Raw genomic sequence first — 288,358 nt, forward strand, 5'->3', positions numbered from 1 at the left:
CATGAAGTCACAACTTAGGTACACTGATTAGAAATGGTGCCTGATAATATTTCGTATCCCAATAAGTTCCCTAAATCAAATTGCCTGGAAGCCTGGTGCTTCAAAGGAATTGTGTATGCAGATTGGAAACCTAAAGCCTAACCAACAAAACAACAGCAATTCTCTGAGGCTCTGATAAAAGCCTAAGTCATAATAGTCCACAAAAAAGGCGCTTTCTACCACTGCTACAGCTTCTAAGACCCCTAGAAAATGGAGCACTTCCATAAGCAAAGCGGGAGCAGCTGGTTATAAACCAACCAATGAACTCATTCCTTGAGGGAGGGCTTGTTGCTTCCCACCAGGCACCAGTGTTTATTTGGGGTATGTGGGATTGTTTGATAGTGTGAGCTGGTGGTATAAATGTTAACTCACATTATGGGAATAAAGACTTATGTTAGAGTACTTGGCACCCTAGTGGTGGTGGCAGCACTTACACTTTATGTAAGTGTGCTTTACTTTGACACTTTATACAAGTGTCTGGTCTGGCCATGTTTGCAACAAACTCCCTTTCCCTGACTCCCAGGGAATATTTCATTCCAGACCATGAAGTCCTAGGGGAGCTGGTAATCATAGTGAGGGAAAAGGAAAGGAAAAATTACTTGAGTAAACAGCTAAGAGACTAGTCCTTGGAGAAGCTGCCTGCCTGAAAAAATCACAGCTACAGGCAAAAATAGAGCAGCCAGGGGAAAACTCAGACTATAGCTGCACAGATAAGCCACAGATAAGCAGGCAGGCAAAGTCTGGCATGGAAGCCCATTATTCTTTGTATGATTAACAAGCTCCCAGGAAAAAGTTTCCTTCCCTTTTCAGATATGTACATGGTGGGCTCCCTGGGAGCCTGCACAGGGAGGAGGGGGCTTAACTAAAACAAACCCTCAGTTACACAAACAAAAATAAGCGGCGCTTTGTGCTTGCCTAGAGACATACCCACAGCTGCATAAGATAAGGGGAGTTGCACAGACAGCTTTGCTGATAAGAGAAGTTACTCGAAGTGCTACAGAGATGAGAGGAGTTTCTTATAAAAGCTTTTGAATGACTGTAAAAACGGCAATCCACTTGGACTCCCCTCTCTGCTACAGAGAGCTTTCTTCTTTCGCTTACTAAACTTTTGCTCCAATCAACCTCACCCTTTGTGTCCATGCTCCTTAATTTTCTTGGTTGTGAGACCATGAGCTCAGGTAACACCTTGGACACTGAGACCAGTGACCCTGACCTGTTTCATTAGGTTCCATTTCCTCCATTGGGGATATGACCAGACCTATCCTGAGTTATTCCCAGGTCAGTGAATGTCTTAGTGACTCAAGCCTTGTCCATCTCTTCACCCACCGACTTTTAAATGGACAAGGAGGAGGGAAGGAGGACACATCCTACCAAGATTGCAAGGCAGGTAATAATTGCATCTAGGGCTTCAAATGGCCCCTTTGCAAATTCACATAAAGAAAAAGTGACTGAAGATTAAAGCCAAACCAAGAAATGGAGAACTAAGAGATAAGGGAGCAAATGGTCATATGTGTCTTTAAATTCTGGACTACTGGACTCCATTAAGCCTGACGCCAGACCCAACATGGTTATTTACCTCCTTTTTTTCTCCTTTAAGGTACTTTGTGTTGTATATAATTGAGAGAGGTGAGTGATCAGGACAATTTATAGAGAAAAGCAAAGAAGGGCTAATAATACCAAAATTAAGGAAATATATTATTTCAGGGGTGCTTCTGGAATAATTCTTCTTGAGAACATAATACTGCCAATGGAAAAAAGAGATAAAGAACAGTGTGAACATGGTACAATGAAACAAGAGGTGACAACCAAATTCTCTTTGATATGCCATTGTTGACCATACGGTACTTATGGATGGAAACAGAATATAGTCATGAAATAAATGCAATAATTTGACTGTGTAATTTGTATATATTTTAAAATTTAATTGTGCAAATGCAATATGTGATCATGGTTTAAAACTTCAGATTATGCCAACAAAGTGAAGGTAGGGTATGAAGAGCCTCAAGGTATAATGGTTAATTACACAGTTCTGTAGCAAGGTATACCTGGGTGCAAATATTGCCTTAATCAGATATTATAATGACAACTATTATTGCTGTTGTTCTCAGCATCTCATCACTGTAGCCTTATGTTCCAAACCTTTCCAAACTGATTTTTCCATATAAACTTTTCTTAATACTCAAAAGAGCAATTTGAGGGAGGTATTATGAGTACCATATGAGCACATATATAAAACGTTACATATATATCAAATTAGTACCACTGCAACACATTTAGCATAGGATAATTAGAAGCTTTTTTTTTTTTTTTTTTTTTTTGAGGCAGAGTCTCGCTGCAACACCCAGGCTGGAGTGCAATGGCGTAATTTTGGCTCACGGCAACCTCTGCTTCCTGGGTTCAAGCGATTCTCCCATCTCAGCCTCCCGAGTAGCTGGGACTACAGGCGTGCACCACCATGCCTGGCTAATTTTTATATTTTTAGTACAGACAGGGTTTCACCATATTGGCCAGGCTGGTCTCGAACTCCTGACCTCAAGTGATCCACCCGCCTCGGCCTCCCAAAGAGCTGGGATTACAGGCATGCGCCACCAAGCCCAGCCAAAACATTTTTTAATTACTAGGTTTACAAATATTTCAGCACAAAATCTTCCTACCACTTGTCAGTATGCACTCAATAAATAAAAACATTTATTATCATAATGGTTACTTATTACATGAATCAGAAATTTGTAGATCTGTTATTTTCTTCTTTCAAACAGGATGTCTCTATTAAGTTGATCAAATAAAAAATGTTGATTTCATCATATAAGATATGTAAGTAACCTAAACTTACCAAAATACCCTGCAATATCTCTTCTAAATGATTGGTAAATATCATAGCGTCAATCTTCATAAAGCAAACACTGCACAAAACGTTAAGACTTAAAGAAAACTACAAAGAGACTTTAAAATACTTCACCTATCATTTGATCAATTAAAGCAATGAAAAACAAATGTACCGTTAAAGTAATTTATAATATGACTGTGTTTAGGTCTACCATTTTGCCATCTGTTTTCTATACAGTTTACTTTGTTCTTTTCTTCATTCTTTCCTGTATTCTTTTAATCAAGTATTTTTACTATTACATTTTAATTCTGCTGTTGCTTTTTTAGCTATATTTCTCTGTACTTTTTAGTGATTATTCTATGGTTATAATATGCATCTTTAAATTATCACAGTCCTTTTAGAGTTAACACAGTACCACCTAATGTTGCAGTGAGCCAAGATCATGCCCCTGCACTCCAGTCTGGGTGACAGATTGAGACTCCCTCTCGAATATACATATAATATATTATATATAATATATTATATATAAAATATATTATATATAAAATATATATAAATATATATTATATATATTTTATATATAAAATATATATAATATATATAAAATATATAATATATAATATATTATATATTTTTTATATATATTTTACTTCATGAGAAGTGTACAATACTAACTCTAAGCAGACTGTCATAAATTAAGGGTACATATTATAACCCATACAAAATACCCAGAGGTGGAGCCGAAATGTAAACGAAGTTAATATAGGATACTAAAAATATTCAATTAACCCAAAAGAATGAAGCAAAGCAGGCAGAGAGGAACAAACTAGAGGGGACAAATGGAAAAACAATAGCTAAATAGTAGGCATAAGTCTAGTCACGTTAGTATGTTTAATGCAAAGGGACTTAAGACCCCCAAAGACTTAAAAGTCACTGATGGTTAAATTGGACAAAAAAGACCCATCTCTACGCTCTCTATAATGGAAGCACTATGAAGACAGATTTAAAGAACAGAAAAAGATACATCAGACATACTGCAAACCCAAGAAAACTGGTAATATTATTCAGATATCAGACGAAGTAGACATCAAGACCAGAAATATCACATAAGGTAAGACATGCCAAATTAGGAAAAGATAAAATTACAGTCATGATGTTCATAAAAGTATAAACAATAAGATATTTCCAAATACACGAAGAACTGAGAGAACTAAAGATAAAGAAAATCATAATCACAGAAATTTTTTACACTATTCTCTTTGTAACTTATAAAACAATTGTAAAAATTCACTGACAATCTAGAAAATCTAGACACTATCTATCTGAACAAAATCTGAACATCTTGAGTTTAAATATATATTCCTGTGCATGTGAAACTTTTGTTAAGACAGACCATATGCTAGACCATAAGTCTCAATAAATTTGGAAAGCTGAAATATCAGAGTAACTTTTTGGAACCAAAACTAAAACAGAAGTTGTAACAAACTACACAGAAAAGCCCCAAATATTTGGAAATTAAATACTCCACTTAAAAATAACAGATCAAATTAAAACACAAAGGAAGAAAATAGTTGAATTAAATGGTAATTAAAACAATATATCAAAGTTTATGGAATCTATCAATGTAGTGCTTATAGCCTTCAATGGTTATATCAGAAAATAAGTAAGGTCCATAATAGAAGACTTAATAGTCTCAAGATTAAGAAGCTACCAAAAAAAAAGAACATATTAAAACCAAGATAAGATAAAGAAATCAATAATATAAAAAACAGATAAAGAGAAAATTAGCAAATCAAAGATTGATTCTTTTAAATGACAAAATAGTAAAAAAAAAAAAAAAAAAAAACTGAAAACAGTAACCTAAGAAAAAATAGTATTACCTATATCAGAAGTGGAAAGGTGAGATCTTACAGACAGTATAAGGGTAATAAGTAACTATCATGAGCAACTTTATACTACTGAATTTGACAAATCTGATAAAATGGACTACACTCTTTGAAAAACAGTACTAAAGCTGCCATTAAATGAAATAGAAACTCTCAGTCCTGTATTATTAAATAAACTGAAATTGTTCATTAAAATATCACGAAGGAAACTCCAGGCCCAGATCATTTCACTAATGAATTCTATCAAACATTCCACAAAGAAATCTGATCTTTGAACAGCACAAATTTGAACTGCATATGATCTATTTATATGCAGACTTTTTTCAACAAATACATTGGATACATTTTTGGAAATTTGTGACAACTTGAAAAAACTCAACTGCGGAGTCCGGAAATATCGAAAAAATTAAGAAAAAGGTATGTCATGAATGCATAAAATAGATGTAGATACTAGCCTATTTTTATCATTTATTACCATAAAATATACACAAATTATAAAATGTTAAAATTTATCAAAACCTACCCACACATACTCATAGATCCTACATGGTGCCATTTGCAGTTGAGAGAAATGTAAATATGTGGTATTAAATCCTAACTGCATAAAATTAGCTGTAGTACACCCAGTATTACTGCAATAATTTTGTAGCCACCTCCTTTTGCTACAGTGGGGAGCTCAACTGTATCTGCTTAAAATGCCATGTGACCCTAATCATGCCAGCAAACGGTTTCTCCCTCCAGTAAATTGCATGCGGCAGCAAAACAAAAGCTTTCACAGTTCTCATATTACTTTTCATAGTGTCTTGTGTAATACCATAAACCTTAACACCATGGGACCCATATGTAGTGCCACTGGTGATACTGGAAGTACTCCTAAGAAGCAGCGGAAAGTCATGACATTACAAGAAAACGTTCAATTGCTTAAAAGGTACCACAGATTGAGGTCTCCAGCAGGGGCTACTTGCCATTTCAAGATAAGTAAATCCAGTGTGAGGACCATTGTTAAAACAAAAAAAAAACAAAAAAGGAAATTCATGAAGCCATTGTTGCAGCTGTGCCAACAGTGTGAAAACCTTGCACTTTTGCAAAGTATCTTTTTATCTATTGAAAATGCATCTTTTCTGTGGGCATAGGATTGCTGTAAGGCATACCTCTAGGGTGCAAGATGATCCTAAGCAAAAGGAAGGTGAAGGTTCTAAATCTGGAGAATTTAATGCCAGCAAAGGATGGTCTGATTTCAGAAAGAGGTTTGGCTTAAAAACAGTCAAGCAGGAGAAGCAGTTCCCAGATGCCATTAAGAAAATCATTGAGTTTTTTCCAATTCTGTGAAGAAAGTCATTGGTAACTTGATGGGGATGGCATTGAATCTGTAAATTACCTTGGGAAGGATGGCCATTTTCATGATATTGATTCTTCCTACCCATGAGCATGGAATGTTCTTCCATTTGTTTGTATCCTCTTTTATTTCGTTGAGCAGTGGTTTGTAGTTCTCCTTGAAGAGGTCCTTCACATCCCTTGTAAGTTGGATTCCTAGGTATTTTATTCTCTTTGAAGCAATTGTGAATGGGAGTTCACTCATATGGAACCAAAAAAGAGCCCGCATCGCCAAGTCAATCCTAAGCCAAAAGAACAAAGCTGGAGGCATCACGCTACCTGACTTCAAACTATACTACAAGGATACAGTAACCAAAACAGCATGGTACTGGTACCAAAACAGAGATATAGATCAATGGAACAGAACAGAGCCGTCAGAAATAATGCCACATATCTACAACTATCTGATCTTTGACAAACCTGACAAAAACAAGAAATGGGGAAAGGATTCCCTATTTAATAAATGATGCTGGGAAAACTGGCTAGCCATATGTAGAAAGCTGAAACTGGATCCCTTCCTTACACCTTATACAAAAATCAATTCAAGATGGATTAAAGACTTAAATGTTAGACCTAAAACCATAAAAACCCTAGAAGAAAACCTAGGCAATACCATTCAAGACATAGGCATGGGCAAGGACTTCATGTCTAAAACACCAAAAGCAATGGCAACAAAAGCCAAAATTGATAAATGGGATCTAATTAAACTAAAGAGCTTCTGCACAGCAAAGGAAACTACCATCAGAGTGAACAGGCAACCTACAAAATGGGAGAAAATTTTCGCAACCTACTCATCTGACAAAGGGCTAATATCCAGAATCTACAAGGAACTCCAACAAATTTACAAGAAAAAAACAAACAACCCCATCAAACAGTGGGCGAAGGACATGAACAGACACTTCTCAAAAGAAGACATTTATGCAGCCAAAAAACACATGAAAAAATGCTCACCATTACTGGCCATCAGAGAAATGCAAATCAAAACCATAATGAGATACCATCTCACACCAGTTAGAATGGCAATCATTAAAAAGTCAGGAAACAACAGGTGCTGGAGAGGATGTGGAGAAATAGGAACACTTTGACACTGTTGGTGGGACTGTAAACTAGTTCAACCATTGTGGAAGTCAGTGTGGCGATTCCTCAGGGATCTAGAACTAGAAATTCCATTTGACCCAGCCATCCCATTACTGGGTATATACCCAAAGGACTATAAATCATGCTGCTATAAAGACACATGTACACGTATGTTTATTGCGGCATTATTCACAATAGCAAAGACTTGGAACCAACCCAAATGTCCAACAATGATAGACTGGATTAAGAAAATGTGGCACATATACACCATGGAATACTATGCAGCCATAAAAAATGATGAGTTCACGTCCTTTGTAGGGACATGGATGAAATTGGAAATCATCATTCTCAGTAAACTATCGCAAGAACAAAAAACCAAACACCACATATTCTCACTCATAGGTGGGAATTGAACAATGAGAACACATGGACACGGGAAGGGGAACATCACACTTCGGGGACTGTTGTGGGGTGGGGGGAGGGGGGAGGGATAGCATTGGGAGATATACCTAATGCTAGATGACGAGTTGGTGGGTGCAGTGCACCAGCATGGCACATGTATACATATGTAACTTACCTGCACGTTGCGCACATGTACCATAGAGCCTAAAGTATAATAATAATAATAATAATAATAAAAAGAAAAAAAAAAAAAAGGAAAATCATTGAGGAGAAAGGATATCTGCCTGAACAGGTTTTTAAACAGATGAAAGTACCCTACTCTGAAAAAAAAAAAAATGCCAGAAAGGACATTTATTAGTAAGGAAGAGAAGTGAGCACCAGGATTTAAGGCAGGAAGGGATGGGCTAATTCTACTGTTTTGTGCAAATGTAATTGGGTTTATGATCAGAACTGACCTTATCTATAAAGCAGCTAACTCCTGAGCCTCGAAGGGAAAAGTTAAAACACCAGCTGCCAGTTTTTTGATTGTAAAACAAAAAGGCCTGGACAATAAGAAGTCTTTTTTTCTGTATTGGTTTCACTGATGTTTTGACCCTGATGTCAAGAAGTACCTTGCAGTAAGTGAGTGCCTTTTAAAGTTTTTTTTTTTTTTTTTTTTTTTGATTGGACAATGTCCCTGACCCCATGAGTTCAATACTGAAGGTGTCAAAGTGGTCTATTTGTCCCCAGACATAACATCTCTAAATCATCCTCTAGATCAGGGAGTCATAAGGACCATTAAGGCTCATTACACACAGTACTTTATGGAAAGGATTGTCAAAACTATGCAAGAGAACCCTGATAGAACATCATGAAAGTCTGGAAGGATCACAGCACTGAAGATACCATCATTGTTATACAAAAAGCTGTGAAAGCATCAAGCCCAACACAACACACTCCCCTGCTGGAGGAAACCGTGTCCAGATGTTGTACATGACTTGACAGGATTTGCAACAGAGCCAACCAAGGAAATCATGAAAGAGATAGTGAACATGGAAAAAAGGGTGGTGAGTGAAGGCTTTAGACCTTGGAGAAATTCAAGAGCTAATAGATAACACACCAGAGGAATTAAAAGAAGATAACGTGATGGAGACAAGTGCTTCTGAACCAGTACCAGACGATAAGGAAGACGACACAGAAGCAGTGCCAGAAAAATAGTCTGGCAGAAGGTTTCTAATTATTCAAGTCTGCGTTTGACTTCTTTACAATATGGCTCCTTCTATGATGTGGGTACTACAAATAAGTAAACAGTGGAAGAAGGACTGTACCATATAGAAACATTTTTAGAGAAATGAAAAAGCAAAAAAGCTAGAAACTATATTTCCATACAGTTATACCAAGTGTACCGCTTCTGCCACCCCTGATACAGTAAGAACAACCCCTCCTCTTCTTTCTCCTCCTCAGCCTATTCAACGTAAAGGTGAGAATGAAGACCTTTATGATTATCTACTTTCACGTAATGAATAGTAAATATATTTTCTCTTCCTTATGTCTCTTAGTAACATTTTATCTCTCATTCACTTTATTGTAATAAAATAGTATGTAATACATATAACATAAAAATATGTGTTAATTGACTAGTTATGTTATCTGTAAGGCTTTCAGTCAACAGTAGGCTATTCGTAGTTAAGTTTCTGGAGAGCAAACAATTGTCCACAGATTGTCAACTATAGGGGAGTCTGCACCCTTAATCTCCATGTCTGTTGTTCAAGGGTCAAGTGTACTAGCAAATAGAGCACTATACTAAATACATTTTATAAAGCCTAATGCTAACATCTGACAAAAATAATTTTTAAAAAGGAAACCACAGGCTAATGGCCATCACGGACATAGGTGAATAACTCTTAAATAACTAGTAGAAAATTGAATACAGTAATATATATAATACAAGAAGGATAACAGTGACCAATTGGATTATATCAGGAATGCAATGTTGGGCTAACATTCAAAAGCTGACCAATGCAGTTCCCATAATAAGAGAATAAAGGGGAAAACATGATTATATTAATAAATGCAGAAAAACATTCAGTAAATTTATCACAATATTATTATAAAAATTATCAGCAAATTGGCACTAGAATAAAACTTGCTCAATTTGGTAATGGGCATCTACAAAAAAATTACAGCTAGTATCTTTCTTAATGGTAAGAAATTAAATATTTTCTCCTAAGACTGAAAAGAAGACAACCCAACTGAAAAGCAGCTGCAATGTGAAAATATTACCATTTTCATATAATAGTAACAAATCTGAAAAGCAAAATTTAAACATATTCATTTACAATAGCATCAAAACCACAAATCAAATAAATTTAACAATTTAATCTAATTTATTAAATGTTAAATTTTAATAATGTTTCTATATTGAAAACTACAAGGTATGCTTCTATACTAAACACTATAAAAGACATCTATGAGAAATTATAGATGACCTAATAAATGGAGAACTACAGACTCAACATTGTTAAGATGTCCATCCCCCCTAAATTTATCTATAGTTTTGATGTAATCAAAATCAATTTCTCAGTTGGCCTTTTTAGGAAATTGACAACATAATTCTAAAATTTAAGTGAAAATACAAAGGACCCAGTGTAGCCATCTCCTTCCTCTATAAAGCCTTGAAATAACAAAATTTTGGACTCACACTACTTAATCTCAAGATTTACTATTAAATTTCAGTGAAAAAAAATGGCATAAAGAAGGAAAAACAGAGAGTTCAAAAAAGATCCATACGTAAATGGCCAATTTATTTTCAACAATGGCATTAGATAATTCAGTAGAAAAAGAAAAATCTTTTGATCAAATGGTTCTGGAACAACTGGAGATTGATGAAAACAAGTAACTACAACTACATTTGAAAATGATTTGAGATAGATGTTATACTTATGTCCCAAAGCTTCTAGAAGAAAACTTAGAAAACTATTATTTGCAAACCTGGAGTAAGCAAAGATTTAATAGTAAGTAATAAGCACTAAAAATAAGAGACTCAAACTGATATACTGGACTTAAAAATTTAAAATGTCTGTTTATCGAAAGACACAAGCCTGGGCAACACTGCAAGACTCTGTGTCTAAAAAATTTTTTTTATAAATTAGCCTGGTGTGGTGACGTATGTCTATAGTCCTAGCTGCTCGGGAGGCCAAGGTGGAAGTATTGCATAAGGCCAGGAATTTGAGGCTGCAGTGAGCTATGATTATACCACTGCACTCCAGCCTGGGTGCAAAGTGAGACCTTGTCTCAAAAAAACTCCAAAAAACAAAAATGAAAAGATGGGGAAAGAGAGTTGGGACTGACTGCTTAATGGGTATGGGTTGTCTTTGGGGTGCTGAAAATGTTTTGGAACTAGTTAAGGATGGCAGTTGCAAAACATTTTGAATGCACTAAATGGCTACGTTATGTTAATTTCACTTAAATTAAAGGAAAAGAGATGGGGGAGAAAAGGAGAGGGAGAATAAATAGCAATAAGGGATGAGCCACTGGCAAATTTGGGCCATCTTAAAATTTAGAGCATAACAGCATTAAAAGGAGAAGAAAGAAAAGAGAAAGAAAAGAAAAAGAAAGGAAATGGAAAGGAAGGCAGGCAGGCTAAGATACTTAATGAAAGAAACTTTTGCAACACATATATTGAACAAGAAATGTATGTCCCAGTAATACAAAGAACGCTTCCAAACGAAGAGCGAATAAACAATCCAATGTAAAACTATTTGTAGTGTGATACTTTACACACATTACTAACAATTCTCATAGAGCAGAGGGGTTGAATAAATTGTGGTGCATCCATGGAGTCAGGCACCAAGCATAACAGAATGAGGAATATCTCTTTGAATACATATGAAGTGATTTCCAGGACATATTAAGTGGAAAAAGAAAATTGCAACAACAAAAAAAATCTATAGTATGCCACCAATCATGTAAGAAGGAAGGGGATATACATGTGATATATGATAAAATACACATGTATCTGCCCACTTGTGAACAAGAATAAAAAGAGAATAAAATAAACCAGAAACTATTAGACTACTTAACTCTAGGGGTTGGGTGAGATTAGGGTGGAAAGAAGGGAGGAATATTATCAGTGTAGCAGGGATGATGGGGGAGTGATATTTCTCACAGTCCTAATTTTTAGAACCATAGTAATATTTCACATGTACAAAATATAGTTCAAATAATCCAAAAGGTGAGGGAACTCAAAATGGAATATAAACAATAAAAAAACCTGCCTGATTATATGATTAATGTAACCATATGGCAGGGGATAGGAAAAAAAAGATAACTAACCTAAATACGTTTAGAAATAGTATGTTGACTGAACACTGTTAAGGATAAAGAAAAAAGAACTATATTTAAATACTGTGCTGTAGTTAGTGATTTCATTTTTAAAGGGGTATAATTTAGCAGTTCTGAAATTAAGTGTATACTGCATTGAAGAAATAACAAAACATATTGTAGATAATGAAAGGTAGGTTTCTCACTGTTGAAGAAACAAATCACAAATAAGCCAAGAGGGAAGAATAAAATGAACCGTATGATGATGGATTATAATCCACAACAGTATGAACTCGTGATTTTAAATAAAGATAGATATATACTATCTATAGTATTCTACATACTATTAGTATATATATTTAAGATAGATAAATGAATACAGACAATATAGGGGTGTGTGTGTATGTGTATGTGTGTAAACAGACACACAGCTCCCAGCTCTAGGCCTAGAAGCAATAAAACCCCATTAGCAATGAATACACTTAATACCAAGATCTTGGCTTCTAAATAGTATTTTCCAATATGAAGAACTAGAACTCCTTGAGGAAATGGTTGATTACAGGCGTGGGGAAGGAAAATACAAGATAAACCTAGAACATCTTGTGATACCAGAAAATAAGAAGTGGTCAAAAAATTATGGGGTTGTATTAAAAGAACACAGGGGCCAACTTAAAGGAGCTCCCAATGATCAAATGCAGGAAAAAAATTGAAAATCTAACACAAACAATGATTGCAATATATAACAATCCATAAAATAAGATATCCACAAATCCATACTGATGTAAAATAACAACTGAGTACAAATAAATGGGGAAGAAGGACAGATCTTCCTTACAGTCAAATTCTAATAAGCAGAGAAAGTATCATGGAAATAGAAACCATCACTAGGTAAACACCATAATCATAATTGCTGTAGGCAAGAATCTTCAATTAATACTGAAATTAGATGAAATAAAATATTTGCATAGCCTCAAATTATTTCCTCATAAAATATCAATTACAAAGAAAGAAAAACAGTAACTTTGCAGTGGATAAACCTGGCAGACACTACCTTAATAAAGTGATCATATTTAGTATCAGCAGAAATAAGACATTGACATCATGTACTCCAGATGATCCACTGAAAAGGGCACACTATTACTACTGTGTTATCTTTTGTCAAAAGTGCATAACCTTAATCTAATAATAAAAAATATCAGACAAATCCAAATTGAGGACTAGTGTACAAAATTATGGTCTAGTATTTCTCAAATGTGTCAATTAAATGAAATACAAAGAAAGACTGAGGGAGTTCTCCCAGATTTGTAGTCAGGAGAGAGGGCAAAGGAAACATGCCAGATAAAACAAGGGATCTTGAATTGGATCCTGGACTAGATAAAAAGGACATTAGTAGCGTAACTTGAAAAACCTGAATATGGTCTACAGATTGGCTGACAGTATTATATTAATTTCCTGATTTCAGTAATCATTGTATGTAACAATGTTATAATAATGATTATATAAAATGCTAACATCCAGAAAGCTGGGTACAGAATACACAGGAACTCTACTATTTTTGCAAATTTCCTGTAAGTCCAAAATTACTTCAAAATTTTAATTTAAAAGTTGGGAAAAATATACAAATTTTACTAAAGAAGATTTACAATTGGATAACTTCATGAAAAACTGGTTGCCTTCTTAAGTGGTCAAATTTCAAATTGAAGTCACAACAAAATATCACCTCACACCCACTTAATAGATAAGACTGACAATTTCCAGTGTTGGCAAAAATGGACAGCAACTAAAAATCTCGTATCACTGGTTGGGAGTGTGAAAAGTGTCCACCTCTTTAGAAGACTCTCTAGCAGTTTCCTATAAGTTAAGCAAAATCTGTCTTATGATCAAATAATTCAATTTTTAGGTATTTACATAAGAGAGCTGCTAACATTCAAAACAGCTAAAAACTAGAAACTACTCAGGTGTCCATCAACAAGAGAAAAGATAAACAAACTGCAATATGACCATTTAGTGAAATATTACAACTATAAAAAATTTTTTAAACTGCTGATATAGGGAATAGCATGGATAAATCTCAACATGATTATGATGAGCGCAAGAAGCCAGACACACACTGTGTGATGCCATTTATATTAATTTCAAAACAGGCAAAACTTATCTATGATCACAGAAATCACAACGTTGTTTTTTTTTGAGAAGGTGCTTGGTTGGAAAGAGGCAATAGGGTAGGTTATCAAGTAATAAAAATATTCTATCTCCTGAATGGGATAGTAATTAAAGAAAACTTATTGAATTATACAATTACTATATAACAATGCATTTAACTATGTAAATTTTACTTATGTAAAAATATAAGTTATTAAAAATAGGGAAGCTCCACATCTATGGATATGTAATAATCAGATAGAAATATTAAAATATTTATATATTACATAAGATATAAAAGAAAGTTATAGAACAATATAAAAGCATATTGAGTGTGTATACATACACTTTCAAAAATAAAATTGTAAAAATGTTTATGGGAGAATAAGAAGTGTTATGATTTCTCTAGCTTATTTGAAAATACTTAAAATAAACACAAAGTAAATATGGCAAAATACTGACAACGATGGAACCAGTTCCAGTTCCTTGTATGTGCTAGTTCACTGTTCTCTTCTCCTCATACACTGTATGTTTACAATGTGTTCATAATGAAAAGTTTTATAAAATGCACAGCAGGGTAAATCTTTCATTGCCAAGAACAAGTAAATATGAATGTATTACACAGGTTTAAGAATTTATTAAGAAAAGAAACAAAAGAATACAGAAGCAATATATATAAGTAAATTAGAACCTTAAAAAATACCTGATAAATTATACCAAAGACCTGATTAAGGGAGATGGAAGGGGAAGGCTAGTGATGCTAAACATCCACGATTTAAACTTATTCATTAACAAAGGCACAGCAGAAATAACTATAACTGGAATGAAAATGGAAATTTAATAGAATGATGAAAGAACACTTTGTATAACAATGCTAATGTGTTTGAAAATCTGCACGAACTGTGATTTGCTAAGAGAAAACAGGTTAAATTTGACACAAAACAAAGAACAAGCAATAACCATACAAAAAAAGGAAAAAAAAAAAAAAACAAACTTCTAGATGTCCTAACTCCAAACCAGCAAAAACAAAGGAGAGTCCAGATGATGTCATTGATGTGTTCACTTAAACACTGATAGTGAGACTAGGGCTTTTTTTACCCACTCTAGAACACAGTATAAGAAGAAAATCCTCAAAATTATTTTAACACAACCAGAATATCTGATATCAAAACATGACAAAAATAGCACAAAAAAGAAAAATCACAGATCAATTTCACTTAGTTGTATACTTGTAAAAATTCCAAATCAAAGTAAAATACCCACAATTAAGTAGTAAATTAAAAGAATAAAACATTTTTAAAACCAGTAGGGTCTGTTCATTCAAGGAATAAAAGGAAGTTGCAATAATAGTAAATTAATTCACAGTGATAAAAGTCTTTAAAAAGAACAGTAAAATTGATTCTGCAAAAAAATTTGATTATATCTACCACCTGGTTTTGATTAAAATTCCTTTAAAAAGATAAAAGGTGGGGGACTTTCCTAACATGGTAGACAAAGCATTTCGCACTTAAAATCAGCATTTTACACATTGATGATTAAGACCACCCATATCCAAATAACTTACCTATTGGGAATAAGACCTGATACCACCCCCAGCAGAGTCCTGCCCAGCAAGATAAAACTGTAAACCAATAAATAAATTCAGTTTATCTAGGCAAATAGTTCTTCTATCATTGATAACATCTTTATATAGGCAAACAGCTCACCTAGAAAATGATTTAACCATCAATACTCACATTAAGAACTTCATCTCACTTTCCCACCAATCTTAAAGTATTGCATGACAAATTTTGCCCATTTCTAATTAGTTCCCTGCCCAGACCCCAAAGTCTCATTTCTTGATTTTGAAACATTATTAAACCCTATCAAGGTGGTGTTTTCCCTTGCTGCAGGTAAGTTTAACAAACTCAGCTTTGCTTGATCATAGCTCTTTCTGGTGGTCTTTGGGAGAAAATGACCAGCAACAATGTGCCAGTCAAACCAAAGAAGCATACCATTAAACTCTGATTAAATCAAGGGTAGGTAATACTTCCATAACTGTTCAAGTGTTCCGATAGTAACAGTCAGTGGACTTTGTCAACATAACTAAAATCAGGATCAATATGAAGGGGGAAAATAAAAACTTTAAATATTTGTGAAGGATTTACTCTATACTTTGAAAAAATCTGAAAAGCAACAAGAAACAGTAAGGTGACAACTTACCCCCAAAACAAAACAAAACAAAAACTTTAGATACAAAAAATGAACAAGAAAATAAATTAAAAGAAAAAATCCCATCACCACAGTGAAAATATTAACAGTAATTAAAATTATTGAATAAGAAAAGACATACCTTGTCCTTGGATATGAAGACTTACTTAATATTTTTAAAAACCAATTCTCCCCTCAATTGATTTATTAAAGTTGATGAAATTGCAGTCTAAACTGTAATTTCTTCCAACGAGAAGACACATGAGACAGGAGGCAGAAGAAGAGACACACAAATCCACAGAACAAAAATGGAGCCAGTCACAGATGAGAGTACAGCATATGCGCAAGATGGCAGTACAGATAAATGGGCAATTATTGGCAAATAATCGCAAGTAATGGCAAGTAACTTGGCAACTTTAAGATTTCAAAACAAAAAAATTTCTCATGATTTAAGAATCTGAATTAAAAAAACACAAAAGAACTAGAATTTAACACAGGTGAAGGGTTTTATGGACTCAGTATATATATCTTTCCAAAAATGACATGAAACTCAGAAGCCATAAAAGCGAACATGGTTATACTTGGACATATAACAATCATACACATTCTTATAACAAAAACAAAGTTGAAAAGTGTGTAAAAAATAGCTATAATGGTTGACAATCCAAATCTTATTTTCCGAAATAGTAAATGAGCTCTTCGAAATCAGGAAGAGACTAAATCCTCCTCCCACCCACAAAATTGGACATAAAGAAGAAATTAAAAAATACAGATGGCTAATAAACATGAAAAAATGACGAAACTCAAAAACAAAAGAAATACAATTTAAGACAATAGTCTGGGTGATCACATTGGCAAAAATGTTAAATATTTATAAAATCCATTGTCTGTGAGGTTGTAGGAAAGCTGGCAATCTCATTCATTGCCATTTGAGGATAAAGTTGTTAACCACATTTTTGAAGGCAATCTTGCAATAATTTTCAAAATATAAAGTGTGCACATACTTAATCCTAGTAATTCAACTGATAATTTATTATGATATTATAGACAAATGCAAAATTATTGATATATAGGGAGGTTCATTGCACAGAAATTTGGTGCTAACATAAATATCTATGACTGAGAAATGCTTAAAACATTTAATTATATTTCATCTACAAAACATTCATGTCGTCATTCAACAAATGACACAGATGTGTATGTATTACTGAAAAAGAAAAAGGCCATTGAATAAGGGCTGTTAAATGAAAGAGGTAATTTGCAGAAAAATGTGTTACAATATGGCCACACACGTGGATCCTTCCCCACAATGGTTTGTGTGTATCTATCCACTAAAAGAATGCATGTAGTTCACTTAATAGAGGAAAACTATAGGGACAGAATTGGAAGAGAGGAGGGCATTTAATTTATATATTATTTAAATATGCTTTGAATTTTTGAAAAAAAATCATGCAGTTTCTTTTTAATATATTCTGTATTTTTCAGTTTACCATGTGGCAAATGAAAATTATAAATGTATATTTATGGGAGCACTGAGCAATTCCACCATTTTGAGCATCTTGTGTAATATTATATCCTCTACTGAGCCTCCTGGGATTGAGTCAAGTGGCAGCAAGGGAAACAGTCACCATGCCCAAATTAAAGTCTCATCGATGATATCCCAACATGAGCATTTCTCAGTTAAGCATTTCTTATCTGCAGGAGGCATCCACTGCAACACAGGAAAGAGAAGAGTCTCCATGCAGAAGGAAGACTGTGTCATTGTTTTGGTGAAGCTGGCAGTAGAAGGAATGGCACCAACTCAACAAATCCACCTCTTTGTGGCCATCACCTGCAAGGACACAGTGGGAAAAAGTGGCAAAGGTGAGAAACACATTTCCTATGGAGTCATGGGGGTATGAAATTCCTCTTTAATCTTCCCCCTACTTGTGCTAGAACAAATATACCCAGGGTATACAGAGAAAATCTCATTTCTAGCACCTGGGTCCATGATGAGGCTAAAACAATGACATTAAAACTTCCTAATGTCAAGGATGCCAGATATTGGTGCTGCTTTTTCTCCTTTTGCTGGGCTCAAAAGTAATAGCCATCAACAACCTTGGGTTTCATGTCTGTCTCTTCCCATCTGGTTTCTTAAAGCTCTAGGTCATTCATTGATTTGATCAGTTATTTCAGACCAGTTTGTCAACCTTCCAGTCTAACAGTTATGGAGAGGCTACTGTGTCTTCTGTGTACAACAATTTTCTAGCATCACAATGGATCAAGCCATGAAGGAGTTCAGTTTACTAGATGAGAGAAGTTATGGAAATCCTTCATATTAACAGTAAATGTACTGAGATGTAGAAAAGCCACGAAGGTATATAAGAAAAGCTGCATCTCTTAACATATTATGAAATCTTAGAATCAATTAGAATGTAATCAAACATCATCAATATTCAGAAAATTAACAGCTCAATTTCTACTAAGACATGGCTTCTCCCAGAAAGCAAGGACTATTTTAACTAACACCTTACCTTTAGTGGGTGGCCTAGGCAATGCATAGGTGAGGAGGCTTTTTGTCTAAGGGGTGTTGTTTTGGGAATCTGCTGACAACATTCACTTCCAGAAGAGTTCCCAGGAAGTCATATTCTGAGGTTTTTTAAAAAAAGAAAAAAGAGAAATACCACTTCCAATGAAACAAGCAATGCAGCTGGAATCTGGAAATTCCTTCTCTGCTACTGTTTAATATTGATTTAATTTGGAATCTACCCCTTACTTACACAGTTCTGAAACCATAACCACCTAGCGCATAACTGCACATTTCAATGTCAGCATACTGCATCAGGGACCTTCTTTCTTGCACATTTCCAGACCCAACTAGATCACCTGAATCCCACTGAAAGTTATGTCTCTTTCTGTTTTAAAATCATTTGTCTTCTACTGCTTAGTTGGTCAGGTTATTCACAAAATTACTCAAGACAATCTACTTATACATCTTTTTTCAATAAAAGTTTCTTGAGAACCTGTTCTATGACAGGCAATCCACAAGGTGCTTGTATCATGAAAAAAAGAACTGAAAAAATATCTGGACATAAGAAATTAAAAGTCCACTGGATGAATCAATCATATAAATAAAGAGCTGAGACATAATGGTTTTATGGAGGCAGATTCAGTTTTGGGCTCGGATTGCCGAGGAAGAACTGTTGTGACCACTCGTCTTTAACTCCCCAGAACTGTATCCACTCTCAGCTGGCTCTCAGATGGGTTTTCATGCTATTTAACTGGAAACAAATGTCATCAAACTCAAGAAGAGCAAGATCTATTAACTCCTTCCATCCTAGGCCTGTTTCCTATAAACATGCAGTTCCCTGCCCACATACCTGCAAGGGTGTCCAAGAGACCACAGGTAGGCATGGAGAGCCACTGACTAGGGAGTAAGTTGTCAGCTCATTCTCTGGAGTTTTCTTTAATTCATTCTCTTGCTTCCTGACAAGTCAATAAACAAATTTATTAATATTTATCACAATGTGGTAGCTTACAATTCTATTTTCAAACATACTTTCCCCAACAGAATTTTAGCTAATATTTCTAAGACAGGTATTTTATAAATGTTGTTTTTATCATATCTGAAAGTTAAGGCAAGTGAATGGACAGTTTCGCTTCCCTAGAGGCTCTATCATCACCTGACATAAAAGAAAAAGAAAAAGAGAAAAAATAACATTTTAAGAAAAAAATGCAACTAAAATACATACATCTGTATGTTCACACAAAACACACACACACACACACAATCTAATTTAACAATGAAACATTCAGGAAGTATGGGTATCCTGTGCTGGGAAAACACAGAGGTTGCTAAGCCCTTTGTGTGTCACACGCACAGGCTTCAAATACGCACTGCCCTCCCTTTACCCTGTAAGGTCCAATGGACACAGGGAGTGGCCAGCTAATGACTAGGTTAGTAAGATAAAATATTCCCATTCTATTAAGACTAAGTGTTATAAAACAAAATTTATACCATTATATACAGAGCAATACGATCATAGTCTATTAGCACCCAGTGAAGCCCAAGGAAAGCTTCTAAGAATTCCACTGGTGAAGGACATGTTTCTAGCTCAACAACTTTCATAAGACCATCTTTACAAAATATACATTTCAATAATTTCTAAATATCTGGAAAGGTTGGATTAAACTAAGCTACTCTTTTTTAAAACAATAGTCTAAAATTTGGCCCAAAACAATAATCTAGTGAAAGGCAATATTTATGTGCAATAATCAGGACTATCCTAACCACTCTTCATTTAAAAGACATACATAAATAAAATATCTTGATCTATGATTTGGAAGAAAGCATGTAATACAAAATCATTTTCAACAGCATCAATATAACTAGGAAGTCTAGATATGATAAAATGATGTAACTCTATTCAGAATAGCCTCATAACAGTAGCTTACATGTGATTTACTGATCTCAGCCCTGTTGATTACCTAAGGGACAAATGTAAAACTGTGCATATCTCAAACAGATGTGCTAATAACCTCTGAAGCCATCTGCAAAACAATGCATCGTAAATTTTACCAAATGTATTTACAGGTTTTATTCAATTGTCCTGTCCCTGTCAACCATTAAGATATCTTGAAATTACAGATTCATGTAAAAGTGTAATGTTTTAACTTTACAAAAAAAGTTAAGCCAAGAACATACAATAGTTAAAACGTGCATTTGTCTTCTGAATAAAAACATAATGATACAAGGCTACTGTTTTAATTCATTCTGTTGTCTCCTGACAAGTTAATAAACACATTTAGAAATATTTATCACAATGTGGTAGCTTACAATTCTATTTTCAAACATACTTTTCCCAAAATAATTTTAGCTAACATTTCTAAGACAGATATTTTATAAATGTTTTTATCACATCTACATATTTTATCATAGAATAGCATACATGTAGTAGCTCTAGATAATCTGAGTCCAATAGAACTTTCTGTGGCAAAAGAAGTATCATAATTCTATCCTATAATATCAATTATGTTGATAATACATGGTGTAGAGTAACTTGAGAAAAATCACGAAATGGGTAAAGAGTGCAATCAGGGTGTTTCAGCCTGTCACTGTGTTAGGGACAGCACCTTCTCAATGATTAGGAGAGATATAAAATAAAAATAAAGATAGCATTACTTACAGGTCCTGAGGGGTATATGGCATGCCTGGAGTCCACACGCAGAGGTCAGGGAGCGAGAGAGAGAGAGGGGGAGAGAGAGAGAGAGAGAGACACCCATGGGCCAATGCCCTTATTGGGTCAAGGGTACTATTCAAACAGGTTTTCTGTGGAGACTTTTAAGTGGTGGGTTTAAAGCAAGCAGGCATGAGTTCCCTGGGGTCACACTGTGACTAGGAGGTGGACACTGGCTCCATGAGGGGTGTGGGGTTCCAGGGGCTTGTCAAGTAGATTGCATCAAGCTGTCCCATGATGAAGTGGTCCAAAGGAGGCAGTTGGATAAGGCAGCTATCTGGACCAACCACACTGAGGAATGAGAAAGAGGTGTAGAACGGGAAACTGTGCAAAAGTGAGTAAGCCTTGCTTCTGGTATAAGAAACATTAAACTTATACTCAAGATGGATGCCGAGGCAACATAAAATTATAAGAATTCACTACATGCTTCCAATGCCCATACCCAAAAGGACACACTGCTCAGGCCTCAGGGACATCCTCTCAATCACACATCTCATTCTAGCCCAGTATCATCTTCATTCCCAAAAAGGAGAAACTGTTCAAACATTCTTGATATCCAATACCTTTCTGCTATAAGCTAAGCAGAGAAATGTCAAACATCCTAGAATCTCTAGGAATGAAAACCATGGAGGACTCACCATGTGATTAATGTTGATATATGATTTGATTACAAGAGGCTTCTCAAAATATATCAAATTATTGCCTAGTTAAAACAATTCCCCACTGACTACAAACATAGTTGCCAGGCACGGTGGCTCATGCCTGTAATCCCAGTACTTTGGGAGGCCAAGGAGGGCAGATCAAGGAGGTCTCAAACCAGCCTGGCCCAAATGGTGACACCCTGTCTCTACAAAAACACAAAAATTAGCGGTGCGTGGTGGCACATGCCTGTAATCCCAGCTACTTGGGAGGCTGAGGCAGGAGAATCGCTTGAACCCTGGAGGTAGAGGTTGCAGTGAGCCAACATCGTGCCACTGCACTCCAGTCTGGGTGACAGAGCGAGACTCAGCCTCAAAAAATACATATATATTTTTTACTGCTCCTTGCAGAGCAGGGGTAACCCATAGACAGTGTTCCCAGAGTAGCCCACAGATAAATTTAGAATGAGTGATATTGCTATGGGATCTTCTGGAAACCTCACAGAGATGAGCACTGAAGCCAATGAGAATCAAAATGTCAGCGCTGTGTTGTTGAGTTGTAAGTGCAATGAGAACTTTGTTTTCCTTCATAGCTCTCCCATTAAGAAAGCACAATACAGCAAACAGCAACATTCCTGATCCAATCTGTAGGGTCAGTAGCGATGTCGTCTCCATCATTCCTAATTCTAATGATCTGTGTCAGTCTAGCTAAAGGACTGTCAATTTCACAAATCTCTGCACAAACCCAACTTTTGGTTTCATGGATTTTTCTCTATATTTTGTCTGGTTTTTTATGACATCAATTTTTGCTCAAATCCCTATTATTTACTTCCTTCTACTTGCTTTGGATCTCATCTTCTAGTTTAGTCTTTTTCTTGTTTCTTAAGGTGGAAGCTTATGTCATTTATTTATCTTCCCTTTTTTTCTGATACAGTTATTTAAAACTATAAATATCCCTCTAAGCATGTCTTTAGTTGTATCAAATTCTATGCAAAATGTTTTCTAGATTCCTTTTATTTTTTAGACAGGGTCTCACTTTGTCGCCCAGGCTGGAATGCAGTGGTGCAATCTTGGTTCAATGCAGCTTCTACCTGCTGGGCTCAGGTGACTCCCCTACCTCAGCCTCCTGAGCAGCTGGGACTACAGGCACGCATCACCATGCTCAACTCATTTTTTTGTGTTTTTTTGTAGAGATGGGGTTTTGCCATGTTGCCCAGGTTGGTCTTGAACTCCTGGCTTCAAGTGATGTGCCCACCTACGCCTCCCAAAGTGCTGGAATTACAGGTGTAAGCAACCACCCCTGGCCTTTCTATTTTCTTTTAATATATATATTTTTTTGACCAATGGGCTCTGTAAAGTGTGTTAATTTCCAAATATTTTGTGACCTCCAAATTTATTTCTGTGTTGACTTCTAATTTAATTCCTCTATGGTCACACAACATACTCTACATGGTTTCAATCTTAAATTTATTGAGTACAGTTTTATAGCCTAACATATACTCTATCCTGGAGAATGTTCCAGGTATGCTTGAAAATAATTTGTATTTCTGTTGTTGGGGGAGTTTTCTCTGTCTGTCTGTCTGTCTGTCTATCTATCTATCTCAGGTCAAATTGGTTGACAATATTGCTGAAATATGTTGTAACCTCAATGATGCTCTACCTAATTGACTTATCAGTGATTAAGAAGAGGGTATGAACAAAAGTTTTTATTGTTGAATTGCCTATTGATCCCCTCAATCATGTTAGTTTTCAGTGTATGTAATTTTGGGCAGTGTTGTTAGTGCTGATATGATTATAATTGTTACATATTCCATATTAACCCTTCTATCATTAAATACTATCCTTCTTCCTCTCTAGCAATACTTTATCTTAAAGTCTCTTTTTTCTGATGTCAGAATAGCCACTTCTGCTCTCCTCTGGATTCGCTGGATATAGCTTTTTCCATCTTTTTACTTTCAAACTATTTGTATCTTTTGTTCTAAAGTGTCTCTTTTGTAGACAGTGTATAGTTGTTCATGTTTAAAAAACAACAGAATTTCCTAATCTCTTAAAAATTTAATATAATTGTCATATGGCTGTGTTTATGTCTGTCATTTTCCTATTCTGTTTTCTATATGTCTTATTGGTTCCTCTGTTCATCTTTAACTGCCTTCTTTTGTGTTAAACAGATCTTTTCGGTTATTCTATTTTAATTCTTTGGTTGTTCTTTTAATTTTTTTTTGAATTGTTTTCTTACTGGTGGTCCTAGTGTTTATAAAATACAACTTAAATGATCATAACCTCCCTCAGATTAACAATATATATGTAACATGGCCTTTTATATGACTTGAAATCAATTTGAGAGAAGCAATTCTATTGCTCAGTTAGTCCAGATTTCCAAAAGATACTGAAGCCATCATCAATCCAGGCATGTTTATAAAAGGGACTGTGAGCCTGAGATAGGAGACAGACACTACACACTAACAATTCTGTCATACTTGGACACAATGACACCATGACCACACTAAGTCATAGAGATCAGGATACAGGAACGATGATCCAGCCACATGGCTGACTACCATTATCATTGGAACGTTATAATTCCCTAAGAAGAATACAGTATTCTCTGGACAAAATGCTTACTGTGAGAATTCCCACTGGCCTGTGAGCATGGAATGGTATAATTATTTCTGATACTTTCTGTCATATTTCAAGGAGAATGTTTAAACTCTTTCATATGACATCCACATTTTGGTCTACATGACCTGTGGAAATGGAGTAAAAATATGGGAAGATGAGAAATATACATGTCCATTTGTCAAATATGCATAAGAAAGGAGGCTTCACTACGTATCTGCATATAAAATGTACTAATGTATTACTCTACTAGGATGTCTCTGACACTATTCAAAATATAAATTGTGCAAAAATTCTAGGAGAGGAAAAGAGGCCTCAAATAACTCACCAGGTTATTAATGCCTTACAGTGTTTGGTTCAACAGACTTTGTAAAAACAATTCTAAGTTATTTAATAACACAACAAAAATAATCCAGGGAATTACATGTATTAAAAATTGGATGTTACCCTTGCAGTGCATCATTTTGATCTTTCCTGGAGAAAGAAGCTCGTGCAAATGACAAAAACAGTACTTCTTTGGTGTGGAGGTGAGAATTCCAAGCGGCAAAATGTTGTCTTCCACCAATATCACTTCCAATCTATAAAGGGGAAATCAGGGAGTTGAGAAACAAAACATTCCTAATGGAATATTTAGTAACAAGAGGTTGGTTGTAAGGAATTCACCAGAGTTGTTCACTGGACCATCTGTATGACAAGAACAATACTCGGTACTTGAAACATGACAGTATAGAAATAATTTTTTCTGAAACACTGGTCTCAAAGTTTCCCCAGCATACCCAACACAACACCATTCATTATGACTAGGCTCTCTCCTTAAATCCATTAGAAACCCATTGAAGAGATAGAAAAGTGGCCAGAAAAATCCACATTTTAAAAACTTGGAAATGTAATCATTTCACATCTAGGAATGTTTAATGCAGCATGTAGCTGAAGACAGTACTGCTGTGCACACAAAATTACTCTCTCAGCTGATGAGAAAAATGAGAGACAAAGAAACTGATTAAATCCCAGTGACTGCTTGGCAAGCAAATTAAATTATACTGTGAAGATTACATAAGTAATATCTATTTTTCAATTTTCATATGCTTTTTTCACTTAATAGAGAAATGAAAAGTGAAAACCCCAAATCTCCTTGGATTTTGACCATCTCATTGCCCTCAAGAGAGCAAGCATGACTTAGAAGATTATTGCAGCTCCAACAGAAGTGTGAATGGCTCAAGTGTAGGCATAGCTATTTCCCGCATTTTCACAACTCAAGTGCTGATTCCCCAGGGTCTGTTTACTATCAACTTATTTATGTTGCCAATCAAGAACTCAGAGTTGCAATTTCATCTCCAAACTGGGTACCTACAGATCACTGTCCGATTCTACTTCTCTAGTGCATGTAAGCTGGTTAGTTTTCCAGTACCACAGTCCTTACTGGGACCACACAGCTGAACAAACTGAACTCTCATATAGTTTGCTTAGGGCAGGTAACTGTGCTGGACCTCATGTTCAGAGAAGTTATTATTTAACTCATTGTTTTCCCAGGTTTTTCAACAAGATCAATTATTAAAGTTATCAGTGACACATGCAAACTTCTAAAAAAAGGGGCACTGTTTGCCTCAGAAACATGAAAGAAAATGAGCACTCTGGAGTACACTTCTCTGGGACACACTGATCCACCCTATTAAGTCATGGAGACCAAGCCCCCAACACAGCAATGACCCAGGCTCCATGCTGCCCAGCACAGACAGTGCCTTATAGAGTATTACATAATCCATAAAAAAGGGCAATATTTTAGTGACAAAATGCTTAGCAACCTGACCTGGCCCTTGAGGGTGGGATGGTAAAATTCATTCCCACTGGTCCCTGAGGATGGGATGGAAAAATCATTTCTGATATTTTCTTTCATGTCACATCTCAAGGGAAAGGAATAAAGTTTCATGTGAGGCCAGGTGCCTTGTATTTGTTGACCTGTGGGAATAGGGTAAACATGTAGAAACATGAGAACGATACAAGCATATGTGTCTGCTGGTCCATCAAGCACAAGACAGCAGGATTCAGTGTATGTACCTATTAAATTAGCTAATGTACTGCTCTCCTAGGATGTTTCCAGTGTTATTCAACAATAGTCAATGTGTTTGTCTCTAGCTTCCATCAGTCCAAATACTGTCCAACATTTGCTGCCAGACAAATCAAATGTGCAACCAGACTATCAGTTTGCTCAAAGTTCCAAGAAGATGTTGGCCCGGTGAACATTCCATTCACAACAATGCATAGCATTTCCGTAAATTCAACCATCTCAGGATTACTTTACCTTTAAAAGTGACCCAATGGATTGGGGAGGAAGAAGTCACAAAAAGCCATGATAAGGGAATAAACAAACAATGGTCATTGAAAAATCACTTGTAGCACTCAACCTGCTTGACAGTGGGAGCGTGGCAATTTGCAGAAGCTGCACAGAGCTGCACTGTACCTGATTCCACTGAAAGTGGTCACAGCAATGCAGGCAGGACACACACAGGTACAGTACTATCCTGGGACATGTGACTAGAAGAACTAGGCAGTGTGCAGAGAGGGAAAGGCGGCCTCTGAACCCTCTCACCATGAGCTGCTTCCCACCTACTCTCAGCGTGACGCTCACCAGGTGGTACTGCTGAGGACCCAGTGGCATTTGGGCACCGCATACCCCTTGGTTGCACCCAAATTTCCTCTGCCACACTGCTGAGGATCAGCCTCTCTGGCACTCTCCACGCTTCATGCCCATAGAAAGATCATCAGCAAGACTGAGAAAGCACAAAAATTCTGGAAAAGAACAAACAGAAGCCTCAGATGACTCACCAGATTAAGGTCTTATAGTATCTGAATTAACTGACTCCATATAGCACCCATTAAATTCCTAAATACTTAAAACAGTAATAACCCAGGGAAAAAAATATCATAAATTAGATGTTACCTCGGCGTGTTTCGTTGTATTCTTTTTCAGTTGAGGAAGCTGGTAAAAGTGACATATCAGATCTTCATTTCCCAGGCTTTTCAACAAGATCAATTATTACAGTTATCAGTGACAAATGCAAACTTCTAAAAAAGGGGCAATGTTTGCCTCAGATCTTCATTGGTGTAAAGGTTAAAAATCTATGCAACTCTAGTATCACATGGAACCGCAAACCACAGGGGCAATTAGAGAAGTTGAGAAAGAAATCTTCCACATCAAATGTTTCCTGATAAGAAGTTATGAGGAATGATGATACATACTCACTGACAAGGTGTATGTCCAGAAAAAAAGTATACTTATTCCACAGAACAGGAGAATGTTTAAAGTCCTTTTTCCAAGACCTGTTCAGGTGAACCGTAAAGTCCACCTAGACATCAATTAACAAGAATCTCCCTTAACATGCATAGGAAAATCCACTGATGAAATATGAAGATTAGCCAATAAAATCCACATAACATTCCAAGGACTGGAAATGTAATCATCTCACAACATCTACTTGAATCACTCAAATGTCTAGAATATTGCTATAATACAGACAGAAAAAAGGTCTGAATTTTTGGGACTGGGTTAGCAAGCAAATTTAAACAAACTAAAATATTCTCATGGTTAGAAATCACTCTCAATTTTCCAGATACTACCTCTGCCTAAAAAAATAATCGATAAGATCCACACCATCTTTGGAACTGATGATCTAAATGACCTTAACAAACTGCTCTCACTCAAAAGACTGTCACGCCCCAGATAACTGTATGGATGGATGGCTAAAAGGTAGGCACAATCATATCTCATGGGGTCTCACTACATATGTGCTGGTTTTCCAGGGTTTATTTATTATCAGTGGATGGATGCTACCAGCCAAGCATCAAAGGAATAGCCATTTTATTAAAAAATAGGATATTTATAGATGACTGTCCAATTCATTTCCTCTAACACACACAGGCAGATTAGCTTTCAAATACCCCAGTCCCTGTGGGCACTGACCATCCACATCCCTCCACGTTTGCCTGTCATGTGTGCTGGACCTCAGCTCACAGAAGTGGTTTGGTCACTCATTTTTTTCAGATTTCAATGAGATTCTTTTTCTTTTTTTTTTTTTTAAAGTCATCGTCAATCCAGGTATATTTATAAAAGGTACCTTAAGCCTGGGATATGTGGCAGACACGGAGCACACAGCTTTCCATCAGCTTGGGGTACACTGACCCACACTATTCATTCAGTTATGGAGACTGGCATCACAGTCAATGACTGGCCAATGGCTGACTAGCATGGCCAGGGTCTCATGGTCATTGGAGTGTCACCATCTCCTAAGAGGAATGCCAGTATTTTCAGGAAAAAACGCTTACCATGGGAGAATTCCTATGGATTCTTGAAGATGAGGAGATAGAAGTATTCTCAATACTTTTCTTCATGTCACATCTCAAGAGGACAGAATAAAATATTTTATATGAAACCCAGTTCTTGGTTCATGCCAATCTGTGAAAACAGTACAAATATGGGAAGATGGTAAGTATATATGTCCATTTGTCAAACATGCACAAGAAGGGAGGGTTTGTTATGTATATTAATATCAAATATACTAACATAACTCTACCAGGATGTTTTTGATATTACTGAAAAGGAAGAATGCAAAAAAAAATTGGAAATAAAGGATAATGAAAGCCTTGGATGATCCACCAGATAATTAATGCCTCACACTGTTATTAACAGATCATTCACAAAACTGATTATCTACTTGACTACAGAAAAAATTACAAAATAAGCCATAAAAAGTAAATTTATTCAAACTTGGATGTTACCTTTGGAGTGAATCCTTTTGTTCTGTCCCGGGGAATGGAACAGGTAAGAGTGACAAGATGAGCATTTCTTTGGGATGGCAGTGAGAATTCCATGCAATTCCAAAATCACTTCCGTTCTGCAAGGCACAGGGGACATTATGGGAGTTTTGAAACAAAACCTTCCCAACTGAATGATTCCTGACAACAGTTTGTAATTAATTAGCCATAGTCGCTTGACTACCCACATAACTAAAAAATATGCTTGTTGCTTGGAACAGGGTAAGTATAGAAAATCAATGTTTCCAAGATTTTGGTCTCAAAGGCCAAAGGCCCCCTGAGTATTACTAAAATTAGAATCTGTCTTAAAATATACAAAGACTCAATGAATGAATATACCTATTAGCCAACAATATCCACCTAAAATCCCTAGAATTAGAAATTTCATTATTTCACATTAAAATGTTTAATGAAGCATCTAATTTGATCTATCATCTAATGCTTAGAAAATTGCTCCCTGAGTGACAGGAAAAAGAAAAACAAATGCTGTTCTAATCCTTGAGACTGAGTTAGCAAGCAAATTCCAGCATGTAGTAAGATAATCCCGTGAATACAACCCACTCTTCAATTTTCACATATTTCTTTTAATGAAAGAATAAATAACAAGCAAAGACTGATAATTTCTTTTTAATTGACTACATAATATACCTATACATGCTGATACTCACTAAGAATGTTGTGGCATCTACGAAAATAGTGTGAATGACTCGAGTGCTGGCACAGCCATTTCTACAATGTTCACTCCTCTGACACTGGTACCCCAAAGCCTGATTACTAGGTGTGTGAATGCTGCCAGCCATGCACTTAAATCATTGTCATGTAATCCCCAAAGATATATAGGCCTCTGTACAAATCATCTGCTCTAACATATGCAAGTGGGTTCGTTTTGTTACCAGTTCTAACCAAACTGAACGCCCTCCATGAGTTTGCCTGCTATGGTCCCTGTGCTGGACCTCAGCTCACAGAAGTGTCTTGGTCACTCATTTTGTTCAGATTTCCAAGGTTTCCATTTTTTTAAGTCATCATCGATCCAGGCATACTTATAAAAGGGACCTTGAGCCTGAGATACGTGGCAGACACTGAACACTCATCTTTCTGTCACCTGGGGACTTGCCAACCCACAGTATTCAATTACAAAGACCAGCATCACAGCCAGTGACCAGCCTCATGGCTGACAAGCACAGCCAGGGTCTCATTGTCATTGGAGTGTCATGACTCCCTAAGAAGAATGCTGGTGCTTTCAGGACAAAATGCTTACCAATATTAGAATTCCCCCTGGCCCTTGAGAATGGGAGGGCAGAATTATTTCCATTACTTTCCTTCATGTCACACCTTAAGTAGAAGGAATAAACTCTTTTACATGAAATCTAGTTCTTGGTCCACATTAACCTTTGAAAATAGGAAAAAAATATAGAAAAATAAAAAGTGCAAATGTAATTTGCCAACCATGCAAATAGTGTACATATACAACAGGCTTACTATGCACAAGTACATAAAATATACTAAATTATTTTGCTAGTAGGGTATCTTAACGTTATTTGAAAACAGAGGAAGTATAAAAATACTGGACAAAGAACACGGAAACCTCAGATGACTAACCAGATTATTAGGGCCTCACATCATTTCGATTAACAGACTGCTTGAAAAACCAATTATAATCTTACTTGCTAAAATAAAATAATAGAACTAACCCAGGAAAAATGCACTTACTAAAAATTGCAATATTACCTCTGAAGTGTATTGTTCTCATTGCCAGACAAAGAATCTGGTACATGTGACAAAATCAGCAGGTTAGTAGAGCAGCAGTAGGAATTCCATGCAATTCCAGTATTACCTCCAATATACAAAGCACACTGAGGAAGTAGGAAGTTGACAAATGAAACCCTCATAATTAAAAGAGTTTCATTTGTCAACTTTCTTACTTACATAATTACTAATGATGAGTTATAAGAAATAAACCATAGATATTCACTTGCCCATGTGGTACGAGAATAAAAATTATGCTCACTCCCTGGAAATGGGTAGTAATGAAAGTCAGTTTTCTAAGACCAAAGGCCTCCCTTAGCATCACAAAATAAAACTAGGATCTCCCTTTAAACATCTATGAACCCCACTAATAAAAAAATGAATATCAGGCAATGAAATCCACATAAAACTCTATGAATTGCAAATTTAATCAGTTTACAATTAGAAATGTTTACAATAGCATCTACTAGAATCCCTCAATCAAATGTCTAAAAAGCTTCTCTTTGAGTGACAGGCAAAACTTAAATTCCAACTTTTGTGACAAGGTCAATAAGGAAATTAAAATGTTAAGACTTTCCACAAATAGAAAGTACCCTTCAATTTCCATACATTCTTTTCTTTAATAGGTAAAAGCTACTCTTCAATTTCCATATATTTCTTTTACTTAATAGATAAATAATATGTAAACCCTCATAATACCTTTTACGCTGTCCACCTAATGAACCTGAGAGACTGACCTCACACACAAGATTATAGCACCTAAAAACATGTATAAAAGACTCTAGGGTAGGCAAAACCATTTCCTACTGTTCCCTCTACTCTTGTGTAGTTCTGCTCACTATGAGAGTATGGACACTGCCAGCCAAACACTGAAAGAAATGCCATATAATCCCCAAAGATATATGTACATAAACATATATAAATATATACAAACACATACAGACCTCTGTACAATTCGTGTGCTGTAACCTATGTTAGTGCGTTTGTTTTCCAATACCACAGGCCATTTTGGTACCAGTTGCTGACCAAACTGAACTCTCTCCATGTGTTTGCCTGGCATGGTCCCTGTGCTGGACCTCAGTTCACAGAACTGGCACAGAAGTGGTTTGTTCACTCGTTTTGCTCAGATTCCAACGAGATCCATTTTTAAGTCATCATCCATCCAGGCACATTTATAAAAGGGACTTCGAACCTGAGATATGTGGCAGACACTGAGCACACAGCTATCTGTCACCAATGACCCACACTATTCAATCATGGAGACCAGCAGCATAGTCAATGACCAGCCCATGGCTGACTGGCATAGCCAGAGTCTCACTGTCATTGGAGTGTCCTGATTCCCTAAGAAAAATTGTTTTTATTTTCAGGACAAAATGCTTTTTAACATGTGAGAATTCCCATGGGGACTTGTGGGTGGGAGGCAGAATTATTCCCTAAACTTTTCCTTCATGTCTCCACATGAGGAAAAAAATAAATTCATCCATATGAAGTGCAGTTTCTTGGTCCACCTCATTCTGTGGGAAGAGATTATATACATGGGAATGAGAAGTATACATGTTCATTTTTCAAACTTAAATAAGACAGGAGGATTTACTATATAACTATGTGTAAAGTATAAGAATTTTATTACACTTATAGGATGTTTCTGATGTTAAAGTTGAGAAAAATGTAAAATATTAAAATAAAAGAAACTGAAGGCTCAGATATCTCATGAGTATTGAATGCCTAATACATTTGTATTGACTCCTTGCACATACAATGAAATTCTCAATTACTTAAAAAAATAATAAAAACAAGCCACAAAAATGAATTTACTAAAAATTGGATGTTACCTCAGGAGAATATTGTTTTGTTGCCTCCCAGATGAGTTAGATGGTACAAATGACAAAATCAGCGCATCATTGGTTCAGCAGTTAAATTCCATGGAATTCCGTGACAACCAATCTACAAAGTACACGGGCAATTAGGAAAGTTGTGAAACAACATTAGCCAAATGAAATATTTTGTTACAAGCAGAATTCACTTTAGACATTCATTAGACTATATGTATGACAAGAATAATTATGCTCACATCTTTGATCAGATTGATACAGACAGAATTTTTTCCTCTTCTATTCTATTTTTTTCTATTCTAGACAGATAGAATATTTTCTATCCATGTCAGTGTTTTCTCAGCACACTGACTTCAAAATTATTTATTCTATAGCTAGAATATTTCTTTAAACACAGCGAGCACTGTGCACTATTGGCATAGAACCTATGTACATCCTCCTATATGCAGGAAATCATTTCTAGATTACTCATGATACTGAATACAATGTAAATGCTGCGTAAATAGTTGTTATACTGTACTGTTTAAGGAATAATGACCAAAGAAAAAGTCTGCACTTGGCTGGGTGTGGTGGCTCATGCTTGTAATCCCAGCACTTTGGGAGGCCGATGCAGGCAGATCACTTAAGGTCAGGAGTTCGAGACCAGCCCGGCCAACATGGTGAAACCCCATCTCTACTAAAAACACAAAAATTAGCCTGGCACAGTGGTGGGCGCCTGTAATCCTAGCTATTCGGGAGGCTGAGGTAGGAGAATCACTTGAACCCGGGGACAGAGGTTGTAGTGAGCTGATATTGTGCCACTGCACTCCAGCCTGGGTGACAGAGTGAAACTCTGTCTCAAAAAAAAAAAAAAAAAAAAAAGAAAAAAGAAAAAAAGAAAAAAAAAGACCGTACATGTTCAGTACAGATGAAACCATACAATTTTTTGTCAAGTATTTTCAATCCATGGCTAGTTGAATCTGAAGATGCAGGCCCCATGGAGAAGGATAGCAAACTATATATGAAATTGTTTGCTAAATTAATAGAAAAAAAAAGAGAACAAAAGAAACAGTTCAATCTTAGCAGCTGGGTTGGCAACTGATTAAAATATACTTGGAAGATACCACAGGAAATTGTTTCACTTTAAGAAAATGAGAAGTAAAACAAAAGAAAACATTTATGCAGCCAACAAACATGAAAAAAGGCTCATCATCACTGGTTATTATGGAAATGTGTATCAAAACCACAATGAGATACCATCTCATGCCAGTTAGAATGGCGATCATTAAAAAAGTCAGGAAACAACAAATGCTGGAGAGGATGTGGAGAAATAGGAACACTTTTACACTGTTGGTGGGAGTGTAAATTAGTTCAACCATTGTGGAAGACAGTGTGGCAATTCCTCTAGGATCTAGAACTGGAAATACCATTTGATTCAGCAATCCCATTACTGGGTATATACCTAAAGGATCATAAATCATGCTACTATAAAGACACATGCACACATATGTTTATTGCGGCACTATTCACAATAGCAAAGACTTGGAACCAACCCAAATGTCCATCAATGATAGACTGGATAAAGAAAATGTGGCACATATACACCATGGAATACTATGCAGCCATAAAAAAGGATGAGTTCATGTCCTTTGCAGGGACATGAATGAAACTGGAAACCATCATTTTCAGCAAACTAACATGTTAACAGAAAACCAAACACCACATGTTCTCACTCATAAGTGGGAGTTGAACAATGAGAACACATGGACACAGGAAGGGGAACATCACACACCAGGGCCTGTCAGGGGGTCAGGGGCTAGGGGACGGATAGCATTAGGAGAAATACCTAATGTAGATGATGGGTTGATGGGTGCAGCAAACCACCATGGCACGTGTATACCAATGTAACAAAACTGCACGTTCTGCACATGTACTCCAAAACTTAAAGTATAACAATAAAAAAAAAAGAAAATGAGAAGTAAAAACTCATCATATCCTTGGATTTTGACCATCTCATCACCCTCAAAAGGTCAATCAGTAGTTCAGGCAAATGTGAGAACAGACCAAGTATAGGCAGGAACATTTCTCTTGGGTCTCACTGTTCTGCTTCCCAGGCTCTGTTTCTATGGTATATAGACGCTGCCAACCAAACTCTCAGAGTTTCCATTTTACCCTACAATTGAATTTTTATACACAAATGTAAAATTCATTTCCTCTAATAAACGCACTCAAGTGGTTTTCAAATACCCCAGTCCCTGTGGTTGCTTTTAACCCCAGTCCCTGTGGTTGCTTTTAACTGACCAACTAGTTGCAACGCCAGGCAACACATGTTTGACTGGAGTGGTCTCTGTGCTGGACCTCAGCTCACAGAAGTGGTACAGAAGTGTTTTGGTCACTCATTTTGTTCAGATTTAAATTAGATCAATCTTTAAGTCATCATCGATCCAGGCACATTTTTAAAAGGAACCTTGAGTCTGAGATATGTGACAGACACTGATCACAGCTCTCTGTCACCCTGGGACATGCTGACCCACACTATTTAATCATGGAGACCAGCATCACTATCAATGGTCAGCCCCCTGGCTGACTAGCATAGGCAGGGTCTCATGGTCATTGGCGTGTCATGATCTCTTAACATGATGTCAGTATTTTAAGGACAAAATGCTTATCATGGGAAAATTCCTACTGGTCCCTAAGGACAGGAAGCAGAATTATTCCCATTACTTTCCATCATATTACGACACAAGGAAACAATAAACTTAGGCATACAAAATGTAAAATGTAGTTTTAGTCTGCATCATCTTATGAGAAGAGATTTTATATATATATATATATATATGCATATATATTTATATATATACACATGCACACACACCTCCATTTTTTAAAAATTTGTATAAGACAAAAGGTTTCATTATTTATCAGCATAGAACATATACTAATCTATAATTCTTAGAAATGTTTTAAATGTTATCCAAAGTACAGAGAAGAAAAAAATCTTAAAAATAAAGGAAACTGAGCATCCGATTAATAATTCCTAACATTGTCTGTATTAACCAATTGTTCACCAAACCAAATCACTGACAGTTTTAAAAATAATAAAAATAAATTTACTAAAAATTGCATACTACCTCAGGAGTGTGTTGTTCTGTTTCCTCCCAAATTAGTTAACTGGTACAAATGACAAAATTAGCTCCTCACTGGTTCAGCAGTAAAACTCCATGGAATTGCATCTCACCCAATCTACAAAGTGTAGAGGAAATTAGGGAAGTTATGAAACAAAATTTGCCAAATGGAATGTTTAGTTACAAGTGAATATAAGAATTCACACTAGACACTTACTGGACTATCCAGTGAATGACAAGAAAAATTATTCTTACATCTTTGATCACTACAGAATATAAACTTTTTTTTAAAAAAATCTGAGACATTAGTCTCAAAGCTTCCCTGGCATCACCAATCAAAAGCATTTATTACAATTAGGATATCTCTTCAAACACAATGGGAACCTTTGAGGATATACGAATATAGCCAATGAAATCTATGTAAAAAAGAATTTATAATATAATCTAAGTTTATTTGAGGCAGCATACAGTTGAAACCAGCACTCAAATATAAACAGTGGTTTGCTTTTTGATACGAAAAACTAAAATTAAAAAAACAAATGACACAATCCTAGTGGCTGAATTGGCAAGAAAATTAAAATACACTAGAGTAGTCTTCTTAGAGTACCTTTTTTTTTTTTTTTTTCCAATTTCCATGTAATTGTTTCACTTAATTGAAAATAAAAAATAAGGCCGGGCACAGTGGCTCACGCCTGTAATCCCAACACTTTGGAAGGCTGCGGTGGGTGGATCACCTGAGGTTGGGAGTTCGAGACCAGCTTGGCCAATATGGTGAAACTCCATCTCTACTACAAATACAAAAATTAGCCAGGCGTGGTGGCGGACGTCTGTAATCCCAGCTACTCAGGATGCTGAGGTGGGAGAATCTCTTGAATCCAGGAGGTGGAGGTTGCAGTGAGCCGAGATTATGCCACTGCACTCCTGCCTGGGCAACAGAATGAGACTCCATCTCAAAAAAAAAAAGTGAAATCTCATTAGTATCTTTGGATTTGGATGTTGACCATCTCATTACCCTCAAGAGACTCATTTGGATGTTGACCATCTCATTACCCTCAAGAGACCAGAAAATTCTGCGAGCTCAAATGTGTGAACGGCTCAAGAGTAGGTGCAATAACGTCCCATGAATCTCACTATGTCCTGGTTCCCCAGGGTCTACCAGCTGTTTCTATAAATGCTGCCAAGCAAGTACAAAGAGAGTTGCTATGTCAAACCACAGCTAGATATTTACAGACCTGAGAACAATTCATTTGCTCTAATATATATGGGTAGGTTAGTTTTCCAATACCCTAGTCCCTGTAAACTCCCTCCTCATGTTTGCCTGGTATGGTCCCAGTGCTGGACCTCAGCTCACAGAAGTGGCACAGAAATGATTTGGTCACTCATTTTGTTCAGATTCCGATGAGATCCATTTTTTTATAGTCATCATCGATCCAGGCACATTTATAAACGGGACCTTGAGTCTGAGATATGTGGCAGACACTGAGCACATCTGTCACTCTGGGACACACTGACCCACACTATTCAATCATGGAGACCAGGATCACAGTCATTGACCAGCCCCTGGCAGACTAGCATAGCCAGAGTCTCACGGTTACCAGAGTGTTATGATTCCCTAAGAGGAAATGCTGGTATTCCCAGGACAAAAGGCTTACCAATATTAGAGTTCCCACTGGCCCTTGAGGATGGGAGGGCAGCATTATTCCCAATACTTTCTTTCCTTCTTGTCTTGCCTCGAAGGGAAGAATAAATTCATCCATATGAAACCTAGATCTTGGTCTATGTTGTCCTGTAGGAAGAGAGTATGTATACGAATCTGAGAAGTATACATGGACAATTTTTAGCCTTGCATAATACAGGATGTTTCACTATTAACATACATGGAATATACACTAACATATAACTCCTGTTGGACATTTCATGTTATTCAAAGTAGAGAAAAGAACAAAATCTTTATAAAAAGGAGATTGATGCCTCAGCTCATCAGAATATTAATGTCTGAAACTGTTAGTATTAACCAATTCTTTGTGAACCTAAATTCTTGATTACTTAAAAGAATAAAAATAACTCACAAAAATAAATTCACTAAAAATTGAATGTTACCTTAGAAGCGTATTGGTGTGTTTCTTCACAGCTACGTTAGCTGGTACAAATGTCAAAATTAGCACTTCACTGGTTTGGCAATGAAATTCCATGGAATTCTATCTCACCCAATCTACAGAGTACAGGGGAAATTAGGAAAGTTGTGAAACAAAATTTGCTTAATGGACTACTTTGTTATAAGCAGTTATAAGAATTCACATTAGACACTCAATGGACCATTTGTGTAACAAGAACAATTATGCTCACATCTTTGATCCAAATTGTATGGAAATAATGTTTTCTAAAACATTTGTCCCAAAGTTCCTCCAGCACATACACTTCAAAATCATTTATTACAACTTTTAATTAATACAGTGGTCACACATGGAGGACATATGAAAGAAGACAATGAAATCCATGTGAAAACCCAAGAATTTGAAATATCACTTCTAAAAATGTTTGCTGCAACATGTAGTTGAAACCAGCACTGAAACATGTATTAAATAGCTTGCTCGGTTGATGGGAAAACGAAAAAGAAACAACTGTTTCAGTCCTAGTGACTGGGTTGGCAATCAAATGAAAATATACTATAAGATTTCATGAGATATTTATATCTTATATGATACAAATAAATATCTTATATTTCATATAAGTTTCATATACTTCATATAAGACATTTATTCTTTAATTTCTGTGCAATTATTTCACTTAAAAGAAAAGGAGAAGTAAAAACTCATGATGTCTTTGAATGCTGACATCTCTTTGCCATCAAGCAACAAATCATCAACCAGAATATTCTGGGTGCTCACACAAATGTCTGAATGGCTTGTGGGTTCACACAATAATTTCCTATAAATCCTATAACTCCTGTGCTGGCTCCCCAGTGTCTGGTCACTGTAGTGTACACATGCTACCAGCCAAGCATTTGAAGAGTCTCCAACTTACCCCCAACCACATATCGGTAGGTAACTGTCCAGTAATTTCCTGTACTGTATGTCAGCTGGTTAGCTCTCTAATTCCACAGGCCGTTTTAGTACCAGTGCTGAACAAACCGAACACCCTCCATGTGTTTGTCTGGCATGGCCCCTGTGCTGGACCTCAGCTCACAGAAGTGGCACAGAAGTGATTTGGTCACTCATTTTGTTCAGATTCCGATGAGATCCATTTAAAAGTCATCATCGATCCAGGCACATTTATAAAAGGGACCTTGAGCCCAAGATATGTGGCAGACACAGCACACAGCTGACACCTTTGGAGGCACTGACCCAATCAATCACATGGAGACCAGCATCATAGTCAATGACCAGCCCAGGCTGACTAGCACAGCCAGGGTCACATGGTCACTGCAGTGTCATCCCCTAAGAGGAAATGCTGGTATTCTCAGGACAAAATGCTTACCAATATCACATTTTGAGGTTTTGATGTCAGACTTTTTCATGATACACTCCATTCTGTCACTTTTTGAGGTTAAAAAAAAATATAACTTTCATATGAAAATCTGTGCTGGTTCCACGATGAACTACAAGAATACAGAAAAAGTGAGCAAAAATGTGTAACACAGACATTCATTGTTCAAATGGCCTGGGGATCCCCACGCTGTAGGCCTTCTCACATTCTTATATTTCATGTAAGTTTCATATATTTCATATAAGATATTTATTCTTTAATTTCCATGTGATTATTTCACTTAAAAGAAAATGAGAAGTAAAAACTCATGTCTTTGAATGCTGACACTGGAGAATCCCCTCCCATACTTCATGAGGCTACTGGCTGGTTGACCCAGGTTATCGCATATGATTGAGCTGCCTGACCTAAGATGGTCTCTTCATTCCTGTGGTCCAGAGTCTCCTCCCCTTACACAGAGATACCCGGCATCTCAGAGTACAGAAAAACCTTAGCAATCTCAGGAAGTACCAGTCAGCACCAGTTGGAGGCCCAGCAACATCAGATAAACTAAGTGATCAAAACAGCATCCCCCCAGCTCTGATAGCAAGATTGCCTGCGAAAACATGGCCTACAAAAGTAGGACAGGACATTCAAATTAAACCTAAACAGGGCACATGCCTGCTAAAATAAAACATTTGAATAGATTCAGATGCCCCTAACTTAAAAAGGAAAAAAAAAATGCAGGATAAACTAAAACATCACCCATCTATCAAGAACCGGAAAAATCACAATTAGAAGGAAAATCAGAAGCAGGATGAGAAAAGACAGCTAACCAAGCCAACCTCAAGATTAACCAAATGTGGTTATCTGAAGAAGTTAAAAACAGTCACGGTAAAAATGCTTTAGCAAGTAATTATAAAGCTTCTTGAAAAAAGTAAAAAAGTAGAAATCTCAGAAAGGTAGTAGAAGTTTTTTTAAAAAAAAGAACCAAGTGAAAAAATGGAACTAAAAAATTCAAAAATAATAGAGTAGTGATTAAGTGAATTTAGCATAGAACAATCAAATTTAGCTAATCTGGACAAGAAAGAAAATACTCTGAAAAAAAAAAAAAAAAAAAAAAAAAAAAAAAAAAAAAAAACACAGCTTCCTGGACCTGTGTGTGACACGGAGACATGAGGCTGAAAATAATTATAACATTCTTTTTTTTTTTTTGAGCCAGAGTCTCCATTGCCCAGGCTGGAATACAGTGACGTGATCTTAGCTCACTGCAACCTCCACCTCCCAAGATCAGGGGATTCTCTTGCCTCAGCCTCCTGAGTAACTGGGACTACAGGCACACAACACCATGCATGGCTAATTTCTGTATTTTTAGTAGAGATGGGGTTTTGCCATGTTGGCCAGGATGATCTTGATCTCTTGACCTCGTGATCTGCCCACCTTGGCCTCCCAAAGTGCTGGGATTACAGGCATGAGCCACTGTGCCCGGCCAGCAGTCACGGATTTTATATTGGAAATTAAATCCCATATCTTGCTCACTGAAACGTGCTGAACACAATGGAAAAATCGAACCATCACAAGAGTATGTGCAAGACATCTACACAGCTGAAAACAAGAATTTTATCCCCAAAAATACCTGCCCACAAAGAAGTATGGTAGGATAGAAGTCCTAATCTAGATATGAAACACTGCACCCGGAATTACCTGTGGGAGGCAGGGCTGCGCCAATGGTTTACCTTCGCCTCCCTGGAAAACACAACCATCCTGGAAATCGAAGCTTGTCTTCTACGCTCCGTTTTCAGACTCTTTAACAGAACTCACAGAAAAACCTTGAAAAGCTACAGGAAAATAAGCCAACAAACCACAGATAAATCCAACTAAGTATTATACAAATAATTAGCATAACTGGAAATTGTTCTGGCTTTACCAGTACAATCTTTTGGATTATTCCTCCAGAGATTAAAAAAATAAGTGGTTAAATATTTTGTGACTTGAGTGTGACAGAAAATGACATCACTGAATATAGTCACACAAGCACTGATCCCAATTCAAGGTAACACCTGTTACTGACATGCACATTTGGTCCCTTACTAAAATAAGAAGAGGCTATGTTGCAAACCATGTTGGTGTATCTTCTAAAGCCAGAAGAGGCAAAAACCACGAAGATATATTAGAACACTAACAGTACAGGAAAATGACAAGTCTTCTTTCCATGCAACTCCATACTCTCTTACATATGGGATCTGTATCTGCACTGGAAGCATATCAAATCAAAGTCCACATTTAAACAGGAAAGGTATATACACAAACAAAAATGAAATGGAATATTTCTTGTAGGATCCTCCTGGTTCCACTGCTTTTTCTCTTATTCTGACAAGTAGCCGAGTACAGCTGTGCAAGTTAGAAGAGTAATGACAAATAGGAAGAGACATGAACTCCTCCGCCACTGTGTTAAATTATTGACATGGTGGGTAAAATGGAAAACAGAGGGGCTCTGCAGAGAGATGCTTAGGGAGCCCACAGCCATAGCCCTCCACACTGGGGAGTCTTCTGTGGCTGCAGAAGCAAAAGCTCCAAGTCCCACCTGCTGAAGTCAGAAATGGAGAAAAAAGAGGAAAAAAAAAAGAAAAAAGGAAAATCAAGCAGAGCCACTTTCCTCAAACTGGCTGGGGCTCCAGGTGGCCTGTGGTGGCAGCAGGGGCAAAAATCAGACTCCACCTGGCAAGGCGAAGGGGCAGCAGAAGTGGGAGACATGGTGAGGAGCACAGGCCAGGCCAGGTACATGGGGCTCATGCAAGCAGATAGCGTGCTTTGCTTGCTTGTGCAGGCATTCACCTTGGAGGGCCAAAAAAGGACCTTTCAGGTTCTCCCTAATGGATATATGCACACCCTACTATTTACTATGGTTTATGGCCAGAGGCCTGGCCATCTTGGGTGATGTTCCCAGTGAATGCTAGGCATATTATGTGGATAATATTCTACTAAATTCCACAAATTTAAGTCTTCTGAAGAAACCGACTTCCTCTAAGGGATGAGGGAACGCAAAGCTAGGACAAGTCAAACCTGGCTGTGCAAAGACAGGCTACCAGCTAACTCTTCCTGTGCCACCTGCTCCTGCATAGAGTTATCTGTGCTACCCTGCTCTCACAGAGATAAATCCTTCACACAAGGAATCTCCTGTGCACAGGAGGCCGCACTCCCCTGTGACTCCCTTTGCCCAAAGGGGACCCCATCCTAAGCCTGGACAAACCCCTCAATGTAACCTGCGTCAACAAATGGAAGTTTCCCTCTCTATCTACCCGCTTTTGAAGCAACGTGCTGGACCTCAGTTCAACGAAGATGACGGTGTAGAGTTTTCACTCATTTTGTTCAGCTTTCCAAGGAATGCATGTATAAAAGTCATCATCGATCCATGCACAGTCTTTGTACCTACAAAGATGGAATATCAGAAGATTTTGGAAAATGGACATTTACCATCCTGAGGGATCCACCAGCACCTGAAGAAGCCCACACCACATGTGCTGCACGTGCCCAGGGGCTCCCCACCATCTCCAGGAATCTCCCAAGACAAAGATGATCCATCGCAGCCTCTGGCCTTCTTCCATGCCACACCACCTAGGAATTAGAGGCAAAACAGGTGTGCTTGAGAAAGGCAAGCAGGTACACAGGTCTCAAGGGCCATGCCATTCATTCCATTGTGGTGCATCCTGTATCTACTTCCCACAGGCTACTACAGAAGGAACCAGAGGCACTATAATTCGTGGGTGTGGTCTGGTTTAGTAACACCTAAGTTTTGCTGACAGCCATGAGTGACAAGATACAAACAAACCCACTGCTTCATGCAGTTAAAAATAACTACAAACCTCTGTAGGTCTGCAATGCTTGTAACTAAGGTCTGGTATTCCAAGAACCATTGCCAGTGATCACGGAACATATTTCAAAGGCTCACTAATCCAAGATTGGGCAGAAATGTAGAATATGACCTGGCAATTTCATCTGTGCTACAAACCACGGAAAGGAGAATTTATAGACAAGAAAACGGTGTGTTAAAGAAACAAATTAAACTCTTGAAAGAAATCCTTGCACTTAAAACCTGAATGCTGGTTCCATGGAAGCTACACATGGCAGGAATGAGGACCCCTGTGTAAGAGAAAAGTTGGCCTGTGAATGTCTGCTGGACATAAAGAGTCCAGTGGGAGCCTTGCGGATATAGAAAATTATCCAACACTGCCTTGATATTGGACACAAGTCCACATGGGATACCTAATTTTGTGCTCTCCCTGTCACACAACCCCTGGGCAGTGAATCCTGCAATAAGATTTAGGAAGAAAACTGCCTTTGACCTTAGGCAGGAGGTCAACACGGCCCCAAAACTGACCTCTAACATACTTCTTCTTAAAGGGCCCCAAGAGAGGTATCCACAATGACCAGACAGTGCCCCTAAAACAACAGAAATTCCAGTAGCACTAGGATAGCAGAATGACCCAGACTTAGCACTGCAAGGAGTACAAGTACAACCACAAGGACATAAAATATCTAAAAAAGACCTCCTGAAAAAGTTTCCAGATCACTGAGATTATTGCAGAAAGAGACTGATACCAGACTTCATACATAGGAGAGAATGGGGTCACTTACGTAAACCAATATATTTTGGTTTTGCTGCTGTTCACTTGAGCTACCATCCACACTGCTGTTACATCACCACACTTAATGTTGGGATAACCACAACATTTTTTTTTTTCTGATATCAACCCGATATACTCCAATAAAACATTCCCTGGAGAAAAACACATGTGACTGGGGATGGAACAAAGACTGTCAGGAAACAAAAGCAATCTGCTGAAAGGCACTCCCATGTAGACATCAGATCATATTCCATTCCCAGCACCCCAGGGCCAACATGGCATTTGTGATGTGCAGTACACACCATGCAAAACAGACTCGTAAATGTGGCGGACCATCCTCATCTTAGGGTACCAAGTCAACACATGTATGGCGCTTTCTCATTCCCACCTGGAGTATCCATCACCAGCCATGGGATTTCAGTTTCTCCCTGGGGACACACAAATCATAAATGGAGCTGATCTACAGGGTACTCTCCAGAAAGAAAATAAGCATCACCAACCTCCTCACAACTGACTTCCACTGCTGCTACAAAAACACCATGGGCACTGAAAAGTCCTCAGCCATGAAAAAAAATGAGCCAAAGAACAACAAAGGTGTGGCCTTGGGCTCTCTTCCCAACCACAAGGAGCTATCTACCTCTGGGGGACAACGGAACCCAGAGCCAGCACTCAAGGACAAACTTGGCCACACAGAGGTGGGTTACCGGCTAACTCTTCTGTGCCACTTGCACATTCACCCAGTCCTGCAGACATTGTGCATGCTACCCCAGCCTCACAGAGACAAGTCCTTCACATAAGGAATCCCCTCTGCACAGGAGCACCTACTGCCCTGTGACTCCCTTTGATCCAAAGTGGACCCCATACTAAGCCCGGATGGATGGCTTAGTGCAACCCACATCAACAAATAGAAGTTGTCTCTCTCTCTCTAACTCCAGTTGGAGCCACGTGCTGGACCTCAGTTTAACGAGGACGACGGTATAGAGTTTTCGCTCACTTTGTTCAGCTTTCCAAGGAATGCATGTATTGAGGTCATCATCGATCCATGCACAGTCTTTATCCCTGCAAAGAAGGAACATCGGGGCTTTTGGAAAATGGACATTTACCAACCTGTGGGATCCACCAGCACCCAACGGAGACCACATTCCACATGTCAAGGGGCTCCCTGCCCTCTCTAGGGATCTCCCAAGATGAAGACTGTCCCTCGTAGCCACTGGCCTTACTTCCATGGCCACAATACCTGGGAAGTGCAGAGGAAAAACGGGTGTGCTTAAGAACGGCAGGCAGGTACACATGTCAAAAGGGCCATTCCACTCGACTAACTGTGGTATATCCCATATGTGCTTTCCACAGGCTACTCCCCTTTTGGGATGGATGTATGGGTCTACCCAGGAATGAAGATAGCAGACATGTTAATTTTGAAGGCACCATCAAGCTACAGAGCCCTAAGTGTAAGAACTCTCTCAAAACCACTCATTTGTCACCACTGACTCAAAAGCCCTCCTCTTGGTCATCAGAGAAGACACAGGCCACAGGGCTATTTAAATGAGGAGAGTTTTGGGGAAAAACTCTTCCAGTACAAAAGGCAATTTTCCTTCAGCCTTGAAGACTTTTCACCCTGGGCTGCTTAAACACTTTTCAGATTGAGAAAAACGTTCAATAACAACTTAACCTCTACCTCAGCGTCTTCCTCACAGGTGCAGCTCAGGGATCCAGAGGACCACCAGACACACTGAATCCCACATGGCTTCTAAGGCACTGTGGCTGAGAACACCACACATTTTAAGGCACTTGCCTTTGAACATGGCCGCGCAGTGCAAAACCTATGCATCACTGCCTGTGGACACTAGCCCTGTCCTACAACAAGATAACTATTTCACAAAGAAGACTCCTGGGAAGAATTAGGAGGAATTAGAAAATAACCCAACATCACGAGCCACTAAGGTATTTAAGCAAAGAGACCTTCCTGGACCATGTTTCCGAGCAGAGATCACCAGGATATGCGAACTCACACACTTATCATCGGGCACGTTGACTGCATCGAGGTGTCTGAGTGGTTCAGAGGCAAAGTATGCACAACCTACGATGCGTAGAAACCCTGGGCCGATATAAGCTCAAATGCCTAATGGAGACAAGCATCTCACAGTCTGAGGAGTTGCAGAAACACGTGGACCCGCAATCACATTCCTGTCCCAGCACCCCGAGGTCATCATGAAATGAAATGTGGGCCCCCTACAATGCCCGAAAGAGGCCCACAGGCATCACTCCACGACCACATGGAATATGCTGTCCAGTACATGTACATGCAGACCTCTCCCCTTCCCACTGCCCCCTTCAGGGGCCATGGGACTGGTTTCCTCCTATGAACATACAAGTTCAACATGGATACCCTCTCTGGGCTCCTCTGGAGAAAGCAAATCAGCATCAACATCCTCCTGAGGACTGCCTGCCCTCAATGCTACCTAAACACCATGGGAACGCCCACGTCCCCAAATGAGGATGAAAGTGAATCAAAGAAGTGCCCAGGAACAACATTGTGCTATGTCCCCATGCAGAAGCCACTGTCTTCCTCTGGGGAGTGCAGGAGCCAAGGAGTATGAATCAAGGACACACATAGCCGCGCAGAAGGAAGTGCTTCAACTAAGCTGTCTCTCAGCCACAGAAGTCCAAAATGCCCAGCTACTCCACTTCACCAAAGACGACCCCATCCCAAGTGCTGACATAGCCCTTGTCAACAAACGGACATTGTCCCTCTCTCTAGCCCCTGATGAGCAGTATGCTGGACCTCAGTTCGACGAGGATGACGGTATAGAGTTTTCACTCATTTTGTTCAGCTTTCCAAGGAATGTATATATGGAAGTCATCATCGATCCAGTCCTTGCCCCTGCAAATGAGGAAAATCAGCATGCTTTAAGAAGGAATCACTTACATTCAGGAGGGATCCAACAGCCTCCGAAAGAGCCCACACTCCATGTGTCCCGGGACTTCTGCCATCTCCCAGGATCGCATGAGATGACAATCATCCCTTGCTGATGTGAGCCTGCTTTTTATACCAACACCACCAGGGAGGTGCAGAGAAAACATGGACGTGCATCAGAAAGGCAGGCATGCGCACAGGTTCCAAAGGCCATGTCATCCAGCTCCCTGCTGTCTGCCTGTCTCTGGCCTCACCTGTTCATAAACACAGAAATGCATGGACACAAGGATGCTCGTCTGGGAGTCAGGAGCCTTCAGAGTACATCATCCCACTAAAGAGCATGTTTAGCATCCTTCTCAACATCGTTGGTTCAATACCTACAATGATGCTCACAAAAGCCTTGGGACCCTGGGCCCCTAATGAGAAAGGCTTTAACCTATATTGGGTTTAGGATAAGCCAGGGACTCCTTGGGTATCAGAACCAATGAGCAGGAGCTCACTTGTTCATGCAATGTACATGTCCCTCAAACACATGGGATACAACATGGGCACACAGGCACATAGGCTATGCCTGGTGACCAAAACTCTAATGTCCTCAACCAAGGACAAAGCCAACAAATGACAAAGATGTGGCCTTGTATTCTCCTCCCAACCAGATAGATCTGTTTCCTTCCGGGGGACCTAGGAAACCAGAATGAGGACTCAAGAACAAATTGGCAACCAGAGGCGGGCTACCAGCTAACTCTTGCTAGGCCACATGGACATTCACCTAGTCCTGCAGACAATGCATGTGTTACCCATCCTCACTGACAAAGTCCTTCAAATAAGAAATTTCCTATACATGGGAGCCACCACTCTCCTGTGACCCCCATTACCCATAAAAGACCCCATCCTAAGCCTGAACAGACGCCTTGGTATAACCCATGTCAACAAACGGATGTTGGCCCTCTCTGTCTAGCCCCTGTTGGAGTAATGTGCTGGACCTCAGTTCGACGAGGATGACGGTATAGAGTTTTCACTCATTTTGTTCAGCTTTCCAAGGAATGTATATATGGAAGTCATCATCGATCCATGCACACTGTTCGTCCCTGCAAATGAGGAAAATCAGAGTGCTCTGGGAAAGAAGTGCTTACATTCAGAAGGGATCCAACAACTTCCAAAGGAGCCTTTGCCATTTGTGTCCAGGGGCTTCCTGGTGTCTCCATGGCTCACACGAGGTAACAATTGTCCCTCGCCAATATGGGCCTGCCCTCCATGCCAATGCTACCTGGGAGGTGCAGAGGAAACACAGGTGTGCTTCAGAAAGGCAGACAGGTGCGCAGGTCATGAGGGCCATGTCATCCAGTCCCCTGCAATATATCTACTATCTGCCTGTCTCTGGCCTCCCCTGTTCATGGACGCAGAAAAGCATGGATGCAGGGATGCTCGTCTAGGGGCTGGGGGCCCCTGCAGTACACCATCCTGCCAAAGAGCACTGACACTGACCATCCCTCTCAACACCACTGCTTCAACGCCTGCAATGCCACTCACAAAAGCCTTGCGGCCCTGAACCCCTAAGGAGGAAGGCTTTAACCTACATCGGGTTTAGGATAAGCTAGGGACTCCTTTGGTATCAGAACCAGCTTGGAGCAGGAGCTCACCTGTAAGTGCAAAATACATGTCCTCAAAACACATGGGATACATCACAGGCACAAAGGCACATAGGCTATGCCTGGTGACCAAAACTCTAATGTCCTCAACCAAGGACAAAGTTAGCCAACAAATGACAAAGATGTGGCCTTGTACCCACCTCCCAACCACACAGATCTGTTTTCCTCCGTGGGACCTAAGAACCCAGAACAAAGACTCAAAAACAAATTGGCAACCAGAGGCGGGCTACCAGCTAACTCTTGTTAGGCCACATGGACACTCACCTAGTCCTGCAGACAATGCATGTGTTACCCACCCTCACTGACAGTCCTTCAAACAAGAAATTTCCTATACGTGGGAGCCACCACTCTCCTGTGACCCCCATCACCCATAAAAGACCCCATCCTAAGCCTGAACAGACGCCTTGGTATAACCCATGTCAACAAACGGATGTTGACCCTCTCTGTCTAGCCCCTGTTGGAGTAATGTGCTGGACCTCAGTTCGACGAGGATGACGGTATAGAGTTTTCACTCATTTTGTTCAGCTTTCCAAGGAATGTATACATGGAAGTCATCATCGATCCACGCACAGGTTTCATCCCTGCAAATGAGGAAACTCAGGGTGCTTTGGAATGAAATCACTTACCTTCGGGAGGGTTTCAACAGCCTATGACAGAGTCCACATCATGTGTTTCCAGGGGCTTCCTGCCATCTCCAAGAATCATACAAGATGACAATCATTCCTCATGATACGAGTCTGCCTTTTATGCCAACACCACCTGTGAAGTGCAAAGGAAACACAGGCGTGCTTCAGAAAGGCAGACAGGTTGCACACGTCACAAGGGCCATGTTATCCAGTCCCCTGTGACACATCTGCTATTTTCCTATGGCCTCCCCTGTTCATGGACACAGAAATGCATGGATGCAGGGATGCTCATCTCAGGGCCAGGGGCCCTCGAGGTGCACCATCCCACTAAAGAGCACTGATGTTGGGCATCCCTCTCAACATTGTTGCTACAACACCTGCAATGGTGCTCACAAAAGCCTTGGGGCCATGAATCCCGAAAGAGGAAGCCACTGACCTAAATCAGGTTTGGAATAACCCAGAGACTCCTTGCCTGACAGCCCCAGCTTGGAGCAGAAGCCCACCTGATCATGCAATACACAAATCCTCATAACACATGGGATATGACATGGGCATGCGGCAAAGAGGCTATGCTGGGTGCCTGGAAATACAACGTCCTCCGCCAAGGACAAAACGAGCTAACAAATGAGAATAGTGTAGGCTTGCGCTCTCCCCGCAACCACGGGATCTGTCATCCTCTGGGAATCCAGAGCTTGGACTCAAGAACAAACTTGGCCAGCAGAGGCAGGCTACCCACAAATTCTTTCCATGCCACCTGCCATTCACCTAGTCCTTCAGACAGTAGGTGAGTTATACTGCCCAGGGAGAAAGAAGTCCTTCAAACAAGGAATTTCCCGTGCAGGGGAGCTCCCACTTCCCTGTGACTTCCAATTGCCCAAAGGGACCCCATCCTAAGCCAGGATGGACCCCTTGGTGCAACCCATATCAACAAACGAATGTTGGCCCTCTCTGTCGAGCCCCTGATGGAGTAATGTGCTGGACCTCAGTTCGACGAGGATGACGGTATAGAGTTTTCACTCATTTTGTTCAGCTTTCCAAGGAATGTATATATGGAAGTCATCATTGATCCACGCACAGTGTTTGTCCCTGCAAATGAGGAAAATCAGAGTGCTCTGGAAAAGAACTGCTTACATGCAGAAGGGATCCAACAACTTCCAAAGGAGCCTTTGCCATTTGTGTCCAGGGGCTTCCTGGTATCTCTATGGCTCACACGAGGTAACAATTGTCCCTCACCAACATGGGCCTGCCTTCCATGCCAATGCTACCTGGGAGGTGCAGAGGAAACACAAGCATGCTTCAGAAAGGCAGACAGGTACACAGGTGACAAGGGCCATGTCATCTAGCCCCCTGCGATACATCTGGAATCTGGCTGTCTCTGGCTTCAACTATTTATGGACACAGAAATGCATGTACATGGGGATGCACGTCTGGGTTCAGGGTGCCCTTATAGTGCATCATCTCGCTAAAGAGCACTAATGTTGAGCATCCCTCTCAACACCCTTGCTTCCACACCTGCAATGCAGCTCACAATAGCCTCGGGGCGATGCAGTCCTAATGGGAAGACTTTGACCTACACCGGGATCAGGATAAGCCAGAGTCTCATTGCCTATCAGACTCAGCTTGGAGTGGCAGCCTACGTGTTCATGCCACATGCATGTGCTCACAATGCATGGGACACAACACGGGCACGCTGGCCTGAAAGTTATGCCTGCTCACCACAACTTCATTGTCCTCAATGAATGATGAAATGAACAGAAAAACAACAAAAGTATGGCACTGTGCTGTCTTCTCAAGCACAATCACCTGTCCTCCTACAAGGAATATGGAAACCCAGAGCCAGGACCCAAGGACAAACTGCCATGCAGAGGCAGGCTACAGGCTAACTCTTCCTGGGCAACCTGCACATTCACCTACTCCTGCGGACAGCCTGTGGTACCCTGGCCTCACAAATAGAGTCCTTCAAACAAGGAATCTCCTGTGTACATAGCCTCCACTCCCCCGCCATTCTCCTTTGCCCAAACGAGACCCCATCCTAAGCCTGGATGGAACCCCTTGGGGCAATGGGCATCATCAAATGAAATTTGTCCCTCTCTCTCTAGCCCCTGTAAGAGCAACGTGCTGGACCTCAGTTCGACGAGGATGACGGTATAGAGTTTTCACTCATTTTGTTCAGCTTTCCAAGGAATGTACATATGGAAGTCATCATCGATCCAGGCAGTCTTTGTCCCTGCAGAGAAGGAATATCTGCAGCTTTTGAGAAATGGACACTTACCATCCTAAGGAATCCACTAGCACCTGAAGGAGCCCATGCCACACATATCAAGGGACTCCCTATCATTTCCAGGGATCTCCCAAGACCAAGATTGTCCCTCATGGCCACTGACCTTCCTTCTATGCCCAGGCCACCTGGAAAGTTCAGAGGAAAAACAGGTGTATTTGAGAACAGCAGGCAGGTACACACATTGCAAGGGCCACACCATTCATCCCACTGTGGTGTATCGTGTATGTATTTCCCACGGGCAGCCCCTCTTATTGGGACATGTGCATGGGTGTAACCAGGCATGAAGCTATCACGCACACAAGAATTTTGAGGGCTCCATCCAGCTACAGAGCACCAAGCATAACAAACTCTCTCAACACCACTCATTTGTCACCTCTGAATCAAAAGTCCTGCTCTTGGCCATCAGAGAAGACGAAGGTCATGAGGATCTTTCAGTGGGGACAGGTTCAAGGAAAGCCTCTTCTTGAGTGAAGGGCAATTTTCCTTTGGTCCTGATGTACTTTCACCCCAGGCTCCTTCGACACTCTTCCCACTGAGAAACATGCTCAATCACAAATCAACCTCTACCTCAGGGTTTTCCTCAAAGGTACAGCTCAGGGACCCAGAAGAGCATAAGACATGCTGAATCCTACAGGGCTTCCAAGGCACTATGACTAAGGACACCATACCTCTTACAGCACTTGGTTGTAAACATGGCTGTGGAGTCCAAAACTTATCCATTACTGGCCTACGGACACTAGCCCTGTAATGCAATTCAAAGACAATTTCACAATGACTTGTGTGAACTGTCACACACAATTAGGAGGAATTTGAAAATAACCTAACATCACGAGCCACTAAGGTATTTAAGCACAGAGACCTTGCTGGGTCACATTTCTGAGTAGAAGTCACCAGGATACAGAAACCCATACACTTATCATCAGACACAACAAATGCACCAAGGAAAAGCATCCCACAGAGGTTCCTGAACACAGACCTTCCAAACCAAGTCAGTCTGCAGAGATGCAGGAGCACGTGGACCCACAATTACATTCCCATCCCAGCACCCTGAGGTCATCATGAAATGGACTATGGGCACCCTACAATGCCCGAAAGAGGCTCACAGTTATCGCTCTGTGACCCAGACAGAAGGCTGTGTGGTACACGCATGCACAGCCCTCTCCCCTTCCACTGCCAGGATGCTTCAGGAGCCATGGGACTTGGGTTTCCCCCTCCTGTGGACATAAAAGTTCAACGTAGATACCCTCTCTGGGCTCCTCTACAGGAAGCAAATCAGTATTGCCACCCTCCTCATGACTGCCTGCCCTTGATGATACCCATACACCACAGGAACTCCCATGTCCCCCGACTTAGGATAAAAGTGAGCCGAAGAAGTGCCTGGGAACAACACTGTGCTATGACCCATGCAAAAGTAACTGTCTTCCTCTGGGGAGTGCAGGAGCCAAGGGGTATGAATCGATGACACACATAGCCACACAGAGGGAAGTGCTTCAACCAAGCTGTCTCTCAGCCATACAAGTCCAAAATGCCCAGCTACTCCACTTCACCCAAAGACGATCTCATCCCAAGCATTGATGCAGCCTGTGTCAACAAATGGATGTTGTCCCTCTCTCTAGCCCCTGATGAGCAGTATGCTGGACCTCAGTTCGACGAGGATGACGGTATAGAGTTTTCACTCATTTTGTTCAGCTTTCCAAGGAATGTATATATGGAAGTCATCATCGATCCATGCACATTATTCATGCCCAAAAATGAGGAAAATCAGGACTTTGGAAAGTGGACACTTACATTCAGAAGGGATACAACAGCCTCCAAAGGAGCCCACACCACATGTGTCCAGGGGCCTCATGGCATCTCCAAGGATCGCACAAGAAGATGATCATCCCTCGAAGATACCTCCTTTCCTTTCATGCCAACACCACCTGGGAGGTGCAGATAAACAGGAGTGTGCTTCAAAAAAGCAGACACATTCACAGGTCATGAGGGCCGTGTCATCTGGCCCCTTATGGTGTATCTGCTATCTGCCTGTCTCTGGCTTCCTTGTTTATGGATATAACCAGAACTGCAATGTCCTTGAACAATGATGAAAATGAGTGGAAAAAACAGCAAAGGTGTGGCCTTGTGCTCTCTTCCCAAGCAGAAACATCTGTCTTTCCTCAAGGGAATGATGGAACCCAGAGCTAAGACTCAAGGACAAATATGGCCACCAGAGGCGGGCTACAGGCTAAGTCTTCCCATGCCACCTTCACATTCACATAGTCCTACAGACAGTGTGTATGTGTTACCTTGCAGAGAGAAGTCCCTCAAACAAACAATTTCCTATTTATGAGAGATCCCACAACCCTGTGACTATCCCTTGCAGAAAGGGAGCCCCTCCTACAACTGAACAAACCCCTTGGTGCAACCTGCAGCAACAAATGAAACTTGGCCCTCACTCCAGCCCCTGTAAGAGCAATGTGCTGGACCTCAGTTCGACGAGGATGACGGTATAGAGTTTTCACTCATTTTGTTCAGCTTTCCAAGGAATGCATGTATGAAAGTCATCATCGATCCACGCACAGTCTTCACGCCCACAAGGGAGTAACATTAGGGGGTTCTGGGGAATAGATACTTACCAGCACCTGAAGAAGCCCACACCACACATGTCCTAGGACTCCCTGCCACATCCAGTGATCTGCTAAGAACAAGATCATCCATTGTCTCCACTGGCCTTCCTTCCATGCCCACACCACCTAGGAAGTACAGAGGCAACACGGGTGTGCTTGAGAAAGGCAGGCAAATACATAGGTCACAAGGGCCATGCCATTCAACCCCCTGTGGGATACCCTATCGCTACTTCCCATGGGATACCATTTCAGGATGTGTGCATGGGAGTACCCATGCATGAAGGTTTGAGGCACACATACATTTTGAGGGCACCAGCAAGCTTCAGAGCACTAAATGTGAAGAACTCTGGACACCACTCATTTGGTGCCCCGACTCAAAAGCCCTTCCTTTGGCCATCAGAGAAGACAGAGACCATAGAGATATTTGAATGGGGAGAGTTTTGGGGAAAAAAAAAACTCTTCCTGTGCATAGGCCAATTTTCCTTCAGCCTTGAAGCATTTTTACTGCAAGCATCTGTCAACACACTTCGCATTCAAGAAACATGTTCAATCACAAATCAACCTCCACCTCGGGGTCTTTCTCACAGGTGCAGCTCAGGGACCCAGAAAAGCATCAGACACACTGAATCCCACAGGGCTTCTAAGGTGCTGCAGATGAGAACACCATACATCTTAAGGCACTTGCATGCAAACATGACCGCGGAGTCCAAAACCTATCCATCACTGGTCTGTGGACACTAGCCCTGTCCTACATGATGATTATTTCACAAACAAGTCTGTTGTGAAGAATTAGAAGCATTTAAAAAATAGTCTAACATCATGAGACACTGAGGTATTTAAACACAGTGACCTTGCTGGATTGCTTTTCTGAGTAGAAGTCACCATGATATGGGAACTCACACACGTATCACCGGCACCTCAACCGCATCGAAGTGCCTGAGCAGTTCAGAGGCAAACGACATCAGCCTTTCCCTAAAAAATCATCCCCAAATCAACACAGGGAAACAGGGAGCAAACAACCTTTGCTAGCAGTATGCACTACATGTTGACCTGGGCTGATACCATCTCAAATTCTTTTTTTTTTTTGAGACAGAGTTTCGCTTTTTTGCCCAGGCTGGAGTGAAGTGGCCCGCTCTTGGCTCACTGCAACCTCCGCCCCCTGGGTTCAAGCACTTCTCCTGCCTCCACCTCCCGAGTAGCTGGGATTATAGGTGCCCACCACCGTGCCCGGCTAATTTTTTTATGTATTTTTAGTAGAGACGGGGTTTCGCCATGTTAGCCAGGCTGGTCTTGAACTCCTGGCCTCAGGTGATCCACCCGCCTCGGCCTCCCAAAGTGCTGGGATTACAGGCGTGAGCCACCGTGCCCAGCCCCATCTCAAATTCTTAATGGAGACAAGCATTCCACAGAGGGCCTGAACACAAACCTGCCAAACCAAGTCAGTCTGTGGAGTTGTGGGAACACGTGGATTCGCAATTACATTCCCATCCCAGCATCCCAAGGTCATCATAAAATAAACTGTATGCACCCTACAACACCCAAAAGAGGCTCACAGTCATCTCTCCACAACCCAGACAAAATAATGTGTGGTAAATGCAATGTGCAGCTTTCTCCCCTTCTAACCACCAGGACCCTCCTGGGACCATGCGGTTTGGGTTTCCTCCTATGGACAAACAAGTTCAGTGTGGATACCCTCTCTGGGCTCCTCTGCAGAAAGCAAATCAGCATTGCCATCCTCCTGAAGACTGCCTGCCCCTGATGCTATCCAAACACCATGGGAAGTCCTACGTCCCATGCCAAGGATGAAAGTGAGTGAAAGAGGTGCCTGGGAATGACCTTGTGCTGTCTCCCCATGTGGAAGCAATAGTCTTCCTCTGGAGGTCAAGGGACCCAAGGTACAAATCGAGGACACACCTGGCTGCCTTCAATCAAGCTGTCTCTTAGTTACTAATGTCCAAATTCCCAGCTACTCTCCTTTGCCAGAAAAAGACCCCATCCCAAGCCTTGGTGCAGCCTGTGTCAACAAATGGATGTTGTCCCTCTCTCTTGAGCCCCAGATGGAGCAGTGTGCTGGACCTCAGTTTGACGAGGATGACGGTATAGAGTTTTCACTCATTTTGTTCAGCTTTCCAAGGAATGTATATATGGAAGTCATCATCGATCCACACACAATCTCCATCCCTGCAAATGAGGAAACTCAGGGTGCTTTGGAATGGAATCACTTACATCCAGGAGGATTCCAACAGCCTCTGGGGGAGCCCACACCGTCTATGTCCAGGGCTTCCTGCCATCTCCAAGGATCACACGAGATGATGATCATCTCTCATGACACAGGTTTGCCTTTTACACGAACACTACCTGCGAAGTGCAGAGGATAAAGAAGCATGCTTCAGAAAGGCAGACAGGTGCACAGGTCACGAGGGCCATGCTATCTTCCCCCTGTGGTTTATCTGGAATATGCCTGTCTCTGGCTTCCCTTGTTCGTGAACCCAGAAATTTATGGACACAAGTATGCTCGTCTTGGGGATGGCGGCCCTCAGAATGCATCATCCCGCTAAAGAGCACTGATGTTGAGCATCCTTCTCAATATCCTTGTTTCAACACCTACAATGCCAGTCACAAAATAATCAAGGCCCTGCACCCCTAAAGAGGAAGCCATTGACCTATATCTGGTTTGGGATAACCCAGAGCCTCGTTGTCTATCATTCCCAGTTTGGAGAGGAAGCCTACCTGTTTATGCCAAATACACATCCTCACAACGCACAGTATACAACATGGGCACATAGGCACAGAGGCTATGCTGAGTAAACACAACTCCAACATCCTCAGCCAAAGACAAAATAAGCCAGCAAATGGCAAAGGTGTAGCCTTTTGCTCTCCCTGCAACCAGAAGGATCTGTCTTCCTCTGGGGGACTTCGGTACCCAGAGCTTGGACTCAAGGACAAACTTGGCCACCAGAGGCAGGCTACCAGTTAACTCTTCCCATGCAATCTGCCATTCACCTAGTCCTCCAGACAGCTCGTGAGTTATCCCGCCCTAGGACACAGAAGTCCTTCAAACAAGGAATGTCCTGTGCATGGGAGATCCTACTCCCCTGTGTCTACCATTCACCCAAAAAAACCCCATCCTAAGCCTGGATGGACCCCTTGGTGCAACCCATGTCAACGAATGAATGTTGGCCCTCTGTCTAGCCCCTGTTGGAGTAATGTGCTGGACCTCAGTTCGACGAGGATGACGGTATAGAGTTTTCACTCATTTTGTTCAGCTTTCCAAGGAATGTATATATGGAAGTCATCATCGATCCACGCACAATCTCCATCCCTGCAAATGAGGAAAATCAGGGTGCACTGGGAAGGAATTGCTTACATTCAGGATGGATCCAACAGCCTCCAAGGAAGCCTACACCATGTGTGTCCAGGAGCTTCCTGGCATCTCTGAGGTTAACATGAGATGATGATTGTCCCTCACCAACGTGGGCCTGGCCAATTCATCACTTCCACCTGGGAGGTGAAGAGGAAACACGGGTGTGCTTGAGAAAATCTGACAGATGTGCAGTACACAAAGGCCATGTCCTCTGGTCTCCTGCAGGGTATCTGGTTGATACCCAACTCTGGCTTTACCTGATTTTGGACACAGAAACTCATGGACAAGGGCTCAGGTGCCCTTGTAGTAGTGCATCAGCATGCTAAAGAGCACTGACATTGAGCATCCTTCTCAACATCCTTACATCGACACCTATAATGTCACTCACAAAAGCTACAGGGCCATGCAATTTTAATGAGGAAGCCATTGACGTACACTGGGCTGGGGTTAAGCTAGAGACTCCTTGCCTATTGGGCCCAGCTTGCAGTGGGAACCTGTGTGTTCCTGCCATATGCATGTACTCACAATGCATGGAACACAACATGAAAGCTATGCCAGGCGATTGGACCTCCACTGTTCTCAAACCAAGAATGAAAAAAAAAAAAGGCAAAAGTATGGCCTTGTTCTCTCTTCCCAAGCACAATTACTTGTCTTCCTCCAGGGGTTGTGGGAACCCAGAGCCAGGAGTCAAGGACAACCTTGGCCACCCAGAGGCAGGCTACAGGTTAACTCTCCCCGAGCAACCTGCACATTCACCTAGTACCACGGACTGCATGTGTGCTACCCCAGCCTTGTAGACAGAAGTCCTGTGCACATAGCCTCAACTCCCCTGTGACTGTCCTTCACCCAAACGGAATCCCTTCCTAAGCCTGGACGAATGCTTCATGCAACAGGCATCAAAAAAAAATGAGAGTTGTCCCTCTATAGCCCCTGGTGGACCTCAGTTCAGCTAAGACAATAGTACGGAGTTCCCACTCATTTTGTTCAGCTTTTCAAGGAATGCATGTATGGAAGTCATCATTGGTCCATGCACAGTATTCATCCCTGTAAAGGAAGAACATTAGGGTCTTTTAAGAAATGAACACTTACCATATGAAGGGATCCACCGGCACCCGAAGGAGCCCATGCCACATGTGTCCATGGGTTCCCTGCCATCTCCAGGGATCTCCCAAGATGAAGTTCATCCCTTGCAGCCTCTGTCTTTCTTTGCATGCCCATACCACCTGGGAAGTGCAGAGGAAAAACAGGTGTGCTTGAGAAAGGCAGGCAGGTACACAGTTTGCAAGGGCCATGTCATTTGTCCTGCCATGTTGTATTCTATATCTACCTCCCACGGGTGACCTCTCTTTGGGGATGTGTGCACAGATATACCCAGGCATGAAGGTATAAGGCAGGCACGCATTTCAAGGGCACCATCAAACTAGAGAACACTAAGCGTGAAGAATTCTCTCAATACCACACTTTCACCACCCCTAACTCAAAAGCCCTTCTCTTAGCCATCAGAGAAGACAACAGCCATGAGGATATTTCAATGTGGAGAGCTGCAGGGAAAAAGTGTTCCAGCACAAAGAACAACTTTCCTTCGGCCTTGAAGCATTTTTACCACGGGCTCCTTCCACACACTTTGCATTGAGAAACACATTCAATCACAAATCAACCTCCACCTCTGGCCTTCCTCACAGGTGCAGCTCAGGGACCCAGAAAAGCATCAGACATGCTGAATCCTACAGGGCTTCTATGGTGCTGTCCCTGAGAACACCATACATCTTAAGCCACTTGCCTGTGAACATGACCACAGAGTACAAAACCTCTCCATCACTGGCCTGCAGATGACAGCCCTCATGCAATTTCATGACTATTTCACAAAGACGACTGTTGTGAAGAATTAGGAGGAATTTGAAAATAACCTAACATCATAAGACAATGGAGAATTTAAGTGCAGAGACCTTGACGGGTCACTTTTCTGAGTAGATGTTACCACAACATGGGAAGTGATGCACTCTTAACCTCAACTGCACTGAAGTGCCTGAGCAGTTTAGAAGCAAATGGCATCAGGCTCTCCTGAGGAAAACTTCCCCCCATCAATACAGAGGGAGCAACAAGCCCTTTCAGCAGTATGTACAACCATGGAAGAGTAGAAACCCTGGGCCAATATCTGCTCCAATGCCCAACACAGACAAGCATCCCACAGGGGGTCCTGAACACAGACCTCTCAAACCAAGTCAGTCTGCGAAGTGGCAGGAACACAGGGACTTGCAATCTCATTCCCATCCCGGCACCCCAAGATCATCATGAAATGGACCATGGGCACCCTACAACTCCCAAAAGAGGCTCATAGTCATTGCTCCACGACCCACATGGAATGTCATTTGGTACATGCATGCACAGCCCTCTCCCCGCTTCCCGCCACCAGTACACTGCAGAGACCACAGGACTTGGGTTTCCTCCTATGGACATATGAGTTCAATGTGGATACCCTCCCTGGGCTCCTCTGCAGAAAGTAAATCAGCTCATCACCCACCTCATGGCTGCCTGCCCCTGATGCTACCCAAATACCGTGGGAACTCCCACATCCTCGACTGAGAATGAAAGTAAGCCGAAGAAGTGTCCAGGAATGACGTGCTCTCTCCCCAAAGGAAAGCAATGGTATTCCTGTGCAAGCGGGGAGGCGACGAACCAAAAAGCTACGAATCAAGGACACACACAGCCATGCACAGGGAGGCTACTGGCTACTGCTTCCTGTGCCACCTGCAGCTTCAAGTTTTGCAGGTTGGCAGTGTGCTTACCCCACCCTCTCAGAGGAAATTCCTTCAACCAAGCTGTCTCTCAGCTACAGAAGTCCAAAAAGCCCAGACACTCACATTCACCCAAAGAGGACAACATCCTAAGCCAGGGTGTAGACCATGTCAACAAACAGATGTTGGCCCCCTCTCCCTGCCCTCCAATGTAGCAGCGTGCTGGACCTCAGTTCGACGAGGATGACGGTATAGAGTTTTCACTCATTTTGTTCAGCTTTCCAAGGAATGTATATATGGAAGTCATCATCGATCCAGGCACAATCTTTGTTTCTGCAAATGAGGAAAACCAGGGCTTTGGGAAGGGCTTGCTTACATTCACGAAGGATCCAAAAGCCTCTGAAGGAGCCCATGCCACATGTGTCAAGGGGCTTCCTGGCATCTCCAAGGATCACATGAGAGGATGATCATCCCTCACAGACACAGTCCTTCCTTCCATGCCAACGCCACCTGGGAGGTACAGATGAAACATGGGCATGCTTGAGAAAGGCAGACATGTGCAGAGGTCATGAGGGCCATGCCATCTGGCCCCCTGCAGTACATCTACAATATGCCCATCTCTGGCTTCACCTGTTTATGGACGCAGAAATGCATAGACACGGGGATGCACATCTGGATCCTGGGAGCCCATGGAGTACATAATCCCACTAGAGAACTGATGTTGAGCATCCCTTTAAACACCCGTGCACACCTGTAACGTTGATCACAAAAGCCTCGGGGACCTGCACCCCTAACGAGAAAGGCTTTGACCTACATCAGGTTTGAGATAAGCCAGAGACTCGTTGCCTATCAGCCCCAGCTTAGGGCAGGAGGCCAACTGTATGTCTTCATAACACACAGGATACAATAGAGGTACCCAGGCCTGGATGTGAAGCATGCAGGTGACCAGAAATCTATGTATGTAGACAAGGATAAAAATGAGCCAAAAATGAGGCAAAAGTGTGGCCTTATCCTCTTTTCCCAACGAGAAGGACCTGCCTTCCTCCCGATGATGAGAGAACCAAGAACTAAGACTCAAGGACAAACTGGGAGACACAGAGCCTAAGTCCTTTGTGTCACCTGCACATTCACCTAGTCCTGAAGATGGTGTGTGTGCTACCCTGGCCTCACTAAGAGATGTCCTTCACACCAGGAATCTCCTGTGCATGGGAGCTCCCACTCCCCTGGGGCTACCCCTTGCCAAAAGAGAACCCCATCCTAAGCCTGGACAGACCCCTTGGTGCAACCCATGTCAATGAATGAGAGGTGGACCTCTGTCTCTAGCCCCTGTTGAAGCAGTGTGCTGGACCTCAGTTTGAAGAGGATGACGGTATAAAGTTTTCACTCATTTTGTTCAACTTTCCAAGGAACCCATGTATGGAAGTCATCATTGATCCATGCACAGTCCTCATACCTGCAAACATGGAACATTAGGGGCCTTTGAAAAACCAGTACTTACCATCCTGAGGTATCCACCGGCCTGAAGGAGACCATGCCACACATGTTTAGAAGCACTTTGCCATCTCCAAAAATCTCCCAAGATCAAAATCATCCCTTGTGGTCACTGGCCTTCCTTGCATACCAACGCCACCTAAGAAGTACAGGAGCAAAACAGGTGTGCTTGAGAAAGGCAGTGAGGTGCATAGGTGGCAAGGGTCATGTCATTTGTCCTGCTGTGGAGTAATCTGTATCTACCTCCCATGGGCTCCCCTTCTTTCTGCACACATGCATGGGTTTGCCCAAACATGAAGGTAGGAGGCAGGCATGAATTTTTATAGGCACCATCAACTAGAGAGCACTAAGCATGAAGAACACTCTCAACACCACTCTTTTAACACCTCCAACTCAAAAACCCTTCTCCTGGCCATCAGAGAATACAAAGGCTATGGTGACACTTCAGTGAGGAGAGTTTGGAGGAGAAACCTCTTCTTATGCAAAGTTCAACTTTCCTTTGGCCTTGAGGCATTTTCACCCCTGGGGTCCTTCACACTCTTCCCATCCAGAAACATCACAAATCAACCTCCATGCGCACTACACAGGTACAGATCAGGGACCCAGAAGAGCACCAGGCATTCTGAATCCTACAAGATTTCTAAGGTGCTGCAGCTAAGAAAACAAGATCTTAAGGCACTTGCCTGTGAACATAACATCAGAGTCCAACACCTATCCATCACTGGCCTGTGGATGGTAGTCCTGTCCTACCACACAACTATTTCACAAAGAAGACTGCTGTGAAGAATTAGGAGGAATTTGAAAATACCCTAATATCAGGAGACACTGAGGTATATAAGCAAGGAGACCTTCGCAGGTCACATTTCCAAGTAGAAGTCACCATGACGTGGGGGAATGACACACTCTTATAAACCCCAACTGCATCAAGATGTCTGAGCGGTTCAGAGGCAAATGACATCAGGCTCTCCCAAGCAAACCATCCTGAGGACATCATGAAATGGACTTTGGGCATCCTGCAATGTCTTAAAGAGCCTCACAGTCATCACTCCATGATCCACATGGAATGATGCCAGATAAAGGCATGCACAGACCTCTCCCCTTCCAACAGCCACTACCCTTCTTGGGCCATGGAATTTGGATTCTTCTTATAGATGTACAAGTTTACTGTGGAGAGCTTCACCAGGCTCCTTTCCAGAGAGCAAATCGGCATCACCACTGGCTTCGAGATGGCCAACCCTTGATGCTACCGAAACACCATAAGAAGTCCCATGTCCCCGGCCACAGATGAAAGACAATTGAAGAAGTGCTCAGGAATGGCACCATGCTGTCTCCTCATGTGGAATAAACTGTCTTTTTCTGGGGGCTGACAAACCCAAGAGTTATGAATCAAGGACAGACCCAGCCATGCAGAGGTGGGCAACTGGATACTGCCTTCCCGTGGCACCTGCAGGTTTACCTTCTCCTGCACACTGGCAGGATGCTACCCCACCTTCTCACAGGTAAGTCCTTCAACAAACGTATCTCTCAGCCAGGGGAGTACAAAATACTCAGCTACTCAGTTTCACTGAAAGACAACTACATCCTAAGCCTTGGTGCAGACCATGACAACAAACAGATGTTGGCCCCCTAAATCTAGGCCCTGATGGAGAAGCGTGCTGGACCTCAGGGACCTCAGTTAGATGAGGATGATAGTACTGAGTTTTCACTCATTTTCTTCACCTTTCCAAAAAAAAAAAAAAAAAAAAAAAGTATATGTGTAAGTCATCATCAATCTACACACAGTCTTTGTCCCTGCAAGTGAGGAAAATCAGAATGCTTTTAGAAGAAATCACTTACATTCAGGAGAAATCCAAAAGCCTCCAAAGGAGCCCACACCATTTGTATCCAGGGGCCTCATGGCATCTCAAAGATCACACAAGACGAAGACCATCCTTCTTGGACAAGGGCCTTCCTTCCATGCCAATGACATCAGGAAGGTGCAGAGGAAATGAGTGTGCTTCAGAAAGACAGACAAGTACATAGGTCAGGAAGGCCACGTCATCTAGACTCCTGTGGTACGTATGAAATCTGCTTATCTATGGCTTCACATATTTGTGTTCACAGAAACACATATACAGAGTTGCACAAGTGGATTCCGGGTACCCTGGGAGGGCATCATGCCACTAAAGAGCATGGGCGTAGAGCATCCCAATCAACACCATGGCTTCAATACTTGCAATCTGTGTACAAAAGACTTGGTGCCCTGAATGCTGAAAGCCAAAAACTTGTACCACTACTCAGCTCAGGATAAGATAAGAGATGACATGCCAGTCAGCCCAACATTGGAACAAAAGCAAAAACATTCATGAAATATGTACTTCCTCAACATAAAAAAACACAAGGAAACTTTCTCCATGAATGTTGGCGAAAGGCTGTGATTGGTGACCAGAACCTGGCTAAAAAAATCAATCACACGACAAAAATCCAAAACCTAGCATTAAGGGTGAAACCAACTTGACACCAAGAAGAGTAACACTAGAAAAATTCATGGGCTACCCAAGTATGATTCTCAAATACATTTATGATAAAGAATTTTACTATGGTCAAAATGACCAAAAAAACTGAATGCCAATGCCTGGGTAGTGAAGTATCATGTAATATGACAAGGTTACCCATGAATCACAATAAGCCAAAGTGGATGCAATGTGCTGGACCTCAGTTCCGATGAGAACGACGGTATGAGTTCTCACTCATTTTGTTCAGCTTTTCCAAGGAATGTTTTTATGGGGGACTCATCATTGATCCAAGCACATTCAAAGAGGCAGGATGTTTGATATCGCAGGCTGGGCAGTGGGCGAGCTGATGACCTTAAACATCTTCGGCACCCTGGGGAACCCAGAGCTGTGCCACTGAGCAAAAGGTACAGACCATCCACTCTAGGAGAGGAACTCACCATGCCATTAGTGGCCTACTGAAAAACCGCTCATTGTGGGTCTTGGGAATCCCAAAGACACCCTCACTCGCATGAGAGGCAGAGGAATGCTTACCGTCCTGAGCCACCCACCAGCACGGGGTGCACTATGGATACCAGGCCACACCAAAACCAGGACTCTGCGTGGCCTTTGTTGCTCGGGAGAATCGACCATCTTCCTTCCAGCAGGCCTGCGCCTCCCATGGCAACTGCCCCTGAGAAGTGTAAAGAAACCAAATGTACATTTGAGAAATGGGCCCAGGTCCACTGGTCACTTCAATCCCATTCTTACCTGTGGGGCAACTTGCATGGCTGCTTCTCCTTGGCCTCCATGATTGACCTCCATCTCCATGAATGTATCTTACCTGTGTCACTCTGTGGACACACAGGAAGCGTGTGTGTCTGGAACAACCTCACATGCCCATTGCTGCATCTATTTGCCTGTGGCTGTGCACACGTGTGTGTGTGTGTGTGTGTGTGTGTCTCCCAACACTGCAATGGGCAGGTTATAGTCTGCAGCCTCCAGACCTGATCCCCTCAACAAACCAAAGGCTGAAGACCTTCAATCAGTAGGACGTGAACTCCGACCTCAAGGCCACGTGGAAATAGGCCTGAGGTCCCTCGTGTAACAGCCACCATACCCCTGGCGTGAATACAGGCTACTCCTCACAGGGCCTCTGATGTCGGGACCAGACACTGTTCCTTGCTGCACTCCCAGGTAAGGCACATCTGGCAGAAAACCAACCAAAACCTGCGCCAGAAGGCACCTTCCCAATGCTCAGAATGTCGCACTGAAACATGACGTCAAAGCCAGAGGTGGTCTTCCCAACCTAGCCAAACAACCTCAGGAAACAGGCTTCCTCCACTCCACTCAGTCCACGTACGCACATGTGCCCTCAGGATGCCCGAAGAGAATGGCTGCTTCTCCAACAGGACGTCCACACCTGATGCCCCAAAGGCCAGGTGGACAAGACGCACCACTTAACATTGTCCTTGCATTGGTCATCTCACAGGGCTTCCCTGCACTGACCTCAGAGGCAATGTCCCATCGTGCAGTCAGCTTGACCGCATTCCCACCCACAACAATGCCTGCAAGTCAGCACCACCTCAACACCAGCACCAGGTGTAGATACACGTGGCTACTAAGTGAGCTGCGAGCTGTAGAACCACCAATCCTTTCCAACTTTCCTAAGCCAACCACAAGCCCTTCAACATGGCATGGCTGTCCTGGCTGCGCTGTGACTGCAAACCAGCTAAGGGAACTGAGACGCTTCATCACCCCAGGGCGTAGCAGAATCCAACACTTGAATATCACCATCATACAGAGGCACGGAGGCATCCCAAGTCAAAAGATTCTCTGTGGCAACGCCCCTGGGATTGCACATATGTTGCCTGGAATCTGGAATACACACAGACCTTCATGAATAGCCCCAAGTGTGACTAGAGCCCATGGGAAAGGCCCGGGGCAGAGCCAGAGCCAGGGCACATTCCCTCTGGATGCCTTCGGGATGGAAGCTGCTTTCCAAGTGGGAAAGTGGATCCACAGCACTATTTGCTCACACGAGCTGCAGCAGGTGGGGCCATCCGGCAATGGCAGGCCAAGAGACCATTTCCAGGAAGACGTACACAACAGTGGAGCCCACTACTCTGCCATGAAGACCAGAAGTGACCAAGGGCTGTGGGTTCAAGCCTGACCCTCGTGTTCACTGTGACCTGCCCTCAATGACCCCTGCTGGCTGAGCTGTCATCTGCCAGAGAAATCCATGTAAAGCCCATCACTGCCAAATACAGCCCCAGACCACTGATGACACACATGTCCACATGAGCCCTCTACCACCTTTTCTCTGGAATACCTTCCCGCCCAGGCCTCTGCCATTGCACCACGAGCATCTCACAGCTCAGGAGGTGAAGAAATCCCTGCTGGGGAGGCCCTGTGACCAACCCTGGAAGGAGAGCCAAAGAGGCTTTGGATATCTGCTGGGACACCCATTACTCTTCCCCATCACCTTGGCACTCCCTTGTCCTCAGGTAACCGGAAATCAAGACAAAGATCTGCCTGAGGCACACACCTCATGCTATCCTTGGCAAAAAAATCGGACCCACTCCTGTGTGCGGTGACACCTACCGTTGAGATCTGGGTCTTCCTTCCTGGGAGCTCACCAAGCTGAGGCCAGCCACACACTCCTTGAGGCCTGCAAAATTTCTGCACTCTTCCATGGCTGCCACACCATAACAAAGCAGACAATTCGCCCATGACTCTCTCACCCGTCTACGTCGCACAGAGGGAATGTTCCTAACCTAAGTGTGATGGGAGACTTTGGCCTGTGGATGCCCTGGGAAGTGGAACCTGTGGGAACTAGTGGAAGTTGTCTCTCAATCCTACAGTCCCCGGCAGAGGCAAATGTGCTGGACCTCAGTTCCGATGAGAACGACGGTAGGAGTTCTCACTCATTTTGTTCAGCTTTTCCAAGGAATGTTTTTTTGGAGGACTCATCATCGATCCAAGCACATTTGAAGAGGCAGGACATTTGACACCACAGGCTGGGCAGTGGGTGAGCCGATGACCTTAAAGACCACGGCCATGCCCTTAATGGCCTGCTGAAGAACTGCTCCTTGTGGGTCTCAGAAACCCTAAAGACGCCCTCAGTCATCATGCGGGACAGAGGAATGCTTACCGTCCTGAGCCATCCAGCAGCATGGGGTGCACCACGGACGCCAGGCCACACCGAATCCAGGACTCCACGGGGCCTTCATTGCTCAGAAGCATCAACCATCTTCCTTTCAGCAGGCGGCAGGCCTCCCACAGCAACTGCCCCTTAGAAGTGTAAAGAAATCACACGCATTCTTAAGAAACAGGCCAAGGTCCACTGGTCACCTCTTCAATGCAATTCTTCCTTACAGGGCAACTCACACACCTACTTTTCCTTGGCCTCCATTACCATGAATATACCTCACCCGTGTCACTCTGTGAACACCTAGGAAGCGTGTGTGACCAAAATGACAGCATGCGCCCATTGCTGAATCTATTTGCCTGTGGCTATGCACGCGTGTGTGTGTGTGAGAGTGAGTGTGTCTGTGTGTATGTGTGTCTCCCTCATGCACATGTGTTTCCCAACAACCACAAGGGGTGGTCATAGTCTGCAGCCTCTAGACCTGAACCTCCTCACAACCCGAAAGCTCAAGACCCAGGCCTTCAATCAGTAGGATGTGAACTTTGACCTTGAGGCCATGCGGATATAGGCCCGAGGTCCCCTGCCTAACAGCCACCAAGCCTGGCATGAGCACACACTCCTCCTCACAGGGCATCTGATGTTGTGACCAGACACTGTCTCTGGCCGCCCTCTCAGGTGAGGCACATGTGGCGGAAAACCAACCACAACCAGCACTGGAGGGCACCATCGCAAAGTCCAGCACATCAGTTTGAAACTCGGTGTCAAGGCCAGAGGCGGTCTTCCCAACCCAGCCAAATGATCTCAAGACACGGGCTTCCTCCCCTCCACTCAGTCCACATGCCCGCACCATGCCCTCAGGACATCCTAGCTAATGGCTGCTATTCCAAGAGGACATCTCCACTTGACCCCCTAAGGACAAGGTTGACAGGACACACCGCCTGTCATCTTTCTTGGACTGGACACATCTACAGGGCTTCCCTGCACCGACCTCTGAGGCAACGTCCCATCACACAGCCAACTTGACCTCACTACTACCCACCACAATGCCTACAAGTCAACACTGTCTCAACACCATGGGGTCTACATGCACGTTCCTGCTAAGTGAGCTGCAAGCCGTAGAACCACCAACCTTTTCAGCTTTCCTAAGCCAACCGTGTGCCCTTCAGTGTGACATGCCTGTCCTGGCCGTGCTGAGACTTCAAACCAGTTAAGGGAGCTGAAATTCTTCACCACGCCTAGGGCATAGCGGAATGCAACACTGGAACATCGCCAACACGCAGAGGTGCAGAGGCATCCCAAGTCAAGAGACTCTCTGTGGCAATGCCCCGGGACTGCATACGCATTGCCCGGAACGCACACAGACCTCCGTGGATAGCCCCACGCATGACTGGAACCCACTGGAGAATCCCAGGCCAGGGCCAGGGCACATTCCCACTGGATGCCTTCAGAATGGAAATTGCTTTCCAAGCAGGAAAGAGGATCCAGAGCAGTATTTGCTCACATGAGCTGAAACAGGTGGGGCCACCCAACAATGCATGCCAAGAAACCATTTCCAGAAAGGTGTGCACAACGGTGGAGCCCACTACTTGGCTGAGAAGATCAGAAGTGACCCAGGGCCACAGATACCATCCCAACACTCACTTGCCCAGAGTCATGCCCTCAAAGACCCATCCTGGCTGACCTGTCATCCACCAGAGAAATCCATAGAAAGACCATCACTAAGTGACAGCCTAATGCAGCTGATGACACACATGTCCACATGAGCCCTCCACCACCTTTTCTGTGGGGTACCGTCCTGCCCAAGCCTTGGTCACTGCACCATGGTCATCTCATGGCTAGGGATGCAAAGAAATCCATGCCAGGGGGCACCTGTGACTGATGCTGGAAGGAGGGCCAAAGAGGCTTTAGCCGTCTGCAGTGACACCCATTGCTCTGCGCTCTCCTCCATCACCTTGGAACTCCCCTGTAATCAGCAAGTGGAAAATGAAGACCAAGGTCTACCTGAGGCTTGGGCCTCATGCTCTCCTTGGCAGGGGAACTGTGACCTGGTCCTCTGCACAAAGACACCTGCTGCGAGGCTCGGGTCTCCCTTCCTGGGAGTTCACCAAGCCAAGACCAGCCATATACAACCCTAGGTCAAAACACTTCCACCTGCTTCCGTGGCTGCCACAACATCACAGAGTGGCCGATCCCCCCACAACTGTCCCATCCGTCTATGTCATACAGAGGAAATGTTCCTAACATGCATGTGACAGGAGAATTTCATCTGTACATGCCCTGGGTGGTGGAACGCATGGGAACCAGTGGAAGTTGTCCCTCGCTCCTACAGTCCCCAGAGGAGGCAATGTGCTGGACCTCAGTTCCGATGAGAACGACGGTATGAGTTCTCACTCATTTTGTTCAGCTTTTCCAAGGAATGTTTTTATGGGGGACTCATCATCGATCCAAGCACATTCGAAGAGGCAGGACGTTTGACACCACAGGCTGGGCAGTGGGTGAGCCGACGACCTTAAACACCTTCGGCATCCTGGGGAACCCAGAGCCACACCACTGAGCAATGGACACAGACAATCAACTCTGGGAGTGGAACTCGCCATGCCATTAGTGGCCTGCTGAGAAACAGCTCTTGTAGGTCTCAAAATTCAAAAGACACCTCTGCACACAGGGCAGAGGAATGCTTACCCTCCTGAGCCACTCACCAGCATGGGGTGCACCACAGATGCCAGGCCACACCAAATCAGGACTCAAGGCAGCCTCCTTTGGTCAGAAGAATTGACCATCTTCCTTGCCAGCAAGCGGCAGACCTCTCATGACAACTGCTGCTGAGAAGTGTAAAGAAATCAAATGCATGCTTGAGAAATGGGCCCAAGTCCACTGGTCACCACTTCAATCCCATTCTTTCCCACAGGGAAACTTGCACACTGGCTTCTCCTTGGGCTCCATGACAGACCTCCATCTTCATGAATATACCTGACCCATGTCACTCTGTGGACACCTAGGAAGCACATGTGACCAGAACAATAGCACATACCCATTGCTGCATCTATTTGCCTGTGGCTGTGCACGCCTGTGCATGTGTAGGTGTGTGTGTCAGAGTGAGTGTGTCTGTGTGTATGTGTCTCCCTCACACACGTGTTTCCCAACAGCACAACAGGTTGTCATAGTTTGCAGCCTCCAGACCTGGAAACCATCCCCACGCCTGCAACCAAAAGGCTCAAGACCCAGGCCTTCAATCAGTAGGATGTGAATTTTGACCTAAGGGACAGACAGACATTGGCCTGATGTCCCTTGACTAACAGCCAGCACCCCCGGTGCAAGCACACAGTCCTCCTTATGGGGCATATAATGTCGTGACCAGACACTGTCTCTGGCCACCCTCCCAGGTAATGCACACCTGGCACCAAACCAACCAAAACTCACACTGGAAAGCACCTTTGCAATGGCCAGCATGTTGGTCCTAAACACGGCATCAAGGCCAGAGACAGTCTTCTGAACCCAGCCAAAGGACCTCAAGACACACACTTCCTTCCTCCAATCAGTTCACATGCCCGCACCATGCCTTCAGGACACACAAAGGGAATGGCTAGTTTTCCAACAGCATATTCCTGCCTGAACCCCTAAAGACAAGGTGGACAGGACACACCACCTTTCATTTTCCTTGCATTGGACACACCTACAGGGCTTCGCTGCACCGACATCTGAGGCAACATCCCATCATGCAGCCAACTTAACTGCACTACCAACCACCCCAACATCAGCAAGTCAACACCACCTCAACACCACCACCAGGTTTACATGCAAACAGCTATGAAGCCAGCTGCGAGACACAGAACCACCAACCCTGTCCTAAGGCAACTATGTGCCATGCCAATGTGGCATGGCTGTCCTGGCTGCACTGTGATGTCAAACCGGTTAAGTGAGCTGAAATGCTTCATTGCCCTGAGGATGTAGCAGAATCCAATACTGGAACATCGCCAACACACAAAGGTGAGGAGGCATCCCAAATCAAGAGACTCTCCGCAGCAGTGCCCCTGGTATTGCACATGCATTGCCTGGAATGCACATGGACCTCCATGAATACGCCAAGTGTGACTGGACCCCATCGGAGAGTCCCAGGCCAGGGCCAGGGCCAGGGCACATTCCCTCTGGACGCCTTTGGGATGGAAGCTGCTTTCAAAGCAGGAAATGGGATCCAGAGCAGTATTTGCTCACACGAGCTGCAGCAGGTGGGGCCTCCTAGCAACGGCAGGCCAAGAGACCATTTCCAGGAAGATGGACACTTCTGCTACTCTGCCGGGAAGACTAGAATGACCCAGGACCACAGGCATCAGCCTGACCCTCGTGCTCCCTAGGATCTGCCCTTGAAGACCCCCAATGGCCAACCTGTCAACCACCAGAGAAATCCATGGAAAGCCCATCACCACCAAATGACAGCCCAAGACCACTGATGACATCCGTGTCCATGCAAGCCCTCTACAACCTTTTCTCTGGGGTACCTTCCTGCCCAGGCTTGGCCACAACACCACAGGAATCTCACAGCTCGAGAGGTGAAAAATTCTGTGCTGGGGGCCCCCTGGGACCGACCGTGAAAGGAGGGAGAAAAAGGCTTTAGCTGTCTGCCACAACATCCATTGCTGTGCACTCTCCCCATCACCCTTGGCACTCCCCCGTCCTCAGCTAACCAAAGATCAAGACCAAGGACTGTCTGAGGCCTGGGCCTCTTGCTCTCCTTGAAAGCAGAACTGGGACACGTATCTGGTCCTTTATGCAAGGATGCCCACAGCGATTTCCAGGTCCCCCTTCCTGGGAGCTCACCAAGCCGAGACCAGCCCCACATCTCCTAAGCCTGCGACATTTCCATCCACTTCCATGGCCACTACGCCATCACAGAGCAGCCAATCACTCTATGACTCTCCGACCCGTGTACCTGACACAGAGGGAATGTTCCTTTTATTTTTTTTTGCGGGACGGGGGGGAATGTTCGTCATATGCATATGACAGGAGACTTTCATCTGTGAACGCCATGGGTGGTAGAACCTATAGGGACTAGTGGAAGTTGTCCCTCATTACTAAAGGCCCCAGAGGAAGCAATGTGCTGGACCTCAGTTCCGATGAGAACGACGGTATGAGTTTTCACTCATTTTGTTCAGCTTTTCCAAGGAATGTTTTTTTTGGAGGACTCATCATCGATCCAAGCACATTCAAAGAGGCAGGACATTTGACACTGCAGGCTGGGCAGTGTGCGAGCTGATGACCTTAAAGGCCTCGACCATGCCCTTAATGGCCAGCTGAAAAACTGCACCTTGTGGGACTCAGAAATCCTAAAGACACCCTCACTCATGTGGGGCAGAGGAATGCTTACCGTCCTGAGCCATCCACTAGCACGGGGTGCACCGTGGATGTGAGGCCACACCGACTCCACAACTCCATGGAGATTCCATTGCTCGGAAGAACTGACCATCTGCCATGCCAGCAGGCCATGGGCCTCTCAAGGCAACTGCCCCTGAGAAGTGTAAAGAAATCAAATGCATGCTTGAGAAACAGGCCCACGTCCACTGGTCACCACGTCAATGTCTTTCTTTCCCATGGGGCAACTCGTACCCCTGCTTCTCCTTGGACCCTATGACTGACCTCCATCTCCATATTCATACCACTACTCTGCTGAGAAGACCAGAAGTGACCCAGGGCCATGGACACCATCCCCACCCTCACTCGCCCAGAGACATGCCCCCAAAAACCCGCCCTGGCTGACCTGTCATCCACCAGAGAAATCCATGGAAAGCCTATCACTGCCAAATTAAAGCCCAATGCAGCTGATGACACTCATGTCCATGAGAGCCCTTTAGCACCTTTTCTCTGGAATACCATCCTGCCTACACCTTCACCACCAAACCACAGGCATCTCACGGCTCAGGAGGCAAAGAAATCTGTGCTGGGGGGACACTGTGACCAACACTGGCAGGAGGGCTGAAGAGTCACTGGCCGTCTGCCGTGGCACCCATTGCTCCACACTCTCCCTCATCACCCTTGGCACTTCCCTGTCCTCAGCTAACCAGAAATCAAGAACAAGGTCTGCCTGAGGCCTGGGCCTTGTACTCTCCTTGGTAGCAAAAGTGAGACCTTGTCCTCTGCATGAAGACGCCACCCATGAGGTCCAGGCCTCCCTTCCTGAAAGCTCACCAAGCTGAGACCAGCGGCACACTCCCCTAGGCCCACGACATTTCTCCCCTCTTCCATGGCTGCCACGCCATCACAGAGCAGCCAATGCCCCCACGAATCTCCCACCCATGTACCTCACACAGAGGGAATGTTCCTAACGAGCATTTCATGGGAGACTTTGGCCTGTGGATGTCCTGGGTGGTGGAACCTATGGGAACCAGTGGAAGTTGTCCCTCGCTCCTACAGTCCCCACGGGAGGCAACGTGCTGGACCTCAGTTCCGATGAGAACGACGGTATGAGTTCTCACTCATTTTGTTCAGCTTTTCCAAGGAATGTTTTTATGGGGGATTCATCATCGATCCAAGCACATTTGAAGAGGCGGGACATTTGACACCACAGGCTGGGCAGTGGGCAAGCTGATGACGTTAAAGAACTTCAGCACCCTGGGGAAGCCAGAGCCGCGCCACCAAACAACCGGCACAGACCATCCACTCTGGGGGTGGAACTCGCCATGCCATTAAAGGCCTGCCGAGAAACTGTTGCTCGCAGGTCTCAGAAATTCTAAAGCCACCATCACTCAGCACACGGGGCAGAAAAATGCTTACCGTCCTGGGCCACCCGCCAGCACGGGATGCACCATGGATGCCAGGCCACACCAAATCCAGAAACCCGCAGGGCCTGCTTCTCAGAAGCCTCGACCATCTTCCTTGACAGCAGGCAGCGGACCTCCGACGGCAACAGCTTGAGAAGTGTAAAGAAATCAAATGCATGCTTGAGAAACAGGCCCAGGTTCACTGGACACTTCAACACCATTCTTTCCCACAGGGCAACTCACACACCCACTTCTCCTTGGCCTCCATGACTGACCTCCATCTCCATGAATATACCTTACCTGCATCACTCTGTGGACACCTAAAAGCATATGTGGCCAGAACCACAGCACGCACACATTGCTGCATCTGTTAGCCTATGGCTGTCTGTGCCTGTGTGTGTGTGAGTGTGAGTTTGAGTGTGAGTGTATGAGTGTGTGTGTATGGGTATGTGTGGGTGTGTGCATGTGTGAGAACGTTAGTTTAAATGGGTGTGTGTGTTTGTCTCCCTAATGCACATGTGGGTCCCAACACCGCAATGGGCAGTTCTACTTTGCAGCCTCCAGACCTGATCCCCCCAACAACCCGATGGCTCAAGACCTCAGCCTTCGATCACTGGATGTGAACTTTGACCTCAGGGCCATGCGGAAACAGGTCACAGGTCTCTCACCTAACAGCCACCACCTCTGGCAGGAGCACAGGCTCCTCCTCTTCCTCATGGGGCTTCTGATGTCATGACAAAACACTGTCTCTGGCCACCCTCTTAGGTGAGGCGCACCTGGCAGAAAACCAACCACAACCAGCTCCAGAGGGCGCCTTTGCAAAGTCCAGCATGTCAGTCTGAAACTCGGCATCAAGGCCAGAGGCAGGACTAGCAACCTAGCAAAAGGACCTCAAGATACACACCTCCTCCCCCCTCCACTCAGTCCATGTGCCCGCACTGTGCCCTCAGGACACCCGAAGAGAATGGCTGCTTTTCCAACAGGACGTCCCTACCTGACTCCCCAAGGACCAGGTTGACAGGACACACTGCCTGTCATCGTTCTTGCATTGGACACACCCACAGGGCATCCCTGCACCGACCTCAGAAGCAATGACCCCTCATGCAGCCAATTTGACGGCACTACTACCCACCCCAACACTGGCAAGTCAACACTGCGTCAACACCACCAGGTCTACATGCATGCGGCTACTAAGTGAGCTGAGAGGTGTAGAACCACCAATCCTTTCCAACTTTCCTAAGCCAACCAAATGCCCTTGAAAGTGGCATAGCTGTCCTGGCTGCACTGTGAATTCAAACTGGCTAAGGGAGCTAAAATGCTTCATCATGCCTAGGGAGTAGCGGAATCCAACACTGGAACATCACCAACATGCAGAGGTGTGGAGGCATCCCAAGTCAAGAGACTTTCCATGGCAACACCCCTGGGATTGCACACACATTGCCCAGAATGGACAAGGACCTCCATGGACAACCCCATGCGTGACTGGAGCCCACGGGATGGTCCTGGGCCTGGGCCTGGGCCAGGGCACATTCCCTCTGGATGCCTTTGGGACGGATGCTGCTTTCAAAGCGAGAAAAAGGATCAAGAGCAGTATTTGCTCACACAAGCTGCAGCAGGTGGGGCTGCCCGGCAATGGCGAGCCAAGAGACCATTTCCAGGAAGATGTACACAATGGTGGAGCCCATTACTCTGCCAGGAAGATCGGAGTGACCCAGGGCCACAGGCAGCAACCTAACCCTCACACGCCTGGGAACTGCCCTTGAAGACCCCTGCTGCCCGACCTGTCGTCCATCAGAGAAATACATGGAAAGCCCAGCACCACCAAATGACAGCCCAAGACCACTGATGGCACACCTGTCCATGTGAGCCCCCTACCACCTTTTCTCTGGAATACCAGAGAATACGTCCTACCCAGGTCTCCATCACCACACTATGGGCATCTCACGGCTCAGGAGGCAAAGATATCCATGCTGGGGTGACCCTGGGACCAATGCAGGGAGAAGCGCTGAAGAGGCTTTGGCCATCTGCTACAACACCCATTGCTCTGCACTCTCCCCCATCACCCTTTGCACTCCCCTGTCCTCAGCTGACTGAAAATCAAGACCAAGGTCTGCCTGAGGCTGGGGCCTCATGCTCTCCGTAGTAGGGGAACCAGGACCTGGTCCTGTGTGCGAGGAAGCTTGACACAAGGTCCGGGTCTCCCTTCGTGGGAGCTCATCGGGCCCAGGTCTGCCACGCAGTCCTCTAGGCCTGAGATTTTTCCGTCCACTTCCATAGCCGCCACGCCATCACACAGCAGCCAATCCCTCCATGACTCTCCTAACAGTGTATCTCACACAAAGGGAATGTTCCTAATGTGCGTGTGATGGCAGACATTTACCTGCGGACGCCCTGGGTGGTGGAACCTATAGGGACTAGTGGAAACTGTCCTTCACTCCAACAGTCCCTGCTGGAGGCAACGTGCTGGACCTCAGTTCCGATGAGAATGACGGTATGAGTTTTCACTCATTTTGTTCAGCTTTTCCAAGGAATGTTTTTTTGGGGGGACTCATCATCGATCCAAACACATTTGAAGAGGCAGGACATGTGACACCACAGGCTGGGCAGTGGGTAAGCTGACGACCTTAAAGACCTTCGGCACTCTGGGGAAGATAGAACCATGCCACTGAGCAAAAGGCACAGACCATTTGCTCAAGGAATGGAACTCACCATGCCATTAGTGGCCTCATGAGAAACAGCTCATTGTGGGTCTTGGAAATCCAAAAGACACCATCACTCAGCACATGGGGCAGAGGAATGCTTACCATCCTGAGTGACCACCAGCACGAGGTGAACCCTGGAAGCCAGGCCACACCGACTCCAGGACTCTGCAGGGCCTTTGTGGTTCGGAAGAAGTGACCATCTTCCTTCCAGCAGGCAGCGGGCCTCCGACGGCAACTGCTCCTGAGAAGTGTAAAGATATCAAATGTACGCTTGAGAAACACGCCCAGGTCCACTGGTCACTACTTCAGTGCCATTCTTTCATGTGTGGCGACTTGCACGCCTTGCTTCTGTTGGCATCCATGAGTGACCTCTGTATCCATGAATGTACCTTACCAGTGGCACTCTGCAAACAGCTTCGAGCTGTGTGTGGCGCCAGAATGACCGCACACACACATTGCTGAGTGGCTATGTGTGTGCGTGTGTGTGTGTGTGTGTGTGTGTGTGTTTGTATCTCCCTCATGTACATGTGTTTCCCAACACATGAGTTTCCCAACATGGCAACACGCAGTCATAGTCTGCGGCCTCCAGGCCTGAGCCCCCACCAACCCAACAATTCCAAGACCAAGGCCTTCAATCAATAGGATGTAAACTCTGACCTCGAGGCCATGCAGACATAGGCCCAAGAGCCCTCACATAACAGTCACCATCCCTAGCCTGAGCATAAGCTCCTCCTCACGGGGCATCTGATGTCGTGACCAGACACTGTCTCTGGCACCACTCCCAGGAAAGGCACACCTGGCACAAAACCAACCACAACCAGCACTGGAGGGCGCCTTTGCAACGGCCAACACGTCACTCTGAAACTCAGCGTCAAGGCCAGAGGCAGACTGCCCAACCTAGGCAAACGACCTCAAGACACGGGCTTCCTCTCCTCCACTCAGTCCATGTACCTGCACCATGTCCTCAGGACACCTGAAGGGAATGGCTGCTTTTCCCACGGGACGTCCCTGCCTAACGCCCCCAAACACCAGGCAGACAGGACACAGCGCCTTCCATCATCCTTGCATCGATCACACTCAAAGGCCTTCCTTGCACCGACCTCCGAGGCAACATCCCACCATGCAGCCAACTTGGGTGCAGTACCATCCTCCCCAACACCTGCTCAACAACATCTAACAACCACCACCAGGTCTACACACACATGGCTACTAAGTGAGCTGCGAGCCGCAGAATGACCAATCCTTTCCAACTTTCCTAAGCCATCTGCATGCCCTTCAATATGGCATGACTATCCTGGCTGCGCTGAGACTAACGGGGTTGAAACAGTTCATCACACCTAGGGCATAGCTAAACCCAACACTTCAGTATCACCAACATGCAGAGGAGCAGAGGCATCTCAAGTCAAGGGACTCTCCATGGAAGGCACCTAGGATTAAATATGCATTGTCTGGACTGCACACAGACCGCCATGGACAGCTCCAAGTGTGACCGAATCCCACAGGAGAGTTCCGGGCCAGGGCCAGGGCACATTCCCTCTGAAAGTCTTCAGGATGGAAGCTGCTTTCAAAGCAGGATGAAGTTCCAAAGCAGTTATTTGCTCACAAGAGCTGCAGCATGTGGGGCTGCTCAGCAATGGCGGGCCAAGAGACCATTTCCAGGAAGATGTGCACAACGGTGGAGCCCACTATTCTGCCAGGAAGACCAGAAGTGACCCAGGGCCATGGGCTACAGCCCAACACTCATGCTCCTTGGATCTGCCCTTGAAAGCCCCACTGGCTAACCTGTCATCCACAAGAGAAATCCATGGAAAGCCCATCACTGCCAAATGACAGCCCAAGACCACTGATGACATGCATGTCCATGTGAGCTCTCTACCACCTTTTCTCTGGGGTACTGTCCTGCCCAGGCTGAGCCACCACACCATGGGCAACTCATGGCTCAGGAGCCAAAGAAATCCCTGCCGGGGGCCCCTGTAACCAACACTGGGGGGAGGGCCAAAGAGGCTTTGGCTGTCTGCCACAACACCCATTGCTCTCCACTGTCCCCCATCACTTTGGTACTCCCCTCTCCTCAGATAACTGAAAATTGAGACCAAGGTCTGTCTGAGGTCTGGGCCTTGTGCTCTCCTTGGCATAAAAAAAAAGACCTGGTCCCCCACATAGAGAGGCCCATCAGGAGGTCAGGGTCTCCCTTCCTGGGAGTTCACCAACCCAAGGCCAGCCACACACTCCCCTAGGTCTGCATTTCCACCCACTTCTACAGTTGCCATGACATCACACAGCAGCCAATACCCCCATGACTCTCCTACTTGTATACCTCACACAGAGGGAATATTTCTATTGTGCCTGTGATGTGAGACTTTCATCCATGGACGCCCTGAGTGGTAGAACCTGTGGGAACCAGTGGAAGTTGTCTCTCACTCCTACAGTCCCCGGGGGAGGCAATGTGCTGGACCTCAGTTCCGATGAGAACGACGGTATGAGTTCTCACTCATTTTGTTCAGCTTTTCCAAGGAATGTTTTTATGGGGGACTCATCATCGATCCAAGCACATTCGAAGGGGCAGGATGTTTGACACCACAGGCTGGGCAGTGGGCGAGCCGATGACCTCAAAAACCTCTGGCACGCTGGGGAAGCCAGAGCCGCACCACTGAACAATGGGCACAGACTGTTCACTTTAGGAGTGGAACTTGCCATGCCATCAGTGGCCTGCTGAGAAACAGCTCCTTGCAGGTCTTGGAAATCCCACCCCCCACTCAGCATGTGGGGCAGAGGAATGCTTACCATCCTGAGCCATCCACCAGCAGGGGGCGCACCGTGGATGCTAGGCCACACCAACTCCAGGACGCTGGGGGCCTTTGCGGCTCAGAAGAACTGACCATCTTCCTTGCCAGCATATGGCGGGTGTCCCATGATAACTGCCCCTGAGAAGTGTAAAGAAATCAAATGCACGCTTGAGAAATGGGCCCAGGTTCACTGGTCACTTCAACGCCACTCTTTTCCACAGAGCAACTCACATGCCCGCTTCTCCTTGGCCTCCATTATGGACCTCCATCTTTATAAATGTATCTGACTGTGTCACTTTCTAGTCACCTAGGAAGCGCGTGTGGCCGTAACGACCACACGCACCTGTTGCTACGTATATATGCCTGTGGCTATGCATGCCTCTTTGTGTGTGTGATAGTATGAGTATGTGTGTTTCCCTCATGCACATGTGTTTCCCAACACTGCAACAGGAGACCATAGTCTGCAGCCTCCAGACCTGAAGCCCCTGCAACCCGAAGGCTCAAGACCAAGGTCTTCAATCAGTAGGATGTGAACTTTGACTTTGGGGCCATGAGGACATAGGCCTGAGGTCCCTCACCTAACAGCCACCACCCCTGGAGTAAGCACACGCTCCTCCTCATGGGGCATCTGATGTTGTGACCTGACACTGTCTCTGGGTGCACTCCCAGGTGCACTTGGCGGAAAACCAACCACAACCAGCACGTGAGGGTGCCTTCACAATTACCAACCCATAGGTCTGAAAATGGCATCAAGCCAGAGGCAATCTTCCCAACCTAGCCAAAGGATCTCAAGACACGGGCTTCCTCCCCTCCACTCAGTCCACATGCCCGCACTGCGCCTTCAGGACACCCGAAGGGAATGGCTGCTTTCCAACAGGACGTCCCTGCCCCAAGGACCAGGTTGACAGGACACACTGCCTTCCATGGTCCTTGCATTGGTTACATCCCCAGGGCTTCTCTGCACAGAACTCTGAGGCAACATCCCATCATGCAGCCAACTTGACTGCACTACCACCCACCCCAACTCCTGCAAGTCAACACTGCCTCAGCACCATCACCAGGTCTACACGTAAACGGCTACTAATGAGCTGCGATCTGCAGAACCACCAATCCCTTCCAACATTCCTAATGCAGTCGTGGGCCCCTCAACATGATGTGGCTGTCCTGGCTGCACTGTGACATCAAACTGTTTAAGGGAGCTGAAATGCTTCATCACCCTTAGGGTGTAGCGGAATGCAACACCAGAAAATCACCAACATGGGAGGTGCGGGGGCATCCCAAGTCAAGGAACTCTCCATGGCAGGCCCCTGGAATGGCATACATGTTGCCTGGAATGCACCCGGATCTCCATGGATAGCCCCATGTGTGACCAATGCCCACAGGAGAGTTCCTGGCCAGGGCCAGGACACATACCCTCTGGACGCCTTCAGGATGGAAGCTGCTTTCAAAGCGGGAAAGAGGATCCAGAGCCATATTTGCTCACACGAGCTGCAGCAGGTGTGGCCGCCCAGCAATGGCGGGCCAAGAGACGATTTCCAGGAAGATGTGCACAACAGTGGAGCCCACTACTCTGTCAGGAAGACGAGAAGTGACCGAGGGCCAGGGCACGAGTCTGACCCTTGTATTCCCTGGAACCTGCCCTGTGACACCCCTGCTGGCCAACTTGTCATCCACTAGAGAAATAAATGGAAAGCCCATCACCGCTGAACGACAGCCCAAGACTGCTGATGACACACATGTCCACATGAGCCCCCTACCGCCTCTTCTGTGGAGTACCTTCCAGTCCAGGCTTCCACCATAGCACCAGGGGCATCTCACGGCTCAGGGGATGAAGAAATCCCTGCTGGGGGGCCTCCATGACCGGATGCTGGGTGGAGGGCCAAAGAGGCTCTGGCTCTCTGTCACAACACCCTTTGTTATACACTGTCCCCCATCACCCTTGGCACTCCCTTGTCCTCAGCTAATCAAAAATCAGGACCAACATCTACCTGAGGCCTGGGCCTTGTGCTCTCCCTGGCAAGAAAACAAGGACTCAGTCCTCTGCTCAGAGACGCCTGCCACGAGGTCGGGATCTCCCTTCCTGGGAGCTCACCAAGCCAAGATCAGGTGCACACTACCCTAGGTCTGCGATATTTCTGTCTGCTTCCACGGCCACCAGGCCATCACAGAGCAGCCATTCCCCCCAGGACTCTCCTACCTGTGTACCTCACACAAAGGGAATGTTCCTAATGAGCATTTGATGGGAGACTTTGGCTGTGGATGCCTTGGGTGGTGGAACCTATGGGAATCAGTGGAAGTTGTCCCTCACTCCTACAGTCCCCGGGGAAGGCAACGTGCTGGACCTCAGTTCCGATGAGAAAGACGGTATGAGTTTTCACTCATTTTGTTCAGCTTTTCCAAGGAATGTTTTTTTGGGGGACTCATCATCGATCCAAGCACATTTGAAGAGGCAGGACATTTGACACCACAGGCTGGTCAGTGGGTGAGCCAATGACCTTAAAGACCTTCGGCCCCACTAGAGCAGTGCCACTGAGCAATGAGCACAGACCATCCACTCTAGGAGATGAACTCGCCATGCCATTAGTGGTTAGCCAAGAAACTGCTCCTTGTGCGTCTTGGAAATCCGAAAGACACCCTCATTCAGCATGCGGGGCAGAGAAATGCTTACCGTCCTGAGCCACTCGCCAGCACACAGTGCACCGTGGATGCCAGGCCACACCGAATCCAGGACTCCGTGTGGCCTTCGTTGCTCAGAAGAATCGAGCATCTTCCTTCCAGCAGTTACCACACCTCCCACAGCAACTGCCTCTGAGAAGTGTAAAGAAATCAAATAAACACTGGAGAAATGGGCTCAGGTCCACTGGTCAGCACTTCAATCCCATTCTTTCCCGCGGGGCAACTCGCACACCTGTTATTCCTTGGCTTCCACGACTGACCTCCATCTCCATGAATATACCTTACACGTGTTACTCTGTGGATACCTAAAAGCGCATGTGGTCACACACGCCCATTGCTGCATGTATTTGCCTGTGGCTCAGCACACCTGTGTGTATGTGTGTGTGTATGAATGTGTGTGTGTGTGTCTCCCTCATGCACATGTGTTTCCTAACATGTGTGTTTCCCAACACTGCAATAGGCAGTCATAGTCTGCAGCCTTCTGGCCTGACACCACACCAACCCAACAGCTGAAGACCAAGGTCTTCAATCAGTAGGATGTGAATTTTGACCTGGAGATCATGCGAACATAGGCCCGAGGTGGCTCGCCTACCAGCCACCTCCCCAGTGTGAGTACACGCTCCTCCTCATGGGACATCTGATGTCCTGAGCAGACACTGTCTCTAGCCACCCTCTCAGGTGAGACGTACCCGGTGGAAAACCAATCACAACCTGCACTGGAGGGCGCCTTTGCAATGGCCAGCACATCGGCCTGAAACTTGGTGTCAAGGCCAGAGGTGGTCTTCCCAATCTAGCCAAAGGACCTCAAGACACAGCCTCCCTCCCCTCCACTCAGTCCACGTGCCTGCACCGTGCCCTCTAGACACACAAACGGAATGGCTGCTTTTCCAACAGCACATCCCCCCTACCAATGTCCCAAGGACCAGACAGATGGGACACATGGCCTTTCATTTTCCTTGCATTGGACACACCCACAGGGCTACCCTGTACTGACCTCTGAGGCAACATCCCATTACGCAGCCAACTTGACTGCACTACTACCCGCTGCAGTCCCTGAAAGTCAACACTACCTGAACACCACCACTGGGTCTACATGCATGCAGCTAGTGAGTGAGCTGTGAGCTCAGAACCACCCATCCTTTCCAACATTCCTAAGCCATCTGCATGCCCTTCAACATGGCATGGCTGCCCTGGCTGCGCTGAGACTTCAAACCGGTTAAGGGAGCCAAAACCGTTCATCACCCCTAGGTAGAATCCAACACTTAAATATTGCCAACATGCAGAGGTGCGAGGCATCCCAAGTCAAAGGACTCTGTGGCAGCACCCCCGGGATTGCACCCGTGTTGCCTGGAATGCACACAGACCTCCATGGATAGCCCCAAGTGTGACCCGTACCCACGGCAGAGACTTGGGCCAGAGCCAGGTTCAGGGCACATTCACTCTGGACCTTCAGGACTGAAGCCTCTTTCCAAGCAGGAAAGAGGATCCAGAGCAGTATTTTCTCATACAAGCTGCAGCAGGTGGAGCCGCCCAACAATGGCGGGCCAAGAGACCATTTATAGGAAGATTTGCACAATGGAGGAGCCCATTACTCTCCCAGGAAGACTGGAAGTGACCCAGGGCCATGGGCACCAACTCCATCCTCGTGCTCCCTAGGACCTGGCCTCGAAGACCCCTGCTGGCCAACCTGTCTTCCACCAGAAAAATCCATGGGAAGCCCATCACCCCCGAATGACAGCCCACGCCTGCTAATGACACTCATGTCCATGTGAGCCCTCTACCACCTTTTCCCTGGAGTACCTTCCTGCCTAGGCCTCCGCCACTGCACCACAGGCATCTCACAGCTTGAGAGGCAAAGAAATCCCTTCCAGGAGGGCTCCTGGTGACCGATGCTGCAGGGTGGGCTGAAGAGACTTTCACTGTCTGCCCCGACACCCATTGCTCTGCACTCTCCCCTAACACCTTGGCACTCCCCTGTTCTCAACTAATCAAAAATCAACAACAAGGTCTGCCTGAGGTCTGGCCCTTGGGCTCTCCTCCACATGAAAACAGACACCCGGTCTTCTGCACTGAGATGACCCCTGTGAGGTCTGGGTCTTCCTTCTGGGAGCTTACCAGTAGCACACTCCCCTGTGCCAGCAACATTTCCACCTCCCCTAGGCCTGCAACATTTCTGCCTGCTTCCACGGCCACCACGCCATCACAGAGCGGCCGAATCCCCCATCACTCCCTGACCCATGTACCTCACACAGAGGGAATGTTCCTAATGTGCCTGTGACATGAGACTTTTGTCTGTGGACGCCCTGGGTGGTGGAACCTATGGGAATCAGTGGAAGCTGTCCCTCACTCCTACAGGCCCCAGAGGAAGCAACATGCTGGACCTCAGTTCCGATGAGAACGACGGTATGAGTTCTCACTCATTTTGTTCAGCTTTTCCAAGGAATGTTTTTATAGGGGACTCATCATCGATCCAAGCACATTTGACAAGGGGCAAGACGTTTGACACCACAGGCTGGGAAGGGGCGAGCCAATAACCTTAAAGACATTCAGCATGCTGGGGAAGCCAGAGCCGCGCCACTGAGCAATGGGCACAGACTATCCACTCTAGGAGTGGAACTTGTCATGTCATTCGCTGCTAAGAAACAGCTCCTTGAAGGTATAGGACATCCAAAAGCCACTCTCATTCAGCACGCAGGGCAGAGGAATGCTTACCGTCCTGAGCCATCCACCAGCATTGGGTGAACCATGGATGCCAGGCCACAGCGACTACAGGGCTCTGCAGGGCCTCCATTGCTCAGAAGAATCAACCATCTTCCTTGCCAGCAGGCGGCTGGCCTCCCATGACAACTTCTCCGGGAAATTGTAAAGAAATCAAATACACACTTGAGAAACAGGCCCAGGTCCATTGCTCTCCACTTCCATGCCATTCTCTCCTGCAGTTCAACTAGTGCACCTGCTTGTCCTTGGCCTCCATCATTGATCTCCATCTTTATGAATATACCTTTACCCATGTCATTCTCTGGATACCTAGGGAACATGTGTGCAGAACTACTGCATGCGCCTGTTTCTGTGTCTATTTGCTTGTTTCTGTGGGCTCCTGTGTGTGTGTGTTTCTCATTTTGTGTCTGTGTGGTGTGTTTGTGAGTTTGTGTGTGTGTGTGTGTGTGTGTTTGTGTGTGTGTGTGTGTGTCCCTCCCTGGGGTGTACATATGTTTCCGAACACTGCTAAGGGCCATCATGGTCTGCAGCCTCCAGGTCTGACCCTGTGGCAACCGGACAGCTCAAGAACAAGGTCTTCAATCAGTAGGATGTGAACTCTGACGTCAGGCCATGCAGACATAGGTCTGAGGTCCCTCGCCTAACAGCCACCACTCCTGGCGTGAGCACATACTCCTCCTCATGGGGCTTCTGATGTCTGGAACTGACACTGTCTCTGGCCACTGTCCCAGGTGAGGTGTACCTAGCCAAAAACCAACCACAACCAGCACTGGAGAGCACCATCACAACAGCCAGCACGTCAGTCTGGAACTCGGTATCAAGCCCAGAGACAGTCTTCCCCATGTAGCCAAAGGACCTCAAGACATGAGCTTCCTCCCCTCCACTCAGTCCTGGTCCCTGCACCATGCCCTCAGGACATCCGAAGGTAATGCCTCCTTTTATTACAGGATGTCCTGCCTGATCCTACAAGGACCAAGCAGACAGGACACATCACCTTCCATCACCCTTGCCTTGATCACATCCACAGGATTTTTATGCACTGACCTCCCAGGCACCGTCCCATCCTGCAGCCAACTTGACCACACTATCACTGACCCCAGTGCCTCCAGGTCAACATGGCCTCGACACCACCACCAGGACTAATTAATATTGTCAAAATATCCATACTACCCAAAGTTATCTACAGATTCACTATAATTCCTATCAAAATCACAATCACATTATTCCAGAAATAGAGAAAAAAAATCATACATTTATCTGGATCCACAAAAGAACCAAAATAGCTAAATCAATATTCAGCATGAAACACAAAGGCGGAGGCACTTCTTGATTTCCAAGTATATAACAAAGCTATAGTAATTCAAAATACTAGAATACTGGCAAAAAACAGACATACTCTAACGGAAAAGAATGAAGAATGCAGAAATAAATCCATGTACTCTACTCAATTTATCTTTGACATGGGTGCTCAGAGCACAGTTTATCTAACTAATCATATTTGGCATACTGGATATCCGCAAATTAAAAAAAAAAGTAAACTGAATCCTTACCTCACAACATACACAAAAATCAACTCAACATAAATTAAGTACTTAAAGATACATCTTGACATTGTAAAACTAGAAGAAAACACATGGAAACCCTTCTTGTTTTTGTCAATAATTTTTTGAATATGACACTAAAAGTACAACCAACAAAAGCAAAAATAGACAAGCAAGACTACATCAAACCTAAAACGTTTGTACATGAAGGGAAACAATCAACAGAATGAAAGAGGAAACGTACAAAATGAGATAAATATTTGCATATCATTATCTCATAAGGCTTTCATATGCAGGATGAGCACAGTAACTCATGCCTGTAATGTCAACACTTTGGGAGGCCATGGTTTGAAGATTCCTTGAGCCTATGAGTTTGAAACCAGCCTGTGCAACACAGTGAGACCACCATATCTACCAAAAAATAAAAATTAAAAAACAATTGGCTAGATGGTGTTGGCATGTGCCTGTGGTCCCAAGAGCATGAGGTGGGAGGCTCTCTGGCATCTGGAAAGTTGAGGCTGCAATGAGCCATGATTTTGGCACTGCTCTCCATGCTGAGCAACACAGCATGAAGGAAGGAAGGATGTGGATGTGATCAAGGAAGGGAGGAAGGGAGAAAGGAAGGGAGAAAGGGAGGGAGGGAAGGAAGGAAGGGAGGGAAGGAAGGGAGACAGGGAGGGAGGGAGGGAAGGAAGGGAGACAGGGAGGGAGGGAGGGATGGAAGGGAGACAGGGAGGGAGGGAGGGAAGGAAGGGGGGAGGGAGGGAGGGAAGGAAGGGGGGAGGGAGGGAGGAAAGGAAGGAAGGGGGGAGGGAGGGAGGAAAGGAAGGAAGGGGGGAGGGAGGGAGGAAAGGAAGGAAGGGGGAGTGAGGGAGGGAAGGAAGGAAGGGGGGAGAGAGGGAGGGAGGGAAGGAAGGAAGGAAGGAAGGTGGAGTGAGGGAGGGAAGGAAGGAAGGGGGGAGAGAGGGAGGGAGGGAGGGAAGGAAGGAGGGAGGGAGGGAGAGAGGAAGGAGGGAGGGAGGGAGAGAGGAAGGAGGGGAGAGAGCAAGGGAGGGAGAGAGCAAGGGAGGGAGGGAACAAACTCGGATAACAACAAAAAAACCCTGATTTTAAAAAAGGGGCAAAGTAATTGAATAGATTTTTTTCCGAAGAAGATAAACAAATGGACAACAGGTATATGAAAACATGCTCAGTATCACTAATTACTAAACAAATGCAAATCAAAACCATAATGAGGTATCACCTCATATCCATTAGAAGATACAATTGAAAAACAATGGGCCAGGCGTGGTGGCTCAGGCCTATAATCCCAGCACTTTGGGAGGCCAAGGCAGATGGATCACCTGAGGTCAGGAGTTCAAGACCAGCCTGGCCAACATGGTGAAACCCTGTCTCTACTAAAAATATAAAAATTAGCTAGACATGGTGGCAGGCACCTGTAATCCCAGCTACTTGGGGAGGCTGAGGCAGGAGAATCGCTTGAACCCAGGAGGCAGAGGTTGCAGTGAACCAAGACAGTGCCGTTGCACTCCAGCCTGGGCAACAAGAGTGAAATAAAAAACAGCAAGTGTTGGTGACAATGTGGAGAAACTGGAACCTTTGCACGCTGTTGATGGGAACATAAAATGGTACAGCCATTGTGGAAAAATGTATGGAGGTTCCTGAAAAATTAAAAATAGAATTACCATATGATTCAGGAATCCCACTTTTGGCTATATATCCAAAGTAATTCAAAGCAAGATCTCAAAGATACATCTGCATATCCATATTCACTGTAGCATTATTCATAATGCCCAAGAGGCAGAAGCAACCCAAATACCGAAAGCAGATATATAAGGAAAATGTGATACATCCACAAAATAGAATTTTATTTTCTTAAAGAAGGCATTTTCTAGGTATAGAACCATATCACTGGCAAACAGAGATCATCGACAAACTATGCATTTGACAGAGGCCTAATATCCTGAATCTATAGGGCACTTAAATAAATCAACAAGCAAAAATCAACCCCATTAAGAGGCACTTTTCAAAAGAAGATACAGAATGGTCAACAAACATATGAAAAAATGCTCTTAGTATCCCTAATCATCAGAGAAATTCAAATCAAAACCACAATAAGGGCCCGATGCGGTGGCTCATGCCTGTAATCCCAGCAGTGGGAGGCCAAGGTGGTGGATCACTTGAGTTCACGAGTTCGAGACCAGCCTGGCCAACATGGTGAAACCCCATCTGTACTAAAAACACAAAAAGTAGCCAGGCATGGTGGCACATGCCTGCAGTCCCAGCTACTTGGGACTCTAAGGCAGGAGAATCGCTTGAACCCGGGAGGCATAGGCTGCAGTGAGCAGAGATCACACTACTGCATTCCACCCTGGGCAACTCTGTCTTGAAAAACAAACGACGACGACAACAAAAAAAACCCACAATATGATAGTATCTCACAACATCAGAATGGCTATTATTAAAAGCAAAAAAGAGAAAGATCCTGGCAAGCCTGAAGAAAAAGGGGAATGTTTAAACACTGTTGGTGGGAATGTAAATTAGTCCAGTCACTGAGGAAAACAGTCTGAGAATTTTTCAAATAACTTAAAAAGAGCTACGGTTTCACCCAACAAACCCATTTCTGGTATATATACCCAAAAGAAAATAAATCATTCTACCAAAAGACACATGCACATCTATGTTCATCACTGTGGTATTCACAATAGCAAAGACATACAATCAACCCAGGTACCCAGGACTGGTTGTATTAGTCAGGGTTCCCTAGAGGGACAGGACTAATAGGATAGATGTATATATAAAAGGGAGTTTATTAAGGAGAATGGACTCACACAATCACAAGGTGAAGTCCCATTAATAGTTCCTCTGCAAGCTGAGGAGCAAGGAAGCTAGTCTGAGTCCCAAAACCTCAAAAGTCAGGAAGCCAACAGTGTGGGCTGAAGGCCTGAGAGCCCCTTGCAAACAACTGGTCTAAGTCCAAGAGTACAAAAGCTTGGAATCCAATGTTCGAGGGCAGGAAGCATCCAGCACGGGTGAAAGATGAAGGCCGGAAGACTCAGACAGTCTAGTCCTTCTACATTCTTCTGCTTGCTTTATCCTACCAGCAGCTGATTAGATTGTGCAGCTGATTAGACTGTGCCCACCCAGATTGAGGGTGAATCTCTCTCTCCCAATTCACTGACTCAGATTTTAATCTCCTTTGGCAACACCTTCACAGACACATCCAGGAACAATACTTTGCATCCTTCAATCCAATCAAGTTGAAGATCAATATTAACCATCATACTGGTAGACTGGACATAGAAAATATGGAGCATTTTCACCATGGAATACTATGTAGCCATAAAAAAAGAATGAAATCGTGTTCTTTACAGCAACATGAATAGAGCTGGAGGCCATAATCCTAAACACATTGATGCAGGAACAGTAAACTAAATACCGCACGTTCTCTCTTATAAGTGGGAGCACACATGGACATAAATATGGGAACAAGAGACACTGTGGAATACTAGAGGGTGCGTGTGGGTGGTGGATTTAAAAACTACCTATAGGCTAGGTGTGGTGGGCTCACACCTGTAATCCCAGCACTTCCGGAGGCCAAGGCGGGTGAATCACTTCAGGCCGGGAGTTCAAGACAGTCTGGCCAACATGGTGACACCCCATCTCTACAAAAAAGCAAAAACAAAAATCAACCAGGTGTGATAATGCACACCTGTAATCCCAGCTACTTGGGAGGCTGAGGCATGAGAATCGTTTGAATCTGGGAGACGGAGGTTGCAGTGAGTAGAGATTATGCCACTGTACTCCAGCCTGGGGAACAGAGTGAGACTCTGTCTCAAAAAAACAAAGAAAAAAAAACTACCTGTCAAGCTGTATGTTCACACATTATTCCCATGTAACAAATCTATATATGTACCCCCTGAATCTAAAATAAAAGTTGAAATTTTAAAAAGAAATAAATTGGATTTAAATTTACCTTCGCTACTAGATACAGAATTGTTGTTCTTTGTCCTTTCCAACAAGACAACATAAATAAAATAGAAATTGCCCTATAAAATAGGAGTAAAGTAGGGAATTATATAATGATAAAAAAGCCAATTCTTTTTTTTTTTTTTTTTTTTGAGATAGAGTCTCACTCTATCACACAGGCTGTAGCACAGCAGCATGATCTTGGCTCACTGCAACTCCACCTCCTGGTTTCATGTGATTCTTATGCCTCAGCTTCCCAAGTAGCTGGCATTACAGGTGTGCACCATGATGCCTGGCTAATTTTTGTATCTTTAGTAGAGACAGGGTTTCACCACGTTGGATAGGCTGGTCTCGAACTGCTGGCCTCAAGAGATCCACCTGCCTCAGCTTCCCAAAGTGCTGGGATTACAGACACGAACCACTGTTCCTGGCCCCAATTCCTGAAGAAGAAATAATTATCTTTAACAAAACAGCATCAAAATATCTGAGCGGAAAACTGATAGAACTATAAGGAAAAATAGATACGTCCACCATTATAATTTGAGAGCTCCATAGCCTTTTTTGAGTCCCAAAAATAGATGAGTGCCAATAGATGAAGCAGTCAGAAAATCAGTAAGGGGATAGTTAACTTGAATAGCACTATCAGTTAATTTGACATTTTCAGAATAGTCCATCCATCAAACAACAGAATACACATTACCCTCAAGCTCACCATGAAATATTACCAAGAAAGATCACGTTCTGGGCCATAAGACACACACTAACAAATTCAAAAGAACAGAAAAAATATAAAATATGCTCTCAGTTCATGATGGAATAAAACTAGACTAGAAATCTATAATTGAAAAATAGCTGGAAAACACCAAATAATTGGAGATTTAACAACTCATAGCTAATACACAGTTTAAAGAGGTTATCTCAAGATAAATGAAGAAATACATTTAAATAAATGAGAGTGAAAAAAAAAAAACTTACCAAAATTGGGATGCAGCAAAAGTAGTGCTTAAATGAAAATTTGTAGCATTAAATATATACATTAGAAAATAAGATCTAAGTTGGCCAGACGTGGTGGCTCACGCCTGTAATCCCAGCACTTTGGGAGGCCAAGGTGGGCGGATCACGAGGTCAGGAGTTCAAGATCAGCCTAGACAATATGGTGAAACCCCGTCTCTAGTGAAAATACAAAAATTAGCCGGGTGTGGTGGCATGCGCTTGTAGTCTCAGCTACTCAGGAAGCTGAGAAGACTCGCTTGAACCCAGGAGGTGGAGGTTGCAGTGAGCCAAGGTCCTGTCACCGCACTCCAGCCTGGGCGACAGAGCAAGACTCCATCTCAAAAAAAAGAAAAAAAAAGAAAAGAAAAGAAGATCTAAGTCAATAATATAAGTTTCCACATTAGAAAACCAGAGAAAGAAGAAAAAAACATTAAGCAAAGAAGAGAAAATAAATCATAAAATTAAAGCATAATCAAATGAAATTAACAGCCAGAAAATAATAGAGAAACTCAATGAAACCAAAAGCATGTTATTTAAAAAGATCAATGAAACTAATAAAAGTATAGGCAGGCAAATCAAGAATAACAGGGAGAAGGGCAGGTGCGGTGCCTCACGCCTGTAATCCCAGCACTTTGGGAGGCCAAGGCTGGCAGATCACTTGAGGCCAGGAGTTCAAGACCAGCCTGGCCAACACAGGGAAACCCTGTCTCTACTAAAAATACAAAAAAAAAATCAGCTGGGCATAGTGGCACATGCCTGTAATCCCAGCTACTCGGGAAGCTGAGGCAGGATAATCGCTTGAGCTCAGGAGGCAGAGGCTGCACTGAGCCAAGCCGAGATCACACCGCTGCACTCCAGCCTAGGTGACAGAGCAAGACCCTATCTCAAAATAAATAAATAAATAAATAAATAAATGAGAGAAGACACAGATTTACAGTAACACAAATGGAAGAGGGCTCACTGATACTGATCACCTGGAAACTAAAAAGACAATAGAGAAATACTATGAAAAACTCTACAATCACAAATTTGGTAACTTTAGTGAAACAGACCAGTTTCTTGAAAACCACTGTAGTGAGTTCAACAGTGACCCCACCTCCACTGAAAAAAAAAATACATCAAACCAGGCATGGTGGCTCACACCTGTAATTCCAGCACTTTGGGAGGCAGAGGCGGGCAGATCACTTGAGGTTAAGAGTTTGAGACCAGCCTGGCCAACATGGCGAAACCCCATCTCTACCAAAAATACAAAAAATTAGCTGGGTACGGTGGCGTGAGCCTGTAATACCAGCTACTCAGGAGGCTGAGGCAGGAGAATCGCTTGAACCTGGGAGCGGGAGGTTGCAGTGAGCCAAGATCGTGCCACTGCACTCCAGCCTGGATAAAAGAGCAAGACTCTGTTTTAAAAAATAAATAAAAATAAAAGATATGAGGTGGAAGAATTGCTTGAATACAAGAGTTTCCACATGGAAACTATAAAAATGTCAATTTATTTGGAAGGTGAGTCTTTACAAACCTAACTCAATTAAGGATGTCGAGATGAGATCATCTTGGAATTGGGGGAGAGGGAATGGGCCCTAAATACAATGATAAAGTGTCTTTAAACAAGGAAGGAAGAAGATATGGAGATACAGAAGATATAGAATCAACCTAAACGCTCATCAATGATAGACTGGATTAAAAAATATGGTACTTATAACCAAGGAATACTATGTAACCATAAAAAAGAATAAGATCATGTCCTTTGCAGAAACATAAATGGAGCTGGAGGCCATTATCCTAAGGGAACTAAAAAAGGAACAGAAAATCAAATACTGTAGGTTCTCAATTATAAGTGGGAGCTAAACATTGAGTTCACATAGACACAAAGAAGAAAACAAGCACTGGGCATTACTTGAAGGTAGAAGGTGGGAGTAGAGTGAGGATCAAAAAACTACCTATCAGTTACTATGCTTATTACCTGGGTAATGAAATCATCTGTACACCAAACCAACATGACTCACAATCTACCTATATAACAAACTTGCATATGTACTCCTAAACCTAAAATTAAAATTTAAAAAAAGTATCAATTACTAGACAATAAAGATACAGAAAAATAAATAATAAAAATTCACTAGAAAAACTTAATCACACTATTTGAGCTAGCAGGAAAAGGTAATCGAATTTGAATATAGGACAGTTGAGGAGATCCATTCTGTGAAGCAGAAAGAAAAAAGAAAAACAGCTTCAGAGAACTGAGGAACACAGCATATCAACATGTACATAAAAGTCACAGTAGAAGGGCAGAAACAGTTTGAAGAAAAAACGCCTAAAATTTCCTTAATATAAGGGAAAAATATTTATGTACGTATAAAATGAGTCAAATGAACTTGACTCACTCAAGTGAGATACACGTAAAGACATGGAGACATCATAGTAAAAATTTCAAAAGCCACAGTCTTCAAAATATGAAGATAAAAACAAACCCATCAGGTACAAGGAATCCTCAATGAGACTAACAGCTGATTTCTCATCAGAAACTCTTGAAGTCATAAAACAGTAAGATAACATATTCAAACTATTTTAAAGAAAAAGAAATAAGACTGTCTACCTACCCATAAATCTTGATACACCAAAATTACTCTTCAAAAACAAAAAAGAAATGACATTCTAAATCAACAAAAGCTGAGAGAATTTGTCAAAATAACTATCCTACCAGAAAAATTAAATGGAGACTTCAGCCTTAAGTGAAATAGCACTAGACATTAACTTTGATCCATATGAAGAAATGCACAGGACCAGTAAAATAATTATTAGGCAAATATAAAAGACGGTATAAATGTTTGAATGACAATAATATACAAAAGGGTGAGAAAACAACAGAGCTGTATTGAAAAATAGTTTCCGTATACTATTAAAATTAACTATTAAATCTAATCTATGTTATAAATTAACAAATTAACTATAATGTCGAAGGCAACCACTAATAAGTAAACACAAAAAATTAAAAAGAAAATTAAAGCAGTACGCTATTAAATATTTATTTAACATAAAGAACAATAAGAATAAGAAAAACGAAACAGATATATGCCATAAAAGAAAATAAAATAGAAAATGGCAGATGCAAATTTTACCTTATCAATAATTACATTAAATGTTCATGAAGTAAACTCTCCACTTTAATTAAAAGGCAGAGATGTATTTTTTTTAAAAAACATATGATACAACTATATGCTCTCTACAAAAGATACACTTTAGATTCAAGGACAAAAAAATAGGTAGAAAATAACCATCCTGGGCAACATACCAAGATTTCATCTCTACAAGAAAAAAAATACAAAAAAATTAGCCAGGTGTGGTGGTGTTGGCCTGTAGTCCCAGCTACTCAGGAGGCTGAGGTGGAAGAATTGCTTGAATACAAGAGTTTCAGGTTGCAGTGAGCTACGATCATGCCATTGCGCTACAGCATGGGTAAGAGAGTGAGATCCTGTCTCAAAGATACTTTGTTTTAATTAAAAATAAGTAGATAGTAAAATAATGAAAGGGAAAGATAAACTGCACACAGTAACCAAAGAGAGTTTAGGGGCTATAAGTCAGACAAAAACTACAATTATCAGGCCAAATAAATTTCAAGATAAAAATTGTTGGTAGAGGGCCAGGCACGGAGGCTCATGCCTGTAATCCCAGCACTTTGGGAGGCTGAGGCGGGTGGATCATGAGGTCAGGAGATCGAGACCATCCTGGCTAACATGGTGAAACCCCATCTCTACTAAAAATACAAAAAGTTAGCCAGGCGTGGTGACAGGTGCCTATAATCCCAGCTACTCGGGAGGCTGAGGCAGGAGAATGGTGTGAACCCGGGAGGCGGAGCTTGCAGTGAGCAGAGATGGCGCCACTGCACTCCAGCCTGGGCAACAGAGCAAGACTCCATCTCAAAAAAAAAAAAAATTGTTGGTAGAGACAAAGAAGGGCATTTCATGATGATTAAACTGTCAATCCATCAGGAAGATATAACAATAATAAAGATATGTGCATCTAACAACATAACCCCCAAATTAAATTTAAAAAATGACAGAATGGAAGGCAAAATAAACATTATAATAATTGAAAATTTCAATACCTCACTTTCAATGATGAATGTAACAATGAGACAGAAGATCAAGGAAATAGAAGACAAACAACACTATAAAGCAGTTACATAACATCCATCTATGGAACAATCTAACCAGTAGAAAATATATTATTTTCAAGTGCACATGGAACAGTGTGCAGGGTAGGTATTAGACCACACACTGGTCTCAACAAATCTGAAAGTAAAGAAATCAGAAAAGTATGGTGTCCAACCACAATAGAATCAAATCAAAAATAAAGGAAAAAAATTGGGGAGAATTCACAATATATGGAAATTAACACATTACTAAGAATCCTTGGGAGTTCTTGGGAGAAATAAGAAAATTTATAAAATAGTTTGAAATGAAAGGAAACAAAACACAACAAAAGAAAATATATGTGTAGCTAAAGGAGTTCTTTGAAAAATTTACAGCCGTAAATGTCCATATTAAAAAAAGGAAAATCTCAAATCAATAATCTACACTTTTACCTTAAGAAAACAGAAAAACAAAGCAAAGCTAAATCAAGTAGAATAAAAGAAATAAGAATAAAATGCCAATAAATAAAATAAAAAATATAGAAGAAAAAATAAAAATATCAAAAGCTGGTTCATTGAAATTTTTTGTTTGTTTGTTTAGTGACAGGCCAGGTGTGGTGGTGTGTTCCTATACTCCCACCTACTCAAGATGCAGAGACAGCAGGATTGCTTAGGCACAGAAGTTCAAGGCCAGCATAAACAACATAGCAAGACTCTGTCTCTTAAAAAATTGACATAACTATATCTACGCTACTGAAAACAGAAGACCCAATTTTCATAAAATCTGGAATGAAAATCAGACTAACAACCTTATAGAAACAAGGTATGTCAACAAATTAGATAACCTAGATTAAATGGGCACATTCCTAGAAATATATAAAGTACAGGAACGGTCACAAGAAGGAAAAACAGAAAATTGAAGTCACCTTTAACAACAGATTGAATTAGCTACTCAAAAAGTTTCTACAAACAAAATTCCACACAAATGATTTCTCTGATGAATTCTACCAAATCATTAAAGAAATAACATCAATCCTTTACCAACTCTTCCAAAAAACAGGAGAGCAGAAAACATTTCCCAACTTATTCCATGAATCTACTATTACCCTAATTTTTATCAAAACCAAAGACATCATCAAAAAAGTGAATCACAGACCAATATCCCTGAAGATGCCAGGCATGGTGACTCCTGCCTGTAATCCTAGCATTTTGGGAAGCCAAAGCAAGAGGACTGCTTGAGCCCAGTAGTTCAAGACTAGCCTTAGCAACACAGTAAGATCCTAAATCCACAAAATAAAAAATATAAAAATTAGCTATGTGTGGTAACACATACCTGTATTCCTAGATACTTGGGAGGCTGAGGGTGGAGGATCACTTGAGCCCAGGAGTTAAGGGCTATAGAGTGAAGAGCTGAAGTGAGCTATGACTGGGCCACTGTACTCCAGCCTGGGTGACAGAGAGAGACTTTGTCTTCCCAAATAAATAAATGAATAAATAAATTGGGCAAAATTCTACATTTGTCATTTCATGCAAAATTCAAATAGAATAAAAATGTAAAGGACAATGATTCAGAAATGAAGGTGGAGAGACTCACCAAAGTAAAATATACATTATTTAGATATTATCCAGTAAGCCACTAAAAAAATCAACAAAAAGACCTCAGGATGTGGCATGGTACACATGATGTATATGAATTCCAAAGGATGTTGGTTTAACTACTCACCCCTATTTTCTGAAGTGGAGGACCTCATTCCAGCCCTCCTCTACCTCAGCAAAACAAAATGGAAGAAAAAGAAATGGTCTCAGAAAATACTCAACAGTAAAAATAACAAAGCACTAAAATTGGTTCCTTTGTCAATATTTAATATAGGCATGCAGTGTTCCCTTCCTTCACTATACATCACAGTTGCTTGACCTTTCTTGACTGAAACTTTTTCATTTTTTCATTTGTTAATCAACAACATATTTCCTATATATGTATCTATCTACAATTCTCTGCTCAAAATGAACAAAATAAAGTGAGTCTTGGGTCACTAAGCATACTAAAGTGCATACTGACTCATAAGACAGGATGCTAATGCCCTTTTCAGAGAGGTAGAAAAAGCATGCTCACAGAGGTACTATGTTGTCACTGACGGATCCCCAAAGACAGCCAGGCTCTTAGAGTCTTATTTGTCCTACTGGAGGGCCGCACATCTGGACCTCAGATTGACATCTGGAATGAGTCCCTCAGCATCCTCAGACAATTATTCTCATCATCGATCCAGACAAGCACCCTCCCAACAAATAAGCATTTCCACAGCCAGGCTTATTTTGTGCATGGTTATCTAATGCATCATCAGTGAGAAAAGTAAATGTACAGTAGACATTTGTTTAGTATCTGAATAATGGAACTCTCATATACATAGCATGAAAAAACATATGACTGAATTGTTCTAATAAAATTAGATTAAAATCTATTGGGAATTTTTTTTTTTTTTTTTTTTGAGACAGAGTTTTGCTCTTGTTGCCCAGGCTGGAGTGCAATGGCACAATTTCAGCTCACTGCAACCTCTGCCTTCCGGTTCAAGTGATTCTCCTGCCTCAGCCTCCTGAGTAGCTGGGATTACAGGCACATGCCACCACGCCCGGCTATTTTTGTATTATTAGTAGAGACGGGGTTTCTCCATGTTGGTCAGGCTGGTCTCAAACGCCTGCCTCGGCTTCCCAAAGTGCTGGGATTACAGGCGTGAGCCAAGGCGCCCGGCCGGGGAAAAAATTTTTAAGTCCAATTAAGACCAATTAAATGAACTAAAATTTTTAGGAGTAGGCGAGGTAGCAAAATCAATATATACTGTAATTACATGACAAATGTAAGTAGAAACATCTGTGTTCAGAATGTGCCAGATACAATTTTTTAAATAAATATTTAAGCCAGGCATGGCAGCACATGCCTATAGTCCCGGCTACTCAGGAGGTTGAGGCAAGATGATTGCTTGAGCCCAGGAGTTCAAGGGCAGCCTGGGCAACACAGCATGACCCCATCTCTAGTCTTTAAAAAATATTTAACACACTGAATTTCACTAAAAGATTATTTTCATCCAACAAAAAATGGTAAGAAAAGGAAATATATCAATACTTCCCCCAATTTACTCAGGTTACTACAAAAAAAAATTCCTTTTTAAAAAAAGGGAAAAAATAATGAGATTCCCTGAACAAAGTAGGGATACTCACATAGCAAAAAAAAATCTATTATAAAAATCTTCTCCTTTGAGCCTCTAAAATCATGAACTCTCAGATCCTGAAATTCTGACATCACTGGCCACAATACACATAAACAATTTCAAAATCACCACAGTAGCTGCTCACCTCTCTTCCTTGAAATTCTGTAACATCTTCTAGACCTGCAGCAAACTATTAAAAACAAAGTAAATCAGATTAGACAATATACAAAATTCACTAAAAAATAAGATACATTGTTTCTGTAATAATTACCACAGAGCAATCTTTGCACAAGTCACAGATCTTTGGTCCTTTGTCACCTTTGCCATTTATTCATTTATTTCCTCCTCCAATTCCTCTTTATTTTTGAGATGGAGTCTTGCACTGTCGTCCAGGCTGGAGTGCAGTGGTGCAATCTCAGCTCATTACAGCCTCCCTGTCTGTGGTTCAAGTGATTCTCCTGCCTAAGCCTTCTGAGTAGATGGGACTACAGGCACGTGCCACCACGCCTGGCTAATTTTTGTATTTTTAGTAGAGATGGGGTTTCGTCATGTTGGCCAGGCTGTTCTTGAACTCCTGGCCTCAAGTGATCTGCCCACCTCAGCCTCCCAAAGTGCTGGGATTACAGGCGTGAGCCACCTCATGCTGCTAAAATTCTTCTTTCTTTAAATAGTAAAAATCGGCCAGGCACAGTGGCTCACGGCTGTGAGCAATTTTCTCTTTTGAGTCAGATTCTGAAGTTGTATTCCGCCAAATAAAGACTTTTTGAAAACGCCCTGTGGTGGGTAAAATTAAATACACATAATAGGGGTGTTGTGAAACCAATATTCTAGAAGAGATAAAAAACTTTAGGAATCTACTTCAATAGTACAGTAGATCTCTCTCTCTCTCTCTAGATATATATATATATATATATATATATATATAAATCTTTGAGATCTATTTCAAAAAGTTATATAGAAATTAAAGATGGCAAAAACAGAAAGAATAAATGAAAAATTTCATAAAATAATTGGAAATCATAGAAAAGAACAAAATGTAATAGGGCACTTCCATTGTAAGACGTAAGAGAAGAAAGATGGAGTAAGCATAGTCCATCTTTACACAATCAAAGAACTAAGAATCTCAGGAGGGATGCATTGATACGGTAGCAGAGAATTTGGAAGGCTAAATGTTTGAAGGTGAATTGGGGAACTCAAAGTGCCATAAAACACCAGTGAGTTTCATGTATTTTCCTTTTCTCTAATATCCCAGCCTGAATTCAGTATGGGAGAGTTCCTGAAAAATAAAACATAAAACTGCTTGTTGAGTACAAACACCAATACCTAACTTCTTTTTTTTTTTTTTTTTTGGTTGAAACGGAGTCTCGCTCTGTCACCCAGGCTGGAGTACAGTGGCACAATCTCAGCTCACTGCAAGCTCCACCTCCTGGGTTCAAGTGAGTCTCCTGCCTCAGCCTCCCGAGTAGCTGGGACTACAGGCGCTCATCACCATGCCCAGCTAATTTTTTGTATTTTTAGTAGAGACAGGGTTTCATCGTGTTAGCCAGGATGGTCTCAATCTCCTGACCTCGTGATCCACCCGCCTCAGCCTCCCAAAGTGCTGGGATTACAGGCATGAGCCACCACGCCCGGCCACCAAGATCTAACTTCTATCCTTACTATTTCAATGTAATTTTTTTTTTACAATAAGAATAGTTCACATCAATATTCAACAGACTATTCATTTTGCATAGACTATTATCTGCCTTCAAATGTAGCAAAAATTATCTTAAACATCACTTACAGACAGTTCCTCAAAATGTCAAATAAACACAGTTACTATATTCTCATGTATAATAGAATTGAAAACATAAACAAAAACCTCCACATAAATATTCCTGGCGGGATTAGTCATAATAGCCAAAAACTGATGAGTGGATGAGCAAAATGTGATATATTTATACAATGGAATATCACTCCTCCATCAAAAAAAATGGAGATCTGATATATGCTGCAACATGGCCAAACCTTGAAAACATTAGGCTAAGTGAAAAAAATTCTGGGTAAAAAGGCTTCCTTCTAATATAAATGCTTCAAATGCAGGTATCTACAAGACCTGCTGGTATTATAGTACTCATCCATTTATTCCACATTTTCATGTTTCCTGAGCATTTATGTATGCTTGAAGCCATATGCTCAAACCATTTCTTTTTGACATGTTCTTTTGCATTATTTTCATCAACTACTTTCAGACCTGCTGAACAGGTACAAGACTATCCATAATTCCTGGATAATTTTCACCTGGATTCCCTATTTGCTAACATCTTACAACACCTGTTTCATTTTTTTTTTGAAACATATTATTTTATCCAAACACTTGGAAAATTACAGCTATGACATTATCCCTTTATCCTTTAAATTGTTTTAATTTTTTAAAAACAAGAATTTTCTGTTATACTACCTCAGGCAATTATATAACTTAGGCAATTAATACTCACATAACACTATAATCTACTTGAGGGACTGTCTTCAAATTTTGCCAACTTTCCTTATCCTTTTATAGACATCCTGAATCAATGTTATATTCCGTTCTCATGTCTATACAGTCTGAAATAATCTAGACCATTTCCTCAGTGAAATTAGTAAGTTTGAATACTAAAAGCAGAATATCAGTCAATTTGAGACTGACGTTTCCTCATGGGTAGACTCAGGTTTATGCACTTTAGTCAGTAATACTACAGAAATGAGACTGTGTTCTTCTCAGTGCATCCTATCAGCGCTGCCTGATGTTCCCACTACTGTGGTATTAACTTTCACCTCTTTAATTCAGGTGCTGTCAACCATGTTCTCCATCAGGAAGCTACTACTTTCCCTTTGTAACTGATAAGGACACTAAGTGTCCTGTTTCTCTTAAAATTTTCTCCAAGTTTTAGCGTCATTTGATGATTCCTGGCTGAAACAATTACGATTATTTCCAAATACTGATTTTCCAAATCTTGTCATTTCTTTATTAACACTACCTATTGTACAGAAGAGCTTTACCGTCAACCCTGCCTAAAAATTCACTCATATTAATAATATTTTAAACATCTTACTACCATTGATTAGGTCTCTCATCCTTCAGGAAACTGTGTCCAAATATTCCAAAATGGTGTCCAACAAAACCAGAGGTTGTTCACTGCTCAGTATCCAGTGGTATCCTATTTGAGGGATGCAGCTTTCCCCAACTCTGCTTTCTCCTTCTGTACTTTTTTTTTCGTCTTCAGCATTCTCAACATATCAGAGACCCAGCTGCAAGAATCTCATATAGTCAATTTCCAACCCCCCAAATACCAGAATATACAAAGTTAGAATGGCACTGTGCATTCCTTACATGACAAATAGTCAAAATTCTAAAAATATTGAAATAACTGCCATAGCAAAGCAAAATTTATGTCACAATCCCCCAGGCTTACCATTTTTACCAAAGTTTCAGCTACTAGCTGAGAACTGCTAAGGGATTGCATTCACAAGACACAAAGTGCCATATTTAGAAAAGGGTTAGAATGAATGAAGCAAATGGAAAAAGAGAACTGATTATAGATTTTGTAGAATGGGGGAGATTTTGTAGAATCCAGACCATATGATCATAAATTACACTGGAAAAATATTCCAACAAGAGGTTATGCCCTTCAAATCTAGATCAGTTGGCAATTGTTTCTTCACTCAGATATTACCATGGACCTTTTCCCTGCTATTGGCAGTATTTAAGTCATCATATTACCTGTCACCAGCTCTATTCCAAAGTTAGCTTCTTCCATTTAGTGATCCTCTTTCTACTGGCCATTTCTCTTTTGACTTTCATCTAAGCCTCCGTGATGTCTCAGAGCATTGTGTATAATATGGTTTCTGCCTGGGGAACATGCTGTTCCACATCCTGAGCAAAGGCACCCCATATTTCTAGAAGTCACTCGTTAAAGGTTTATACTGTAAGAATTTCCAAAAGACAATTTCCTATTCATGTTTTTCTCCTGTTCCTATAATATACCAACTTACACTTTCTGTCCTGAGAGGCTGCACTTAATAATTATCATGTCTCTGGCCTTAAAGACAAAAGGAGAATGAACATGACTTCTGAATGTGGGTTCTTTCACAAAACATGATTTTGCTCAATGGGTTTAACAAATCATAAGTATTTTTAATTATTATTATCCAAAGGTTGTGACATCCTAGGATAGGTTTATTTAACTTCTATATAATAGAATGAATTACACATATTCAAACTCAACCTCAATTTACTTATCATTTAAAAAGACATAAATTCGTTATTCCATCTGTTATTATAAGCATTATAATTCATGTAAAGTGTTGATCTCCACATCTGGTACATGTGATAAAAATTCAATAAATGCTATAGTTAATTGAAATACATGTATGTATTCAAAACACACACACACACAAATGCAAAAATAAAATAATGACCAGAACTCGCTGTATTTTGTGAGTATTCTTCCTATAAAAGTGGTTTTATTGACCGTATCATAACAAGCACATACATTTATCATTTCATATGAGTGAAATAACAATGTTGAACACAGTTGGTACTCAATAACTGGTAAACAAACTGCTAAAGTTGTTAGATTTTTGTATCAATTAATTTGAACATGCATCACAGTATTCATAACTGAATATAATTCAATTGGTTAAATGTGCCATCACTAATTTTCCTACCATTACGATTTGACAAAAATGTTATTTACTATTTTACAATTATAATTAACACTACATTGAGTACCCTTAAGGTTACATGCATCTTTGAACACTTCCTATTATATCCTTATAGGTAAATATCTAAAACTAAAATTGTTGGTCAAAAGTGCTAATTTCCATCTTACATATATTTTCTACTACCTTCCTGAAAGATTTTAACACATCAGGAGTTGTAAATTCTCCCCACCTTGTTAACACATATAATCTGTTAATCTGATAGGTGAAAAAAAGCAAATAATTGTTTTATTTTATATATATTTTAAGTATTTCATATAGACACAAATTTCATTATTTCCTTATAATGACTGATAAGATTGAGCACATTTTCTATGCTCTTGGCCATTTGCAATGCTTTTCTTTTATGAATTTTTCATTTACATGCTTTCCCAATTGATTTGAATGAGCCTTTCAACACTAAATTTGGCATATATTTTGAGTAAATATACATACATTACTGCAAAAGAGAAACTGCCCAAATTTAATTTTAACTTGGCAGTTTATTCATTCTTTTTACCTCACCTTTAATTACTGCAATGCAGATAGCATCAACAAACGAGCAAATCTGTAAAAACCATTTAACTGGATTAAATATGGCATTCATTTGCTATGTATATTGTTGATGCTATCATGTTTTTACAAGCTGCATTAAAGAATAGCTCTGGCATGTAGTAATCTTACTCTGATGTGGTGAAACAATTACAACTGCTCAAATGAAGTCAAAATAGGCTAAATTCATTGTCCAAGGAGGATGGATACCACCATGGCTGCTCAGAGACAATACTGCTAACTGGGAAAAGAAGGCAGGCAAGATTTTGGAATTCCTTGGAACTTTATAGATGAAATTTGGAAGAAATAGGTTCAATTTTGAAACATAATTTATCAACTATAACTATTACAGCAAGGGGTTTATATCATTCCAATTCCTTCTACTATGCTTGTTTTGCACTGTTTAGGTGATGTTAATGGCACGTGGTAGTCATCTGAATCACTCACAAACGGAATTTGGCAAAAGAGCTAAAAAAATTTTTATGAAAACGAAAATGTTGAAATAATACCCTAAATATTATTACCATGTGGCTGAGTTGATGTGATTATTTTTTCAGGTTCCAGTTTAGCCAATGCTCTGGTTTCCCAAAGGGTAAACTCCAGCCCACAGGATGCTTTTGTAAAGTTTTATTGGAAGAAAGGCACAGCGCACTCATTCAATTATAAATTACCTATGGCTGCTTTCATAACACAACAGCAGAGTAGCTTAGCCGCAACAAAGACCACAAGGCTTTCAGAACTGAAAATGCATATTTGACAATTTACAAAAAAACGTTTGCCAGTCCATGGTCTAGTTTAACACAGGCTGGAGAAATAATTCTACATAATTAAAACTGAGCTTTAAAATGTGGAAATACAAAAGACTGAAATGGCAGTCATCATATCTACTCTAAGTTTTCTCAGACCCAGAAGACACAGAATGTCAGCACTATTTTGATTTTTTTTTTTCATATTCAAGCACAGTATAACAAGGCCAGAGTGCCTGCTGGACAAGGTCCCTGAGTTAGGGCATGCTCTCTTCTAGTTTTTCTTTTTATACATCACCACCTCACAGATCACCATCACCACTGTCCATTCACATGGAGGTAACTCCTTTGAGTTTCCACTGCTATGCCCTTCGGTCTCTTATGCCAAATGGCACAGATAGATTACAGACGAATGATTGATAAAGACAGATATATAGATGATAGATAAAAATGGACTGATAGATTACTTAACAATAGATAGATAAGATGAATTAAGATGAATTTAGATGAAAGCAGAATTGGGGAAGTTTGAGAACTACCAATAACATCAGACATTAGAATATGAATCAAGGTATTTCTCAGAACAGAACACTTATTGTTCCACATAAGCTTATTTATCTTATATGTACATTGGTATGCTGTTTCTGAATTTATCTTAAGACCATAGAAAAACAATAACTATGTTTTAGTGATGGTATGCACTACAAGAAGTGCAATCATGCTGCTTTCCTGCATGATCATCATGGGAGTTGACATGTGGAAATTATGAGAAATGTGAAAAAACACACCATTTGAATCAAATAGATAAAATTGGAAGATTCACATCATCTTCCTCGAATTGTGAAGTTGTAAGGTGCCTATATCCCATTTATATTCAATCAAAAATGGTATTTCAAGAGCTAGATCAATTCTATGTTAGGAGAACTCACCAAATGTCTACAACACAGCACAATTCACAAAACATAACATAAGCCTATGTTTTGACCCTAATATTTTCAATTAATTAAATAAAATCTTTTTACCCTGCTTTTTCTCATTAACAGTCATCCATTCACTTTCTAATTTACTCTTTCACTGTAAATACCATGAAGGCAAATTTAGTCATTTAAAATGGATTAATAATTTTCTGTTTCACTTTCCAGGATGTGATATACAAAACTCTGAAAGAGATACAAACAGCAACACATAAAACTGGTAATAGTTCTATCTTTGTTAAAGTATCTACCACATCCTGATTTGCCAATCAAAACTTCTGTTTCAACTATTTGTTATATCAACTACTCAAAGAAGAAAGTGGTTACATTTTATTTGTAGCCTTTAGACAAAAGCCACATGCATCGACTCATTTCAGATGGCCAGAATGTCCACCATGGGGTAGCTCACTTATTCTCTCTTCTGGCAAGATCAGAGCTCGCTACACCCCTTTGCTTATGAACTATGGACTGAAGACTTGAACTGTGGGAAAGAACACTTAGGCAAGTTAGCTACAGATACCAAGGGGAAAGAATTTCTTCATTTTATTCATTTGTTTCTAGATTTTTCTCTGGCATGAATAAATGCATTGTGGAGAATGCTTCCACCCCTTGGAAGTGGAAAAGTGGGTGATAATGCTGGGAATGAGGGTAGGGAAGAATAGTTAGCTCAAATTAATCACCAGGTATTTCTAATAATAATACCAAAGCAAACTAGAACATAACGCTTAGTGAAATCAATGCTCTATCTGTTTTGGATGAGTGGAAAATAGATACTCACACCAAGAGATTATTCCTACATGAATACAAAACTCTCGCTAGGCAAAATACAAAGCAGGTAGACCTTGGAAATACAGAAAATTTATAAAAACTGTGATGCTTAAAAAAACCTACAGAAATCTGAACATGTATACTTTTTATAAAAAACAGTGAAAATCAGAGAAGTTTCATGTGGGATAGACAGCTCTACTATTTTAGGCTTGGGTACTTTAGAGTACGAATCAGTAAAACTAGCTAGCACATTATTGTCTCATAAGTTGAAACTTTTCTCCATCAGGTCAGGTAAGACATACAGGTCTGGCTACTAGTAATTGAGAAATACGTGTTATCAAACTAAGCCCCCAACAGATATCAACTGTAAACTCCAGAATTAATAATAAAGACAGCTATCTAAAACCACGGAGAACAACCAAAAGCAAGCCAACATTGGAGGAGAGTGCACTCTTGGAGGAAAGGAATTTCCCTGTAAGTTTCCAATTTCAAGGAATTTTGCCAAAAACCATCCTCAACAGTGGCTGAAAAGTGGGAGGAAATTCCCACACTGTGCAGAATCAGACACGGGAAGCCTGAATGAAATTCTGTGTATAAGTTCTGCTGAAATCCTTTGGTTGACCTCTAAACCGCCCATTACGTAGGCCAGACTCAAAGTAACCCAACCAATATGAAAAGAAAAGAACTGAATAGAGTGTAGGCTGCTTCCCACAGCACACGAGGCAGCCTGGAATTTGAATCCAGCTAAGTTAACGGCTTGCCTTAAAAATAAATATGTAAAAGCATCACTACCCTTTACAGCCATAGCTCTCAATGAGAAAGACTGAGTAAGGATGTATGATTTTGGCCCCAACACCATACAAAAGAGCGCTTAGAAAGGATTGAAGGCATTTTTTGGCAGGGGATGCGGGGAGGAGAGAGAGTTATGCTACTGGTAAGTAGTGAGTGGAGACAAAGGATAATACTCAGTACCCCACAATGCATATAGAACAGTACCCTCCCAAAACACACACAACAACACAAACAAAATAACCCAGTTCAAAATGTCAATAGTGCTGAAGCTGAGAAATATTGTTTTAGAAGAATAAAATAGAATTCAGAGTTTCTACAGTATATTCAAAGTTCAAGTTACAATCCAAAATTACTTGACATACAAAGAATGAAAACTATAATCCATACTTAAGACAAAGGGCAATGAAGCTAATCTGGAAGCAGTCCTGATGTTAAAATTCTGAAAAAGCATATAATTATGCTGAAGACATAAAGAAAAATGTGCTTATACTAAATGAATAGGATAGCACATCAAATACAACATAATATTAAAAATAAAGAACTGGCTGGCGGGGGCATAAGGCCGAGGCAGGAAGACTGCTTGAGCCTAGGAGTTCAAGACCAGCTTGGGCAACACAACGACCCCATCTCTACAAAAATAAAAAATTAGCTGAGCGTGGTGGCATGCACCTGTAGTTCTAGCTACTTAGGAGTGGGTAGGTTAAGGTGAGAGGATCACTTGAGACCAGGAGGTCAAGGCTGCGGTGAACCATGACACTGTACTCCACCCTGTGTGACAGAGAAAGATTCTGTCTCAAAAACAAAACAAAAAGCAGAAAGTATCTGGAACTACACACCAACATGGCACATGTGTACATATGTAACAAACCTGCACATTGTGCACATGTACCCTAAAACTTAAAGTATAATAACATTTTTAAAAAAAAGAAATTATCTGGAACTAAAAAATAAAATAAATTAAAAAGAAAATTCACAGGATAGGCTTAAGAGCAGATTGGGAAAAAAACAGAATAAACAGTGAGTGAACATGGATGGAAACAAATTATTAGGTTGTTCAAAGTGAAAAACACCAAAAATAAGATTTAAAAAGAATGTCAGCTATGCATAGAACAATATTAATAGGTCTAATACAAATATATATGTGAAAATTGGAGTCCCAGGGGGAAGAGACTGAAAAGTTGTATTTTAAATGGCTGAAATCCCCCCAAATTTAACATAAAGCACAACATTTACAGATTCAAGAAGTTCAAACAACCAAACAATATAAATAAAAACACACTGAGTCACATCATAACCAAAACTGACTCAATACTTAAGTAAAAATATTTTAGTAGGAGTCAGAGAAAAATGAAAAATGGCACATTTACATAAAGAGAAAGAATTACACAAAAATAGAGATTTAAGTATCAACGGAGTCCAAAAAACAGTGGATTATCTTTGAAGTGCTGAAAAAAAACCATTAATTCTATGTTTAGTAACAATATATTTCAATGAAGAAGACTTCAAAAAAAGACACAGTTGAATAAAAAGTAAACTAATCACCGTATACTAAAAGAAAAATTATCATTAGTAGGCCTGCTATACCAGAAGTGCTAAAGAAAGTTCTTCAGGCAGATGGAAAGAAACTTGGATCTTCGGGAAAGAATTAAGATCACTGAAGTTGGTTCATATTTATGTAAATATAAGTGATTTGAAAAAAAGCAATGTTAGAGTGAAGGTAAAATTCTGACTGAGAAGCCAGATTCAAAACTAGCCATTCAGATTGCTCAAGCAGTGTCAAACAAAAGTAGTAGCAACTGGCATAGCAACTAGCCCTTTACTCCCATTGGTAACAACTCATTTCCCTTGCATTCCCAATAAACCTGAAGATGGACTTAAAATACCATCAGTCCACTTCCTTCTCTGCAGGGGTTAAGAAGGGTTAGCAAAGAGGGAGCTGTGGCAAAGCGAGAATTATACAACATTCACATAGAACAGACATATGAAAGCCCCAGAGAGAAAACCTTTTCTAATTTCCCAAATTCAGACATTTTTATGGTCCTTTCCTATCATTATTTTAAAATAAATCACTATATTCTTAAAGAGTTAATACCTACACCTCTACACCTTATTAAGAAATCACTACATTTTATGTTCTCTTTTCAACATCATCAAACGTGGCGGATTCCCAAATTATCCAAATATAGCAACAGGATATAGTAATATATATGACAAATATGTAGAATATAACATAGTAATATATGTTACATATTATATCAAAAAGAATATTGCATGACTATCAGAATATCACATTCTCCATTATTTCTATATTCTCTCTCATTCATGACCTCGCTCTCACTCATTCCATCACCAATTTTATTCAACAAACTTTAATGAAACTCATACATTTTTATCTTGACATTTTATCTAAGTCAATAGAAAGAAAAAATCCCTGTCAAGTAGGAGCTCGTTGTATTTACTTTGGAAAATCAACACAGAACACAAGACAAAGTGTATTGATAAGGATATCAACACAATATTCAAGAGCTTGAAGTGGGGAGTCTAAGAAATCAGGTCTATATGCAGCTATTTACATTAAGGCATATTGATCAATCCTAGGATACTTCATGTCTGCCTGCCACATAACAACGGTCTCAGCGCAAATGTACCATCTTAGCGTGAATCTATTCAGATGTTCTCTCCAAACCTGCATTTCTCCACTGAGATATTGGGTGGCTGTGGGTAGGAATCCCATATAATATTATCACTGAAGAGAACCATGAATCAACAAGACAATTTAACAAGGCTTTGGCGGATATGATACTACTTCAAACTGAACAAACAGCCATACCTTTTCTAAAGTTTATAATGTCAGAAGAAATCTTAAACTTATTCACAACAGCTTGTAAGAAGCCAGAATGAAAGGAAGACAAGGAGTCATATACCCTATATACCTAATGTCTCAATATCCTTCTAGAAATCAACACTTTCTGACAACTTAGTCAGCTCCTTACTGATAAAGCATTTTTCTACAGGTTTTCACCTCCTCAGAATCTCCACTACGGTGTCTTGTGGACTTCCCGAATGTAAGAGTAATGTGAAAGGCTCACAAACACTTCCTTCCTATTTTCCTTATTGTCTCTCTTGGTCTCTTATTTAAAACACATACACTCTTCCCATCTGTTATTAATCAGTAGAATTTCTTCAACACTCCTTGAATCCCAATATTAAACAAATGAACTGGATCACAGAAATGAATATAACTCTACTGTACAGCAATATAAATACTGTGTTACAGAAATACTGAGTGGTCACACTGAAGTCAGCTACATACATTGTACTTTATTGTTCCCTGTCTTGATTGAAAGTAATTAGACAGTGACTATATTCTACGATTCCATCATTGGCCTGTCTACAGCCATTCTCCCCCAAGAAATTTTTAAAATATAGTATATAATATGGAGAAAATGAATCCTTTCTAAGGACTGACAACACATAATAAGTACACTACTATGAAATATGTTGACTTTTCCCAGATTACAAAGTCTACCATGCGTATGGCTTCCTCTTTGACTGTTTTCCTTTGAGAAAACAATGAGAAAGAGGACACTAATGGCACAGGCTATGCAAGCAGGAAAGAAAACAGGAGCTATATTCTATTACTGCACAAATATCAATGGGGATTTATGCCTAATCCCTAAAAACAGACTTTCACCATAAAAAGTCTAATCTAGCAGATGCTGAGTTCCCTAATACCAGAATCTGTATTTACACAATCCAACTCAACATGGTCTACAAAATCTATGATTTCCTCAGTCATGCCATAACATTCTCAAAAAAGTGTGAAGCAGCTACCTCATATTGGGTCTCTAGAAATTCTTCTTTTACTCACCCTTCAGGTGATTGGGGCTCATTCATCAAAATTTCACTCATCCATGGTCTAAACAAGTAGTTTAGACCCATTATGAAATTAAATATCTGCTACATAAAAGGCTCTGTAAGGTAAACGAAAGCATGAAGAGGAAAATATCCCTGTCAATAGGAGCTCATTATTTCTAGTCTGATGGACACAAAATGAAGGAATGAAATGAAATTTGGTAAGTGAAATGTTAAGAGGCATAAAGTATGTTGGACAAAAAATTTTCTACAGACTCATATCTAACCCATTAGTTAGGGAATGACAATGTACAATGACTGTACAATTGACCGTATGGTCAATACCTTCTTCAGGTTAAGCTGGAAAAGAACATCTTCCACAATGGTACTTTCTGCCTGACTTTAGTGATAGGTTTTTTTTTTTGGTTTTTTTTTTTTTTGAGACGGAGTTTCGTTCTTGTCGCCCAGGCTGGAGTGCAGTGACATGATCTCGGCTCACTGCAGCCTCTGCCTCCCAGGTTCAAGCGATTCTCCTGCCTCAGCCTCCCAAGTAACTGGGATTACAAGCGCCTGCCAACACGCCCAACTAATTTTTGTATTTTTAGTAGAGATGGGGTTTTACCATGTTGGCCAGGATGGTCTCAAACTTCTGACCTCAGGTGATCTGCCCACCTTGGCCTCCCAAAGTGCTGGGATTACAGGGGTGAGCCACTGCACCTGGCCTCGACTTTAGTGATGTTATTGTATTTTAAATGTAGGTTTAACACACCTTGCCCTTGCCCTACAACTTTCTTTAAAAATTCGACCTTTTGTACATTCTGTCTTGCTTTACTCCCTCGATTCCTAGCACCCTCCTTTCTTCATTCCTTTTTCACTTATCCATCATTAGGTTGTTACTTTTTATTTCAGCTGGCCCCTTCCATCCATTCCTTTCCTCAACAATCTTTGTTAAATGTCTGACACAGCCAAAATCAATGAAATGCAATCCTGCCTTAATGAAAACTCTACTGTGGCCAATGAATGCAGGTACAGATAGAGACACTGAAAGTGGAAACTCCAATGATAAAGCTACATAAGGATTGCTGTTAGAAGATTGAAAGGATGTAATGAAAACATCAAGTTTTATCTTGTATACATATAATGTGGAATGATGAAGAGGATCTAAAATTGCACAACTGGGATGCATCTTCACATACTAATTGATGAAAGCAACTCACAGGTATCAGCATGTGTCTATGCTGGGCTAACAATGGTAACCTAATTATAGTACAGACCATCAACATAAAGGTATTCTTTGATTTGGCTTTTTCAATAATAAGAGCACTACGATCAATGATACTCAATTTTCAAATTGAACCCAGCAGTTGGAATGTTAATTATGAGTAAAATACAGCCGTTGAACAAGGCATTCTTGTTCAATGCCATGCAAAAGCCACTGCTGCCTCATTAATTTTTAATCTCACTCTTCATGTAACTTCAGGAACACTACAACCCTTTGGTTTTCACCAGTAACTCTAGCCACAATCTCCTTTAATGGGTCTTCCTCATTTTCTCAACATCTAAATGCTAGAGCATCCAAAGCATGGTCTCAGACACATATGTTCCTACTCCCACATACACTCTATCTCTAGATCTCATCCTTTCCCACAGCGATTAAGTATTATCTCTATCTCCAAACTCCCCCCCAGCTCAAGCTTCCTATTTACACTTTAAAAACCAAAACCTTAATCTGTGGATTTAATATGGATCTAAAACTGGCAAAATAGCATTTTTTTTAAAAATCATGCACTCAGAGAAAACCAACCCTCCCTAGCAGTTGTTGAGGTCTAAATCATAAGTCCTCTTTCCGTCCTCTTCTCCTCTCATATGGTACCATTCAATACTTTATCAAGTAGAACTGGCAAGGATTTCAAAATACACCCCAAATCCCAGTACTTCATTAATACTTTCATGTAAGACAACCTAATGTAACACCTATGTACAACTTATATAATACAACTTATTTCTACTTTTGCTATTAGTATTTATATCATCCACAGTGATCTTTATCCTAACTTGTTTTAATATATATAAAATATAGAAAGTTAAGTACTGCAGAAATAAAAATTGTAAATCTAAAAAAACCCAAAGCAGTTGGAATGTTAATTATGAGTAAAATACAGCCGTTGAACAAGGCATTCTTGTTCAAGGCATTAGGGAGAACACTCACTAAATCTTGGAAATGACTGAATGAGACATGAGAGATGACATTTTTAAAATCTCTAATTCCTGAAGATAAATAATGAATCAATTTTAGAATCAAATTATCTTGTGGAAAAAATCAAGATAACATGATTGTCATATATTCCAAGGTGACAAAAGAGGTACAACAATGTAACAGAGAATATTTCAAACCATCAAATAAACACGAGACTGGTATTTTTAACCAACTGTACTTTTGTCTTGGAATTAACTTTACTAGATAAATCAAATACCAGAAGAGTCAGAGGCCTGAATTTTTTTGTGCAAATCGTTTATCAGTCAGCAGTGAACCTCAACAAATATAAGGAGAAATAAAAGGCCACAATCTTCTCCTTGGCTTTCCTTGGTCTATGTCACTCTGCTCCCACTGGAAGAGGCTCTAATTTGATTGGTGGAATGATACAGTACTTACTGGGCTATTCTTTAGAGGGCATTCACTGTGTTCCAAGGTCAACCACAGATATGCAGAGCGCATTTACTTTCCTCTGCATCCTCTTATCAAGTTCACAGGATGCTTAATTGAAGGTTCTTTTCTTTTTTCAACAGACCAAGCCATGTTGTTCCCTTACATGCATCTTCAGGGTATGGGCATATGGGTTCCATTCAGATTTAAACTTAGAGAGGATGAATTCCTCTGTGGAGTTACTCTACATTTCTTCCTGAATCAAAACGTGTCCTGCAGCACAGTTTCTATTACCATCAGAGAATCATATAATAGTAATGTACTTTAGTGCTGTGACTTCCATTGTTTGTTAAAAATTACTTTATATCATGGAAAATTTAAAAGTTTGCTACACTGAGGCTGAATTTTTGAATTTGGTATTAAACCACCTTCAATACTCTCATATATACAGCTTTGTGGAACGGGGTATGTTTTACTCAGGCAGATTCAGGTTTTCTGATACTCCCTTACTGTGTTATATGTGAAAGCAACAATATGCATATTAAAATGTCCCTGGCGGCCTTTTCCACTTGGTTTTCATTCTTTAGGTAACAAGTTTTGTTTTTTTTTCCTACTGGCTATTTGTCTATTTGTCTATTTGTACATTTATTCACTTGGTGCTTCATTTGTTTACAATCAGTAATTTTTGGCCTTACTTCCATTTTCTCCTTCATACATTGAATGAACAATATTTACTGGGCCTCTGCTGCAACCCTGCCACTGAAGACTAAGTACAAAGTTATATACAGAGAGCAGGGAACATTCAGATCACCACTTTGACCAAGCCTTAGGTCATGTTCAAGCCTCTGATTCCACTGCACTGGTTCCTAATTATACATTTTCATTAATACCAGGTGGCCTGCACCTCACCAATAATGAACCAGATTTTGAAATATATCAAAGTGATTATTAAAACCACTTCCTCAATCTATCCAAGTCATTGTTCAAAAGTAAGAATGTCTTTATTCTGGGAACCTTCTTTAACTAGCATAAGATGCAGGATTACTATTGGGAGACTAATGCCCTAGTTACAGAGAACACAAAACAGAGTTTGGATATGTGTAGGTTTTAAACAAGACAGCCACTGCACGGTAGTCTGAATAATCTACACAAACTTCTCCACAGAGAATGGGAGAGGCCATGTAAGGTGACATATGAAAGAAACTTCAAAAAGCTGAGTTTTTGTCTTCATATAGCTTCCAAAGGCAGTCCCTTCACTGTCAACCTTGGATACTCTAATGCATTAAAGAGAGTTAAAGTAACGACAAACAAAAACTGAGAAATAAACATTGGTGATATGTAGGATACAGATCTAGAATCTGAACCCAGATTCCAGCATCATGCTTCACAGTCTATTCAAATGTGAACTGCTGAACACTCTCCCAATAATGAAGGCACACATACATTACACAGCTACATTAGACGAAACACTATTACCAAAAACTTCCTCTTCTCCTTCCACTGTGCAGTGTATTTGCATCACAACTCTGGAGTTCTGTGTGTCTCTCATATTCCACTCTATGGTTTAGACATAAATTCATTAGACTCTTTGGGTAACCCTTTCCCTGTATTCTCATATAAATCACCACCTTATTCTTTCTTTCAGAATTTTCAGTTGATAAAACACATTGCGGGACTGTTCTGACAGGCCATGATATACAAACTCTTCCTTACAGTACAAGACACTAAATAATGCATCTAAGCAATAACACAGATTTTTTTCTAATCAACACTGATTCAGGTAAAAGTCACCTGTGCATATTAAACCTACTAAGTGACAGTTTGATGAAAAATAGAATACCTGTATAGTTCCAAATTAATTATGAAGGAATGTTAACTATAGTGGAAAAGTCCAGTGGACACCAATTGAACCAAGAGATCAAAGTAATTCAAAGTGAGACAAAGTGACATTATTTGTCACCTGAGATGATTCACTAAGGAAGACTGAGAATACTGAATTATTTCTGCTCAAAATGAGTATCTTAAACCCTTTCATGAAGAAACACAAAATTCAAAATCTGAGGTATCTCCTTAAATCTGTTAGCTATTACTTTTTAAGAATACTGATGTGATCAAAGTCCAGGAAACCGTTTCAGATTAAACAAGACTAAAGAGACATGATAACTGAATGCAATAGAAGATCCTTTTCTGGATGTTGTAGAAGGGAAGAAACTGCTATAAAGAATACCTCTGGAAAAATGGGTAAAATGTGAATATGGACTGTATACTGTTATACTTTTATACTATTGACACATTTCATGATTTTGAAATTTTTACCGAAGTCAGTGTAAGATGCTTAGGCTCTTAGAAAGTAGATGTTGAAGTGTTTTGGGTTACAGGAAGATAATGTCGGCAAATCATTCACAAATAGCACATAAAATGATAATCGTATGTATAAACACATGAAGGGAGGCGACAGCAAGAAGAGGAAGTGGCGGGAGAACACAACGATGCAGAATAAAAAGTCAGTCTAGGTGAACTGTAAATCAGGTTGCTCTGTGTGAATCCTGCGATTCTGAATCTAAAATTATTTCAAAAATACAAAGTCAGAAAAACACTGGTATAAGGTAGACTTAGGGAGTTTATGAACTTCCAAGCAGATTTAGAAAATATTAATGATTTCTTGCTCAGATAAATGGGATTTTTGGGGGGAGCAGAGGAAAACTGGGGTACTGCTTCCTTATAAACCACACATCATTATTTGATTCTTCTTTTAGCCATGGCCATTAATTGTTCAAGTTAGACTTATGTTAAAAATGCCATTTTCACCTATTAGATTGGCTAAAAATTTAAAGCTTTTTGTTTTTTTTTTTTGAGATGGAGTTTCGCTCATCACCCAGGCTGGAGTGTAGCGGTGCAATCTTGGCTCAAGCGATTCTCCTGTCTTAGCCTCCCAAGTAGCTGGGATTACAGGTGTATGCCACCACACCCAGCTGCTCATTTTTTGCATTTAGTGGAGATGGGATTTCACCATGTTGGTCAGGCTGGTCTGGAACTCCTGACCTCAGGTGATCCACCCGTCTAGGCCTCCCAAAGTGCTGAGATTACAGGCGTGAGCTACTGCGCCTGACCTCAAAAATTCTTAATACCTGTTGCACACAAGTTTTTATGAAAATTGGCACTTCCATTACAACACCGTTCTGTGGTGGCAGAGGACACCATTTTCAAGAACAATTTCACAGCATCTAACTGAAACGAAACTGATGATCCAACAATGCCACAGCTAGACATCTATCCTGTAGAATTAGGAGACCAACTGCATTAGAATATATACATAGTGCAACATTATATGTAGCAACAAAACAAACAAAACATTAACCTGCTTTCCCAAAACAGAGAAATGGATTCACCCATTGTAACACACACTTTACACCCCATAAAAAGTCTGTGGGTAAGCTATATTTATTGATTTAGAAACATGTCCATGCTATATTAAAGAACCTTGAAATTTATAAAATAACATCTATCGTAATAATCACACATTTGTAAATGAATTCCACATAAACTTATGTAAGCTGAGAAAAGTTACTGACAACTATACTACAAATACTACTTATCAAACCTAGGAAGTAGGAATGGAAGATAGTAGATAAATGACCACAGCTTGCTTCATATCACCGAGTGACTCACTCATTCTTGTTGGCTCTGTTTCAATGAACTAGTTGCCAAGCCTAAGTGAAAAGGAGATATAAAAGAATTAAAACACACAACCCTTAACCTGGCTTTAAGAGCCAAGAATTCAAAGGCTTAAAGCAGATTCTGCACCATGTTTTAGTTTAACTTCCTACGTTGAGGGTTCAGAAAAATGACATGGGATGGAATACATCCTCTCGCTTCTGCTTTCCATGTATATCCACCTTTCCCAGGATCATAATAAACATCTGCTATAAGCCAGAGGTCAGAAATCTACAGCCTGTGGTCCAAATCTGGCCTAACACATGTTTTCGTAAATAAGTTTTACTAGAACACGGCCATATTCATTTGTTTATGAATTGGTTATAGCTGATTTCACATATAATGGCAATGTTGAGTAGTTAACAACAGTATGGACTATATAGTCTGCTCTTTCACAAATTTTGCTGACCTCTATATATTGTTATACAGACTACAAAATTCTGTATGATGTTTCATATAATGTAAAAGTGTGTGAGTAGGACTCTCATCTTCTTATAACCAGAACAGCATCCTGAACTTGGAAAATATCAACACAAGAAATAGTATGAGATAAATTAACTTTGGAGAAGAGACAGAAGAGCATCTTCTGTCCAGGTAAAATAAATGAGTATCGCAAAAAGGAACACAAGTTCTACCTAAAAATCTAGCTGCCAATGAACAAAATAATATAGTATGAAAGGAGACACAAATGGCTGTACACGTATGAGATTTTTAAACCTTTAATCTTGTGTTGGTAGGATTAACTGACATCAAAGGGATTGATTATATAGTCTTAAAATTCTAGCAAGTGTTTGTTATTGCTAACACTGGTCTAGAGAGGTAATATTACTGAATACCTCCCATGTATAAACCTATCAAGACAGGTTGGGCAATATGGTGAGCAGTTCCCCAGTGGACAGTGCAGCTTATGTTATAGAAGTAGACAATTAAAACACCAAATAAACACTATTTTATATTAAGCCCGTTTAGGTTAAACAGAAAACAAAGGAAAACCAGGGTAATGTGGATAAAGGGGAAATCTCTTTGGTACACTGAGATTTTTATTCTAGCCCCAAAGAACACTAATGATACCAAGAAAATGATTGTACAACATGTTCTACAAGATGAGATCACAATGGCTCAAATGGCAGTGCAAGGGTCTCGCTCTCCCTTACACACTCAGTTGTCATGTCATCCAAGTTTGTGTACTTGGAAGGAGGTGAACTATAGTCAATCTCAGATCCTGATCTGCAGTGAGATATATTAGGTCTAACAAAAAGGATACTACAGAAAGTCTAGTCCAGATAAAACAAATGCTTAAGATTTCATTTGAGACTTGTCTAAAAACTGTGGGCTCCTGATTCAAATGAGGAAAAAAAGTGTCTTACACATGGGAAAAAAAATCACTGGCACACCAAGGCCCTCTGCTTCTGAGAAAGACTTGCCATCATCTGGAGAGTGACTAACGTGTCCATGGGGTTGAATTAATTATATTTACCATACACAAATCTCACTTCCATTCATAAAGTAAAATATAAATTTAAGAAATACAATGAGTTAATATACAAAAATAGAGGGAAGCATGAAATGTATTGAGAGTGCAGAGAAGTACATAAAAACATTCCAGGCAATTACTTGCGAAAAAGCAGGTCACTTCTATTCCTGGACATACTTCTATAAAAGTTGTGCCCCTTGAGAAGCAAAGATGCAAGAAGATCCCAGAAAGAAGCAATAACAACAGCATTTTGGTGACACTGTAGATGGAACCACCATTTGTCTATAATCCTATTATCCACATGGTCACCACCTGAGAGAGTACAGAAGAAGAGATTGCAAATGGAAATAAACAACAGGTTATCACACAGCCATGCCTGGTGACAGAAATATATCATCTTCAAGTCAAGTAATACTCCATAAAACTGAACTCCTACAATCTGATGTGGAATAACCCAAAACCTACAAAAACCAGGTATATGTACTGTATGCAAATGATAAAGCTGCCATTTTCCTTGGTTTCTCTACACATTTTTTTGTCATTTGAATACCTATCTCCTATTCCAAATTATTTTCATGCCAACCAACCACCTATTTATTCTTTGAACCAGCATTTCCTGTGCAGTTTCTTCATTCTAATTTATACACCAGTTCAGGGGTTAAGAATTTTTTTAAAAGACACAATATAAGGAAATACTAATAAGATACTCTGTGTATTCCATAGTATTCCATTAAGATCTTTCCACAAACTAAAACCCAGTATCCACCCATCAATTCTCCTTGATACCCTGTATGCTTCTTGTGCAACTTCTAGTGGTACTAAAGTAAAGAAAATGCCTGATTTCATTAAATGTTGGTTATAACAAGAGTTAACTATAAAGTCCTTGATTAAAATATCAACTCAAAATAATCACATAACCACAAAACAGGATGTATGAGAAAAGAAATTTCAAATAACTCAAATAAGAATCTATCATCAACATAGCAAATAGAACGGCTTCAAAATCACAATATAGTGATTTTAATGATTTTACCTGCAGGAAAGATGTCTTTGTCCTCCTTGACTACGAAAGATGCTTGTGAAAAAAAGAAAAACAGAAATGTTGGAAAACAGTTGAAGATTTTTCATTCACTCATCAAATGAAAGGGTGTTAAGACCCTACTTCTACCACTTCAATGTTGAAATATCCCTCAACTCCTATCTGCTCGCCTTACCTACCTACTGATGATATCCTAAATCATGCACTTGGAACTAAAATTAAACCTGCTGCTCTCATTATAACCCATACTATTTACAGTAAATTCTAATTCCTAATGACTTTGCTCTCTGACATCTTTTAATAGCCTATCCATTTTCTTTATTTTCCACAGGCTGCCAGACTTCCTTCTTATCTCCCTCTAGCTGATGAATTTATTCCAAAGCATTCATTCAGTAAAATTTACTGAAATAATATAAAATTTACTGAGTATACAGATAAAAAAGTTATAGTCTCAGTCCAGATGACATTACATACTACGGTGAGAGTAGATAAGAGTGGTAAACCAAAACCTGCATAAACTACGTCTCAAAACTGTGTCAAAATTTAGGGAGCCCTTTTATCCCTTTTATTTCACCTGATAATCACTCCACAAATTCACAACTTTGTGTTTTATAGAATTCATGTATAGTTTTGGATTTTAAAATATTACAAATTAGATCCAATATCAAACTGGTCAAAAATAAACAGTACACCAGGGTTACTGATTCTTACCAGCACTTTTGAAGAATGACGTCTACAAAAATAGTAAACAAGCACAATGATTTGGATTGATATGCAAATTTCAGTCAGTGAAGAAGTTCTCACTTCTTAAACTGGTACCACCTCAGCTATAACTGTGAAAAATATGGGAAAATTGTGACATATGACCAGTTAATATACAGAAGGTGAAGTTCTCTCATTCCTCAACCTCCTAAAGTCCCCCAATTATTAAAATATTGAAAGATCATTTTGATTAAACTAACTTGTGAACCCACTGCAGTTAGTTTTTGCTTATTTGCTAACACATCATGTTGAGAATGCAAAAACAAAACTTTTATAATTTCATAATGAATCTGCCCATGAAAATATACCATTGGCTTTCAAATGTCCATCTTTCCAGTCAACTTTACATATATGACTTTATTATTGCATCAGCCCATTCTCATAGTCATCAAATTCCTGTACCATCACCTTATGAATCAACCCATCTATCAGTCCATTAAGCCACTTTAAAGCCATCAAACATGCAGCTATCACCCATGCAACCAATTTATCTGTACCCTGATCCCTACATTTATCCAAGATTTTAGATAGCCATACTTGTATTCATCAATCTAAAGATCCATCCATACAGCATTCCATTTTTGACCCATCCGATGCTAACACCTGGGCATATAACCATCTGTACCTTCACTAAATGATTCCACTGTGCATATAACCATACGTACACCCAACAGGTTTTTAAAACTTGCATTCTCCATTCTTGCATCCAGCCATTTGCTCATATTCTACTTTCCATCTATTTCTTACATTATTCAATACGCCCAATTTTGCATGCATCCATCCGTTACCATATCTCAAATTATATTAGACGATTATTATATTCATCTTTCTGGGCTTTAAATATCCAGTCTCACATAATTTCAATGACTAGTTATTAAATCCACATAACCATATAATACAAAGAAAATTTCAGTAACCATTCTTGCATCCTTCCATCAACTCACATGTCTGTCTGTCTGCTACTACTACCAAGCTTGAAAACACCAATCCAACCCTGCCTCCTTGAACGCACCTATCCACCAATCACTGAATTATTGTGTGTGACTTTCCCTCTGTACTCAGATTGAAGTCATGGCCACTTCAAAATTTTACCGGCTGAACACATCTACTTCTCACTAATGAAAATATTCCTGGGGGTCTGTTATGATGGCTCTCAGGGAAGCTTTGCTCCATATGACAGATTATTGTTCCAAGGGCATTCACCTCTTTTGGAAATTATACATCAACACATGGTTCTACGATCACCACGGGTAAGATATAAGTTAGAATCACATATAGGCCACGAAACTCCTGTGCCCATGATGCACATTAACACATTTTACATTTTTAATGGGCCATTTTTACTTCCAAAGAAACTAGAAGCCCATGATTAAGACTTAAAATATGAACAAACATCTTCCACAATGCCTATCTTAAAAATAATTAAGTAGGATAAGGGGATTGGGAAAGTGTGCCAAAGGTAAAAAGCTACAGCCAAGGAAAACAAGGAAAAAGTGAGCATCTTCCGGGACCTAGTAAAACATTCTATAGCATAGTATAGGGAGCCTTCACGATGTATTTCCAGAGGGATTTCAAAATTTCAATGGAAAAGTGATTTCTACCACATTTGACACCTTAGAGTTTGGAGTTATATTATGGTTGCCCTGACTCTGCTCATTGTACACCGTACAAAAGGAAATAAGGTTCAATTTTTTTTTTTTTTTTTTTTTTTTTTTTGAGATGGAGTCACACCCTATTGCCCAGACTGGAGTGCAATGGCACGATCTCAGCTCACTGCAACCTCTGCCTGCTGGGTTCAAGCGATTCTCCTGCCTCAGCGTCCTGAGTAGCTGGGATTACACGCGCACACCACCACACCAGGGTGTGGTGTATTTTCAGTAGAGACGGGGTTTCACCATGTTAGCCAGGCTGGTCTTTAACTCCTGACCGCGTGATCTGCCCGCCTCAGCTTCCCAAAGTGCTGGGATTACAGGCATGAGCCACTGCACACAGCCAAGGTACAATTATCTTTAAGTTTCACCTACCTCTGGGCCAACAGTAGGTACACTGAAACATGAGGTACAGATTACTGTGAATTACCTCATGATAGGGAGATAGCATCACTGAGACGCTGGATTTTTACCTGGGTGAGGTTTTTGTTGGTTCCCACTGTGAAGGGGATAAAGTTTTCATTTAAGTAGAAAGTATACCTAGTTTGTGAGACCAGAAAGGTATCCTACAGTAGATATTATCAGTGTTTAACGTGTCCTTTTCATCCTTTCCTTGAGAAAACATAAAATACAGCTCCTAAATCTCCTAAAGTTTTGGAAGACCATGTGATTTACCCAATTCCTTTACCCAATTTACCATTACGTATTTAAGAAGCAATGGATGATTTTCCATAACTCTAACAAAGCCACAGTGAAAAATAAAACCTTATGCTGTCATAAAAGCAATAAGAAGTATTACTGTCTTAGTGACATCTGCCCATGAGTTACTGCCATGTGCACACAGCATCCTTAACAGTCACTGTTGAACAGTTACTGTGAGAATCACATGATTACAATCATTACTCAGATTTGTTAATTATCCTTTCCTAAACTGACCTATCCATACATTCTTTCAATCACATATCCATCAAATTCATACATTCATATTTTTTATTCTGCGTTGTCAATATAGCTGTCCAAAGTTTTTGTCCTTACTACCCTTCCACTCTTCCATCAACCTATATACACATACACACACAAACATGCTTACATGCATACCATACTTCCTATTATATTTATTCTTGTTCCCTAATTCCATCAAAAATGCATTTCGGGGTCCATCCATCAATCCACACATATAGTCCCATTTACACATCATCTACTTGTGACTCCATTAGTATTCCTGATCTCATACCCATTTATATACCCATTCCTATCTGTTAATTTATCCATTCATGCTAGTATTAATCCAGTCACTCAATGAAGCAATTTACCATTTATCGATTCCTCATTACCCAAGTGCTGACCAGCTGGCCACGCAGAGCTCTGTACAGCTTGGAGTTTTACATAGTACCTTGGCTTAATTAAACTTTCTCATACTACTGAAGATCCAATCAGCCTGTCCACAGGTCTAACTTCAGATAATCTTCATACCTTCTGACTTTACAATTGTTAAGCAGAATCTCAGGTTTCCTTTTTTTTTTTTCTTTCAGAAGGAGTCTTGTTTTGTCACCCAGGCTGGAGTGCAGTGGCACGATCTCATCTCACTGCAACCTCTGCCTTCTGGGTTCAAGTGATTCTCCTGCCTCAAGCCTCCCAAGTAGCTAGGATTACAGGCGTGCATCACCATACTCAGCTAATTTTTATATTTTTAATAGAGACAGGGTTTTGCCATGTTGGCCAGGCTGGTCTTCACCTCCTGACCTCAGGTGATCCTCCCACCTCAGCCTCCCAAAGTGCTGGGATTACAGGCATGAGGTACCATGCCTGGCCTCCTCCCGAGGAGTTTGCAACTTTGACCAAATACTTCAAAAGCTACCTCAAATCCTTCCGAAGAAATTAAAAGAAGAGAGGAGGCTGGGATTTATTTGGGAACTGACCCTGCTCTCACAGAGAAAGCTTCTTCACTCACTACTCCAAGTATTTAAAAATGCTATCTTCATATTAAAGGAACTTTATCAAGAATGTCTGTTCTTCTTCTTAAGATACTGCAAAAACCCCCTTCTTTGTGTTACTTATTATTCCACAATAAAAACCTATTTATTTCACAACTCATTAGCTCATGCAGAGTCCAATTTTGACAAAATTCTGTTGAAAGCCCAGTACAATTTCAGTTACCGCGCAGGGCACCATAAACAAACACGGTTATCTGTTATGGTGATGAATGCACCCTGAGCACCATATTGACATTTTTACTTCCTGTAGCCGACTTCTCCCCTATTTCTACATTATATCCAAGACATTATCACATAGTGGTATACAAACATCCATCAATCCTTCTTACTGCTACATATTACTAGGAGATGAACTATGTATTTGCCACAGATATAAATTTACAAAATATTAAATTCCTACCCATATGGTTTACATTTTACATGCTCAGAAGCAACGTATGATTTTCCATAATTTCCAACATGCTGCCAAAAAAAAAATGTTGTCAAACTTCTGGACTTTTGCTAGTCTAATAGTAGAGAAACTAATTATATCTTAGTTGTACTTTCAATTGTCATTATCCTTATTATGAGAAAACCCAAGAATCCTTTTATATGATTAACAGCCCTTTGTGTATTTTTTCAGTGAACTATGTGCTCAAGTCACTTTTCCTTTGAACTGGTATTTTTCCCCGATTATATCTTACACACCAAGGGTTTCACTCTTATGTGATGTCACAACTAACTTTTTCAACTTTGTAATTTCATTTTTACTATCAATCTTTGTGTTTCTTGTTGCTTCTACAATGTGTATCATCAGTAATTTCCTCAAAATTGGAGAGAAATTCATTTGTTTTCTGAAACTCTATAATTTCTGCAGTTAATTTAAACCTCTGATTCATTTTAAATTCTTCATGCTACATACCATGAAGATGAATCTAATTCTTCATCCATTTGGCTAACAATCTGCCCCCATGAATGCAGATTAACTTTAATACACTTTCTGTTTCTCATGTCAACTTACAGGTGTTCTATTCGATGACATTACTTTCCTTATAAATATGCCATTAACATAACTCAAGATTTTGTAAGTCTGTGATACCCGATCAAGTCACCTTCCTCATTCCCAATCTTTACGTCTTCGTAATTTTTTTTCTCACAACAAAAGTGACAATCAAAATGTCTAGCTGTAGGAAAAATGCCTTTTTTTTAAAAAAAAAAAGATGAAATTATAAATTGACTCATAATAAAGAACAAAACTCTTCAATACCATCCAGATTTTCCCTGAGGAACTAGAACACCCTGGAATATGTATACACTCCCATAAATAAATATACTGAATACAAAAAATAAGGCAGTTCCAAGCAACCAGTTATCGCAAAATGATTAAACAAATTGTTTTTCAAAGTGACATAATGACTAAAAATATACTGGTTTCTTTACTTGATTTGTATCTATTTTACCGTCAATTGCTAGTGCATTCCCTCTTAAGAAACATGAAAATAAATACATTCATTGTATCTCTACTCCTTTGTACTAAGACATCATGTATTCCTCTTTAGATAGGTCTTATGATGGATGTTGTGGTCAACTCTTTAAAACATACAACTAATTGATAATGAGCTTTTGCCTTTAATACAAGCAGACAAACAATACATACAAATATAGTTTAAGTTGACAATTGGGAATGTGTTCTAACAGGTATGGAGCTAGAATCTGAGCACTATAATCACTATAATAGGATACTCTGATAACCTTCCCTTTCATCTTTTATGAAGTCAACACTAAACCCGTAAAATATGGAATTACTTTTTTCTTTTGGGGGGGGGGGGGCACGGGGAAACGGTCTCGTTGTATCGCCCAGGCAAGTCCCGAACTCCTGGACTCAAGCTATCCTCCTGCCTCTGGCTCCCTAAGAACTCGGATTACACAGATTACAGGCATAAGCCACTTTTTCTTGGAGGAGAGGGGAAGGGAAGTGATGGAATTTCTCTATGTTTATTACTTTATTCCCATACACGCCGTTCTATTTTCCAAAGTATAAATGTGCTACTTTTATAATCAGGGAAGAATTACTAAATGTTCAATCATTAAGATACCCAAGTTATAATTATTTTTCTTTTTTTGTCAGAGTAAAGAAAATACTGTAATTACATAATTTTGTAATACTTTTTACCTACACAAATACAAAACAAACAGTAATGGTTTCTAAACAAAATAGTATTATGAAATAAAAAGCTTTCAAATGTTACTTGAATGGAAACTGAATAGCCTTTTATATTTCAATATTTAAATAGGAAAACATTTACCTCAAACTCATATCCCCTCTTCCCTTCAAATCATATTCCTTATAGAGGCGTGAGCCTCTATAATCTTAGCACTTTAGGAGGCCAAGGCAGGTGGATCACCTGAGGTCAGGAGTTCAAGACCAGCCTGGCCAACACGGTGAAACCCTGTCTCTACTAAGAATATAAAAATTAGCTGGGCATGGTGATACATGCTTAAAATCCCAGCTACTTGGGAGGCTGAGGTGGGAGGATGGCTTGAACCCTGGTATCAGAGGCTACAGTGAGCCAAGATTGTGCCACTGCATTCCAGTCTCGGGAAGAGAATCAGACTCCATCTCAAATAAATAAATGAATATAAATAAATACATAAGTAAATAAGTACACACAACTGGGATAAAAATAAATTTTATGTGGCGGGTATGGCAGCTCACGACTGTAATCCTAGCACTTTGGGAGGCTGAGGCGGGCAAATCACCTGAGGTCAGGAGTTTGAGACTAGCCTGACCAACATGGAGAAACTCTAACTCTACTAAAAATAAAAAAATTAGCTGGGCGTGGTGGCACATGTCTGTAATCCCAGCTACTTGGGAGGCTGGGCAGGAGAATCGCTTGAAATCGTGAGCTGGAGGTTGTGGTGATGCGAGATCGTGCCATTGCACTCCAGCCTGTGCAACAAGAGCAAAACTCCATCTCAAAAATAAAATAAAATATAAAATATAAAATAAAATTTAAAAAAATGTTATGGCCGGGTGTGGAGGCTCATGCCTATAATTCCAGTAGTTTGAGAGGCCAAGGCAGGTGAATCACTTGAGCTCAGGAGTTCAAGATCAGCCTGGCCAATATGGTGAAAACCTGACCCTACTAAAAAATATATACATAAACATTAGTCAGGTGTGGTGGTGCATGCCTGTAGTCCCAGCTACTTGGGAGGCTGAGGCAGGAGAATCACTTGAACCTGCGAGGTGGAGGCTGTGAGCTGAGATCATGCCTCTGCACTCCAGCCTGGGCAACAGAGTGAGACCCTGTCTCAGATAAATTTTATAAAGGATAACATAGCCAAACTACAAGCTATAGAGATTGTGCATACATCTGAATAAACATGAAATAGAAAAATAATTACAAGTATATATTACCTGTTATTCTACCATGTGTTTACATGCATAAACTGCTTTTTAATTATGCTATTAGCATTTTCATCTTTAAAATATAACTTCAAATATTCCAATCTCCTGAAAATGCTTTCTGTCTTCTGAATAAAGAACATAAATTTAAACTAGTCACCTTTGAAGATTACTTGCACATCAATTCATTAATTATATAAATGGTAAGATAAGGGAAATAAACATTTATTTACCTTTCCGTTTGAACTGAAATCCCAAAAAAGTTGATTAAGTTCCTATTTAAATGAAGAACTTATCATTCAGAGTAAATTTACTGATATTTAGAGCAAATGTATAACTACTAGTGAAATGAGAGACTATTGTGTTTTTGTAAACAGCAGGTGATAAAATACTTAACGATTCTCAATATTACAAAATAAATATGAAAATATGGTATGTGATAAATTAGTGTTCTTCTGTTTTACAAAAGGTGTTCATATAAATAAATGGCTGAATTAATGATTTGATAAAACTAGTCAGATAAGAAAATCAGATCTTGAGAATATAATACATTGACAAAAATGTCTCAATGTTTAATATTTTTTGAAAAAAATGATAGAAAATATTAAACACTGAAACACTGAGAAAAAACTATTAAACATGACCACAGGGGTGGCATCCTACCATGGGTACAATGTAGAAATGTAAAAGTTTTATATGGCAAATAATTCATTTCCTCAAAGAGAAAACAGCAAGAAACAAATATTAAAAACCAAGAACTCAAAGATTAACCAATCAAATGAAATGTAATGCATAATTCTTCTGGTGCTCATTTAAACATACATAAGACAGAGTGGAATAAGATTTATCAAAAATATTTGATAGATGGTACTATCTCCTTTGTAATATACATTAAGTAATTTTTAATTGTTAATAATTTTTACCAGATAGCATGAGGATTATGCTTAAAAGGATTGGTATCTCCAAACCTTAATATAAAATACATTGAGAAGAAATTACAAAAGAAAACCAGCAATTAGTTGATATTTACTGGGTAAGAGATGGCTTTTTTTCAAAAAATCAAAGTACGTTATCAGATTATATTTGCAAAACTTTTAAGAAATTTCATTAGCGTGATCTCATGAAAAACTGAAAGCATGACCAGGTCAGGACATCAAATTAATGGGAAAAATAACATCAAAGACTAAAAAGGTCTCTAATTATAATGACAAATATAGAAATATGTAACAAGTTTATAGCAGACCTTGCCAACTATTACTTACGAAGATCTACACATGTAAGGTAATATACCTAATATACCTTTCCAAGCACCCCTTACAAATATGGACTGTACTTTGTTATACAAGAATTCAGATTATGTATGGTGTATACACAATATATATTTTGGACCACAGGAGCTCACCAAAATTCATTCAGAATACTAAAAATAAAGGGTAGAATCAATCCCCCCCAAAAAACCAGCAAATAAGAAATTCAGTAGAATATGAAAGTTACTTCTAAATAATTTTTTTAGTTCAAGATTTTTTTTTAATTACTTAAATATAGAACCAAAAAAGGGTCGACTTTCTACCTTAATTAAGAGAGATTTAAGATTGAAAATAAATTAATACAGTCAAGACTAACATAAAAATAGCCTAGATAAAAGTGAATTACTCACTTGGATACAGATTTGCTCAAAAAACTGTTGTTATCATTCGCACAACTGAGAATTTTTTTTTTTTTTTGAGCCAATGTTTCACTCTGTTACCCAGCCTGGAGTTCAGTGTTGTGATTGTAGCCCACTGCTTAAGTGATCCTCCTGCTTCAGCTTCTGAAATAATTGGGTTCACAAGTGCATGCCACCATACCTAATTTTTTTTTTTTCTGTGAAGACAAGTTTCACTATTTGCCTATGCTCATCTGGAACTCCTGGGCTCAAGCAAAATGCCTTGGCCTCCAAAAATGCTATGATTGCAGGCTTGAGACAGCATGCACAACCTTGAGAAATTTAAATGAGGATTGTTTTCTTTGTGTGTTTAGAAGACACATAGGGATTTTAGTAAATTTTACTAGGTAGAGATAGGATATTGCGATTATTTTAAAAATGGATACATAAAAATATAAACCTATTCAGGATTAAATCACCATGGTAACTGTAACTTTCAAAATATGGCAAAATGTTGATAGTTATTAACTCTAGTTGCTAGATATCAGAAGGTTCATCATTCAGTTCTCATTTTTGGTGACTTCAATTTCTCATAATAACAAATATTTCCTCAAAAAGTGAGTTCATTAAATTACCAAATAACTCAGCAATTTCAATCCCCTATAAACATAATCAGATACGAAGACATGAACTCAGATATTTGTATGCCAATGCTCACTCAAATATTAATGGACATATTTTTAAATGTATTCATCTCTTAATGGACACTGTGAATGTTTTGGTGAGCACTGGCATACAAAATGTCCATTAGCAGAGGAATAGATTTAAAATTCTATCCATTAGCAGATGGATAAAAAATGTGGTGTTATATGTGTACACACACACACACTCATATATACACATATATACACACACGGATACATACACAAAATGGATTTACTCAGTCATAATAAGAAATGAAGTTCTCATGTATTACATGAAACTTGAAAGCATTAGGTGAAATAGGCCAGGAACCAAAAAACACATACTATGTGATTCAACTTGTAAGAAATACCTACAACAGGCAAAATCAAATGCAGAAAACATGATTGGGGAGACAAGGGACTAGGGATTAGAGTAACAGGTATAGAGTTTCCAATTAAGATGACAAAAGTTTTGAAAATGGTGATAGTTACACAACACTGTGAGTGCATTTAATGCTAATGAGTACTACAATTAAATCTGGTTAATATGGCAAATTTTATGTGATGCATAAACTATCACAACCGAAAAGTAACAAAATTATAGAACACAACTTTAATTGATAATCAGAAAGTATAAATTGGCAGATTCATTTCACTACTGTAAAACAAGCTGGGCACAGTGACTCACGCATAGAATCCCAGGACGTTGTGAGGCTGACACTGGGGGATTGCTTGAGTCCAGGAGTCCAAGATGAGGCTATGCAATGTAGTAAGACCCCATCTCTTTAAAAAAGAGATTATTCAGGCATGTCCATAGTCCCAGCTACTCAGAAGGCTGAGGCAAGAGGGTCCCTTGGGCCCAAAAAGTGGAGGCTGCAGTGAGCTATGATAGTGCCACTGCACTACAGCCTGGGAGACAGAATGAGAAATTGTATCCAAACAAAAACAAAACAAAACAAAACAAACTAAAAAACTGGTGAGCTGAGGATTCTGGGAGTATGGCAGAGCAGGATGCACCAGAACTCTTTCTCCCCTGAGATAATAAATACACCAGAATAATCGGTATGATATAACTGGTTTGGAACTCTGGAGGATTGTATTAACCTCTAAATTCAGGTTTTTTGAGGTTAATTTCACTCAACATCAACTCTTAGCAAAGTACAAATTACTTATCCCTAACTCCTACAGCCTCACGCAAGGTAGCTGTACACATTTCTGGGACAACTTACATACAGCTTGCAGAAGGAGTGAGGGTAGGCATAAACAAAAAACAAAACACACCACTCTGTTATACAAACATTGAGAGGCTGTGCTCTCATCAGTTTACCACTTCTAATCTCAAAGATGGTAAGACAGGTAAGCAGCTTTTAAAACAACTGTCTTAAAGTTGCTCAAAGAACTAAAGGAAGTGATGGAGAAGGTTAAGAAAATGATGCATGAGCAAAATGGAAGGATCAATTATCAAAAATAAAAAAAATTTCAAAAAGGAACCCCAAATGAAATTCTGGAACATGAAACATTCAATTAACTGAAATGAAAAATTTTCTAGAGGGATTCAAACGCATTATCTCGGCAGGCAACAAAAAAAGATCAGCAAACTTCAGAATTTTATCAATTCTGAGGAACAAAAAGAAAAAATATTGAAGAAAGGTAAGAGTCTAAACAGATTCCGGTCCCCCACCCAAGCTAACCAATACAAACAGTGCAGGATTCCCAAAAAAGAGAAAGCATGCAATAGAAAGAATATCTGAAGAAATTCTAGATGGAAACTTCTCAAATTTGATGAAAGACATGAATACTAACATCTAAGAACCTCAACAAACTCCAAGCAAGATGAACTCAAAAGACCCACAATGCGACACATTATCTTTCAACTATGAAGAGCAAAAGAGAAAGAATTCTGAAAGCAACAATAGAAAAATGATATAACAGGGATTATCAGTTAATTTCTCGTAAGGCCAGAAGGTAGTGGACTGACACATTCAATGTGCTAAAAAAAAAAAAAAAATACTCAACTAAGAATCTAATATCCAACAAAACTGTTAATTAAAAAGTAAGGGAGAAATTGATACGTTCCCAGATGTACAAACAACAGGAGTTTGTTTACATTACATCTACTCCCCCACCAAACAGAAACACTGAAAAGACTCCTGAAGGTTGAAATAAACAGTAAATGGAAGCCCTATAAAGAAATAAAGATGTGGTTAAAGGTAAATAGTTGAGCAATTATGAGAGGTTAATAATGGTGTACTGTCCCTCCACTTGTTTTTCATTACGAAACAGGCTCTGATTCTGTTGCACAGGCTAAAATGCAGTGGCATCATCATGGCTCACTGTAGCCTCAACCTTCAGGGAACAAGAGACCCTTGCATCTCATCTTCCTGAGTATCTGGGACTACAGGAATATGCCACCATACCCAGCTATTTTTTGTTGTTAAAATTTGTTTTGTAGAGACAGCCTCTTGCTATGTTGCACAGGCTGGTCTCAAACCAGCAATTCTCCTTCCTTAGCCTCCCAAAGTGCTGGGTATTACAGGCGTGAGCTACTATGCCCAGCCTGTTGCCTTTTTTAGATTCTACATGACTTGAAATTGATCAATTATAAAACCACACATTAGGCAAGAAACCAGTAAATATTATTGTAGAACTTTGATTATAACTCTACAAGTTATCTTCTAAAAAATTTAACAAAAAATAAATTTTAAAAAATATATTTTGGGCCAGGTGTGGTGGCTCAAGCCTGTAATCCCAGCACTTTGGGAGGCCGAGGTGGGCGGATCACGAGGTCAGGATATCGAGACCATCCTGGCTAAAAAGGTGAAACCCTGTCTCTACTAAAAATACAAAAAAATTAGCCAGGCGTGGTGGTGGGCACCTGTAGTCCCAGCTACTCGGGAGGCTGAGGCAGGAGAATGGCGTGAACCCTGGAGGCGGATCTTGCAGTGAGCCGAGATAACACCACTGTACTCCAGCCTGGGTGACAGAGAGGACTCCATCTCAAATATATATATATATATATATATATATATATTTATACACAATATGTTAAACATATAATTTTGTAATCAACTGAAAGGGGTAGGAGTGAAGGTGTTACAGAAGCAGTTATTTTTAGACTGCTAAAGTCAGACAAAACAGACTTTCAATCCAAAATGTTACAAACAAAAATGTACATTATACATTAATAAAAATTACAAGATAAAGATGAGCAATATTTATGATCCTAATAAACCATCAAAATATATGAAACAAAAACTGACATAAAAGAAGGGAGAAATAGACATTTCCTCACTAAGAAATGTAGACTTCAAGAACCTACTCTCAATGATGGGTAGAATAACCAGAAAACAAGTAAGAAAATAGAGATGTGGGCCAGGTGTGGTGGCTCACGCCTGTAATCCCAGCACTTTGGAAGGCCGAGGCAGGTGGATCACAAAGTCAGGAGTTTGAGACCAGCCTGGCCAACACGGCAAAACCCTGTCTCTACTAAAAATACAAAAATTAACTGGGTGTGGTGGCAGGCGCCTGTAATCCCAGCCACTTGGGAGGCTGAGGCAGGAGAATCACTTGAACCTGGGAGGCAGAGGTTGCAGTGAGCTGAGATCACGCCACTGCACTCCAGCCTGGGGGATAGAGCCAGACTCTGTCTCATCCCCCACCCCACAAAAAAAAAAGAGAAAACAGAAGTGTGCAACATCACAATAAATCAATTATATCTAACAGATATGCACACAACAATCTCTGAACAACAAAATGCACACTCCCCTTCAAGTGCATGAAATATTTTTCACAAAAAATGTAGTTAATTCACAAACTCAGTCTCAATAAATTTTGAAAAAACAGACAGAAAAAGCCTCTTCTCTGACCACAGCAAGACAATGAATTTAGAAATCAGTAACAGAAGGAAAGCCTTGGAAAAGTCACACATTTGTGGACATGAGAAAACACAAACAACTAGTACACCAAGAGGTTATAAAGAAAATTAGAAAATATGTGGGAATGAATGAAAATGAAAATAAAGCATGCTTTCTTATGAATCTTACACCTATAAATGTAACATGAAAAAAAATTTCAAATCAACCAACTGTACAAATTAAAGAACTACACAAGCAAAGTAAACACAAAGAGGAAAAGGAAGGACATAAAGAATGATACAGAGATGAATACAACAGAAAATGAACACAAAATAACCACTTGGTTCTTCATAAACAAAAATCAAGAAAACTGACAAACCTTCAGCTAAGTGGACTAGAAAAAAAGAGGGCAGACTCAAATTGCTACCATCAGAAACATAAAGTCTACAGAACTAAGAGATTTTAAGAGTACTTACTATAAGCAAGTGAATGTTAACAAATTAGATAATCTAGATGAAATGTACAAATTCCTACAAACCTAGGAAACTAAAGACCACCAAAACAAAACCACACACACAAAACTATTAACAGTATTGAATTATTAATGAAAAATCTTCCAGCCAGGCGCAGTGGCTCACGCCTGTAATCCCAGCACTTTGGGAGGCTGAGGCGGGCGGATCACAAGGTCAGGAGATCGAGACCATCCTGGCTAACACGGTGAAACCCCGTCTCTACTTAATATACAAAAAATTAGCCGGGTCTGGTGGCAGGAGCCTGTAGTCCCAGCTATGCGGGAGGCTGAGGCAGGAGAATGGCGTGAACCCAGGAGGTGGAGCTTGCAGTGAGCCGAGATCGCGCCACTGCACTCCAGCCTGGGTGACAGAGCATGACTCCATCGCCAAAAAAAAAAAAAAGAAAAAAAAATCTTCCATGAAAGAAATACTTAAATAACAAATAAGTGTTTTCAAACTTTTCTAAGAATTCAAGGAGGAAACACTCCCCAACACGTTTTATGGGGCCAGCATTACCCTCTTACTAAAGCAAGACAAAGACTAAGGAACAAAAAATTCAACATTCATCAAATTAGGAATAGAATGAAATCACATCACCATAGTAAAAGCTATAAATGAAAAACTCAAAACAAACATTATTCTCAAAGGTTAAATATTAAAAGGATTTCCTCTAGTATCAGTTACAAAGCAAGGATGCCTGCTTTTGGCACTTCTTTTCAACATAGTCTTACAAATCCTTGCCACAGCAATCAAGTAACAAAAGGAAAGAAATAACACCCAAGTCAGAAAAGAAGTAAAAGTATCTCTCTTGGCATCCACTAAAATTTTATAGGCTGGTCGGGCACAGTGACTCACGCCTGTAATTGCAGCACTTTTGGAGGCCAAGGGAGGAGAATCACTTGAGCTCAGGAGTTCGAGACCAGCCTGGCCAACATGATGAAACCCCATCTCTACTAAAAATACAAAAATTAGCCAGGCGTGGTGGCAGGCACGTGTAATCCCAGCTACTCGGGAGGCTGAGGCAGGAGAATTGTTCGAACCTGGGAGATAGTGCCACTGCACTCCAGCCTGGGCAACAGTGAGACTATGTCTCAAAAAAAAAATATTACGGGCTAAAATTTTCCTTGGGAGCATAAAATAAAAATCTTAGAACTAATAAATTCCACGAAATACCTGGCTACAAATTCAGCATGCAAAAACAGCAATGAACAATTCACAAAGGAAGTTCAAAGAACTATTCCACTTGCAATAGCATTTTAAAAATACAATACTTGGAAAGTAACTTAACCAGTAAGATCAAAGAAAATTTTTTGTACAATGAAATTTACAAATCATTTCTGAAAGAAATAAACGACATAAATAAAAAGACATCCCATGTTCATGGACTGGAAGAGTTAGTATTGTTTATGTCAATACTACTCATAGCAATGTGCAGACTTAATCCCTAAGTAAACTTCCCATGACATTTTTTGCAAAAATTTTAAAAAAAAATCCTAAAACTCATACAGAGTTTCAAAGGACTGAAACGAGCAAAACAAACCTGAAAAAGAACAAAGCTGGAAGAGTCACAGTTCTCAATTTCAAAATGTTAACTACAAAGCTACAATTATCAAAACAGTGTGATACTGGCATAAAGACAAACACAAAGAACAAGGAAATAGAATAAGGGGTTTCAAAAAACACATGCTTGCATAAATGCTGTTGATTTTGGACAAAAGATAAATAACTTTTTTAAAAAAAAAAAAACACACCTGCTATTATTTCAACACCTTTTTAAGCCAACATTTCAAAATAATTAAAGAAAAATATTACTTGTTTCTAGCCTGTGCCAGAAATACTCAAAATGGTTTCAAAGAGCCAGTAAAACATTAAAAACCTCTGACAACAGAACAAGTATAAAGCTGTTTTTTTAGGAATCATTTCAGAAATTCCAAATGAAATTATAACAACTATAATCAAGGAGTATATACTAAAATATAATTTACTTCATTCATGGGATGGAATAATGTTCAATTTTGGAATATGTTAATTTTAACCTTAATAATTATAAGGACAAGTTTTTCAACTATACAAAAAGAAATTTTATTAAACCTGTCACCAAATTTGGTAAAACATCTTTCTTCTAAAAGATTACTAAAATACCAGTAAGAACAAAAACAACCATGACCTAAGGGGATTGCAATTAACAGTCCAATTGCCAAGTGTACTTTCTACTTCCATATATCCTAGAAGTACTTACAAATGTACTTTACCAAAATAATTAAAATGACAAATTGCTCAAGAAAGTCATAATTTTAGAAATTCAGTAAAGACTACTAGAAAAGACATACAAAAAGTTTTCACATATCAATTAGGTAAGTTGAATGACTAATCCAAATCACTAAATTAACAAATAACTAAAAAATGCCTAGTATTAAAAAATACTTTAAAAAACTGCACTAGCAATATCCCCAAATTATTATTCCATTAACAATAGAAAGACCTACCTTGCAGTTGGATAGAAGACTCAATTTTAAAGATATCTATTCTCTCCTAATTAATCTATTAAATTTGTTGCAAATGAAATTAATACTGCATTTTTTTCCAACTTGCAAAACTAATTGTAAGCATCAATTGATAGAAAAAAATGCAAGTATACACAGGGAATATTCTGAAAAAGAAGAGAAATGAGACAGAACTCAATGGAATAGATAAGACAGTATAAATCATTAGTAATTATTAAAGTATCAATAAAATGGTAAGGCAAGTTAACAGAAATGTAGCCAATTTTACCTGGAAATTTTCTTTATGGTAGAACTTAACAGATAACTACACAGGTCAAAGTGAGTACTTTAAATATTTAATGCATTCATTAACACCAGAATGATGATTAATGGAAAAAGAAATGACTAACTGCTGAAATAGAAGGCAATACAAATAAATGATACTAATGGAAACGTTTTAAAAAACCACAAAACTCCGAAGTCATAAAACAGAACAAGATTATATTTCAATATACAACTTCTGTATAACCAAAAAATAAAACACCATAGTAAAATGAATGAGAAAAAACATATTTGCAATTCTAGACAAAATGTTAACATCTTTAATCATAAATGAACTCTTCAGAAATCAGTACAAAGAGACTAACATTACAAAGGAAGTGAAAATAAAAGGAACAGAGGAAAATGGAATAGCACAAACGAGTTACAAGGCTATATGAAGATGATGTAGTTAACATTAATAGCTAAGAAAGCAATTTCATTATAAATTATATTATCGATCCTTACAAATATTGATTATCTGATGTTTGTACAGCTTTAGGAAATAAAGAATTCTCAAATACTGTGGAAACTTACTAGAGTCATGGGGTGTTTACTCAAAAATGTAGATTTTTGCATAAACTTGGCCCCAGCAGTTCCAAACCGTAGGAATCACTCCAACAAAGTAATTAGATACACACGCACACACATACACATACATGTTTACTACATAGAAAATGTATAAGTAATATATCATCCCCCCAAAACTACTTATGTATCAACTGGTTTATAAAAAATTGGCTGTGGGGTAGAAGTAGAGAAAAGGCACTTAAGTAAAAATACTACATTTCACAAAATTCTATGTCCTTTGAATTCTTATGAAACATTTTTAATGAATCAATTTTATATTTACCCTGTGATTAGTGAAAATTATAAATATATGCACTTCATACTTATGAAAGCACTGAGATGAAGCCCTTTAAGTTCCACTATCCTGATTTCTTTGTTCAATAATGTCTGTCATTCCAGCTCCTGAGATATGATCCAACAGCAACCATGAAAACAATCATCGTGCCTACTTAAAATTCACTTCAATGATACTCTTTAGGTCACTTTCCAAAAGTGAGCTTTCTCAGTTTTTTACATCTGCAAGGAGTGTCCACTGAAACAAACATGAAGAATGTCTCCATACATCATAAAAAGCATTTTTAGATTTTGGTGAAGATGATGGTACAAATAGTGGCAGAGTTTCCCTTTTTCAGTCATCACCTGAGAGACACAGTTGGGAAAATGGGAAAAGGTTAGAAGCAAAGTTTGTATCATCAGCAAGAACTAATAAAATTTGTCTGTAAAATGGCATGCAACATTCATTCTATTATGAAGAAAGAGCACGTGGATCAAAATTTATTTTGGAGTATTCTAATAATAAAGGAGGTCAGATGTTAGCTCTCTTTCCTTCTTGTTGTTGTTGTCGTTTGTTTTTCTTGAGATGGAGTTTCACTCTTGTTGCCCAGGCTGGAGTGCAATGGCGTGATCTTGGCTCACTGCAATCTTTGCCTCCCAGGTTCAAGCGATTCTCCTGCCTCAGCCTCCCAAGTAGCTGGGATTACGCTACCACACCCAGCTAATTTTGTATTTTTAGTAGAGACGGGGTTTCACCATGTTGGTCAGGCTGTTCTTGAACTCTTGACCTCAAGTGACCGACCCACCCACCTCAGCCTCATGCTGGGATTACAGGCAGGAGCCACCGCGCTCAGCCTCTTTCCTTCCTATGTCTTCTGAAAAACTGACCTCTCCCACATACATTATCCACACAACGTCTTTGTATTTGGATTCCTTTACCTCTAGGTCACTTGTTCACATACAGAATTATTATCTGCAGTATACATGCATTTATGCACAATATACATGACAACAATGCCTAATTATTTAAATGATAATAACAAAAGGAGTTCAGCCTATTTGATGAGCAAGAAATAGTAACTATACTAAAAACACAGAAGCTACAATGAAACTTTGGAGAGGATACAATTCCTAAACTGTCCTGGGCATGGTCAGACTAATGGAATCCATGGACATAACAATATTGTTTTACGCCCCCGTTTCAGGATAATTTATTACATAGCAATATGTAACCAACCAGATCTGAATGTCAAGTAGATGCCAGAAAAAAACATCAAGCTTATGAAAAACAATATATCAAGTCCTGTCTAACCAAACCGCCCCTCTCCCAATCAAGTTAGCACTCAACTGCCCTTACAATCATATTGCTGAGGGAATGAAGAACACTTCAATGAAAGCACTGCAACAGGTCATTCACTGATGGTAGGTACCATTCTTGAGATTAAAAACAAAGACGATAAAATGTTCCTTCTTGGAACTATCATCTCCTGACAAGGAAAAAGAAGAAACACTGTAAGGTGAGATATATAACACTCTAATGAAACAGCTAAGGTGGCAGGTTAAGTGAATGCTCATGTTGAACTTTATTACAGGTTATGTTAACATTTAGAAACACTTCCCATTATCAATCCTATAGCAAAGTCAACTTACAACCTCAGTAATGACTTTAATAGTTTACAGCATCAGCATCTTTCTGTGGTTTCCATGAACTTCACCCTTTATCAAAGAACTGTATGTGAAAACATTTTGTGAAAACTGTACATTTATGAAAACACACATACTGTCAATTTTATAATTTCTAGTAATTAGATGCCTGGTCATTTCTTTTATTATTTAGACTGTCATGTTTGACCATAGATAAGTAAACTAATTAAAGGTACTCTCATCTGTGTGCACGCACGCACCTGTGGCAGGCCAGGTCCCACTAATGCAGGCCTCCATAACAACTGTTTCAGTATTGATGGAGTGGTTAAGTTAAATACTAAAAGCTGAAAGAGCCATTTTGTTATACAAAGGCTGGAATGTCACAAAAGCCCATCAAGTTTTACCTAGGCCTCTTGAACCTTAAAGCACGATTAAACAAGTTTTATTAGGGGTTTGAAGAAACTCTCCAGGCCTCCACAAACAAGTTTATTGGGGTTCTGAAGGAACTCCCCAAACCTCCATGATTTAGTAGGAGACAAGATAATGGTAATCACCTCAGCACCTGGACCCATTTAGATTAATGTAAATTTACTGAGGTTCCAGAGGAAGGTCTCCAAGACTCAGACCTTAGTTATAGATCACTTATGTCTTTAGATACACACTTACACGTACACATATAGCTTAGAAGGTATATAAGTTCTGAAAAACTTTGTAATTTTGAGTTGGTGTGGTGACAATTTCCAGGCCTTCTTCCTGTAACTAGCTCTAACTCTTCCTCCCCTGTTCATCTGCATCTCATTATTGGGGCACGAGAAATAGCAGCCCGACCCTCAGTTTGGTCTGGGAACCAAACTATACCTTCACTTTGATAAAATATATTTTAAAGACTAACTCATTTGATAATTCCAAGGTGGCCAAGAAATACACCTGTACCAGTATTATTTTCCTGAGCTTAGGCAAAACCTCACCAAAACCTCAACCCCAAATAGCACCAGAACCTTCTTACCTATGTTTGCAGTTAACTTGTAAATTAAGGGACTCCATGAGAAAGGAATGTTCCTGATGATTCCATTTGCAGGTTAGCTGCAAATAAATTTTTCACTCATCCTGATTGCCTAAGAAAAACAGTATCCAATACAGAAACATTTATATACAAATCAGGCACCTGAATATACCCATTAGGATAATTTTAGGCTAGCCAGGCATAGTGAATAGAGAAAATCAAGTTCAACCAGCAACTATTTCACTTTCTCACCAACTTTAAACCACACCTTTTAGAAAGATGCAGAGAATATTTAAAATTTTCCCTGCTAATTTTGAATGATCTATAAATCCCCAAAGGCCTACTTTAAACCCATCAGAGACTCAACCACTTTAAAAGGAAAGAAGCAATCTGTTTTCAGTTTATACCAAATTAATGAAGGATAACTTCCAACTTATCCCAAAAGACACCTCCTCTAACATCTTGATCTAGTCAGTACCCACAAATACATCATCGCCAGTATTAAAATGTACTCTCCTTATAGAATGAATGTTTCAGTTACTATTTTCTTTCACTCATCTGTTTCTCAACGGAAATTTCACTGTTTAACACCTACCTCAAATTCCATCTTCTGCTTCTTTCCTTAGGTAATCCAATACTCTGTTTCATGGTAGTCGCTGCATTAATGTCTAAATCACATGCTCTTTGTGAGTTCAATCAAAAACCATTCGTAATGGCTGTTGGGAATAAGAAGTTGAATACAACAGCCCATTGTTCCTAGGATGTTGAATGTCAAGGATGAAGACAGGCACAAAGTGGTTGTCTCTAAAATTTCCTGTTGTTTAAATGTTCATTTTGAAACAGCTTTTGAAAATTTCAGATACAGAAAGTAGAAGTAGTCCTTCTATTCTCCTTTCACTACACAGGACTGTTAAAACGTTGTCACGTCCTTGCAAACAATTTTCATGTGAATCATATTCTTCCTAGATTTTTGTCATGTAGTAATATACAAATATGTACAAATCAATCTTGATTTTAACTCATGTGTTACAATTTCAAACAGTATATTGTATCACCATTATCACCACGCTGAAGTATTAAATGTCAGAATGACAAGCCCCATGTATAATTCATATTTTTATAATTAACTATTAATATTTTAGTTAGAAAAACTAGAGACATATGCACAGACCCCTGTAAACAACTAGTTGTTCACTGAAAAATAATATAAAATATCAATTCAGGACTACAAAACATATTCCATATAGAAATTTTTTAGTGTTAGAATTACATTCATGTTAAAGAAGCTATAATCATTGCAATCTTTGATTTATTGACAGATACCTCAGATAGTTATGATTTTACAGCCAACCTATATTTGGTAAATTTTCAAGAAGTGGAATAGATAAAAACCCCAGTAGCCAGCCATAACATTTCAAAACTTTTACATAGTATCAGTTTGATTGTCATTGCCAAACTGCTGCTTAAAAAGACACACAATTTATACTTTTGATCAATACTGGATAGAATCTTTATAAAAATTTTCCTAATTTACATTGTAAGTAAACTTGAAATCTGATCATCACATATCTGATAGTTTTTAAAAGCTATCAAAAAGTAAAAAATATTCATAACCATAGTTTTTCTATACTCATATAAATATGGAAAGAGGTTAGAAAAGAAAATGTTTACAGACCTGCTTATTATTTAATGAAAAATCAGCATACATTTAGATGTAACAGTTTAAGTGTAATTCTAGAAATATCTTCAAGCTTAGAAATAAAATACTAGTTACACAATTTCTTTTTTAATTTTTTTTTTTTATATAGAGTTTTGCTCTTGTTGCCTAGGCTGGAGTGCAATGGTGCAATCTCAGCTCACTGCAACCTCCACCTCCAGGGTTCAAGCAATTCTCCTGTCTCAGCCTCCCAAGTAGCTGGGATTACAGGCACCTACCACCATGCCCAGCTAACTTTTGTAGTTTTAGTAGAGACGGGGGTTCACCATATTGGCCAGGCTGGTCTCGAACTCCTGACCCTCAGGTGATCCACCTGCCTCGGCCTCCCAAAGTGCTGGGATTACACGCATGAGCCACCATGCCCAGCCACTGGTTCCACAACTTTTTAAATGAAAATAAAAACACAAATCAGTACACGAATGAAAGATTAATACCCCTGAGATAGATCTATGCCACTAAATTAAATTTAGACATGCATGTGAATATATATTTATGATATACATGGATATGCATTTAAATAAATTTGCAAAGAGTACAAATAACAAAAGAACAATTATTTAAATAATCTTCTAACACTCAATATATCTATCTAATTTACAATGACCATTCCCTTCTCATGTCTTCCTCTATCTTTCTAAAGATAAAATATCCAGGGGGTTTTGTTTCTTTGTTTTGTATTAGTATACAATGCACAAAAACCCCACAATGGTTATTTTTCTTATACAAGAGACCTTAATGTTTAAAAGATATGGAGGCAATCTATTGCTCTGTCTCAAAACACACAAACACCAAAATGTTACACAGTCAGTCCCAAGAGGCCAATTATTGATTACCTATTGTACTACTGAACACTTAAAGGAGTCAATTTTTGATATTTTACAATGAAATATTTACAAATTTATACTTTGTTGAGACTTCATGCATCTACCAAACCTAGAGCTTTAGAAAATGTCATTTTTATCTGTTATTTAAAGTGTTTTTTGAATGTTGCCATGCAGTCCAAGTAAATACAAAACTGTGTAGTTCAAAGAGGTAGAAGCAATTTTTCCTTATAAAAGACATTTCCTACAATGACTATAAAAGTATATTTATATAATGCCCTATCAACAATGTAACTATAAAATTAAGACTGAAGTTTTTAATATATAATAGAAGCACTAAACAATGGTTAAAATATATTTTCTTTCTGATTACAATTCAAAGTTGAAAATACACATTCTTTTAACTTTTTCCTTTCACTAAACAACCCAATAAACAGATACCAAAATATGTACAGGTCAAGAAGCCCAAAATTTTATCAAGTTCATTGCCAAGACATTTGCAAAACACAATGAAACCATGAAATTTTACAATGACTTATTTACAAAATTATACTTTGTGAGACTCTATACATCTAGAAAGACTAGATGTTAAAAATTAAAATTTTTTATCTATTATTTACAAAGTTGTCTTGAATATTGTCATGCAACCAAGGGAACACATACAGAATTTTGTATAGTTCCTAGAGGTAGTAGAAAATCTCTTTAATTAAGTCATTTATATCTTGAATATTAACAGGAAATAAAAATTATGATATCAGGAAGTGTATCTGGAAAGACCAAATGCATTTACATGACATTTAATCTAAGTTTTTTAAAATATGCAATTCATATCTGATATAATGGTAAGCTATATAATAACGGGTAAAATGCAGAGAGTCTCTTGTCATTTCCTCCTTCTAATATCCAAATTATAACATGATAAATTTTGTTTAGCTCCAAGAGCCTGTGTATCAATAATCAATTTCATTGCCACGTTAATTGCAAAAGACAACAGTACTAACAAATTTACAACAAGATACTTAAAAACATCTACTTCGTGAGACTCTCTATACATCTAGAAATACTAGATGTTTAAAATACTTCATTTGCTATTTACTAAATTGTCTTGGTTATTGCCATGCCACAAATGAACAGAGAACCATATAAAGATTCTATAGTATATGCTTAAGAATGAATTGCATCATGAACCTCAGTACATCAAAGAAAATAAGATATACCTTTCTTTTTTTTTTGAGAGGGAGTCTCACTCTGTCGCCCAGGCTGGAGTGCAGTGGCGCGATCTTGGCTCACTGCAACTTCTGCCTCCTGGGTTCAAGCTATTCTTCTGCCTCAGCCTCCCGAGTAGCTGGGATTACAGATGTGCACCACCACACCCAACTAATTTTTATATTTTTAGTAGAGACAGGGTTTCACCATATTGGCCAGGCTGGTTTCGAACTCCTGACCTCGTGATCTGCCCCCTCTCGGCCTCCCAAAGTGCTGGGATTACAGGCGTGAGCCTCCGCGCCCAGCCAAGATATAACATTCAATATAGAGATTAGTCTTACATGAAACTGACCGAAACAATTTAATAAAAATTAATTTTTACTTTTAAATAAAAATGGGGGGGAGGGAACCACTCTCCCTAACATGACAGCATATATACATTTAATATATAAGCTTAAATATGTGCAAGTAATTTGTCTTTTACAATCCCAGCAACACAATGAAGACTACACAAAGGGGAAAGATCAACAAAAGAAAAATGTCTCTATCCTCTTTATCAACAAACTACATATTTACAAAGTTGAAATGATATAGAACTATGATAAACACAGCTATTTAATAGTAAACCCAAGAGAGCCACCCCCACAGAGCTCTTAAAATCATTTGCAGGGTTAAGCATAGTTTAACAAAGTGATGCTTGCAATATATGCATGTCCACACTGTCTATAAAACAAAAAAAAGCTAAAGAGGATTGTACAGTTGTCTAGTGATATCCATCGGGGATTTGTACTTGTACTGTACCCCCATACCAAAATCAGTGCATACTCAACTCCCTCAGCTCTTCAGATCCCATGGTTATGAAAATGAGGTGCTCTGTTTACTCGGGTTTCAGATTGTGCCAATGCTGTACTTTCCAGCTGCATGTGCTTGCAGATGCAAAACCCGCAGATAGGAGGGTTGACATGACAACTGTACATCACAGAGATGAAATGACAAAGTATTCAACATCCTTCTCCACGTGCTTCCCAACAAACAAGTGAATCAAGAAGCTAATGCCTATATTAATAAAAATACCTATGATTTTTATATACATATATATCAGCAATGTCTACATATTAATATATAAAGAATAGGTATTTTAAAGATATAACCTGACTGTACTCACAGCAATCTAAAAATCCCACTCTACCACACAGGTTTGGGATGCCATTTCACTTCAACAAACATAAAAAGCTTCTGCCCTATAGTTTTAAGTAAAATATATCCACCAAATACAACAAATTTCTGCACATCTGTAAAGGTAGATGACATATTATACATGGACACAACTAACAATCAAATAAACCTCTACATACACACCAAATTTTTTTAAAAAATAAAGGTTAACACTTCTATTGGCAAAAGATTGTTTTCACCATATTTTAACGTTCATATATGTGCATGGTGGGTGTTTCTACACACCTAGGAAATTCAGATGTTATTCAAGACGCTTATCTATTACTCACACAGCAGTTAAATGGTCTCCAGCTCTATTCAGGCACCCAACAGCCCAATAAACACAGGAAGGGACAAGCCACCAATTAGGTTGGAATAAGAAAAAATAATATAAAAATGTACATTTTTATATAAAAATTTTTTAGACAAAGATAATCTCATTTTTTAAAACTCCAGAACCCAAAACAAAACCAAGAAAACCCTCAAAATCAAACCTCACAAGCACACAAAGATGCTAACTCTATTGGCAAACAATGATTCTACTTTTGAATAAAAATATATTTCCAAAAATGACAGAAATTGCATATTCAAAAATATTGTTGTAATATTTATCTTCTAGATACAATATAATTATATATTCTGCATCAACCAAATAAATCCCATATAAACATGGCATAGCAATTCTACTGATCAAACTAAAGTGTTTATGCCCTTGTCTAGTGGTTTACTGGTCACAATATATGCCTATTAGTAATCTGTATGCAGATGCTAAAAAGCAATAGGTAACATTTTTCTACCATATATTTAGCAGCCATACAATATCTCTGGCAACTTAAGAATATTTCTATCCTATGACAATAAATGTTGTTTATACAGTGATATGTATGTATATATAAACCTGCATACACACAAATACACGTGTCGGCAATTCCTACAAATCAAAGACTGAACAATTAAAGCAAAACAATTATATATTGTGACTGTTTTATACACACGTAACAAAATTCCCCTTCAGCTGCTCAATTATTTACACACATAAATAATCTGCCTATGTGAGGAAGGGAACAAAAGCTTTCACTACACATGTATGTATATATCTATCTATATATAGATAGATATATAGATATGTGTTTACATGTGTATATATATTTAGAAACATGCAGACATAATAGCTCCTATGCTTTAAAACCATGTATATTGTATACATGTATATTGTATACACATAAGGGTTCCATTATCACCCAATGATCTAATGAACTCAGGTTTCACATCCCATTGCTAGTATTCCCATAAAAACTTATAAAATGCCTCTACAGATAGAAACATTTTAAATCAAAAACAACTCACTATTGTTAAAGTCACATTTTTTTGGCAAATGAGAACTTTTCTAACCTATGCTATTTGACTCATGTGGCAATTTTTCTGTTATATAAAAAACTGCATATACACATCTGAAAACTATAAACAAAGGCAGACCAACATTTATGATAACATTTCCACCATGTTGCATCTGTCAGAAAAACAGTCACATATATATTTATATTGAGATACATAGTATTATACTACAAATTGTAAGAACATTTCTATTATATCTACCACAACCTAAAAATTAAGCCCAATGATCCAATGAGCAGTTGGCTTTTTGCAAGCAAAACTGGTTCTATCCCCTATGAATTAAAAATGACGTCTATACATTTAGAAAAATAGATGTTAAAAATATTTAGCATATCCACCAGCAATGAATTAATGTTTAGGGGCAATTTAATGAATTAATCTTCTGAGACGTGATTTAACACTCCCACTAGCACAAGGAAAGTAGTCTACCTGTAATGTTAACAAATTAGTCTACAAATTAATTTAGTCTACAATGTAATGTTAACAAATATGTAAGACCACCACCACCATCTTCACGTGAATTTAAGTCTGGAGGCCCTGCAACATATGCTCATATGCACACAGGGCTCCAACACCCCACCCTCTTATCTCCTAAATCCACATCTAATATTTGCCTAATACTAACAAAGCCATCTAAGAGTCGAGACACTCCTATCAGTAACAAATGACACCATTGTGTAACAATTTAATGTCCCCCAAAATGCAAAATGTCAGCCATCTCTATGCTGGTTAAGATTTAGTAACACAATCCTGTCGGTTATATACACAAAGTAATACAAATCCCACCCAACCCTTAACATGTAAGCGTTCTAGAGGCTGGCCTTTTCGGCAATTCCATCATGAAAAGAAAATCTTACACCATGTAAATTTTAACAGAAAGACCATTGACAAAATAACATTTACATCCATGACTTTCATACATAAAGCAGCATTAATAAAACTTCTTAGTTAGAAGTTGTACACATTAAGTTGCCCCAGAAAAAAACATCCATAGCAATAAACCAAAATAAAGGGATTTTTAATGTACATCACTCAGAGGTACTTTAACAATTTTATCTCTAAAATCATTTCTTAAAATGTTTCTATATACTTTAGCAAACTAATTGTTAGCAATATCTATGTACCAAGAAAATGTCATAAAACAATTATTTAGAAACTTCATACACTGTATCCTCAAAGGCACATAAACAAAATGCCTTTTTTTCTCATTAACGCTTCCCATGTCATTTTCTATTACCCTTATGCACTCAAAAAGTGAATACAGAATTGTGTATATCTTTAAAAGGTGACCTGAGAATTCCTTTCTAACAACTGTTCCAGAATAAAATTCTACCAAATAGAAGCTTCCCTAGGAAACCAGTTATTCAGCCACAGCAACTACATTAACAAGCTTAATAGATTCATGTTCAAAATTTAAGTGTTTGCTTTTAACTAATTACATTCCAAGATTATGCAAAAAAATACAACTATTACACATTTAATTTCACTGTCTGGCTTACCTAAGGCACAATGAACAATTCATACACATTTATCATTCAATGTGTATCTTATATTTTCATTTCAATACTATTATCCAAACATAATTTTCCCACATATTTAAACAAACTTGTAAGCTAAATGTCCACGAAAAAAAGTTTATATTATTTGAATATTTGGAGCTCTTTCACAATGCTAGCAGGAGTTGGGGAATGATGTCCTTATTGCATGTGCACACAATTATATCACGTGCAGGGCTTTTACTGGTAAATCTTCCAAAGGTGAGTAGACTCTCCACAGCAAGAAAAAAAATATTATTGGTTGATGAAGTTCAGGCAATTATCAATCTATCTTTCTTTCTTCCAAGGTTCTCTAGCTGATGAGGCATGTAGCTGAATTCAACAAATGTTATCCTTCCCCTTCTATCCATATATTCCTGCAGGGTTGGCTTGTCAACTTGAGTTTATACAGACTACCCAAAATATTTCAAGTTTTATATATTTGAAATGTTTTTCAATTCAGTAGATAGTTCTTTATGCACCTGCCAAGCTGTGACTCAGATGGCATTTTGGGGATGAATTCGGATTGAAAGTTGCCGTTCTGATGCTGTAAGGAGCATGCAAATAGAGTAGATCTGGACTATGGCTCTACAGTGGACCCTGGCCAAAGACCCTTTAAGGCAGACATCTCCAAGGGGGTTTAGACTTCCACTGCAGTCTAGAAATAAAAATGCTCCAGAAGAATCTGTAAACTACAATTTTCTCCATGCTGGGGTGGTCACTCAGACTACTCACTCCTGCTGATGTATTTCAGTGAAAAAATGGTTCACAAATCTACCATAAATCATACGTTGCAATCAGTGTTTCTTGCTGCAAAAATTTCTGAAAATTTTTAAGGATGAGAGGATTAGAGTGAGGGAATGCCACAAAATATACTAATCCAAATGTTTGGTGTCCACAAGTGGGTGGTTTCCAGTGTTGATTGTGGCAAAAGATGTTCTAAATATTACAAACGTATGCAATCATTGTCCTCTTCCTTGATTATTGCTCATTTCTAAAACTCTTGAAACATGACAACTGCTTATTTATTAAGAAAACCTGACAAGGTTTGTCTTGTTTTCCCCAAATCAGCTCTGCCAGATAGATGAATTAAAGATCTGAGGTTAGAAGCAAGGGGAGGAGTTGAAAGTATGTGAATACAGTTAAGATGACAAAGCCCTCACATGGAAGAGTAACTTCAGATCAGTTATCCAATGGGGTGAACAGTATCTTTTGTACAGTAAGTTTCTAAAGGAAATAATCCTGGTCCATCTTTTTTAAGCTGCAATTTAGCCCATGAATGAAAGCTGTTTCCTTGCTCCTTAGCTGGCATCTCCTTTATACGTCTCTTCAGAATTGACAGTCAAATGTATCACAGTGATCTTAAAAAGATGTTTCTGAATGTAAATGAGTTTGAAATATTTCACAAATTTACTTTCTGCTTATTTTCTTGTTCAATTATCTGTTCATGATTTGTCCATTTTCAGAACAATTTTTCAAGCCTTTTTGTTTACACTGAGTTGTAGATCATATTTATGTACACTACAGAAATCAACAGAGTAAATAACCAATATATTTTGCCAACCCAAATATAATAGATGCATTTACATTTATTTTTATGTTGTCAACTACTCTTAACACACCAACAACTACACCCTCTTATCCTCTCCAACAGCAATGCCCTCTTGATTTCCAACAGGTTTGCTCAAAGGACAAGTTCATGTGAACACGTGCTTTTTTTTTTTTTAACCTGGAATATTTATTCTCCAGTGAGCTAGCCTGAAGCAGGTGGAGGCATCCAATAAAATACAACCTTAAGGAACTACCTTTTCTATTTTTAACAAACCCCCAGTAAGAAATCTGGCACTATCTCAGGAACCTTTCCACTTGATCAAACAGACAACTTTAATTTAAGGCAAGACACTATGTCCCAATTCCCTACTCTCAGCTATGTGGTACAATGAAATGCCCTTGTTCTTGACCTAAACCCTAACAAAGAATGGAGGAAAAAAAATCAGGGTGAAACTGACAACCATACTTTGCCTGTACTCTACTAGAGGGCAAATTTGTTATACTTTCTTCATTCATGTACTGACCCTACCAATGATTGTGGTAACAACATACCAATGAAACAAAAATTGACTATCCATCAAACACATACTAGATGTTAATTATTACACTAGGCCTTGAAGACAAAACAGTAAAAAGTACAGTCAAGGCATCTGATAAACCGTTAATGTTTCTTTCTCCCTATAAGGGAAAAATATCAAAAAAGTCAGTCTATTTAGCCTTTTGGAACTATATTTCCAAATTCTGCTATGTACTCATCTTAGACAAATGAAAAGCATTATTTCAGTAAGTCAAAGCTTTTAAAGAAGGTATCATCATTGTGACTTAAACAATTTCTAAAGGATGGATTTTTTGGTTTTTGTTGCTACCTTGACATCATTGCCTAAGGCTGTAATGATGTCAGTAGATCAAACACCCAGTCTACCTAAAATGTGAAGCCACGGTGTCCAGCCATGCTCACTAGAGTTACACATTATTCAATTGACATTAAAACAAAAAGTACAATGTCCCAAATTTGTTGCTACCCTCCAAAATAATTTCAATAATTCCTAGGCCATATATATTTTTAAATCCTCTGTAATTTCTTCTCATTTTGTTCAGTCCAACCCAAAGAAGTCTGCTTGTTTGAAGTCTGGGTTTCTTGTTCAGTTGCTGTATCACAGAGAATGACTGATTTGACCTGAATATATCCATATTCTTCACCACTTCCAAACCTGGAGGAGTCTCAGCTGAAGTGGCTAATTTTACAGTTTTTAAGTAAAAGAGAACAGTCTATTCCCAAAGAGAATCATCATTGGAAAACAGTACTAAATTTCAAAAAACTATAGCCACTGGAATGCCAACCTGTATGTTGAAATTTCCCAAACCCAACATATGTAAATCCACCAGAAGCAGATGCTTAAAATCAAACAATAAATAAATAAAACAAGTTATAAAGAGTTCAGTAATTAACATTAAACACAAACAGGATTACCTTTCCTTCCTCCAAAAGGGTAGGTATTAGGCAGAAATTACCACACTATATTCATTGAGATCATATCGGCTCTTAAAATATTATTTTTTTAATCTACTGTTTCTGGAATTCTTGTCTTCTTTTACCCAAAGTGAATTTATAGGGATTGAATTTAGAAATGGCTGATTTTAGTCAAATTTAATTTAATTTAGATTTAAATGGGTATAGTTGATTCACTGCTAGGAAAATTATCAAAAATAAGCTCGTTTCCTCATATCACGTAGGTAATTTAAATTTATATTAGAAATGTATTATTGTAAGTGATATATGTCTATATTTCCAGGAAATTATGAAGTGTTTACATCCTCCCATGTATTTGAACACACTGGCTACTAATAGTCATTCCTATTAATAACCTTGCAAGAAAAATACATATGGTATTCTACATTGCCTTACATTATTATATAAGACAACTTTCAAGATTCCCTGGTCATGATCACATTTTAAAATATGCGATAACATGATATATCATTGCTTTTTCCATATCGGTGTACATTAAAAGACATATAATAGCACTCTAAGTGTGGTTCCTAGATGTGTAGCATCTAGAAACTTGATAAAAATCAACTTTTCATACTTATACCTAACAAGCCAGAAACACTAAGGTCAGGACCCAGTAAACTGTGTTTAAAAAGCCCTCAGGTGATTCTTATCCACACTAAATTTAAACAAATCACTGACTAACCAAAGCTATCTAGAAATACAGTCCTTTATTCATTCTAATAATTTATCAAGAAAAGACATTTAATCAGTACACTTTGCTAATTAAAAAAATCTCAGTAAAAGACAATATTACCTATTTATGGTCACCTCAAGAAAAGGTATAGAAGCTAACATGGGAAAGGTAGCTGACATTCTTTATCTGAAGTAAAACAGAAACTTGTATGTAAATGATAATTCTGACTCCTAACATACACCACCTATTGTCCTACAATTCAAACCGTGCAAGTTTTCATTATTTCCAACAAATGAAACAATCATAACATTACTCTCAATTTACCTGTCTCCCTTCATACAACTCAAGAACATGTTCAACCACATTAAAATTTGCTTATTTGTTTTCCTCCTACTACTCATTAATGCAATTTGCCATCTATTGCTAACTCATTCCTTTCACTACTCTCAGCAAATTACTTTGATCATGAATTAGCAAGGCTGGACCTCACGCTCCCTTTGCAGGAATGCAAAGTGTCATCCAAATCAAGAAATAATGATTCTCATCATTAAGCCAACCCTCCTCCTACCACTCCACCAAAACACACACACACACACACACGTGCACACACGCACATACACGCGTGTCAACTCTTCCAGAGATTCTTATTTTCAGGGGATTTATTTTAAGTCATCTGTGAAGTATCACCCCACAAATGAGGTTGTTTGGATAGGCTGGGCCAGCAACTACCACTGCATTCTCTAAGTTGCACCAAACATCTGAAGGTAAAAGACCCCCTTGTCAACACTACACCTCAACATATCTGGCACTAATTCCCTATTTTTCTCACTTAACTGCTGATTTCTAATCTAATTCAGTTAGTAGGAAGGGAAAAACTCATTTTTCTCAATTCATCCAACATATCCCTAACTGCCTGGATCAAGAACACTAAGAGAACCAAACAAATCTGAGAGGTTATAAATACACTAACATTTCTACCAGAAGAAAAGAGACTCAAAGGCAAGAACTATAAAATAACTTATCTATCTCACTTTTAAAAGAATGTTCATTTCTCTGAACCCCAACAGCTTTTCACTATAAACCAGTCATTTGTCATGTGATCACAGTATCAACACCCACATCATTAACATGTACATATGTATACACAAACACATAACACATACAGAATTTATCAACTAAGATAACAACTAGAGAATAAGATCTTGCTATATTCAATGTTCATGGTATATTTAATACACGCTTTTCTAAATTACCTTTTTATTCACCATTCCTCCTTCATAATAACTACTTATAGGCAAAGCAAAAGCGCCTACTCATAGAATGTCAATCACAGATAACGAAAGACCCATCAATCATACAAACAAAAATAGAGTATAGAATAATGTGAGATTAGAGATGTGATTCAAAAATTGCATGGTATTTAGCAAATCTTTTAATCTCCGTGGGGCTCAGCATCAAAAACTATATAATGCCAATTTCATCACCTTAACTGAATCTAAGACTCAAAACTAAATCTCCACCTACGTCTTGTAAAGATACAGCAAAGGGTTAACTTAAAGTAGAATTAAATTAATCTCTGTAAATGTAACTTAAGCATTCTGCTAAATATATAAATTAAGTCTCCTCTCAAACCAATGTCTCAGCCACAAACTAGCAATTTCTCAATTATATGCCAAATGGAGAAGCTGCCTCAGTGCCAGAAACATGCTCATGAAACTTTCATATAGGGTTGCAACCAGGTGATGCAAGCAATAGGGTTAAAAAAAAAAAAAAAAAAAAGAGCATAGGAGCTCCTAAGTACTTATTCTCTTGAAGTGATCATTTGAAATGCATAGTAGAAATAAGCAAAGGTGTGGCTGGGTGCGGTGGCTCACGCATGCAATCCCAGCACTTTGTGGGGCTGAGGCGGGTGGATCACTTAGAGACCAACCTGGCAAACATGGCAAAGCCTGTCTCCACAAAAACATACAAAAATTAGCCGGGCATGGTGGCACATGCTTGTAATCCCAGCTACTCTGGAGGCTGAGACAAGAAGTGCTTGAACGCAACAGGTGGAGGTTGCAGTGAGCCAAGAAAATGCCAAAGATGAGACATACCAATGCAGTGAACATAGAACACACTCTACAAAACATTAACTGTACTAAAGGATCTAGAACCAACTTCCTTGTATTGCACTGGAAAAACCTACAACACGCCATTATCCTTAACCTGTACTGGTAGGAAAAACCATGTGAAATTTAGAGTCTAAGAATTTATGTTTTGAGTATTTGTGTCCTGGAGTCTTTAGATTGGTAGTAAGGCTGGACTTCAGAGTAATCACGTTGAGCTTTACTTCATCATGCTCAGTAAACACAGCTCATCACAAATCCAGCCCAGGTCTTTCCCAATGTCTTTCCCATCAACTAGTAAAAATATGTAAAAAATTAAATTCCTGCAGACAGTGTACCTCTAACCCATAAGGACAGTCGCTGGCCTGGAAGAATAAATGATAAGAGTTTTATGTGACAATGGATGTAAAACAACAGTAACAACAACAGTATCATTCAAAGCACACAGAATTAAGGGGAATTATGAAGAAAAAGACATACACAGCAATCTACATGAAGGAAACACACACACACACACACACACACACAGAGAGAGAGAGAGAGAGAGAGAGAGAGAGAGAGAGAGAGAGAGAGAGAGAGAGAGAGAGAGAGAGAGAGAGAGCAATCTGCCAGTTGGGTCTCATAGAGCTAAATACAATAACTATTTCCACTAGCAAACTGTCCAAAGAACTGTAACAGAAATATCCTAATGCCAACACAGGTAGTATCAACAACTTGCTATTCTCCCCAATAATTAAATGTAAACCAATTTTAGGACTAGAGTACACTGAAAACATGCATCAAAAAATTCCAGAGTTAAGTGTAAACAAATGGTATAGAAAGATAGAGGACAGACAAATAAAATCAAGGCTGGCACAACGTATGAAACACAAAGTCCAAAGAAAGGATTCTGAAGGAGGTCTAAACTAACTACTAACTTCTCTGACAAGAAACCAAAGTAGCACAGTAATGCAGTCCAGATTTTCTCATGAGAACCCACACTATTATTCCTGATACATATCTCCGAAACATGAACTCATTAGATTTCAGGAACTGTATCACGTCAACTCAATTTTTGCTACCAAAGAACAAATGATGTAACATAAAATGAAAATATCTATACAAACAAAACATCCAAAAGACGGGAAACAGTCCGAACAATTCAGATGTACAACCTAACCCTCAAGGTCACTGTATTCTCATTAGTTCAACAGAAAATGATTCACATTAACTAAACATCAAGTTCAAATATGAGGCTCCTTCTTGAATCTTGGGCACTTCGTATGGACCTTGCTTTTTAAGTTGAATCGGCTCAGCAAAGCAAATTAACCCAGCCAAGTTTTTCCTACTAATCATTTCTACGTTGTACTAGTTCTTAAAACACATGGGCAAGCAGGCATTGTGAAAAAAGATTCCAGTGACCCACACAGATGCTGGTGAAAGTGGAAGAGCTAGAAGAACTGTTTCTCCAAGTCTGCAACCCCCTTCTTATTGTACAACCACCTGATCCCTTTATCAACATATACTTCTACCACATTCCCCACCTCTTTACTTTCTATTGGCTTAATAAATACATCCTTTTAACTTTATATCTCATTTTTTTCTTTTTTTTTTTTTTCCAAACGGAGTCTCACTCTGTCGCCCAGGCTGGAGTGCAGTGTCATGGTCTCGGCTCACTGCAACCTTTGCCGCCCAGGTTCAAGTGATTCTCCTGCCTCAGCCTCCTGAGTAGCTAGAATTACAGGCACACAACACCAAGCTTGGGTGATTTTTGTATTTTTGAGACAGGGTATTGCTATGTTGGCCAGGCTAGTCTCAAACTCCTGATATCAGGTGATCCGCCCAACTCAGCCTCCCAAAGTGCTGGGATTACAGGCTTGAGCCACAACACCTGGTCTCAAATATTTCTATTGAATTAAATGTTCCCCCTCTCACCATGCAAGAGAGGACTTCTCACTCCTGTAAACTCAAATAGCAGTTGCTGATTTCTATCTTTTTCTTTTTACCTTGAGATGGGAGTCTCACCTCTGTCACTCAAGCTGGAGTGCCATTGGTGCGATCTTGGCTCACTGCAACCTCCACCTCCTGGGTTCAAGCAATTCTCCTGTCTTAGCCTCCCGAGTAGTTGGGATTACAGGTGCCTGCCACCACGCCAGGCTAATTTTTGTATTTTTAGTAGAGGTAGGGTTTCGCCATGTTGGCCAGGCTGGGCTTGAACTCCTGACCTCAGGTGATCCAACTGCCTCAACCTCCCAAAGTGCCAGGATTACAGACGTTTTAACAACCACCAAATAACCCCAAAGCCATACCCAAAAATACACTGTAAATATCATCGCGAGGTAGTAAACAAGTGCTGGTAAACACTAAGTAACTCAAATGACCTCTATCTGGGAATGGCTGACTACATGGTATAAACGTATGGAGTCAGGTATCAGATAGGCCTAGATTCTGATGAGATATTGTCATAAGGAAGTAACTATAAAATACCCAAAAACTTGTTTTCTAACATAAAAAAAATTAGTACCTGGCACAGTGGCTCACACCTACAATACCAGCTGAGGCAAGAGGACGGCATGAGGCCAGGAGTTCAAGACCAGCCTAAGCAACATAGTGAGATCCCAACTCACAGAAAACTAAAATTAGCCAGGCATGTTGACACATGACTGTAGTCCCAGCTACTCTGGAGGGTAAGGTGAAAGGATCGTTTGAGCTCAGGTGTTCAAGGCTGCAGCGAGTTATGTTAATGCCAGTGAACTCCAGCCTGGACTGTGAGATACTGTCTCACTATACAAAAAATTAGCAATGCTGCCTCATTCATTCACTTAATATTTCTTAAACATCTATTGTGTGATAGGCTCTGTACAAGTTAATCAACTGCACACAGCAGAAGAAAAAACAAACAAAATCAACTGTCCTAAAAAACCAACAGTATTCATTTAAAGGCATGTGCTATACTCACTGTGTTCCATAATATATGCTCCATAAATATTATTCCTCCTCCTTCCTGGACATCACTTAGAACCCTAGAACTCTGGCACTTTTTTTTTTTATCCGAGAGGCGGTAGTCTCATTTTTACACATCCTTGTTTCCATCTCACCAAGTGCCTCTGCCTTCCGTGATCCAAGGATAAGTTTCCTTTTAGCTTTCGACAACGTACAACATGCAGGAAAAAAAAGGAACTCAGAATATCTATACAAATAAAAAAGGGTATCTGAGCAACTAGCAAAGTGCAATACTACACCTGCCATTTTTAAGCATTCAAAGTTTTCACAACATTTTCCGCAGAAAATCTTGAAATCGAAAAGCCTAGTGAGGCACACTGACTGGATTTCAGAGCGTCATTTTTAAGCTCAAATTTTGAAATCATTATGTTCAGACAAGGTCCTATGTCATCATGAACCTAGCCAAGGCCTCTGCAATATATGCTTATTTCTCTTTATAAGGTTATTTTACCTGAGCAGTTTACGTTTCTGTCCTAAAAGCACTTAATATGATTTTCAGCCTCGTCGTGACACTATTGAGTAGGATCCACACTGACGACACATCCAATTTTAGCGATCTGATTCTCTCTTCCTTTCAGAGGCATCAACTAAGTGGTCAAAAAGTGGTATTGTATGACACTGAAAAAGTTACAACACAAATATACTATTTCAGGCTCAGATGTCATTCTCCCACTACAAAAATCCCATGAAAATATACCTTGCTTTATTATATACTAAGCATTATTATGTGTATGGACAAGATGAAGAGAACTTAAATGCAATTATAAGACAGAATCAAGCAATGTATTAACTATCAGAAAACATGCATTTAAAAACTTCAACCCATGGCAGGGTGTGGTGGCTCACACCTGTAATCCCTGCACTTTGGGAGGCTGAGTTGGGCGGATCACCTGAGGTCAGGAGTTTGAGACCAACCTGGCCAACATGGTGAAACCCTGTCTCTACCAAAAATACAAAAATTAGCCAGGTGTGGTGGCCCACACCTGTAATCCCAGCTACTCAGGAGGCTGAGGCAGGAGAATCGCTTCAGCTCGGAAGGCAGAGGCTGCAGTGAGCCAAGATCACACCACTGTACTCCAGCTTGCGCAACGAAGTGAGACTCTGTCTCAAATAAATAAATAAATAAATAAAAACTTCAATCCATGGATTATAACTGACTACCTGCTGAAATCAGTGAAGGTAGTATCAGAGGTAAACATACCAGGTAAAGGGTGTTTTTGCTAATCTTTGAAATGAGATCATGAAAATTCTAGTCAAGCAGCACTATTTCACATAATTATCTATGTAAATCAGTTTCTACTTGTAATATTCTATTACAAGAACCTATAAAAAGCAAAATACCAGTATGTTAATAACAAACTTCTGAAATTTGACATCATAATTAAGGAATAATGAGTTCACAAAAGCAGGGAGCTCCCTAAGGAACTTTCAAAATCTTTTTCATTCCAAGCCAAGTTTACCTATCATATAAAAAGTGAATACCTCAAATACTTCAAAACCTATTTTAAGGTAGCATAATTTTTACCCCAAAATTCTATTTGAAATTATTCTATAAGCTACAATGAAGGCATGTCAAACATGATATGCAACATGGACATATTTAAGGAGCTGGTTAATAAAATGTGTATCAGAAAATCAGAAAGTTGTTGACCAACCATGTTTTAGATGAGACATGTATGTATTTTATTTTATTTTTTTTTTTTTGAGACGAAGTCTCACTCTGTCGCCCAGGCTGGAGTGCAGTGGCGCGATCTCGGCTCACTGCAAGCTCCACCTCCCAGGTTCACGCCATTCTCCTGCCTCAGCCTCCCGAGTAGTTGGGACTACAGGTGCCTGCCACCACGCCCGGCTAATTTTTTGTATTTTTTAGTAGAGACGGGGTTTCACCATGTTAGCCAGGATGGTCTCAATCTTCTGACCTCGGGATCCGCCCGCCTCGGCATCCCAAAGTGCTGGGATTACAGGCTTGAGCCACCGCGCCCAGCACATGTATGTATTTTAATGCAAGAATGTACGACGATTTTTAAGTAACATCAAGCATTAACTACCAAGAATGTTTTAAGACTGATATGTTGATGTGTGTCCCTAGTAGAAACACGCAGAAGCTTAGACTAGCATTTCATAACAAAAGATTCACCACACTCAATTATACTATCCATATCCCAAGTTTTCTTCTATTATATCATCACAATCAGGATTCTCAAAAAGTCCAGGAAGCTCCAGACAAAAGAAAATGTAACATCACCAAGCAAAATAACTACAAGAAGCAAGCATCTTGCAGAATCTAGAGCTCTTGTAACTTACCTTTAACTCATGTAACAGGCCATATTTAATTAAAAAGGTCCTGAAAACAGCTTTTCTTCAAATATGCTGCATAATCACTCATGCCAAAATCTAAGGGCCATCCATACCAGCAAACCAGTGCAAGGAGAAATGCTTCCCCTCCAAAAACAAACAAAGAAAAAAGTATAATTAGAAGTAGTTCCAGAGCAGTATGGGAAGAAATCACAGGTCTCTCTACATACTACCCCATGGTTTGTAGAGGAAAAGTGTTTGTCTTATCATCAGTCAATTTGTCTGAACTGAGAAGCTCTGTCTTGAAAGATCCAGATAAAGTACTTTCGTTGCAGCTTTGGTAAATCAAGAAGTTTGTTTTAACATTTACAAATTCTGAAAATACTGATGTCACACCTGCATTATATAATCTCCTAAAGCAACTAAGTCTTCGCCTCTTTATTTTCTTTACCTGAGAGTGGCCATTAATCTGAGAAGCTATTCTGGCAGAGACCATATCAAGTCAGTAACAGGAACTATTGTTACTGATAGTTCCTTTTCCTTGAGTGATTACCACCTGCAAGGATGTAATTTAAAAGATGGAAAAGGTGACATTCACAACCACTCCTGGTAAATTCAAGAGAAAAAATGTAATTTCAATCAGTCTATCAGTATTATGGAGTTAACACCAATCTCTTTAGTGCTTGGTAAACCAACTGCTACAATCACTATGAATCATTCCCTCGCTGTCTACTATAAACCTTAGCTGCAAAACCTAAAAATCTCTTCCCTTTTATAAATGGCTTCTTTGTTCCATAACCAACTCAAACTGGACCTAGAGACTAGGGCATTCCTGAACTATTTAGCTCCCAGTTTGTCACTTGGTGATACCACTGGACATAACTGTAATTTGTATTTCAGTGTACCAAGTATGTTTTAGTGTGTCAGTTATCTTTATTATCAGTAGTACAACTTAACTCAAATATGCAACCTCCTGCCTCCCAGTACCCAGGATCTTCCACTCATTTAGAAATTTATAAATAAATACTTACTCAATGGTAGAAAATGATTATTCCAGTATCACATCCTCTATTCTGATCATAGGACACTGTAAAACCTCATCAACTGAGGTCAACATCTCAAGAAAAAGAGTAACTTCTATTTCAAATGCCTTGATATGTAATGAGCATGGATTGTGATTCACTACCATTTCCTTCCGTATATAGGTGGCCTTACAAGGCCTTTCATCCCATCCCCACTTCCCTTCAGATAACGTGACATAGCAACATGAGAAGCAGGAGGCCATGTGTGAAGCAGCACAACCACTTAAACCCCCTGGGTCATGAAAACATTATTAACCAACACCAGTCAATGCACAAAGTGAAAGTTAGGAAGCAGAAAACCTTGTTATCCTAAGAATTAAAGAGAATATGATTTGAATCAACTGCTTAATAGGCATCACCTCATCCACAGTAACTTAAGATCTCATCAAAATCAACAGGCAAAAAAATATATACAACAGTACCTCACAGTTTAATTGCTCTATGCATTTATTATTAGCTATTATTAATGCAGAATGAGGGAACAAAAAGCTCACAAACACTCTACACAATTTCACAAGACGCATTGCAGGGGTAAAAGTGACTGAGATGGATCAACAGTATGCTAAGGTCTTGGTGGACGCATTCCTGGGGGAGGTGGACCTGGAAAGGAAATAGAAACATTGAGAAAAAGAGGATACACATATTCAGGGGCCTGGCTGAACCAACAAACCCCTATGCTCCCACTCACCTCTAATGCCTGGTGGAGGGGGTCTCATTCCCGGAGGGGGCATGCCTATTGGCGTCCCTCGAGCAGGGGGAAGCCCAATTGGTGGGCCCATGGGTGGTCTCATACCAGGTGGAGGAGCCATAATGCCTACAATGAAAAATGGTAGAAATAAAGGCCTCATAAAATGGCTTAGAAAAGTTGTTAGAATTTAGCCCAAATAATCCCTAAAGAAATGGACCAGACAACAATGACAGAGTCAAATAATTTCTATATGACAATTACTCTTCTATGTCTTTCATTAAAAACCAGTATCTAGAAGGAAGCATATTCCCCAAATTCTTAGGCTCTCAGGCTGTGTCTTAAATCAGTAAGCTATCTCTCATCAGAGATTCAAGTTCGTCTTAGTGTTCACCAATCCCTTACCTGGAGGTGGGGTTGCTCTGCCGACAGGTGGGGGCGGAGTGCCCCGTCCTGGTGGATACTGTGTTGGGGCTCCAGCAATGCTGGCAGTCGCAGCAACAGCAGCAGCTGCTACAGTGCCTCTTCCCTGTGGAGTCATTACCTGAGAAGGCAGGGCGAGAAACAGTCAAAGCGATGCAAATCTTCACATTATTCAAACACAGAAAATAAATGAGAAAAATGACCAATTAGATACAAACAACTGTTGCAATGTTGTACTTCTCTCATTATTCCCATTTTTTTTTTTTTTTTTTGAGATAGTTTCACTCTTGTCACCCAGGCTGAAGTGCAATGGTGCAATCTCAGCTCACTGCAGCCTCCCACTCCCGGGTTCAAGCGATTCTCCTGTCTCCCTGCCGGGTAGCTGGGATTACAGGAACCCACCACCACGCACAGCTGATTTTTGTATTTTTAGTAGAGATGGGGTTTTCACCACGTGGGCCGGGCTGGTCTCGAACTCCTGACCTCAAGTGATCTGCCCACCTCGGCCTCCCAAAGTGCTGGATTACAGGCGTAAGCCACTGCACCCGGCCTATTCTCATATTTTAAAAACTAATCTTAGTACACTGACATCCAAAAAGCCCTTTGATCTTTTGAACTGTGGTATATCCATGCATTCTGTTCACTCACCACTAGCGGCAAGTTACTCTTGCCAAGAGTAACTTGGGTAACTTTCATCACCCAATGACCATTTTAAGTAGCTAGTTTTATTCCCTTCCTCCTGTATATCTGTCTGTTGGTGCCTCTTAGACCATATGCTGTTTACATTGCATGACATATACACTTAGGTTTTTAAATCTCCTCGGCCTCCGGCTTAGTCATATTCTCCCAATAATATAAAACCCCCTGCTGGTTCCTCACCTGCTGGGATGGTCCCCCAACTCCTCGGACAGGGCCTGCCAATCCAGCAGGGGCCTGGGGAATTGGCACACCAGCTGGTACTCCTCTACCAGCTGCCCTACCAACCCCAGGGCCTCCAGCAGCTCCAGCAAGTGGCACCCGAGCAATGCCAGTCTGAAACAAGAAAATTTATAGCCTAAAACCAAACAATTTACAAGTTCTCCGTATTCTTCTTCAGCAGAGATCACTTCTCTCTACCATTTTCCCATGGCACCTATCTCATATTAGTTCCGTGTCCAAATGAACAAGCAAGCAAGTATACCATGGAGGTATCTTGTATATAAAATGCACATTATTTGTCAAATTGTGAAAACACCTCTTTTATCAACGTATCAAGCAAACATGAATCACCAACTTCTATCCTTACCTAGGTAATGCCCAGCACATAGAATAATTCACCAAAAAACCCCTAATCCCGAATAGCACAGGCAACCAACAATTGATATTAAGTGGCTGGCACATTTTATTTGACAATCCATGTTGAACTGTGTCTGTGCTCTACCCTGATTTCAGACATCTCACATAATATGATGTCCCTGCAAATTAAAGTTCTATCCTACCCTACATCTTCCTTACATCTTTTGGGGGTGGCCCCTCCACAGTCATGGATACCAAGTTCTCCCCACGCAGCAACACCAGACCCAAAACCCGCTTTTCTTCACGCTCTGGTTGCTTCGCATTCTTTGGCCTACAAATCAGAATTAAATTTTAGTGAGATAAATTTTAGTTATCACTAACTCATCAAAATATTTATACAACCTCAAGTATCAATTAAGACAACTGATGCTATTTAAACAGTTACTGAGTTATCACTGAAAAACAAACCAAAAAAAATCTGTAAACACAGTTAATATACAAGGGTAAAAAATAGTAAAGCTGTTTTCTGATCTAACTTTAGTCTTTTACAGAATGTTCCTTTGATGTTACACTACAACAAGACTAATTTCTTTTGTAAAATACCTTTTAAGAAAAACAAAATTGAAACCTCAGTTTCCACATTAAAATGGAAATTTCTTTAAAAAATTACTTAAATAATTAAATCATAATGACAGGTGACACAGAACTCAAATAATGGGAACAGTAATAGGCAGCAAAGAGAGGATACCAAATGGCAACCATATCCCAACTCCTCAACCATGAAGAACAACTGTTCTTCTCCATTTCAACCAAGATTTATTTGGTCTAAGACTGCTGCAGAAGCCAACCAATTAATTAACAATAGCATTTTTCTCAATTTTAAAAATAAATACGAGTATTTTGACCATAGCATATACTTTTATTCCCAGAGATAAATCCATGATTGCTTCACAAACTTAAGAGTTTAAATGCAGACTCTGACCTAATTCAGAGATCAGGTCAAGAGGTTAAACAATAGACTGGCTCTACCATAGTTTCCCTAACTACCTCAGTTACCCTTGGAAATCCCTTACTCCAGCTCTGGCCTTCCCTTCCCATTGCCTCTGTGTCCAACCCCCATTTGCCCAAACCAGCCTTACTTGATCTTTCTGAACTCATCACAATCACAGAGGATCAAATTCATATGCTTGTCAAAAGCCTTAAAGGTGCCAATGAAGATTCGGCCATCCTGCAGGATACATCTCATTCTATAGTCAATGTGCTGCAGCATCTTGCTACTCTTGCCAACAGTCTAGAAGCAGTAAGACAAGAGTCATGTTGAGCTTGCCAACACCCTAGTCTTCTAATCTTCTCCTGTTTCTTCTCCACCCTTACATAATCTAAGCCTGGTTTCCTTAACTAAACAAATATTCTCTCCTACTTTTTCACCAACATTCTTCCATATTTAGTATGGCTCTTTGGAGGACCACAAAGGATTATGAAGTATTTTTTCACATCTCAAGAACCAATTTTCACCTCCTTAGAGGTGATTATCCTTCTCTGTGACAATGCATGCTCTAAACTGTCCACTCCCCTAACTAAACCAGACCACAATGATGTAGGGTGTTCTCTCTCCAGACTGCTTTTATCTGTACTGTTAACGCCAAAACACTTCCATTTTCAAAGTCCTCTTTATTTCTATTGTAATCTGACCTGAGAGTCCATCATCTGCAGGACAGTCCTTCACCACTGGTGGAATCATGACCAAAAACTCCCGTATTTTCTCACATCATGAAACATTTCGCATGGCCAGGCACAGTGGCTCATCTCATGCCCGTAATCCCAGCACTTTGGGAGGCCGAGGCGGGTGGATCACTTGAGGTCAGGAGCTTGAGACCAGCCTGGCCAACACAGTGAAACCCTGTCTCTAATAAGAGAGGCTGAGGCACGAGAATCTCTTGAACCCAGGGGTGCAGTGTGCCACAATCGCACCACTGCACTCAAGCCTGGGAGACAGAGCAAGACTCCGTCTGAAAAAGATAAAAATAAAAAAATCAGCTCATCTTCAGCTGATATTCAATGCAATGAGAATCCATATCCATGGATGTATCCTTATTTCTAACATTCAGAACCGAAGATCACTGCACATGCTGGCAAACTATTTCTTTCGGCCCTTACAGCACATTTCAACCCTCAGCCTTATCATACAGCTTACCATGATTGCTGTTCCACCAAATCCAATGTCCACAGTTAAAACTTGATGCTTCTGAAGACCTAGGGGAAGGCTATAGATAAAGGTATGATGCGGGTTCTCCTAGAAACAATGCAAGCTGGGCAGAAGCTTCAAAGAGTAGATGGAGCCTGCAGAGGAAAGCATGTTAAAGCTGCACTGCAATCTACCATGTTTCAAAACAGGCAGACAATTTTGCATGAAAATCACTATGACAGACATGTTCAAAAACATCCTTCCTCTCATACTAGCTTCCTCACCAAGGAACTGCCAAATTTCACTAGTCCCTCATTCTTAACTCTCACATTTGACACACTTAGGACTGATGGAACTCATTGAATTTTATTTTACCTAGTAATTCCTAAATGTTTCAAAAATTAAGCGTCATTTTTCAAAATTTAGTATTTTTCTTTCCATCCTTATTTAAGGTAGTGTCTCTCTCTCTAGTTCAGAATATGAAGTCATCTCTATATCAACATCTCAATTACTCTTTCATTCAGATTTTTCCTTTTTTTCTGAAATACCTATGTTGTCATTTGCAATATTCTTTCTTCCCCTAAATTCGCTTCAAGATGATGGCAGGTAATCTTTCCCCACTAAGAGCCAAATGTGTTATAAACCTGCCTAAGACTTCCCATGTCAAAAGAGAACACATGACTATGGAATATATATATAGACTCACATAAACAACTTTCATACATCAAGTAATGAAGGACAAAGTTATAAATCATGTTAACGGCCGGGCGCGGTGGCTCACGCCTGTAATCCCAGCACTAGGGGAGGCCAAGGCAGGTGGATCACCTGAGGTCAAGAGTTTGAGACCAGCCTGGCCAACATGGTGAAACCCCGTCTCTGATAAAAATACAAAAAATTAGCCAGGCATGGTGGTGGGTGCCTGTAATTCCAGCTCTTGAGAGGCTGAGGTAGGAGTATCCCTTGAACCTGGGAGGCAGAGGTTGCAGTGAGCCGAGATCACGCCACTGCACTCCAGCCTGGGCAACAAGGGGGGACAACAAAAGCAAAACTTCATCTCAAAATAAATAAATAAGTCACGTAACGGGAACACATTAGGAGAAATGCATTTGGTGATTTCATCACAGTATGAACAGTGTACTTACACAAACCCAGAGGGTACACAGAGTCCACTATACTCTTAGGCTATATGGTAGATCCTAGGCTACAAACCTGTACATCATGTTACTATCCTGAATACTATGAACACTCACAATACAATGTTAAACAGAGAAGAGGCTGGGTGTGGTGGCTCACGCCCGTAATCCCAACACTTTGGGAAACCGAGGTGAGCGGATTACCTGAGGTCAGGAATTCAAGACCAGCCTGGCCAACATGGTGAAAACCCTGTCTCTACTAAAAATACAAAAATTAGCTGCATGGGGTGGCAGGCGCCTGTAATCCCAGCTACTCAAGAGGCTGAGGCAGGAGAATCGCTTGAAACCAGGAGGCAGAGTTTGCAGTGAGCTGAGATGGTGCCACTGCACTCCAGCCTGGGCAACAGGCACTCCATCTCGGGGTTGTGGGGGGTGGGGAAGAGAGAGAAGGCACAATGAAAACATGGTTTTGTAATCTTAAGGGACTGCCATGACATATGCAGTCTGTTGTTGAATGGAATTGTTATGCAGCTCATGACCGTAATCAAGCATGCATAATGTTTCCCTTTACTTCATTATTTAAAAAATGCTATTAAATATGGCAACCAAATCTAGCCAGAATTGTAAAGGGTCTCGAAGTGTTTATCATACTAATTAAAAAATGAAACACAAATTACTTCTGAAAAGGATTCAAAAGTATCCTTTTGAGCCGAGATTGCACCATTGCACTCCAGCCTGGGTAGCAAGAGCAAAACTCCGTCTCAAAAAAAAAAAAGAATACTCTAATGCCTGGCTGTCATTCAGTGGCCATGAATCTGATGTCTGTACATTTAAAAATGTATTAAATAAAACTTATAAAGATCTCAAAAGAACTTTTCAAATAAGCAAACCAAGACCTCCACAAAAATTAAATGTAGTTTCTGACCTAAATATAATCAGTAAGAGTTTAAGGCCTGTAACTTAGAAGTTTTGAATATTATCTTATGATTCTTTATAAAGCAGTCTAAATCCAAGAAAACACGGTATGTGAGACTCATTAGCAATATCCTTTCTTTTTTTTTTGAGACGGAGTCTCACTCTGTTGCCCAGGCTGGAGTGCGACGGCATGATCTCGGCTCACTGCAGCCTCCACTTCCCAGGTTCAAGTGGTTCCCTTGCCTCAGCCTCCTGAGTAGCTGGGATTACAGGCGCCCGCCACCAGCCAGCTAATTTTTGTATTTTTAGCACAGACGGGGTTTTGCCATGTTGGCCAGGCTAGTCTCGAACTCCTGACCTCAGGTGATCTGCCGGCCTCGGCCCCCCAAAGTGCTAGGATTATAGGCGTGAGCCACTGTGCCCAGCCAGCAATATCCATTTTTATAGCACTGCAACACTTGGGACCTTCAGCCACCCAAAGAGACAACGAGGATCATGACTGTGAATGAGCAAGACAGATCTTACTGTGGTGATGAAAATGTTTCCAGAGTAGTTCATGGCAATGATTGCACAATTCTGTAAATTTACTTAAATCACTGCTTCATGCACTTAAATCGGGTGAATTTTATGTTTATCAGCTCTACATCACTAAAGCCGTTTTTAACCCGTTTATGCCAGAGGTTGGAATTTTGTGAAAAATCAGACTGTGGCGATGACCTTGAGCAATAGGATATAAATAACTCCCACAAGCTTAGCGGTCCAGATGTATGAAACACATCTAGGGATGTGAGTTATGGCCCAAAGAACTGAGGACCTGGAGAATTAGGGACAGATTATTATTTTATATTTATATATATATCATAAACAATATAATAAAATAATAACCTGTATAGATAGAAGAGATATATGTTTCACTCACAATAGGAGTTGACCTCCTACAGCAGTTAAAAGGATTCCCTTAGGAGACAGATTTGGAATTTAGAAACAGTTCTCTCTCATCCCTAAATGTGATAAAATGTAGTCATGACCTTGTAAGTGAAAGAAGAAAATAAATCACTGCAGGGTGGTCAAATTCATCTTTACAGCACAAGAAAACAAAATTTATGAGAAAGGCGACAAGAGTAGCAACATCACACTGCAAGGATGGATGAGCAGTCATAGTGTATCTTCTGAGATCAAAGGGCACATAAGCAAATAAACGAACTGGTATCCCTCACAGAAGCACAAGTTTTCAAACTTTAGGAAACTGTAGACTTTCAAATGATTAAATTGCATAAAAATGTAAATCTACTTTAATTCAAAAGTAAAATAAGATGACTAGGGTTGGCCGAAGCACACATAGCAAATAGTAAAATAAGATGACTAGGGTTGGCCAAAGCACACACAGCAAATGAGAGACACCACGGAATACCGGTATTGATCTGTTAAAATTTAAAATTATAGAGGGTCTCCATAGAGATCCTCCATCGAAGGGTATGCAAAAACAAGTGACAAAAGAAAACTAAATGCAAAATATTAATACACAATAATTCCAATTAAAAACACAAGAAAACAAATTTCCTTTATTGGAAAGGTTTATTTAACAAAAACAAAAAAACACCAGAATACAAAGGGTGGTACTGAGAAACTAATGGTCTACTAATTTTTAGTGGCCATCAGCACTTCCCATGATGTGTTTAGAAAACAATGCAACAAAAACGTTTAAAAGTCATACTAATATTACACCCTGCATCCCAACTACTAGGTAAGTATCCAATTGGATATGTACCCTAGTAAATATTTAGGTACCAAACAAAAATAGAACTAATATTCATAACACAATTTTTTTTTGAGATAGAAGTCTTGCTCTGTCACCCAGGCTGGAGCACAGTGGCACAATCTCTGCTTATTGCAACCTCTGCCCCCAGGGTTCAAGCAATTCTCCTGCCTCAGCCTCCCAAGTAGCTGGGATTACAGGTGTCCCCCACTACACCCGGCTAATATTTGTATTTTTAGAACAGACGGGGTTTTGCCATGTGGCCAGGTTAGTCTCGAACTCCTGACCTCAGGTGATCCACCTGCCTCGGCCTCCCCAAGTGCTAGGATTACAGGCGTGAGCCACCACACCCGGCCACATTAATAGTTTATTTTCCTATTTTTCCTGGCCATCGTGTGCCTTACATTTGTAATGAAAAAGGGTACCAAGTGTTTAAATGTTGTTAGACTACCCATCTTCCTCCAGAGCAGACTTTAACATGATTCTCAGACTGATCCTTTCCCCAAGAAATTCATCTGATTGTCTACGCTGTAATGTATACTTCATATATACTTCTATAATCCATTCTTCATCACCACCTTCTATGTCATTATGACTATATTCAGTGGCCCCCACTTTGGTGTTTTCTTCTTTGAATCTGCTGCTCTAAAACAAAACTCAGCCAATTATTTTCTTTTAAATAGCAAGATACTAAGTATTTTAGGCTTTGCCTGTCATTCAATCTGTCACAACTACTCAAAGCTGCACCACTGTGGCCAAAGATAACATAATAAATGAACTTAGTTGTGTTCCAATAAAATTTCATTTATAGACACAGGTAGTGGTCCAGATATATTACCAACCCTTGTTCTACAGGAATACTAGTAATGGGTACTATTTAGGTAGAACTAGCAGTTTAGACTAGAATAAGATATAATTAAGTATCATAAAATTAGACGGTCCTACTTGCAGACTATAATGTATGACTTAAATGTTGTATTTAAAAATTTACAAAAATCTGTGAACTGAGAAGCTAAAAAATTCCTAAAAAGTAAAAAATCAGTTGTGTACACCTATTCAACGAAAAATTCCCTTACTCAAGCGAAAAGTTTGGGACAATGATTAGATTCCAATTTGCTTATGCAATTACTAGAAAATGTTGTGTATAAAGGATTCAAGAATGGAGGATTTCTCAGAAAATTTCTGTCTCCTTTGATTTAAACTCAAAATGGGCCGGGCGCGGTGGGTCATGCCTATAATCCCAGCACTTTGAGAGGCCGAGGCAGGTGGATCACCTGAGTTCAGGAGTTTGAGACCAGCCTGGAGAACATGGTGAAACCCCGTCTCTACCAAAAACACAAAAATTAGCCAGGCGTGGTGGCAGGTGCCTGTAATCCCAGACACTTGGGAGGCTGAGGCAGGAAAATCAGTTGAACCCAGGAGGCAGAGGTTGCAGTGAGCCGAAATCACACCACTGCACTCCAGCCTGGGCAACAGAGTGAAACTTCGTCTCTAAATAAATTAATTAATTAATAACTCAAAATGGAGGCCATAAACAAGCCTAATTGATTCAAGTTGAAGGATAATATTTCAAAAACAGATTTAAAAAAAGGCTAGAAGGAATTTATCAGTAAACCCAATTCCTCTCTGTTCTTACTTTGTAAAAAGTAAACAGTAAACTCTCAGAAATGAGGGCATTCTAAAACTTAAAGTAGAAAAAAAGAAAAATCACAGAGGTAAAACAAGAAAACAAATCAAAATCAACTTTGTAATAACTTTTTCCTAAAAAATGAAAGCAACATAAAAAGAAACTAAATCTACATCACGTTGAAAAATTATGAATAATATTTTTATTACATGTCTGCTGATTCAAATAGGAAATATACTGGTTAAAACAGAAAAGTGAGCAAAAGACAAAGCAAAAAGGAATTAGTAAATAAGCATGAGAAAGTATTTAGATTCTCTAATACTCATTGTTAATTATGTGCTGTGTATTTATAATTCACTAGACATAAACTATATTCGAATTAAAATAATGCTGTGAAAGTATGTTGTAACTGGCCTTTTATTTTTTGAAAGCAATGAATACTAATTTAAAACTTTACAATACAATTTAGAAAAATGTACCTTAAGTTCATATTCCTTGATTCAATTTATTTTCACATCTGCATATTTGAAAAAATTATTCTAAGTTTTATACAAAGCTATCTACTAAAGCTTTGTTCAAACTACTGGCAGAAAAAAATGACACCTCCCACAAAAGGAAATTATAAACATTCAGTAACAGGGTATTCAAGAGCCATTTATAGTGAAATATTTTTATATAATTTAAAAACAAACGCAAAAGAAAACTACCTGAAAAGCATGCACTACAATAACTGGAATACAGAAACATGACAAAAGTGTGAGGGCAGAAAATTTAAGGTCCTGCAAAACTTTTTAAAACTTTCTGCAATGTGTTTATTGTATGAAGCTCTCAGGAAAAAAATTAATGTGTCACTGATAATTAAGAGAACCCCCAACACCCCATTCTTTAATGATTCTTTATTCTTGATCATTGCTGCATTAGCTCTAACCTGGTTTTTGCTTGGAATCAGATTCCTCGCTACTCCAATATGGCTTTAACCACCTCTTGGTGTCTCAGCTAAGAATGCCTGCCTCAGTTCAGCCTGGAAATCCACCACAGGTACTTGCTGCTGCTGAGAACGCCTCGGGTACAACTGACACCTACAACAAGAGCACAATATATATAAATGATAAAAAGACATTTGTCTTTATAGGAAACCATATGAAAGAAAACTAGGTACTCTTACATTTAAATTTAAGAAGATATTCCTTTTTTTTTTTTTTTTGAGACAGGGTCTCATTCTGTTGCCCAGGCTGGAGTGCAATGAAGCAATTTCTGCTCACCACAAACTCTGCCTTCCAGGTTCAAGTGATTCTCCTGCCTCAGCCTCCCAAGTAGCTGGGATTACAGGCACCCGCCACCACACCCAGCTAATTTTTTTTTTTTTTAAGACAGAGTCTCACTCTGTCGCCCAGGCTGGAGTGCAGTGGCACGATCTGGGCTCACTGCAAGCTCCGCCTCCCAGGTTCACGCCATTCTCCAGCATCAGCCTCCCGAGTAGCTGAGACTACAGGTGCCCGCCACCACTCCCAGCTAATTTTTTTGTATTTTTAATAGGGACGGGGTTTCACCATGTTGGCCAGGCTGATCCGGAACTCATGACCTCAGGTGATCCACCCACCTCGGCCTCCCAAAGTGCTGGGATTACAAGGGTGAGCCACCACGCCCAGGGAAGAAGATCTTTCTTTAGGGTCAGAGCATGACACTATCTTATGAGAAATTATAACACAAAACAGGAATCTCTACACAGAGATTGTACAAAGGACTAGTGGATACTTAAGATACTTACCGAGTCTAGAAATATTTCCAAAAGAACTAAAAACACAAGAGCTGGTAGCCTTGAAGAAACACCATCAGTACCATATATAGTCACTCACTTTCAAATTATCCTATGTGAACAATCCTTTCTCCCCAGGGGTGAGGGAAGGGATATGCTGCTAAAGCATTTGCAGGTAGATGTTTAGGCCATCCTTCATACTAATCCTCCTGACAACTCACTACCTGAAATATAGAACTTCCAGGGCTATTTAAGGGCTCTTAAAATATGTAAACCAATCATCTACTGGTAAGCAGGGAATTCCAGAGAAAAGTCCTCGACACCTGGCTGTGAAATCTGATCATGAGAAGGAAGAGATACAGGAAATTACAGTTAGCTTGCCTTGGGGTGAGGAGGTGGGGGATCACCAACAATGCTGCCCTTGTTGGTATGTAAGGATTTGGAAATTGGACTTTTTTCTATGGTTTTTCAGTAACATTTTAAAATTGCTTCTGTATAATAAAGAATTTAGCTGGCCTTTGCTCCTGGTTCCTGGGAAGTAACCTATACATCCTTGGAATTTACCAAGTGAAAGAAATGTGTTTGTTACTCAAGGTGGGTCCCTAGGATCACACCTGAGTTCATGGTAATGAGATGTCTCAAGATGGTGACTAACCAGGCCACAAAAGATCAAAGACTAAAGGGTTGGGGTTTTGAGCAAGCCCTCCTGGGAGGGCAGGAGAGTTGCTGACTGAATTCAATGACATGTCCAATGATTCAATCTTGTCAACATAATGAATCCCCAACAAAAATCATCGACATCTGGAGTTCTGGTGAGCTTCCTGATTGGTGATATACGCTAATGTGCAGGTAATGCATCCTGAGGACAGGGAAACTTTGTGTGGGAACTGCCCAGATTTTGCTCTATGTGTCTGTTCATTTGTATCCTTTATAATAAAACTAGTAAGTATAGCACTTTCTTGAGATCTACTAGTCATTTATAAAACCTTAGTCAATTATAAAATCTAAGAAAATAGTAGGACCTCAGAATCTAGACAGTTGGTCGGAAGTGTGGGTGCCCTGCCAACCCTGGAGCTTGGAGTTGGTGTCTGCATTGAGGGGAATGTTCTGGAGGGCATCTGGACAACTGTGAAATTTGCACTAACTCCAAGTAGTCAGAATTGCACCGCACATACCTTTAAATCTTCACACTCTAATTCATAGTCTACTTTATACTCTAATTCACAGTCTAATCACTGAATAAATCTTAATTTGGGCATTCTCCACTCTAACCTCTTTGTTTACAAATGACAACTAAGTTTCTGATTATTATTAATAAAGGTCTAAAGTGTTTCAGTAAAAAAAAAATATATATATATATATGTTATCTTGAAACGTAAGATAATTCTCTATTGCAATGTCCCCCTCAGATCTAACCTGTAACCCAATAGAAGATTAAAGACTAAGAAAATATGAGGCAGCCTACACAGTATTTAATTCATAAAGTGCAGAATATTAATTTGAAAAGACATATGAAGCTTTGCATAAACTAGATTAAGACAACTGTCCAGCTCCAATTTCCAATTTCCCTTCGAACTCACAATACATCATCCAGCCCCAAAGAATAAGAGCTAATTTAGTGACACACACACTGAAAAACAGAATAAAAAATTTAAAATAAATCAGTGAACTTTTTATTTTTATTTTATTTTGAGATGGAGTCTTGCTATATCACCCAGGCACAGCCAATGGCATGATCTCGGCTCACTGCAACCTTTGCCTCCTGGGTTCAAGCGATTCTTCCGCCTCAGCCTCCTGAGTAGCTGGGATTACAGGTGCACGCCACCACACCCGGCTGATTTTTTTATTTTTGTAGAAATGAGGTTTCACCATGTTGGCCAGGCTGGTCTTGAACTCCTGACCTCAGGTGATCTGCCCACCTTGGCCTCCCAAAGTGCTGGGATTACAGGCGTGAGCCACCGCACCCAGCCTCCTTCATTGATCTTTAGGGCTAATAACCACACAACTCCTCCAGGAAGACTGCCTCCCAATACTACTTATGATTTGGTAGGAAGTAGGAGATGAATGGGTAAATACTGAACACTTCTAGTATAACAATCTAAGTATACCAATCCTGAGAATCCTAAACACATGGACAATGAGGCAGTGCTAATCAATCCTGCTTACCCATTCCATAATCCAATTACTCTCAAAATGAAAAGGCACAAGTGGGAAAAATTATACTATTTCCCTAACTCTATACTTCACTCAGATTATTCCCCCAACTCAAGACCCTGCAGTATTTGTACATATATATGCAGTGCAGATCAGAAAAACTCAAGTTATTTCTTCTTCAAAACCATCAAAATGTTTCCATAAATATGGACAAGATGCCTAGAAGGCTAACCCCATCCAACAACAAGATGAGGATGAGACTACCTGTTATTTAGTCCACACTGAGGTTATATAGGAAAAAAACTGTAACAAAAATATAGCAAGATAGAACCTTCACCCACTTAACAGTCCTAAACCTAAGAGTCCTAAACCTCAGCCCTACCTCCACCACAATCTCTGAACTACCTCTAGAAACTCAGGGAATAGTAATGGCACTTTTAAAAATGTCAGAGCTGCAAAAGAATGAAGGGAGAGGCTGGGCGCAGTGGCTCACGCCTGTAATCCTATCACTTTGGGAAACCAAGGCGGGCGGATCATCTGAGGTAGGGAGTTCGAGCCCAGCCTGACCAACATGGAGAAACCCTGTCTCTACTAAAAAAATACAAATTAGCCAGGCATGGTGGCACACACCTATAATCCCAGTTACTTGGGAGGCGGAGGTTGCACTCCATCCCAGGCAACGAGAGCAAAACTCCGTCTCAAAAAGAATGAAGAGATGAAAAAAGAGATTTCCATATCAAATAAAATGAATGATCGAATAACCTATTATATATAAAGGACAAATGCTATTACACAAAATACTTTCAAAATATTTATCAATATACAAACAAAACATACATAAAATACGTCTTCCAAAGAAATTTTAAAAAATGAAAATGTACTTAAATATACTCACTATAGTAAAAATCAGCAAAATAAATAGGAAAAAAAAATCTTTACCCTCACCATAATTTAAAACTTGCTAACAGATGTTTTAAAACTTTTTTTTTTGAGACAAGATCTCATTCTGTCACCTAGACTGGAGTGCAGTGGCACAAACATGGCTCACTGCAGCCTCAACCTCCTGGGATCAAGTGACCCTTCCACTTCAGCCTCCCAGGTAGCTGAGACTACAGGTAGACATCACCACGCCTGGCTAATTCATTTTTCTGTAGAGAGGTGGTCTCCCTATGTTGCCCAGGCTGGTCTCCACCTCCTGGGCTCAAGTGATCCACCTCAGCCTCCCAACATGCTGGGATTAGAGGCATGAGCCACCACATCCAGCTCAACTTTTCACATATAAAATGAGGAAATAACGAAAGACACACAAACTACTACCCAGTCTTTACTATGAGGAAAAACCTTTAATTTGAAAAAAACTAAATAAATTAGTATTCATACACTGCATTTTCTTTTTTTTTCCTGAGATGGAGTCTTGCTCTGTCACCCAGGCTAGAGTGCAGTGGTGCCACCTTAGCTCATTGCAACCTCCGCCTCCTGGGCTCAAACAATTCTCCTGCCTCAGCCTCCCAAGTAACTGGGATTACAGGCACGTGCCACCACACTCGGTTAATTTTTGTATTTTTAGGAGAGATGGGGTTTCACCATGTTGGCCAGGCTGGTCTCGAACTCCTGACCTTGTGATCCGCCTGGCTTGGCCTCCCAAAGTGCTGGGATTACAGGCGTGGGTCACCACGCCTGGCCTACACTGCGTTTTCAAAGTGACTGTTCTTTTCATTGTTAATAGCCAAACAATGCAAACAAACTAAATATCCAGCAGCAAGCTAACGATTAAAATAATAATGTTATCACACCACCCACACTTTGTAAAATAAGGTAGATTTATGCGTACTGATATGAAAAGATCACCAAGACATGTTGTCAAAATATAGACAGCATGGTGTCGTATGCACACAAACTTCAAATGTGTCCCATGTCCCTCCCTTCCTCTCTCCCCACTACATACACAATGCACAGGACAAGGTCTGATGGCTATTTACTTAATGATTATCTCTGGGGAGGAAAAGGTCAGTAAATTGGTAGTTGCTTTAAGATGAGACTTACTTTTTATGCAAAACTTTTACAAAAAGAATCATCTTCATGAATTTTTAATACTTATAATTAAAGAAAACAATTGTAGCTAAGAAAAAAATGCTACCTACTGTCAAAATTTTAATGGCAATGACCAAATGCCAAAGTTTCAATGTGGACTAAATATGTATTAGGTCATTTAAAATGTTCACATATTTTTAATTAAAATTTCCCTTCTAGAAATCTAAATTAAAATATGTGTCTGAGTGTGTCTGTGTATACATCCTATATATACATTCCACATATATATACTAACAGGATAAAAAACCCAAATGTATTTTAAATTTTAACAGAATAAATGCACTAACCAAAAACAAACACCTAAATATCATAGAGCAAGAATGAATATGTAAATTAATCACTTCAGCACACAGCACATTTTGCAAGCACACAAAGTGATTTAATAAGAATGCAGAAAAATTTAAATATGCTTATGTTGAAGGGTAATTACAAAATTTTATAAAAATAAAATGCACTTACACACGTATAGGAAAAAAGAAAATTATACTAAAATATTTAAGAGGGTGAATTATTTTAGGATAATATGGTTAAAAATTTCATTGCTTTTTTACTACATCTTCTGTATTAGATGTGTCTGCTTCTTCAATTATGTTCATTTTATTCCCCTCATTGCATGATATTTTGTTCCAATCTGAAATGAGATTCTGACTTGCATTTGTTCGCAACACAGTCTGTACTCACTCTTGGTTGCTCAGTGAAGCAGTCCTTCTGCGTTTGACTTGGACTTCCACTTCTGGTACGTGCTGTTCTGTAGTTCGTCTCAGGTGTAAGCGATCCCTGAAACAGAAAAGACAGGGATTTGTTTGGTAGACTGCATCAATCTACGAAATAACTATTTGTCAAGGTTATATTTAGAAGTACATTTAATATAATAGATTTTTAAATCTAATTAAAACAAGGTAAAATTATTACAAGATCTTTAACCTTCAAACAGTCAGAATCTACGCTATAACCACTTCTATTCTCCTTTTAGAAGCCCATGACATCAGAAAATCTGGTTTTAAAAAAAATCAGAAAATTAAAATAATGTATCTACCTCTATTTGTAGTCACGTACCTATAAAATTCCCACTTGTGCAGATATATATACACACATACCACCACTACCCTACTCACCTTCCCCCCAAAAACAGTAAACCTGATTTCAAAAATGGTTTCAAAAAGTATTTTTAGGATACAGTAGACATACTTTTGTATAGTGGAATAGAACATAGTTTAAATTATAAAATATCTATTTTAAAAAAACATGCAAATGGTGCTTTCTTTAGGATTTGCAAAGCAATAGAAGAGCTGCTCAAGCTAAAAACTATCCACATAGCAAAAACAAATAAACAAAAAAACCCCCGCCATGTTACGTCTGCAGAACCCCTCATAAAATGGCTGCTCAAGGGAACAGAACATGAAATCCCACACTCAGACTAGCCATATTAAGGACTGCAGAAACCACCTATGAAACTTTAAAGATGATAAATCAGAAGGGTCAGCAGGACCTTTCACTAAAGTAACACAAGTAATATCTGAAAAGCAAAATTCAAAGATACATGCCAAAAGCTATTAATAATTCTCTGAACCCTAGATGTTTTTAAGTCACGTTAGACTTTTAGATTGGTAAAACAGCTTACCAATAACGCACAGCTGTTTTATTATTTCAAGAGTTTAAATGTTCTAATCAAGCCATACACATATATTCGATTTCTAAATGGTAAAATTTTATACACTGATAATGTTTATTACTTTTGATTACACAATGGTCTATTAAATATAACACCTGAATTACAAGCAGTATAAGAAATAAAGTGGACTTCATCAAAAAATAAAGTTCCGAAAACACTAAAGAAAGTGAAAGGATAACCAGAATAGGAAAAAATATTTGCTAAACATACAGCTAAGTTTCTAGCATCCAAAACAGACAAAAAGAAAATCCAAACAATGAAAAAAAAAGAAGGTAGGGAGAGGCAAAGAAACTTTTTCAGGTGATAGACACATTTATGCCACTAATTTTTATAAGAATGATTTCAAAGGCATGTACTTATCTCTTAGCATATCAACTTTTAACATTAACTCTCTACAGCTTTTGTATGTCACTCACATCTCAAAAAAGTATTTTTTCAAGTTTGGTATCCAGAATATGTAAGGAACTCTCACAACTCAACAATAAAAGGGCAAATTCTATTGCTACGATGGGTAAAACACTTGAATAGACAGTCCTCCAAACATATACAAGTGGTTAATCTATACGAAATGATGCTGAACATTAGTCACTAAAAAATGCAAATCAAAACCCCAATGAGGCAGGGTGCAATGGTTCATGGAAGGCTGAGGCCAGCGATCACCTGAGCTCAGGAGACCAGCTTGGGCAACATCTGTACAAAAAAATACAAAAATTAGCTGGGTGTGGTGGTGCATGCCTGTGGTACGAGCTACTCAGGAGGCTAAGGTGAGAGGGCGCTTGAGCCTAGGAGGCAGAGGTTGCAGTGACCTGAGATCATGCCACTGGCATACCAGCCTGGGTGACAGAGCCAGACCCTGCCTCAAAACAAAAAAAACCCCACTGAAATGCCACCATCTGACACCACAATATTTGTAAAGGATGTGGGGAAATTGCTGGTGGAAACATAAAGTGGTATATACAGACTCTGCCAACTTCCTAAAAATGTTAATCATGGAAGTAACATATGACACTAACTCTACTGCTAGATGGAGTAATATTACAAGACCCAAACTCAGCCTCCAAAGTAGCTGGGATTACAGGCATGCACCACCACACTCAGCTAATTTTTGTATTTATAGTAGAGACAGGGTTTCACCATGTTGGCCAGGCTGATGTCGATCTCCTGGTCTCAGGTGATCTGCCCACCTCAGCCTCCCAAAGTGCTGGGATTACAGGCATGAGCCACCATGCCCGGCCAGTTCATGTTCTTTCTATTATACCTGCAGCCTTCCCAGCTACCACTACTCTCATACTTCCAAAAAGACAAAATTTCAAGAACCTGGCATATACGAGGGCTAAGTAAAACCTTCTGAAACTAATTCTTTGTATTAAACATATTATACATGTTCCTAGTAGCATTATTCGTAATAGCCAAAGAGTGGAAACAACTCAAATGTCCATCAACTTACGAATGAAGAAAATATGGTATATCCAAACGAATGTCTTTCAGCCATAAAAAGGAATTTAGTACTGATCAGTGCTATATTATGGTGGGCACACAAATACAGCTAATAATGTAGTACATTAATATAATACAATTAAAGAAACTATCAACTAAACCATGATTAATCTAATAGTGTACAACTGCAAACACCGTCTTACCAAAAAACAAACAAACAAAAAACCCATTCAGTAGTTGCTCAATATGAAAGGTCTGAGGTCAACTGAGGAAACAGCCATCAAATCAAAATATTATATTATTTCAACTTTCTGAATTTACCTTTTTTTAAATGTAGAGACGGGGTCTCACTACCCAAGCTTGAACTCCCAGGCTCAAATGATCCTCCTGCCTTGGCCTCCAAAAGTGCTGGGATTATAGACATGAGCCACCGCACCTGGCTTAAATCTACTTATTTTTAATCTACATATAAAATGTCATCTATAAGATTTTGAAAACACTGGTTTATTGAATGTTCTAGATACACACACACATGCATTTATCTAACTGCATCCCCAACACAAAAACCAACATTTTATGAAACTGAGGGTATCACGAAAAAATCATCATATAGAAACGGTGTTAAATGTTTGTCCTCAAATCACTTACACTGAAAGTAATAATCTGGAAATATATTGAAAAGCCAAAAGCAACGGAATCCCAATTTTATTACGGCCTAAATTTTCCATAAAATTTAACTAAGATCTCAAGAATAAAAATAAACAAAGTTGGCGAAGTATAGCGGCTCATGGCTGCAATGCCAGCACTTTGGGAGGCCTAGGCAGGAGCACTGCTTGAGTCCAGGAGTTCGAGACCAGTCTGGGCAACATAAGGAGACCCCTCTCTACAAAACAATAAAAAGTTAGCTAGGCACAGTACCTCAAGCCTGTACTAACAGGCACTTGGGAGGCTGAGGCAGGAGTCTAGATTGATCCAGGAGTTTGAGGTTACAGGGAGCTATAATTGCATCACTGCACTCCAACCTGGGCAACATAGCCAGACCCTGTCTCCTAAAAACAAAAAAATAAGGTTAATGATAGGCTGCTAATCTGTACCCCACGAACATAAGAAACCTCATTGCCTCCAAAACAAATCTGAGGAGAATTAACAAAAAGAGAATTAACAAAAAGAGCCACAGTGGCCAGAGAGAGACTGAGGAGGGAGAGGATATAGCTTGAGTATAGCAGTTCGAGTTCAGCCTGGACAACATAGGGAGACCCTGGTCTATTTAAAAAAAAAAAACAAAACTTTGAGCCAGCTAGCATCCAGAAATGGAGAGAGGCTGCCTTAAGTAGTAACAATTCTCACTCAAGCTTTCTGGCTCTGGGCCACACACACACACACACACACACACACAAAAAAAAAAATGGAGACAGGACCAGTGACAGGTCTGAATGAGATTTTTAAAACTTCGTTGTCCCAGTCATTGAGGGCAGTACTCACAACCTGCTTAAATGATTCTTCGTAAAAAATAGCTAAACAGAGAGCGGTGACAAACAAAGGAGGTTATCTTGGCATCCTTGACACCTTATAAACGAAATTTTTTGGAAAACAAAAATGTTTATTAGGAAAAGGAACAGGGTAAGGGAAACATAAAGATATAGAGTAACTATAAATGTGGAAAACATTTCGGCAATGACGCACTGGTCAGATAGAATAGTGAAATCAAGATAAGGCAAGGTCTGTGAATAAATCCAAACCAGCTAGTACCCTGCTTTAGACAACAACATAAGGGTCTCTCAATCAAGCTTCCTTCCTCTACATCACAGTAAGGGCTGCCACTCCTTGCCTCCAAAAAGCCCTAGCACAGAGCCAATTCACTGAGTAGGACACAGACCTTGAAACTTCAAGAGGCCTTTCCAAAGGGATCTGCCATATTAGGATCCTGAGCCTGAATGCAAGACTACAAAATGGCGGATCAGACTAAATACTCAGCTTGCAAATAGCCAAATGACCAGAAGTTAAACCAACAAATATATGTATGTGAAGGGCTATCTTCATGCAAGCAGGAAAAAAAGGGTAAATTATAAATATCATATAAAATCCCAGACTCCTGCTATTTTTAAAACTACCCAAAAATAGATTATTCCAGAACAAGGCTTTTCAGGCTTCGTAGATTTAACTTTTCTGTTAATTACAACTCAGTGCAACCAGACATACCAGTTACGATAGACGGAAAATGTAAATACAAAAAAGGCAAGCACTGAAAATCCTGCAAATGAAGACAAAATCCTTAGAATAAAATGGTTTTTTTTAAATGTACTGGAACATAAAAATGCAGTTATTCATTCACCTTTCTCACCAAATTTTTATAGTAGCTCCAACTTCAAAAATGATCATTAATTTAAAAATCCAAAAAAAGACAATAACTCCGATCCCAAGCACAACCCCACCCCAATAAGACTGTCTCCACTTTTCTGATTCTCTTTTATTCTCTTTGAGCACACAACTTGCAGCTTTCAACTCCCAGAAGATGAAGAGGTCCAGTGTTTGAAACACCTTTCAACCTTGGTCAGGAAGAGCCATCATGATGCCCTCTCCCACAACCCATTTAAGGAAAGTATGCAGCGCATCAAAATGGACTATCCAGAGATTAAGAAGGATAAGTGAATCTTAAATGGTGACATTTATCAAATGTGTTGAGTGGAAATCAAAGACTACAGGGAGTTAAAAAAGGGGTTAACAAGTCCACTTTGAAAATAGAGAATTAGCGCACAATACAACCAAGAGAGGAACTACAAAAATGAAAAGGTACGATTTTCCAGGGAGTCAGAAAGCCAATTTAAAATCTCTATCATTAATGGAGGCTTGCTGAAACAGCACAGCAGGTCTTGGGGTGGCTGCACCTTTGATGGCCTCCAGGCCCCCACCACTCCAGTTTACTGCAGAACAGAAAAGCAGGAGCCCAGTGCAGCTGCCATCCCACACAGGCGGAGGTGGTACAAATGCCTGGCCTCTAGCCACATTCCCCTCCAGTCCTCTACTACTTACGTGGGTAAGGGGTGGCTGCCAAGCTTGCTAGGCGGAGCCTGCGCCAACCCATCTCCCTCCTCCCCCCTCTACTGCGCCACAAGCGGAAAGGAACAGCTGCTGTATCAGCCAGGTGAAGGGGAGGGCTGCCATCCCTTCCAGGCAAAAGCTGCGTAAGCCCTCGCTCCCCTGCCCCCCGTCTCGCCCCACTGGAAGCGGAGGCGACTGTCACCTCTGCTGCGTCTGCGCAACCTGCATGCTTTTCCAAACAGCACTTTGGGGAAGGGGCAGCCGCCCACCTTGGCCCGCCTCCTCCTCTTACCACTGCACCCTAAAGAGGGTACGGCTGAAACTCCAAAACAGCAGAAGCTGAGCAAACACACACCAGCCGCCCCCTCCCCACTGGCGGCTCTACAGGGAGGAAGCGGCCACCCCCACCCTGCAGCGCTTGCGCAGATCTAAGCCGCTGCAGCGGCGGCCATCTTGAAGGAGCCGCACAATGGCAGTGACGCAACACAGACCCCCAGGCTATTTCGACATAGCCTTCCAAGACCTGGTTCCCAACAGAGAGAAACAATGAAAAAAAGTAACCCCCAGGCATCACCTGGCCTATCAGTCAAAAGATCTGTAAATGCAAGTTCTGCACATCATTCCTGTCTTCTTATGCCACAGCCTCTAAAGCGAGGGTTCCTAAAGGGTACGCAAGGATTCCACGCATTTCTGCAGCCCCTGCGGCACTGTAGGTGTTGCGCAGTTTTAATAAAAAAGCACCATCACCACAGTAGGCAAACCACATGACCATCGCAGGTCACAGGAAAATTAAAGGCTGCGGACTGTGCTACTGCCCCTTCTGATGCCCCCTCTTCGCCACAGCGATCATTCAGCGTCCCTTAGTCACTCCAGACAGCGACAGGCCCCGCCGCCGCCATGCCCACCGCCTCCATGCCATGCCCACCGCCGCCATGCCTACCGCCGCCAAAGCCCACCACCGCCATGCCTACCCGCTGCCAATACCCATCGCCGCCGCCTTCCCCCTACCTCCCAGCCACTTCCTACGGACTCTCCCCGCGCCGCGACCACCAACACAACCCCCACCACTGTCACACCGACTCATCCCCCTGGTCCACTGCCATAGCCTCCTCGCCTCGGTCACTGCGACGAATCCCCCCCCCCCCCCAGTCGCCCCACGTACCCTGCTCCACCACGCAGTGGTCACTATAATACACCTACCTGCGTTCAACACCCCCTAAATACTGATCACTTCACGTACCTCCGCCCCGCCACGATCACTCCAATATACCTACCTCCGCCTAAAATCCTTATGCACCGGTCCCCCCATGTACCCTCGCTACACGGAACTGCAATCACCCCGATGTACCCACCTCCACCCATGTCCCCTGCCCGCTGCGGTTACCCCGCATGCTCCCAGTCACCACCGCCCTTCCCACCGCAGACACCCGCAATAGGACCTGTCGCGACACCACAGTTGGGGGCGGATGGGGGACGCGCCCCAAAGCGAGCGGACAGGATACCATCGGGGCAGAACGGCACAACCACAAGCCTCTGAACATTCTGGATCTGGTTCTCCAGAACAAAGGACTTTAGGGCCCAAATTCCGTTTATTTAGTACTCCAAGTCCTGAAAACTTGGAATATCTGATGAATAAAAGTGGCCGCTCCCCAGGCTGTCTCTTGAGAGAAGCCACCGGCACAGCTGACCTTGCCCGCTCCATCGCGTCACTGACCGCTCCTCAGACAGATGCGTCAGGCATCTCCGGCGGCCGCTCCACTCTGCGCCAGACTCGCTGCAGCAGTGGCAGGCTTCGCACATATCCCCGCCTGAGCATGCGCGCCAGCCTGCCTCTGCGGTCGCGCAGGCGTGCTTGTTTGCCGCAGTGCAGGGGTCCCAGCTCCCTCCCTCACTGAAATGACCTGGGGGCAGGGGGGCTACTGGACCCCTAGGGCCCCACAGCACTGTTGCATTGAGAGGGGGCCTCTAGAAACCATAAACAACCTGAGATCAATGGATATGTCTACCTATTTTTTAAAATGTGTAAAATACTAAAGAAATAATTCTTGGTTCTACAAGAAATTTTTGCACACACCACTGGCCAAACAATCCTAATTTACACTCACCCTCAGGTCTTCGTATGTGCGGTACAAAAAAGCTGGTTTGGAAAAGTTAAATGTGCCATAACCACAATCAATGCAAACATGCCAGACTTGAAATCCTTCCAGAAGAAAATATCCCTAACTCTAAAAGCATGCTACATTGTTCAAATTTGGTGCGATTTTTCTTCCCTTTTTCTACTTTCTACATTTTGAGGGGTTAAATTGTGAAAATTATCTCCCCCAAAATCACAATATAATTAAACTCTCCTATACAGAATAGATAGATCATTCAATTCAAAAACACTGGCTGTTCAATTCTTGTAAAACAAAAATATGAACTTAGACCCCCACCTAAGATCTAAGTAAGAGAGCCCTTCTTTGCCTATTAGAATTGGATACATTAAAATTTTTACCAATAATCAATGATAGTTGGAGTGGGGAGAAACAAGCACTTTTATATAATACTAATGGACAAGTAAACATTATTTTTGACATAATATTCTATCTGCAGAAATAACAGAAGCATCGGTAACTCCAATATTTAGACACTGATGTAGCTTGGGAAAAGACACTGCAGAGAAGAAAATAATCCTGACACTGCATCTGCATAGTTTTTACACACATTTGCCCTTTCTCAATTGCCCATTATCAAAGAAGGGAGGGTGATGTGAGTGGAGGTTGACTAAATGGTTAAATCCCCTCCCAAGCCCTGTAAGCTACTGCTCAGTTCCCAATGATCCTACATTAAAACAGGTGCGCAGAGGCTTATCAATGCTGACTTTTATCATAACAAAATCTCAGAAACTGTGTAATGTTCCTCACAGAGAACAGATAGGCTAAATAAACGTATATATAAACAATAACATGCAATATGGCTGATGGAAAAAATGGTGTATTAGGCTGAATCATATAAAATTGTCAATATTGAATTGTTTTGACCTGCAAAAACATTGCAATTTCTAATAGTTCATTGATACATATTCATATAAAATAACATGGGAAGTTGACTCTGATCACGGGAGTGAATCGAAAAATAAAACGTAGGCTGGGCACAGTGGCTCACGCCTGTAATCCTAGCACTTTGGGAGGCCGAGGTGGGCAGATCACGAGGTCAGGAGATCGAGACCATCCTGGCCAACATGATGAAACCCCATCTCTACAAAAAACAGAAAAATTAGCTGGGCGTGATGGTGCATGCCTGTAGTCCTAGCTACTCGGGAGGCTGAGGCAGGAGAATTGCTTGAACCCGGGAGGCAGAGGTTGCAGTGAGCTGAGATCGCACTGTACTCCAGCCTGGTGATAGAGCAAGACTCCATCTCAAAAAATAAATAAATAATATAAAAATATTATCTCAAAAAATAAATAATATAAAAATATAAAAAATAAATAAATAAAGGCATACTGTATGTTCAGTTTTACACTGAAAAAAATTATGAAAGAATACACACCATTATAGTCCAGTGATGAAAACCATGCCTTTGGACTCAGGCTCTTTTGATTCAAATTCTAGCTTTGACTCTTGACAACAATGTTACTTTGAGCAAGTTATTTAACCCTCTGTGCATTAAATTCCTAACCTGTAACAAAAGGAGGGATTCTGTTTACTTTATACAATGGCTTAACAATTAAATGAGCTAAAATACTATTTAGAACAGGTCCTAGTAAAAGCCGGGTAAAAATGTTGGCTCTTAGAACTTCACCAAATGTTAGAGTACTGCTTCTTCTAGGGGTAGGAATTGGATATTCACTTTTTATTCTCATTGTTTTAACTAATTTCTGTATTTTATATTTCCTCTTTTTTTCTAATATCCTTTTTCCATTGTAGACACCAAACTTACATGCCACAAACATTATAATAATGTTTCTTTAGGTTTCTCTTGGCTGTCACAATTTGAGATTGTTTTGTATTTTTAATTTTTACAGTGCTTGGTACTTTTTGCAATGATTATGAATTACTTTTACAATTGAAGTATTATTAAAATTAAATAAAATTATATTCAGTTCTCAACTCGCACTTATCTAGTTTCTTGGACCTATCTTCCATTGTTTCTTGTGTGTTCTCTTTTCAAACTCTGACTGCCTTTCCTCATAATCTTCTGTTTGTTCTACTGCATTAGGAAATTCGCTTTGGAGTCTGAGAGGTCATAATGGGTGTCCTGGGCTTTACAGAAAATCCAAAGAGAACTGCCATTAGGCTCACTTACATTTTATGTTAATTAATAATAGGTCTGATTCAGCATATCCTACAACTGGGGAGTGAAGATACAGAGAAGGAGACATTGCCACTAAACTGCACTATGACATGCTAGTAGACCCTGATAGGTCTCCCAACAATTCAGTTTTCCCAAAGTCTACATTTATCCCCAAGCCAAACACTTAAGGTTATGTACTTAAAGGACACTAAACCTGCAATGAAACTATTCTGTACAGAATAGACAAAGGAGACTTGCATCATACCATGTACAAAAATTAACTCAAAATAGATCAATAAAATATTAAGTCACTTGTTATAGAACATATATATACATGTTATATATGTATACAGGTACACATATATACCTACGTATAAAGGTGATATATAACATTTGTGTATGTGTATATTTTACATATATATTCCATGTATACTTATATATACATGTATAAATATATGTGTGTATATATATAAATCTGTGTAACCTTGAATTAGGCAACAGTTTCTTAGATATGACACCTAAAACAAAAGCAACCAAAAATAATAAACTGAATTTCATCACAGTTACATAAAAGTTTTTGCTTCAAGGGACGTTAAGAAAGTGAAAAGACAGCCAAGAGAATGGGAGAAAATATTTGCTAATCATAAAGCTACTAGGAGTGTAGTATCCAGAACATATAAAGAAGTGTTACTACCTGCCTGGGCGCAGTGACTCATAAGCATAATCCCAGCACTTTGGGAGACCGAGGCAGGTGGATCACTTGAGGCCAGCAGTTCGAGACTATTCTGGCCAACATGGTGAAACCCCATCTTTATTAGAAATATGAAAATTAGCTGGGCATGGTGGCACATGTCTGTAGTCCCAGCTACTTGGGAGGCTGAGGCAGGAGAATCCCTTGAACCCAGGAGGCAGAGATTGCAGTGAGCCCAGATCACGCCACTGCACTCTAGCCTGGGTAACAGAGTGAGACTCTGTCTCAAAAAAAAAAAAAAAGTGTTACTATTCAACAATAAAAGGACATTTTTTTAAATGGGCAAAGGATTAAAATAGTTCTCAAATACCAATGGCCAATAAGCACATGAAAAGACACAATCGTTAAGTCATTAGAGAAGTACAAATGAAAACCACAATGAGATGCCACTTGGGGCTATAATTAAAAAGACAATGACAAGGGTTGTGGAGGAGGTGGAGAAATTGGAACCCTCTAACACTGCTGATTGGGATGTAAAACAGCACAGCCACAGTGGAAGAGTTTGGCAATGCTTACAAATGTTAACCCTGGAGTTACCATATGACCTACAATTCTACTCCTAAGCGGATCACAAAGAAATGAAAACGGCCAGGCGCGGTGGCTTACGCCTGTAATATCAGCACTCTGGGAGGCCGAGATGGGTGGATCACCTGAGATCAGGAGGTTCGTGATCAGCCTGACCAACATGGTAAAACTCTGTCTCTACTAAAAAATACAAAAGTTAGCCAGGCATGGTGGCGGGCACCTGTAGTCCCAGCTGCTTGGGACTGAGGCTAAAGACTCCCTTGAGCCCAGGAGGCAGAGGTTGCGGTGAGGGAGATTGCACCATTGCACTCCAGCCTGGGCGACAGAGCAGGACTCCGTCTCAAATTAAAAAAAAATAAAAGGAAATGAAAACATAGGGGCCGGGCACAGGGGCTCAAGCCTGTAATCCCAACCCTTTGGGAGGCCAAGGCAGGCAGATCGCTTGAATCCAGGAGTTCGAGACCAGCCTGGGCAACATAGCAAGACCCGTCTCTACAAAATAAAAAATAAAAAAGCCAAATGTGGTGTTGCACACCTCTGGTCCCAGCTACTCGGGAGGCTGAGGTAGGAGAATCACTTAAGCCTGAGAGGTGGAGACTGCAGTAAGCTGTGATTGCACCACTGCACTCCAGCCTGGGTGACGGAGCAAAACCTGTCACCAAAAAAAAAAAAAAAAAAGTAATGAAAACATATATTCATGCAAAAACACGTATATGCATTTTCATAGCAGCCTTATTTATAATAGCTAAAAAACTGGGGGTCGGGCACGGTGGCTTATGACTGTAATCCCAGCACTTTAGGAGGCTGAGGCTGGCGGATCACGAGGACAGGAGTTCGAGACCAGCCTGGCCAACATAGTGAAACCCCATCTCTACTAAAAATACAAAAAATTAGCCGAGTGTGGGGGCACACACCTGTAGTCCCAGCTACTCGGGAGGCTGAGGCGGGAGAATTGCTTGAACCCAGGAGGCGGAGGTTGCAGTGAGCCAAGACCCTGCTATTGCACTCCAGCCTGGGTGACAGAGTGAGACTCTGTCTCAAAAAAAAAAAAAAAAAAGTTAAAAACTGGAAACAACTCAAATGCTCATCAACTGATGAATGAATAAACAAAATATGAGGCCAGGTGCAATGGCTCATGCCTGCAATCCCAACACTTTTGGAAGCCAAGGCGAGAGGATTGCCTGACTCAGGAGTCCAAGATCTCGCTGATAGCAAGACTCCATTTCTACTAAAAATTTTTTTAAAAATTAGTTAGGCATAGTGGCGTGCACCTCTAGTCCCAGCTACCCAAACTGAGGTGGGAGGATTCCTTGAGCCAGGGAGGTTGAGGCTGCAATGAACTATGATTACACCATTGCACTTTAGCCTGGGCAACAGAGTGAGACCCTTTCTCCAAAAAAAACAAAAAAGAAAAGAAAAAGGAAACAACTATGGCATGGTACAATGGAATATCATTCTGCTATAAAAAGGAATGGAGTGTTGATTCATGAAACAACATGGAAGAACCCTGACAACATTACTCAGAGTGAAAGCAGCTAGACAGAAAAGGCCACATATTGTGGGGTTTGTTTGTTTTGAGATAGAGTGTCACTCTGTCACCCAGGCTGGAGTGCATTGGCACAATCATGGCTTACTGCAGCCTCCATCTCCTGGGCTCAAGCAATCCTCCCACCTCAGCTTCCTTAGTAGCTGGGACTACAGGCATGCGCCACCATGCCCAGCTAATTTTTTTATTTTTTGTAGAGAACAGGTCTAACTATGTTGCCCAGAGAGGTCTCCAACTCCTACACTCAAAAAATTGTCCCACTTTGGCCTCCCGAAGTACTGGGATTGCAGACATGAGGCAACATGTCAGGCGTTTTTACGGTTCTTTTTATATGATCTGTTAAGAATTGGCAAATCCAGGCCAGGTGTGGTGGCTCACGCCTGTAATCCCAGCACTTTGGGAGGCCGAGGCAGGTGGATCACCTGAGGTCAGGAATTCAAGACCAGCCTGGCCGACATGGCGAAACCTTGTCTCTACTAAAAATACAAAAAATAGCCGGGTGTGGTGGCACTTGCTTGTAATCCCAGCTATTCAGGAGGCTGAGGCAGGAGGATCACTTGAACCCAGGAGGCGGAGGTTGCAATGAGCCAAGATTGTGCCACTGCACTCCAGCCTAGGTGAGAGAGCGAGACTCTATCTCAAAAAAAAAAAAAAAAAAAAAAAGAATAGGCAAATCCATCTAGACAGAAAGCAGATTAGTGATTTTCAGGGGATGGGAGAGGAGTGAAAGGAGAGTAATTGCTATTGGTTACGAGGTTTATTTCTTGGATGATCAAAATATTCTGTAATTTGTGGAATTAGTAGGTTATCTAATTTTCCAACCATAGGATGGTTGGGAAACGTTGTGAATATACTCAAAAGCACTGAATTATATATTTTAAAAGGGTAAATTTTATACTACGTGAATTATAAATCAGTTTTTAAAAACCCTAATTGAGGGACATTCTACAAACATTTGACCAGTAATCCCCAAAACTCTCAAGGTCATCAAAACAAAGTGAGAAAATGTCACAACCAAGAACAACCTTGAGACACATGAGTACTAGCTGTACTGTGATTTCCTGGATGAGATCCTGGGACAGAAAAAGGGTATTTTAGAAAAACCAAAGACATCTGGATAAAGTATAAATTTCAGTTAATAAAAATGTACCAATATTGGTACATCAATGAAACAAGTGTAACATGTTAATTGGGGAAACATACGAGACACATGGGAACTCTCTACTATCTTTGAAATAATTTTGTAAAAATAAACTGTTCTGAGGCCAGGTGCGGTGGCTCACACCTGTAATCCCAGCACTTTGGGAGGCCGAGGCAGGCAGATCACGAGGTCAGGAGATTCAGACCATCCTGGCCAACATGATGAAACCCCGTCTATACTAAAAATACAAAAATTAACTGGGCGTGGTAGCATGCATCTGTAGTCCCAGCTACTCAGGAGGCTGAAGCAGGAGAATCACTTGAACCTGGGAGATGGAGGTTGCAGTGAGCCAAGATCATGCCACTGCACTGTCCAGCCTGAGCAACAGAATGAGACTCCATCTCAAAACATAAATAAAATAAAATAAAATAAAATAAATTAAAATAAAATAAAATAAAACAAAACAAAATAAAATAAAAATAAAGGAAGATTGCTATTTTGAGTTTTCAATTACCTTGTGAAACACTGATGCAACATTAAGAAATTCTAGTAGAAAAGTGAGTGGTAGATTGAGACCCATTTCTCCACTCCCCAACTTATTGAGAAGTAGAGGTCTTTTAACTGATATAAATTACTTTCTTTTTCCTTAGTTTGAGACAAGTATAAATAAAGTCCAACCCAGACATGGAAATAAGATGTGCTGCTACTTGGATAAAATACTTTTGGAGGGGGTGGAAAGATATTTTAAAACAAATACAACTGTATGACAAAACAAAATATAAAATCAGGTTATGTTTTTCTGTTTCAGTTTTTTTCTTTTTGAGACAGAGTCTCACTCTGTCGCCCAGGCTGGAGTGCAATAGCACGACCTCGGCTCACTGCAACCTCTGCCTCCCAGGTTCAGGCAATTCTCTTACCTCAGCCTCCCAAGCAGCTGGGACTACAGGTGCATGTCACCACGCCCAGCTAATTTTTGTATTTTTAGTAGAGACGGGGATTCACCATATTGGCCAGGCTGGTCGCGAACTCCTGACCTCATGATCCACCTGCCTCAGCCTCCCAAAGTGCTGGGATTACAGGTGTGAGCCACCGCACCCGGCCTCAGGTTATGTTTTAAATACAAAATAACGTGAAGTTTTCTTTGTATAACTGCCACATCATCCCCAGTCCATCTTCCCTGCCATGAGGAGTACTTTTGTGGCAGGGTCTCTTAAATATAATATTTGTCTTTTAAAAAAGCACTTCTACTAATAGTAATCTGAAATAATTATACACACTAAAATATTTTTGAAAGCTGCATTTTGATATAACTAAAACAAATATAAAAGGCATATACATTATAAAATAATTTGAAGTAAAATAACCTTAAATTTATGGAACATAAACAAAATATTGGAAATGATACTTTAGGGGGACTAACATCCTTCTTATAACAAAATTAAAAATTCAGAAGCAGAAATTCAATGTAATAAAACGAGAAAGACTAGATGGTTTGAAATCTGCACTCTATGTGAGCAGCTCTCTTTATTTTTATTTATTGTACAAACACATATCCTTACTATGCAGCAGATACTTTTCTAAGTAATTTAACATTAGTTCATTTAAAAATCATGTTCTGGATTCAGGACTAGATCTATAAAAAATTAAAAATAAATAAAAAACAAAAAATAAAAACCATGTGATGGCCACTGTAGGCTCATGCCTATAATCCCAATACTTTGGGAGGCTGAGCAGGGGGATCACCTGAGCCTTGGAGTTAGAGACTAGCCTGCATAACATAGGGAGACCCCATCTCTACTAAAAATACAAAAATTAGCCGGGCATGGTAGCACACGCCTGTAGCTCCAGCCACTCAGGAAGTTGGGACAGGAGAATTGCTTGAGCCCAGGAAGTCAAAGCTACAATGAGCCATGATTACATCACCGCACTCCAGTCTGGGTGACAGAGTGAGATTCCAAGACTTCGTCTCAAAAAAACAAAATAAAACAAAAAACCGTGTGAGTTACTATTTCTATCTTTTCTTTCTATTTTTTTTAGAGACAGGGTCTCGCTCTGTTACCCAGGCTGGAGTGCAGTGGCACAATCATGGGTCACTGCAGTCTCAACTTCCTAGGCTGAAGCTATCCTCCCACTTCAGCCTTCTGAGTACCTGGGATTACAGGCATAAGGAACCATGCCTGGCCCTATTTCCATCCCTTTTACAGATTAAGAAACTGATGCCCAGAAAAGAAAAGAACCATACTCAAAGTCACACAGCTCTCAAGCATTTGAGCCCAGATTCAAGCCAAGCATTCTGGTTCCAGTACTGCCAGCTCTCAACCACAACCCTTTGCTGCTCCTCTTCATTATAATTTTATTCCATAAAAAGTTTTTATAAATGCAAATATATAAACCTAAAGCCAAGGTAGAAAGATGGGTAAAAACACAAAACAGGACACACACACATTGAGCACTGGAGCCCAGGAACTAACCCAACAGGCCTTTCTGCTCAAAGCACTAAGTAACAGGGGCAGCTGACATGTTCCAGCCTTTTGCCTACGTGCACCATCTGTCCCACAGGAAAGCAGGCAAGGGACAGCCTTGATGAGGAGAGATAAATCTTTGCTGAATTTCTCCTCTCCCGCCTCAATCTAGGGAGCAGCTGGAAAAAGACTAGACTAATAGCAACCTTCATAGAAAATCCCAAGATAGGCTCAGGAAGAGAATGAACAAGAAAACAAACTACCTGCTCTTGAGAATGCACCAACTGGAACACAAGCAACACAATAAAAAGCTCTTCACCTATGGCCTTTGCACATATTCTTAGCATGCCTATGTTTTAGAAAAGAGAGCCCTTGACGGTCAGCAAACTATGCCAAATCCTGCCTGCTGCCTGTATATTTTTTTAAAGAGATGGGGCCTCTCTATGTTGCACAGGCTGGAGTGCAGTGGCACGATCACAGGTTTAATTATAGCACAATATAATCTTGCAGTCCTGGGCGCTCAAGTGATCCTCCTGCCTCAGCCTCTCAAGTAGCTGGGATTACAGGCATAGTGATATGCACAGGTACCTACCATTGCAACTGGCTGAGGAACTTTTTTTTTTTTTTTTTTTTTTACATGGTGGGTGGGGAAAGGAGGAAAGGAGGAAAGGATCCAAGGAAAAGTTTATTTTGTGATGTGAACATTATATGAAGTTCAGATTTTAGTATCTATAAATAAAGTGTTATTGGAACACAGCCATGGCCATTTGTTTACGCATTGTCTATGACTACAACCACACAGTTGAGTAGTTGTAACATAAACCATATGACCCACAAAGCTAAAAATATTTGTTATCTGACTGAGATAGTGATCTTATGTGTCAATAGGGCTAGGCCATGGTACCCAGATATTCGGTCAAACATTAACCTGGATGGTGCCATGATGGCATGTTTTGAGATGGGATTAACATTTAAATCAGTAGACTTTTAGTAAAGCAGATACCTTCTTTAATATGGGTGGACCTCATCCATTCAACTGAAACCCATAAGAGAAAACAAACCAAAGAAAAAGAACATGAAATTGTCTCCAGACTGCCCTTGGTCTAGGGCTACAACATCAACTCTTCCCTGAATCCATAGCCTGCTCTGAAGATTTTGGACTAGCCAGCCTCCATAACCACATGACCAATTCTGAGAAAGAGAAACAGAGACTGAGACTATATACATCCTGTTAGTTCACTTTGTTTTTCTGGAGAACCCTAACACACAGATTTTGGTACCAAGAATAGCTCTACCTGAACCAGATCTTAAGAATAAATTTTCTGAATTAGTTCTGGGGTTGGTTTCTGAAATTGGTACTCTAAATTAACTAGATTTAAAGGCATTAATTACAAGTAATCGAAAGAACACTAGCTAATTGCTTTTTGTATTTTTAGTACAGATGGGATTTCACCATGTTGGCCAGGCCAGTCTCAAACTCCTGACCTCAGGTGATCCACCCGCCTTGGCCTCCCAAAGTGCTGGGATCCCACAACACCCAGCCCAAATACTTTAAATTAAATAAGTATAAAAGGCAAGGTTCTAGGTTAACATGTATGATACCTTCAAACATTTTGTCAAACTAACAAGTATAATGAGATTGTCTAGTTGCACCTAATTTCACTGAACAAAGTAGGGGGAAAATTAGCTCAGGGATTCAAACACCCAGCTCATGTGCTACATTAACGACCTGAAAAGCTGTAGTTTTGAGTGGATCCCAAAACAAGAGAAGCTTCTGCAACAGGTCTAGGCTGCAACGTAAATTTCTCTGCCTCTATGGTCACATGATTCTGCAAGAACCAATGATGCAGCCAGGTGTGGTGGCTCATGCCTGTAATCCCAGCACTCTGAGAGGCTGAGACAGGTAGATCACTTGAGGTCAGGAGTTCAAGACCAGCCTAGTTAACATGGTGAAACCCTGTCTCTACTAAAAATACAAAAATTAGCTGAGTATGGTGGCGCACCCCTGTAATCCCAGCTACTCAGGAGGCTGAGGCATGAGAATTGCTTGAACCTGGGAGACAGCGGCTGCAGTGAGCCAGGATCATGCCACTACACTCCAGCCTCAGAAACAGGGCGAGACCCTGTCTCGAAAAATAAAAAAAATAAATAAAAAAGAACCAATAATGCTTGAAGTGTCAGTATCAGGCAGTAATGTTTTTTGGAGCTTTTTGCAGGCCCGCATTGGTAAGTTGCAGCATAGGCCTTTAGGATATTGGAGCAAAGCCCTGCTATCCTCTGTAGTTAACTACCCTCCTTTTGAGAAACAGCTGTTGGCCTGCTACTGGGCATTAGTAGAGACTAAAGGCTTAACCATAGGACACCAAGTTACCATGTAACCTAAGCTGCCCTTCATGAACTGGGTGTTATCTTACCCGCCCAGCTGTAAAGTTAAGCCTACACAGCCAGAACATGATCTGAAGACACAACTAAGTCACATGAAGAAGTGGCTCAAATGTCCACGGCCCCCAGTCCTGCTACACTGCTTTCTCTATCCCAGCTGCACCTATGGCTCATGGGGGGTTCCCGTCAATCAGATGATGGAAAAAGAGAAGACTCAGGCCTGGTTTACAGATTGTTCTACAAAATATGCACATACCACCCAGAAGTGGACAACTGCTGCACTGCAGAGGGAGGTCTGAAGACCTCCCTGAAGAACAGTGGTGAAGACAAATCCTCCCAGTGGGTAGAACTTGGGACAGTGTTCCTGGTTGTTTATTTTGTTTGGAAGGACATATGGCCAGACATACAATTATATACCAATTTATAGGCCGTGGTCAATGGTTTGGCTGGTCAGTAATGTGGAAGGAGCATGATTGGAAAATTGGTGACAAGGAAGCCTTGGGAAGAGATAGATGGACCTACAGATAGACCTCTCTAAATCAGCTGGAAAAAAAAAAAAAAAGGTAAAGACATTTGTGGCCATGTGAATGCCCACTCAGCAGAGGAGGATTTTTATGACAAAGTGGATAGGATGACCTGTTTCATATATACAGTCAGGCTCATTTTTCTGTCATTGCCCAATGGGATTATGAACAAAGTGGCCATGATGGCAGGGATGAAGGTTACGCATGGGTTTGGCCACATGAACTCCCATTCACCAAGGCCAACCTAGCTATGGCCACCACTGAGTGCCCAATCTACCCTCAGCAGAGACCAACACTGAGTCTCCACTATGGTACCATTCCCCACGGTGATCAGGTAGCTACCTGGTGGCAGGTTGATTACACTGAATCCTCTCCATCATGGAAGGGCCAGTGTTTTGTCCTTACTAGAACAGACCCTTACTCTGGATACAGATTTGCTTACACTGCATGCAATGCTTCTGTCAAAAGTTCCCTCTGTAAAATCACAAAATGCCTTAACCACTATCATAGTATTCCAAACAACATTGCTTCTGACCAAGGAACCCACTTCATAGCAAAGCAAATGCAGCAATGGGCCCATGCTCATGGAATTTGGTGGTCTTACCATGTTCCCCGCCATCCTAAGGCAGATGATTTCATAGAATGGTGGAAAGGCCTTTTGAAGATTCAGTTACAGTACCAGCTATTTGGTAATACCTTACAGGACTGGGGTAAGGCTTTTCAGCAGGCTGTATACTGTCTGAGTCAGTGTCCAATATATTGCTGTTTCTCCCATAGTCGGGGTTGACAAATCTAGAAACCAAAAGACAGAAATGGGAGTGGCAGCCCTCCACAAATATCCCTAGTTGACCAACTAGCAAAATTTGTGTTTCCTGTCCCCATGATCTCATACTCTTCTGGTCTGGCAGTCTTAGTTACAACAGCAGGAATATTTCCATCAGTAGATATAGCAGTAATTGGACTGAAGTAGAAGTTAAGACTGCTATCTAGGCCGGGCATGGTGGCTCATGCCTGTAATCCCAGCACTTTGGGAGGCCAAGGTGGGTGGATCACGAGGTCAGGAGTTCAAGACCAGCCTGGCCAAGATGGTGAAACCCCATCTCTACTGAAAATACAAAAATTAGCCGGGCACAGTGGCAGGCACCTGTAATCCCAACTACTGGGAGGCTGAGGCAGAAGAATTGTTTGAACCTCAGGCAGCAGAGGCTGCAGTGAGCTGAGATTGCACCACTGCACTGGGTGACAGAGTGAGACTCTGTCTTAAAAAAAAAAAAAAAAAAAAGACTGCCATCTAACCCTTTTAGGCTCCTCATGCCTTTGAATCAACAAAGAAGGGAATTGTTGTGCTGGCTAGTGCCACTCATCCTGATTACCAAGGAGAAACTGGACTTCTGCTTCACAAAGGAAGGAAGAATACATATGAAGTACAAGGGATCCCTTAGGGTATTTCAGGATTAACCAAGCTCTGTGACCAAAGCCCATGGAAAACTCTAACAGCGAAATTCAGTCAGGACTATGACTGGCCTAGACCCTTCAGAAATCAAAGGTTTGTGTCACCCCACCAGATAAATAATCACAACCAGTTGTGGTGCTTGCTGAGGACAATGGGAATACACAATGAGTAGTAGACAAAGGTAATTACAAATATGAGCTGTGACCACCTGACCAGTTACAGAAATCAGAACTGTAATTGTCTTGAGTATTTCATCTTTTATAAATAGGTTTGTGCATGTGTGTATATAAAATGTCATTGTTAGGCCAGGTGCAGTGGCTCACACCTGTAATCCCAGAACTTTGGGAGGCCAAGGCAGATGGATCACCTGAGCTCAGGAGTTCAAGACCAGCCTGGCCAACATGGTAAAACCCCGTATCTACTAAAAATACAAAAATTAGCCAGGCATGGTGGTGTGCACCTGTGGTCTCGGCTACTCAGGAGGCTGAGGTAGGAGAGTCGCTTGAACCTGGGAGACGAAGGTTGCAGCGAGCCAAGATCGTGCCACTGCACTCCAGCCTGGGCTGCAAGACTCTGTCTCAAAACAAAAACAAAAGAAAACAGATTAAGATCTCTCAAGGAAGAGAGGGAATTCTGCCTTCAGACTAGTTTCAGACTTAACACTTAACACCGCAACTCTTCCCTGGGTCTCCAGACTGCCAGCCTAGTCTGCAGATTTTTGACTTGCAAGACTGTACCATCATGTAAGCCAATTTCTTAAAATAAATTTAAAATAAATCTCACCCTTTTTTTCACTCACACACACAAACACACACACACACAGCTCCTTTAGAGGAAAATTTGCTGACACCTGCCTTAGACAACGCCTACAGCACCAAAGTTGTCAGAACTCCTGGTCAGAATAGGATGATTAACAATCTTCCTCACTGCACATAGTCCTACAAGTCACATTTGAAATACTGATTCTGAAATGTAAAGACTAAAAATATATTTTAAAAAGGATGCAAAACATAGACAACTGGAATAGAATAGAGAGCCCAGAAATAAACTCTTCCATATGGTCAAATGATTTTCAACAAGTGTGCCAGGACCTTCAATGGGGAAAGGACAGCCTTTTCAACACGTGGTACTGGGAAAACTGGATATCCACATGCAAAAGAATGAAGTTGGACCCTTTCCTTACATCATATACAAAAATGAACTTGAAATGGATCAGAGACCTAAATATAAGACCTAAAGCTATAAAACTGTCAGAAAAAAAGCTTCATAACATTGGATTTGGCAATGATTTCTTGACTACAACACCAAAAGCTAAGGAAACACAAAAATAGATAAACTGGAGTATATCAAAATCAAAACCTTCTGTGCATCAAAGGACACAATCAACAGAGTGAAAAGGCAACACACAGAATGGGAGAAAATATTTGCAAATCATATATTTGATAAGATGTTAATAGTCCAAATAGAAATAAGACTCCTCAGCCAGGCACAGTGGCTCATGCCTGTAAGCCTAGCATTTTGGGAGGCCAAGGTGGGTGAATCACAGGAGGCCAATGGTTTGAGACCAGCCTGGCCAGCATGGTGAAATCATGTCTCTACTAAAAATACAAAAATTAGCTGGGCATGGTGGTACATGTCTGTAATCCCAGCTACTTGTGAGGCTGAAGCAAGAGAATCGCTTGAACCCGGAAGGTGGAGGTTGCAGTGAGCCAAGATCACACCATTGTACTCCAGCCTGAGCAATAGAGTGAGACTCTGTATCAGGGGAAAAAAAAAAAAAAAAAAAAAAAAAAGAAGAAAAAGAATTCTATAATCAACTTTTTTTAAAGAAAAAACCTGATTTTAAAATGGGCCAAGCCAGGTGCAGCAGCTCATGCCTGTAATCCCAGCACTTTGGGAGGCCGAGGTGGGTGGATCATTCGAAGTCAGGAGTTCGAGACCAGCCTGGTCAACATGGTGAAACCCCGTCTCTACTAAAGATACAAAAATTGGCCAGGCATGGTGGTGCACATCTGTAATCTCAGCTACTCATGAGGTTGAGGCAGGAGAATGGCTTGATCCCAGGAGACGGAGGTTGCAGTGAGCCGAGATTAGGCCATTGCACACCAGCCTGGGCAACAGAAAGAGACTCCATCTCAATAAATACATACATACATACATACATACATACATACATACATACATAAAAATGGGCAAATGTCTTAATAAGAATTCTCCAAAGACATACAAATGGTCAAGAAGCACATCCAAAGATGCTCGGCATCACTAATCATCAGGGAAATCAAAATCAAAATCAAAATCACAGTGAGATACCACTTCACACCCATTTGGATGGCTACTATAAAACAAAGAAGAAACAGAACGTAAGTCATGGTGAAGACCAAAGGAACTGAAAACCTTGTATAATGTTGGTAGGAATGAAAGATTTTGCAGCCACTATGCAAAGCACTATGTGGTTTCCTCAAAAAATGCAAAAGAAGAATTACCATGTGTTCTGGGTTTTCTTAGCTTCTGTGTTTGTCTATTTGGGATCCGTTCATCACCAAGCCAATTATATTAACTATATCTTCTTATTTTCTGTATTTTTGTTGCTCTGGCTTTTGAGGGCCTTGCAAATCATGGGAGAGAATGCCCCTCCCAAAGCTAGCTAATTCTCAAATATAATAACAATTTGTCTATTAAGCATGTCTTTCATATGCCAAACAACCAATCCCAGTCTGTAGCCCAGCCAACTCCTTAGCTAACTCTCGCTGGCCACTATTTCCCATACTCTATATACCCAGGGCACAAACCAAGTCACTAGAGACCATCCCTAGAGCCCAAAGCCAACCAGAATTATTTAAATTAACCCATCCTATGCTCAAACCTGACCTGTGTTTCCCTTGGAGTTCCCAGTAAAGGCTTTGCCCTAGATTTTTCCCTTCACTCCTATCTTCTGCCTCCTGACCAAAACCTAGTGCTCCTCACGTGATGTGGTGTAGTGTGGCATGCCCCCTTCCTGGGAAAATGTAAGTAATAAAAATCTTCAATTGGCCAGGCATGGGGGCTCACGCATGTAATCCCAGCACTTTTGGAGGCCGAGGCAGGCAGATCACTTGAGGTCAGGAGTTCAAGACCAGACTGGCCAACATGGTGAAACTCCATCTCTACTAAAAATACAAAATATTAGCCAGGCGTGGTGGCGGGAGCCTGTAATCCCAGCTGCTTGGGAGGCTGAGGCAGGAGAATTGCTTGAACCCAGGAGACAGAGAATGCAGTAAGCCGAGGTCACACAATTGTACTCCAGCCTGTGCAACAAGAGCAAAACTTCATCTCAAAAAAAAAAAAAAAAATCAATGGCATTGGTCTCCCCATGTCATCACTCAGTCATCTCCATAAATTAAGACCTGGGTGCAGAACACAATAATCTAGCACTGTCACTTCAAGGTTATATCTAAAAGAATTAGAAGCAGAAGCCCAGGCATGGTGGCTCACACCTGTAATACCAGCACTTTGGGAGGCCAAGGTAGGTGGATCACTTGAGTTCAAGAGTTTGAGACCAGCCTGGCCAAAATGGTGAAATCCCCAATCTACCAAAAATATAAAAAATTCGCCTGGTGTGTTGGTTTGAGCCTCTAATTCCAGCTACTTGAGAGGCTGAGGCAGGAGAATCAAGTGAAAATCGCTTGAACCTGGGAGGCAGAGGTTGCAGTGAGCCGAGATCATGGCGTGGCACTGGATTCCAGCCTGGGCGAAAGAGCAAGGCTCCAGCTCAAAAAAAAAAAAAAAAAAAAAAAGAAAAAAAGAAAAAGAATTAGAAGCAGAAACTCAAAGAGAGGTATCTGCACACCCATGTTCATAGCAGCATTATTTGCATTACCCAAAAGGCAGAAGCAACCTAAACATCCAATGATGGATTAATAAATAAAATGTAATGCATACATGCAATGGAGTATCATTCAACCTCAAAAAGGAAGTATATTCTGATGCATGCTACAACATGGATGAATTTTGGAAACATTACAGAGTGAAATAAGCCAGTCACAAAAGGACAAATACTGTATGATTCCACTTATATGAGATATCCAGACTAATCAAATGTCATGGAGACAGGAAGTAGAATGGTGATTGCCAGGGAATGGGGTGTGGGGAGGAGGAAATGGAGTTATTATTTAATGGGCAATTTTCAGTTTTGTAAGACAAAAAGTTCTAGAGCTAGACGGTGGTGATGGTTGCACATCAATGTGAATGCACTTAATGCCCCTGAGCTGGACCCTTACAATGGGTAAGATGAAAATTTTATGTAATGTTTTTACCACAATTTAAAAAGTGCAAAGCATTATCAAAAAGTAGCAAATACACTAGATTCACATGAAAAGCAAGTCAAGATGAAATTTTTTTTTAATTAAAAAAATTTTGAGAGACAGTCTTGCTCTGTCATCCAGGCAAGAGTACAGTGGTGAGATCATGGCTTGAACTCTTAGGCTCAAGCAGTACTCCCACCTCAGCCACCTGAGTAGCTGGGACTACAGGTGCACATCACCATGCCTGTTTTGTTTTTGTCTTGTTTTTTTTTTTTTTTTTTTTTTTTGTAGATACAGGGTATCACTGAAAATTTTTTAAATACTAAAAAGTGTCAATATATTATACATTTCTAGGGAAATTGTTTTGATTTTTTTGTTTGTTTTAGACAGAGTCTTGCCCTGTCGCCAGGCTGGAGTGCCGTGGCACGATCTCAGCTCGCTGCAATCTCCGGCTCCCTGGTTCAAGTGATTCTCCTGCCTCAGCCACCCAAGTAGCTGGAATTAGAGGCACGCACCACCATGCCCAGCTAATTTTTGTATGTTTAGTGGAGACAGAGTTTCACCACGTTGGCCAGGATGGTCTCGATCTCCTGACCTCATGATCCACCTGCCTCAGCGTCCCAAAGTGCTGGGATTACAGGCGTGAGCCATCGCACCTGGCCGGTTTTATTACTTTATAAGTTACTGGCAAGATACATTTATTTCTCATCAGCAGTAAATTCCATTGATAACTGAAAATAAGTAAAATATTTCTTTGGTCCCTGATGTGGTTTGAGTCTGTGTCCCCATCCAAATCTCATGTCAAATTGTCATCCCCAATGTTGGATATGGGGACTGGTGGGATGTGGCTAGATCACAGGGGTGGATTTCCCCTTTGGTGCTGTTCTTGTGATATATCACAAGATCTGGTTGTCTGAAAGTGTGTGGAACCTCCTCCCCTTGCTCTCCCTCTCCTGCTCCTGCCATGTAAAGATGTGCCTGATTCCCCTCTGCCTTCTGCCATGATGCAAGTTTCTTAGGGACTCCCCAGCCATGATTCCTTTAGAGCCTGCAGAACCATTAGCCAATTAAACCTCTTTTCTTTATAAATTACCCAGGCTCGGGTAGTTCTTTATAGCAGTGCAGGAATGGACCAATACAGTCCCCAATTTCCTGACCTAACTATCACTAGTCCCTTGGTCCAAATTTATACCATGTTCAAATCTGACTCCGTTTCTACCAAAATTCTGGTTTCCAATACCTTCACAGTTCGGCACCACCATCCCTACCAGATATCAGGAATATGGGCTTTCTGAAAATTAACATGGGAGCCTAACTTGGCCTCCTAATTCTGGATGCCAAGCAGCAAATTAAGCTTTCTCTAATTCTCACCACAAAGTTTTACACAAAATCATGGAATATAAAGAAGTATCTTTTGGCAGCAGGTTCAGAATTCACAGGAAAGTTGCAGTCATCTTCAGTGGGAGATTAGGTGCAAAAGGGAGAAATAACACAATTTTTTTTTTTTTTTTTTTGAGACGGAGTCTTGCTCTGTTGCCCAAGCTGGAGCGCAGTGGCATGATCTCGACTTACCACAACCTCCGCCTCCTGGGTTCAAGTGATTCTCCTGCCTCAGCCTCTCAAGTAGCTGGGACTACAGGCATGCACCACCATGCCCAGCTAATTTTTGTATTTTTAGTAGAGACGTGGTTTTCACTATATTGGCCAGGCTGGTCTCGAACTGACCTCGTGATCCACCCACCTTGGCCTCCCAAAGTGCTGGAATTACAGGCGTGAGCCACCGCACCCAGCCCACAATTTTTAATTCTTCTCTATCTGGCCCCAAAGAGTGAGCACCCATAGTCCACTTTTTCCAGAAGCAGGAAGGACTTTCTTATGCTTAACCTTATTTTAGGGCAACTTTTCAGACTCCACTGCTCTGAAAACTCTCCTGTTTAAAACTTCCCTTGATTACATTTGCTCCAAATAGATCACACATGCTTGAGATGACATGTTTGAAGCAAATGACCTCTAGTCTAGACTTCTTGGTGTGGGCAGGACTCCTTGAAAACACTGCAGCCTCCTCTCTCTTCCTTACCCTGTTCCCAAAATGCTTCCCACTTCCCACTCGAGAAACAAAACATTCCCTATCCACTCATGGTCTTGTCACATCCAAATCTTAGCTCAGATTCTTGCCTCCTAACTTACAGAATCTCTTTCTCCATCCTTCTGTTCTCAGCTTGAACCCTTCAGAAAGCTTCTCAGGAATGTTTTGCAGGCAGAGAGCCATTCACAAAGCACAATCCCTATATCAGTACTTATATTTATGTTTCATATGATCTCACCTATTAAACAAAAATCAAACTTTTTTTTTTTTGGAGACAAAGTCTCGCTCTGTTGCTCATGCTGGAGTGTAGTGGCATGATCTTGGCTCACTGCAACCTCTACCTCCCGGGTTCAGGCAATTCTCCTGCCTCAGCCTCGTGAGTAGCTGGGACTATAGGGGCATGCTGCCATGCCCAGCTAGTTTTTTGTATTTTAGTAGAGATGGGGTTTGACCGTGTTGGTGCTGTGATTACAGGCGTGAGCCACTGCACCTGGCACAAAAATTTAACTTCTACTAGACTGAAACCTCCGTGATGAAAGCACTTTTATCTTGCTAACTTGTGATCTCCCAACAAAATATGCACAAGCAACTGAGTACCTGCCCCCATCTGGCCATATAAACCAGAGGTCAGCCAAGCATGGTGGCTCATGCCTATAATCCCAGCACTTTGGGAGGCTGAGGCAGGCAGATCACTTGAGCTCAGGAGTTTAAGACCAGCCTAGGAAATACAGTGAAACCCCGTCTCTACCAAAAATACAAAAGATTAGCTGGGAGCAGAGGCACACGCCTGTGCTTCCAGCTACTCAGGAGTCTGAGATAGGATTGCTTGAGCCTGGCAGGTGGAGGTTGCAGTGAGCTGAGATGACGCCACTGCTTTATAGCCTGGATGACAGAGTGAAACCCCGTTTCAAATAATAATCAATCAATGAATCAGTCAGAGATCAGCAGCCTTTTTCTGTAGAGAGGAGAGCCAGACAGTAAATATTTTAGACTTTGAGGGCGATCACTCACAACTACTCAACCTTTGTAGTGTGAAGTGTGAAAGCAGTCACAGACAATATGTAAACAAGTGGGCACGAGTGTATTCCAATAAAACTTCACTTATGGACCGTGAAATTTGAATCTTATGTAATTTTTATTAAATGGTATTCTTTTGCTTTTCTCAAGTATTTATTTATTTATTTTATTTTTTGAGACAGAGTCTCGCTCTGTTGCCCAGGGTAGAGTGCAATGGCATGATCTCGGCTCACTGCAACCTCCGCCTCCCAGGTTCAAATGATTCTCCTGCCTCAGCCTCCCAAGTAGCTGGGATTACAGGCATGCACCACCACACCCAGCTAATTTTTGTATTTTTAATAGAGGCAGGGTTTCATCATTTTGGCCAGGCTGGTCTCGAACTCCCAAACTCAGGTGATTCACCTGCCTCGGCCTCCCAAAGTGATGGGATTACAGGTGTGAGCCACCACACCCGGCTCAAGTATTTAAAACCATAAAAAACTTTGTTAGCTCACAAGCCATACATGTATGCATAGCAGTCCAAATTTAGCCACAGGTTGCACTTGGCTGACCCCTGGTATAAATTAATACAGACTGAGTCAGTCCCTAAATTTGTCTCCATGATGTCATTCTTTGTTTTCCAATTAGTCTGTAGACTTCCCTGTATCTTACCAGAAGACTGCCTTGATGAAAATCCTTCAATGAATGCCATGTGCCCTCTACTCAATGGACCTATCCACCTGGTAGACCCCACACCTTGTCTCCTCTTCTGTTTCTCCTTATACCTGTAAGTCAGGACTTCTGCCCTTCTGGCAATCTCTTTGATGTGTTCAGGTCCCTTGACTGTGAATGGCCATCAAATCCTCCTCTATTTTTAGTAGAAACGGGGTTTCATCATGATGTCCAGGCTGGTCTTGAACTCCTGACCTCAGTTGATCTGCCCACCTCACCATCCTGAAGTGCTGGGATTACAGGCATGAGCCACCGTGCCCAGCCTAAGACCTAGGGGCTTGCCTCTGAACCCCAACTCAACCACCGTTTTCCCCAAGAATCCCCTCCCAGCCACTCTCCTCTAGGCTCCTACACACACCACACTAAGCTCATTATCCTCTTGTAGATATCAGGTATGTCTGATTGTTTGCTTTTTTTTTTTTTTTTCTTTAAACCAGCTGCCCTCCAGAGCAACAGATGTTTTCCTAACAGCTGGCAAAAAGTAAACTTTTCTTTCCTTTTTTTTTTTTTTTTTTGTTTTTTTTTTTGAGACAGGGTCTCATTCTGTCGCCCAGGCTAGAGTACAGTGGCACGGATCTTGGCTAACTGCAGCCTCAACTTCCCAGGCTCAAGTGATCCTCACACTTCAGTCTGTCAAGTAGCTAGGACTACAAGCACACACCTCCAAGCCCAGCTAATTTTATTTTTGTAGAGAAGAGGTCTCCCTGTGTTGCCCAGGCTGGTCTCAAACTCCTGGACTCAAGTAATCCTCCTGCCCCAGCCTCCCAAAGCCCTGGGATTACATGCATGAGCTCCACGCCCAGTCAAAAGTAAACTTTCAATCAAGATTACAGACTTGGCCAGGCATGGGGGCTCACGCCTGTAATCCTGGCACTTTGGGAGGCTACGGCAAGTGGGTCACCTGAGATCAGGAGTTCCAGACCAGCCTAACCAACATCGTGAAACCCCATCTCTACTAAAAATACAAAATTAGCTGGGTGTGGTGGCGCATGCCTGTAATCCCAGCTACTTTGGAGGCTGAGGCAAGAGAACCACTTGAACCTGAGAGGCCAAGGTTGCAGTGAGCTGAGATTGTGTCATTGCACTCCAGCCTGGGCAACAAGAGTGAAACTCAAAGAAAAAAAAAAAAAAACATTTACAGACTCAATGACTCTTATTGGTGGAATACACATTATAATTGACAGAGATAGTCTTCTTGACCAAACTCTAGCCAGGTTCCTCTGAGCTGCCTTCTCAACTAGGTCTTAGGCTGGGCACAGTGGCTCATGCCTGGAATTCCAGCACTTCAGGAGGCTGAGGCGGGCAAATCACCTGAGGTCAGGAGTTCGAGACCAGCCTGGACATCATGGTGAAACCCCATTTCTACTAAAAATACAAAAATTGGCCAGTCGTGGTGGCGAGCACCTGTAATGCCAGCTACTCAGGAGGCTGAGGCAGGAGAATCACTTGAACCTGGGAGGCAGAGGTTGCAGTGAGCCAAGATCGCACCATTGCACTTCAGCCTGGGCGACAAGAGCAAAACTCCATCTCAAAAAACAAAGAAACAAAGTTGGTCTTAACCTTGGCCTATAAATATTTGAACAAAATACTAACATAGATTCTAGCAGGTCAAGGCCATATCCCCTGGTTGACTGTATCCCCCTTAAATAGCCTGCCTGAAAAAAGTGAAGCCTCCCAAATGAATTTACTGTTTGTTCCAGCCAACAGCAGAAGATAGGGCCCCTGTCTCCTGGCCTCTGTGCGAGGGTCATAGTCTAACTTCAAACAGCACCAGTTAGCAATCCCAGGTAGGTTTTACATGGACCTGCCACTTTTGGTAAATTTTTACTTCTCTGACTCAACTGAGCATACCCTACCCCCCAACTCAACTCCCTCCTATTCCCTGATTTTCCCTTTGTGGGTGAGGCAGTCTTTTTTTTTTTTTTTTTTTTTTTTTTGAGACAGGTTCTCACTCTGTCACCCAGGCTACAGTAAAGTGGTGAGATCTTGGCTCACTGCAACCTCTGTCTCCTCAAGTTCAAGGGATTCTCCCACCTCAGCCACCTGAGTAGCTGGGACTACAGCCATGTGCCACCATTCCCTGCTAATTTTTGTATTTTTGTGGAGACAGTGTTTCACTATGTTGCCCAGGCTGGTCTCGAACTCCAGAACTCAAGCCATTCACCCCCCCCACCACCACCTCCCAAAGTGTAGGATTACAAGCGTGAGGCACCCCGCCCAGCCTAGGTCTTGATGTATTGCCCAGGCTGGTCTCAAACCCCTGGCTCAAGCAATCCTTCTGCCTCAGCCTCTGCAGTAGCTTCATTCCAGTGTCCAGTAGACACCCAGCTTCATTCTTCCTTTAAAATACCCAGTCACTTCTATACACACCAAAGTTGAGTTCAGTTCATGCTGGACTCTCTTCATGATTACAATAGTTATTAGTGATTAAAATGTGTCCTTACCACTATAACTAATACCCAGCTTTTGTTTCTCTTTAACATAATTAAGGTAGAAAAAACTGGAATAAAATCATTCAGTATATCCTGGCAGCATTATTAATACAGACAGGGGCCAAGGAGGGAAATGTTGTGCCAGGCAAAAATAAAAACCAGAAGAAGCAAAACTAATTGCAAAGTTCCTAGTAATCAAAGAATATGACTTTTTTAAAAGTTAGCTTGTAGTAATGTACTCTCAACTAGAAGAAAGTTTTATAGAATTTATTAAAGCTCACTTTTTTGTGTTTTTGAGACAGAGTCTCACTCTGTCGCCCAGGCTGGAGTGCAGTGGTGTGATCTTGGCTCACTGCACCCACTAGGGCTGCCCATCTCAGCCTCTTGAGCAGCTGGGACTATAGGTGTGCACCACCATGCCCAGCTAATTTTTTTTTTCTTTCTGAGGCAGACTCTTGCTCTGTCTCCCAAGCTGGAGTACAGTGGCACAATCTTGGCTCACTGCAACCTCCACCTCCCAGGTTCAAGCAATTCTCCTGCCTCAGCCTCCCAAGTAGCTGGGATTACAGATGCTCACCACCATGCCCTGCTAATTTTTGTATTTTTAGTAGAGACAGGGTTTCACCACGTTGGCCAGTCTGGTCTCGAACTCCTGACCTCGTGATCCACCTGGCCCGGCCTCCCAAAGTACTGGGATTTACTGGGGTTACAGGCATGAGCCACTGCGCTCAGACTTTTTTTTTTTTTTTTTTTGTATTTTTGTATTTTTGTATTTTTGTAGAGATAGGGTTTCACCATGTTTCCCAGGCCAATCTCAAATTCCTGAGCTCAGGCGATCCTCCCTTCTCAGTCTCCCAAAGTGCTGGGATTACCGGTGTGTGTACCACAGCCAGCAAAACTGAGTTCTAATAAGGTATAGGTGAACCTAGACAGATTGCCAAAGACAATAATCTATATTCTGAGAATTTAAGGACATAGGCAAAATAAAAAATATCTATGCATAAAATATTTTTTGCCTTATGTAAAATAATGTATTTCTCCATCTCATCATTGAAATAAAAAGAAACCCAATAAATCATCTATTTAACATTTACTCATAGACCCAATCACTATGAAAGATCAATCTTGATCAGTTTTTTTTTTTTTTTTTTTGGGACTGTGGTGTAATTTTTATATTTTTTTATCTAGAAAAAAATTTATTTTATTATTTTTATTTATATATTTTTGAGATGGAGTCTCGCTCTGTCACCCAGGCTGGAGTGCAGTGGCGCAATCTCAGCTCACTGCAAGCTTGCCCTGTCACTACAGGCGCCTGCCACCACGCCCAGAGAATTTTTTGTATTTTTGGTGGAGACAGGGTTTCACCGCGTTAGCCAGGAGGGTCTTGATCTCCTGACCTCGTGATCCGCCCGCCTCAGCCTCCCAAAGTGCTGGGATTATAGGTGTGAGCCACCGTGCTTGGCCATTTTTTTATTGATACATAATAGATCTACATGTGTTCAGGTTGATTCTTTGAGCAAATTTGTTACTGTCTCAACTGATTTTATTTGAAAAATAAAAATATGTAATTTTTGCTCCTGCAGAAACTGATACTGACAGAAAAATCATCACATGGACCCTGCTCTCATGCTGTCTACCATTCAACAGGAAAATAAAATATGCTGGACTCCACTTGGAAGAAAATGTGTTTATGCCTTTTTAGGAAGTGGTGTGGCAGCCCCATAGAGAGTTGGCTGGGTCTCAGCCCAGGGTCCTGGGCCATTTCTGCCACCCAGAACTCAGGGAGACAGTCTGCCACCCTCACGAGGGGACACCCAACTGACAGGGTACCTGCAGCTTCCCTGAGCTTCCCAGGTGCCTGCAAGTATTCCCCATCTTCCTAGACCTAGCCCCTTTCACTGCAGAAGCCTGCTTACATTTATCTGAAAATTTTAAAAGTTTAATATTAAATCTATGATGTGTGTATGATGCTCCTCTTGTCTGGCAACTGATGAGAGGAAAGGGGACCCTAAGAGGCAAGGGGGAGAGTAGGGAAAGAGATGAAACAGAAATGGGGTGACACTCACTGGGAGAGAAGGTTCTTAATGTGGAAGGAAGCTCTACAAACAGGAAGGCAAGGAAAAACCCTACGGTGTAGATTGGGGTGAAAAATATCACTATAAATACATGAAGATATATATACACATACACACATATAGATATATACATATATACACAATACATATAGTCACATACATATAGCTATATCTTTATATCCTGTATATCTGGAAGGGCCTAAAAGCAATAACATACCAGTAGCACCAAGACCTTGGTTTCTAAGTACCTTTCTCCACAATAGAAATCAGGATTCCTTGGAAAAAACACAGCTGATTCAATAGCAGGGACAGGAGAGATACAAGATGAGCTTGGAATGTGTTCTGGGGTCAGTATCTAAAAATTGGAGCTGGGCGTGATGGCTCACACCTGTAATCCTAGCACTTTGGGAGACCACGGCGGGAGGATTGTTTTAGGCCAGGAGTTTGAGACTAGCCTGGGCAACATGGCAAGACCCCATCTTTATAGAAAATTAAAAAAAAAAATAGCTAGGCATGATGGCATGTGCCTGTAGCTACTCCAGAAACTGAGACAGGAGGATTGTTTGAGCTGCAGTGAGCTGTGATTATGTCATGCTTGGGTGACAGAGCGAGATCCTGTTTCAAAAAAAATAAAAGTAGGAAAATTACAGCTAGGTAGGAAAAACAAGTTCTAATGTTCTGCAGCACTGTAGAATGACAATTTTTTTTTGATACTGACCATTATTTATAATTGTGATTATTAATCACAATTCTACTCCCTACTTCTATGAGGTCAACTTTTTAAGCTATTTATCTTTCTGTGCCTGGCTTATTTCATTTCACATAATGTCCTCCAGTTCCATCCATGCTGCTGTGAATGACCAGATCTCATTTTTTTATGGCTAAATAGTATTCCATTGTGTATATGCACCACATTTTTTTAATCCATTTGTCTGTTGATGAACACTTCGGTGGATTCCATATCTTGGCTATCGTGAATAATGCTGCAATGAACACAAGAGTGCAGCTATCTTTTCAATACACTGATTTAACTTTGGATAAATACTCAGTAGTGGAATTGCTGGTTCACAGGGTAGTTCCATTTGCAGTTTTTTGAGGACTCTGCATACTGTTTTCCATAATGACTATACTAATTCACATTCTCACCAAAAGTGTAGGAGAGTTCCCTTTCATCTGCATCCTCATCAGCATTTATTTTTATGTCTTTGTGATAACAGCAATTCTAACTGGGATGAGATGATATCTCATTGTGGTTTTGATTTACCTTTCCTTGATGATTAAATGTTGAAAGAATGGTTTAGCCATAAAACATCATTTTGACGACCACAATAGTAAACACTGTATTGTGCCAACCAAAACAGCATCAGTAGAATCCAGTCTTAAGAACACTTCAGATGGACTCAAGCTGAGGACATTCTGTAACATACCTAGCATGCATGCTTCAAAAGTCACAAACACATGAAAGGCAAATGCAGGCAGAGGAACCATTCCAGAGTAAAGATATTAAACATTATGGCAGACTGATAAGATACATAGTGTTAAACAAGATATTTAACATGAAAAAGCTATAAAAAAACATTATTGGGGCAAATGAAGAAATTGGGTTATGGCCTGTAGATTAAATAATTGTATAAATGTTACATTTTGTGAATTAATATCTTTACTATGGTTATCCAAATGTATATCCCGATTCTCAGGAAATGCATTAGGGACATGATGTCTGCAACCTTCTCTCAAAGTGGTCAAAAGTAAAAAAAAAAAATTAAAAATTTATAAGCAGGGGGAAACAGAGGGAGAAGAAAAAGAGGGAAAGGAGGCCAGGCTTGGTGGCTCATGCCTGTAATCAAAACACTTTGGGATGTCAAGGTGGGAGGATCACTTGAGCCCAGGAGTTTCAGACCAGCCTAGGCAACATGGCAAGATCCTGTCTCTATAAAAAATTTTAAAAATTAGCCAGGTACAGTAGCATATGACTGTAGTCCCAGCTATTCTGGAGGCTCAGGCAGGAGGTTTCTTTGAACCCAGGAGTTTGAAATGCCATTGAGCTATGACTATGCCATTGCACCCCAGCCTGGGTTACAAACCAAGATCATGTCTGCAAAAAAAAAAAAAGAAAAGGGGGAGAAGTGAAAGAGGGCGAGAAGGAGAAAAATTGATTAAATAATGTGGAAAAATATTAGTATTTGTGAATCTGGGTAAAGGGTAGTTTTTTTTTAAAAAATATTCTTTTAAGCAACAGGGTCTCACTCTGTCACCCAGGCTGGAGTGCAGTGGTGTGATCATGGTTCAGTGCAGCCTCTAACTCCTGGACCCAAGCAATCCTCCTGCCTTAGCCTCCTGAGTGGCTGGGACTATAGGCATGCAACACCACACCCAACTAACTTTTACATTTTTTTTTTTTTTTTTTTTTTTTTTTTAGAAAGGAGGTCTTATTATGCTGCCCAGGCTGATCTCGAACTCCTGGCCTCAAGCAATCCACCCATCTCAGCCTCCCATGGTGCTGGGATTATACCCGTGAGCCAGCACACCTGCTACTAATATTCTTTTAATTTCTGTAAGTGTAAGGTTGTTTCAAAGTAAAAATTTAAATTAAAATAGCATGGATACATCCATTTGTTTAAAAGTGCAAAAAAACCAGAATCCATGTATGTACTTACAAAATATAAATAAAATTCCTCTGGAAGACACATAGGCAATGATACCACATTTGCCTCTGAATTGGAAGGAATATAACAGCATGGTGAAGAAGCAGGGATATAAGCAGAATGTCTGCATAATTTATCATTCAAACTAGCACACTTCTGAGAGAAAGCAGGATTATTCATAATCATGTCAGGACAATAATTTATGTGTGCATCTGTGCCAGGCAAAAGGGGATATATTGTCATTACAGGTGGAAAGAGATGACTTCTCACTGTATGCCTTTCGTATATTTTGATTTTTAACTATGTAAACGTATTATTCAAATATATAAATAAAAATTTACATATATAATTTAAAAAGGAATCACCTACTCAATATAATAAAAGTAGGAAAATTATTAAAATATCCTCACAATAGAATCTAAAGTAGCTATTTAAAGAATGAGGGGCCTGGCACAGAGGCTCACGCCTGTAATCTCAGTACTTTGGACAGAAGGATTGCTTGATGCCAGGAGTTTGAAACTAGATTGGTTAACATAGTGAGATCCCATCTCTACAAAAATATTTAAAAATTAGTGGGCCGGGCGCGGTGGCTCAGGCCTGTAATCCCAGCACTTTGGGAGGCCGAGGCGGGCGGATCACAAGGTCAGGAGATCGAGACCATCCTGCCTAACACAGTGAAACTCCATCTCTACTAAAAATTCAAAAAATTAGCCGGGTGTGGTGGCGGGTGCTACCACTACTCGGGAGGCTGAGGCCAGAGAACGGCGTGAACCTGGGAGGCAGAGCTTGCAGTGAGCCAAGATCGTGCCACTGCACTCCAGCCTGGGCAACAGTGCAAGACTCTGTCTCAAAAAAAAAAAAAATTAGCTGGGCGTGGTGGTATGCACCTATGGTCCCAGCCACTGGGGAGGCTGAGATGGGAGGATCGCTTGGAGATGGAGGCTGTAGTGATCGCACAACTGCACAACAGAGTGAGACCCTGTCTTTTAATTAAACAACAATAATAAATTTATAAAAAAGAAAAGGAGGACTCTAGAAAGGCAGTTTTGAAAGCTTCGTAGAGTAAGACACTACAGAAATGAGAGCAGAGGAACTGGGGTGTGGAGCCAGGGAAGTGTTGGGGAGTGGTGGGGGGAAGTAATCATACATTTTTCTTTTTGTAGAGATTGGGGGAGGGGGGGTCTTGCTTTGTTACCCAGGCTGGTCTCGAACTCCTGGCCTTGAGCGATCTTCCCATCTCAGCCTCCCAAAGTGCTGTACAAGTGTGAGCCACCATGCCTGGCCACAATCCTACTTTTGAGAATCAAAGAATTACAAAAAGCTTATAGCTTATTTTCCTATGATTGACATAAAACACCGGAAATGTCCTTTCTTCCAGGGGTCCTTTATAAACTAGTAAGCAACATATATACTACAGATTTGGAAGCATCAATATTTTTCTTAAAAGAGGTTGAAATTTAGCTTTTCCTGACTCAACCCTGAATAACTTCAGTACAGCCTTCATACACAATTCTACTTAAGTCAATAGATAAAATAATCATATGATTGTGTACTTACTGTTTTCATAGTCCAATAGGGAGTTTAAACTAGCTAATAGAATTTGGAATTAAGTAGATAGAAAAATCACCACAGCTGAATCAGAGGCCAAACCTTCTGTCAGACATGCAGACATTTATCATCCCAGTTTTCACGTGGCTGGGTGTAAGGTTCTATTCCGCCAAGCATAAGCTCAACAAGACCTGGCTGTGGACAGGGGTATTCTTTTCTTTCTTCCTGCCTGCACATTTCCCAAGAGGGCTGAAGGAGTTCAGGAAATGCCACCCCTAGCCTGGGCATGGTAACTCATGCCTGTAATCCCAGCTGTTTGGGAGACAGAGATAGGAGGATCACTTGAGGTCAGGAATTGGAGACCAGCCTAGGCAACATGGTGAGACTGTCTCTGCAAAAAATAAAAAAAAAAGTAGCCGGGCATGATGGTGCATGCCTGTGGTCCTAGCTACTTGAGAGACTGAGGCGGGAGGATCTCCACCCCAAAATATGATGCTTTGGTGTGCTGATTACTTTCAACTGAGAGTATGTGGGGAGCAGCTCATACAGGCAGAGGTTTTCTCTGAGCTTCCTTATCTAAAGACAGATTATCCAAAAGGAACTTAATTGTCATGAATCCCCTCCCCAGGAAACTCACCAACCAGGGAAGATTGGCTCCTATCACAGGAGAGGGTAGTAGACCTTGATAACACATGCAGACTTTGTCACCGGCTGTTACCTGTTCTTCTGACAGTCCGTTTATCTTTCCCCCAAACTGTTTACTCTCCCCTAAGTTACCTAATCACCTATACCCTCTGTCCTAAGAAGAGGGTACATAAGCTTCTGAATCTCACTGGGTTCTGGGATATTCGCTTTTCTTTCATGTGATGTCCCTGTGTCCATATCTAATTTGTATACCTTTTCTCCCATTAATCTGATTACTGTCAATTTCTTTCATGGACTCAATTATTGAATTCTCAGAAAGTAGAGGAAAGGTCTTCCCTCCTGTACAGGAGGAAAGACTCCTGAGTTCAGGAGTTTGAGATCAGCCAGGGCTACATGCTGAAACCTCGTTTCTAGTAAACTACAAAAAGCCAGGCATCCAGCCTGGGTGACAGAGTGAGACTCCATCTCAAAAAAAAAAAAGAAAAAAAAATATATATATATACACACACACACACATATGGCACTAAAAAGAAACAAATCCTAAATTTATCACAGTGATCTCCAGCAACTGAGAAGACCCAAGTGAGCCCTTCCCAAAACAGCCTCTCTCCTGTCACAGGTAACCACCATCCTGACTTGTCATACTGACTTCTGAATGTTACAGAGATGGACTCAGACAAGTATGTTTTTGCCTAGATTATTTTGCTCAACTTTGTGTTTATAAAATTCATCAAGGTTTTTACATGTAGATACAGTTCATTATTTTTTATTTATAGTTGAATTCCATTGAATTCATATACCACCATTTACTTACCCACTCTGCTTTATTTCCAGTTTTTGGCTATTACAAATAATGCTGCTATAAACGTTTCAATACATGTCTTTTCATCAACTGTGCGTGTACTTTTCCGTGGCCTACTCCACATAGTAGAATGGATGGTGCGTGTGTAAGGTACACATGGTTTTGTAGGTAATAGCAGATAGTTTACCAAAGTGGTTGTTATAATTAATACTGCCATGAGCAACATTTGAATTGAAGATCCATGAATTCCACTTCCAGTTACAGATCCTTGAGAGATGTGTACCTATATAAATCAGGATACACATACTTCAGTGATTACGATTGCAGTGTTGGTGATAACTGCAGACTAGACACAACCCAAACAATCATCAGATATAGAAGGGATCTGCAGCTGAGCATGGTGTCTTACGCCTGTAATCCCAGCACTTTGGGAGGCTGAGGCGGGCAGATCACCTGAGGTCAGGAGTTCCAGACCAGCCTGGACAACATGGTAAAACCCCGTCTCTGCTAAAAATACAAAAATTAGCTGGGTGTGGTGGCGGGTGCCTGTAGTCCCAGTTACATAGGGGTCTGAGGCAGGAGAATCGCTTCAACCCAGAAGGCGGAGGTTGCAGTGAGCTGAGATTGCGCCACTGCACTCCATCCAGCTTGAGCAATAGAGCGAGACTCTGTCTTACAAAAAAAAAAAAAAAAAAAAAAGGGGGGGGTGATCTGCCTACTCTGGCATAGATATGGAAATACTAGGATAATGATATGTCTGTATACCTATAGTGATACGCATACACTCTGTATACATACATAGTGAGAAAGATACATGCTACATGCCGTATATATTATATAATGAGAACACCATCAATAAAAATTAAGAAGCTGGAATTACATACAACATGAATACCAAAAATGCAATATCAAGTGGAAAAGACAAAAAAATACATAAAGAATAAACAAAACTACGTTAGATGTATTCCTGTAGCTTAAATATGTAATCACGAGGAATAAAATTACAAAGAGAAGCATGGAGGATTCATCTGTCAGAATAAAAGGTCAAGATTCAGAAGGGATACCCACAAGTTTTGAGGGCGCTCAGGATCATGTCTTTCTTGACTTGGGTATTAGATGATATATTTGTAAAGCAGTAGTGTATTGTATGCAATTTTTTTCCTATATATAGCTCACAAGAAAACAAGTTTGAGAAAAAATAGTTCTGGGTTCAAGGTAGTAGACCTGAAATTTCTGGGTTTCATGTCAGTGAAATGTGTAGAGCATCTGGATTGTTAATGCCTGAATTAATACCCCAGCCCTGCCACTTTCCTGTGTGAGGTTGAACAAGGCTCTTAGCCTTTTTGTATGGCTTTTTCTTTTCTCTTTTTTGAGACAGAGTTTTACTTTTGTCGCCCATGCTAGAGTGCAATGGCACGATCTTGGCTCACTGCAACCTCTGCTTCCCAGGTTCAAGCGATTCTCCTGCCTTAGCCTCCCTAGTAGCTGGGATTACAGGAGCCCGCCACCATGCCTGGCTAATTTTTTTTTTTTTTTAGTAGAGACGGAGGGGTTTCACCATGTTGGCCAGGCTGGTCTCAAACTCCTGACCTCAGGTGGTCCACCTGCCTTGGCCTCCCAAAGTGCTGGGATTACAGGCGTGAGCCACCGCGCCCGGTCTGTATGGCATTTTTATTGTCGCTAACATATAACAGGTGGAAATGGAAAGCAAGAGGAAAAGTGGCTAATACAGAATAAGTACTCAATTGATAGTGACTAATACTGGTAACTTACATCCTCTGCTGTATTTAATCCGCAACAATACTAGACTGTGCTCAGAAAAGCCAATGTTTCAATAGGCCAAGTGAGTTGGCCTGAAGGACTGTGCTCTCTTCCCTTTCTGCACTGGCCATTTGACTGGCAAATTCAAACCAAGAACCCAGTCCTGTGCCTCAGTTATGACATGTTAAGAGGCCAAGGGCTGATCATAAGGTCATTTACCAAGCCCTGGGTGGCTCACTTTCCTAGGGTGGAGCCCTTTAACCGCAGGATGACTTAGAGAACCTGACCCTACATGTTGCCTGGATTACAACTAACCCCCATACCTTAGGGTTCTGTATCACAGTTGCTTCCACTCCCTTACCTGGGAAATAAGTTGGGCTTCCTTTATATGAACAGAAGGAAGATCTTTCTTGAATGCAGACAAACATGTTTCCACGGCTACTCTGCAGGAACAGTTTCTGAGAGGGACTATAACTCCTCAAAAACTGTGCTTTTCAGGCCATAAAAAAATGCACCTGCATCCTCACGAATTCCCTGGGTGAAACTCAAGCAAACTCTGCTCACCTGCTTAATGTCAATCTTCTTTAACCATGGCTACATCTGAAGCCTTCACAAAGCTGAATTTGCAGCTTCAGTTCTGTTGATTCTGGGTCAGATCTGATCCTGCATGAACATGAGCCTGTCAGAAGCGCCTTGGCCAAGTGGAATATTATGGCTGTCCTTGGATATATGCCACTTCCAGAATTTGTATTACACCAGACAAATCATGGACTGTCAATGACCCATCAGAAAAATGTGCTGAAGTGGATGGAAAATATCATACACCTCCAGGACATACTCTTTCAATCATTATCTACTTGGAAGGGTACTACACCTGGGTAACTCTCCGAAACAAACCTTTAACAACAGCTGACCTAAAACACAGACACAAAGCAATAGCTATGCAAATGCTGTCTGAGCTTCGCTTCGCTACTGGGACTTAAGATTTTGGAGGCAATTTGGTCCAGTCATTCTCAAACTGTAATAAACATACAAAACACTGGAAGAATTATTAACATGTGATTCTGAATCCATAGGTCTGGGATTGAGTTTATGCCTCTATACACGCCCCCTGCCCGCCCACATTCTCCCTTACTCCCCAGCCCTTGAGGGGGTTTGAGTGTATAAAGCACTCATTCACATATTGAAACTGGGCTTCAGCTCTGCCCCCTCCTCAGATTTGGCACACTACTGTAATTTTCTCTAACCCAGGTTAGTGAACCCGAATCCCACCTCTCTCAACGTGTGTTCCTCAGACCAATCCTGGCGCTTGTTCGAAATGCAAATTCTTATGCCTCAAACCAAACCCCGAGAATTAGAAACCCCGGGATGGAGCTTGCACGCTGTGTTTAACAAGCCCCCAGGTGATACTAATGCACACTCAATTGGGGAAACGACTGCTCTTGCCAGAGGGATATACTAGAACAAAGTAGAACCACTGGAGAAAAGCAAACACTGTATCCAAAAAATGGGGAAATAATTAAATTTTGCAATTAAATCGTAATTAAAATGAACATGGCTTGAGCAACACAACATGTTTCTGATTCAGAAAAAAAGGTTTATAAGCATTTATAACAGAGGAGGTCATGGACTAGACAGGGTGTGCATGCAAATGGAAGGTAAGGAGGAAGAGGGTGGAGATACATAACATTTCTACTTACATAAGAGAAAGTAGCTTCAGCCACTGGTAAAAGGGGCAGCAAAAATCTGTAGAGGAGATTCTGGTGGAAGAGTATGTCCAGGGAATGTTGCCTTCTAAGTTCCACTTACATATACTGAAGTTGAGAATTGTAAAGAAAAAAGATATATCAGGTAATGTTCAAAATACAAGTATATGTATCTAGAAGTTATGCAAAATGTGCTTTGTGTTCCATGAAAAGGGGAGATACAGATGGGGCAGAGGAACATTTTATAAAAACGTAGTTTTCTGTACACTGACAAAGATTCTTTGCTTGATCAAACTTTAGTCAGGCACCTGAACCTTCTCCGGTCTGTGCACTTCCTTGTCAAATCCAGCTTTAGCAAGAACCTCCTTACCTTTGATATCTGATCACCCTTAATATCTTACCAGGTTCACCATCCTGCACCATCCCCCAAGTGATGTTTGAGCACCCTGGCCTGTCTTCAGCAAAAATCCTGTTAGGCTGGCTTAGCCAGAATCCCACTAACCTTTGAGGTTTCTCCTTGGTAATTTTCCATTCACAGACCTCCCAGCCTGCTCTTTGGTTATAAATTCCCACTTGCCCACGCTGTATTTAGAGTTAGCCCAATCTCTGTCTGCAGAGGTCCCCGTACCTATCACCATGGTGACCCTTACCTTGCTTTAACAAGCATAATTGAATAATTTTTTTTTTTTTTTTTGAGACGGAGTCTCACTCTGTCGCCCAGGCTGGAGCGCAGTGGCGCTATCTCGGCTCACTCCAAGCTCCGCCTCCCGGGTTCACGCCATTCTCCTGCCTCAGCCTCCCAAGTAGCTGGGACTACAGGCGCCCGCAACCACGCCAGGCTAATTTTTTGTGTTTTTAGTAGAGACGGGGTTTCACTGTGTTAGCCAGGATGGTCTCAATCTCCTGACCTCGTGATCCGCCCGCCTCGGCCTCCCAAAGTGCTGGGATTACAGGCGTGAGCCACCATGCCCATCAATTGAATAATTTTTTAACGCACACACATAAAAGAAACCAAACGGCTATGTTATATATATATATAACGTTATATACACATATATATATAACATATATATATAACGTTATATACACATATATAACGTTATATATATACACATATATAACGTTATATATATACACATATATAACGTTATATATACACATATATAATGTTATATATACACACATATATATTATGTTATATATATGTTTGCATATATGTTATGCAAAATCCATACCATCTTTTAAGATAACATGTGTGGTACTGTGACAAATTTGCTGTAAAAGCCCTTGTCTCTGGCCTCTGTCCATTAGAGATATTTTGATAGAAAAGTGACAGAACGATAGAATCAAAAGCAAAGCAAATTCAGTATACACATATGCACATACAGATATGTACTTTTTATAAGAGGAGTCTCATTAAATTCTACTCTCAAACTTACTGAAAAATATTTAAAGTACTTTGAAAATTAAAGACAACACAATATTTTAAAAGTAAGGCACGGGAACAAATTTGCCCATAAATGATTTTTCTAACCATAAGATTAATGTAAAACTATTTTTGTATTGTTCTACACAAAATCAAGAGCTCTCTTCAGGTCACATTTGTTAAAGCCAGAACGAAAAGAAAAAAGTATAAGATTAATAGGGAAAGTTGGCTCTTTTAAAATCTTATTTTACAGGGTACATTGTTAAGACTGTAGAGGAACATTTATGTTTTTTAAAAAACTAAATCCACAACATAAAAACGAGAGAACATGAAAAACAAATATGGAACACGGGCTTCCCGCGGCTGCGGAAAGAAAACCCTGAAGAGCAGCACCAACATCCTCACTGCGCCCTGCAGCGCAGACCAGGGCGGGTTTGGCCCCTGCTAGCGGTCACTGCGCCCCAACACGTCACCTTCCCAGAATACCCCGGGGCGAGCCGGCCGCGCTGAAAGGATGGCGTTATTACCTGCAGGCTGGTATAATGGTGGCAGGTAGGAGGAAAGCTCCCTCATTTTCACCAGGTGGCAGGCATGGAACAGCCCCTGAAACCTTATGCAGTAATCTTGGTTTTTCTTCCCTAGCCTCAAAAAATACTTCGAAATTACTAAATTCTCCTCTTCGGGAGAGTCCAGGAATAGGAGTTTTAAAATAATTAAGACAACATAACATCTACTATAAAACATACATCCATTTAAAAAGTATTTGATCCAGAAGGAACTAAATCATTGATGGAGAAAAAAATATGATATCATAGATCTCAAAGGAAATGTTCGTTTCTTCTATTCCTACTTACCTGGAAATTTATGGCCTTTAAAAGCTGATTCTGAAAGATGAAGCCACCTGGACTTCCTAGGTCAGGTGGGGACTTGGAGAACTTTTCTGTCTTGCAAGAGGTTTGTAAAATGCACCAATCAGTGCTCTGTAAAAACGCACCAATCGATGCTCTGTAGCTAGCTAGAGGTTTGTAAAATGAACCAATCAGCACCCTGTAAAATGGACCAATCAGCACTCTGTAAAATGAACCAATCAGCAGGATATGGGTGGGGACAAATAAGGAATAAAAGCTGGCTACTCCACCCCAGCCACCAGTGGCAACCTGCTCGGTCTGCTTCTATGCTGTGGAAGTTTTGTTCTTTCGATCTTCACAATAAATCTTGCTGCGGCTCACTCCTTGGGTCTGTGCCACCTTTAAGAGTTGTAACACTCACCGCGAAGGTTCAGAAGGTTTGTGGCTTCATTCTTGAAGTCAGCGAGACCACAAACCCACCAGAAGGAACCAATTCCGTACACAATTCTTAATTAAAATTTCAAACACGGGCATACTACTTCCTCAACAAATGCTGATACCTAATTTAATGCTGTTACCATTATATGATCTACCTATAATCCATGTACACATATACTATGAAGCATATGTAGAAACAAACACTAATGTATGTAGGTATATGTATTTTTTTTCTTCTTTTTTTTTTCTAGAGATGATCTGGTTCTATCACGTGGGCTGGAGTGCAGTGTTGCAGATCACTGCTCACTGAAAAATTGAGTTTCTGGGCCCAAGCAATCCTCCTGCCTTAGCCTCCTAAGTAACTGGGACTACAGGCTGAGTCACTAAGCTTATGTACCTATCTGATCTCTCTCCATCTCTCACTCTCTCTCTCTGTCGCTGTCTTTGTCTCTCTCTCCCCCCACTTTCCCCTAAGTTTTTAAATTTTTTCACTTTGAAACATTAACCCACGTTGCTCCTTAAAAGAATAAGTCAACCAAGGCTGGGCGTGGTGGCTCACGCCTGTAATCCCAGCACTTTGGGAGGCCGAGGTGGGTGGATCACGAGGTCAGGAGTTCAAGACCAGTCCGGCCAACGTAGTGAAACCCCATATCTACTAAAAATACAAAAATTAGCCGGGCGTGGTGGCAGGTGCCTGTAATGGGAGGCTGAGGCAGGAGAATCACTTGAATCCGGGAGGCAGAGGTTACAGTGACCCAAGATTGCGCCATTGCACTCCAGCCTAGGCGGCAGAGTGAGACTCCATCTCAAAAAAAAAAAAAAAAAAAGTCAACCTGGCCAAAAAACCCCACAATGTGTGTGTATAATCAGATGTATATCTCTGATTATTCAAGGAATAAAAAACTATAGAACTAGCTGAATATCATTCCTAAATTTGTCACAAGGAGTTTTATAATTTTGGAATTATTCCCTGTCACCCCTTAAAATTTTTATAATAGCAACATTCTTCTATAATTACATAGATTTTTTAAAGTCAAATTACAAATAAAAAGATGAGGAATTTATAACTTTGGGAACAGTTTGTTATATTGTCAGGCTTATGTTGTAGAATGCAACAAATAAAAGTTTATGCTATATTTTTGTAAGATGAAATCAGAACATCAACACTAGGAAAACAAATTGATTGGACAATAACATCAAGGTTGAAGAGAACTCCACTGGAGAAAAGGGAGCATAATGCATACAGGAGGGATGACAAAGTTTCTCTGCTTAACCAAAATTTACTCAGGCTTCTCCTCCACCCATCTATGGACCTCATTATAAAATCTAGTTTTAACAAGGAAGTCTGTTTATCAAGAACTCTCTTCTCGGCCGGGCAAGGTGGCTCACCCCTGTAATCCCAGCACCTTGGGAGGCTGAGGCGGGCAGATTACGAGGTCAGGAGTTCGAGACCAGCCTGACCAACATGGTGAAACCCTATGTCTACTAAAAATAAAAAAATTAGCCGGGTATGGTGGTGCACGCCGGTAATCCCAGCGACTCAGGAGGCTGAGGCAGGAGAATCGCTTGAACCCAGGAGGCGGAGGTTACAGTGAGTCGAGATCACACCACTACACTCCAGCCTGGGTGATAGAGCGAGACTCTGTCTCAAAAATAAATAAATTAATTAAAATATATAAAAAATAACCCTCCTTGATATCTGATCACCCTTGATATCTGATCAGGTTCATCTTCCACCATCTTCCAAGTGATACAAGAACACTCTGGCCTATTTTTAACAAGAATTTTGTTAGGTGTCAGTTTGGCCAGAATCGCCCTTATCCCTGATGTTTCCTTTTAGTAATTTTCCATTCCTTGACCCCCCACACCACAACCCTGCTTCTTGGTTATAAAGTCCCTTTTTCCCATGATATATTTGGAGTTCAGAGCAATCTCTCTATTCCACTGCAAAATCCCATTGCATTGGTCCCTATATCTATCACAATGGTCCTGAATAAACTCTTCTTTACCATGCTTTAATGAGTATCACTGAATATATAATTTTTTCAGTTATTCATTTCTGGTCCCCTGGACCTCTCACCCAGGACCTTAGTGTGCACCTTTGAAACCTTGTCTTTACTCCTAATAAGTTGATTGGGGATCCACTGGTGAATTAGACTCTGGAGCCATTGATTGCTCTGCACAAGTGTCCATTGAAGCTTGTAAGGATAGGTTTTAATTTTTTTTATTTATTTTTATTTTTATTTTTATTGTTTTGTGCGTGGAGAGGATCTCACTATCCCGCTATGTTGCCCAGACTGGTCTCAAACCCTGGGCTCAAGTGATCGATCCCCTTGCCTCAGCCTCCCAAAATGCTGGGATTACAGGCATAAGCCACCACACCTGGCCTTGATTCTTAAGATTCAGAGTATAGTCTGAAGCTGGATTAGACTCCCAGGCATCTTTTGAACGGTACTTCCTGGAATGGAAGGTCTTTTTCCTGGCTCTTTGTAGGGTGAAAATTATTTTCTGATCCTTGGGCTGCACATCTGTTCTTCCTGGCTCTTGTGGGAGGCCAGAATATGCCACCCTAAAATTGGAAGCATTGTTGAGCTGAAGACAATTAAGAAGAAGCAGATGCAGGGAAGTTTTTTGTTCTTCCTTTACTGGCCAAAAAGCAAGATATAGAGTTGCGAAGACAAAAGGTACCCTCTCCCTCCCCACTCTCCACATTCACACTTTTACCAGGGAGAACAAAGGCTAACCACTGAAGAAAACTTTAGACACTGGTCAGCCTGGAAATGATACCAAAGGAATTTATAGCAACATGCTTATTAACTGAATTTATCTGCAATTTATTTGCCTTTCCATAAGTTGTCACCCCTATGGACACAATCTCCTTTTTCTTTATCTTTTCACTTCTCTAAAAATGTATGGTTCTCTGCTGAAGATGCTATATATGCTGGAATTCAAAGCACTTCTTTGATAACTATTCATTCTCTGGGTATTTTCCATGTGTAGATGAAATGTACACATTAATAAACTTGTTTGCTTTTCTCTTGTTAATCTTTATTTTGTTAAAGGGGTCTGTTTGGACTAAAAATAACCTATGAGTGTTATTTTTCCCCTATACTCTTTTTCTTTCTTTCTTTTTTTTTTTTTTTTTTTTGAGATGGAGTCTCACTATGTCACCCAGGCTGAAGTGCAGTGGCGCAATCTTGGCTCACTGTAGCCTCTGCCTCTCACCAGGTTTAAGCAATTCTCCAGCCTTAGCCTGCCAAGTAGCTGGGATTACAGGCATGTGCCGCCACACCTGGCTAATTTTTGTATTTTTAGTACAGGCGGTCTATTACCATGTTGGCCAGGCTGGTCTCAAACTCCTGACCTCAAGTGATCTGCCCACCTTGTCCTCCCAAAGTGCTGAGATTACAGGCGTGAGCCACTATGCCCAGCCCTTATACTCTTTCTTGAGTGGGCATGATTCCCTAACTCCCTGAGATAGAATATTTTTCCTCCTGCCTGTTTTCCTGAGTATCTTAGTCCATTGTACTGCTATTAGAAATACCTGATATTGGCCACCGCAGTGGCTCACGTCTGTAATCCCAGCACTTTGGGAGGCAGAGGGGGCCAGATCACCTAAGGTCAGGGGTTCGAGATCAGACTGGCAAACACGGTGAAACCCTGTCTCTACTAAAAATACAAAAGTTAGCCGGGTGTGGTAGTGCATGCCTATAATCCCAGCTACTCAGGAGGCTGAGGCAGGAGAATCACTTAAACCCAGGAGGCGGAGGTTGCAGTGAGCTGAGATCACACCACTGTACTCCAGCCTGGGCAACAAAGCGAGACTCTGTCTCAAAAAAATAAATAAATACCTGATAATGAATAACTTATAAAGGACATAAATTTATTTGTCATGTTTCTGGAGGATGAGAGGTCCAAGATCAAAGCACCAGAAGGAGGTCTAAACAGGGCTACTGTCTGTTTCCAAGATGATGTCTTGTTGCTGCATCCTGTGGAGGAGCCATAACTATGTCCTCACATGGTGAATGGGGCAGAAGGGCAAGAAAGTACTCCCTTTAAATTAATACGCTTTCAAAGAGGTGTTAATCTCATGCATTAGAGCAGACCCCTCACGGCTTAGTCACCACGCAATTGCCAAACCTCTTAATACTGTTGCATTGGGCATTAAATTTCCACACGAATTTTAGAAGGGACACCATTATTCACACGATAGCACTCCACCCTTGCAATGACATGAGAATTCATGTTGTTCTCACACACAAGAATATGTCCATTCCATCTTAGTAACTCCAAAATGTCTTAACTCATTCCAGCATCAACTTTCAAGTCTAAGTCGAAAGTCGCATGTAAATATCATCTAAATCAGATATAGGTGATGCTCAAGGTACAATTAATCCTGAGACAATGGCTCTCCAGCTGTGAACCTGTGAAGTCAAACAGATTATGTGTTTCCAAAATACAATGGTCAGACAGGCACAGGATAAACATTCCCTTTATAAAAGTCAGAAATAAGCCAGGCATGGTGTCTGCAGTCTTAGCTATTCAGGAGGCTGAGACAGGAGGATCTCTTGAGCCCAGGAATTTGAGACCAGCCTGGGTGACACAGCTCGACTCCATGGCAAAAACAAAAGGTTGGTGGAGGAAACAGGCAAGAAGATAGGGGTAACATGTCCCACATAACTTCAAAACCCAACAAGACCAACAAAATTCAATCTTGAGGTGTGAGAGTCAGCTTTTTTGATTCTACCTCTCACCTTACAGAGACACTGGGGTAGTGCTTAGGTTCCCAAGCCCCCAGGGGACCCTGCTGCCATGACTGCTAGAGTCAGCCCATGCCACAGTTCTGCAGGTTGTAGTCAGGTGTCTATGTCTATCACAGGTTGGAATACGCACTACTGGATCTACAGGTCTGGGTCTAGGAACTCAGGGGTGGTCCTGCCCCTATGGCTCCACTGAGTATTGCCCTAGTGAGGGCACTCTGTGGTGGCCCCAACCCAATAGTTCTGCTGGACATTGACCTAGTGGGAACTTTCTATGGCAGCTCTGCCCCTACAGCAGTTCTCTGATTGGGCCCTGAGGCATTCTTCAAGGCTTCCTTGGAAATTAGGTGGAGAAAGCCGTGCCTTCACAGCTGTGGATTTAGCATGCCTGCAGTTAGCACCACACGCATGCTACCCCATGTTTTACTACTTGTGTTTTCTGGAGGTGTGATCTGAGCTGTACCTGGGCCCACCTGAACCGCAGATGGGGAAGCTTTGCTTGACTTCAGGGAGCAGATACATGAGGCAGCATAATCAGTGAGCCCCAAGTTCCCACAGGCATCCTGGGTTTCACTGGAACCCTGGGCTCCTTCCTTAAAATTGTTATTCCCTCAAGGACCTGGCACTTTGGGCCTGTGATGGTTGTGACATCCTCAGTGTTCTCTGAAATGTCTTCAGGGTCATTCTCCCATTGTCTTAATGAATAGCGTCTGGCATTCTAGTCATACTAATCTCCTTATCAAACGGTCAGTTGGCCACACAGTTGGTTTTGTCTCCTGAACTTATTTAAAAGATTATTTACAAGGCCAGGCTGTTAATTTTCCAAATCTTTATGTTCAACTTCCCTTTAAAAATAATTTTCTTTGGCCCTTTCCAGCAGTGACGACCTACCCACAAGAACATGCCTCTTGCAAAGGATCTCCTTCATCCCTCTCCAGAAGAGGAGAAGAGGAAACACAAGAAGACACACCTGGTGCAGAGCCCCAATTCCTACTTCATGGATGTGAAATGCCCAGGATGCTATAAAATCACCACAGTCTTTAGCCATGTACCAACGGCAGTTTTGTGTGTTGGCTGCCACACTCTCCTCTGCCAGCTTACAGGAGGAAAAGCAAGGCTTATGGAAGGATGTTCCTTCAGGAGGAAGCAGCACTAAAAGCACCCTGAATCAAGATGAGTGGGAAACCATCTCAATAAACACATTTTGGATAAAATATTAATAATAATAATAGTCTTTGGCCAGGTGAGGTGCCTCACGCCTGTAGTCCCAGCACTTTGGGAGGCTGAGGTGGGTGGAACACGAAGTCAGGAGTTCAAGACCAGCCTGGCCAATATGATGAAACCCCATCTCTACTAAAAATACAAAAATTAGCTGGGTGTGGTGGCGGGCGCCTGTAATCCCAGCTGCTCAGAAGGCTGAGTCAGGAGAATCACTTGAGCCCAGGAGGGGGAGGTTGCAGTGAGCCGAGATCATACCATTGCCCTCCTGCCTGGGCGACAGAGCAAGACTCCATCTCAATAATAATAATAATAATAATAATAATAATAATAATAATAATTACCATTTTTTTTGAGATGGGATCTCACTCTGTTGCCCAGACTGTGGTATGATCATAGCTCACTGCAGCCTTGACCTCCTGTGCTGAAGCTACCCTCCTACCTCAGCCTGCAGAGTAGCTGGGACTACAGGTGTGTGCCACCATGCCCAGCTAATCTGCTTCCCTTTTGATTATAAGTTCTATCTTTAACTCGATTTTCTCTTCTCACAGTTTACTACAAGCAGTTAAGAGAAGCCATGCAGTACCCTGAAAACTTGGCTTAGAGATTTCTTCTGCCAAATGTCCTAGTTCATTGCTCTTACATTCTACCCGCCAAAAAACTATTAAGACACAGAAATACTTCAACAAGTTTGTGGCAGGGCAGGCTCCCATTAGCAACCAGAACAGTCAGTTTCCACTGACCCTCTATTATAATTCGAATGAATGTATAAGTTAAACACTAAAGAACTGGAGAAACAGGTGACTGAGCATGAGGGCTGGAATATTAAAATAAACCCATTAAAATGGGCTTTCTTAGCCTAAAGTCTAGTTGAATAATAAAAGCATTTTACACAGATACCTTGTTCCAGGTACCCACTTAAGATTAAAAAGCTTTCCCCTTCTCCCCGCCCCAGCGCCACTGGGCCTGCTGGTCTCTGTCGAGCCGCGGACGCAGGTGTCTGTTCTGCAGGATGGGGTTTGTTAAAGTTGTTAAGAATAAGGCCTACTTTAAGAGATACCAAGTGAAATTTAGAAGATGATGAGAGGGTAAAACTGATTACTATGCTCGGAAACGCTTGGTGATACAGGATAAAAATAAATACAACACACCCAAATACAGGATGATAGTTCGTGTAACAAACAGAGATATCATTTGTCAGATTGCTTATGCCTGTATAGAGGGCGATATGATAATCTGCACAGCATATGCACACAAACTGCCAAAATATGGTGTGAAGGTAGACCCGACAAATTATGCTGCAGCATATTGTACTGGCCTGCTGCTGGCCCGCAGGCCTCTCAATAGGTTTGGCGTGGACAAGATCTGTGAAGGCCAAGTGGAGATGACTGGCGATGAATACAGTATGGAAATCATTGATGGTCAGCCAAGTGCCTTTACCTGCTATTTGGATGCAGGCCTTGCCAGAACTACCACTGGCAATAAAGTTTTTGGCACCCTGAAGGGAGCTGTGGATGGAGGCTTGTCTATCCCTCACAGTACCAGACGATTCCCTGGTTATGGTTCTGAAAGCAAGGAATTTAATGCAGAAGTACACCAGAAGCACATCATGGACCAGAATGTTGCAGATTACATGTGCTACTTAATGGAAGAAGATGAAGATGCTTACAAGAAACAGTTCTCTCAATACCTAAAGAACAGGGTAACTCCAGACATGATGGAAGAGATGTATAAGAAAGCTCATGCTGCTATACGAGAGAAACCAGTCTATGAAAATAAGCCCAAGAAAGAAGTTAAAAAGAAGAGGTGGAACCATCCCAAAATGTCCCTTGCTCAGAAGAAGGATCGGGTAGCTCAAAAGAATGCAAGCTTCCTCAGAGCTCAGAAGCAGGCTCCTGAGAGCTAAGCCAAACAATTTTCTATGATGATTTTTCAGATACAGACAATAAACTTATGGACAGAAAAAAAAAAAGATTAAAAAGCTTTCCAAGACTCTAGAGAAAGATTTCCAGACCCTAGGTCCTAGTTAAAGGTTAGATATAGATTGAAGGAAACACTCCTGTTTGGAGGTGCAATTCCACTCGTAGCATGGAGCTTAAAATGTATATAAGCACTAGAAAAAAACTTGTAACTTTGAGTTGGTATGGTGAGTTACTCTGGCCTTCTCCCTGTAACCAGCTGCAGAAATAAACTCCCTTCTTTCCCAGACCTTGTTCTTTCCAGGAACAAATCCTCTGCCACTTGGTAACAAGGATGGCTTTTCCTCCAATTTCCAATAAGATATTCCTCATTTCCATCTAAGACTTCATCAGAATGGCCTTTACTGTCCATATTTTTTCCAACATTCTGTTCACAACCACCTAGATAATCTCAAAGACGGAGGCTTTCTCTATGGCTTTTCATCTTCTTCTGAAGCCTCACCAGAATCGCCTTAATGCATGGCAAACGAGCCTTCTTCAAGCATGCACTTCCAAACCCTTCCAGCCTCTACCCATTACTCAGTTCCAAAGCAGCCTTTACATTTTTAGGTATTTGTTATAGCAACACCACCACTTCTCAGTACCAATTTCTATCTTAGTCAGTTGTGCTGCTAAGCATAACATCTGAGACTAGGAAATCTATAAAGAACAGAAATTTGTTTCTCACAGTTCTGGAGTCAGGAAGTCCAATTATGCCATCAAGTCACTGGCATAATTGGTGTCTGGTAAGAGCTGTTCTTTCTTTCTTCCTTCCTTCCTTCCTTCCTTTCTTTCTCTTTCTTTTTTTTTTTTTTTTTTTTTTGAGATGGAGTCTAGCTCTGTTGCCCAGGCTGGAGTGCAGCGGTACAATCTTGACTCACCACAACCTCCACCTCCTGGGTTCAAGCGATTCTCCTGCCTCAGCCTCCTGAGTAGCTGGCATTACAGGTGCCCACCACCATGCCCAGCTAATTTTTGTATTTTTAGTAGAGATAGGGTTTCACTGTGTTGGCCAGGCTGGTCTCGAATTCCTGACCTCGTGATCTGCCCACCTTGGCCTCCCAAAGTGCTGGGATTACAAGCGTGGGCCACTGCGCCTGGCCTACTTTGTTCTTTCAAGGTAGTGTCTTGTCAAGGCGTGGTGGCTTATGCCTATAGTGCCAGCATTTTGGGAGGCTGAGGTTGGAGGATCACTTGAGCCCAGGAGTTTAAGACCAGCCTGGGCAACATCCTATTGCACTGAATATTACATTTCAACATGATTTTTATTTTTTTTTTTGAGATGGAGTCTCGCTCTGTCACCCAGGCTGGAGTGTAGTGGTGAGATCTTGGCTCACTGCAAGCTCCGCCTCCCGGGTTCACGCCATTCTCCTGCCTCAGCCTCCCGAGTAGCTGGGACTACAGGTGCCCACCACCACACCTGGCTAACTTTTTTGTATTTTTAGTAGAGACGGAGTTTCACCATGTTAGCCAGGATGGTCTCAATCTCCTGACCTTGTGATCCACCTGCCTTGGCCTCCTAAAGTGCTGGGATTACAGGCATGAGCCACGACACTGGGCCTCAACTTGAATTTTTGAGAGGGCACCATCATTAGAACCATAGCAGTGGGAATTATTCCCTGGATACTTGGCCTGGAAGTCCTTCCTCCATAGGTATTATTCCCTGACTTCTTGGGCTGCAAATCTCTTATTCCTAGCTCTATTTAAGACTGCTCCATTCTCTATATTGGATTCTGCTTCTCTCTTGGGATGTTCTCTGTCATCTGACTCCCCTCTTCTCAAATCCCTGCTAATGATATGCTTTGCTGACTCTGTCCACCTCTTTTTTGGCATTATTTTACCCTTCAGTTCTCTTGCATCCTTTGATATTTCCCCCTTCAAGCTCCCACCTGCTTTGTCCTTCCTCCCTCTGCCCTCCCCTGCCAGCCTTTTATGTCCTCCAGTCCCGCAATCACTTGAACTTTAGGGCCCTCTTCTCCTAAGGGACGGAAGATCCTGCAAAATCAACTACCTGAGTCAGAAAAGAAAAAAAGCTAATTAGAAATAGACTGGATGACAACTTCTAGATGTCTGCTCAGCCATTCACCTAAAATTTAGTTAATAGCCTCCATAAGAATGACCTCTGATAATAGGCACTTACACCCCCTTGAGTCTCTGTAAATAATGCCCCCAAATATGGCACTTCAGAAATTGAGATAATAGATGCAGGAAGCACACTCTTTGACCTCTTCCCCCTGAAGTGGGTCATAAAAGAATTTGTCTGACCTACCTCCCCTGAAAGTAGGTCATAAATTCCTCATTCAAGAGGGGTCCTTTTCTATACCCAGAGACCAAGAAGAATCTGAACAGATCTTGCTAAGTTCTCCTCAGATTATTGCCACTAGGTCGTATCCATTTGTTTTCCAATCACACATTTGCATAGCTCTCTGTAAAAATAGATTTTTCCAGCCACGCACGGTGGCTCATGTCTGTAATCCCAGCACTTTGGGAGGTCAAGGTGGGTGAATCGGTTGAACTCCAGAGTTCAAGACCAGCCTGGGCAACAAGGCAAAACCCCATCTCTACAAAAACAAAACAAAACAAAAATTAGCCAGATGTGGTGGCACCCACCTGTAGTCCCAGCTACTTGGGAGACTGAGGTGGAGTATGGCTTGAGCCCAGGGAGGTGGAGGTTGAAGTGACCTGAGATCGTGTCACTGAACTCCACGCAGGGTGACAAAGCCAGACCTTGTCTCAATTAAAAAAAACAAAAAACAAACGAAAACAAAAACAAAAACAAAAAACAAACAAACGAAAACAAAAACAAAAACAAAAAAACCCAGGGTTCTCCCTGGTTCTTTTGATCTTCATTTCTAAAAGCTCCCATGTCACATAATACTTTCAGTAACTACATTTGATATGATTTTTTCTTATTAATATGTCTTTTGTTATAGGAGTCTCACTCATTAACCTTGTAATGGGTGATGAAAATACATTACTTTTTTGTTCCTACAATTTCAAATAAATCACCTTTGTGTCTGTTGCTGGGTGGGCCACTCAGGAAGTTCACCAGAACACTGGATGTCATCACCAAAGACACACAAACTGTAAACTAGGAAAACTCATTAGACTGTCACTGCCTTCCTAACTTCACCATCTAAAGATAAGCTCAAGTCTAAACAATCTTGACTGGCTGATTTCTGGACTCAGAAGCTGAGTTTACAGTTTATTCCAAATATTAATCTTTGTTTTTCTTTTATTTTCACATAAACTAAGCTGCTCTCATTAAAAGCCTGACAGCTACGACCACCTAGCACTTACCTTCTACCAAGTCCCAACAAATGTTACAGCTGGTTCTTAATGAACAAAAGGCAACTCAACAACAACAACAACAACAAAAATTGACTAACATTATTCAAATGAAAGAATGTGTCTTTTTTTTTTTTTTTGAGATGGAGTCTCACTCTGTCACCCAGGCTGGAGTGCAGTGCTTGATCTTGGCTCACTGCAGCCTCCGCCTCCCGGGTTCAGAAGACTCTCCTGCCTCAGCCTCCTGAGCAGCTAGGACTACAGGTGCACGCCATCACACCCAGCTAATTTTTGTATATTTAGTAGAGACGGGTTTCACCATATTGGCCAGGCTGATCTCGAACTCCTGACCTCATAATCCCCCCATCTCGGCCTCCCAAAGTGCTGGAATTACAGGTGTGAGCCACCGCACCCGGCCCTCCCTGTTATTTTTTAACATCCATCTTAAAATCGGGTGAGATTTCTGAGCCAGTCAAGGAAGTGTTCTTGAGCTAATTTGGTGGATTTAATTTTTAATTTTTTTTTTTTTTTTGAAACGGAGTCTTGCTCTCTCATCCAGCCTGGAGTGCAGTGGCAGGATCTCAGCTCACTGCAACCTCTGAATTCTGGGTTCAAGCGATTCTCCTGCCTCAGCCTCTTAAGTAGCTGGGATTACAGGCACGTGCCACCATGCCCAGCTAATTTTTTTTTTTGAGACGGAGTCTTGCCCTGTCGCCCAGGCTCGAGGGCAGTGGCGCGATCTCGGATCACTGCAAGCTCCGCCCCCCGGGTTCACGCTATTCTCCTGCCTCAGCCTCAAGAGTAGCAGATGCTCAGCTAATTTTTATATTTTTAGTAGAGACAGGGTTTCACCATGTTGGCAAGGCTAGTCTTGAACTCCTGACCTCAAGTGATCCTCCCAAAATGCTGGGATTACAGAAGTGAGCCACCGTGCCCAGCCAGGATTTTCTTTCTTTCTTTTCTTTTCTTTTTTTTTCCAAGGGGGAGTCTTGCTCTGTTGCCCAGGATGGAGTGCAGTGGTCCGATCTTGGCTCACTGCAACCTCTGCCTCCCAGGTTCATGTGATTCTCCTGCTTCAGCCTCCTGAGTAGCTGGGATTACAGGCGTGCAGCACCATACCTGGCTAATTTTTGTATTTTTAGTAGAGACGGGGTTTCACCATGTTGGCCAGGCAGGTCTTGAGCTCCTAACCTCAGGTGATCCACCTGCCTCAGCCTCCCAAAGTGCTAGGATTACAAGCATTAGCCACTGTGGCCGGCCTGAACAGATTTTCTAATAAAATATGAACTATGCATGTGTGCCATTAAAACACACTCCTGTACATCCATGTTTGTAATTGAAATCAGCCTAATAGTGTTCTCACCAACTGTTAACTGTAGTATGTGGTATTAAAAGTGGTTATGGGGCCAGGCTTCCCTGCATTTTTACTGTGCATTATCCTGAATTGTGTTCCCTCACACACTGCAGCAAAACATAGCATTGTTTCAGTTTTGAAATATATTTTAAAAAAATTCCTGCTGAAATGAACTTAGTAATTTCTATGTTTTTACCTATCTTTTTCCTTTTTCTTGCTCTGATCTTTTTTTTTTTTTTTTTTTTTTTTTTGAGACAGGACTTTGCTCTGTAGCCCAGGCTGGAATGCAGTGGCCAGACCTCAGCTCTGCTCACTGCAACTGCTACTTCCTGGGCTCAGGTGATCTTCCCACCTCAGCCTCCCAAATATCTGGGACCACAGGCATGCACCACCACACACAGCAATTTTTTTTGTATGTTTTTGTAGAGATGGGGTTTATCCACATTGCCCAAGCTGGTCTCGAACTCCTGGACTCAAGTGATTCGCCCTTCTCTGCCTCCAAAGTGATGGGATTACAAGTGTGAGCCACCGCGCTTGGCCCTGACCTTTCTTCTTCCAGCTTTCTGGGACTATCTCTCCCATTAAAACTCAGTAGTAGCCCTAGCAGCTGCTTGTACCAACATTCTGTAAGCTTTTTCATGGCCTCTTATTTTCTTGATACCAGATGGTTCCACAATCCTGAATCCTATAAACCAAATGAAGTTTCCATTGGAAAGCATGAATGGAACCTGTGCTGAAACATTCAAGGACTGATTTGGGATCCTGCATAGAGTGGTGTGAGTGGATGAAAAGAATGATGCAAGTTTTTGACCGTTTTCCTTGCAACCATTTCCTTTGGCCCTTAGGATGTTTTGTTTTTGTTTTTGTTTTTGTTTTTTCTCTGTTTTGTTTTGTGTTCATGTTTTTCTCTGCCAAACCCTCTACACTTTTGCCTGTATAGGCTCTTTCTCTAAAGCCAAAACTTTGGGTTAACCACTTTTCAGACACTGGGAAACCAAAATTCTCAATTTACAGTCATATCTGTGGCATCCCTATTAGGAAGCTGCAAACTGTAGCTAATGAATGTATCTAAATACATACAAAATCAAAGAATTAATGTGCCATTAAGTATCCTCAACATCCATCCCCAGCATATGCTTTCAGATTGACTCAGGTAAATAAAACAATCTCTATCTGTGGTTCTGAGAGGTGAAGCCAGCTGGGCTTCTGGGTTGGGTGGGGACTTGGAAAACTTTTCTGTCTAGCTAAAGGATTGTAAACACAATCAGTGCTCTGTGTCTAGCTAAAGGTTTGTAAACGCACCAATCAGCACTCTGTAAAAATGGATCAGTCAGCACTCTGTAAAATGAACCAATCAGCAGGACACGGGTGGGGCCAAATAAGGGAATAAAAGCTGGCCACCCGAGCCAGCAGTGGCAACCCACTGGGGTGCCTTTCCACGCTGTGGAAGCATTGTTCTTTTGCTCTTTGCAATAAATCTTGCTGCTGCTCACTCTTTCGGTCCACACTACCTTTATGAGCTTGTAACGCTTGTAACACTGCAAAGGTCTGCAGCTTCACTCCTGAAGCCTGTGAGACCAATAACCCACCTGGAGGAAGGAACAGCTCTGGACTGAGAGCTGTAACACCGACTGGAAAGGTCTGTGGCTTTACTCCTGAAGTCAGCAAGATCACGAACCCACCAGAAGGAAGAAACTCTGGACACATCTGAACATCTGAAGGAACAAACTCTGGACACACCATCTTTAAGAACTGTAACACTCACCGCCAGGGTCTGCGGCTTCATTCTTGAAGTCAGCAAGACCAAGAACCCACTGGAAGGAATGAATTGCAGACAGTTCCTGAAATATTTCATCATCTGTTCATACTTAGTTTCTTTCCTGGAAGAAAAATCCATTTTTTCTTCCCTGATATATATTTTTTTAAGTTACTGCTATTTATTCTTGTCTCTAGTCATAACTTTCTTCCTCCAGATAGCATTCCCTGACCACTTAAATTTCAACTACATTCCTATACATCTGGAATTCCCCAGTAGAATGCATAGTCTAAATCACAAATTTTCTATCCAGAAGTAGTTGCTTGTTTGTCTGAATTCCCAATTCACAGATGCCTCAAGTACAGGAAGAAAGCTGAATCTTTCATTCACCTCTCCATGATCACTCAAATTCTGTTCACAAAAATGCAGTGGAAATGCTATTTCCATTTTCCCCTCCGGAAATTAGGAACAATTAAGCATTTATGCAATACCATTCTGAAGTCCAAAAATAATATTAGATCTTGTCTTACGTTACAATTTCTTAGTTTCTCTTATTTACATAGAAGGAAAAGAACTTGTCTTGCTTATCTGTTCCTCCTCATTTCTTCCTCCACAACCCCATTTACAACTCTATGAACAGATCATTCTGATTCCTTTGTAATCGGTGCGCCATGTCCCTTCTCGCCTCATTACACTTGTGAATTTTTCTGATTTGCATGTCCTTTCCTTCCTATGTTCTGTGCACTTGAAATCTGAATTTGCCCTTGAAAATTTAACTTAGTCATTATTTTACTTCAGAAACTGATGTTGACTCCTTATGTTGTTTAAAGATAGTTAATCTTCTTTATTCTCGGGTTACATATTTGCAAATATGCCCACTCACTAAAGTTTATGTGTAACTTCAAAATCAATACCCGCGGTACTTTTGTGGTCATGCAGAGTGGCAGCAATTTTGTCACCAACTGAGCATATTCCCAGGTAAGGTAGAACACGATGACATTCTTTTTTGTCTCAGTCATACAAACAAGTGTTCTTTTCATGGTCCGTATAGTATCACTCTGCAAATGTGAATTGACTTAGGGTTGAAAGCTAGGTAGGCATCTGTTGAACATTTGACTATCAGACTCGGAACTTTTCTTCATATAGAGATCAAACAATACTCTAAGTACGCTTCTCATCTATTTCATTCTAGGGACCCTGTGATCAGTTAGCTACCACCAAAGTCTTCTGTTTGCCAAAACATTCTGATTACTGGTACATCCCTCACTGGCCTTTAAAACAAATTGTACATTGTGTCTTTGGCAAAGTTATCACATGAGCAAGATGGTTGAGCCTTCTTCCTCTACCTAAGACGGCAATACCAAGGAATACATCTAACCAAGGAGATGAAAGATCTCTACCGGGAGAACTACAAAATAAATCTTTTTTTAAAAAATTTTTTGAGACAGGGTCTGGCTGTGTTGCCCAGGCTGGACTGCAGTTGCATGATCACAGCTCACTGCACCCTCAACCTCTGGGGCTCAAGTGATCCTCTGATCTCAGCCCCCCAAGTAGCTGGGACTACAAGTGCACCACTCTCCCTGGCTAATTTATTTATTTATTTTTTGTAGATACAAGGTCTCATTATGTTGCCCAAACCGGTCTTAAATTTATGGACTCGTGTTATCCTCCTGCCTTGGCTTCCAAAGTGCTGGGATTATAGGTGTGAGCCACATGCCTACAGCACAATAAATCTTGAATCCCCAGTAACAGCACTGAGATTAATTAACCCAATCTACTGTTATATTTTGTCCTCCTTAGTATAACGACCTTAGAATGTTCTTCCAACATTCCCCAGGTTTCTTCCAATATGTGTCACAATTCCTTTTGTATGTAGCTGTTTCCTACAGGTCATAGTGTGTACCTATCCCTTAGGAATAGGTTGCTATTCAATCCTAGTTATGGGGTCTAGTCATGCTACTAGCAAAAAGTGATGATTTGTAGGGGACTTTTAGAAAAATGGGCATCCCCTTTAATGGAATCTAACCCAGCGTTTGTGCAGAGGAAAGATATTTTTTTCAAACAATAGAGAGAAGCTACTTAAACTGGTAAGAAAGGCTCAGCCTGACTTTCTGTTTCCAGATGGTCAGTTTCAACTGAGTCTAAACAGATTCCCCCATTCCAAGTTTCCGGATCTCATTCTTGGTTTTGATATTTAACAATATCAGCCCTGCAGCTACAACAAATGAATTTCCTTTATAGTCGCCATGGAAGTTCTCAGGTTTTCAAACCGTGGCTTGAACTGAGAATTAAGGAACCTAAGCTTGTTATTTTCTGTTCATAATCACTCAAGGACCCTCAACTGAATCCATTCCACCCCACAGTCCTTACAGTTATCTTGACTACCATAACATTCAGTGCAGCAGTCACTTGGGCTCCCAAGGCACGTGTTTCAGTTGGCACTTTGCCACAATCAACCACAGGTCATTGCTTGATTAATTGTGATACCACCGCATGTCGTAGGTTACTAGTATCCCATTGCACATTGACAAGGAGCTGTGGAATGTGCTCAAACATAAAGGAATGACCAACACAACTTCCCAGATTCATCTCTGTGGAAATATCTCTTGGAAAAATGCCAGCATTAATTCTTTCAGTGAGGGTCCAATCAGGAGGCAGACAAAACACAAGAATTTGAGGAGGGAATGTTTGAAATGGACATTTATTTACTATAAGTGGATTGCAATCCAGAGCTTGTTAGAGGCTACACAGAATAGTCACAGTGTGTGGCACCAGTGGAACTTTCCAGAAATCTTCCCGCTTAGGTGCCAGGGAAAGGTGTTCACAGGTAGGTGTCTTACTGGAAGCACTACACTAGAAACCACCTCAGGGTAGGGGATATAGGAAGTGGCTGACCACTAGTGCTGCTGACTGTCATGCATTGTAGGAGCCTGATGCTAGAAAAGCCATTGTTGCTGCAGGATTGCTCATGCATACTGTAGAAACCTAGTGCTGGAGAAAGGTATGCATGCTATGGGAAACGGCTGAGAGACCACAGTGGAATCAGAAAGGAAAATCTCTTTTTACAATGTCCAACCACCTTCAACTACTGACAAAGCTTACTATTGCAACACAATATATTTTTAAGGATATCTGACTCAATTTTCACAGAGCAGGCAATGAATGATTAATTTTGATCTAAAAGGCAACAGCTTATTAATTGGCACACAGTTCTTTTAATTAAAGGAATAATAAAAAATTAAAATATATCTTCAAACATAGTGATGGTATTTACAATATTTTAAACAGATCATTGATTTTTCCATTGATGTTTGTAATAGAAAATGTTGGGAGAAAAGCTGAGTGTTGGGAGAGAATTTGAGGCAGGGCCTGCATGTCTGACATAATGTAAAAGAGTCTTGAAACGTGTCTGGGGTCCAGGGTCTAAAACCCCTTGTGGCCTTTGGAATGTGTCTAGACTTGCTGGCTCCTTGCTTCTAGCACTCCCATTATCTCAAGTAGCCATATGTTTCAAAGAAAATGCTAAACCATCACAGCTGTAGCTCATTTGCTTGATACACCGCTTCCTTTCAACCCCCACAGCCTCACCACCTGTTTCTTTGTTTGATCACCAATAAATAGCATGGGGTCGCAGAGCTTGGGGCCTTTGCAGCCTCCATACTAGCATTGGCCCCTGGTCCCAGTTTCTCTCTTAACTTGTCTTTTCTCATTCCTTTGACTCCGTGGGACTTCGTCGCCCCCACGGCCTGGTGTTGGGTCCGATCACCCCAACAGAAAACACTTAATTTTGATTCATACATTAAAGTCAGATTAAATTGATAGTTGAGTTTGTAATAACACATTTTTCACCTGAACTCTGAGCTTCTTTCGTCATACACAATTCAAAGTGGTTCACCCCTTTATACTTTCAATATATACTACTATATACTACTTTTTTTTTTTTTTTTTTTTTTTTTTTTTAGACAGATCTCACTGTAGCCAGGATGGAGTGCAGTGGTGTGATGTTGGCTCACTGCAACCTCTGCCTCCCGGGTTCAAGTGATTCTCCTGCCTCACTCTCCTGAGTAGCTGGGACTACAGGAGCCCGCCACCATGCCCAGCTAATTTTTGTATTTTTAGTAGAGACGGAGTTTCACCACGTTAGCCAGGATGGTTTCGATCTCTTGACCTCGTGATCCGCCTGCCTCAGCCTCCCAAAGTGCTGGGATTACAGGCATAAGCCACCACGCCTAGCTCAATATATACTACTTATGTGCCAATGAGGCCGATGAAATGACCTACATGATGTGAACTGATCAAAACAGACTATTTTTTTTAAAAAAGCTTGCATTTTTGCTCAGAAATGTTTGTCTCTGTTTTTTTGTTTTTGTTTTTGTTTTTTTTCCAGGTACTTCTCCCACAAGACTCATACATGTCAGCATTTTTGCCCCTATGGTGTTAGCAGTCCAACTGAGTAATTGCCATTGATAAGAGGGAATTTAGATACCATTTACCAAGAAAATGCTCTTGTAGTGCCTATTTGATCTTCCTAACACTAAAGGGAAGACAGAGTGTAGTTCTACATATTTAGCAACTTTTTTATTTGTGTATTAATACATTAATACAGGATGTATTAGTTGATTCTCAGCCTGCTAATAAAGATGTATCTGAGACTGGGTAATTTATAAAGAAAGAGGTTTAATGGACTCACAGTTCCACATGGCTAGGAAGCCCTCACCATCATGGAGGAAAGCAAAGGAGAAGCAAAGGCACATCTTACATGGTGGCAGGCAAGAGCACTTGTGCAGGGGAACTCCCATTTATAAAACCATCAGATCTAATGAGACTTATTCACTACCAAGAGAACAGTATAGGGGAAACCACCCCCCCATGATTCAATTGTCTCCACCTGGCCCTGCCCTTGACACATGGGATTATAAGTCGAAGTGAGATTTGGGTGGGGACACAGCCAAACCACATCACAAGGTCTCACTTTGTCATCCATTCTGGAGTGCAGTGTGTGATCATAGCTCACTGTAACCACGAACTCCAGGGCTAAAGAAATCTTCCCATTCAGCCTCCAGAATAGCTAGGACTACAAGCACACACCACCACACTCGGCTAATTTTTTAATTTTGTAGAGACAGGGTCTTGCTACGTTGCTCAGGCTAGTCTCAAACTCCTGGCCTCAAGTGATTCCCCCCACCTTGGTTTCCCAAGATGCTGGGATTACGGGTGTGAGCCACCACATCCAGTCAACTTAGCAGTTTACAACAATGTAAATATATTATCTCCATTCCTGTGGGTCAGTGGGCACAGGTTAGCTGGATTTTCAGGTGAAATATTTCACAGGGATTCAGTCAAGGTGTCAGTGGCCTGTATTACATTTTTGTTTTTGTTTTTGTTTATTTTAGACAGAGTCTGGCCCTCACTCAGGCTGGAGTGCAGAAGGGTGATTTTGACTCACTGCAACCTCTGCCTCCCGAACCCAAACCATCCTTTCACCTCAGTCTCCTGAGTAGCTAGGACTACAGGTGCATGCCACTGTGCCAGGGTAAGTTTTGTATTTTGCTATAGAGATGAAGTTTTACCATGTTGCCCAGGCTGGTCTCAAACTCCTGGGCTCAAGCAATCTACCCACCTCAGCCTCCCAAAGTGATGGGATTACAGGCGTGAACCACTGTGCGCAGACTCTGTGTTACTTTTTAAGCTCATTTGCTTGTTGGCAGAATTCATTTTACAATGGCTATAGAATTCATGGCAGCTTGCTTCTTCAAAGGCAACAATGAAGAGACAGAGTCTTTTCTATTTTGTCTGACATCAGGGAAGGCCTAGGAGCCATTTTTTTTTTTTTTTAGACGGAGTCTCGCTCTGTTGCCCAGGCTGGAGTGCAGTGGCAGGATCTCGGCTCACTGCAAGCTCTACCTCCCAGGTTTACGCCTGCCTCAGTCTCCGGAGTAGCTGGAACTACAGGTGCCCGCCACCACGCCTGGCTACTTTTTTTGTATTTTTAGTAGAGATGAGATTTCACCGTGTTAGCCAGGGGAGTCTCTATCTCCTGACCTTGTGATCCGCCTAGGAGCCATTTTAAGTGGCTCATCTGATAAGGGGAGGTCTACATAGGCTATTCTGCCTTTTAATGAACTCAAAGCCAACTGATTACTTTAATTACATCTGCACTATATCTTCACTTTTGACATATAACATAGCATAAACACAGTAACGATATCCTTTGCCACATGCTATTGGCAGGTTCTTCCCACACCCGAGGAAACGGAATTGCATGAGAGTGACTAATTGTGGGTCACCCTAAGGTGTTTCCACTACTGTCACCATGCTTCAGGCACCACCTACTGTACCTTAGGGCCACATCATATCTTCCATCAGACCAGCTGGTAATTTCATGCTTCATCAAGTTTTTCCTGTTCTAACTTGGGTTGCAATTTTGCTTTGCTAAGGATATACCTAGAAAGAACAAATGTGTTCTGTGCATCTTTAACTTCTACCTAATAGCTTGCCCATGCAAGTAGAACTCAACATGAACCTTTCATAGCTGAATTATTATTAATATTATGTCTTAAGGTCTTACGTGGGAATAACACCTTTAATACAAACATAGTCCAAATCTGGCTTGAAAGACCTTGTTCTCATATATTCCTTTCCATGTGCATCGCTGTGAGTATGTGGTGTTCTGCAAATATAGAGTCTGTCTTGTCATTTCTACCCTTGGCTTAGGGCTGTACTGGAGCAAAGGATATTCAGGAAGGCTAAAAGTAGATGTAAACAAATCTTCAATATATGGACAAAGGATAAATTGCTACAGGGCTGGGAGAGAATGCAGAGTAACACAAAGAGAGTACCTTTGTAACGGCAGAATGTTTTCATACTGAGGTGTCTTGTTTATACTGTTTAGCATTCTTATCTCATGGGCCAGATATGTAACTGAGGCATGGGTGTTAAATGACCAGCAGCCATCAATTTCCAATACCAATTGCCATCTTTCATCTTGACCAGATTATGTGATGGCAATTTCAATTCTCTTTTTGACTCAGTCATCCAAAATTAAATGTTTGAGGTTAATCAGTTTTAAGATACTCATAGGGAATGTGTTGTCCGTGTGTGTGTGTGTGTGTGTGTGTGTGTGTGTGTGTTTGGGTGTATTTTTTCTGTAATGCTCTGACAATATATTCAGGACATGCCACCCCAAAATATGGAAACTGGCATAATGAATATTTTAAGCTGAAGGAATTTCAGAAACCAAATGTGTAGGAAGGACTTTCTCACCTTTCGCTGAAAGAGGTCATAAAACCTGGGAGGGGCTTTTTGACCTTCTGCTGAAACAAGTAATAAAACCCTCATGTGAGAGCTGCCACACTTTACCCAGAGGAAAAGATCTTTATCTCTGAAGACACAGGGACACTGAGAGGAATCTGAATGAATAGCCCTTGCTGTTTCCCCCAGTTTATTACACTTAGTTGACATCTTTTGGTCCCATTACATTTCTCCATGACTTTTCACTCTTCATCAAACCAGCAAAAAAACACTCAGGTTTAACTGCTTCTTTTGGGCTTAGTTTTCTTATGAAGATTCATGTCACATAAAACATACAGTAAATCAACTTGCATGATCTGTCTCTTGTTACAGGGGTACAAGAAAAGGAATGAGAAGGGTAGAAGTTTCTGGCAATGAGAAAGGGACAGCTGGGACGCTTCACTCTGGAGTCTACAGGTGGGATTCTGGAAAACAGACACAAGCCTGTGCAAGGTGAGAATTTTCACCAAAGTCAGCTCTCCCAGATCTCTGTCAGTAGTTCCTGGTCAAGAGAAGAAAGTAAAAACCCCTTGTCCCTTATTTTCCCAATGCAGATGGATAGGAAAAAAATTATAAAAATTCGTTATCTAGATTGTGACTGTAGTTTGATTTTGTGGTACCTATTGGTTATTGATCCTGTCCTTCCCAGGAGCAGCTATTGCTTTTCTGTTTCTGTCATTTTGTGTCAAGAATTTGGCTTGGTTTCGGCCGGGCACGGTGGCTCACGCCTGTAATCCCAGCACTTTGGGAGGCCGAGGTGGGCGGATCACGAGGTCAGGAGATCGAGACCATCCTGGCTAACATGGTGAAACCCTGTCTCTACTAAAAATACAAAAAATGAGCCAGGCATGGTGGTAGGCGCCTGTAATCCCAGCTACTCGGGAGGCTGAGGCAGGAGAATGGCGTGAACCTGGGAGGCAGAGCTTGCAGTGAGCCGAAATCGCACCACTGCACTCCAGCCTGGGCGACAGAGCGAGACTCTGTCTCAAAAAAAAAAGAATTTGGCTTGGTTTTCCACTTGACGGGGCATACAAGTTGTTGGTTCTTGTGTGTGCAAGCAGCCAACCATCAGGTTGGGGGGCTATGGGAATACAGCTGGACAGACATGTGGGTTGCAACCCATTTGCAGCTAACATCTATTGCCAGCTCTCAGGGGTATTATCTAGGCCTGCCTTTCTTTTGGCTATCTTTGAGAGTGGTTTGGCATCTTTAGAGGGCTGCATATTTTACACCCTCTTTGAAGATGCCTCTGCATTCATGGGTAAGTCATAAAAGGCTTATGGATTGGGTTTTTTTCCTTTTTCTTTCAGTTTTTGTTTTCTTATTTTTTACCTTTCTCCACCTTTTTCTCTTTTCCTTTTTGTCATGTCAGACACGTAATGATGTCATAACAAGGACTGAGGGAGGCACATCTCACACCTGAATATGAAAACCCTATCACCATACTGATAAAGAACTATGAAAGAATCTACGGATTTTGGTTCCAAGTCACTTGTAACAGGTACATTTTTGTTTTTAATGGGAATGTACTATCAGGAATATTTACCTTGTCTCTTGACCAAAACCTGATATTTGAAAAAAATTATATATATCTGAGATGGTGTCTTGCTCTGTCACCCCGGCTGGAGTGCAGTGGCGCAATCACAGCTCACTGCAGCCTTGACCTCCTGGGCTCAGGTGATCCTCTCACCTCAGCCTCCTGAGTAGCTGGGACTACAGGAGCATGCCACCACATCCAGCTAATTTTGTTTATTTTTAGTAAAGATGAGGTCTCAATACGTTGCCCAGGCTGGTGTGGAACTCCTGGGCTCAACCAATCCTACTGCCTTAGGTTCCCAATGTGCTGGGATTACAGGCACGAGCCATGGCACCCAGCCTGAAAGGATTTTTTAAGACCTCTATGATCAATATTTGGCCTAATGGGAAGCTGATAGTTACAGACTTACAGGAAAAACTTTCTTTTCTTCTTTTCTGTTTTTTGTTTGTTTGTTTGTTTTGAGACAGAGTCTCACTCTGTCACCCAGGCTGGAGTGCAGTGGCTTGATTTTGGCTCACTGCAACCTCTGCCTCCCAGATTCAAGCAATTCTCCTGCCTCAGCCTCCAAATAACTGGGATTACAGACGTGCTCCTCCATGCCCAGCTAATTTTTGTATTTTTAGTAGAGACGAGGTTTCACCATGTTGGTCAGGCTGGTCTTGAACTCCTGACCTTAGGTGATCCGCCTGCCTCAGCCTCCCAAAGTGTTGGGATTATAGGCATAAGCCACCACACCCAGGCAATAGGAACAATTTTCTCAAGGCCTCTCTGTTCTCTCCTTTTGATCCCGATCTTCCCATGTAAACTTATCAGTTGACAAAAACCCTTTTCTTGAAACTCTGTTGGCTATATGCTTTCACAATTCTGCCTACCTCCCACTTTTTGGCATGATTTTGTTAAGGATATTTATTTATTTATTTGTTGAGATGGAGTCTCACTCTGTCACCCAGACTGGAGTACAGTGGTGCTATCTTGGCTTACTGCAGCTTCCACCTCCCAGGTTCAAGCGATTCTCCAGCCTCAGCCTCCCGAGTAGCTGGGATTACAGGCATGTGCCACCACACTCAGCTAATTTTTGTATTTTCAGTAGAGATGGGGTTTCACCATGTTGGCCAGGCTTGTCTCAAACTCCTGACCTCAAGTGATCCACCACACCCAGGCTGATTTTGCTAAGGATAATTTGGAACTTCATTGGCCTCTTTGGGGAATTTAATATCTCCCCCAGCTGGTTCCCTTACGACCTCTTCCTTCCCCCTCTTTCTGTTCTTCCTTCCTACTCTTGCCACCTTCAATCTTCCATTCAGTTCCTCTGAATCCTGGATATGATCCTTTCAAACTCCTACCTTCTCCATCTCTCTGTCTTCCTCCTCTGTCAGACTTCTCTTAAACTTTAGTCCACCCTGCTGTCAAGGGACTCAGAGTCCTCCAAAAGTAAGTACCAAGGCTGAAGAGGAAAAAAAGACTATTTGGAAATAGACTAGATATTTTATCCACTCAGATGGGTGGTGGAGACATTCGGATAGCTGTTAGATGTCTTTGCAGTGACTCATTTAAAATTTAGTCCACAGCCTTCAAAAGGGCTTCACAGGGCAAATGAAAATCTTAAAAACCTTCTCCATGAATATTGGTAAAAAGCATTAGGCCTAATATTTAGTACATAGCCTTAACTTGTCCCATTTACCAGGGACAATGGGGAAAAAATATGAAATGGAGAAAATATGAGAGATAACTGTTATATATAAAACAGTGACTTTGTATTACTATGTGTTTCTGATTCATGGCTAAGATTTTAGAATGATAGCTAGAAGATCTCTTTTGATATTTGCCTATAGGTTTATGTATGTCTATCTGTGTGAAATTTTTCTACCTCTGATGGTATTACCAAATTAATTTATAAAATATCTTAAAAGAAATTTGCCGGGTGCGGTGGCTCATCCCTGTAATCCCAACATTTTGGGAGGCTGAGGAGGGTGGATAACCTGAGGTCAGGAGTTCGAAACTAGCCTGATCAACATGGTGAAACACCATCTCTACTAAAAATACAAAAATTAGCTGGACATGCTGGCAGGCACCTATAATCCCAGCTACTAGGGAGGCTGAGGCAAGAGAATCGCTTGAACCCAGGAGGCAGAGGTTGCAGTGAGCTGAGATTGTGCCATTGCACTCCAGCCTGGGCAACACAGCGAGAATCCGTCTCAAAGAAAAAAAAAGAAAAAAAGAAACTCTACTGGGCCCAGTGATACTACCAAATTAATTTATAAATCCTTAAAGAGGATTTAATTGACTTAAAGGGAAATAAATGCTTACATAACTAAGTATTCCTAAAACTTAGAAATATAGAAATTAACCCAAACATTATTTTAAGTTCACATAATCTTATATAGTCTTTGGTAAATAAAGCAATGACCCCGTCTCAAAAAAAAAAAAATACCATTACACACCTGTAATCCCAGCATTTAAGGAGGCAAAGGCGGGCATATCACTTGAGGCCAGGAGTTTCAGGCTAGCCTGGCCAACATAGCAAGATCCCATCTCTACTAAAAATACAAACATTAGCCAAGCATGGTGGTGCATGCCTGTAATCGCAGCTACTGGGGAGGCTGAGTCACAAGAACTGATTGGGCCTGAGAGGTGGAGGTTGCAGTGAGCCAAGATCGTGCCACTGCACTGCAGCCTGGGTGATAGAACGAAACACTATCAAAAAAATAAAAAATAATAATAATTTTAAAAATGGCATTTTATGTATTTCTTCACATGTTGTGATTATTCCTGACAAGCCAAAATGCATCATGGCTGAGATCCTGATTACAAAAGACAGATTAACAAGAGAAAAACATAATATGTTTACTTAATGTAAGTTTTACATGACATATGAGTCTTCAGAAATCAAGATGCAAAGGCCAAGGGATAGGTGGGGTTTTTTTGTTTTTGTTTTTGTTTTTTTTGTTTTGAGACAGAGTCTCGCTCTGTCACCCAGGCTGGAGTGTAATGGTGCAATCTCGGCTCACTGCAACCTCCGCCTCCTGGGTTCAGGCGATTCTCCTGCCTCAGCCTCCTGAGAAGCTGGGACTACAGGCTTGTGCCACCACACCCAGCTAATTGTTTTTTGTATTTTTAGTAGAGACGGAGTTTCACCATGCTGGTCAGGCTGGTCTTGAACTCCTGACCTCGTGATCCACCCACCTCAGCCTTCCAAAGTAATGGGATTACGGGTGTGAGCTACTGCGCCCGGCTGGATAGGTGTATTTTTATGGACAGTTTTGAAGAAATAGCTTTGGGGAACAAAGGGTATCATCTAATAGTAAATATCTGGGGAGAAATTCATAAGACCTGTTTGTTCAGATCTTTGTTGGTATCCAGGTATAGGGCAGAACTCCTCTGAAATGAGGGTCCCATTATGACCTACTTTCAGGACAGGTAGGGCAGATAATTCTTTTATGACCTGCTTCAGGGGAGAAAAGTGGGAGCAAATCAGAGAGTGGCCTTCCTGCTTCCGTGGTTTTCTCAATTTCCTTCAGCTTAAAATACTCAGTATGCCAGGGCACTGCAACTGGGGATATCCTTTTATTTTATTTTTTTGAAATGGAGTTTCAATCTCACCTAGGCTGGAGTGCAGAGGCGCGATCTCAGCTCACTGCAACCTCTACCTCTCGGGTTCAAGCCATTATCCTGCCTCAGTCTCCCAAGTAGCTGGGACTACAGGCATGTACCACCACACCCGGCTAATTTTTGTATTTTTAGTACAGGCGGGGTTTCACCATGTTGGCCAGGCTGGTTTCAAACTCCTGACCTGAGGTGATCCACCTGCCTTGGCCTCCCAAAGTGCTGAGATTACAGGCGTGAGCTGCCACACCCAGCCGGGGGTATCCTATTCTGATCCCCTGTACTACCTATGAAACAACAACATGAACATGTAGGGATGCACATTCAGTATGGAGGAAATGAAGACCAGAGGAGTTGGTCTTTGCATGATTGATCCACAATCCCATCCCTGGTTCACCTCTCTTAAGAATTCATGTTAGGGCCGGGTGTGGTGGCTCATGCCTGTAATCCCAGCACTTTGGGAGGTCAAGGCGGGTGAATCACGAGGTCAGGAGATCAAGACCATCCTGGCTAACATGGTGAAACCCTGTCTCTACTAAAAATACAAAAAAAAATTAGCCAGGTGTGGTGACAGGCACCTGTAGTCCCAGCTACTCAGGAGGCTGAAGCAGGAGAATGGCCTGAACCCGGGAGGCGGAGCTTGCAGTGAGCCGAGATCGTGCCACTGAACTCCAGTCTGGGTGACAGAACAAGACTCCATCTCAAAAATAAAAAAATAAAAAAAATCATATTACTTGCTACAGACTAAACCATTATATTTTAAAATAAATCAAATTTTCTTTTTCTTCTAGTATAAGAAACTTCTTGGCTGGACACAGTGGCTCATGCCTGTAATCCCAGCAGTTTGGAAGGCCGAGGTGGGTGGATCACCTGAGGGCAGGAGTTCGAGACCAGCCTGGCCAACATGGTGAAACCCTGTCTCTATTAAAAATATAAAAATTAGCCAGGTGTGGTGGTGTGTGCCTGTAGTTCCAACTACTCGGGAGGCTGAGGCAGGAGAATGGCGTGAACCCCAGAGGTTCAGGTTGCAGTGAGCCAAGACTGTGCCACAGCACTCTAGCCTAGGTGACAGAGCGAGACTCTTGTCTCAAAAAAAAAAAAAATAAAAAAGAAAAGAAACTTCTCACAGACGCATAAAATTTCACAGAAACAGAAGAATGTCAAGGATCTTAGTAAATGATGAACTTACTTGCTGCTTCTCAGAACTTTAAAAGCCTGTATATGCTTACATTGATTGCAGTACATTGTTGTTCTTGTGTTTACGAGGAAACTAGGTTAATTGTGCCAGGCTCCAGTATTAAAATCAAGTCAGTAAGAGGGGTAGCATGGTTGGCTATTTGCAGGAAACTGCTCTTCTGTATTTATAGTCGCCTCCCTGGCTGATTGGTGCTTTTACCTTACCAAGAAAGGGACTGAATGCAGCAACATCTAGCAAAATAAGGTCCCATTTTGTTAAGGTGTGATAAACATCTGATAATTACTTTTGCATTCTTACACACTGAAAAAATGTACTTCTTTCCTTACAATAAAAGAAAAAAATTGCAAAACAAAACAAAAATAAACTATTACAAAACTGATGTTGTATAGGAACACATATGTTAAGAAAATATAGTTGAAAGTCATTCCTGGCCAGGAGTGGTGGCTCACGCCCGTAATCTCAGCACTTTGGGAACCCGAGGCGGGTGGATCACGAGGTCTGGAGTTCGAGACCAGCCTGGCCAAGACAGTGAAACCCATCTCTACTAAAAATACAAAAATTAGCCGGACATGGTGGTGGGCACCTGTAATCCCAGCTACTTGGGAGGCTGAGGCAGGAGAATCACTTGAACCTGGGAGGCGGAGGTTGCAGTAAGCCGAGATTGTGCCACTGCATTCTAGCCCGGGCAACAGAGCAAGACTCCGTCTCAAAAAAAAAAAAAAAAAGTCGTTTCTAATATGTTTGTCATTTTATATTACGGTAAAATATATGTAAATCTAAAATTTACCTTTTTAGCCATTTTAAGTGTACAGTTCAGTGACATTAACTAATAATAAAATGATTAATACTTTTTACATGGTTGGGATTACATTATGCTTGGCTCATACTTTCTCTACTGTCCTATGACTTAATATAAGTCCTCAGGTCAGTCCATCCATGAGCCTGGGGGGTGCTCTCTGCCTGACTCCACGCTCACTCTTTCCCAGACCCTATCCCTCTTGGCAACATCCAGGGACCTCCCCAGCAGACACAGACCATCCTCACTCATTTGGCTTCCTGGCATGCAGACCTCATGGGCTGGGGTATCATTTCAAGGAACAAGAGGCCTCCCTTGTCTATCCCAGGTCTGATGCCTGTCCTCTCAGTCCCCAAAGGCAGCTATTCCACCTATAGCTTAATTTTTGGTTACATTTTTCTGAATCTCCAATGTAGACAAATCTCAGAGAATGTGAAAACTTTTGTCTAAATTGTTTACCTGTGAGCCTGCCTCGGCCTCCCAAAGTGCTGGGATTACAGGTGTGAGCTACAACACCCAATCCAAACCTATTATAATACATGGACTGATACTCATGGCCAGAGACAAAGTTCAACTCAACATTAAGACCTCAGTGAGGCCAGGTGTGGTGGCTCATGCTGGTAATCCCAGCACTTTGGGAGGCCGAGGCAGGAGGATAATCTGAGGTCAGGAGTTCGAGAGCAGCCTGGCCAACATGTCTCTACTAAAAATACAAAAATTAGCCGGGCATGGTGGCACATGCCTTAATCTCAGCTACATGGGAGCCTGAGGCAGGAGAATCACTTGAACTCGAGAGGCAGAGGTTGCAGTGAGCCGAGATCACGCCACTGCACTCCAGTCTGGGCAACAGAGCAAGACTCCATCTCAAAAAAAAAAAAAAAAAAAAGACCTCAGTGTATGCTCATGGGAATATATTGCTATAGGACCAGAAGATGATACACGGAACAAAGGAGAAGATAAGATGGAGAAAGGACATTTAAGGGGTCAGTAACTATGCCAAGTGCTTTGAGATGACAATGATACTTAATGATTAAAAGCCAGTTTGACTGTGTCTGATTATGTCACTTTACATCCCATTCCTGCTACTTTGGATAGGGTCCCAAGTAAAAAGGATGTGGCCACAGTTAGTCTTACTTTGTTCATATCTAACATGTGAAGAAGAAATGTAACATTAGGGGTTTTGGAAAATGGAAATAATAGATGCATGTGAGAAATAACTAAAATGAATGATAATTTTAATTGAGTCCCTTTTTACGTGTGCAACTCTGCTCAAAGTCATTGTCATAAGCGACGTCATGTCACAGCTAATGTGTGCTATGGCTGGACCCATCTGATGGCTGCCTGAACATCAGATGGGTCTCTCCTGAAGAAAATGGTAAAGCCCGACACTGAACCTACCATTTTACTGACAGGAATGTAAGTCGAACAGGGACAATCCTTACCTGGAGAAGTGCCCCACGTGGCTGCTAGCTGTGTGGAGATTTGATGGGAGTCCCAATTACCTTCGTCAAAGTATCTGTTAAAGAAAAAATCATATTCAATTATACGTGTTAATGCACAGTAAGGAAGACTTTATTCAGGACCACTGCAATAGATTTAGGGACCGCCGTAATGGGGTCTTGCAGTGTGGGAGAGAGTTAGACTCAACTCTAAGTAACTCTAACTACAGCATGGGTAGGTGGCAATTTATAGCCAAGGAACAGGGTGGGGACTAGTGGTTGGAAAATTGCTAAGAATTAACATCAGGGGCAAGAGGGATTCTGGCTAAACTGATCTAACAGGATTCTTGCTGAAGACAAGCTGGGATGATCACTTAAGGGATGGTGGAGGATGAGGAACCTGATAAGATATAGAAGGTGATCAGATGTCTAAGGTGTGGGGGTCTTGCTAAACTAATTTAGCAGTGTTCTTGTTAAAACTGCATTTTATAAGAAAGTGCATGGATGGAGTTAAGAGAACGTTCCAGAGCCTGACTAATGTTTGGTTAAGAATAAAATTTTTTACACATCCTCCAAAATTGGAGAAAGAGAAGTAAGACTATCTACTGAGAATGTAGAAACAGAAACCAGACGGATGCTGGATCCATGAGGACATTCTTCAACTTTGAAGAAGAGTTCTGGTCTGTTCACACTATTATTTTGAAATGCATATGAAAAATAAACTCATTGCATCTGTATGCAGCTGTGTGTGTGTTTTATATCCTGATAGTAAAAATATGGCCATGCAACATGTGGGCAACACTCTAATAACAACAATACTCACACACCCAGACACACACACAAACACACACACACACATACACACACACCGCCTCAGATTCCTTCCTGGAAAATCCTTCCTTCTCATCAGCCTCTGCTCTCTCCACTGGCTTGCCTGTCCCTCTTTGGTTTTAGGTGTGGGAAATGATACAATGTTGCAGAGATGTGGGAAAGACTCAGCCAAGGAAAACAGAGAGTAGCAAAATAGCTAATAAAAGCAAAATGGTTACATTATTCAAACAAATTTATAAATGAGGTGATACATATTTTATAAACATAAAACTGTTTCCAAGTTTATGTAGAAAAATGAGCCAAAGATAATCATGCCATCTCACCAGGTGAGAAGTTTCCAAAAGCAATTTGGCATTGTCTAGGAAGATTTTAAAGGAACACCTTTTGACCCTATTGTTAGGGAAGCAGGAGGTGGTTAGCGCCAAAGTAATGGCATTTTAAGTTCAGCTCCATCTTGAGATTAACTAAGGCACATTCCTTGCTGGTCACAACCCATAGTCATGTTTATAATTGAGGAAACAGCTTAACAATACCTAGGCTACCGATGCAGGGACACACTCCTACAACAACACAAAATCCAGATGTCCCAATACCCATAACAATATATGCTTTCAAGTTACTTACAGTTATGGCTTTGATGTACTTACTAAAATGTCAAGGACCATTTTCTTTAAATCAACAGAATAGTAAATTTTGTCATGCTGTGAACCCATCTGCACATAGACACAGCTTAGTTTAGTCTTTACATAGACAAGACACTTACATAAAAAAACTTAAATACAAGGCATTTCTCCTCTTGCTTTCTGAGGATGCTCTACTCTATAGCTGAGTAGCTTTCAATAAACTCTCTTTTCAGTGCGCTTTGCATCTTGCCTTGAATTCCTTCCTGCTAGAGATCCAAGAACCTTCTTTCGGGGTCTGGGTCGGGGCCCCTTTTTCTGGCAACACTATGAGTCTCCCCTACAAACATTTTGAAGTTGGCTTAGTTATGTCTAGGCATGATTATTCCAACATTGTTTCTCATACCAAAATAAGAAAAAAAAAAAAAACAAAAGTATAATAGTAAATGGAAAGTAACTGTGGCCTATCCATATGAAATACTATGGAAAGCTTTAAGAACAAAATTTAAAAGAATCCAAAAGAAAGCTATCCACACCAAATTATCCGAGGCTTCAGAAGATCATGCTGGTGTCTATAAACCAGCACAGTGGGGAGAAACATGGTCTGTGCAGAGCAAGGATGGGCTAAGTGTCATGACATCAACACTTCGTGCCTTCCTGAATTTGTACACAATCTCTCCTTTCCTCTCTGTGCATTTATACTACACAATGCATAACTTTACACCAAGTCTTACTTTTAAACTATGAAAAGCACAATCAATACCAGGAATATACTACATCCTTTTTGTTTTTTTGTGTTTTGAGACAGGGTCTCGCTCTTTCACCCAGGCTGAAGTGCGGTGGATCCATCATGCCTCACTGCAGCCTCGACCTTCTGGGCTCAAGCGATCCTCCCACCTCAGCCTTTCAAGTAGCTGAGACCACAGGCATGTGTCACCATGCCTGGCATGTGTGTGTGTATATATAGATCTTTTTTTTTTTTTTTTTTTTTTTGTAGAGGCAGAGTTATGCCATGTTGCCCAGGCTGGTCTTGAACTCCTGAGCTCAAGCAATCTTCCTGCTTCGGCCTCCCAAAATGCTGGGATTACAGGCATGAGCCACCATGCCCAGCCCTACATTCTTTTTTTTTTTTTTAGACAGAGTGGGGCTCTGTTGCCCCAGCTGGAGTGCAGTGACACGATCTCAGCTCACTGCAACCTCCACCTCCCAGGCTCAAGCAGTTCTCGTGCCTCAGCCTCCCGAGTAGCTGAGACTACAGGCATAAGCCACCATGCCCGGTTAATTTTTGTATTTTCAGTAGCGATCAGGTTTCGCCATGTTGGCCAGGCTGATCTCGAATTCCTGACCTCAAGTGATACACCTGCCTCAGCCTCCCAAAATGCTGGAATTACAGGCATGAGCCACTGCGCCCAGCTTCAGCCCTACATTCTTGATAAATACTAGTAGTAACTAATATTATTATAATCATATAGTGAATATAATAAAACATATATCCACAAAGAAGCACAGATATAATTGCACATATATTTTTCAAGCCTTTATCTGAAATGATAGAGTGTAAGATATTGCCAATGATGCCTGTTATTATCCAAAGTGCAACTGCAGGTGTAAAGCCTGGTGGAGGATGCAGGGACAGAGGTTGGAGTGCAGTGGTCAAGAGTGGAGTGTGTTTGTTGAGGGGGTAGGGATTATAAAACTGGCCCTGAGCCTACACCCAGTGGGTGTGCCCAGCTTCAGCCTCTGTGGGCTACTGTCCTCCCAGACAGCCAGATGACCTTTCTATAGTGCTCTAGGGTGAGCCCGAGGCTCTGGCCAAGGTGCCTTTCCTGCAGGCTGATGTACAGGGCTGTGCGTGCTAAGTGGGCACATCGTGGCAGAGACTGCCCACCACAGACCATCCAAGGAATACGCTTGGCCTCCCTGCTTAGTTGGCTGCAAAGCCGCTGGTTTCTGATTTTCCTGGCTTCCTTCTTGACTGTCCAGAAGTTGGAATTTCACAGTACAGATGGTCCCCAACTTAAGATGGTTCAACTTACAATTTTTCAACTTTATGATGGTGTGACAGTGATAAGCGTTCAGTAGAAACTGAACTTTGAGAATTCATACAACCATTCTGTTTTTCACTTCCAGTATTTAATGAATTACATGAGATATTCAACACTTTATTATAAAATAGACTTTGTGTTTGATGATTTTGCCGAAATATAGGCTAATGTAAGTGTTTTGAGCAAATTTAAGTGCTCAAGTCTGGGCCAATCAATGATATTCAATAGATTAGGTATATTAAATGCATTTCAACTTACTATATATATAAATATATATATATATATATTTTTTTTTTTTTTGAGATGGAGTCTTGCTCTGTCACCCAAGCTGGAGTGCAGTGGTGTGATCTCGGCTCACTGCAACATCCGCCTCCTGGGTTCAAGCGACTCTTTTCCCTCAGCCTCCTGAGTAGCTGGGATTACAGATGTACACCACCACGCCCAGCTAATTTTTGTATTTTTAGTAGAGACGGGATTTAACCGTGTTGGTCAGGCTGGTCTCGAACTCCTGACCTCATGATCCACCCGCCTCAGCCTCCCAAAGTGCTGGAATTACAGGCATAAGCCACCGCGCCTGGCCAACTTACCATATTTTCAATTTATGATGGGTTTATTGGGGACATAACCCCATTGTAAGTCGAGGAGCATCTGTGCTATGAAAGTGGAAGAAATCACACACTCTTAGTCTCTGTAATAGTATTCATTGTCAAAATTTTTGAAACTCATTAAATAAAAATCATGCTTGCTAAAATATTGCAAGTAGGATGACCACATAAACTTTAGGTAGTTTTTGTTCTTCCCTTTTAGCCAAATTTTATGTAAGATGTTTACCTTCAAAAATAAATTTTAATTAAAATCTGAATCTAGAGTGACTGAATTTTTTTTTAAAGGCTTTGTAACAAAAACAAAAGTGAGAGATTATGAGCCTGGAAAAAACAAAGGAACCGACTTTTGTATTTAATATTTAATCATTTGCACACAGAAGAACATAAAAATTCAAAATCAATTAGCAGGACACCTACAGCTTGGAGAAATGATACACTAAGGATATGAAGAGGCAGCTAGAATGTGGTTAGGGAGAGGCCTTCACAGTCTACCTCTGAGAGCATCAGGGGAAGGTGGAAGTGGATGAGGAGAAGGCTGTCAATTGAAAACCCATGGCCACTTCAGATAGGAAGGATATCTTGTTCTGCCTCTAGCTCTCTTTTGCCTGCCCAGGATCTGACCCTAAAGCCAGGCTTTGTTTTGGCACCTTTCAGATAGAAGACTTGACAATTATACATACACATTCCTAAAACTGATACACCAAATAAAGCTGAGGAATAATTGATAAACCCAGAACTCATGAATATTACATGAAATGACTTCAAAATCTAGATGTGCTTTATGTAATTGTTAATATTTCCACGGTTCTTCGATTTTTAAATGCTCGGGCCTATGCTGGAACACGATTTTTTTTTTAGTTTTTGCTTCACTCTGCTAGGGTGCCTTACTGTGACTTTTTTTTCCTCTCTCTCTTTCTCGAAGGAGTTTCGCTCTTGTTGCCCAGGCTGGAGTGCAATGGCACAACCTCGGCACACTGCAACCTCTGCCTCCCAGGTTCAAGCAATTCTCCTGCCTCAGCCTCCCAAGTAGCTGGGATTACAGGTGTCCACCCCCATGCCCAGCTCATTGTTTTTTTTTGTATTTTTAGTAGAGATGGGGTTTCACCATGTTGGCCAGGCTGGTCTCGAACTCCTGACCTCAGGTGATCCACCTGCCTTGGCCTCCCAAAGTGCTGAGATTACAGGCATGAGCCACCACATCCAGCCCTTACTGTGACTTTTTAAACCACACTCTTGATAGCAATGAAAATCACCTCCATATGCTTGAATTCCCTCTTGACTGCATTACCTGGGGCAGCAGTACCTTTCTATGCTCTGAACACCTGCCTATCTTCCATGCAGAGCAGAGGACTTGCCCTGTGGAGGCTCAATTTTTTTTTAGTTCATAAAAGTGAAATGTAAAGCCTGCATGAACCGTCATTATTCAAATGTCACACAGGTAAAGCAAATATAATTTTGTTTTTTGTAGATTAAAATTCGCTGGGGCCAGGCGTGGGGGCTTATGCCTGTAATCCCAGCACTGTGGGAGGCCAAGGCAGGAGGATCACTTGAGTCCAGAAGTTCGAGACCAGTCTGGGTAATGTAGTAAGACCCAGTAGTGAGGCACAAGAATCGCTTGAACGCTGAAGACGGAGGTTGCAGTGAGCCAAGATCGTGCCATTCCACCCCAGCCTGCACAACAGAGCAAGACTCTGTCTCAAAAAAAAAGACATAAGTGTTAAAATGAAGAACTTGGGTTGAATGTCATATTTTATGAGTATAAATATGAATTTATGAGCACACATTAATTTCTTTTGTTTTTTTATTTTGGCTTCAATTAAAAAATTCATCAGGCTCCCATTAGGGTTCCATTTTCAGGAAAGATAAAGTATATTCTGCCCTGTCTCTCCTACTGACTATAGCTATAAAACTTGGATAAAATGTATGGAACAGCTGTTTGAGGATTAGGTAGTAACAGAAATGAAGGAATAACACTGGATTGGGAAGTACTACTAAATTGGTGATGAATTTTAATTTTTACCTCTCACTTATCCCCAGGCCTGAATTTAAGACAGGCAGAAACCCAGAAGTGAGTCTATGGTGCAGAATGAAGGCTCCAGGAAAAGTTCGAGGATTGAAAACGGAACTCAGAGTGAAGAATCCCCCTTTCCTGCCATCCCTCCACCACCATCCCCCTCTTTTAGAGACAAGGTCTCACTCTGTCACCCTTTTCTCCAATCTCTTCTACTCTACCTCTCAGGCCATCATGTTGTCATGACAGTGGCTGCTCAGGGAGTTCACAAGAACAAAAACTAAAAGTGGGAAAACCTTTCTCTGCCAGGAGTCATCATAGGTCCAAGACAGCGGGTCCAACTTCATCATTTTCCTTTCTTTCTCTTTCCTCTGACTGCCTACCCCAGAAGTAGAAAAATATTGGCCAGAGGAGACAAAAGGAAACCAAAATTACTGTGAAGTTATGGAAGGAAAGATGCTTGGGAAATGGACCTCTTGGAGTTGCTGATTAACTCACAGGTTCACACACTCCTCTCCAACAGCCCAAGTGTGAATCTCATCCAAATTAGCATACCAAAGACTGAATTGCCCCAACACCAGACAGAACAGTGGGTGACAGGAAGGCTAGAGAGTATATAATTTTGGTTTTATGGGTCATTCTGTCTCTTTTGCAACTACTGCCATTGTAGCATTAAGGCAGCTATAGGCAATACAAAAATGAACAGCATAGCTGTGTTCCAATAAATATTTATTTAAAAAAGAAAGCAAACATGCTGGGCAGAATTTGACCCTCAGGCCATATGCAAACAAAAAAATATGTGATGTTGTTCATTCCAGCACAAGGGTGACAGACATGGTCTCTGCAGAAAGAAGACTGGTTTTGTATTCACACTTCGCCACTAATTGCTGCTTTGAAAAGGCAAATGCATTTTACGTTTATTTTCTCATCTAAACAATGTTTCATTTCATAGAACACATTACACATATTTTCTGAGCTTCAATTAAATGCATAATTTCTTTCTTTCTTTCTTTTCTTTTTTTTTTGTAGAGACGGAATCGCGCTCTGTCCTCCAGGCTAGAGTGCGTGGCGCGATCTCGGCTCACTGCAACCACCGACTCCCAGGTTCAAGCAATTCTCCTGCCTCAGCCTCCCGAATAGCTGGGACTACAGGCGAACACAACCACCCTCGGCTAATTTCTTTTGTATTTTAGTAGAGACGGGGTTTCACCGTATCGCCCAGGCTGGTCTCGAACCCGCAAGCTCAGGCAATCTGCCTGCCTCGGCCGCCCAAAGTGCTAGGATTACAGGCGTGAGCCACCGCACCCGGCCTAAATGCATAATTTCGAAATAATACGTGGCAGAAAATAATCACTTAAAAAGTACTAGCTGAAAGTAGTATTGTCCTTATGCATTCCGGAGGACTATATTTAAAAATATATTTTTGCAAATGCAACCTTGTATAATTTTTCTTAAATTACAAATATTCTATAATGAGATACTAAAACTCTGGGTTTCGAAAGTGTGACCTTGAAGCCTCTACAAGTCCTCTCATATTAAAGGTATATTACTGGAAAAGATGAACAATAAAGAATATATAGAGAATCTTAAGGACAATACAGAAATGATTAAAGTAGTACCTCATTTCTTAAAAATGACAAGTTCAGTATTTTTTAAAAGGATTTCGTTTTTTTCAAGGAACGCAAAAAAGATAAAATTGTTAATATTGAGAGGGAAGGATATACAATTACTGGTCAATGTTTATATAACAAGAGGAGGAGGGGATGTTATAGAAATACAATACAATTTTTCATGGGAAAACAACAAGCAAACTCAAGGCTAATGCACACATAAAGTGCAAGACCAGAACAATTATACGAAGCCTAGAGAGCAAATTTTTACGGGTAAAACGCAGGTTAACGCTTGCGACGAAAGGGAGACTCCCAGCGGGCGCCGTAAGCGGAACAGATACTCCGGGCGCGCGGAAACGGAAACCGGAAGGAGAAGAGGCGTCCCAATTCCGCCTGCGCTGTGCAGGCGCGCAGAATATCGGCCCCTGAGGGCTGCCGTTCTCCCCAACTGTCAGGTGACTTTCCCATAGCGCACTGCGGGTTTGTCAGCCGCTGAGGACGGTGGCGCATTTCTTGCGGGCTGCGTAGCAGCGGTGGTCGCGCTAATAGCCTTGGGGGCAGCAGTGAGACCCGCGGGGCTTCAGGAGCCCCAGACCCGCCACGGAAACTTGAGCGAATACGCCAGAGCTCTCTATCAGATTGGAAAACGTTTTAAAGAATAACAAGGCTTTAACCTAAGAAGTCCCGTTCATTTTGTGAACTGTAGTGGTACTGAATATATGTATGGAAACACACACTCAGTTACTCAAGGATTTAATGTGTCACAGTTAAGAGTCAACTAGTTTTACAATCAAATTTTATGTGTTTGTCCATGGTAACACAATCGTGTACATCCATGTTTGTAAGTGAAAGAATCAGCCACTAGCACTCACATCATTCTTTAACCTGTGCACTACTTAAGAGCAGGTGACTGGAAAAGTGAGCATGGGCCAGGCTTCCCTGTATCGTTGCTGGACATTATTAGATTGCTTTTTTTTTTTTCTTTTTTAGACGGAGTTTCGCTCTGTCACCGAAGCAGTAGCCCGATCTTGGCTCACCACAACATCCTCCTCCCGGGTTCAAGCGATTCTCCTGCCCCAGCCTCCCGAGTAGCTAGGGTTACAGGCGCGCGCCACTGCACCCGGCTAGTGTCTGTGTGTTTTGTAGAGATGAGGTTTCACCATGTTGGCCAGGCTGGTCTTGAACTCCTGACCTCAGGTGATCCGCCCGCCTTGGCCTCCCAAAGTGCTGGGATTACAGGCGTCAGCAACCGCGCCCGGCCTAGGTTGCATTTTTTAGTTCCACAGCATCTATGCATTATGTTTAAGTTTTAAAATAAGTTGTAAAAATCCTGCTCAAATGAGCAGTCATTGTTTCCTAGACCCCACGTTTTTTTCTGTACTTATTAAGGTTGCCATTGGTTCCTGTTTCTGTTGATGCTAGATGGCACTGTCAGCACATGGTTCCTCATTCCCTAAAGCTAGTGTAGCACGTGCTTCTGAAATACAAATAAGGTGACTTTAAGGCATGAAAGCAACCTGGACTTGGAGCTGAAATGTCCTTTTCCAGGTGGAGAGTTCATTATTGAACCAGCATCTTTCGTTGGGAGGTCTAACTTGAAGAACAAATTTTATCTGAAAATACGAAAATTTTCTGTGGCCATTTTTCCTGGACCTCAGGCTGTCTCACATTTTCCCCACCCATACTTTTCCTTTGTCTGTACAGAATCTGAACCTAAACCCCATATATTTTTTTCTTCAAATGTATGAGACCCAAATTCTCATTTTACAATTTCAACAGCTGTGTTCCTAAGTGAGCACACCCTAGCTAATGTCTGGACCTACAGAAAATTATAAAATACCAACACATTGACACGGCATTAAATATCTTAAAAATCTAGCCCTGGTATATATTTCTAGGTTCCTTCAAGTGTACTGAAATTGCTGCTCTCCTTGCGATGTCTCAATTTTTTTTGCATTCTATACATTCCCATTCTCTGCCTCAATACTAATCATCCTTTGTATTTATTAGCTCTAATTTACATGGTTTTCAGCTACTTATTCTTCGTCTATTCAATCACAAACTACCTCTTCCAGGAAACCTTCAATTACCACTTAAATTTGGGTTGTATGCTCATGCATTTTGTGGATTTCAACAGAGTAATGCACATTTCCTACTACAGCATCTTTTTTTTTTTTTTTTTTTTTTTGAGATGGAGTCTCGCTTTGTGGCCCAGGCTGGAGTGCAGTGGAGCAATCTCAGCTCACTGCAACCTCTGCCTCCGGGGCTCAAGCAATTCTCCTGCCTCAGCCTCCTGAGTAGCTCGGATTACAGGCACGTGCCACCACACTCAGCTAATTTTTGTATTTTTAGCAGAGAAGAGGTTTCACCATGCTGGCCAGGTTGGTCTCAAAGTCCTGACCTCAGGTGATCCACCACCTCAGCTTCCCAAAGTGTTGAGATTAAAGGCATGAGCCACAGCTCCTGGACCTACAGTACCTTTAATCTGATTTTTATTGCCTATTTGTTGAACGTCTGCTTGACTTGTGCTTTAAATAAAGGAGAAATGTATTTTGGGTTGTAGATGATATTTATGTGGCCAAAGGAAAAAAATGTACACAAGTGATAAAGACATAAGTCTGCAAGACAAATTAAAAACAAATATTAAAAGGCAAGATTTGAAGCTGCATAGTGTTAGCAAGTAGAATGAGTGTTGAACACTCTTTATTTTTAAAATTTTTATTTCTTTCTTTCTTTATTTTTTTTGAGATGAAGTATTGCTCTGTCACCCAAGCTGGAGTGCAGTGGCACAGTCTCGGCTCACTGCAACCTCTGCTTTCCGGGTTCACGCGATTCTCCTGCCTCAGCCTCCCGAGTAGCTAGGACTGCAGGCATGCACCACCATGTCCGGCTAGTTTTTGTATTTTTGGTAGAGATGGGGTTTCACTATGTTGGCCAGGCTGGTCTTGAACACCTGACCTCAGGTGATCTGCCCGCCTCAGCCTCCCAAAGTGCTGGAATTACAGGCATGAACTACCGCACCCTGCCTAAAATTTTTATTTCTGTAGAGACAGTTTCTCTATGTTGTCTAGGCCTTTCTCAAACTCCTGGGCTCAAGCAGTCCTCACACCACAGCCACTTAAATTGCTGGGATTACAGGTGTGAGCTACCATGCCCAGTGGAAAACTCTTACATATACATATTAAAGAAAGTTCAATGGGGGGAAAATTGATTTTTCTATCAATGTTCTAGGAAATTGAATATCCTTTTGGGGAGGGGGATAAAAATCTGACCTTTGACCTCACATTACATACAAAATGATCACCAGATGGTTCATTGACCTGAACGTAAAAACAATTTAATGTAGCATTTAGATTGAAATTGAGAAAAATAATTTCATGACTATTGTGTAAAGGACAATTTCTGAAACTAGACTTAGGATGTATTTATCATATAAAAGAAAGGCTATTCTAACATAGTTGATGTAAACAAAGATTCTGGAGACAGACAAAGTCAAGCTCAGGTTCTTCTACTCCTTTCCTGTAAGGCTTTAGCTCAGATTCACAACTGGAACTTGGGAGTGGTAATATTGCCTACCTCTTGATGTTGTGAGAATTGAATGAACTAATAATACTTAAAACCTGTAGACTAATAGCACATCTATACTAAACACGAAGTCAGCATTTTCTAATGCTGTGTTTTCTAAGGAATTGAAACAGTTATTATTTGAGTCAATTGTAAAATGCATCATTATTTTATGTCACAATATAGGAATAAATTCGTAGACTATAGGGACAAATACATCTTATCACTTATAATTTTATATTATTACTGAAAAAAACTTTCAACTACTATAAATGCAGGTATTAGTCATATCACTTTATGATGACAAAGATGGAAAATATAAGCAGAATACACTAACAGCATTCCTAAAATTCCTGTCACTCAGATCAAACTCTTCTGAATCACCTTCAACACACCCTGTCCGTGATTTTCCCCACATTATCATCATCTTTGCTAATCAGGAACTTTGGTGACATCACATTTCTTGACAGAGTCCTACTCTCCTATTTGTGAGATTATCTATTCAACCTACTGACAGCACCTCTGTAAGTTTTGATGGTGATCATATCACTGGAAGATGTCAATCAAAGGTTTTTAGATCAAGTTCATGCATGTGCAGACAAGGACAGCCATATTATGACTAGATTCTGGCAAACTTTGTTTTTACAATGTCAATTTTAAGATGCATCTGTACTTGAACATTGTTAAAAGGTGCACTCTAACATCAGCTGATTACCCTATTCCTTCATTTACTGCCCACTTATCAGTATAAACCCACGGTGGATAGACAGTTTTGCATCTACCACCTTTACTCTAAAGCCTGATAACCAAAGCTCATCAGCCCTCATTTTCCACTCTGACATTGGTCACTCCTACTCCAGATTGACATATGGCTCGTTTTTGGAAGGCAGCTATGCTCACCACTATACCACCAATGCATATGGCTCATTTTTGGTCTGCCACTCTGCCTTTTCTTTTCTTTTTTTTTTTTTTTGAGACGGAGTCTCACTCTGTCGCCCAGGCTGGAGTGCAGTGGCGCGATCTCGGCTCACTGCAAGCTCCACCTCCTGGGTTCACGCCATTCTCCTGCCTCAGCGTCCCGAGTAGCTGGGACTACAGGCGCCTGCCACCACACCCGGCTAATTTTTTGTATTTTTAGTAGAGACCAGGTTTCACTGTGTTAGCCAGGATGATCTTGATCTCCTGACCTTGTGATCTGCCAGCCTTGGCCTCCCAAAGTACTGGGATTACAGGCATGAGCCACCGCGCCCGGCCGCCTTTTTTTTTTTTTTTCTGAAGATGAATATTTAAGTGAGCTTGTTTTTTTCTCATGGAGTGAATGAAGTATGCTCTGGGAGGTGTGAGGTTTCTTGAATTGCAAATGTCCAAATTACTAGTACATATATATTTGCTATTCTGATCTCAGAAGTGAGAAATGTGGTCTAGATCAGCTGCATCTCTCACTCCAGGTCATCAGATCCCAGGAACTAATTTCCTCATTGAAGGTAGGAATGAGATGTGGAGAATATACTCTGTGATTTCAGACCATAAAAAGAAGAGTCGGCCAGGCACAGTGGCTCGCACCTGTAATCCCAGCACTTTGAGAGGCCGAGGCGGGTGGATCACGAGGTCAGGAGATCGAGACCATCCTGGCTAACACGGTGAAACCCCGTCTCTACTAAAAATACAAAAAATTAGCTGGGCGTGGTGGTGGGTGCTTGTAGTCCCAGCTACTTGTGAGGCTGCGACAGGAGAATTGCTTGAACCCAGGAGGCAGAGGTTGCAGTGAGTTGAGATCGTGCCATTGCACTCCAGCCTGGGTGACTGAGCAATACTCCGTTTCAAAAAAAAAAAAACACAAAAACAAAAGAAGAGTCTTGATTTTGTGGTTGTCCCTGGGAGTGTAGTATGTAGTCCCATGGCTTTGTAGACTAGGTATGGTTCCTGAACACACCCTCTTGCTGTCCAGTAGAGTGATGTCGTTCTGCTATGGGAATCCCTCTTGCTTTTTTTGCGGGCAAGCGGGGAGTAATTGGTAAGCTGATTCTAAAATTCATATGGAAATTCATGAGATCTAAAAGAACCACATTGGTAATGAGAAGCAGAACAAAGTTGGATTATGGGATTTCAAAACAATATAAAGTGATAGTAATGAGGACATTGTGGTACTGGCATAAGGAGAGTGATATAGGTCAATGGAATATAAGTGACTGTCCAAAGATTAACCCTGACATTTATGGTCTATGGATTTGCAAAAGTTGCCAAGGCAATTCAATGAGGAAAACTATTTTTTTTTTGAGACAGAGTCTCGCTCTGTCACCCAGGCTGGAGTACAGTGTGATCTGCCCGTCTCAGCCTCACAAAGTGCTGGGATTACAGGCGTAAGCCACCGCACCCAGCCTTTTTTTTTTTTTTTTTTTTGAGATGGAGTTTCACTCTTATTGCCCAGGCTGGAGTGTAATGGCAGGATCTCAGCTCACCACAACCTCCGCCTCCCAGGTTCAAGCGATTCTCCTGTCTCAGCCTGCCAAGTAGCTGGGATTACAGGCATGCGCCACCACGCTCAGCTAATTTTTTTATTTTTAGTAGAGACGGGGTTTCTCCATGTTGGTCAGGCTGGTCTCGAACTCCCAACCTCAGGTGATCCGCCCGCCTTGGCCTCCCAAAGTGCTGGGATTACAGGCATGAGCCACTGCGCCCAGCCTAAACTATATTTTCCAAAAAAAATTTATTTTTGACCGGGTATGGTAGGTGGGTGGATCATCTGAGGTCAGGAGTTTGAGACCAGCCTGGCCAAAATGGTGAAACCCTGTCTCTACTAAAAATACAAAATTAGCCTAGTGTGGTGGCGGGCACCTGTAATCCTAGCCTCTTGGGAGGCTGAGGCAGGAGAATTGCTTGAACCCGGGAGGCGGAGGTTGCAGTGAGCTGAGATTGTGCCACTGCACTCCAACCTGGGCAACAAAAGTGATACTCATGTCTCAAAAAAAAAAGGTATTTTAAAAATGTATCTTCATGGTCTGAAATTAATAGTTACTAAGATATAACACAAAAAAACACAAGTAACAGAAGCAAAAATAGATACATTAATCTATTTTTAAAAATGTTTGTCATTCAACGTATACTATCAAGAAGTATAAAACAACCCTAAAAAAAGGACAAAAGGCTGGGCGCGGTGGCTCACACCTGTAATCCTAGCACTTTGGGAGGCTGAGGTGGGCGAATCATGAAGTCAGGAGATTGAGACCATCCTGGCTAACACGGTGAAACCCCGTCTCTACTAAAAGTACAAAAAAATTAGCCGGGCGTGGTGGCGGGCACCTGTAGTCCCAGCTACTTGGGAGGCTGAGGCAGAAGAATGGTGTGAACCCGGGAGGCGGAGCTTGCAGTTGAGCTGAGATGGCGCCACTGCACTCCAGCCTGGGCGACAAAGCGAGGCTCCATCTCAAAAAAAAAAAAAAAAAAAAAAGAAAAAAGAGACAAAATATTTGCTAGTCATATAGGTAATGAGGGTCTACTGTTCAGAATATATAAAAGATTGTCACATCTCAAAAAATAAAAGACAAATACCAACTAAAAATGGGTAAATTGTATAAATAGACATTTCTTCAAAGAATATGTATCCCCAAAGGGCACATAAAAAGATGATCGACATCCTTAGTCCTTTGGCAATGCAAATCTAAATCACCGTAAGATATACTTCATAAAATTAAAGGCATATTTTTAAGTTAAGGAAGCCAGTTTGAAACGATGACAGACTGTACAATTCCACGTATATGACACACTGGGAAAGGTAAAATAATAGAGATAGTAAACTGATTAATGTTAACTAGGGACTCTCCAAGGAGGACAGTGAAATAGGTGAAGTAGACGGAATTTCTTTAGGGTAATAAAACCTTCCTGCATAGTCGCTACATCAAATTGTTTTTGAAACCCTGCATAACTTTATAATACAAACAGTGAACCTAAATGTACAGAAATTAAAAATATTATCTGTAAGCCAGGCATGGTGGCTCATGTCTGTAATCCTAGCACTTGGGAGACCGAGGTGGGTGGATTACTTGAGGTCAGGAATTTGAGACCAGCTTGGCCAACATAGTGAAACCCCATCTCTGCTAAAAATACTAAATAATTAGCTGGGCGTGGTGGTGCGTGCCTGTAATCTCAGCTACCTGGGAAGCTGAGGCAAGAGAATTGCTGGAACCTAGGAGGCGGAGGCTGCAGTGAGCCAAGAACACACCACTGCACTCCAGGTTGGGTGACAGAGTGAGACTCCATCACGACTCCATCTCAAAAAACAAACAAACAAACAAAAAACCAAAAAAATAAAAATTATTTGTAGGTTGAGGGATCCCATGGAGGAATACAGAGAAAATAAGAAAAATGAATAAGAAATGTATGATATAACCTCACTAAAGGAAGCTGGGAGGCGGGGGAAAGAACTGACCTAAGTAACTTGGGTACAAAGTGAAGATTCTGCATCTAAAGGTCCAAGGAGTTGTCTATGAGCACTGTACTTTAGCTGGTAATGTTGTTCTTCATGACAGTGTGGATTAACAATTCTGAAGCCACTATGCATGTAGCCTGTAACTTGGTGATTAAGTTAACAAGGCCAACTCACTCACTGTTAGAGTGGGGGTTACAACCAAGTAGTGGGAATGGGGAGATTGATTCAGGTTATATTATATTCATGTAGTGCTGGAGACATTAGTAGGAATTTATGTTTAAGTTAATCAAGTTATATATGAACACATGAGGAAATATTTACACATACGTGCATATGTGTGGGTTAGTATATGCAGGTACGTTTCATTGTTTTGTCAGCTGACTACTCCTCAAATCGACAGATGACCCAGTATCAACGAATATACCTGGGTCTGTATCTTTGTTTTAAAAGCCATTTTCCAACAAAAGAAACTAGGACCCTTGAAGAAATGATGGGTACCAGGCTTGGGCACAAAATAAACACAATTGGCCTGGAGGACCCTGTAGTGCCTGAAAGTAAGAAAATATGAAACATTACAATTGAACCACCAAACAAGCAAAATCTAACCAAAATAATGTGGCTATTTCAAAATGATATAGGAGCCAACTGAGAGACCTTCCAATGGCCAACAATGGAACAATTTGAGCAATGAAATAAAGGAGTATGTATAATTTCATATCATATTCAATATGGCATAAATAAATGGTATGAAATAATGGTGGAAAACAGGCCAACTGTATATAGTAGAGAGTTCTCAACTCTTGTTTTAGGTACTCAGTTCATAAGGAGGTAGAGCATAAATTTCTTGTTCTTAAGTATGTGCTATGTATGCTGACTTATTCTCAAAAAGTGAAACAGGGAAAGTGGAGAAAGAAATAATTTTACAGTAAAGAAATTTGACAAAAGCTACCTTGTCCAGGTAATCAAATTGCCATTGACAGGCGTGAATCATGTTGATAGTAGACACCCGTGGTATATGGTTACAATGGCATTTTCTCTCAGTGATCTTCCTTCCCCAAACCCAACTCCAGTATAATCATGAGAAAAATGTCAGAGAAATCCCAAACTGGGGATGTTAATGTCATCAGTAACAAGGAAAGTCTGAGAAACTGTCACAGGCAGAAGGAACCTAATGAGATGGGATTTCTAAATGTGATGTGGTCTCCTGGAGGGGATCCTGGAACACAAAGTGTTCATTAGGTAGAAGAAAAATTCTAAATAAAATGTGAATCATAGAGAAGGATAATGTATACTACTGAATTATGAATTGTGACAAATATCACCCACTAATGTAAGGGATTAACTTACCTGCACGTTGCGCACATGTACCATAGAGCCTAAAGTATAATAATAATAATAATAATAATAAATAAATAAAAAATAAAAATAAAATTAAAAAATAATAATAATAATAAGGGAAACTATATGCTAAGCATAAGGAAATGATCTGTATTATCTTGGCAACTGCTGTGTATATCTAAACTATTCTAAAATTTAACAAGCTTCTTTTTTATAAATTCCCTTCCCAGTATAATAAGCCAAACCTTGTCAATATTGTTGAATACCCCTGAGTGCATATCCCCATTTTTTTTTGAGACAGGGTATCACTCTGTAGCTCAGGCTGGAGCGCTGTGGTGTGATCATGGCTCACTTTAGCCTCGATCTCCCGGGCTCAAGACATCCTGCTGCCTCAGCCTCCCTAGTAGCTGGGACCACAGGTGTGCACCACCATGCCTGGCTAATTTTTAATTTTTGTTGTTGTTGTTGTTAGAGATAGGGTCTGGCTATGTTGCCTAGGCTAGTCTGGAACTCCTGGCCTCAAGTGATCCTCCCACCTCGTCCTCCCAAAGTGCTGGGATTACCGGTGTGAGCTATTGCACCTGGTCTCTCCTTTTGCATTTCTAAGTAATACATTGTTCAGTTTTTCTTAACACCCAGATACGTGTGTCTAAATTAATGCATATCTCTATTGTAATAATGAGACCCATGACACTAATCCATTTTGTAGGACATTCCACAAAATACCTGACTGGTACTTTTCAAAAGAATTCAGGTTATACAAAATAATTGAACACTGAGAAACTGTTGCAGGTTGGAGAAGATCTGACACAGCAGGCAGACCCTAGATTGGCACCCAGTGGTTCCTACCTGCTGGTGAACACAACCTTGCATTCTAATCCTCTTCCTGTAAGTGTGGGCAGGAACCTTGACTTATTTTGAAACAACAGAATAGAGCACAGCTGAAGGTACATCACATGGGTAATTATGCTATGTAAAATCATTATTTCTGTCTTGCTAGGAAACTCTCCCCTTGTAGCTTTGATGGAGCATTCTGCCATGTGGCAGAAGCCAACATGGCAAGGAGCTGAATGCAGCCTCTGGACAACAGGCAGCCAAGGAATGGAGGACCTTAATCCAATAGCCAGTCCCTAAATTTACAGTTAATTCAAACTCCCTTTCAAATAACACTCTATCAGTTCACAAGTAGTGTGAGTTGCCTATAATAAGGAAACAATACTGATTTGTACCTTTGGTAATTTGTACTATTGCTGTCATTCATTGCATTTATATATGAGCATTCATGCATATGTATATGGGTATGTATATATATATATACACACACACCCATATACATGCACACACACTCAAACTATAAACATAAGAATACCTTATCAAATAAATGGCTACAATTTTTGTTTCTAACAAACTGTTATCTGTTATATCAACTAAAATATGAAAAAGTTTTTATTTCATATGGCAACTACTAAAATATTTAAAAATAAAAAGAAAATATAATGATATGCTAAGAAGAGAAAATTGGATCATATAAAATTCTCAATTAAAACCATAAAGGGAAGCAAACAAATGGAAGACAGGAGGAGAAACAAAGAACAAGGGCAGCAAATGAAAAGCAGAAATAAACATGGTAGATATCAATCTGCTATATCAATAATCACGTTGACTGTCAGTGGTCCAAAACCACCAATGAAAAGACACAGATTGTTGGAGTGGATCAAAAAATAAGACCTAACCATATGTTCTCTAGCGAAAACTTATTTAAGGCCGGGTGCAGTGGCTCACGCCTGTAATCCCAGCACTTTGGGAGGCCGAGGCGAGTGGATCACGAGGTCAGGAGATCGAGACCATCCTGGCTAACGTGGTGAAACCCTGTCTCTACTAAAAATACAAAAAATTAGCTGGGCGTGGTGGCGGGCACCTGTAGTCCCAGCTACTCGGGAGGCTGAGGCAGGAGAATGGTGTGAACCGGGGAGGCGCAGCTTGCAGTGAGCTGAGATCGCACCACTGCACTCCAGCCTGGGCGACAGAGCAAGACTCCTTCTCAAAAAAAAAAACTTATTTAAATATAAAGACAGATATAGGGAAATGTAAATTAAAATCAAAGTGAGATATCACATTATACCTGTTACAAGGCTATTATCAAAAAGAGTAAAGATAACAGGTGTTGGTGAGGATGTAAAGGAAACCCCTGCACACTGGTGATGAGAATGTTAATCGGTACAGCCATTATCGAAAAAAGTATAGAGGCCCCTCAAAAAATTAAAAATAGAACTACCATAAGATCTAGCAATCCCAACGCTGGCTATATATCCAAAGAAAATGAAATCAGTATGTTGAAGAGATATCTACACTCATGTATATTTTAGCATTGTTCAAACCACTATGAGGCAGAAATTGTTAAAACAGGAAAAATAGATGAATCCACTATTATAGTTGGTGACTTCAACACTCCTCAATGAGAAGTGTTTAATATTGTTCACAATAGTGAACATATGGAATCAACCTATGTGTCCGTTGACAGACAAAGAAAATTATATATGTATCCCCAATGGAATACTACTGAGGCATATAAAAAGGAAATCCTGTCATTTGCAACAACATGGTTGAACTTGGAGTACATCATGTTAACTGAAATGTTAAGCATACAAAGATAAATACCTCAAGATCTTACTCATGTGAAATTTAAAAAATGTGATTTCATACAAGCGGGGGTGTAGAACGGTAGTTACTAGAGCCTGGGGTTGAGGGTGGGGTTGGGCAGATGTTTGTGGATGGATACAAAATTTCAGTCAGAAAGGAGGAATAATTGCAAGAGATCTATTGTACCATATGGTCTCTCTAGTTAAAAACATACAGTCTTATTTTTAAAACGCTAAAAATTAGCTGGGCATGGTGGTGTGCACCTGTAGTCCCAGCTACTCAGGAAGCTGAGGCAGGAGGATTGCTTGAGCTCAGGAGGTCTACACTGCAGTGAGCTATGATCAAACCACTGCACTCCAGCCTAGGTGCAGAGGGAGAGCCTGTGTCTATTTTTAAAAATGCTAAAAAAGTGGACAGAAAGTGTTCTCTCCACAAAAATGATAACAATGTGAGGTGATACACATGTTAATTAGCTGGATTTAGCCATTCCACAATGCACATTATTATTCAAACCTCATGTTATACATAGTACATACATCTCATTTTATCTGTTATTTAATAAAAATGGAGACACATATTAACTGAAAGTAAATAGATGGAACAAAATATAGCAAGCAAATAGAAAAAGCAGGAGTAGCTATATTAATTTCAGAAAAAGCTGACTATAGAGTCAGAAAAATGATCAGGGAAATAGAAAGGCATTATATAATAATAGTGGGGTCAATTTTCCAAGAAGATATAATAATTCTAACATGTAGCAACAGAACGAAAAACTACGAGGCAGAAACCGTTAAAACAGGAAAAATAGATGAATCCACTATTACAGTCGGTGACTTCAACACTCCTCTATGAGAATTAAAAATAAAATCCTAAGCCCCCCAACTGACTGAACAGACAGGACCCCAGGGAAACTGTACAAACTGAGTTTCCAGCCATGATGGGACAGGAAGTGGGACATGCCTCGTTATCATCTGTCTCTTTTGCAGTTTAGACACAACAACTGACAAGCATTCATATTAAAATAGAGATGATAAGAATGAAGGAATGAACTCTTCTTGGTGGCAATAAGATATCAAATTATAAACAAGACCTAAGGCCATGACAGGCAAGGGTTAAGTCACTCACCCCTATAGTTGAAGAATAAACTATGTTCTAAGTGACAGGAGGTTTATCTTTTTCTCTAGCAGCTAAGCAAGCACTGACTTCCACATAAACAATCTTAAAACAATTTGCAGCTCATCCACCGCCAGATGCTAACTCCAGCCTCTGTTCCACTAGCGATAGCTACAGCCTTGATCGCACAAGAGACTGATATCAGTAACTTTCTCCTGATAAGAGCCCACCAAACATGGACTGGGTCTGACTGGTTTATAGAGATTGTGTACTTGCCTGTCTTTGTGTCCTGAAAGGGGCTTTTGTGTGTAGGGCCTAACTGTAATACATTTAAATGTTAAGTCTCAGCTGGGCGTGGTGGCTCACACCTGTAATCATAGCACTTTGGGAGGCCAAGGCAGGTGGATTACCTGAGGTCAGGAGTTCAAGACCAGCCTGGCCAACATGGTGAAACCCTGTCTCTACTGAAAATACAAAAATTAGCTGGACATGGTGGTAGGTGCCAGTAATCCCAGTTATTTGGGAGGCTGAGGCAGGTGAATCGCTTGAACCCGGGAGGCAGAGGTTGCAGTGAGCCATGATGGTACCACGGCACTCCAGCCTGGGGGACAGAGTAAGACTCTGTCTCAAAAAAAAAAAAAAAAAAAGCTCAGTCTCCACACCAAGTGAACATGGGTCATAGGTTACATGCATGTTTGTTCAGTATACATGCTGTAGGGCTACCTTCAAGAATATTTATAGCTCTTTTTCTTTCCAAATTTATAGATCTCATGATTTTCATGTTAACAAATATATACCGTAAAACCCCAATAAAATTAAGATAGAAATCAATAAAAGGCACAGAACTGGTAAACTTCAAAATACATGGAGATTAACTAACACACTTTTAAATAACACATGATGCAAGAAATCTCAAGAGAAAATTAAACAACATTTTGAACTAAGTTTAAATTAAAATGCATCTTATCAAAATTTGCAGAATGCAGTGAGGGAGCATAGGGGGAAAATGTATCTATTAAAAACAAAGCAAACAAACAAACAAAAAACATTGGCCAGGCGCAGTGGCTCACACCTGTAATCCCAGAACTTTGGGAGGCTGAGGTGGGCAGATTACCTGAGGTCAGGAGTTGGAGACCAGCCTGACCAACATGGTGAAACTCCGTTTCTACTAAAAAATACAAAAATTAGCTGGGCATGGTGGCTGGCGCCTGTAATCCCAGCTACTAGGGAGGCTGAGGCAGGAGAATCACTTGAACCCGGGAGGCAGAGGTTGCAGCGAGCCGAGATTGTGCCATTGTACTCTAGCCTGTGTGACAAAAGCAAAATTCCACCAAAAAAAAAAAAAAAAAAAAAGGACCAGGAGCGGTGGGTCTCGCCTGTAATCCTAGCACTTTGGGAGGCCGAGGTGGGTGGATCACGAGGTCAGGAGATCGAGACCATCCTGGCTAATGTGGTGAAACCCCGTCTCTACTAAAAATACAAAAAAATTAGCCGGGTGTGGTGGTGGGCGCCTGTAGTCCCAGCTATTAGGGAGACTGAGGCAGGAGAATAGTGTGAACCTGGGAGGCGGAGCTTGCAGTGAACAGATATCGTGCCATGGCACTCCAGCCTGGGCGACAGAGCGAGACTCCCTCTCCAAAAAATCAATCAATCAATCAATCAATCCATCAATAAATCAATAATAAATAAAATTAAAAAAAGAAAAAGAAAACATCTAAAAATCAATAATCTAAATTCCCTCCATAGGAAACTTAAAAGTAGAGCAAACTAAATCCAAAGTAAGCAGGAGAAAAGAGAGAGTACTGTAAATAAAGTGAAAGCTAAGTAAAAGATAAAGCAACTGGAATTTTCAAATGAGTATTGAGAGTTGAATAGTTTCCAGAACATAGATGTGTCCACAGTTAACTAGGAAAACAGAACACCCTAAACTGAACTCCTGCTTATGAACATGCAGGGGTGGCTCCCCCTGAAATGAGACACGAATCTTCAGGAATGATTAAGCAAAAGTATACAAAGCAGGGCAATTCGTTTAGTTATTAAGTTGGAAAACACTGTAGCTGCGAATAATCCACCAATCAGGAATTTTGGTAAATTTTGCTAGGTACACAAGGAAGGGTACATGTGGTAGAAAAAAGTCAAAATACATGTTATGGTCTCAGAACAATGAGAAATTCATGAGGATTTTATAAGAATGTCAGAACACCGAAGAGGACATGCAGACACAGATGCGCGCAAATCTGTATGTCCATGGAGACGGTGCCCTACAAGGCTGCACACTGCCCACCACCATCATTGCTGCAACCTCTGCAGCCCCCTGCCAACCTTGACTGAAAGTTACCTGGGGTCCTTCTTCTGTGCAGCTGGGAACCCCTCTTATCTGCAGTTTCCTGTGAGGCCGCTCTCACCCTGTGATGCAAGGTGGCCGTGAGCCAGCCACTGTGAATTTGTGATCCAGTGATCCAACCTACATCTGCAAAATGGCTGAGGGGACAGAAACTTCTCTGCCCTTCCCCACCCTTGCCCCTCCCCAACACCAATCCCTCCTGGTAATGCTACTGCTCCTTCCCATCAAACAAGGACTATCCTTACTTGTTCCAACTGTCTTCCTTGTCAGTAGATCTCATGGACTGTGAGTAACACTTAAAAGAAGAAAAGGCATTCGAACTCCTCCCCACAGAATGCAGTCCTCAGGGAGCAGCCTCTGCATCACTTCCAGAGCTGTCTTCCCTCCCCTGCCCAGGCCCTTTATGGTCTGTCCTTCCTACTCCTGCCTCCTCATATATTATTCATCCCAGCGATCCTTCCAACCCACTGCCCTTATCTCATGCCATGAACTGTGCCAGACACACTGTTTCCTCTTCCCTTTCCCTCCCCTGTCGAGTGGACCCCCTGCCCCTCACTCTCCAGCATCTCCTCCAATGCTCCTCCTCCTGAAGGCCCCCCTTGTCCATCCCATCCCAGGCCTGATGCCTGTCCCCTGAGTTCCTAAGGGCAGCTCTTGCACTTGCAGTTGAGTTTTTGTTAAGTTTTCTGAATCCTCACTGGTCTTAAACACCTGAGAATTTGGAAACTTTGTCTATGTTGTTCCCCTGTGAGCCCCACACATGAAGTGGACAAACAGCAACACAGAAGATTTTATTTTTTTGTTGTGTTTCACTAACGAATCAGTGACTCTCCTTACCCAAATGCTTGCCTACTTCCCTAGACACTCCATCTCTCTTTCAATCTGAAGAGGATTTGTACCTGAAGATGAACCTGTTTCTTGTGCTGTCTTCTGTTCTCAGGTCAGGATGTGAGCCCTAATTCTGCCCAGCCTTTTTGCCAGCCTCCCCACCCTCAATGCACTGCAGAGCCCCTCTCATGGGCCATGCTGCTTCTACCTCATCTGTCCCTCTTCTATTCTTCTGGACAGTTTTGTCCTTGCAGACCTAGGAAAAGTATTTTGTTCTCTAAAATTCGCTTACATTAATATGGCTCCCTTGATAAATATTTCCAATGTTATTGTCATATTTCATCATTTCTAGTCTATTTTTTTTTCAAATTTTATTACAATAGCTGTTAGCCTAGTGATAGCCATGACATGCTTTTCATTGTTTGCATGAACTTGTGCTGAAACCCGCTGTCATTTCTTATGGGATCGCCTGCAGCAACACTTACAGAACAGGTGTGAACAGGAATGGTGCAAATTGCACAGAAAATGCTGCAGCCTCTTTTTTAAGAAATGTTTTATTGCTATCAGTCTTCATGCCACACAGTGTGATTAAGATATCCAAGATTCTGCATTAAAGTCTGGTTTAGAACTATCATAAGCACAATTTCTAGATATCTATTAATTTACTTATGAATTAATTCAAGATTGTTTATATTTTGATGTGACTAAAACTTATGCTTTTATAACTATGGAAGGGATTTTAAAATAAATATTAAATCAACTCTCATGTGTTTATTAGTCATGCCTCTCAAAATGATATTTTATTCTGTCAAGGAAAGACAACGTATAGGAGGGTACTCTCATAAGATTATAATTGACCTGAGAACTTCCTATCACTTAGAGATGTCAAAGCTGTCACAATGTCATAGCACAATTACTTTAGTTTTTAATAAATTAAGTGTAGCCTTAGTTTACAGTGTTTCTCAAGTCTGCAGTAGCATACAGTAATGTCCTAGGTCTTCACATTCACTCACCACTCACTCACTGACACACCCAGAAGAACTTCCAGTCCTGCAAGCTCCAGGCATGGCAACTGCCCTATACAACTGAACAATATTTTTTGTTTTATACCATATTTTTACGTTTTCTATGTTTAGATAGGTTATATGTTTAAATACTTATCATTGTGTTACAATTGCCTATAGTATTCAGGACAGTCACAAGCTTATAGGCTTATAGCTTGGGAGCAACAGTAAGTACCATGTAGCCTGGATGTGTAGTAGGCTATGCCTTCTAGGTTTGTGTAATGCTCTCCATGTTTGCACACAGATGAAATCACCAAACAATGCATTTCTCAGAAGGTATTTCCATGATTAAGCAATGCATCACCGTACTTTGATAGACATATTATCCTTTTATTTATGTATGTTTTTGAGATAGGGTCTCGCTCTGTTGCCCAGGCTAGAGTGCAGTGGCACAATCTCAGCTCAGTGCAACCTCTACCTCCCAGGTTCAAGCAATTCTTGTGCCTTTGCACTGCACAGCCACCCTGCAACAACCCCAAGGATGAAGGGCAGCCCATTAGAGATGAAGGAAATGGGTATAATAGGTTGAACCACCTCACCTCAACCCAATCCCTGCACTTCCTATGATTTGTTGTTATTTGTGGCTGGTAAACTTACTACATTTTATAATATATGGGCTTCCTCACTTGCTATGATTCAACTTAAAATTTTTAAATTAAATGAAAGCAACACACATTAATGGAAACTATACTTTGAGTGTCCAATCTTTCTGTTTTTCTGTTTCAGTACAGTATTCAATAAATTGCATGAGATATTCAACACTTTATGATAAAATAGGCTTTCTGTGGATGATTTTCCCAAACATTAGGCTAATATAAGTGTTTTGAGCACACTTAAGGAGGATAGGCTAGGCTATGATTTTAAGTAAGTTAGGTGTATTCAATGCATTTTTGACTGATGACATTTTTAACTTGTGATGGGTTTATCTGGAAGTAACCTCATCATAAATCAAAAGCATCTGTAATTTAAATGGAGCTTTGTATTTATAAATGAACAATACAATTCTCATTAAAATAAGTAGAAACTGGTAAGTCTTATCTCCTCCATTTGTTTCCCACAAAACTTCCAGTTTCCTTTAAATTTGGGAATCATCTTGTCTCTTCTCTTCACTAAATAAATACCACAGTTTGTATCAAGTTGCTCTCCATATGCAAGAAAATTAAAGTTAATGGTGTCAGATCATAATACAATAAAAGAATGAAAGAGGTAATTTTTAAAATTTGATTATTCATTTATTTATTTTTATTAAGGTCTGCCCTTGACATTCTCTGTATGGAGGACTGAAATCCAGAGCCCCTGATTGCAGCATTGCTTGGCAAACAAATGTCCATCTGTCAGAGGCATGTGAACCAGAGCAACTCCATCTTGATTAGGGCTGGGTAAAATGAGGATGAGACCTACTGGGCTGCATTCCCAGATGGTTAAGGCATTTTAAGTCACATCAGGAGACTGGCACAAGATACAGGTCATAAAGATCCTGCTGATAAAACAGGCTGCAGTAAAGAGGCTGGCTAAAATCCACCAAAACCATGATGGTGACAAGAGTAACCTCTGGTTGTCCTCAGTGCTACATCCCTCCAGCGCCGTAACAGTTTACAAATGCAATGGCAACATCAGAAAGTTACTTTATATGGTCTAAAAAGGGGAGGCATGAATAATCCACCCTTGGTTTAGCATATAATCAATAAATAACCATAAAAATGGGAATCCAGCAGCCCACAGGGCTGCTCTGTCTATGGAGTAACCACTCTTTTTTTGCTTTACTTTCTTAGTAAGCTTGCTTTCACTTTACTCTGCAGACTGGCCCTGAATATCAACGACCCTCTCTTGGGGTCTGGATCAGGACCCTTTTCCTGTAACACATCTATTAATTTGGAATAAAAATATCCATAAAGTATCAATGCTGTTAGTCTGTTGGTTTCTCACATCTTATACATCTTTAACAAATGCCCCTGGAATTGTTTTTATTCCATTAGATTGAGGATTTCATTACTTGTATGAAATTTGCTAGTGAGTCTCAGGGACTCATCCTGCAGGAATGCTTCCTTCACTAGAGAATATGTTCCTCTAGTGGAATACAATCCTGTTGGCATTTGTACAATTTATAATACAGGCCCTAAATCAATCCTGGTCTACTTTTTTTTTTTTTTTTGGATTGAATGGTTGGGAATAATGCTCAAAATCCTAAGGGAGACTGAACACTCAAACAAAGGATTCTTAGCAAAGCAATTTTACTTCTGCGCAGAGGGGTGCTTCTCCTTGGCCAGTCGCCATGAAAGCACACCAGAACAAAGGGGCACAAGAGTCTTTATTCCTGACCCAAGTCCTGCCCCTGTACCCTTTCTCCTTTGGTGGAGGTCAGGTCACACAGTCTGAACTAATCCTGGTTGGCTAGACATTTGAACTTTCTTTAGATAAGGTGGGCACATAAGGGAGAGAGGGGAAAAGGGGAAGGGGTGTCTGCAATGAGCTAGAGAGCTAGTCTCCTTTCCAAATAAGGAAAGGAATGTGAGCTGGTACTGATAAGCCTGGTACTGTGGCGTGTCCGGGCATGCAACAAAGGCAGAAAGAAAAAAGAGAAAAAGGAAAAGGGGGTGGGGGTGGGGGTTACTATGAATTAAAGAATAAAGGATTGATCAGGCTATTTGAAGAGAAACCTCATCATACCCCACAGAGTCTTTCTCTGTCACCCAGGCTGGAGTGCAGTGGCTTGATGTTGGCTCACTGCAACCTCAGCCTCCCAAGTTCAAGCAATTCTCCTGCCTCAGCCTCCCGAGTAGCTGGGATTACAGGCGCATATCAGCATGCCCGGCTAATTTTTGTATTTTTTTTTTAAGTAGACAGGGTTTCACCATGTTGTCCAGGCTAGTGTCAAACTCCTGGCCTTATGATCCACCTGCCTTAGCCTCCCAAAGTGCTGGGATTACAGGTGTGACCACTGTGCCCGGCTCCTGGTTTACTTTTTGGAGCCCTAAATTGTTTCTTCAGGAGGATATCCATGTTCAATTCAGGTTGAGGAATTCCATTTTCACTACCCAGGACACTAAGCCATCGATTTGAAACCACCTTTGCAAAAAATCGTAACTGAGAAAATTATTACAGTGAAAGAGATCTGACCTAACCGACTCCATCTTGCTTCTAACCTCTAAGCTGCCGTTGTTCATTCCCCGCGAACTTCAGGAGGAATTCCGTTTATAGTTTAGCTTTTAAAAGAAGACAGTAACAGCCCTTTCCCAAAACAATCCCCCTCCATCATGCCTTTGTAGGAATAACAAATCAGCTACAAGATTAGAAATTACGGTTTAGGATTCATCCAGCTGGAGACTGCAGGACTCTAAACTGCCTCAAACTGCTTCTGGGGATAACATCACTATTGTGAAACCTAAGCTCAGTCAGTGCTTGAGATATATTGCAGGCCCTGCTCTCGATGGATCAGCTGATACCACCCAGATCAATGAACTGACTCATCTGATCTTATGGCCCCAACCGGGGAACCGACTCAGCACAAGAGGACAGCTTCCACTCCCTATGGTTTCATCTCCAACATGACCAATCAGCACTCCCCACTTTCCGACCCCCTACCCACCAAATTATTCTTAGAAATCCCTGATCCCCCTACAGGGAGATTGATTTGAGTAATAATAAAACTATGGTCTCCTGCACAGCCGGCTCTGGGTGAACTGTTGCTCTATTACAGTTCCCTTGTCTTGATAAATCGGCTCTGTCTAGACAGCTGGCAAGGTGAATCCCTTGGGTGGTTACAAATTCACATAAAAACTACCTCAGAGGAGTGTCAAAGGTTCAGCCTAAACAATAGATATCGACCCAGAAGATGACCAATACAAAGGTGTCAAATTATTGACAGAGTAAAAAAAAAAAATTCCCAAATACTCACAAGCATGAAAACTTAAAAAATGCTAATAATAGAAAATCAATAAGAACTGTAATTTCCTTATTACAAGATCAGATTATAAAACTATATGCTACCTGGATATGGATGACAACATTTTCTGAATGATATTTTTGATTCACTGAAAACATAAAAAAAAACAAAATATTAATCATTCATCAAATAGTAAGAAAAAAATATATATCTATATTATTGGTTATCTGTGCAAACATCATGCCAACAATTACAAAAGCAAGTTGGGAAAAAAATCAAAGACTCCAGCCAATGTCTACAGTTTTTGGGTAAGGAGAAAAGCAAACAACATGACGACATTCCTATTTGCGCAGTGCAGAGTGACCGTCTCTACATTTAGAATGGGAGTCGCAATGTTCTGTCTACACAAATTAATTCTTTGTCTACCTTTTACAATTAGAACAAGCTAAACAATATAATGCAAATAATCACAGCCTTTATTAAAGCATGCAATTCTGAGCATATCTGATCTTGTGCCTCACATAAAATTTTGTTCCTCTCCTTTTCAACCAGAGATGTTTCATAGGAAATTTCTCGACAACACTAAAAAGCGCGTGACATCTGCTTTTCCTAATAAAACTAGTATTTCCATTGCACTGGTAAAGAATGATGATGGAAAAGATGAAAATAACTGACAAGATATTTTGAAAAAATGATTATGAATGTATTTTTAAATACAAAAACGAAAGTTGTTAATACATAATGCGAACATGCGAAGTTGGTTTTAGATGATGTTTATGTGAAATTATAAAAAAAGAAAACTGCATACAAGTATTAAAGATATTTGGACCTTAAAACAAAAACACAAAAGCAAGAATGAATATTACCAGTAAAGCCTGAAGCTGTTAAGTGTTCTTGATCAGCAGCAGAATGACTGGAGAGAAAAGCCTTTCTTATGCAAAAGAACTGCATTCCTCAAACAGCTCCAGAGGGAAGACAGGGGGCAGCTGGCCTTGCCACTGCAGACCTCACAGAAGGCTCTGAGCTCAGCTGCAGTGGATGTGGCCCAGCCCTTGGTGGGCGTGGTCTGCAGCAGGAGGACCGCATTCATGGTACAACTGCGCTTGCGCAAGAAGGATGTCTGCAGGGGTTTCTGCCACCTCTGGTGGTTGCTGGGTGGGTAGAAAATTCCAAAGGCTTCAGAAGGAGGGAATCCTAATGAGGAGTGTTGACATCTCATAAAATCCACCAAGAATGGACTAAGCAAATAAAGCAGGGAATGATGTTGGGGGGATTGTCTAAGATTCACAAGAACATTAAAGACCTAAGTGTCATCAGTAATAAGTGAGTTCTAAATTCTCCTCTTTATTCAAGGGACAACTGAGAATACTGGTGTAGGTTCAAGGCATAGAGGTTTTCACTCTTTCTTCTTTACATAATAGCACACTGGGCTAAGAGAAGGCCTTAGAGAGAAAATTCTTGTGTTAAATGAAGTTTCTTACTAAAATAGTGTGATATTTTCACAGAGAAATAAACTAATGGAAAAAAAAAGGAGAGAGCAAATCAGACACATGCATATATACACAAATAATTTATAAGATTAATTGGGGAAATGTGGGTTTTTCAATAAATATCTCAAGAAATATATCCACAGGGAAAAATAAAATCTGATCTATAACCTCACATTACACATGAAATCATTCCTAGGTGGATCTTAGAACTAAATATTAAATCAATTTAACACAGGATTTACATCTAATTTGGGAACATGACTTCACGGGGTAGAATAACTTTTTTTTTTTTGAGACAGATTCTCACTCTGTTGCCCAGGCTGGAGTGCAATGGTGCAATCTTAGCTCACTGCAACCTCCTCCTCCTGAGTTCAAGCAATTCTCCTGCCTCAGCCTCCCGAGTAGCTGGGATTACAGGTGCCCGCCAGCATGCCTGGATAATTTTTTTGTATTTTTAGTAGAGACGGTATTTTGCCACATTGGCCAGGCTGGTCTCAAACTTCTGACCTCAGGTGATCTGCCTGCCTCAGCCTCCCAAAATGCTGGTATTACAGGCATGAGCCACTGCACCTAACCCTAGAGTAACATTTCTTAATCTGGTCCTAGAATGTATTTTCCATACAAAAAAAGATATTCTAAAACACTTGATGTAAGTAAAGACTTCAAAGATAGACTCAGTCAAACCCAAGTTTCATGCATTCCTTTCTTGTAGGGCTTTAGATCAAATTCACTAGGGGATTGGGAGTAAAACTAGTGCCAACCTCTTGAGATGATGTGAGGATGAAATGAACTAATAATCCATAAAAACTGTAGATTAATATCATCTATACAAATGAATGTAGTATTTGCCGATACTGACATAAATAGTAATTGCAAAATAAATTATTCACATCAATTATAGGTTGCATCATCACTTTACATTTCACAATGGAGAATAAAACCACTGACAAATCAGATAATTATGTATTTGGCTGTAAAATAAGATTTAAAAAAGTGTACCCTGAAAGGCACAATGTAAACATCCATGAACAAATCTTCTAGAGGCTTCTTGAGCAGCACTAGAATTTTATTTTTATTTTATTTTTTTTTGAGACGGAGTCTCGCTCTGTCACCCAGGCTGGAGTGCAGTGGCACAATCTCGGCTCGCTGCAACCTCTGCTTCCCAAGTTCAAGTGATTCTCCTGCCTCAGCCTCCCAAGTATGGTGATGGGACTACAGGTGCCCATCACCACACCCAGCTAAATTTGTATTTTTAGTAGAGATGGGGTTTCACCATGTTGCCCAAAGGTCTTGAACTCCTGAGCTCAAGCGTTCCACCCACCTCAACCTCAAGTGCTGGGATTACAGGTGTTAGCCACCGCTCCTGGCCAACTGGGCTAGAATTAATAGTCACTGTGTTAAAGAGAAACCTCAAGAATAAACTAGAAATAACAAAAATACAACAAATGTGGAGAGGTGATGTATATGCTATGTTTCAATAAATCTATTGAGAAGGAAGATAGAAATGGCAAACAGTCACTTTGCTACTTCTTCATTGGATGGGTAGCTTTCTTCAGAGTTAAAGTTGTACACTGAGAATTTCTGTTCTAAGAAATACGAGCAATGAACCCAAAAAGTTGTATTCCAAACCTAATACTTTAATTCACAACAGTTTTCTATCCAATTAGTTCTCCATTTGTCTTTCTTATCATGTAGATGGTGATCTATATGATCACATATAAAGGTGGCCGTTTATGGCCAATTTTTGCAGAAATAAATGCATTATTGTCTTTAAAAATGGTTTTGTTATGTTCTTGCTATGGTTTGAATTTTTGTCCCCTACAAAACTGATGTGGGAACTAATTGCCACTGTAGCAGTATTAAGAGGTGGGGCTGTTAAAAGGTAATTAGGCCCTGAGTGCTTTAGCCTCATAAATGGATTCATGCCATTATATTAGGAATGTGTATAGGAAAATGATACAGGAGCCAATTAAAAGACCTTCCAATGGCCAAGAGTAGAAAATTTTGAACAACAAAATAAACTAGTAAAATTTAAGTGTAAAATAAATATCCATGTTTGCATATTGATATAAATAAATGAGTGAAAAAATATATAAAACAAATGGAGGAAAACTGACACATTCCACATGTTGAAGGATTCCAAATTATTTTTGCAGATACTCTTCCCATAAGGAGGTGAAAAATGACTTCCCACTTCTTACTAAGCCTAATGACTTCTTTTCAAAAGTACAACACAGAAAGTGTAACAAATAGCAATTTAACAGTGGAAGAATCTGGTAAGAAATAATTCAAACAGGTAATCAAATTAAGGTCAACATGATATGACATGCTATTAGTATGTAACATTGGTATGATGTGATAAGAATGGCAATTTCCCTGTGTAGTCCTCCTTTTGAAAACCTATGGCTGGGCACGGTTGCTCACGCCTGTAATCCCAGCACTTTGGGAGGCCGAGGTGGGCAGATCACGAGGTCAGGAGATTGAGACCATCCTGGCTAACATGGTGAAACCCCATCTCCACTAAAAATATGAAAAATTAGCTGGGCGTGGGTGGCGGGTGCCTGTAGTCCCAGCTACTCGGGAGGCTGAGGCAGGAGAATGGCGTGAACCTGGGAGGCGGAGCCTGCAGTGAGCCGAGATCACGCCACTGCACTCCAGCCTGGGTGACAGAACTAGTGTCATCTCAAAAAAAAATAAAAAATCAGACAACTTCCTAATGAAGTATGTCAATGTCATGAAAGACCAGGAAAGTTGAAGGAAGTGTCAACAGCTTATGAAGCTTAAAGAGAAATGACATCTAAATGTGATGTGTCATCCTGAATAGGATTCCAGAATCAAAAAATGGACACTAAGTGAAACTAAGGACATGTGAATAAAGCATGGATAGTAGTGAATGATAATGTTTAACATTGGTTCTTAATTGTAACAAGCGTAGTGCACTAATGTTAAGATTTATAATAAGGAAAACTGTGTGTGGTATATGTAAACTCTTTATATTACCAATTGTTCTGTGAGTCTAACACTATTTTAAACAGAACAAGTTTTCTAAAAGCACTGTCAAGCTTAACAGACCATTAGCAATATATTTGGAATTCCCTATTTGTCATTACCTGATTTTTAAAAATTATTTTTCTCTGTTGTTTTTTCTTTTCTCTCTTTTTTGTTGGGCTATGTTCTCACTCTCTTGCCCAGGTTGGAGCGCTATGGCACAATCACAGCTCAGTGCACCTTGGCCTCCCAAGCTCAGGCCACCCTCCTAATCCTCCCACCTCAGCCTCCCAAGTAGCTGAGACTGCAGACATATGCTGCAACACCTGGCTAATTTTTTGCATTTTTTGTAGAAACAGCATTTTTCCATGTTGCCCAGATTGGTCTTGCATTGCTGAATTGCTGGATTCAATTAATCTGCCCACCTTCACCTCCCAAAGTGTTGGGATTATAGGCATAAGCCACTACATCCAGCCCTATGTTAATACTTCTAACTAATATGTTATTCAGTTTTTCTTGTTTTCTAATTTGGAAAAATATGTTTAATTTACGCATTGTTTCTCGTCTAATTATGAGAAACCATCAGACAAATACACATTGTGGGACATTCCACGAGATATCTGACTAGTATTTTCACAAGGGTCAAAGTCATGAAATATAAGTGGTGACTGAGAAACTTTTGCAGAATGAAGAAGACCTGATTTGGCAGGTAGACCCTGTGATGATGCCCAATGATCACCTAAGTTTCCATCCTAGGAACCTAGAAAAAGAAGAGCAAATTAAATTTAAAGCAAGCAGAAGAAAAGATATAATATTGTAAAGACAGGATACACGAAATAAAACACAAAACAACTGGATTTTTCAAATGTGTGTTGATAGGTTTATAGTTTGCTGAACACTGGAGTATCCAACATTAACAGGGAAAACACAACACCCCAAGCATACACCTTACTTAAGAACATGTAGTTGTGACATCCATGAAATGAGGAGACACTAACCTTCACAAATGATCAACGAAGAAAAACTAAAGTGTGATAATTTCATTTGTTTACCAAGGTGACAACATTTTAACTATGACTAATCCACCATTAAGTAATTTATATAGGTAACTTTTTCTATGATATAATGTAAAAGTCATATGTGATAGAATAAAGTCACAATATATGTCATCATCTGAGACGCACAAAATAACTGAGGGGAAAGGAACCTGCATTCAGGGTGGGATGGGGCGAGTCTGAGTGATGGAGAAAGGGACACGAACAGGAGCATCCAAGCTCCCTTAGTTGGCCTGTACTGGATCTGGAGGGTCCTCTCTGTTCCTCTTCACTCTCCCTTCTTCCTAGAACCAATTCCTCATAATGCACAGGGATCTCCTCAGACACAGAGGCTATCCTCACTCTTCCTGACCTGGAGGTACTGTTGCAAGGAACGAGACTCAGATATTTGAACTACCAGCACAACAAATGCATTCCTTAGTGGGCTGGCCGGCCCTGTGTCACTTCCTGACCTGTCCACTCTCCCCTGCACAGCCTCTCCATGGTCTGCCCTTCCCGCTCCTGCCCTCCTTACATATTGCTAATCCCAGCAGTCCTTCTAATCCACTGTCCCCTTCTCATGCCCTGGCCTGTGCCACAGACACATTTTTTCCTCTTCTCTTTCTCCTGTTTTCCAGATTCACTGCTTTGCACTCTCCAGAATCTCCTCCAATGTTCCTCCTCCTAGCGGCCTTCCTTGTCCATTCCATTTCAGGTCTGATGCCTGCGCTCTCAGCTCCCAAGAGCTGCTCTAACTCCTACATTTGAGATTTGGGTTACAGTCTTTGAATCACTACTGGACTGAAATATCAGAGGTTATTTTGTCTCTGTTGTTCACCTATGAGCCCCAAACATGTACTGAGCAAAACCCAAAACAATATTTTCCTTTATTTTAAATTTCACAAAT

The 288,358-nt window shown here is 40.9% G+C and overlaps 5 protein-coding genes, 2 long non-coding RNA genes, 32 other non-coding genes and 2 pseudogenes across 88 annotated transcripts; 2 read left to right on the plus strand and 39 right to left on the minus strand.

The window, feature by feature from the left end:
• Positions 1 to 16,726: 16,726 nt before the first annotated feature.
• LOC129013555 (uncharacterized) lies at positions 16,727 to 67,716 on the minus strand. 48 transcript variants are annotated; one of them, XR_010123882.1, is made up of 38 exons: positions 67,579 to 67,716; positions 64,980 to 65,118; positions 63,790 to 63,949; positions 61,961 to 62,092; positions 60,839 to 60,972; positions 58,817 to 58,950; positions 57,731 to 57,864; positions 56,590 to 56,721; positions 54,373 to 54,489; positions 53,546 to 53,679; positions 51,749 to 51,882; positions 50,458 to 50,562; positions 49,477 to 49,609; positions 48,335 to 48,468; positions 47,214 to 47,455; positions 45,395 to 45,524; positions 44,590 to 44,715; positions 44,298 to 44,439; positions 43,137 to 43,277; positions 41,367 to 41,500; positions 39,678 to 39,798; positions 38,301 to 38,412; positions 37,853 to 37,986; positions 36,207 to 36,318; positions 35,140 to 35,248; positions 33,097 to 33,208; positions 30,777 to 30,907; positions 29,483 to 29,598; positions 29,030 to 29,159; positions 27,648 to 28,053; positions 27,336 to 27,496; positions 26,517 to 26,665; positions 25,157 to 25,287; positions 24,716 to 24,837; positions 21,405 to 21,746; positions 19,599 to 19,704; positions 18,753 to 18,867; positions 16,727 to 18,070 (listed from the first exon to the last, which is right to left on the minus strand). It is a non-coding gene; the product is annotated as an uncharacterized LOC129013555 (long non-coding RNA). The 48 variants fall into 48 exon arrangements; XR_010123908.1 differs by lacking the exons at positions 45,395 to 45,524; positions 50,458 to 50,562 and adding exons at positions 45,282 to 45,346; positions 50,608 to 50,741; XR_010123899.1 differs by lacking the exon at positions 50,458 to 50,562 and adding an exon at positions 50,608 to 50,741 and having other exon boundaries at positions 44,298 to 44,459.
• Positions 30,468 to 30,550, minus strand: LOC129014890 (small nucleolar RNA SNORD116; annotated as a pseudogene).
• LOC129014894 (small nucleolar RNA SNORD116) lies at positions 32,337 to 32,428 on the minus strand. The gene has a single exon (XR_008494417.1). It is a non-coding gene; the product is annotated as a small nucleolar RNA SNORD116 (small nucleolar RNA).
• LOC129014895 (small nucleolar RNA SNORD116) lies at positions 35,430 to 35,521 on the minus strand. The gene has a single exon (XR_008494418.1). It is a non-coding gene; the product is annotated as a small nucleolar RNA SNORD116 (small nucleolar RNA).
• On the minus strand, positions 37,538 to 37,632 carry LOC129014893 (small nucleolar RNA SNORD116). The gene has a single exon (XR_008494416.1). It is a non-coding gene; the product is annotated as a small nucleolar RNA SNORD116 (small nucleolar RNA).
• On the minus strand, positions 39,373 to 39,464 carry LOC129014892 (small nucleolar RNA SNORD116). Its single transcript, XR_008494415.1, has one exon. It is a non-coding gene; the product is annotated as a small nucleolar RNA SNORD116 (small nucleolar RNA).
• Positions 42,983 to 43,074, minus strand: LOC129014876 (small nucleolar RNA SNORD116). The gene has a single exon (XR_008494401.1). It is a non-coding gene; the product is annotated as a small nucleolar RNA SNORD116 (small nucleolar RNA).
• On the minus strand, positions 45,238 to 45,329 carry LOC129014877 (small nucleolar RNA SNORD116). The gene has a single exon (XR_008494402.1). It is a non-coding gene; the product is annotated as a small nucleolar RNA SNORD116 (small nucleolar RNA).
• On the minus strand, positions 47,066 to 47,157 carry LOC129014865 (small nucleolar RNA SNORD116). Its single transcript, XR_008494390.1, has one exon. It is a non-coding gene; the product is annotated as a small nucleolar RNA SNORD116 (small nucleolar RNA).
• LOC129014866 (small nucleolar RNA SNORD116) lies at positions 48,181 to 48,272 on the minus strand. The gene has a single exon (XR_008494391.1). It is a non-coding gene; the product is annotated as a small nucleolar RNA SNORD116 (small nucleolar RNA).
• On the minus strand, positions 49,323 to 49,414 carry LOC129014874 (small nucleolar RNA SNORD116). Its single transcript, XR_008494399.1, has one exon. It is a non-coding gene; the product is annotated as a small nucleolar RNA SNORD116 (small nucleolar RNA).
• Positions 50,454 to 50,545, minus strand: LOC129014872 (small nucleolar RNA SNORD116). The gene has a single exon (XR_008494397.1). It is a non-coding gene; the product is annotated as a small nucleolar RNA SNORD116 (small nucleolar RNA).
• On the minus strand, positions 51,597 to 51,688 carry LOC129014871 (small nucleolar RNA SNORD116). Its single transcript, XR_008494396.1, has one exon. It is a non-coding gene; the product is annotated as a small nucleolar RNA SNORD116 (small nucleolar RNA).
• On the minus strand, positions 53,394 to 53,485 carry LOC129014867 (small nucleolar RNA SNORD116). The gene has a single exon (XR_008494392.1). It is a non-coding gene; the product is annotated as a small nucleolar RNA SNORD116 (small nucleolar RNA).
• Positions 54,219 to 54,310, minus strand: LOC129014873 (small nucleolar RNA SNORD116). The gene has a single exon (XR_008494398.1). It is a non-coding gene; the product is annotated as a small nucleolar RNA SNORD116 (small nucleolar RNA).
• Positions 56,436 to 56,527, minus strand: LOC129014870 (small nucleolar RNA SNORD116). Its single transcript, XR_008494395.1, has one exon. It is a non-coding gene; the product is annotated as a small nucleolar RNA SNORD116 (small nucleolar RNA).
• Positions 57,577 to 57,668, minus strand: LOC129014868 (small nucleolar RNA SNORD116). The gene has a single exon (XR_008494393.1). It is a non-coding gene; the product is annotated as a small nucleolar RNA SNORD116 (small nucleolar RNA).
• Positions 58,663 to 58,754, minus strand: LOC129014889 (small nucleolar RNA SNORD116). Its single transcript, XR_008494414.1, has one exon. It is a non-coding gene; the product is annotated as a small nucleolar RNA SNORD116 (small nucleolar RNA).
• LOC129014869 (small nucleolar RNA SNORD116) lies at positions 60,687 to 60,778 on the minus strand. Its single transcript, XR_008494394.1, has one exon. It is a non-coding gene; the product is annotated as a small nucleolar RNA SNORD116 (small nucleolar RNA).
• LOC129014884 (small nucleolar RNA SNORD116) lies at positions 61,807 to 61,898 on the minus strand. Its single transcript, XR_008494409.1, has one exon. It is a non-coding gene; the product is annotated as a small nucleolar RNA SNORD116 (small nucleolar RNA).
• Positions 63,620 to 63,727, minus strand: LOC129014891 (small nucleolar RNA SNORD116; annotated as a pseudogene).
• Positions 64,643 to 64,737, minus strand: LOC129014888 (small nucleolar RNA SNORD116). Its single transcript, XR_008494413.1, has one exon. It is a non-coding gene; the product is annotated as a small nucleolar RNA SNORD116 (small nucleolar RNA).
• Positions 67,312 to 67,406, minus strand: LOC129014883 (small nucleolar RNA SNORD116). Its single transcript, XR_008494408.1, has one exon. It is a non-coding gene; the product is annotated as a small nucleolar RNA SNORD116 (small nucleolar RNA).
• A 2,210-nt stretch (positions 67,717 to 69,926) lies between the features above and the next one.
• LOC129014881 (small nucleolar RNA SNORD116) lies at positions 69,927 to 70,021 on the minus strand. Its single transcript, XR_008494406.1, has one exon. It is a non-coding gene; the product is annotated as a small nucleolar RNA SNORD116 (small nucleolar RNA).
• Positions 70,022 to 72,672: 2,651 nt separating this feature from the next.
• Positions 72,673 to 72,768, minus strand: LOC129014887 (small nucleolar RNA SNORD116). Its single transcript, XR_008494412.1, has one exon. It is a non-coding gene; the product is annotated as a small nucleolar RNA SNORD116 (small nucleolar RNA).
• Positions 72,769 to 72,943: 175 nt separating this feature from the next.
• Positions 72,944 to 99,992, minus strand: LOC134738259 (uncharacterized). Of its 3 annotated transcripts, none has more exons than XM_063652490.1 (11): positions 99,316 to 99,927; positions 99,190 to 99,234; positions 97,175 to 97,604; positions 91,052 to 91,159; positions 90,296 to 90,415; positions 85,204 to 85,338; positions 82,484 to 82,623; positions 79,814 to 79,953; positions 77,132 to 77,270; positions 76,708 to 76,969; positions 74,348 to 74,476 (listed from the first exon to the last, which is right to left on the minus strand). In XM_063652490.1, exons 6-10 carry the CDS (start codon positions 85,280 to 85,282, stop codon positions 76,952 to 76,954), a joined length of 516 nt encoding a protein of 171 aa, XP_063508560.1. In that variant the 5' UTR covers positions 85,283 to 85,338; positions 90,296 to 90,415; positions 91,052 to 91,159; positions 97,175 to 97,604; positions 99,190 to 99,234; positions 99,316 to 99,927; the 3' UTR covers positions 74,348 to 74,476; positions 76,708 to 76,951. The 3 variants fall into 3 exon arrangements, with proteins under 3 accessions (XP_063508561.1, XP_063508560.1, XP_063508559.1); XM_063652489.1 differs by lacking the exon at positions 74,348 to 74,476 and adding an exon at positions 74,493 to 75,103; XM_063652491.1 differs by lacking the exons at positions 76,708 to 76,969; positions 79,814 to 79,953 and adding an exon at positions 72,944 to 73,078 and having other exon boundaries at positions 74,341 to 74,476; positions 99,316 to 99,992.
• Positions 74,003 to 74,097, minus strand: LOC129014878 (small nucleolar RNA SNORD116). Its single transcript, XR_008494403.1, has one exon. It is a non-coding gene; the product is annotated as a small nucleolar RNA SNORD116 (small nucleolar RNA).
• On the minus strand, positions 76,793 to 76,888 carry LOC129014880 (small nucleolar RNA SNORD116). Its single transcript, XR_008494405.1, has one exon. It is a non-coding gene; the product is annotated as a small nucleolar RNA SNORD116 (small nucleolar RNA).
• On the minus strand, positions 79,481 to 79,575 carry LOC129014882 (small nucleolar RNA SNORD116). The gene has a single exon (XR_008494407.1). It is a non-coding gene; the product is annotated as a small nucleolar RNA SNORD116 (small nucleolar RNA).
• On the minus strand, positions 82,154 to 82,248 carry LOC129014879 (small nucleolar RNA SNORD116). Its single transcript, XR_008494404.2, has one exon. It is a non-coding gene; the product is annotated as a small nucleolar RNA SNORD116 (small nucleolar RNA).
• LOC129014885 (small nucleolar RNA SNORD116) lies at positions 84,869 to 84,963 on the minus strand. Its single transcript, XR_008494410.1, has one exon. It is a non-coding gene; the product is annotated as a small nucleolar RNA SNORD116 (small nucleolar RNA).
• Positions 98,040 to 98,106, minus strand: LOC129014939 (small nucleolar RNA SNORD109A). Its single transcript, XR_008494456.1, has one exon. It is a non-coding gene; the product is annotated as a small nucleolar RNA SNORD109A (small nucleolar RNA).
• Positions 99,993 to 103,496: 3,504 nt separating the features above from the next.
• On the minus strand, positions 103,497 to 137,259 carry LOC129013556 (uncharacterized). Its single transcript, XR_010123869.1, has 6 exons — positions 128,681 to 137,259; positions 125,730 to 126,474; positions 121,036 to 121,157; positions 120,319 to 120,360; positions 119,426 to 119,597; positions 103,497 to 117,807 (listed from the first exon to the last, which is right to left on the minus strand). It is a non-coding gene; the product is annotated as an uncharacterized LOC129013556 (long non-coding RNA).
• Positions 137,260 to 153,207: 15,948 nt separating this feature from the next.
• On the minus strand, positions 153,208 to 153,278 carry LOC129014915 (small nucleolar RNA SNORD108). The gene has a single exon (XR_008494435.1). It is a non-coding gene; the product is annotated as a small nucleolar RNA SNORD108 (small nucleolar RNA).
• A 1,749-nt stretch (positions 153,279 to 155,027) lies between these two features.
• Positions 155,028 to 155,094, minus strand: LOC129014907 (small nucleolar RNA SNORD64). The gene has a single exon (XR_008494428.1). It is a non-coding gene; the product is annotated as a small nucleolar RNA SNORD64 (small nucleolar RNA).
• Positions 155,095 to 158,139: 3,045 nt separating this feature from the next.
• On the minus strand, positions 158,140 to 158,214 carry LOC129014916 (small nucleolar RNA SNORD107). Its single transcript, XR_008494436.1, has one exon. It is a non-coding gene; the product is annotated as a small nucleolar RNA SNORD107 (small nucleolar RNA).
• A 3,401-nt stretch (positions 158,215 to 161,615) lies between these two features.
• SNRPN (small nuclear ribonucleoprotein polypeptide N) lies at positions 161,616 to 165,910 on the minus strand. The gene is made up of 7 exons (XM_054449959.2): positions 165,770 to 165,910; positions 164,715 to 164,866; positions 163,795 to 163,906; positions 163,180 to 163,332; positions 162,283 to 162,421; positions 161,881 to 162,006; positions 161,616 to 161,792 (listed from the first exon to the last, which is right to left on the minus strand). Exons 1-7 carry the CDS (start codon positions 165,770 to 165,772, stop codon positions 161,755 to 161,757), a joined length of 723 nt encoding a protein of 240 aa, XP_054305934.1. The 5' UTR covers positions 165,773 to 165,910; the 3' UTR covers positions 161,616 to 161,754.
• A 4,032-nt stretch (positions 165,911 to 169,942) lies between these two features.
• SNURF (SNRPN upstream open reading frame) lies at positions 169,943 to 185,159 on the minus strand. The gene is made up of 3 exons (XM_054449961.2): positions 185,029 to 185,159; positions 177,874 to 177,969; positions 169,943 to 172,270 (listed from the first exon to the last, which is right to left on the minus strand). The coding sequence occupies exons 1-3, from the start codon at positions 185,040 to 185,042 to the stop codon at positions 172,165 to 172,167; spliced, it is 216 nt and encodes a 71-aa protein (XP_054305936.1). The 5' UTR covers positions 185,043 to 185,159; the 3' UTR covers positions 169,943 to 172,164.
• A 43,316-nt stretch (positions 185,160 to 228,475) lies between these two features.
• LOC129013553 (small ribosomal subunit protein eS27-like) lies at positions 228,476 to 228,794 on the plus strand. Its single transcript, XM_054449962.2, has one exon. The coding sequence runs from the start codon at positions 228,482 to 228,484 to the stop codon at positions 228,734 to 228,736; it is 255 nt and encodes an 84-aa protein (XP_054305937.2). The 5' UTR covers positions 228,476 to 228,481; the 3' UTR covers positions 228,737 to 228,794.
• Positions 228,795 to 229,757: 963 nt separating this feature from the next.
• Positions 229,758 to 230,704, plus strand: LOC129013547 (large ribosomal subunit protein uL18-like). Its single transcript, XM_054449958.2, is given in 1 exon segment — positions 229,758 to 230,704. A coding segment is annotated over 1 exon segment (894 nt). The 5' UTR covers positions 229,758 to 229,810.
• Positions 230,705 to 245,810: 15,106 nt separating this feature from the next.
• Positions 245,811 to 245,912, minus strand: LOC129014935 (small nucleolar RNA U13). The gene has a single exon (XR_008494452.1). It is a non-coding gene; the product is annotated as a small nucleolar RNA U13 (small nucleolar RNA).
• Between the last annotated feature and the right edge of the window lie 42,446 nt (positions 245,913 to 288,358).

Source organism: Pongo pygmaeus, chromosome 16, assembly GCF_028885625.2.
Source record: "Pongo pygmaeus isolate AG05252 chromosome 16, NHGRI_mPonPyg2-v2.0_pri, whole genome shotgun sequence".
Taxonomy (NCBI): domain Eukaryota; kingdom Metazoa; phylum Chordata; class Mammalia; order Primates; family Hominidae; genus Pongo; species Pongo pygmaeus.

Excerpts from the sequence above, each read along its gene's own strand:
- LOC134738259 (XM_063652490.1), bottom strand. The coding sequence starts at position 85,282 with ATGGAGGCCCTGCAGAGCCCTGTAGTCGCTGTGGCCTGGCATCCATGG. Across the intron at positions 82,624-85,203 it reads CTGGTGGATGGCTCAGGACG|AGGCAGTTGCTGTGGGAGGT; the intron begins GTAAGCATTCCT and ends TACACTTCTCAG. Across the intron at positions 79,954-82,483 it reads CTGGCGAGTGGCTCAGGACG|GGGCAGTTATCATGGGACAC; the intron begins GTAAGCATTTCT and ends TACACTTCTCAG.
- SNRPN (XM_054449959.2), bottom strand. Across the intron at positions 162,007-162,282 it reads CAGAGCAACCCCACCTCCAG|GCATTATGGCTCCTCCACCT; the intron begins GTAAGGGATTGG and ends TTTTCATTGTAG. Across the intron at positions 161,793-161,880 it reads CCCTCCACCAGGCATTAGAG|GTCCACCTCCCCCAGGAATG; the intron begins GTGAGTGGGAGC and ends TTTCCTTTCCAG.
- SNURF (XM_054449961.2), bottom strand. Across the intron at positions 172,271-177,873 it reads GCTTCACTGAGCAACCAAGA|GTGTCAGTTGTACCCGAGGC; the intron begins GTGAGTACAGAC and ends CTCTTGTTGTAG.
- LOC129013553 (XM_054449962.2), top strand. The coding sequence starts at position 228,482 with ATGCCTCTTGCAAAGGATCTCCTTCATCCCTCTCCAGAAGAGGAGAAG.